The 276,517-nt window shown below is 35.8% G+C and overlaps 31 protein-coding genes, 6 long non-coding RNA genes, 1 other non-coding gene and 12 pseudogenes across 61 annotated transcripts; 23 read left to right on the top strand and 27 right to left on the bottom strand.

The window, feature by feature from the left end:
- Window positions 1-6,313: 6,313 nt before the first annotated feature.
- On the bottom strand, window positions 6,314-8,569 carry LOC104790050 (peptidyl-prolyl cis-trans isomerase FKBP15-1-like). Its single transcript, XM_010515752.3, has 6 exons — window positions 8,057-8,569; window positions 7,855-7,904; window positions 7,464-7,526; window positions 7,072-7,162; window positions 6,850-6,954; window positions 6,314-6,538 (listed from the first exon to the last, which is right to left on the bottom strand). The coding sequence occupies exons 1-6, from the start codon at window positions 8,130-8,132 to the stop codon at window positions 6,453-6,455; spliced, it is 471 nt and encodes a 156-aa protein (XP_010514054.1). The 5' UTR covers window positions 8,133-8,569; the 3' UTR covers window positions 6,314-6,452.
- Window positions 8,570-8,573: 4 nt separating this feature from the next.
- LOC104790041 (pentatricopeptide repeat-containing protein At3g25210, mitochondrial pseudogene) lies at window positions 8,574-10,245 on the bottom strand (annotated as a pseudogene). The gene is made up of 2 exons (XR_015561708.1): window positions 8,879-10,245; window positions 8,574-8,803 (listed from the first exon to the last, which is right to left on the bottom strand). The product of XR_015561708.1 is annotated as a pentatricopeptide repeat-containing protein At3g25210, mitochondrial pseudogene (transcript).
- A 7,515-nt stretch (window positions 10,246-17,760) lies between these two features.
- Window positions 17,761-18,372, top strand: LOC147949849 (uncharacterized). The gene is made up of 2 exons (XR_015561728.1): window positions 17,761-17,993; window positions 18,091-18,372. It is a non-coding gene; the product is annotated as an uncharacterized LOC147949849 (long non-coding RNA).
- Window positions 18,373-18,680: 308 nt separating this feature from the next.
- Window positions 18,681-19,276, bottom strand: LOC147949848 (uncharacterized). The gene is made up of 2 exons (XM_087510870.1): window positions 19,055-19,276; window positions 18,681-18,995 (listed from the first exon to the last, which is right to left on the bottom strand). Exons 1-2 carry the CDS (start codon window positions 19,274-19,276, stop codon window positions 18,681-18,683), a joined length of 537 nt encoding a protein of 178 aa, XP_087366996.1.
- Window positions 19,277-20,521: 1,245 nt separating this feature from the next.
- Window positions 20,522-21,559, top strand: LOC104707820 (putative F-box protein At3g23260 pseudogene; annotated as a pseudogene).
- A 296-nt stretch (window positions 21,560-21,855) lies between these two features.
- On the bottom strand, window positions 21,856-23,283 carry LOC104790035 (vacuolar iron transporter homolog 2.1). 2 transcript variants are annotated; one of them, XM_010515728.2, is made up of 2 exons: window positions 22,815-23,283; window positions 21,856-22,318 (listed from the first exon to the last, which is right to left on the bottom strand). In XM_010515728.2, exons 1-2 carry the CDS (start codon window positions 23,169-23,171, stop codon window positions 22,016-22,018), a joined length of 660 nt encoding a protein of 219 aa, XP_010514030.1. In that variant the 5' UTR covers window positions 23,172-23,283; the 3' UTR covers window positions 21,856-22,015. The 2 variants fall into 2 exon arrangements, with proteins under 2 accessions (XP_010514030.1, XP_087314139.1); XM_087458013.1 differs by having other exon boundaries at window positions 21,856-22,349; window positions 22,815-23,249.
- A 17,899-nt stretch (window positions 23,284-41,182) lies between these two features.
- On the top strand, window positions 41,183-44,963 carry LOC147949847 (uncharacterized; annotated as a pseudogene).
- A 1,430-nt stretch (window positions 44,964-46,393) lies between these two features.
- LOC104790026 (B3 domain-containing protein At5g24050 pseudogene) lies at window positions 46,394-47,418 on the top strand (annotated as a pseudogene).
- A 2,217-nt stretch (window positions 47,419-49,635) lies between these two features.
- LOC104707795 (uncharacterized) lies at window positions 49,636-52,668 on the top strand. The gene is made up of 5 exons (XM_087510831.1): window positions 49,636-49,971; window positions 50,077-50,349; window positions 50,419-50,656; window positions 50,894-51,100; window positions 51,710-52,668. Exons 1-5 carry the CDS (start codon window positions 49,636-49,638, stop codon window positions 52,666-52,668), a joined length of 2,013 nt encoding a protein of 670 aa, XP_087366957.1.
- A 4,429-nt stretch (window positions 52,669-57,097) lies between these two features.
- Window positions 57,098-57,625, top strand: LOC147949846 (secreted RxLR effector protein 161 pseudogene; annotated as a pseudogene).
- Window positions 57,626-58,334: 709 nt separating this feature from the next.
- Window positions 58,335-61,515, bottom strand: LOC147949844 (uncharacterized; annotated as a pseudogene).
- On the bottom strand, window positions 58,395-59,632 carry LOC147949845 (uncharacterized). The gene is made up of 2 exons (XM_087510807.1): window positions 59,067-59,632; window positions 58,395-58,512 (listed from the first exon to the last, which is right to left on the bottom strand). Exons 1-2 carry the CDS (start codon window positions 59,630-59,632, stop codon window positions 58,395-58,397), a joined length of 684 nt encoding a protein of 227 aa, XP_087366933.1.
- Window positions 61,516-62,055: 540 nt separating the features above from the next.
- LOC104790013 (topless-related protein 2-like) lies at window positions 62,056-63,860 on the top strand. Of its 2 annotated transcripts, none has more exons than XM_010515704.3 (5): window positions 62,056-62,515; window positions 62,597-62,698; window positions 63,266-63,375; window positions 63,605-63,674; window positions 63,755-63,860. In XM_010515704.3, exons 2-5 carry the CDS (start codon window positions 62,629-62,631, stop codon window positions 63,847-63,849), a joined length of 345 nt encoding a protein of 114 aa, XP_010514006.2. In that variant the 5' UTR covers window positions 62,056-62,515; window positions 62,597-62,628; the 3' UTR covers window positions 63,850-63,860. The 2 variants fall into 2 exon arrangements, 1 of the variants encoding a protein (XP_010514006.2); XR_015561693.1 differs by having other exon boundaries at window positions 62,112-62,515; window positions 63,195-63,375.
- A 4,421-nt stretch (window positions 63,861-68,281) lies between these two features.
- On the top strand, window positions 68,282-70,374 carry LOC104789998 (dimethylnonatriene synthase). Its single transcript, XM_010515687.3, has 3 exons — window positions 68,282-69,246; window positions 69,379-69,598; window positions 69,703-70,374. The coding sequence occupies exons 1-3, from the start codon at window positions 68,323-68,325 to the stop codon at window positions 70,104-70,106; spliced, it is 1,548 nt and encodes a 515-aa protein (XP_010513989.1). The 5' UTR covers window positions 68,282-68,322; the 3' UTR covers window positions 70,107-70,374.
- A 9,316-nt stretch (window positions 70,375-79,690) lies between these two features.
- LOC147949843 (uncharacterized) lies at window positions 79,691-80,881 on the top strand. Its single transcript, XR_015561703.1, has 2 exons — window positions 79,691-80,176; window positions 80,525-80,881. It is a non-coding gene; the product is annotated as an uncharacterized LOC147949843 (long non-coding RNA).
- Window positions 80,882-83,034: 2,153 nt separating this feature from the next.
- LOC104789991 (protein RALF-like 25 pseudogene) lies at window positions 83,035-83,654 on the top strand (annotated as a pseudogene).
- Window positions 83,655-87,085: 3,431 nt separating this feature from the next.
- On the top strand, window positions 87,086-89,036 carry LOC104789981 (uncharacterized; annotated as a pseudogene). The gene is made up of 6 exons (XR_015595849.1): window positions 87,086-87,402; window positions 87,598-87,797; window positions 87,900-88,040; window positions 88,387-88,467; window positions 88,567-88,694; window positions 88,790-89,036. The product of XR_015595849.1 is annotated as an uncharacterized LOC104789981 (transcript).
- Window positions 89,037-89,478: 442 nt separating this feature from the next.
- On the top strand, window positions 89,479-92,619 carry LOC104789973 (nuclear transport factor 2). The gene is made up of 10 exons (XM_010515659.2): window positions 89,479-89,768; window positions 90,130-90,203; window positions 90,313-90,450; window positions 90,588-90,876; window positions 90,990-91,252; window positions 91,368-91,545; window positions 91,622-91,743; window positions 91,833-91,892; window positions 91,977-92,040; window positions 92,117-92,619. The coding sequence occupies exons 2-10, from the start codon at window positions 90,150-90,152 to the stop codon at window positions 92,413-92,415; spliced, it is 1,467 nt and encodes a 488-aa protein (XP_010513961.1). The 5' UTR covers window positions 89,479-89,768; window positions 90,130-90,149; the 3' UTR covers window positions 92,416-92,619.
- Window positions 92,620-92,755: 136 nt separating this feature from the next.
- LOC104789964 (galacturonosyltransferase 8) lies at window positions 92,756-95,243 on the bottom strand. Its single transcript, XM_010515650.3, has 3 exons — window positions 94,680-95,243; window positions 93,324-94,568; window positions 92,756-93,228 (listed from the first exon to the last, which is right to left on the bottom strand). Exons 1-3 carry the CDS (start codon window positions 94,842-94,844, stop codon window positions 92,953-92,955), a joined length of 1,686 nt encoding a protein of 561 aa, XP_010513952.1. The 5' UTR covers window positions 94,845-95,243; the 3' UTR covers window positions 92,756-92,952.
- A 487-nt stretch (window positions 95,244-95,730) lies between these two features.
- LOC104789959 (uncharacterized) lies at window positions 95,731-97,487 on the bottom strand. The gene has a single exon (XM_019228025.2). It carries the CDS (start codon window positions 97,106-97,108, stop codon window positions 95,882-95,884), a length of 1,227 nt encoding a protein of 408 aa, XP_019083570.1. The 5' UTR covers window positions 97,109-97,487; the 3' UTR covers window positions 95,731-95,881.
- Window positions 97,488-98,846: 1,359 nt separating this feature from the next.
- On the bottom strand, window positions 98,847-100,351 carry LOC147949842 (uncharacterized). The gene is made up of 2 exons (XR_015561700.1): window positions 100,208-100,351; window positions 98,847-100,135 (listed from the first exon to the last, which is right to left on the bottom strand). It is a non-coding gene; the product is annotated as an uncharacterized LOC147949842 (long non-coding RNA).
- Window positions 99,115-100,873, top strand: LOC104789952 (uncharacterized). Its single transcript, XM_010515625.3, has 4 exons — window positions 99,115-99,299; window positions 99,725-99,832; window positions 99,942-100,046; window positions 100,348-100,873. The coding sequence occupies exons 1-4, from the start codon at window positions 99,176-99,178 to the stop codon at window positions 100,581-100,583; spliced, it is 573 nt and encodes a 190-aa protein (XP_010513927.1). The 5' UTR covers window positions 99,115-99,175; the 3' UTR covers window positions 100,584-100,873.
- Window positions 100,874-101,452: 579 nt separating this feature from the next.
- LOC104789944 (oleoyl-acyl carrier protein thioesterase 1, chloroplastic) lies at window positions 101,453-103,793 on the top strand. Its single transcript, XM_010515613.3, has 7 exons — window positions 101,453-102,067; window positions 102,171-102,304; window positions 102,390-102,503; window positions 102,704-102,799; window positions 102,905-102,992; window positions 103,075-103,143; window positions 103,232-103,793. Exons 1-7 carry the CDS (start codon window positions 101,708-101,710, stop codon window positions 103,478-103,480), a joined length of 1,110 nt encoding a protein of 369 aa, XP_010513915.3. The 5' UTR covers window positions 101,453-101,707; the 3' UTR covers window positions 103,481-103,793.
- Window positions 103,794-103,841: 48 nt separating this feature from the next.
- LOC104789934 (uncharacterized) lies at window positions 103,842-106,277 on the bottom strand. The gene has a single exon (XM_010515600.3). It carries the CDS (start codon window positions 105,807-105,809, stop codon window positions 104,004-104,006), a length of 1,806 nt encoding a protein of 601 aa, XP_010513902.1. The 5' UTR covers window positions 105,810-106,277; the 3' UTR covers window positions 103,842-104,003.
- A 3,293-nt stretch (window positions 106,278-109,570) lies between these two features.
- LOC104789926 (uncharacterized) lies at window positions 109,571-110,012 on the top strand. Its single transcript, XR_002032884.2, has 2 exons — window positions 109,571-109,827; window positions 109,960-110,012. It is a non-coding gene; the product is annotated as an uncharacterized LOC104789926 (long non-coding RNA).
- Window positions 110,013-115,987: 5,975 nt separating this feature from the next.
- LOC147949841 (replication protein A 70 kDa DNA-binding subunit B-like) lies at window positions 115,988-118,129 on the bottom strand (annotated as a pseudogene).
- An 11,863-nt stretch (window positions 118,130-129,992) lies between these two features.
- LOC104789917 (tubulin-folding cofactor D-like) lies at window positions 129,993-137,162 on the bottom strand (annotated as a pseudogene). The gene is made up of 18 exons (XR_015561610.1): window positions 136,879-137,162; window positions 136,253-136,800; window positions 136,002-136,104; window positions 135,621-135,797; window positions 135,302-135,487; window positions 134,909-135,025; window positions 134,693-134,797; window positions 134,401-134,571; window positions 134,078-134,293; window positions 133,650-133,848; window positions 133,245-133,450; window positions 132,936-133,157; window positions 132,352-132,846; window positions 131,999-132,271; window positions 131,654-131,695; window positions 131,381-131,566; window positions 131,087-131,302; window positions 129,993-130,169 (listed from the first exon to the last, which is right to left on the bottom strand). The product of XR_015561610.1 is annotated as a tubulin-folding cofactor D-like (transcript).
- Window positions 137,163-141,487: 4,325 nt separating this feature from the next.
- LOC104789911 (uncharacterized) lies at window positions 141,488-143,792 on the bottom strand. Of its 2 annotated transcripts, XR_015595832.1 has the most exons (5): window positions 143,611-143,792; window positions 143,374-143,507; window positions 142,917-142,974; window positions 142,552-142,646; window positions 141,488-141,934 (listed from the first exon to the last, which is right to left on the bottom strand). It is a non-coding gene; the product is annotated as an uncharacterized LOC104789911 (long non-coding RNA). The 2 variants fall into 2 exon arrangements; XR_015595838.1 differs by lacking the exon at window positions 143,374-143,507 and having other exon boundaries at window positions 143,611-143,789.
- Window positions 143,793-145,090: 1,298 nt separating this feature from the next.
- LOC104789902 (RPM1-interacting protein 4) lies at window positions 145,091-147,653 on the bottom strand. The gene is made up of 4 exons (XM_010515564.3): window positions 147,279-147,653; window positions 146,188-146,601; window positions 145,494-145,679; window positions 145,091-145,364 (listed from the first exon to the last, which is right to left on the bottom strand). Exons 1-4 carry the CDS (start codon window positions 147,282-147,284, stop codon window positions 145,335-145,337), a joined length of 636 nt encoding a protein of 211 aa, XP_010513866.1. The 5' UTR covers window positions 147,285-147,653; the 3' UTR covers window positions 145,091-145,334.
- A 5,742-nt stretch (window positions 147,654-153,395) lies between these two features.
- Window positions 153,396-156,131, top strand: LOC104707760 (beta-glucosidase 9-like). 3 transcript variants are annotated; one of them, XM_010424182.3, is made up of 11 exons: window positions 153,396-153,623; window positions 153,720-153,839; window positions 153,957-154,104; window positions 154,205-154,292; window positions 154,380-154,638; window positions 154,731-154,846; window positions 154,939-155,150; window positions 155,259-155,284; window positions 155,373-155,460; window positions 155,545-155,638; window positions 155,713-156,131. In XM_010424182.3, exons 1-11 carry the CDS (start codon window positions 153,438-153,440, stop codon window positions 155,936-155,938), a joined length of 1,563 nt encoding a protein of 520 aa, XP_010422484.3. In that variant the 5' UTR covers window positions 153,396-153,437; the 3' UTR covers window positions 155,939-156,131. The 3 variants fall into 3 exon arrangements, 1 of the variants encoding a protein (XP_010422484.3); XR_015561679.1 differs by having other exon boundaries at window positions 153,422-153,623; window positions 155,254-155,284; XR_015561680.1 differs by lacking the exon at window positions 155,259-155,284 and having other exon boundaries at window positions 153,437-153,623.
- A 154-nt stretch (window positions 156,132-156,285) lies between these two features.
- Window positions 156,286-158,089, bottom strand: LOC104789894 (uncharacterized). The gene is made up of 2 exons (XR_015561681.1): window positions 157,945-158,089; window positions 156,286-156,901 (listed from the first exon to the last, which is right to left on the bottom strand). It is a non-coding gene; the product is annotated as an uncharacterized LOC104789894 (transcript).
- Window positions 158,090-158,565: 476 nt separating this feature from the next.
- Window positions 158,566-160,452, bottom strand: LOC104707749 (putative pentatricopeptide repeat-containing protein At3g25060, mitochondrial pseudogene; annotated as a pseudogene).
- A 1,844-nt stretch (window positions 160,453-162,296) lies between these two features.
- Window positions 162,297-163,512, top strand: LOC104789886 (uncharacterized; annotated as a pseudogene).
- An 872-nt stretch (window positions 163,513-164,384) lies between these two features.
- Window positions 164,385-166,618, top strand: LOC104789876 (uncharacterized). The gene has a single exon (XM_010515518.3). The coding sequence runs from the start codon at window positions 164,458-164,460 to the stop codon at window positions 166,483-166,485; it is 2,028 nt and encodes a 675-aa protein (XP_010513820.3). The 5' UTR covers window positions 164,385-164,457; the 3' UTR covers window positions 166,486-166,618.
- Window positions 166,619-167,372: 754 nt separating this feature from the next.
- LOC104789868 (xyloglucan endotransglucosylase/hydrolase protein 3-like) lies at window positions 167,373-168,891 on the bottom strand. The gene is made up of 4 exons (XM_010515508.2): window positions 168,572-168,891; window positions 168,375-168,475; window positions 168,086-168,279; window positions 167,373-167,984 (listed from the first exon to the last, which is right to left on the bottom strand). The coding sequence occupies exons 1-4, from the start codon at window positions 168,768-168,770 to the stop codon at window positions 167,603-167,605; spliced, it is 876 nt and encodes a 291-aa protein (XP_010513810.2). The 5' UTR covers window positions 168,771-168,891; the 3' UTR covers window positions 167,373-167,602.
- Window positions 168,892-169,341: 450 nt separating this feature from the next.
- LOC109124656 (ER lumen protein-retaining receptor B) lies at window positions 169,342-171,628 on the bottom strand. Its single transcript, XM_010515507.3, has 6 exons — window positions 171,331-171,628; window positions 170,750-171,015; window positions 170,521-170,636; window positions 170,130-170,203; window positions 169,705-169,768; window positions 169,342-169,615 (listed from the first exon to the last, which is right to left on the bottom strand). The coding sequence occupies exons 1-6, from the start codon at window positions 171,419-171,421 to the stop codon at window positions 169,579-169,581; spliced, it is 648 nt and encodes a 215-aa protein (XP_010513809.1). The 5' UTR covers window positions 171,422-171,628; the 3' UTR covers window positions 169,342-169,578.
- Window positions 171,629-172,313: 685 nt separating this feature from the next.
- On the bottom strand, window positions 172,314-173,858 carry LOC104789866 (uncharacterized). 2 transcript variants are annotated; one of them, XM_010515506.3, is made up of 3 exons: window positions 173,713-173,858; window positions 173,424-173,561; window positions 172,314-173,254 (listed from the first exon to the last, which is right to left on the bottom strand). In XM_010515506.3, exon 3 carries the CDS (start codon window positions 173,213-173,215, stop codon window positions 172,418-172,420), a length of 798 nt encoding a protein of 265 aa, XP_010513808.1. In that variant the 5' UTR covers window positions 173,216-173,254; window positions 173,424-173,561; window positions 173,713-173,858; the 3' UTR covers window positions 172,314-172,417. The 2 variants fall into 2 exon arrangements, with proteins under 2 accessions (XP_010513808.1, XP_019083534.1); XM_019227989.2 differs by lacking the exon at window positions 173,713-173,858 and having other exon boundaries at window positions 173,409-173,706.
- Window positions 173,859-178,201: 4,343 nt separating this feature from the next.
- Window positions 178,202-181,098, top strand: LOC104789865 (receptor-like protein 39). The gene has a single exon (XM_010515504.2). It carries the CDS (start codon window positions 178,310-178,312, stop codon window positions 180,956-180,958), a length of 2,649 nt encoding a protein of 882 aa, XP_010513806.1. The 5' UTR covers window positions 178,202-178,309; the 3' UTR covers window positions 180,959-181,098.
- Window positions 181,099-181,787: 689 nt separating this feature from the next.
- Window positions 181,788-182,965, top strand: LOC104789864 (uncharacterized). Of its 2 annotated transcripts, XR_015561662.1 has the most exons (3): window positions 181,788-181,907; window positions 182,025-182,124; window positions 182,692-182,965. It is a non-coding gene; the product is annotated as an uncharacterized LOC104789864 (long non-coding RNA). The 2 variants fall into 2 exon arrangements; XR_768570.3 differs by lacking the exon at window positions 182,692-182,965 and having other exon boundaries at window positions 182,025-182,238.
- Window positions 182,966-186,030: 3,065 nt separating this feature from the next.
- Window positions 186,031-196,702, top strand: LOC104789851 (chromatin modification-related protein EAF1 B). 5 transcript variants are annotated; one of them, XM_087457909.1, is made up of 22 exons: window positions 186,031-186,481; window positions 187,229-187,408; window positions 187,517-187,571; window positions 187,664-187,761; window positions 187,837-189,193; window positions 189,294-189,413; window positions 189,628-189,825; window positions 190,183-190,371; window positions 190,468-190,548; window positions 190,664-190,721; window positions 190,795-191,312; window positions 191,406-191,459; window positions 191,752-191,797; window positions 192,021-192,217; window positions 192,296-192,349; window positions 192,429-192,509; window positions 192,679-192,816; window positions 192,904-193,020; window positions 193,600-193,700; window positions 193,785-193,979; window positions 194,103-194,472; window positions 194,731-196,702. In XM_087457909.1, exons 2-22 carry the CDS (start codon window positions 187,269-187,271, stop codon window positions 196,282-196,284), a joined length of 5,721 nt encoding a protein of 1,906 aa, XP_087314035.1. In that variant the 5' UTR covers window positions 186,031-186,481; window positions 187,229-187,268; the 3' UTR covers window positions 196,285-196,702. The 5 variants fall into 5 exon arrangements, with proteins under 5 accessions (XP_087314035.1, XP_087314026.1, XP_087314030.1 ...); XM_087457900.1 differs by having other exon boundaries at window positions 194,094-194,472; XM_087457904.1 differs by having other exon boundaries at window positions 186,061-186,481; window positions 190,801-191,312; window positions 194,094-194,472.
- On the bottom strand, window positions 196,671-198,016 carry LOC104789861 (uncharacterized). The gene has a single exon (XM_010515501.3). It carries the CDS (start codon window positions 197,803-197,805, stop codon window positions 196,867-196,869), a length of 939 nt encoding a protein of 312 aa, XP_010513803.2. The 5' UTR covers window positions 197,806-198,016; the 3' UTR covers window positions 196,671-196,866.
- A 649-nt stretch (window positions 198,017-198,665) lies between these two features.
- On the bottom strand, window positions 198,666-202,902 carry LOC104707728 (phosphatidylinositol/phosphatidylcholine transfer protein SFH9). 9 transcript variants are annotated; one of them, XM_087457868.1, is made up of 16 exons: window positions 202,384-202,902; window positions 202,105-202,138; window positions 201,724-202,033; window positions 201,529-201,628; window positions 201,108-201,374; window positions 200,932-201,009; window positions 200,737-200,838; window positions 200,600-200,649; window positions 200,400-200,499; window positions 200,217-200,303; window positions 200,062-200,130; window positions 199,902-199,974; window positions 199,443-199,819; window positions 199,281-199,355; window positions 199,057-199,192; window positions 198,666-198,975 (listed from the first exon to the last, which is right to left on the bottom strand). In XM_087457868.1, exons 2-15 carry the CDS (start codon window positions 202,109-202,111, stop codon window positions 199,139-199,141), a joined length of 1,749 nt encoding a protein of 582 aa, XP_087313994.1. In that variant the 5' UTR covers window positions 202,112-202,138; window positions 202,384-202,902; the 3' UTR covers window positions 198,666-198,975; window positions 199,057-199,138. The 9 variants fall into 9 exon arrangements, with proteins under 9 accessions (XP_087313994.1, XP_087313978.1, XP_087314005.1 ...); XM_087457852.1 differs by having other exon boundaries at window positions 200,062-200,133; window positions 202,384-202,741; XM_087457879.1 differs by having other exon boundaries at window positions 200,062-200,133; window positions 200,737-200,842; window positions 202,384-202,719.
- Window positions 202,903-204,371: 1,469 nt separating this feature from the next.
- LOC104789841 (large ribosomal subunit protein uL13y) lies at window positions 204,372-206,261 on the bottom strand. Its single transcript, XM_010515485.3, has 4 exons — window positions 205,599-206,261; window positions 205,235-205,351; window positions 205,038-205,125; window positions 204,372-204,689 (listed from the first exon to the last, which is right to left on the bottom strand). Exons 1-4 carry the CDS (start codon window positions 205,868-205,870, stop codon window positions 204,546-204,548), a joined length of 621 nt encoding a protein of 206 aa, XP_010513787.2. The 5' UTR covers window positions 205,871-206,261; the 3' UTR covers window positions 204,372-204,545.
- On the top strand, window positions 206,074-207,919 carry LOC104789826 (uncharacterized). 2 transcript variants are annotated; one of them, XM_010515476.3, is made up of 5 exons: window positions 206,074-206,309; window positions 206,409-206,542; window positions 207,072-207,169; window positions 207,419-207,596; window positions 207,690-207,919. In XM_010515476.3, exons 1-4 carry the CDS (start codon window positions 206,120-206,122, stop codon window positions 207,558-207,560), a joined length of 564 nt encoding a protein of 187 aa, XP_010513778.2. In that variant the 5' UTR covers window positions 206,074-206,119; the 3' UTR covers window positions 207,561-207,596; window positions 207,690-207,919. The 2 variants fall into 2 exon arrangements, with proteins under 2 accessions (XP_010513778.2, XP_010513771.2); XM_010515469.3 differs by having other exon boundaries at window positions 206,120-206,309; window positions 206,406-206,542.
- A 371-nt stretch (window positions 207,920-208,290) lies between these two features.
- LOC104789815 (cyclin-dependent kinase inhibitor 5-like) lies at window positions 208,291-209,521 on the bottom strand. The gene is made up of 3 exons (XM_087457829.1): window positions 208,994-209,521; window positions 208,811-208,903; window positions 208,291-208,728 (listed from the first exon to the last, which is right to left on the bottom strand). The coding sequence occupies exons 1-3, from the start codon at window positions 209,383-209,385 to the stop codon at window positions 208,692-208,694; spliced, it is 522 nt and encodes a 173-aa protein (XP_087313955.1). The 5' UTR covers window positions 209,386-209,521; the 3' UTR covers window positions 208,291-208,691.
- A 5,071-nt stretch (window positions 209,522-214,592) lies between these two features.
- On the bottom strand, window positions 214,593-217,352 carry LOC104789806 (E3 ubiquitin-protein ligase PRT1). The gene is made up of 8 exons (XM_010515455.3): window positions 217,015-217,352; window positions 216,579-216,607; window positions 216,303-216,482; window positions 216,067-216,174; window positions 215,753-215,974; window positions 215,440-215,640; window positions 215,162-215,280; window positions 214,593-215,077 (listed from the first exon to the last, which is right to left on the bottom strand). The coding sequence occupies exons 1-8, from the start codon at window positions 217,101-217,103 to the stop codon at window positions 214,751-214,753; spliced, it is 1,275 nt and encodes a 424-aa protein (XP_010513757.1). The 5' UTR covers window positions 217,104-217,352; the 3' UTR covers window positions 214,593-214,750.
- Window positions 217,353-220,577: 3,225 nt separating this feature from the next.
- On the bottom strand, window positions 220,578-222,381 carry LOC104707718 (putative serine/threonine-protein kinase PBL25). Its single transcript, XM_019242524.2, has 4 exons — window positions 222,032-222,381; window positions 221,567-221,932; window positions 221,077-221,468; window positions 220,578-220,984 (listed from the first exon to the last, which is right to left on the bottom strand). Exons 1-4 carry the CDS (start codon window positions 222,117-222,119, stop codon window positions 220,703-220,705), a joined length of 1,128 nt encoding a protein of 375 aa, XP_019098069.2. The 5' UTR covers window positions 222,120-222,381; the 3' UTR covers window positions 220,578-220,702.
- Window positions 222,382-253,740: 31,359 nt separating this feature from the next.
- LOC147949840 (uncharacterized) lies at window positions 253,741-254,319 on the top strand. The gene has a single exon (XM_087510770.1). It carries the CDS (start codon window positions 253,741-253,743, stop codon window positions 254,317-254,319), a length of 579 nt encoding a protein of 192 aa, XP_087366896.1.
- A 3,567-nt stretch (window positions 254,320-257,886) lies between these two features.
- LOC104789797 (uncharacterized) lies at window positions 257,887-259,945 on the bottom strand. The gene has a single exon (XM_010515446.2). The coding sequence runs from the start codon at window positions 259,943-259,945 to the stop codon at window positions 257,978-257,980; it is 1,968 nt and encodes a 655-aa protein (XP_010513748.2). The 3' UTR covers window positions 257,887-257,977.
- An 11,440-nt stretch (window positions 259,946-271,385) lies between these two features.
- On the bottom strand, window positions 271,386-275,329 carry LOC147949839 (uncharacterized). The gene is made up of 3 exons (XM_087510759.1): window positions 275,264-275,329; window positions 272,151-272,543; window positions 271,386-271,793 (listed from the first exon to the last, which is right to left on the bottom strand). Exons 1-3 carry the CDS (start codon window positions 275,327-275,329, stop codon window positions 271,386-271,388), a joined length of 867 nt encoding a protein of 288 aa, XP_087366885.1.
- Between the last annotated feature and the right edge of the window lie 1,188 nt (window positions 275,330-276,517).

The raw sequence follows: 276,517 nt of genomic DNA, 5'->3' as shown, positions 1-276,517 counted from the left end.
AGCAGATGGTTAAATAGATGGGATGTAAACTCAATCTCAAGAGTAATGCATTGAGTTGAGATTGTTTACATGATGAATCAGAGATTGTTTCAGGTTTGAAGCATGTATGATTCATGTGTTCTCCATGGGATTCAAGGAAAGTTGGTTCAAGCTCAGTGCACATGAGAGAAATCAAAGGTCGACCAAGTGAATCATGTTGCAGACGGATACAGATGATATACGATCATGATAACATCTGTGGTACTTATCAGAAGCCATGGAAAAGGTTGTGATGATTTGTGCTGAGAGGTTCATATCTCAGGCTTTACTTGTTCTAAAGGTTTTCAAGATCAAAGTTCCACAAGCAAGTCAGGTGTTATCTGTGGGTGAATCAGAAGTTCTGGTTCTAGGTGGAGTTGTTGTGAGGAACATGAGTATAAGTGTTTCTAAGACAGGAAAAACAAGGTTGAAGAAGATGATTCGTGTAAGGAGTTACACGCTCCTTACACGAACTTGTTGGGACAACTAAGGAGCATCGTAAGCGATTCAGAGAAGCTGTCAAGAACAAGGGTGAAGCTGTATAGCTTCACAGAGTGAAATTTCAGAAAGTTTGAATATAGTGACAGTCATGAGAGAGCCTAAAGATTCAATAGGTGTTGGGAATTTCATAGCAATGTCAGAGGATAGCATTGGAGGACACAAAAGAACAGTCAATGTTGGTTGTGTTCTGTATTGATTATCAATGAATCAAGGTTGTAAGGGTTTCTTCAGATGTCGGATTCAGTGGTCAGAGTTCGTCTACAAGTGGGATTATAGTCATCAGGAGAAGGAAGCTTGAGGGAGAGTCGTGAATCTCTTGAAGTTTCTGAAGATGAAATTGAAAATTCCTAAGGTGGACGAAGATAAAGATCATTGGAAGTTGCATGTTCTACAAGAGAAGACACGATTTGTTTTTCTTCTCAAGAAAGAATCAACGCAAAGGGGATTTTGTGAGTTGGACCAAATGAAGCAAAAGGTAGAGTTTGTTGTAAATGTTTGCTTCATATGGGCTTATTTGGTTTGAACCATGAACTGGGCCTATATTGATGTGTAGCCCATATAAGATTCGGGTTGTGTAATCTACAAGAATAAACCGACATAAGCTCTAGGGTTTCACTATAAAAGGGAAACTAGGGTTGAAGAAACAGACAAGTTGTAGTAAGCCGAAGAGCACACAAAGCAGGGCACTGAGCAGGGCAGACGCAGAGATGCAGGGCGCAGTGCAGAGAGCATGCGCAGGGCGTCGTACATGGAGCTTGAAGCTGTGCACAGAACCATGACAAAAGAGCAGAAGCTTGTCTGGGATCGATGGGCTGATAGCCGGACATAACCTTGTCTAGGTTTAAGGTGTCTTCAAGACACTCTTATGAGAGACGAAGGTGGAGCTGCTTCTTTGGGGTTCTGGAGGTGTTTCAAGGTTGATACAAGGATGAGAGAGCTGAACCAGAAACATAGAGAGGGGAAGAAGAAAAGCTAGATCTATTATGTGTTTTCTTCTTCAGGCTTTTTTGTAGTTACTCTCTAAGCTTGTATATGAAACACTAGTGTAAACATTGGTTAATTGATATTGGATGTTTGTACGAGAAGGTTCCCACACGAGATGTACCCTTTGCATGAGGGAAACTCGTTAAATCTCTGTGTTATGTTTATGATATGCAAACTAATCTGTGAAGTAGATAACGAGCGGTATGCGATTCACTACATAGGTGAATCGGGGTCTGCGAATCTCAATACCACTGTGTTTTAGAAATTTTACAAAACTAAGACGATATAAACATTATATTCTGGCCAAGGTGTCATTTTTTCATACTACAAACATAACTAGCTAATGTTATGATCAAAAATATAATTATTTTCTTTATCTAGCAAATTATCATACTTGTGACGTTGACAAGCGACACAACAATTTAGCAACCACCGGAAGTTGCATTACTATCACCAAAATTCAGCACCGCCGCTGCTACCAAAGAAAAAACCTGAGACAATGCCATACACAAATACACTTATGCCATCGATCCATTGCTTTTATAACTTTTACAATGGGCACTTAAATTTTCTGTCTATATATATATATAAGGCGTCCTACCAGAATCTGTGTTTGACAAGTATCTATGTTGGTTGGCATCTTTGGTATGGTTCTTAATCGTGAAATCTTTGATAGAAAGAAAATTTAAGTGCCCATTAGAAAAGTTATAAAAGCATACTTGTATAAGTTGGATGGTTTTGTTGTCCAACTTTTGAGACATATGTACGCCAATGTGCATACCTTGATTGTCTTGTCTTCTCCACAATCATCAAACACACAATTTCTGCTGGTTTAGTTGCCAGAATGCAAGATTACTAAGCATGAGTAGTAATCTAGGGCCCTAAAGAAAGAACAAACATCGAAGAATGCTGCTCAGTGATAAAAACAAGCTACCAAAATGTTGAGATACAAACAATGTCCCACATCTGAAGATTAGAAAATAAGTTTCTAATATATAAGCCAAGACCAACTCTAGTTAGTATGAGGTCTATTGGGAAGGAGCCCAATAAGAAATATGGGCGGACTTTGTCACTTGGGCCCAAAGCGGACAATATCATACTAATAGGAGAATTGGCTTGGGCTTGGTAAGCCCAACAATTGGTATCAGAGCCTAGGTCGAAAAGTACCTAGGTACTTGGGTTTCGCTGAAAGGAAGACCAAAGTATCGTGGTACATAGTTTAAGGGGAGGTTTGTTGGGATACAAACAATGTCCCACATCTGAAGATTAGAAAATAAGTTTCTAATATATAAGCCAAGACCAACTCCAATTAGTATGAGGCCTTTTAGGAAGAAGCCCAATAAGAAATCCGTGCGGGCTTTGCCACTTGGGCCCAACGCGCACAATATCATACTAATAGGGGAATTGGCTTGGGCTTGGAAAGCCCAACACAAAAACTTAGTGATACATCTCGACAAACAAGCTATAAACATCCAAGAATGCTGCTCAGTGATACATCTATAGGAATCTTAGGAGAGTTTATCCCAGAAAATAATTTCCTAAGGACTTATTTTGGGCAGTTGCAAAGAGTTTCAACATTGGTAAATATGAGAGAGCCATTGTCGCATTAAAGAAGTTTGATTTTGGTGTGTATGAGGCATTGATGATGAAGAATCCACATAATTATAGCCGTGCTTTTTTCACTTCCACATCACGAAGATGAGTATTTTCTCTGAGTCCTACAACAATATTAGCAACAATATTTTCCCCTTTTGTTTCCTATCTTTATCTTTTAGTTAATATCAATTAGTTTATCTTTAAATTTTAACAAATACCATATGAAATAATTTTCAAAAAAAAAAAATACCATATGAAATTATTAGGTGATATCAATTCATTTAAGAATTTTTGATTACTAACTAATACTGGATATATATATATATATATAAAATTATTGATTATTCTTTCTAGGTTTTAAATTCCACTCTCATTTATACTATACTAGATAAGGGCCCACACGATGTGCGGGTTTAAAATTTGTTGAAAAACTCAATCCTAAATCTTAAACAAATTTTTAAAAATATAAAAAGAAATTTTATTTCCTGAATTAAATATAGAAATAATTTTAGTTAGAAAAAAAAATCATATTTGTATTTAGCTTCATACACTTATTTATATTTATATATTTTTAATATATTATAACAATTATTACAATAATTTAAAGCTAAATTATATCACACCAAAACTTTTGCCAAATACTCATCATTATGAGTATTATTCTTGTCAAATTTTTAAAACGTTACACAAATTATTCACAAAATATTTTACATGAAAAGAGTTCATCAAAGCAACATCTAATTATTAAGTATGTACAATTTTACTCTACCTTTTATCATTAAAATTATGATCTTACAAAATTATTTTATTGTTAAAGTATGCTCTTTATCACCACCTATAAAATATAACAATTTTTCTGTTGCTTTACTTTCATTTTGGCATAATTATAGTTCTTTAAATTACTAAAATTGTTTTGTGACATAATTTTTTTAACCATGAATTTTTTTAACTCTAAAGATATTTTGTATGAACAACTAGTGAAAGTTATCTACTCTATTACAATGAATTTATGACCAACCTAATAAAAGTTGAGAAACTGAGAAAAAGTTAATATAACATAATAAACATAAAAATTTGAAAATTATAATCACGATAGTATATATAAATCTAAGATAATTCAAATATACAAAATAGAAACTTTATAAACAATCCAAAACATGACATATGTCATAATCAAATTAAGGATCATCGACCTATTTACTCCTCAGAAGTGTATCGCATTCTACCAAAACTACTTAAAACTATGACCTCGTCTCAAATATTCTCGAATCGTAAATTCTAAACTTATTTCTACTTGAATCAAAAGTTCTCATATATTTCTCCATATACCTTGGTTTAAACGGTTTACGAACCAAATCCAATAGAAAACCACATAAATCCGGTTTGAAACCAATTTTAAAACGGTTTACCATTCCAACTTCCCAAATTTGAAAATTCCTTTTCAATTACTCGATCAAGCAGCTCTTGTTTCAGTACCAGAATCATCAACATTATTCAGAAGAGAAAACCCTAGATTTTGACCAGAAACATCAATCACCGACTAATCTTCCAAACTTATAATGCTATTTACTGTAAAATCACTTTTTGAACCTCCATCAGTGTCTCCATCATCGATTAAATCAGCGGAATTTATATACTTCGATTCCATTTCATTGCATCTGATAGCTTCCATTGAAGAACCCGCATGAATCAAAGACTCATGCAATAGATCGGCAAAATTATATCAGAAAAAAGAAATCAAAGATCAAAGCTTTTGATATAAACAAATAATATTTTTTTTGGTCAACATTTGGGCCACAACAGGCCGGTTCATTAGCCAAATCTCTGCATTCATAGATAGCGGGACTCGATCCCTCGTGTGATGGTGCCTTATACAATTGGAATTACCAATGACCACTACAGTAAGATTACTTCAGAAACATAATTTTTCTGTAGATATAATGTTATTTTCTTAATTAGCTGTTCTATTACGTTTCAAAAATAATATTTCTTTTGACATAATTTATGCTATTCTTTTTAATTTTGTTATTCACTATTTATTGATTAATAATAATATACATGTTTAATGCTTAATGAATTATTTTTTTTGTTTATACATGTTAAAATCTAATTGAGAAAAGTGTATAATATAATTAGGGTACAATAGAAAATAGATTAGTTTAGTTAATTTTCTTTTTTGATTTAGGCTTTTTTAAAGATATAAACATGTAATTTTATGTAGATTTAATGTTATTTTCTTAATTAGTTTTTTTGAAAAATAATAATTTTTGACACGTATCATGCAATGTTAATAGCTAACTTTGAAAACCTAACTCTATATAATAAAATTAGTAATTTTTTTAGAGATTCTTTTTTTTTAATAGAAATTTGTGTAAAATTGACACTTGTCAGGATCTTACAAGTTAATAATTTTTAAAATTGACACGTGTCACAATCTAGTGAGTTATTAAATTTTGAAACCATATTTTATATAATAAGATAAAACTATGCAACCAACGGTATATCAAAAAAAAATATATATATATATATATATATATATGTGGAAACAAAAATTGTATATGTCTTTGAAATCAGTCACCCAATTACGTTTTGCATTTGTATTTAACGACGACCTTTAGGCTTGTCTCTGGTGATGCTGATGCATAACAATAATAAACCGTAGTAGTGATTAACTTGAATATATAGACTTCATCGCCTAAGCTAATAAGTTTAGCTTTACGCTTCATTATACATGGTTCAACGTTGTTGTTCTGGATCTGACTCTCACCAAATAAACCCTAAAACCCAGCATCATGACCAGTTGAGTTGACCACCATAAACTCTCTTCCCCTTGCTGCTACTTTTGCTTGACCACAAAGAGACTTTTTTGCAAAGCTCCCTCATTTGGATAAAGTTGTTCCACTTTTTGCAAGTAAATCGTACATTACTCAGAGATGTCAACGGAGTTCTACAAAGCACCTTGGAAGACTTGATATCTTCTTCATCCAACGAGGATCGCTGTAGGCAAACAAGTTAGGTTGCACACCCACGGTTTATGAACTAAATTGGAAGATTGTACGTGTTGTTATTATACTGTCATATCCACACATGGCAAAATAAGTGATTCTGGCCAAAGTTCTTCTGATTATCTGCGTTCCTGTTTGCACCTTATTGCCAATCAAAATTAACTTTCTATTTTCTGGCGAAGTTGTCATTTTAGAACTGCTAACATAACTAAAGTTATAACCAAACATATTATTATTGTCTTTAACTAGCAAAGTAATGATTATAGGCTGTTTTAGATTCAAAATGCCGACAATAGCTACTACTTAACGGTTCCGTTTAAATGGAAAAAAAAAACAACGAGGGTGTAATCAAAGCTCATTCTTTGCTTTTCCTTCGCTGGCTGGTTCCCCGTTCACAGCAACAAGCTCGGTGTCGAATATTAGTGTCGCACCACCTGCAATTCCCCATTCATTTTCATTAAACATTGAGTCTAAACAGCAATATAGTCCCTAAAACAAATGCTGCTAGAATAGGAAATTTACACAACACAACAAGTACTCTCATTATCTGACTCCCTATTTCTTGGTTCTGATGCACGAACGGTACACACGCATTATTGGTTTATCAATCATTTAACAAGGTACAGCCTTTTTCATTGGCTGGTCAAATTCAGTATCTTATGTTCTCTCTAGCCTCATCATTAGATAGAAGGATGGAACTAAATCATCTACTAGACGTTCATCCGAGCAACATAACATAACATACCTGGAATTTTTGGTGGTGAGCCGCTTTCACCATAACCAAGTTTGGATGGGATTTTCAACTTTCTCTTCTCACCTACACAAGCTCCCAGTAAACCCTGGTCCCATCCTGCAACATTTCAAATTAAGTTCCATCACCTTCAATTTTGTCTTGTCAAAAATATAATGTAACAATAACAGGAGAAAACAGATGGAGTTTATGCGATGCAATGCCACAGAAACAAACCTGGGATGACTTGACCAGTTCCAAGCTCAAACTCAATAGGGTCACCCCTCTCAAAACTTGAATCAAAGACAGTTCCATCAGTTAACTTTCCCTGCAAGAGCCAAGAGAGAACTCCGTTAATCGCCAAGCTGTTTTTAGATTTCATAATCATCGTTTGTTCTTCTTAAGCTATCCAATACCAACAATTACTTAAATACTAATGAAGTTAATTCCACAATTTTCATCCCCCCCCCCCTGATGTTTCATGAACATTTGTAAAGGTTGCAATAAGAAGAAGAAAGCACCTCCATGGCTCTTCTTTTCTCTCAATCAGAATACTATAAATGCAAGCAAGAAGGAACCTTCCCAGCAATAAGGTTACAAAACTAGTAAAAGCTTCAAATAAAACTGACCCGATAGTGAACCTTGATCTTATCCCCTTTGTGAGCCTGAAGATCACATTTCTGAGGCTTGAACTGTAAGAAAAAAAAAGAGAGAAACAAATGAAACCAATGGTCAGAAAACTGCATTAGCCAAAAGAGCATAGAGGCCAAGTCCATTTCCAATTTCTTCATTTACTTTCTAAAGACTGTAACTAAAACAACATAATCTTTACCATTATCATCTTTCTAATCACGCGAATTAACATAAATTTCAGTTGAATTTAAAGTTAAAATAACGTAATCATGACCATTGTTATCTTCTAATCACGTTGAGATCAAATTCAATTTCATTCGAACATACTCCTACACCAGATAATCAAATTCAAATATGGAAGTTGAAATTACGAGCGTTAGTACTCACCTTGACACCAATCTGCAACTCTGTCACATCACCAGACTTCTTCGCATAAGCTGGAGATCAATCATCATCATCACAAATCGACGAGAACATCAAAAAACAAATCAACGTAGATCATCAGATCGATCGGATAAATCACATCGAAATCGAGATAGAGACAGAAGATTAAGAAGACGGAAAAAGGAGAAGATGATTAATATTTTACCTAATGTTAGCACCGTAAGCAGAAGCAAAACTCCAGCAGCTTTCATGGCGGATGCAGAGCTCATCATCATCATCATCTTCACGTTTTCGATTTTGATTTCTTTCAGTCACTGATTATACGATATAGATCTGTTTCGGGGGGTCCTCTTTGTTGACAACAAAGACGAAACTAAATCTAATGGGCTTACGCCGTATTAATAGATAGGCCCACTTATAGCCCACTATCCATAAATTATTTCTCGTCACCTAATTAACGTGTTTAAGGCGGTGGAAAAAACAAAACGCGTTTTAAGCGGCGGATCACGGAGTCACTCACATTGTTTGTGCCTTCCTTGGTTTCAGTTTCATTGAATTGAACAAATGTGATGTATAAATGGTTTATATATGCAAATCATTGACCAATGCTCCCCTAATCTTGTGAATTGTCTGAAGATGTATGTCTCTTGGTTAATAATATGAGAACTGACAAAGAGCTTTGTAACAGTATAATGTTATAAGTGTGTCATCATCGTCAGTAATGATAAACGGAAAGAGCATTTATAAATCAACAAATGTTGTACAGCTTTTGGATTACATATCAGTAACCATTTGATATATCCTTCAGGAGAAAGATTCATATAGCATCATTCTTATAAAAGGTTACAAGATAATGACATCTCAAATCATTCAAACAATAGAAACCGCAGGATATCTCTACCCGATCATACCTCAAGTCTTAACAGCAGTGTTCCCATCCCTATGATTCAACCTGAAATGTGTATCCTAGTATAGTTTGGATCATTACTGAGATCTGCAGGTTCATTTACTAGAGTATAAAACTTACACTCTTAACCGCAGTGATCCATCTTTTAGCCGTTTTTCGAATTACAAGAGCTCAGCGGATTGGTCGCCATTCAGATGATCAGAACAGAACCTATTCAATCATCCCTTGTTCAGAAAATACACTTCGTCCATCAATGTTCTGTAGTTCCTTTCACCCATCACCGGATCCCGTTTCTTCCATTCTTCAACCAGCTCAAGAGCTTCATCCCCTCTACCTCCCCTACACAACTCTGACAAAACAGTATTATAAGTCAACATATCCGGAGACAAGGAATTCGCCAACATGTCATACACAACCTCAACCGCTTCACTCAATCTCCTCTCCATGGAAAGACTACAAATCAAAACCATATAACAACTCCCATTCGGAACCATCCCTTTACTCCTCATCTCCTTGTAAAATCCTAAACCCTGTCCAAGCCTTTCTTTCTCACAAAGCCCCTTAATTAAGTAACTATAAGTATAAGCATTAGGCTCAGAGCCATACAGAGCCATCTCACGAAACACCCTAATAGCTTCATCTACCTCAAGACACTTTGCATAAGCCTTGATGATCATATTCAACACATACGTATCTGGAATCACACCGTTCGACTTCATCTGCTTAGTGAGCGATCTAACAGCGTGAAGATACACATAACACACATTCAATTTGTTGAATCTCTTGAGCAATGAGCTAAGAAGCAGAGTATAAGTCTCAAGATCAGGTTTCGAGTAATCAGATCGAAGCATCTTGTTATAAACATCGAAAGCTCTGTTGAAGAGAAACTTACGACCACAGCAGAATCTGATGATGCAATTGTAGAGAGGAACACTCGTTTCACAAGCGCCGGCGATTACTTCTTCCATTAAGGTTTCGACGAATTTGTTTCGTTTTCCGGTGATTGCTTGTTTGATCATGGCGTGGTAAGCTTCGTGGTTGTGTTTGTATCCTCGTTGCTGAGCTGTCCATCGGAAGATGTCGAGAGCCAGATCTGGATCGGATTGGGCTCGTAACGCCGTTACGACGTCGGAGTTTGTGAATCCTGGTTTCAGATTCTGGATCCATGTTTCGAATTGAGTCTCGAGTGGAGTTCGGGTTCGAGTCCGGGAAGGGGGGGTGTGTGTTTCCGCCGGAGAATCAAAAGACGAGAAAGATAGAGATAGGCGATTCACGGCGGAGGAGGAAATACACGGCAGAGATAAGTTACGGGCGGAGGAGAAAATGATGACGCGTCGGAGTGTCGCCGACATCGACGGAACGAGAAGTCCGATATTGTATATAGTTTAAAGGTGCTCGGGGAAAGCTAATTCTCCGGTGTGGCTCGTTCGATGATGCCAAATACAGTAATACTAATAGGGTTTATCCCATTTTGAAACTAATTATAGGCTTATACCGTAAACAATTTGAGAATTTTCTTTAAATACCACTAAATTTTTTTTTCCCAAAAATAACATATTTTAATTTTTTTTTCCAAATGCCAAAATTATCATAAACACAAAAAATTGATTTTTAAGGATGTATAAATTTTTTTTACGTTTGAGTTGACATATTTAGTTTTAGGGTATAGTTTTTAGGGCTAGGGTTTAGTATTTAGAATTTAGGAATTAGTTTTTAGTATTAGAACTTTAATTCAATTATGTGGTATTTTTGGAAAAAATTATATTTTAATGGTATTTTTGGAAAAAACTAAATTGTGTTATTTTTGAAATAAAAACATATTTTAATAGTATTTATGACAATTGCCCAAATAATTATTGAGGAACGGAATAAATGCATAACTAGTGACCAAACAATAATAATATTTTTAAAAATGTATGAAATATTAAATAAATTAATCAATAATTTATTTTTAATGTACAGAAAATAAATTTTCTATTTGAATTAAAAATCAAAATTTGTGAATATAATTTTGGATACATCATATTAAATACTGATAGTTATAATTAACTTACAATAAAATTTTAAGAATAATTTCAAATATTCTTTAATTTTTATTTACGATATAAACATCTTTTAAATTTATTTTACTATTCATACAATTTCCAAATAAAAACTTCAGATTAATTTAACATGAAATTTTGTATCAAAAATATTTTTCTGCCAATATACTGTGAAAAATATGAATATTAGTGTATTATCAGATTGAAAATATTATTAATAAACATAATTTTATTTATTTTAAAATTAAAAAACGAATTTTAATATTTATTTTTTTTCTTCATCAATTTTGGGAGGAACATTTTGGTTATATTGTTCGTCATTTTACGAGGAATGTAGAGGAATAATAAGGAAATAATATTCTTTGTAAATGGTAAAAAATTGAAGGAAAGAAGAGGAATATCATAGTTTTATTTAGAGAAATAGGGAAAACAAAATTAACACATAAATTTATAAATTAAATTCATTTTTTAACAAAATAAAAATAAAAAATTTATTTAGAAACAATTCAATTTCTTCGATTTCTCGTTGAAATGGTCACCAAAATATGATAACTTTCTAATTTAACCAGATTCTGGTACCAACTAAAATCTCTACATAGAGAGAAAAGTTACGAGTACGATTTGCAGAGGAGAAAAAGATGAGGCGTTGGAGTATCGCCGACACTGGACGGTATTATAGCTTCAAGATGTTCATAGATAAAATCGACATATTGTAGCTAAAATCGACATATTGGGAGATGAATGAAATTTTTAATTTTATATTAAAAAAAAAAGCTAAAACCTGTAGTAGGGTTTATTGCATTTTGAAATTAATTATAGTTTTGTTTTTGAAAAATTAGAAAAAAAAAATAACACGGATAATCATAAATTATTATTATTATTTACCTCATTAAATGAGTATGATTTTGGAGAAGAAATCAAAGAAACATTTTAATTTTTTGAAATAGTTTTACTAAACTAACAATTTCCAATATTTCTTATATTTTCTTTTTTTTCGATTATATCATTCTACTCAATACAATTGTTTGTATGCTAAAAGATTGTATGTTGATATATAGAAAATTCTTACATCAATTAGAGAAAATAAAAATAAATAATAACAATTACCAAAAGTAAATGTACGTATTTCCTCACTTTTACATGATGGTTTTATGGGCTGTTATTGGAGATATAATTTCTAAATCCATATGGAATTGTAAATTCTAGAAATCAAAACACATGGATTTTGAAATAACATGTTTTATCCTTGGATTTGAATCATTCCATTTTACACTATCAAATCCACTCAAATACATTTAAAACATAATGTAGATTTTGAAATCCAAGAACAAATCATTAAATGAATAGCATTGGAATTTAATAAGTATTTGTAAATCATAGAACCAATAACACATAATTTTGATAAGTATTTTAAAATCAATGATTGAACAACACATGATTTTTGTTTAGATTTCTAAATCCATTAAAATCATAGAACCAATAACCCCCTCTTAATCTTATCTTCCAATAATCATCAATTATCTGGCTAAATTCTAAAATGTTAGAAGTACAATAAAATAAAATACAATTACTATGTTACTGAGAGTTGGAATAGGGTTGAATCTTACAGCAATCATCAATGATTTATCTAGGACGTTAGTCAGAGTTGGAATAGGATTGGGTTATAGAGCATATAAAAAAGAAACAAACATACATAAGCAGAAAGAAAAAAAAAAAACAAAAAAAAAAACGATGGATACATTCTTCATCAACGAAGTTTTCATTCCATTAGCATTATTGGGCATATCTTGTCTTATTTCTCTTGTGGTGTTTGCCATTAAGCGTTGTCGTTATGATGACGGTCCAGACGATATAGGCACGAGGACTCGCTGCATCAATCTCCCTCTGCAGTCTTATTTGTTTTTATTGTTATGCACTTGTTTCTTTCTTTTTGTTTTTCTTAGTTTATGGTTATCTTTTGCTTCTGTATTTAAGATTTTTATTCCATATATGTAGGCCGTTTTGTCAAGTTCGGAATCATTCCAACATGAAAAAAATATATAATCAATCAGTTTGTATCGGTAGTCTATTTGGATTAGGGTTAAATTGTATCAGTTTGTTCGGAATCATAATATTTTTGGTTTAGTTTGATTTTGCTTCAGTTTCTTGGTTTTTGTCTTTTTTTTTTTTTTTTTTTTTTTTTTTTTTTTTTTTTTAATAAATGTTAAATTATATTCAAATAAAAAATAGCGTTTTACATCAGCGGTTGGGTAGAAAATTTTTTTGTGTGCCAAAATTTAAACAAGTGCTAGCATAGTGTAGTCTTTCTCCTTAGTAGCATGTGGCGAGCCATGTCTGCATACCCAGAGCATAGCGTCGATCCCCCATTCATTCAATAGCGAGAAGTTGAGCTCTAATTTGCTTGTCAAGCCAGCCAATAAGAGTTAGCTTAGGAGTAGGAACCTCCCCATGCCGCCTAGCATTACGTTTCCGCCAGACAGAGTAAACGGTGAGTTGAAAAGTGTAATGAATCAAGAAATCATACACCCTTTCAGCTGGAGTGGTAGAGATGAAATCAATAAGCGAGATCCAAGAAGTATTGAAGCGGGTGCTCTATAGTGTTTGCGCTATACCAGACCACACTGCAGCTGTATACGGACATGAGAAGAACAAGTGTTCTCTCGTCTCCACCTGAGCAGAACAAAAAACACAACTCACATTACTGCCATTACGCCAATAAACCATTCGATCACTTGTGGATAGTCGGTTGTGTACTGCAAGCCAAGTACAAAAAGAATATTTAGGCGTTTCATGAGCAAACCAAACACCCTTATGCCAAGCAACCGGGTTGGAGGTTGTTCTAATATGGTTCCAGGTATCCCTAGTCGAAAATGTGTCCTTATAAACATCCCCTTTTCCTCGCCATAAGACCCGATCTGCCCGAGAGGTATTTCGAGTCTGAAACGCTTGGTGTAGAGCATCTTCAATTTCATTAAACAACGCCACTCGGTGAGCCCGTCGTCGCCGACCATACCAAGCCTCATGGAGAGACATATGTTCTCTTATCCTCAAGTCAATCATGCCTCGTGAACCAACTTTATCCAACAGATAACCATGAGCCGACAAGTTGTCATACCAGAACGATGCGAGAGTTCCATTGTTGACCTCCACTTTTGCAAAAGTTTTAGCCAAGTCTCGATATTTTAGCAAACGTTTCCACATCCAGGAGCCCGAGAGAGATGCAGGTTTAATAGACCAGAAACAGCCATCCTTAAATAAATTCATGCGAGACCATTTAACCCATAATGAATCCCCACCATAGACCAACCGCCATATTAACTTTAAGCAACTTACATCATTTGTCTCCTTCAGTGATCTCAATCCTAGTCCACCCTCACACTTAGGTTTACATACATCAGTCCATGACAACTTTGCCTTCTTAACATTCAGAGCCGGGCCAGACCATAAGAAAGCAGAGCATATACTATCTAATTCTCGAATGCTTTCCCGCTGAAGCCTAAAAGCATTCATCCAGAAACTTGATGTACACCACAACACCGAGCGTATGAGGTCGAGACGACCTGCAAAGGAGAGATTGCGTGCCGTCCACGTTTTTACCCTGTTATTAATTTGATCAAACAAAGGGGAGAGGTCCGTTGTAGTGATTCTTCGAGGTACTAAAGGGAGTCCAAGATATCGAACAGGAAATTGTCCCAAACCGAAACCATACCAATTGCCCAAAAGTTCAGTATTATCCGGGGAGACTCCTCCAAGATACAAAGTTGTTTTCTCCATACTAATGGTTAGGCCTGAACGCTTGGCAAAATGATTCAAAACCTGGACAATACCATCAACAGATCGGACCTTACCATCCGATAATATCATGAGGTCATCCGCAAAACAGAGATGCGTTAATCATAGATTTTTGCACCGCGGGTGATATCCAATGTCCTGCGAACCAGTAGCTTTATCCAACATCTATGATAGAACATCCATACAGATGACAAACAGGTAGGGCGAGAGTGAGCAGCTTGACGCAGGCCCCTAGCACTGCGAAAATAGCCCGCAATCCATTTACCTAAACCGAGAATGAAGCCATAGTGACACAGAGAGAGATCCAATGGATAAATGTAGGTGGAAATTGTAAAGCAGTTAAAACATTGAACAGAAAAGACCACTGAACTAAATCAAAAGCCTTCGAAATATCCACTTTCACCGCACACCTTGTTGAGATATTATCTTTATGATAATCCTTCACCAGCTCTGTTGCAAGGAGTACGTATTCAATAAGTAACCGATCAGCCACAAACGCTGATTGGTTCCCGACAATGAACTTAGGCAAGTTACGCTTAAGTCTGTTAGCTATAACCTTCGAGATAACCTTGTAAAGAACATTACAACAGGAAATTGGCCGATAATCTCGCATCTCTTTGGCATCCTTCTTCTTCGGTATTAGGGCTAGTATCGTGGCATTGAGTCCCTTTGGTAGGAAACCTTTGGCAAAAAAAGACTGGACCGCGACAACAAACTCAGAACCAATAATGTCCCAAGCAACTTTATAAAATTCAATTGTATAGCCATCCGGACCCGGTGACTTATCACTTGGCATAGCAAACAATATCTTTTTTATCTCCTCCCCCGTGACAATCCTAGTGGGCCAACGACAATCTTCATCTGAGCAACGGAATGACAACAAATCAGCAAGACAATCCATTGACATCCCCTCATAGTCAACATGTATAGTTTGGAGAAAGGATTGAAAGAAAGACACAGCCTCCGGTTTGATATCCTCTGTGGTCTTTAACAGTCGTCCATCCTGAGTTACAATTTCCCTCATCGTATTCACAGCCTCTCAAGTAGTCACGGCACGATGGAAAGCCTTATTGTTTCGATCTCCCACTTGGAGCCAGTGCAATTTTGACCGCTGTTTCAAAAACTTCTCCTCAAGAACAGAGACATGGTCCCATCGTGCATAAGCCTCTTTCTCCTCTTCCATAGCAGAGACAGAAGGGGAAGCTAGGTTGGTCTCCTGCTTCCGACACAACTCCTCCAACGCATCTTTAGTCTGTTTTGACAAGTTGCTCAGCTTCTTCCTTGCCAAACATCGGATACACGGTCTTAAAAGCTTGAGTTTCTTTGAAAACCGGTAAAGCGATGAAGTTGACAAATAGATCCCTTCCGTGTCCTCCCAGAACTCTTTGACAAGAGGCTTAAACTCCTCCATTTCAGAAATTCCATTTACAAACTTGAAAGGTCTTCGGGAGATACTAGTACCAGCAACCCCACTTAAATGAACTCTACAACGTAAATGATCAGATATTCCTCCAGCTTCGAACACACTGTATGATTGAAGAAAAGAGGAAGACCAGTTGTCATTGACCAAAACTCTATCCAATTTTTTCGAAATCAAGTTACCATCCTGTTTATTGTTCCATGTAAATAACGGGCCATGATAAGCCAGATCCTTGAACTGACAATCATTTACCAGTGAACGAAAATCATGCATCCCCGAGAAGAGAGTTGGACGAGTGTCAACCCCCGAGTGCTCATCTAGCTCCAAAGTCACATTAAAATCTCCCAGAACCAACCAAGGCCTTCTCCAAAGCACGATGTGCTCTCAAATCTGTCCACAACTCCTTCCTACCTTCAACACTGTTTGCCACATAAACAAAAGAGCAAAAAAAACTCCTCCTCCTGCTCTTCTAGTTTTACGGAACACGTTATAAGTTGACTAGTTTTATAGAACGGAGTAACTCTCACATTACCCCTCCAAACAACCCAAATACGCCCCAGAGGATGATGCTCATAATTAGTCAATAAAGACCAGTCCTTGAACACCTTATTCCCCAGTCGCAAAGCTTTTCCTTCTGTTACTCGAGTCTTTAACAAACCTCCAAATTGAAACTTACCATCATCCACCCACTTCTTTATTACGGAATGCTTTGTAGAATTATTTAGACCGCGCACATTCCAAAAGAACATGGACATTTAATTTTATTTACGAGTGTTTTTCTTTCTCTCATCCCTAGGAGGAATCCTAGATGATTGAGAAGAAGCTGGTTGAATCACCTTATGTGCCGTCTTAGAGTCCCGCGGGAGAGAGGGACGTATCCAGGACGCATTGGCTGCATCACGAGTCTTGTCCTCTTGCACTGGTTTTTGTCTTTTTGACTACCCGTTTATTTGTTATTGGAAATATCACTGACCTGATTGATTGAATCGGCCTTCGGAGTAAACAAACACTTGAATCAAGTTTTGTTGGCATGCATCCTGGTTTGGTTTGGTTAGTAGGAGAAACACTTCTGACTTGGTGAGGATCGGACTTCGGTATTTGGGAACAGAGAAAGAGGATAATTAACAATGAAGAGACTTCCGTAGATGTGAATAGGATGTGATCCATCCATGCTATGTGGCTCTCAAATAACATATAAACTGAAGAAATCTTAAGCACAAAGGAATATATGAGTTTATAGAGCCAAGAGTAACCACAACCGAGCAACCAGTCCTTCTATACCAGCTGTGCACACCCCACCATCAGTAAGTAGCACACATGACTCCTAATAGCTGGTGGAGCTCCATGAGGTTACCGGAAGTGTTTAAGATGAAAATTCTGGTGACACATGCGAAGGCAACAACGCTTAGATAACTGTAGTAGTGGCTGACCACATAAGCTTTTTCGCTATTTGCACCAAAATCAATCCCATCTTTATCAAAGCCTCCAAGGCTCCAAGGTAAAGCTAAGCCGAACAGAAACAATGCTAAGGTGAATTTAAGTGGCCAAATAAAAACAATGAGACCTTATATACAAACTTTAAAATAACATAACATTCAGAAACAATTTTTGTGATAACTCTCAAATGTACCACTCAACTCATTTTTATTTTAAATTTTTAGTTTAATATATAATACATCACCAAAGCACCTCTGAAACATTCATGATTATTCAAGGATAGATATAGACAAAGTCATAAAGCATAGCACGTTGGTTTAATTATTTCATTTTTTTCCAACTTTTCTTCCTTCAAAGTCCTAAAAAAAAAAAAAAAGATCCAAAGAAGATGATAGCTGCTTTGGTAAATTTGATCTTCTGGACTATAAGTTTGTTGTCTAATTCAATTTCTTATGTGATCTTCCATGTCGCAGCTTGGTCTTTTGTTATATTTGTTCAAACCTTCAAGATTCCGGGAGAAGCCATTGATGCATTGATCAAACTGGTAAGAGATACATTCAATTCTTGTATTCCGAAATTGTGTAAAGTAGTTGTTGATGTTATCAATGAAGTATTTACGATCTTGTTTGATTTGGCCAAAGAACGAGTCATAATAATATCAGATTCGATCTTATTGACGATTTGTGATATGAGGGAGAAAGGAATGCCATGGTTTGACCAATTTCTTAAGGAATGGCCGAAAGTTTTTGAAGGATTTATCGACATGTTATCGACCGTGGTTAGTGGTTTGTGGAATAACTACAAGGGAGCTTTATATTATGTCTATCGAAAGTTACTAGAATAACTAAATTTCTTGTAAACCTATATATTAAATGTCAACAATATTCGAGAATTAATAAGAAAAATATAAATATTTGTGAGTTGATGTTCTGTAGTTCTTTTATTTTTCTTAATTCAATATTTCAATTCTATAACCAGAACAAAAAATAGAAAAAAAAAATGTTCTGTAGTTTTATTAGGTTATTGACTAATTAATGAACACAAAAAAGGTTAGCGACAAGTTTTGAGTAGTATTACTCGAATTTAGATATAAAACCAAATCAAAACTGTTACAGTAACGTTTGTGTGAAATAAAGATCGATTAACAAAACATTTAAGAACATTTTTTGTGTATTTTTTTGTGCAGTAGATTATTATTATTATTATTTTTTTTTACAACAATAAAATCAGCTCATATGAGCCAATTGGAGAGAAAATCGTTTACAAACAACACATGCTGCGGAGATGAACGTTCTTGGCGTGCCAAAGAATCCGCACTTACATTTGCACTTCTTGGAATTAGACACAAAGAGAAACAGGAAAACTCCTCCATGTCCATCTTGAAATCGTTGAGGTATGTCTTGAAGGCCGGCCAGTCCTGAGGCGAAAACACCATCTTCACTAAGTCTGAGCAATCTGTATAAAAAGCTACTTCCCGATAGTCGTGTCCAATCATACACCACAGAGCCCATACAAAGGCTTCTACTTCAGCATGCAATGGGAAAGACTACACCAAAAATTGGCAGCACCCCTCGTCGTCAAATCGTCCTAAAAGGATGAACACACCCATCCTTCACCCGCAAAAGCATCGCCTTCTTTCCACGAGCCATCTACAAAACATCGATAACCGGAGTAACTAGTAGGGAGGTGACCTAGTCGCCCCAATCCCCAAACACAAGAGGGGTTGGGAACTGGTAATGGATCCTCCTCTACCTCCTCTACCTGAGCCTGTAACCAGGAAGACGCTTCCCCAACCGCTAACCTCACTACATCCTCTGGTTTTTCCATCAAATTTTAAAAAACGCAAGCATTTCTCGCTTTCCATATATACTACATGAGCCAGGGGAAAGCCTGTACATGCGAACCCGGATTTGATGAACCTAGGAAGTGATCTACATTGGCATACAAAGATTCCGTGGGAAAGGAATTTGGTCCAACTTGCACGTAAGCTAAGGCCCAAACCTGGCGAGCTAGGGGACACCAAAAAATCGCATGATTTATTGTTTCCTCTTCAGCTCCACATCTTGCACAATCTGGGTCACAAGCAATACCCCGACGCCTCAGGGTTGCCGAGACCTAGATACACCCAATAAAAATAAGATCTTATTTTTACTGGGCCCAGACAAAACTTGCCACATAAAATGCATTATCTTCGGTGGACAAGACACTCTCCAGACCCCCGCGAGTGGAGGAGTAATATCCGGCCCATACCGAGAATCCTGTGAAGTCCTCGGCTTTTCTGCACGTTCCGTATCATACCTGATTTGACTGTATACTTTCCGAATTTTGTAAAATGCCAACCTAGAGAATCTTCCGTCTGACAAGTACCCAACGGTAAAACCCCTATCAATATCATAGATTTTGATTTTGATTGCCAAAGTTCTATAATAGTCAAATCCATAATAGTCAAATCCATAGGATCATACCTCTTACACGGACGATAGATTCAACTGTCAATTTATGTCACCAAAAAATTCACATTGTTACAACAAAAGGGTTTTTACTTTATCACATGATATATATATCAGGTGAAGATCCATATATATGCCCAACATGTCACTGATAAGGATAAGAAGAAACTTTTAGCAAGAGGTTTAGAAAGAAACACGAGATGTTTGATGTTTAGTTGAGAAGAAAGTTTTCCTTATACAAGTCCTAAAATTTTTTATTTTGTTTTGATTATAAGAATTATATGTAGTATACTACTTGAATAATGCTAAATTATCAAGTTGTCCTTCATGGTATTACCTTTTTTTTTTTTCCTGAATGATACTTTAATTAATCTTTTCCTTCTCCCAAAGGGTCAATGTTTTGAGTTACAACGCAAATCCGAGTATGAAAATAACGACTTATATATATTGAATATTGAAGGATTAGGTCTTTCCCGCTTATAGCTGGGGCTGACTTTGCTTTTTTATTTTTCTTTCTATCTCTCTCTCCATCGCTCTCCAACTTATCCCCTCATATTCTGATTATTTATCAATATCATAGATTTTGGTTTTTGATTGCCAAAGTTCTTTAATCACACTCGCTATGGATTGGAGCAGCCTTCCGACGGATTTGCAAGAAGAAGTACTCTCTAGGGTTCCTGCTAAATCTCTGACACGATTGCGTTCAACATCAAAGCAATGGAATACTCTATCGAAATTAGCTAATGTACATTCTACTAATGCACAAAAGGAATCTCTTATTGTTATGTTAGAGAATTTTAGGGTTTTCTTAGTAAGGGCCAATTATCTCCATGAACTTGACATCAACATTGCTCCATCGGTTAACGTAACATCTCAATTCTACCTTGAACATCCGCAGTTCAAATCATCACAAGTCGATATATGCAATGTCTTTCACTGTGACGGCTTATTGTTATGCAGCACCGAAGATGATAAACTCGTGGTATTTAATCCATGTTCAGGGGAAACCAAGTGGATTGAACCTAGAAACCACTACAAGAACACCGACTTCTATGCTCTTGGTTACGACAACAACAAATCCTCCTGCAAGAAATTTAAAGTCTTGAGGGTTGATCGCCGACATGTTCGGGGTGTCAACAATGAGTACGAAATCTATGATTTCACCACTGATTCTTGGAGGTTTCTTGGTCCCACTACTAATTGGTTGTTACCCCAAAGTCATCGTGGCGTGTCGGTGAAAGGAAATACTTATTGGGTTGCTTGTTACAGTGGGAGGCCATATCATGAATTCTTACTAAATTTTGATTATTCAACAGAAGGGTTCCGAAAGCTGCCTCTTCCTCATCAATTTGGTTCTGCTATTAAGGTTTTATCAGTGGTTAGAGAAAACCAACTTTGTCTCTGTGTTACTATTTCAACAGAGTTACATGTCTGGGTGACAGCAATTAGTACCGAATCAGTCATGGTAATTTGGAGAAGGCTCTTTAAAGTGAACGCCAGTTTACATTATGAGTTTTCCAATGGGGTGAGTTTGTTGACCAACGAGCAGAACAAACTTATGTTTTGTTGCAATAATTACATATACGTATCTCCCGATGGTGGAAATGTTACATGCAAATTACCTTTAGCTGAAATACAACAAGGGTTACGTGACATGTAAGTTTTACGCCAATCTATTCCAAGTTTTTTTATTTTCTTGTTTTCTTTCATATCGTTTCATATGTTAGCTTTGTAGTTTGTTTTTTCGGAAGATTGGTCAAATTTACCGGTTTATGTATGCACAGCTTATCTTAAGATACAATTCAGTAATTTCATTTGCATTATTTCTGTTGTTTTTCTTCTAACTTTTTTAGGTTAGTGCCAATGTTTGTACTAGGTTAGTGCCAATGTTTGTAATAACTAATTAATATTCTCGAAGCGTAAATCATTCTTAGTCACGTTTTTGGGAAATGAAGATAGATTAAACAAACCATTTTATTAACTTTTTCTTGGTGTTGTGCATTAGATAGTCTACATCACATGTATAGTTTCAAGGAGATAGTGTGATGATTCAAATACAAACATAATGCAACACTACTTGTGAATTGTGATGCATAGGACCACTGAAGAAGAGCCTCTAGATTTGCATGGCTGCGGAGCCAATGAACTTGGTGAGACCAAAGGTAAGAGCCATAGCCATCCAACCACCAATAACCACCCTAACACTTGACTTAACCACACTTGTCTTTCCCAGGACCGCACCGGTCACTCCAAACACAACCAATGCTATGGTGGCCACAACCGCTACCACCGCCATTCTTACCTTATGATTCTCTATGAATACAGCAGCCAGAAGCGGCATTGCTGCCCCCACTGAAAATGCCAACGCTGATGCAATTGCTGCTTGTCCTGGATTCGGCAACCGTTCTTTCTTCTCTTCCTGCCATTAAACTTGCACTTTTTACTATATACTACATCATATAGAAAATGTTATGTCACCAAAAAGTCTAAAAGGAAACAAAATAAAAAAATATGAATAGTGTCAAAATTTCTATTATAAATTCGCAATAAATATGTTATATCTGTTTTTTCAAACACCAATTTTTACATAGCTAATGTTCACATGTCACCAAAAACAAGTCACATTGTTTTACGAATTTTTTTTACTTTATCATAAAACATAGAATATATATATGTATATTTTATATTTTTTTATATATAGATATAAAAGAACTGAATATCCAAACGCCTACATGCTACTATGATTGGTGGAAGAGCTTCACGGTGTGTTCTAGGCTTCGGGTACCACAATTTATACATCTTCCATTTAATAAAAATTGTTACTATACTTAAAAAAAAATAGTGACAGACTCGTGTAACAAATATCTATCGGAAAATACGTTTACACACAGAATGGTGCGTATTATATACATTACCTCCTCTTGTTCGTCGATTGCGGATAATGATGTCATATTCTCAATAGCTCTCTTCATCTGCGCAGTTTCAATATCTCTTTGGGTACACACAGACACAAACTCACCAATAGCCATACTGCAAGCACCCGCAACAAGGCCGGCAAAACCAACGAGCAGCATTGCTTTGACGTCTTCTTTGATAGAACCAACACCCATCATGAGGGACGCCACTGTGACCAGACCATCGTTGGCTCCAAGCAACGCAGCTCTTAGCCACTGAGCCCTCTGCATGTAGTCCACTTCCTCCTTCTCTTCTCTCGGACGACTTTTCTGATTCCTTGGGCTGCTTGTTTCTGAAAGCTGAACGTTGGAAGCCATGGTTTGGAATTTGTACTGACTACTGAGTAGTGATTTACTTGATTTTGATTGATGAGAAGGCTTGTGGAGAACTCACGCCTTATATAGAAAAATAGAGTAAATAGCGTTGTTTATTAATAGTTGTGTTACCTAATAATATATATAAGAGAAAAAGATAGAGTGGTGGTAGTGGTGGAGACGGTAACGTTGGACACTATACTTCTTCAGAGTGGAAATATAATCGGATGGATCTACATAGCCACCCAAAAGTGCGATCATGATAAACAATATCATTGGTGAAATGGGTTTAATACGATTATTACTAGTGACTGTTGGTGATTAAGTTCATATATTGGTTTATTACTTTTCTTGGTAAAGGTAATTAAGTAATAGAGTTTCCAATATATCATGGTTTTGAACTTTTGAATGCGACATAATTAAAGAGTGTTTTAACGACTTTACATGTTACGTAGAATTTGTTTATATTCAATCAAGATTTTATTAAATTTTGTATTATATTTGTTCCAACATATCATGGTTTTATATCATTATTAAATGCAAATAAAGACCAGTTGGAGACGGATTACGAGTGCTTTCTTATTAATTTTCTTTTTATAAGAGGGAATTCTCATACTATCACAATTCTGGACTACGAGTACATAACCTACTATGGACATTAAGAAGTAGCATTAGAGCCAAACACAAGAGTATAATATACTCTTAATTTCTCACATAATTTGGAATAATTTACAAGATAAAAGTATGTAAACTTAATTAACTATTTGGTTAAAAAAATGTCTAAAATAAAATATTAGGCGAAAATTGTAACTCTCCAGTAATTAAAAGTTTAATAACGTAACTTAAAATTAAAGACACTCTTATTAATTAGCCCCAACATTATGACAGTAAAAGAAACAACAACATTACTTTTGTTTTACCTTCTATACTGATCGTGTAGAATTTTTTATTTTATTTTTGTGTGATGTCATTGCTAACATCATTGTGAATGTTATGTCATTGCTAACATCATCTCATAATCTACTTAATGATTTTTTTCATTCTTAATGAAATCTTAGATGCATTTTTAAAGGGAAAATTAAGATGTTTGTGAGCCTAAGCCCGAAAAATCCAAACCGAATCTAGAAGAAAATGGACCCGAACCCAACCCGAAGATTATAAATATTGAAACAAAGGTTGTGAGTCTAATCCCAAAAATCCATAAATCGAACCGAACCCAAACACCCAGCCTAGTTATGCTTCTGACAATCTCAAAGGCTCCTCAGTCATACACTATTAGGAAACTGCATTCCATTTATTCCACGGTTTTGACTCTATCTATACTAGTTCTCTTGACATTTCAAACATCGACATACTACATTTGACAGGAGAATAATGAAAGGCATCATCATCAAGTTACTCATCTTCCTAATCATCTCTTTCACATCATTGACCACAACAAATGGATATCATTGCTCCGGTCCAATAATCAATCAAGTATTGAGAGCTCCTCCGCTAATGGTTAGGGGAAAGGGCGCCTCAACTCATTACCTAGTATCTTATATTTAGAAATTATTTTCTGTTTCATTTTATTTTTGGTTCAATTTACCCAATAACAAAATTCAATGATTGAATTAAGAATATAGCATATTATTTGAAAAAAATTAGAAAAATAGAATTAGGGGTAAAGAGAATTACCATTTTAGTGTCTGATGGTGTGGTGGTTGCTAGTGGTGATAGCCGGCGGCCAACGATTAGAGGGGATGGTTATAACATCTGGACCGCCACCTCTCAGTGGACCCCTATGTCCAATCCCAATACATGAGTCCACTTTTCTTAATGGGCCTCGCGTCTTCTCACTAGGCCCCAGAGCCCATCCATATCCGACGGTCGGTTTGCTACGTTCAAGAGGCTTTAAAGACTTGTTACCGTCCCTACAAATCACCACATGATCTTTCCATGTGTTTTGTCCGCACTCGCACAGTTTCGTCAATCACTTCCGAGAAGGTCACCCATCATGAGACTACTCCAGCTCAAGCACGCTTAACTGTGAAGTTCTCTCAAAACCATTGACCAAAAAGATAATTGCACTTTGGTGACATAGGTGGCCAAATCAATTCTTTTAAATCTCTCTGCAAGCCTCTGAAACCGGGGTGTCACAATGGTGGTCGGAGGTCGGCGACCGAAGAAGGAGGTGGTCGTAGGGCGACGACCGGAGGGGGTGGTGGCCAGAGGTGCAGGCCGCCGGAGATGGCCCGAGGTAATGGTGGTAGGAAGATAGGTATGGTGATGTGGTGGTTATAGAGGGTTAGTTATGTAATTATTATATAAAATACACACAATATAAGTTTTTTTTATGGTTAGAGTGGTTAGAGCATCACCATTGGGAGAATACTATTTTGAGGTTTTTAAAAATTTTAAAATTATATTACGTACTTTTAAAAAATAAGAACTTGTGAAAGACTAACAAAAATTTTGCTCCTCCAATGGTGAAGCTATTATTGGGATTCTTATTTTTGAAAAAAAATATTTATCATCATAGTTATTGTTCTGTTTCCTTAATATTTAGCACAAGATTTTCTGATTGTGTTTGAGGGTAAAAAAAAGATCTATCTAATTTATTTATATTTATCTCTTGAATCATTACAGAATTTGCTGATTGGACCTTGCAAGAGTTTGAAAGGAACAAGCTTGGTGCTGCTCAGAACTGCTCTGCCACTTTTAAAGGGCAGCCACAAGCTCTTCCGGAATCGATAAGTGCAAGACCTCAAATCTTGCTACATCTCTTTCCTGTTTTCAGCTTTAAGAACGACTAAGATGACTGTTCCAGCGGATATACTCTGCAACAAAACACATATTTGCATAACAGAGCATTGAACAATCGGAAGATAAGTACACAAAGGGTTTAAGCACATTCCTCTTTATTTTTTGCAAGATAATTTTTTTAATTAATCAATAACTTTCACATTTTAACCAAAAATCATCTAAATATATAAAATTGGTTTTTCTCTCTTCTCCTTCCTCCACTTCATCACTTCTTATTTTCAACTTTAACAAATTAATCCACATCATCAAAAGAACATAAAATCTAAAGTTAATGCATTAGTTAATTCACTCATTTTTGTAATATTATTATTATTATTATTAAAACTAGTAATTTAAAATAATTCAAACTAAAAAATAAACGAAAAACTAAATGAAAAAATATAACCAAAAAAATATCAAAGTAAAAAATAAATAGAGATTACATAAATATAAAATTAGATATTTCTATCATAACATATTAGAATTAGTGAAGTGGCCTTAGTGTAGTGGCATAAGGTAATTCCATCTGTAGAAGGCACCATCACACCAGGGATCGAGTCCCGCTTCTTATGAATGTAGGAATTTGGCTAATGGGCCGGCCAGTTGTGGCCCATTAGTTGACAAAAAAAAACATATTATAATTGTGTAAATATTTGTAACAGACTAGAAATAGTAGAAGAATAAATCTATTATATATTTAATGAAACAGTGATTACTTTCACAGTTATTAGGATTGTGACACTGATAACTCTCTAATTTATATGTTTTAGACACCCATATTTGTCCATATTTTGCATTATATATACCCTAACCTTAGCATTTTTAGATCCTTTACTGTAGGAATTTGCATTTAGGCCATTTAGGGTGCTGCATTGTTGCATTTGTGCATTTTGGATGAAAAATGTGCTTTAGAGCCTAAAATGGGGGAAAACAAGGTCAAACCCGATCATATACCCGAAGGAGCAATTGTGCAAGAAGAACAGTCTGACCCTCAACCCGATCAAAGAGGATCTAAGAGCAGGAAGAACAACCCGAAGACCTACCCGAGGAGTTACCCGACTCGAACCTTGTGCACCCCCTCGAGCAGACCCTCGGGCAGGATGAGCAGCTAGGTTAAAAGGGTTTCCATATATAAACCCCCCTCTTCTTCCTCTCGCCCTAGCACGCCGCAGACACTCAAACCAAAGAGTGAGAGCTTCTGAGAAAGATCTTGAGCGACTCAAACACTTTTTCCACTTTGTTAGGATTCATTTTTATTTTCTTTTGCATCTTTTTCTAGATTTCGATTCTGTACTCTTCTACTTTTACTCTATTTTCAATACGATGCAATTCTCGTTTATTTGTTTTTTCATGCTTTCTACCATGATATCTGAGTAGTGAAATAAAGTTACTAGGGATGGGATAGACAAATAAGTGTTCTTGATCGGTTAGGATGTCTTAGCTTGAATGTTTATTTTACATAAATTTCCTTCTAAATTGATGTTCTTAATGCTATTTTCAGACCGAGAGGTTGAGACTAGATCTAGGGTGTTTTGGCATCGAGAGATGTTGTTGAAATGTTTGAATCAATCAATGCTAGAGATTTACTCACTTAGCCTAAGAGATTAGATGTGTAAGGAGTTTATTGACAATAATGAATCGGTTTGTAATGCCTGATTGGTCATGTTTCTCCAACAAGAGTTGGGTAGGGGAGTGACCAAGTTTGATTGTTTCTATCACGAGAGTGTTTTAGCAAGATTTAAGAGATTCATTGTCTAGGAAATATTTGCTTGAGGCATGTAGGATATCCCATGTTGTTCAGGAACACTTAGGAGTCGATTACCCCATCCTAAGGAGCTTTCGAATCTTTATTGTTTACCTTTTCATTCATCACTCGACCCCTTACCCAAACTGGTACTCGATCACCAGCTTCGTGTATACCTTCGAGCTGTTTATACTCTTCTTCTTTATCCGATCTCTCCACCCGATCATGTACTCGAATGCTTGCATGGAGTGCTTAGGTCGTGTGGTTCTTGCTTATTTTAGGATTGTTAGATAAAACCCAATTATTGCTTGGCTTGACTTGCTTGTTTATGATCATATATTATCTGCTAGCATAATAACCATTTGGATTGATAACCCTATGTACTACAACTGCATACGGAATTGATACCATGGGTGAAAATCCTCTAATCAGACGATCCCTAGTTTCAGCGACATGAAAAGAGGTTTAAAAGAATTGATTTGACCACCCATGTCAACAAAGTTCACTTATCTTTTCGGTCAAGGGTCCTGAGAGAACTCCACAATTAAGCGTGCATATGTTGGAGTAGACTCAGGATGGGTGACCTTGCGGGAAGTGACTGTCGGAACTGTGCGAGTGAGGACAAAACACAAGGAAAGATCATGTGGTGATTTGTAGAGACGGTAACAAGTCTATAAAACCTCCCAAACATAGCAAACCAGCTGTCAGAAATAGATAGGCTCACGGGCCTAGTGAGAGGACATGAGGCCCATTAAGGAAGGTGGGCCCATGGACTGTGAGTGGACATGGGGCCCACTTAGAGGTGGCAGTCAAGGCATGACAAGTGGTACCAGGGCCGAACCTAGACGAGTGTGGAGTCGAGTGGGCTCACACCGTTGGGGGTGACGGTCTTGGTGTGCAACGAGGACGTAGTGATCTGTTAATGGGGGTGAATTGTGACACTCAGTTTTCACGGACATGCAGAGAGGTTTAAAAGAATTGATTTAGCCACATATGTCACCAAAGTGCACTTATCTTTTCGGTCAAGGGTCCTGAGAGAATTCCACATGTAAGCGTGCTTATGCTGGAGTAGTTTGAAGATGGGTGACCTTTTGGAGTTGTGCGAGTGAGGACAAAACACAAGGAAAGATCATGTTGTGATTTGTAGGGACAGTAACAAGTCTTTAAAACCTCCATCACGTAGCAAACCGCTCGTCAGACATGGATGGGCTCACTGGCCTAGTGAGTGGACGGACGTAAGACCCAACAAGGAAGGTGGGCCCATGGACTGGAAGTAAACATGAGGCCCAGTTTGAGGTTTAAAGGTTTTTCAACACAAAAATTTAAAGGTTTTTCAAATCAAGAAGTTTTCGAAATAGTATAAATAATTAAAATAGTTTGAGTGATCTATGTTATTTATCGTTTTCGAAACTGAAAATGATGAAATTTGTTAAAGAAGGTAAATCCAGAAAATGAGTAAATATTAAACAAGTGCTCAAAAATTAATAGAATATATATATTTAAGGGAAATGTATAAGATTACTTGAAATAATACATATTAAACCAAATTTATTCTAAACATCACACACACCAAAACAAATAGTGAAAAATACTAAGAAAAAAAAATTGAGAATGCCATTTGTAATTAAAAAAAAATAGTAGTGATAGATTTGTAACATCCGCCAACCAAATAGTGAGATTTGGGGATGGGTGTCGATCGACATCAACAATTTCTGGTTCGACCAGATTGTTTTAATTTGCAATTTCGGGCTGGTTTGAATTTATTGGGTTGTCCAAACCACGTATATAAGCGGAGGAACGACCCAAGTCGAAGGTTTTATATGTTTTGTCTCTGTTTGCAGAAGAAAAGAGAGAGTTTGTGAGGTGAGAGATTTTTGGCTTGTTCTTGTTGGTTTTTGGTGAGATCTGTTGTTGTGGAAGAGAGTGTTGTTGTTGGGAACGAAGGAGAGGCTTCTTAAGGTGTTGATTCCATCGTTTTTGAGCCAAATCTTCCTACAAAAGAGGTGAGTACTTGACCATGACTGATCTAAGCCTGATATCTCTTTTGTTTTGGTTGTTCTTTGTTGTTTGTGGTGTTATGCTTGCTTGGATTGGTTGGTTTCATGTTTCCATAGGTTCCTGAAGCGTTTGGAAGAGTTTGGGACGGATTGGAGACGATTTGGAATGGAAGTTTGAATTTCGTCTTCGTGCAGATCACGTCTACGAAGGCAGTGTTGTTCAGGACGAGATATGGGCATTATGAGTTCGTGGTGATGCCGTTCGGGTTGACAAACGCGCCAGCTGTGTTTATGAGATTGATGAACAACGTGTTTCAGGAGTTTTTGGACGTGTCTGTCATCATTTTCATCGACGATATCCTGGTATATTCCAAGATTCTTAAGGAGCATGCAATACATTTTAGAGCAGTTCCGGAGATGATGCGGGAACAGAAGTTGTTTTCTAAGCTGAATAAGTGCAGTTTCTGGCAGCGTGAGATGGGGTTCTTGGGTCACATTGTTTCCGCAGATGGAGTTTCAGTGGATCCAGAGAAGATTCATTCCATTAGGGAGTGGTCGAGGCCGCATAGTGCCACTAAGATCAAGAGTTTCTTGGGGTTGATGGGTTACTACTTGAGATTTGTTCCGGGTTTTGCGAGTATGGCGCAGCCGATGACTAAGCTTACAGGAAAAGAGGTCCCATTTGTGTGGTCACCGGAGTGTGAGGCGAGTTTTGCAAGCCTCAAGCAGGTGTTGAATACCACGCCAGTGTTAGCACTGCCAAAGCAAAACGAGCCTTATGTTGTGTATAGAGATGCTTCTGGGGTTGGATTGGGTTGTGTGCTGATGTAGCAGGGGAAGGTTATAGCCTATGCTTTGCGGCAGTTGCGGAAGCACGAGGCCAATTACCCTACCCATGATTTGGAGATGGCAGCAATGGTTTTTGCCTTGAAGATTTGGAGGTCTTATCTGTATGGCGGGAAGGTTCCGTTATTTACAGACCATAAGAATTTGAAGTACATCTTCACTCAGCCTGAGCTGAATTTAAGGCAAAGGCTTTGGATGAAGTTGGTAGCGGATTATGATCAGAACATAGCTTACCATCCTGATAAAGCTAACCTGGTTGCAAATGATTTGAGTCAGAAGCGGGCAGCTTCGGCTCAGGAGCATGATAGGGAGGCTTTAGTGGGTGAGATTAGTGCATTGAGGCAGCTTATCGAGCAGATCTGTTGAGCAGAGTGCGGTTAGCTCAGGAGAGTGATGAGGGGCTGATAAATGCCTCTAAGGCTCCGGGTTCTGAGTATCAGATCTCTGCTAATGAAATTATCCTTGTGCATGGTCGGGTCTTTGTACCTAAGGGTGAGGGTCTTAGGCAGGAGGTACTGAGAGAGGCTCATTCAAGAAAGTTCTCTATTCATCCAGGAGCGACGAAGATGTACCATGACCTCAAGCGGTATTATCACTAGGTCGAGATGAATAAGGACGTAGCTGATTGGGTTGCAAAGTGTGAGCATCAGGTTCCTGGTAGTTTATTGCAGAGTTTACCCATTCCAGAGTGGAAGTGGGAATATGATCATGATGGATTTCGTGGTAGGATTGCTAGTGTCGCGGACGTTTGATGCGATTTGGGTCATTGTGCACCGTTTGACTAAGTCTGCACACTTTTTGGCCATCAAAAAAACTGATGGAGTAGTGGTTTTTGCTAGGAAGTATGTGAGGAAGATAGTCAAATTGCATGGTGTACTTACTAGTATTGTGTCTGATAAAGATTCCTAGTTCACTTCGATGTTCAGGAGGGCGTTTCAGGCAGAGATGGGCACGAAGGTGGATAACAGTACAGCCTATCATCGTCAGACTGACGGTCAGTCGGGGAGGACGATCCAGAATTTGGATGATCTGCTGAGGAAGTGTGTGCTAGATTGGGGTGGTCAGTGGGTAGATCATTTGAGCTTGGTTGAGTTTGCTTACAACAACAGTTACCAGGCTAGTATTAAGATGGCTCCTTATGAGGCGTTGTACGAGAGGCCATGTCGTACACCGTTATGCTGGGCTCAGGTGGGAGAGAGGAGCATATTTGGTGCGGACTTTGTTCAGGAGACCTCGGAGAAGATCCGGGTTCTGAAGTTGAACTTGACTGAGGTTCAGGATCGACAGAGGAGTTATGCTGATAAGAGGAGGAAGGATCTTGAGTTTCAGGTGGGTGACAGAGTGTACCTCAAGATGGCCATGTTGCGGGGTCAGCACATGTCATTGACAGAGACTAAGCTGAGTCCAAGGTACATGGGTCCGTTCAGAGTAGTTGAACGAGTGGGACCAGTGGCATACATGCTTGAGTTGCCTGAGGTTATGCGTGCGTTCCACAAGGTTTTTCATGTGTTTATGCTGAGGAAGTGTCTTCACGAGGATGATCAATTGTTGGCTAAGATTCCTGAGAATCTTCAGCCAATCATGACTTTGGAGGCGAGATCGTTGAGGGTGCTCGAGAGGAGAGTGAAGGAACTTCGAAAGAAAATGATTCCTTTGATGAAAGTCATATGGGACTGTGATGGTGTAGAGGAGCAGACTTGGGAGCCGGAGGCAAGGATGAAGGCAAGGTTTAATAAGTGGTTTGAGAAGGAGGCCGCGACTTGAGCTTGTCTAGCCAGGTCCCAGTTGTAGTCCATGGCTGGAGCGGGAATGGAATATTCCAGCCCATCTCTCTTGATACTTGGTCGCTCAGGGGTGGTTGGTTGTGCGAATAATTACCAAGATGAGGTGGTGTTCGGAATATGAGTTTCCGGCTAAAAATGGAAGTTTCCAGAAATTGAAAGTTTGGAGGTAGATCTAGTCGGGAGATAATCGATGACATCAAAATTGTTTGCTCAAGGCCGTGTGGGCCCAAATCATGTGATACCGAAAGCTCGATGGACTTTGTGGCCAGAGAGAGGGAGTGGTATGTTGTTTCGGATGACTATCTGAGAGCTCGCTTTAGGGAGACGACCTAAGAGCGGGATTTTAAAGATTCCCTGTGTACAATAGCTGTGGGCCGCGGCTCGGTAGTGAGCCGGTATGTCTCGATGGTTGCGACCCGAGAGCGGGGGAGTGGGTGTGAGTGACTTCGTGGATGCCGTAGCTTAAGGCGGTTGGCCTGGTAGCAAGCCGGCATGATTCGTCGGTTGCGACTGCGGACGTAGGAAGCACTGAGTTGTGATCAAATAACGTCTAGGATGTGAGTATATTGGCTAGAGGGAAATCTCGGGGTTCATTCGGTGGTGTGCGGGCTGTTGCGAAAGTTGCACGGGAAAACCTTGGCTGACAGTGTTCAGTCCGGTTGGAGGACGTGCGGGCCGTGTTGATGGTGGCACGAAGGTCCTTGGTGGATGGACAGTGCTGCGGGATTCGAGGACAAACCCTTGTTGGTGGGAGAGAATTGTAACATCCGAGAACCAAATAGTGAGATTTGGGGATGGGCGTCGCTCGACACCAGGGGGTGTGTAAATCACACCTAATATTTTAGCTCTTATTCACCCCTTTAATTTGAAGGAAACAAATCTTAATTAAGGAAAAAAATTATGTAAATCAATCAATTTTAATTTCTTTAGTTCTAATATTATATTACCATTTTTAATTATCACACCTAAACCCTAACCATTTTTTATAAACCCAAACTGACGTATAATTTTGTTTAATTATAAAATCTAAACCGTAACCACTTTTTTATAAACTCAAACCTACATATAATTTTGTTTGATTGTAAAATCTAAACCCTAACCACTCTTTTGTAAACCCAAACCGACATATAATTTCGGTGAATTTTAAAAATGTAAACCCTAACCACTCTTTTGTAAACCCAAAGTATGTATATTTTGAAGAACCAAAGCAAAGCATATAAGAAAGAGAAACAAAAAAGAGAGAGGGAGACAATGGTTAGGACTTATATCTTGTATATGCTAATGTTTACGTTATTGGCTACAAAAGAACAAATCAATATCATCCCAAGTTCCCAACCTAATCCTACATGTAGCCAGACAAAAGGTCCTGATGATTTGTTCTTTTGTAGCCAATCTCTTTTTCTCAATACTCCCTGGGCGGCTCCATCACAACGATGCTGCAACGATTTAAAGATTGATAAAATGTATTGCCTTTGCAAAGGTGTTACAAAAGTGTTCATGCAATATTATGATGTAAATAAGCTTCCTAAACTCTCTCAAGCATGTGCCTCTTGGCTCCTGGATCTTATTGTGGAAGTAAGTATCATTAAATTTGCGTTCTTAAGTTTCATTTTTCTTATTATATTATCTAATTTGTAATTGTGTTGATGTCTCAGTTTACAAAATTCCTGGTGGTGCATAAGACTTTAAAGATTATAGGTTTTTATCATTCTTTTTATTATTCTCAGTTTTATTCCTGGTGGATTTGTCTCAGTTTATATTATTCTTTTTTATATTATATATGTATATATTTCATAAATTAATATTATAATTAATTTTTGATAAAAAAATTTATTATTATTTGCATCATCATATGATAGTTGAGTTTTAGATTTCATAAATTAAATTTTTGAATATATTTTATTTAATATAAAAGTATAATTTACACAAATTTAAAATGATTTATGATTAACAATATGAGTAAAAACAGCTGACATGTATTAATGTATAATCTGATTGGTTATTACTTTTTCCATGGAATAGTAAAAATAGCTGAAATGTATTAAGGTTATAATCTGGTTGGTTAGCTAGAGAATTTAATTGATGTGTCAACACCAGCTTCAAAGTGTTGAAGCTGATGTATCACCCCAAAAATGCAACGCATACTTCTTTTAAATCTTAAAACCACCCAAAAAATATGTTTCATTGTATGATCTCCCAATAGTTTACTTTCAAGACCTACATTATCTTGAAATCAGATATATGTATTACTTTTATGCATTTTAATATAAAGACTTTTATTACAACAATAAAATAAATTACTATATTACTCAAAACATGCAAGAACTGTGATGAAACGCTGATGTTTTGTCGTAAAATACATCTAAACGCAAAAAGTACGTAGCCAAGAGATACAATACAAAATTTATGCACAAAGGAGATACAATTCGTACAAAAACGTTAAGAATAAGAAAGTAACAACACGCACATTGATCCATTGAGGTGAAGTCATATGCTTTGATTTTCTCCAAACATTATGTAAATGATCAAACATAATTTCTTTTGTGTTTTACAATTTTGTGTTCCAATCCTTAGAATTTAAGAATTTGTAACCCAAGAACAATTAATTCAATCACTTAGATAGATACATAAATTAACATAGTAAATTGAAAATAATAGAATACAACCCCGCACAATGCGCGGATCTCATCCGTGTAAAATATGGTTATACAAAGTATAGAGTGAAGCTTAAAACAATCAGTAAAATTAGAGCACCTCCAAAACAGAGGAGTAACAGATTTGGATGGATAGAACAAAAAAAGAAACGGGCAATTGGCTTCACCTTGGTTGTTATTCACAAGGTGAACTAATTGTAGTTGCAAACTCAGAAACAACCAAAGAACAAAAAATTATATTTGAGTCGAAAATTTAAAATAAAGAAATCGATTAAATATTATCTATTCTATAAAAACATAAACTTATGTGGAAGATAACAATAATTAATATTGTTAAGGTAATATTCTTGAAGTTCTGTAATTAAATCTAGAGTTTTTAGTAATAAGATCCCTCAACTAAAGATAGATCGTAATAAACCCCTCAATTAGATATTTAGTGAAGAAACCCCTCAACTTAAACTTTGTTAATGAAAAAATCCCCTTCGTGTACAGTATCATTAAAAATGGATGGTTACACTTAATCAAAACGCAGCGGTTTTAAAATAAAAAACGACATATATACACTTTTTCCGTCAAAAATGAATTTATATTGATGAATTAGCCAAGTCTTCATACAACTGGTTTAGTAGCCAGTATGGGGGATTACTGAAAGAAAAAGAGAGTGTTGAAATATTGTTTCTTTTATTATTAAATCCTTGAATGTATTATATTGCAAGAGTTCTCTTATATAGTTACATGAGATTAAACCTAGATTCTAGAGTGTTCGTTGATCAGCCAGCTGTGAGATATTACGTGGCATCATCTTCATCAACTGGTCCCAACACCTTGAATCGGTTTTGCAATGTCACTGTCGTACTATGTCCTTCTTCCTCTGCTAACGCTTTCTTGTCTGTTGCAGGTGACCGTTGCAGGGTCTTGGGCTTCTTCGTTTCATCTTGTTTGCAGGCCTTGAGCTTAGTGGGCTTGACACAAAGTGAGCCTGTTGACATATTTAACAAAACAGTGTCGTTTTGTGCTCTGTTCTCTACACTCCCCCGCAAACTTGGTGTGGGGGGAACGCTTACACCAAATTTGGCTCTGTAATACTCAAATGGTCGTTGCGGAAGAGATTTGGTGAATATGTCAGCTAGTTGGAAGTGTGCTGGAATGTGATTGACAATCAGATTACCAAAGGCGACCTGCTCACGCACATAGTGATAGTGTGTGGCGAAGTGCTTAGTTCGAGCATGAAAGCTTGGATTGGCTGTGAGATAAACAGCTGAGAGATTATCACAATTGAGCTCTGGAGTTGCAGGTAGCTGAATGCCTAAGTCGTGAAGAAGATTCACGATCCACGTGATTTCAGATGTTGCTTCAGACATGGCTCGGTATTCAGCTTCAGTGGAGCTTTTGGACACAGTTTGCTGCTTCTTTGATGACCAAGAAATCATATTGCGACCAAGAAAAGTGCAGAAACCACCGGTGGACCTGCTAGTGGATGGACACCCGGAGTAATCACTGTCACTATACACTCGAAGTTTAGAATCAGTGTGACGAGCAAAGGAGACTCCCATCGTAGTTGTGCCTTTTATGTACCTTAGGATTCGTTTCAGAAGGTTAAAATCGGAGACTGTAGGTTCATGCATTTTCTGACATACATAGTTGACAGAAAATTGCAGGTCTGGTCTTGTTAACGTCAAGTACTGCAGTCTACCAGCCAAGCTTCTGAAATACTTAGGATTCTCGAACAAAACATTCTGTTTTGGTACTTTGTTCAGTTGTTGTGGAAGAGGTGTTGCAACAGGAGCACATGTAGACATCGAAGCAGCGGCTAGAAGATCCTCAGCATACTTTTGTTGTGACAAGAACATGCCTTTGTCATGATACAGAATCTGAATACCGAGAAGATAATGAAGTCTGCCAAGATCTTTCATTTTGAATTGCTTGTTTAGCTCATCAAGGAGAGTGGAGAGTAGTGCAGATGAGTTTCCCGTAATTGCCATGTCATCAACGTATAATAGCAACATAATAATGTCTGTTCCTTTGAAGCAGACAAACAGAGAGGGGTCTCTTAGACTGCAGGTGAAGCCGAATTCAAGCAAAAAATTGCTGAATTTGTCAAACCAGACTCTTGGAGCTTGTTTGAGGCCGTAAAGGGATTTGTGAAGAAGACAAACATGATTTGGATGATCCTTGGCAACAAAACCAGCAGGTTGCTTCATGTAGACAACTTCATTGAGATCACCATGGAGGAATGCATTTTGAACATCCATTTGTTTAACTTCCCAGTTCATGACTGTTGCAAAGTGAAGAACAGCCCTTACAGTCGCGGTTCGAACTACCGGACTATAGGTTTCGAGATAATCGATGCCTTCTTCCTGTGTGAATCCTTGGGCTACGAGTCTTGCTTTAAACTTGTTTAGAGATCCATCAGTGTTGAGTTTGACCCGAAAGACCCATTTTGAACCTAAAACATGCATATCAGGTGTTTGAGGAACTAAGGAGAATGTATTCGCTTCTTTGCAGTTACTTATCTCTTCAGTCATAGCTGCTGTCCAGTTTGGATCTTTAAGAGCAGCAGTAACTGTTGCAGGCTTTGGATAGGATACCTTGTGAGTAAGTAGAGCATAGCGAGGGTTTGGTTTAACAATGCCAACTTTTGATCGAGTTATCATTGAATGTGTTGAAATTTCTTCAGTAGATGCTTGGACTGTTTCAGTTTCACGGAGGTTATCATTTGTAACTGAACTTTGTACATTTGAGACTGGTGAATGTGAGCTGTTGCCTATAGGATCAAGATCTGAGCTTGCCGTACACCCAGAACTCATATCACCAATATCATGTTCAAGATCAGTCACAGTTGTAGGTGACGTGTCTTCTGTAGAAACAGTGTTGTTGATTGTTGTGTTTGGTGCTGACATCGTTGGAATAGAAACTTGTTCTGTTGATATTGCAGTGGCTTCTGTAGAGTCTGCAACTGGAGCACAAGATGTGGTGACATCTGAAAGCTGTCTGAGCCAGGCTCCATAAAGAGGTGTGGGCGATGTTTCGTGGAGATAACTGTATACATTTGAAAACGGGAAGCTTGCCTCATCGAAGATGACATGACGACTGATGTATACGCGCCCAGTTGGAGGATAGAAGCATCTATAGCCTTTATACTTCTCAGTGTATCCAAGAAAAACACATTTGAGTGATCGAGGATCAAATTTATTTTGAGTATATGGTCTCAACATTGGGAAGCAGGCACAACCGAAGGTCCTTAAGGCCGAATAGTCAGGTTGTTTTGAGAACAAAGCTTCATAAGGGCTTACATTACCTGCAAGGGTGCTTGTAGGCAAGAGATTGCTCAGGAAGTTTGATGTAAAGAAGGCTTCAACCCAGAAACTCTGTGGAATAGCGCTTTGAAAGAGTAAAGTCAGAGCCATCTCTGTCAACTGCCTATGCTTCCTCTCTGCTGTGCCATTTTGCTGTGGAGTATGTGGACAAGAGACAAAATGCTGAATACCAGATATCTCCAACTGATTAAGAAACTTCTGACTTGTAAATTCCCCACCTCCATCTGATTGAAAAGTTCCTATCTTTTGTTTGTAAAAGATTTTCAACAAAAGACTAATACTTGATGAAGATTGAGTAGAAATCAGATTTTCTTTTTAGTGGGTAAAGCCAACAATATCTTGAGAAATTATCAATGAACACAGCATAAAATCTGAATCCTTGAACAGAAGAAACAGGAGAAGGACCCCAGAGATCACAATGTACTCTCTCTAGGGGTCTTGAAGCAATAAAAGTAGAAGAAATAAATGGCAATTTTGAACTCTTCCCAAGCTGACATGATTCACACACCTTCTTAGTACTTTTATTGATTTGAATTGCCTTATTTGTAGATAGAAGCTGGAGGATCTGCTGATGTGGATGCCCTAACCTTTGGTGCCAAACTTCATCACTAGTCTTGAGTTGTCTTGTAGAGTAAAACATCTTATACTTTGGGTCATCCAGTTTATACAAACCGTTAGTTTCCCTTCCCTTTGTCAGAACTTTGCGTGTTGCTTTGTCCTTTATAACAACATCATCACCATCAAACGAGACTTTACATGGATAATCTTTAGTTAACTTTGAAACAGACAACAATGATTTAGCTATTTCAGGACAAACAAGCACATCTTTGAGTGGGAGATTACCTGATGTCGAAGGGAGGTTTGCAGAACCAACATGTGTTATGGGCAGAAAGTTCCCATCACTCGCCATTACCATATCAGTTCCATGATAAGGTTGAGCTTTTTGCAGGCCTTGAGTCGAGCTTGTGATGTGTGCTGTTGCAGCGGAGTCTGGATACCAGCTGTTGTCCTCAGTAACATCAGTGATGTGGAGAGCAGAGAACGCAGCAGTATTGATGACAGGTTGAGTGGGTTGCTGGTACTCTTCATCGAACCGATACCAACACTCAAACGCATTGTGTCCTCGTTTTCCACATATTTGACAGTTTGGTTTCTCAGTTGATGTAGCAGAAGAGCTAGATGGTCGAGCTGTAGTGAACTGTTGGTGAAACCCACGACCTCTGGTAGAAAAGTTTCCTCGACCTCTGCCTCTGTTACCTCTTCCTCTGTATTGAGAGCCAGAGTTTCTCATGGTGCTGAAGGCTAAATGTGGAGACACTTCGGTTGAAACAGAGTATCGTTGCATACGGTCCTCATACCCAGTTAAGCGAGAGACAACAGTTTCATAAGTAGGTTCAGGAACTCTGTCCATGGAGTCTTCAATGACAGTTATAATAGGCTCATACTCTCGACCTAAACCTCTTAAAGCTGCAAATATCTTCATCTTTTCACTCACAGGATCACCGATAGAAGCAAGTTGGTCACATATATCTTTAATTCCTCTAAGATACTCAGACATGCTTTTATCTAACTTCTCACTATTTTGAAGGCGTCTTTGCAACTCAAACAGCCTAGAGGACGACGTGCGGTTAAAGTGAGAGATAAGAGTGGTCCATACCTCATAAGAAGTTGTAGATCCGACTACCAGCCTCATTACATTCTCACTCATCGAACCAAGCAACCACGCTTGAACCACTTGATCAACTCGAAGTCAGGGTTTGAAACCTCTTCCGTCTTGTTATCATTCTTGTTTCTGACAGGAATCGTTTCTTGTGGTGGCTTGGTGGCGCCGTTTACGAACCCAAGTAGAGCTTGGCTGCGGAGGAAAGACTCAAAATGGGATTTCCATATGATGTAGTTTTCTTCTGTGAGTTTGATTGTGACACAGTTAGAGATGTGTAACGAAGGAGAAGAGAAGAGTTCCATGGAGCTATCCATGGCTCTGATACCATGAAAGAAAAAGAGAGTGTTGAAAGATTGTTTCTTTTATTATTAAATCCTTGAATGTATTACATTGCAAGAGTTCTCTTATATAGTTACATGAGATTAAACCTAGATTCTAGAGTGTTCGTTGATCAGCCAGCTGTGAGATATTACGTGGCATCATCTTCATCAACTGGTCCCAACACCTTGAATCGGTTTTGCAATGTCACTGTCGTACTATGTCCTTCTTCCTCTGCTAACGCTTTCTTGTCTGTTGCAGGTGACCGTTGCAGGGTCTTGGGCTTCTTCGTTTCATCTTGTTTGCAGGCCTTGAGCTTAGTGGGCTTGACACAATGTGAGCCTGTTGACATATTTAACAAAACAGTGTCGTTTTGTGCTCTGTTCTCTACAATTACAACATTCAGAATAAAAGATGTTTGTAAACTACCATATTTAGCAAGTAGATGTGCTGATTTATTACAAGTTCTAGGACAAAAAAACAAATGATACACTAATAAACAAACTTGATCAGTATATAATATCTTGCCGTATAGCATCAATGGATATAACAACAAAGGTTTTGTTCAAAATCTTGGTTAAGGACATATATACACTTAAACAACACGAATTGTATGCAAAACAATGCCCTTATATCCAAATATAAATCCCCAAATTCATCTATGCTCTAAAATTCACAAAGTGACGAACCCTAATTTATCAAAGTGAGATTCTCTAAAGTTTGTGTGGTGTAGTAGTCGATTAGGAGAGAATAAGAGTGATGATTTCTATTGATTCTTTCAGTTTTGAGAGATAAGCCGGTGAATTGAGGAAAAAATTATCATAACGACCAACGAGAAGAATTGCAAATCTCTATATTCGTTCGTCGTCCTAGTCATCTTGATTTCAACACTTAGAAACTGAAAATCATGGAAAGGTTAGTTCTTGTTTTTATAAGTCAGTTTAGGATGATTCCAACTCTGTGTATATAACACGAGTACTATAATTTAACTCCTCCTTTTTGATAATTTTTAGGTTGGGTTTTATTTTTCTACGTTGGGTTGGACTGTATAGATAACATCAGTGTAATGCAGTTTGATCATACATTGGAGATTTCTATCGTTAAAGTACATGATCATACAGATTATTTTTGGGTACGAAAGATAAAGTTTTTGAGAAGTTCTACACTTGCTTTAAATCTCAAAAAACGGGTTGGAAGAGTGCATGTCGACGTGTAATACATTTGGATGGAACATTTATAAAGGGACGTATGAAAGGGCAACTGTTGACTGATGTGGGAAGAGATCCAAATGATGCAATGTATATCATCGCATGGGCTATTGTACCAGTGGAGAACAAGGTCTACTGGCAGTGTTTTATGGAATTATTAGGAGAAGACTTAGGTTTGGAGCTTGGTAATGGTTTTGCATTATCTTCATATCATCAGAAGGGATTGATATATGATATAAAAAAATGTTCTACCTTACGCAGAGCATAGAATGTGTGCTAGACACATTTTTGCCAACTTACAGAAAAGATAGCAGATGGGACCTTTGCATAAGTTATTATGGAAGTATGCACATGCATAAAATAAAACAGTCTTTTAGAAACAGCTCGAGAAGATGAAAAACATAAAGCTTGAAGCTTATGAGAAAGTGAAGAAAAGTGTCAGTTCTAATTGGTCTAGGTAATCGTCCCTTAAATTTTTTTTTTTTGGTTTTTTCTTCTTATTTTTCCCTGGTTTTTATTCGCTTAACTCTGTTTTTGTTTTATTGTAGGGCATTTTTTAGTGATATTAAAAAATCGGCTTCAGTAGAAAACAATATTAGTGAATCATATAATGCTGTTTTGAAAGATGCTAGAGAAAAACCAGTGGTTGCATTGCTAGAAGATATAAGATGACATATAATGGCTAGTAATCTGGTTAAGATCAAGGAGATGCAGAATGTTACAAGGCAGATCACACCCAAAGCAACTGCTATTATGGAAAAGCAGAAAAAGAGTTTGAAGTAGTGTAATCCATTTACCAATGGAAGAGGCATTTATGAGGTGGATCATGGAAAATATAAGTATGTGGTTCATGTTCGAGATAAGATTTCTTGCACTTGCAGGGAGTATGATGTGAGTGGGATTCCTTGCTGTCATATTATGTCTGCGATTGCGGCTGAATATAAGGAGACAAAGCTGCCAGAAACTGTAAATTTAGAATGCTATTCCATCGAGAAGTGGAAGCTTTGTTACCGTTCGCTTTTGTTTCCTGTGAATGGGATGGAACTTTGGGAAACATGTTGTGGTTATGCCTCCTCCGAACAGGATAATGCCAAGAAGACCAAAATACAAAGACCGAATCAAAGATCCAAGCGAAGAAACTTCTTCTCAGACTTGTCAAAAGTCTATAGTGGTAATTTGACTGTTTATTATGCATACATCTTTCTTTCTTATATGATGGCAATCCTTACCAATACTTATTTTATTGTGTAGACATGTAGCAAATGCGGACAAACAGGGCATAACAAACGCAAATGTCAAATAGAGCCGGTGCCTAAGCCACCTAATCCGCCTAAAGAAATTCCTTCTTATCATGCAAAAGTTATCATGGTACAATTATAATTCTCTGTATTAGTGTATGTCAATGATTGCTTGGAAATAAACTTTTGATTCATGCATTTGTTTTTGCAGACATGTACCAACACTACAGAAAACAAACATATTGTACCATTTAAATAGTATCATAAAACTAAATGATATTATTTGAAATTACTTTTCAGTAATTGATATTAAAATTATAAGTTTACATCAGTTACAATAATCGATATTATTATTGATTTATATGACATCATTTCATTATAATTGATGCAAATATAAATCATTTATATCACTTTCAAAACACTAATAGAAAAATATATAAATTTACTTCACTAAATATTTGATGTATTTATTAATTTATATTAACATCACTTAGAAAATGATCCAAAATTTACATCATTTAAAAAATGATACTAGTAAAATTATATGTCAAATTAATATATTAACTGAATTATAAGAAAAAAAAAGAATATTATATTACTCTTTAATCGACTAAAACTAAAATTCAAATTGAAAGCACAAAAAAAACAAAAAAAAATAATAAAATAGCCTACATCCCACATCGGCTGTATCAAGAAGAAGTTCTCAATATTGCTCATATATATTCTCTTCACTTAGTCGTACATCTTTAATGGGATAACAACTATTTTTGTGGAAAAAAGGGATAAAAGACTCTCGTCTCTCTCTATCAGGCGACACAAAAGGCGATCTACACAACCGTTTCTGTCATTGGCTTTTACGGCCGCCGGCATTTGCCGGTGGTTCTTCTTTATTTTTTTAATTTGCTTTTCTCCTGTTTTTGGTATTTGCCATGGGAGGCAGCCAATTATATCAGAACTTTTTCCGATCTATCTCCTTCTTCTGGATGTTGGCAACGCTTGTGTTTGCGTTCACAATCGATTCTCAGTTTCATGAAAAATCGATGCCAAATCGGGAAGCAGGGGATATTATCCGGTGTCTTCTCAAGCAAATCGTTTATGTAATTTCTATTTCATTTAGCAAGTGGAAGCGATTTCGTTTCCAGCATCTTCCTCCGTTTTGGGAGGCTATTCATTCATGGTTCGTTAAAATGTATTGGTCTCCTGGTTTCACACACGACGAGCCTGTTATCTCCGTGAAAAATCTATCGATTTTCTATGATGCCCAATTTCCACAATCTCCATCACTAGTAGGGATTGAGTATACAACCCACAGAGTTTTATGGCATATCGATCGGCGATTGTGGGATCTAGGCATAACAATTTTACGGAGAATCGAAGAATTAATGCAAGAGAAGATTTTGAGTATCACCGGTGATATAAGACAACTATGGAATTTCTTCCATGAGAAGATAGCCAAGAACGACGACATCATAATTTTGGGATTGATTCTGGAGAGGGAAAAAAATAAATTTAATAATCTGTTGGCGAGTAAGGCTTTGTTATTCAAAGCATCGTGGAAAGTCGCTTCTCTATCGTTTTTTTTGTTTTTAGGTTATGTATTTGTGGATGTGTATTATGATTTGTTCACTATTGGTGTATTTCTAATGTATCAACTCTTGTATAAGATTCTGAATCAATGAATGAATTAAGTGAAGTGTTAAAAAAAAAAATTATTTTTGTGGGTCCCATCATAAATACAGTACAAATAATATAGGTAAATTATCAAATGAATATATAAACAAATATGATTAAAATATAAATAATTAAATATTATATTAAAGAAAAAAATATTTTCATATAATTTATTATAATATTGATTTCAACATCAATTTCTGAAATGATATAAATATTTAACATTAGTTTTGATATATGATGCAATTATATTTTATATCAATTTAGTAAAAATGATGTAAGACTTGCAACATTTTTAAGAAATGATGTAAATGAACATTGATTATAATAACTGAAGCAAATATTTATTTCAATTAATACAAATAATTTGCATCAACAAAATGTAAATCATTTATTTAAGTGATGTAAAATATTTTAGCATTATTTAAACATGATACAAATATAAAATGTAAATAATATAAAACCATCCTTTTTTTTGTAGTGCAACTGTCAACAAAATGGACACAACGAACGCAAATGTAAACTCGAACCAGTGTCTAACCCACCCAATTTGCCTCCAAGAAAACCTTAAAAGAGACAAAAGACCACCCAATGAACTTAGCTTGTCATATAAAGTCTTAATTTTCTGGATTTTGATGTTACAACATGTTTAGTTTCGATTTTAATCGTGTTTTCATAATTTTTATGATCAAATAGGTTTAAATACTCAGTTTTGTAATGAGATTTCTGTTCTCTATCAATGTTTTTGACTAATTAAAAACATGTCGTTTTTTTAATTTCCTTAAAATGCAACGTTATAGCTTAATTATGTCTTAACAATAATCATCCAGATGTAACGAAACTGTGGATGTAGGGGATTTTTTACTAACAGATTTTAAGTTGCGGGTTCTTTTTATTAGATATATAATTGAAGGAGTTTATTACGATCCATCTTTAGTTGAAGGGTTTAATTACTAAAAACCTCTAAAACTAATAAGTAATTTTTAATTTAGATATTTTTTCTCAGCTATTGCACATAAATGAAAAACCAATTTACTGATAATATCTATCTATAGTGCATGAGAGTTGCTTGTCGTGGTTTCATCTACCTATAGTTAATTTTTTTATATATAACGAGGTGCAAATGTAACCATCTTTAGTAGATCCATGTATTACAGGTATATGAACGTTATGAAAGTTAGGATCATCATAATGAAACGCGATATCACCACTAACAAAAAGATATATAAAATATATAAATTAAAACTAGATTTGTTAACAGGATTATAATTTTTTTAAAAAATTTGTTCATATGCCAAAAGTATGGTATTTTCACTAATTTATGTTAATAGATGTAAGTGTAAATAATAAAATTTTATGATAATTTTTTTGTTGAAAACAAATATTATGATATATATATGTAATTTGGATTCATAATGAATAACAATCACTATTTTAGGAAAAAATTATAATATTTTTTTCAAAAATATTTATATAAGTATTAATGTGACTTAAGACTTTATATTCCGTTTAAATTTTATCTATAGTAAGAAACATAAGAAAACTTAGAGATTAAAAACAAAAATTAAATAACCATGCATCATATATTTTTTTTTTCTATATTTTTTGTTTTGCAAGGAAAAGAAATGTTAAGCAAACAACCTATCAAACTATACTTAACTAAACTAAACGAACCTATACAAAAAAGGCAAAGAAATTTCTTAATTATCAGTTTTTTACTTTTTACTTCTTCAGAGTTCAATCTCAAAGTAAAGGAAATAGTCACTAATCACAGTAATTAAACCAACTAAACTCAAACGAAAGACAAAAAAACCCTAACTTTAATGTAAGCAGTATTATATATAAGGCAAGAGATCGGCTCTCTCAATCTCTCATTATCATTTTCTCTCAGTTTCTAATCTCTCTCTAATTCCCTTGTGCCTCACGTTTCTGCTTTCAGAAGAATTTTTTTTTCCTTTTGTTAAAAATCTCAGAAGAACTTGAGTCTCCGGTACGATCACGATGAGAAGTATGTATCACGACGATGTTCATCCCACGACTTCAGGAAAGAAGATGTGGTCGAATTTTTGTACGCTGATGGATGCGGCAGTTATGTTATCTGAAGAAGAAACCCTTAAGAGAATCTTTTGTCTCTTTCCGAGAAAAACAAGGTCGTCTGTGGTGAAGAGAAGATACCAACAAAAAATTCTACATAGAGCTTCTACGTCTTCAACGCTCATCGATCTTAACGAGCTCCCTATTGAATATGAGACAGAAGACCCACAAAACCAACTCCCATGGCTCTCTTCTTCATGTGTCACCGCCGCTGATGATTCCGAGACGAAAACCCTACGAAACCCTAGTTCTGAACTCTTACTCTTGGATTACACAACGGCTGAGTCCGAGAAGAGGGAGATGATCAAAGACTCACTAAACCCTAATTCCCCATGTTCTGATCTGTCTTTGTGCTTAGTACCGGGGAGCACAAGCCGCAAGAGACGTGCCGTGAAAGAGAGAAAGCGTACTGGTGGATACAAGAAAGCAAAGGTTTTTCCTTTATCACCGACGGCGGGAGACATGCCTGAGTGGCTTGTCAAGGTTATGAGAGATATGAACGGAGCCAGAGACGCTAAACTGATCTTTGAGAAGACTCTGTTCGTGACTGATGTAAACCCAACACAGAACAGTCTCTCAATGCCTTATAACAACTTACACCGAAACGACTTCTTGACGCCTGTGGAGTCGAGAATCATAGACGAAGACATCAACCACAATAAGAAGATTGGAGTGGGAGCCATTCTCGTGGATCAGTGGTCTAAAAAGTGGGGTGTGATGTTGAAGAGATGGGAGATGAAGAAAGATTCAGGTAAAGGAAGCTGGAATTACAATTTGATTTGTGGGTGGAAGGACATCGTTGAGGCTAACGGATTGAAAGAGGGCGACAAAATCAGTCTTTGGTCGTTCAGGTGCTGTGGACTCCTCTGTTTTGCCATGGAACAGAGTAGCTCTTCCCTTGCTCTCTGTCTCTGCTAAGTGTCTTGTGTCTGTTGAGGCTATATAACTCGCACAGAGATCTGATTTCATGCTATTCTGGAGGTTTTAGTAATTTCTTGGAACTAGGGTGTTACTAGGGTTCCTTCTATTGTATCAGATTATGAACTTAGAATTTTGACATGGAGTTTGGTCTTACTTTAGTTACTGCATTATTACCTTTTCTTGTAATATATCCCAAAGTCCATGTGTGGTGAAAATTATCAGGCAAGTGTGTTGGTTCATTTTATTCATCGGAAATGATCAAATCAGTAACAAAATCAAGTGTGTTTTTGCTACAATTTCCTTCAGGCATTTGAATAAAGTATTCTCAACCTTGATCGCAAACAGAACTGCAGTTGCAGATGATGGTAAAATAAATTATGTTTCTAATACAACACTGTCCTGCTCTGAGACAAATGAAGAGCTTAGAAACAACGTTGGAATGCATAGTTCCTTCCTTTCATACCCTTGCCTAGGTTCTGGAATGTATCAAAGTTTAAATGTACTAACAAATATCTTCTGTTGGAGTAAGCTTGAAATAACTTAGAGATCAAGAAAAGAAGGAAAAAAGTATATTTAGGAGAAAAGCTAAATATACATATTTGTGTTTTAGGAGATATCTAAAATAAGTTAGTTTTCCTATTTGGATTAGGAAATATTGTCTAAGAGTTTCATATAAAAGGAGATGCAGAGGTATTGCATAATGAATGAGCTTTTAGAGAAAGAGAGAGTTTGTAAGCTTTTGTTTTGAGTCAGTTTTTCTAAAGCAATAAAAGAAAAAGTCTTTTATAAACAATCTCTTAAATCTTAGGTGCTTATATTTAATAATTGGTATCAGAGCAATATTGAAACTAGGCACCCTCGATTACTTTTCAAGATGAGTGAAATTGTTGATTTCAAACCGAAGGAAGGCGGTCCCTCGTCTATACAGTGTCCGATGCTCAACACAACTAATTACACGGTCTGGTCCATGCGTATGACGATTGCACTTAAGGTGCATAAGGTGTGGGAAGCTGTAGAACCAGGAACTAGCGATGGAGAAAGATAATCTGGCAAGAGCTTTGCTCTTCCAGTCTATACCGGAGGCGTTAATTCTACAGGTAGGAGACCTTGCTACATCCAAAGAAATTTGGAATGCGATAAAGGCAAGACACGTTGGAGCTGATAGGGTGAAAGAGGCGCGGTTACAGACACTCATGGCCGAGTTTGAACGAATCAAGATGAAAGAATCATATACCATTGATGTCTTCGTCGGCAAACTTTCTGAGATAGCCACTAAATCTGCAGCTCTAGGAGAAAACATCAACGAATCCAAAATCGTGAAAAAATTTCTTATGAGCTTGCCTCGGAACGGTTTATACAAATCATCGCTGCATTAGAGCAAGTTCTCGACCTCAACACTATAAGCTTTGGAGATATTGTGGGGCGGATGAAAGCATATGAAGAGAGGATTCGCACTTAAGAAGACGAAGATCAATCCAATGATCAAGGAAAACTCTTTTATGCTAATATGGACACACAATCGTATCAAGATCATTATGCTGCTGGTAGAGAACGAGGACATGGAGGAAGGTTTTATGGACGAGGAAGAGGACGAGGGCGTTATGGTAATCAACAAAATGGAGGTTTTAGGCAAGAACGAGACAAGTCAAAAATAACCTGCTATCGTTGTGACAAAACAGGGCTATTGATCATGGCATGTTTGGGACTTAGCCACAACCGTACGGACGTCCATACATATGTCTAATAAAGGCCGAGTCTCACCAAGATTACATAAGGAGGGGAAGAGGCCTGTTCATCTAAGGCCCATGCGATCATGAGAAGTCTCAAAATATCTCTTATAGCCGTTAGGAGATAAGAGGAGGAAGAGTCACATGTTTGCATAGTCACATGTCTCGTCCTAGGAGACTAGGAGAGGTCACTATCACCTTGGGGATCAACCCTCTTAGATATTCGAATGTAAAAGGGGAAAACCCTAGTTGTCTCCCTATTAAAAGGCTTGCACCTACATTGTAAACCTTCGAATAATAATAATAAGAATCTTTCTCTTATCCTTCCACTCTCTTCTAAACTCGCTAATTCTCTATTTACTTCCGCTAGATTCAACATGGTATCAGAGCATGTTTTTCGATCTTGATTCTCTAAACATACTCTTCTTATTCTTATTCTACTAGATTCCACACTCTATTCTACTATTTTCAAAACTTTAAATTCTATACTCGATTCTTGCTATGGAGAACACTAAACCAATCATTACTCCGGTGATAGTGAAAGGTGCAAACTATCTATTGTGGAAAAGGACCACAAAGACCGCTCTTAGTGGCCGGGGACTATGGATCCACATTGAAACGGACCAACTCCCCAAGAAAGCCAACAAAGAAGACGGAAAAGAAGTGAAGGAAGAAGACAAGGAGGCTGAACTCGAAAAGGAAGTCAAATGGTTCCAAGAAGATCATACCGTGCTTGCTATCCTTCAAAAGTTGCTTGACGCACCCATCCTTGAAGCAAACTCATATTGCAAGACGGCTAAGGAGTTGTGGGATACGCTTGCGAATGTGTATGGAAATGTGACTAACTTGACTCGTGTCTTTGAAGTCAAGAAAGCTATCAACTGTCTCCATCAAGAAGACTTGGAGTTCACGAAGCATTTTGGGAAATTCAGATCCTTATAGGCTGAGCTTGAGATGCTTCGACCAAGCACAATAGATCCGGCCATCCTCAACGAGAGAAAAGAGCAGGACAAAGTCTTTGGCCTACTTCTCACCTTGAATCTGGCGTTCAATGACCTTATTAAGCACATAATAAGAGGCGACAAGCTTCCTACTCTTGAAGATGTGTGTTCTCAAGTACAAAAGGAACAAGGTTCACTGGGGCTCTTTAGTGGGAAGGAAGACCTAGTCACCGCCAACAAAGGAGTCTACAAACAAGAGGAAAGAAAAGTGGTGGTGTGTGACCATTGTAAGAAAAGAGGCCATGTGAAGGACAAGTGCTGGATTCTTCACCCTCATCTCAAGCCGGCCAAGTTCAAGGCGCATCTCTCTCAAGAAGGAACAAGTGGACAGGGATCCTGTGCTGCAAACCAAGGAAACGCCACTGTCATGGCCGCATCCTATGGGGACTTTGTGAGGAAATCAGACCTAGAGGCCCTCATTCGATCCATTGCAACACTAAAGGATTCTGGTATCACCTTCTTTGCTTCTAAACCCAGTAGATCGCTTGTTGTTGACTCTGGTGCTTCTCATCACATGATAAGTAATCCTAGTTTATTAAACAACATAAAACCGGCCCTAGGAAATGTTATTATTGCAAATGGAGATAGTATACATGTTAAGGGAGTAGGAGACTTGAAATTATTTGATAAGAACTCCAAAGCTTTCTTTATGCCCAATTTTACATCAAATCTATTATCGGTAAAAAGGGCTACTACTAATTTAAATTGCTATACTATTTTTGGTCCTAACAGTGTGCATTTTCAGGATATTGAGACAGGAAAGGTTCTTGGGAAAGGAAATGCTAATGGCGACCTCTATGTCCTAGAGAAAATTAATGATGTTACACCAAGCTCCTCTCCTTGTGTTTCTTTTAAAACTAGTCTTGTTAGTAGTCCAAGTGATGTTTGGCATGCTAGATTAGGCCACCCTCACTCTCGTGCTTTTGAATTAATGATCCCTAATGTCTCATTTGATAACTCAAGTTGTGAGTCTTGTATTCTTGGGAAACATTGCAAATCTATTTTTCCTAAATCTATTACCATTTATGAACATTGTTTTGATTTAGTACATTCTGATGTGTGGACATCTCCTTGCCTATCTAGAGATAACAACAAGTATTTTGTGACCTTTATTGATGAAAAATCTAAATATACATGGATCACATTGTTACCTTCTAAAGATAGAGTATATGATGCCTTTGTTAATTTTCAGAATTATGTTACTAATCACTTCAATGCCAAAATTAAGGTACTAAGATCGGACAATGGAGGAGAATACACTGGCCATCGATTCAAAGAACACTTAGCTAAGCATGGCATCCTACACCAAACAAGCTGTCCCTACACGCCGCAACAAAACGGAGTGGCCGAGAGGAAGAATCGCCATCTTATGGAAGTGGCTCTATCAATTATGTTTCACAAACATGTTCCTAAAAGATATTGGGGAGATGCTTTGATGACAGCTTGTTACTTGATCAATCGGACACCAACCAAAGTGCTGCAAGATATCTCTCCGTTTGAGGTACTGAACCAAATTAAACCATCTTTGAACCACTTACGTGTGTTTGGCTGCGTGTGTTTTTTCTTAATCCCAGGGGAACAAAGGACCAAGTTAGATGCCAAGAGCACCAAGTGCATGTTTATAGGCTACGCAATAAGTCAGAAGGGTTACAAGTGTTATGATCCAACCACGAGCTGTTTACTGGTCTCTCGCGATGTCAAGTTCATGGAGAATGCTGGCTATTTCGAGAAAGGCGACTGGAATGACTTGAAAGATCTCTCTTGCTCACCGAATGATCGCTCTGCAAGTTTGCGGTTCCTTCTCGAACATCTTGGCAATGCACTGGCTCCTCAAGAATCCGAAAAGGTGATGTCACCAAACAGCATAACTCCACCGGTCGAACCTACCTCCTCGGATACACCTACTACTCCGATGGCACCTCCTGACTTACATCCTACTGATTCTTCGAACTACAATGGTGATGATGAGCCTCCTACCATCTTGAGCCCTGCTTCCTCCCTTGGCGACCAACCGATCATCCAAGAGGAGGTTGTTCCGGTCCAACCTCTTCGCCGTAGTGACCGTGTCAGGTCTCATCCCTCCACATGTAAAAACAAGCGTGTGTACTATAATAACCAAGTTGTGGCTCATCCTATCCAATTTGTCTGTTCGCTTGACCTTCTACCATCAGACTTCCAAGCCTTCATTAGCAAGATTGATGAACATTATATTCCTCAAACTTATGATGAAGCGCGTGAAAGTAAGGAGTGGTTGGATGCAGTTCAGGATGAAACTGGTGCTATGATCCGCAACCATACTTGGAATGAAGCTGACTTACCAAAAGGCAACAAAGTTGTTAGCTCTCGCTGGGTGTTCACCATTAAGTATTTGAGTACGGGTGACATCGAGCGTTACAAGGCTCGCTTAGTTGCTCGGGGGTTCACTCAAACGTATAGGGCTGACTATACGGATACTTTTTCACCGGTGGCCAAGTTGCATACAATATGTGTTGTTCTCTCCCTCGCTGTGAACCTCTCATGGGACCTTTGGTAAATGGATGTTAAAAACGCCTTCATTCAAGGGGAACTTGATGAGGAGGTTTATATGACACCGCCTCCGGGCCTTGAAGATATTGTGGCTCCAGGCAAGGTCTTTCGTCTCCGCAAAGCCATCTATGGCCTCAAACAGTCTCCTCGAGCTTGGTACCACAAACTGAGCTCTACTCTCAAGACTCGTGGTTTTAGCCGCTCCGAGGCCGATCATACTCTTTTCACTCTTCAAGGACCTCTAGGCATTGTTGTGGTTCTTATCTATGTGGACGATATCATTGTCTCCGACAATGACAAGGACGGTATCCTTGAAACTAAAACATTTCTTAAATCTGTGTTTGATATTAAAGACCTTGGTGAGCTCAAATATTTTCTAGGCATTGAAATTTGCCGCTCTCCGGAGGGTTTATTTCTTTCCCAAAGAATATATACACTCGATCTCTTAAGTGAAACAGGGAAACTTGGCGTTAAACCGGCGCTCACTCCACTTCCTAAGGACTATCAGCTCAAGCGAAAGGGGGAGACGGTCAAGGATAGGCCATTGGATCCATTGGACTAGCCATATGAAGACGTTACACGCTATCGTCGGCTGGTCAGTAAGTTAATTTATCTTACGATTACACGTCCGGACTTATGTTATGCCGTGAATCAGGTAAGCCAATATATGAAGTCTCCAACCAAGTATCAGTGGAGTGTGGTGGAAAGAATCCTGACTTACATCAAAGGGAGTCCAGGCCAAGGCATTTGGATGGGAAAGAACTCAAGCACTGAAATAGTTGGATACTGCGATGCGGATTATGCTGGTGACACACTGGATAGACGCTCTACCACCGGATATTGCATGTTTATAGGTGGGAACTTGGTAACATGGAAGTCAAAGAAGCAAAAGGTGGTGTCATGTTCAAGCGCGAAGGCCGAGTACCGAGCAATGAGGAAGTTAACAAATGAACTCACATGGCTTAAAGCACTCCTTAAGGATCTTGGTATTGAGTCCAAACAACCGATCACGATGCATTGTGACAACGAAGCTGCAATTCACATAGCCACCAACTCAGTTTTCCATGAGAGAACCAAACACATTGAAGTAGATTGTCATAAGGTCCGCGAGAAAATTGAAGAAGGAGTGATACTTCCATGCCACACCAACAGTCGAGACCAATTGGCAGATATCTTCACCAAGGCTGCATGTCCTAAGGTTTGTGAGCACATTCATAGCAAGCTTGTACTAGTAGACCTTACACGCCCATGATCGACTTCTCTAACACATGGACATCACACTCTTTTTCCCTTAACATAGTTTTGTCCCATGAGGTTTTCAATGTTAAGGTTTTTAATAAGGTGATGCTTCATGGGTTCCAAGCTTAACCATTTCATTAGGCTAAGCTTGAGGGGGAGTATTGATCATGGCATGTTTGGGACTTAGCCACAACCGTACGGACGTCCGTACATATGTCTAATAAAGGCCGAGTCTCACCAAGATGACATAAGGAAATGAAGAGGCATGTTCTTCTAAGGCCCATGCGATCATGAGAAGTCTCAAAATATCTCTTACAGCCATTAGGAGATAAGAGGAGGAAGAGTCACATGTTTGCATAGTCACATGTCTCGTCCTAGGAGACTAGGAGAGGTCACTATCACCTTGGGGATCAACCCTCTCTCTCTCTTTATGTCTCTATCACTTAGATATTCGAATGTAAAAGGGGAAAACCCTAGTTGTCTCCCTATTAAAAGGCTTGCGCCTACATTGTAAATCTTCGAATAATAATAATAAGAATCTTTCTCTTATCCTTCCATTCTCTTCTAAACTCGCTAATACTCTATTTACTTCCGCTAGATTCAACAAGGGAATTATGCCTCTAATTGTCCTGATAGGTTAGTAAAACTTCAAGAGACACTAGAGAATGAAGAAGATGACACAAAAATTGCTGAAGAATTAATGGTGCATGAGATCGTCTTTCTCAATGAACAAAAGGTGAAACCAACTAAATTTGAAGCAGAAGTATATGGAGCCAATGTTTGGTATCTAGACAATGGAGCTAGCAATCATATGTCTGGAAATTGTGCGTACTTCTCCAAACTGGATGAGACAGTCATGGGCAAGGTGAGGTTCGGTGACGGCTCAAGGATAGATATTAAAGGGAAGAGTTCAATTCTCTTTGTTAGTAAGAAAGGTGATAAGAAAGTCTTAGGTGATGTCTACTTCATACCAGAGTTGAAAAGCAATATTATTTCTCTTGGTCAAGCTACGAAATCAGGATGCAATGTCAGGATGCATGAAGACTATCTAACATTATATGATCGTTTTGGAAATCTTTTGCTGAGAGCAAGCAGATCCAAGAATCGGCTCTACAAAGTTGCCATGGAAGCACTTCAACTAATGGAGCTAGATGATTCAACAAAGTGGCATGCGCGGTTGGGACACATAGGCGTTGACACCATGAAAGCAATGATTAAGAAGGAGTTAGTCAAGGGCATACCGAATATACATATTGAGAAAGAAACTTGTGTATCATATTTAATAGGAAAGCAGACCAGACAATCGTTTCCACATGCGACTTCTTATCGTGCATCTAAGATGTTAGAACTAATACATGGAGATCTATGTGTTCCTATTACACCATATACAACCGCTGGTAACAGATACATCTTCGTTTTGATTGATGATCACTCTCGTTATATGTGGTCACTTCTTTTAAAGGAAAAAGGTGAAGCCTTTGATCGATTCAAGAACATCAAGAAGTTGATTGAGGAAGAAACAGGAGCCACCATTAAGACTTTTCGGATGGACAGAGGAGGAGAGTTCCTATCTCATGAGTTTCAAGCATTCTGTGCTGACCATGGTATTACAAGACACTTAACCGCACCTTATACACCTTAACAAAACGGAGTTGTTGAGAGACAGAACAGGACATTACTTGAGATGACGAGAAGGTTATTGAAACACATGAGGATTCCAAACTATCTCTGGGGAGAGGCGGTATGCCATGCGACGTATCTCATTAACCGATTCGGAACAAGAGCCTTGGTTTTACAAACTCCGTATGAGGTAATGAAGGGTAAGAAACCAAGCCTGGATCATCTTCGTATATTCGGATGTGTTTGTTACGCCAGGGTTGAAGTTCCATATTTGAAAAAAACTGGACAATAGATCGAGGATTCTGGATCATCTTGGCACAGAACCAGGATCTAAAGCTTACCGTCTGCTTGATCTGACTACCCAAAGAGTAATAGTTAGTCGAGATGTGGTATTTAATGAAACTGAGAGTTGGTCGTGGAAGAATCAAGGACCGGAGGAGAACGAAGGTAACAGTATTTTTGAGTTGAGCTTCGGTAATTATGGTGGCGTAGAAGTTTCAGAAGAAACAGAGGAAACATAGCAAAACAGAGCAGTGAATAACGTTCGAAACAATGATGAAGAAGGTTCGAATGAAAGAGAGACATCGCCTAGGCTTATAGAGGCATCTCCGAGAAGAGAAACAAAGGCTGTGATACCTGAGTAAGTGAGTCAGACACCTCACCAACAGCTGAGAATCTCTATGAGAACTAAGACGAAGCCTAAATATTTGAATGATTATGTCTTGTTAGCGGAAGCAGAGAGTGAGAGACTTTTGTTGGCAGTGAATGATGAACCTTGGGATTATAGTGAAGCGAAAGAATTGCAGTTCTGGAGGGATGCGTGTGACGAAGAGATCGCCTTGATAACTAAGAACAAAACCTGGAACTTAGTCGATCTTCCTCTTGATGCCAAACCAATTGGGCTGAAGTGGGTGTATAAAATCAAACGGAACTCAGACGAAAGTATCAATAAGTATAAAGCAAGGTTAGTAGCTAAAGGGTATGTTCAAAGGTATGTTATTGATTTCAATGAAGTCTTTGCTATGGTGGCTCGCATAGAGACAGTTCGCTTTATTATTGCTTTGGCAGCCACTAATGGTTGGGAGATACATCACTTGGATGTAAAAACTACATTTCTTCATGGGGAATTAAAGGAAACGGTGTTTGTGAGCCAACCTGAAGGATATGTGATCGAAGGAAGCAGATACAAGGTGTATAAGTTGAATAAGGCGCTATACGGCTTAAGACAAGCACCACATGCTTGGAACAATAAGCTGAACGAGATCCTTAAGGAGTTGAACTTTGTGAAGTGTACGAAGGAACCTTCTTTGTATCGAAAGACAAATAAAGGTCAACTTCTCCTTGTTGCTGTTTATGTCGATGATTTGCTGGTCACAGTGTCTAGTCTGGATTTAATATTGGACTTCAAAGAGGATATGGCTTCCAAGTTTGAAATGAGTGACCTTGGATTATTGACCTACTACCTTGGAATCGAAGTAAATCAGCAAGATGGCATGATCACTTTAAATCAAGAACGGTATGCGTTGAAGATACTAGAGGATGCTTGAATGGGAGAGTGCAATTTGGTACACATACCAATGGATGCAGGTCTAAAGTTATCAAAGGCACTAGAAGAGCAAAACTTTGATGAAAAGGAATATAGAAAGCTTATAGGTTTTCTTCGATATTTGCTTCACACTCGACCAGATCTCTCTTTTAGTGTTGGTGTTCTTAGTCGATATATGCATGCGCCAAAAGTCTCACATGGATCAGCTTTGAAGCAAGTCCTTAGGTATCTTCGAGGAACAAGCTCACTCGGTCTTAATTTCACTCGTGGAAGCACAACCGGAATCGGAATCGTGGGATATAGCGATAGCAGCTACAACGTGGATGAGGATGATGGTAAGAGTACAACTGGACACATCTTCTACCTTGACGACTGTCCAATCACCTGGTGTACTCAAAAGCAAGAGACAATAGCATTATCTTCCTGCGAGGCAGAATTTATGGCAGCCACTGAAGTGGCTAAACAAGCAATATGGTTGCAGGAGTTGTTCAGTGAAGTAACTAGGAGAACATGTACCACAGTGACACTTCGAGTTGATAACAAATCGGCTATAGCATAGACTAAGAATCCAGTTTTCCACGGTCGAAGCAAGCACATCAACACAAGGTATCATTTTATAAGAGAATGTATTGAGAATGAACAAGTGGAGGTAGAACATGTTCCTGGAGGTGAACAAAAGGCTAATATTTTGACAAAAGTACTTGGTAAAATCAAGTTTAAGGAAATGAAAGACTTCATTGGTGTTCAAGATTTGAAGAAGGATGATTTCAAACTTAAGAGGGAGAATGTTGGAGTAAGCTTTAAATAACTTAGAGATCAAGAAAAGAAGGAAAAAAGTATATTTAGGAGAAAAGCTAAATATACATATTTGTATTTTAGGAGATATCTAAAATAAGTTAATTTTCCTATTTGGATTAGGAAATATTTTCTAAGAGTTTCATATAAAAGGAGATACAGAGGTATTGCATAATGAATGAGCTTTGAGAGAAAGAGAGAGTTTGTAAGCTTTAGTTTTGAGTCAGTTTTTCTAAAGCAATAAAAGAAGAAGTCTTTTATAAACAATCTCTTAAATCTTAGGTACTTATATTCAATATCTTCTACCTGAGTTAAGAATTATTCAACAATTAATAACCAAGTCTAGTTTCAAATCGGCAGTACATGTTTGTGTTGTCTTGTTAACTAAACAGGCTAGTTCAAAACAATGATTAATGAATAGAAAAAGAGATGATGCAAGAAATAAACAAGGTGCTGTAAACATATGACTAATATAAGATTATAAAAATCTCCTCCTTTTCTGTTGCATCCTGCAAACAAACACTGTAACTTAATTACAGGATCTGAACCGAACATGTAACATAAGAGAACACAACTCCAAGATCCGTTTCTCTGAAATATCCATCTTCTCCGACCATGAAACATGTCTTGTAGCCAGCCTCGTCAAAGTATCTGACACCAACCACAGCTACTCATAAGTTGAATACCAACTTAAAGAATTTGCTCCCCGAAACTGCATTGGGCTCAATCTTAGTTGTAATCTATATGATCCATCTCAGATGTAGCTGCCGCAAGCTACTTTGATCTAACACAAGATAAAGTCATGTACCCAGTCCCGTCTTAAAAATTTTGATAACCCTGGGCAAAATACAAAATATGGACCCCCTTATACATCGTATATCAGAAAAAAAAATTCAAATAAAATGAAAAAAATTCATGAAATCAGATAAGTTGCAAATTTACCGACAAAAGAAAAGAAAAAAAAATAGTTCTTCTCTCCTACGTGTAGAGCATGCGTCCATTCATCTAGAGATTTCTAAGCTGCATCAAAAGCTTGGTAGAGCTGAAACAACAACAAAAAAGGTATCAAATATTTCAAAGAGAGTAATAATCAAACAAATTGTCTTCTTCTAGCTTTTGTTGATGCAAAATCATCAATAATTGTTTCAAAATTCATACTCTCTAAAACTTCTTTTTCAATGCACAAAATTGCTAAACCATTCAACCTTTCCTGAGACATTGATGACCTCAAATAATTTTTCAGCAATTTCAACTTGGAAAAACTTCTTTCAGCTGATGCAACTGTCACATGAGTGGTTAATAAGATTCGGTAAGCAATAGCAACATTTGGATAACAACCCACTTCTTTTACAAATTCAAGAACTTCACAAGGTGTCATTGGTTCATTAGATAAAGTTGCCTGCAATACTCTTAATTCAGAGAAAAGTTCATCTAAATCAACATCTGACGAGCCACCATGGGAAAATGTGTTATGAAATTTAGCACAACTTTCTCTTAATTGAATAGCATCAAGTGACTTTAACCTAACCGAGTTAAATAGGAATCCAAAAACAGTTTCAAAGGTTTTCATCTGCTCAAATCTGTCCTTCAAGGAAGCAATTGTCATATCCACAATAATAAAAAAATAATCGACTTTGAAAGCATCCGCAGGTGTTTGTATAACTTCATCATGATCATTTTCATCAAACTGTTTTTTTTTAAACCTCCTACGCTTAGTTGGAAATATAGCATCAACATCCATATCATGAGCAAGATTTTTAGCTATATCCATACTAGATGTAAATCCATCTTTTCTATAATTCTCAAAAAAAAGATATCACACCTTCCACTTGCTTCAAAGCTGTATCAATACACATAGATTTAGCTTGTAAGCTCTTACTTACCATGTTAATAGCATATAAAATGTCATGCCAAATAACCATACCAAGCAAAAACTCATAAGTCTCAAGCGCATCTACCAAACTTTCGGTTTCACTCTTTGATATAGCATCATCACACAAACTATGAAATTCTATCAACGCTGACCTTAGTTGAGGAGCTTGATACCTTATAGCTTTAATACTCTTAATTTGACTCTCTCATCTAGTATTAGACAGATTTTTTACTGTAAAACATGAAATATGCTTAAGTAAAACGTTCCACCTTTTGGTAGAGCTTGAAAATATTGTGTATATGCGTTGCACAATTCCAAAAAAAGATATAGCTTTCAAGCAAGAATGTGCCATGTCACTAACAACAAGATTCAAACCATGGCAAGCACATGGCATAAACAATGCTTTTGAATTAATTTCAAGCAATGTTTTTTGAACTCCTTGGTGTTTTGTTTTCCTTTCATATTAGAACCATTATCATAGTCTTGTCCTCTCACATTCCCAATATCAAGATCAAGAGATTTCAAAACATTTTGTAATTCATTAAAGAGGCCTAATCCTGATGTATCATCTACTTTCAAAAACTCTAAGAAATACTCTTCTATTTTTATCTTTTCACTTGACATATTCACACATCTTATTATTATACTCATTTGCTCTTGATGACTCACATATGGGGTACAGTCAAGAATTACAGAAAAATATTTAGCCTCTTTAATAACACTTGTGATCGAAAATCTAACCTTAAAAGCAAGGAGGGAAATCAGCTCGTTTTGAATGTTATGACCAAGGTAATGGTGATATATATCTTGAGTTTGGATGCGTCTAATGTGATCTTGCATAATTAAATCAAATTCTGCAATCATCTCAATCATTCCTAAAAAATTACCATTACTATCTTGGTAGAGTTTCTCATTAGATCCTTTAAACGCTAAATTTCTTTTAGAAAGACATTTAACAACAGCAATTATTCTACATAAAACTTGCCTCCAACGAATTTTTTCTTTTGCAATCTCTTTTTGGAATTCTTTATCAATTGTTAGATTATTTTGAAATCTAACTTTTAACTCATTCCAAGTCCTCATGTTAGACATATGCTCCTCACTTTTCTCATGATTTTTTAGTCTATCATTAATATGTTTCCAGTCTCTTAATCCTTCATTTGCTAATAAACTTGAGTTACCATGAGATGTAAACAACTTACAACAAAAACAATACACCTTATCAACATGCTTTGAGTAAACTAACCATCTTCTATCATCAATCTCTCCATTACACAACTTTCTAAAATAATGCTTATATGCAAAATGCCTTTTAGTATTTTCATCAATAGGATACTTAAGATCCAACTCTCATTTTGGTCCTTTTTCAATCAACAAATCTCTTGTTTTATTATCAAGATTATTCCAGTTTCTAGGATCATAGATATCAAAAGGTGGAATTAATTGCTCATCAATATTCAAATTACCAATATTAGAGGGATTTGACACATCATCATGAGGTTCATTCACTATATCATCTAATCTATCACTATCATTTAAGTGATCACTAGGATCCACACTAGGATTCACACTAGTAGTGTTTCTTCTTTGAACAAACTTATCCAAAGCTCCTCTCTGTGTTTTCACAAATTCTTCATCTTTCTTTTTTCTTTTTCTTTTTTCACATCCAGATACCATGTTAAAAAGAAGAAATAATGTCACCTGAAATTTGTGTAGAACAGCTGAACGGATAAAAGAAAAGACTTGAAAGCCTACACCAAATCTCCAATACGAGCTAGAAAAGTCACTCACCTAGTCACATAGAACATAGAAGAATGTTAGAAAAGTTTTGACAACATAAATTATTTGGATCTAATACAACACAATTTATACAAACATAACCAAACAATTAATCGGTTAAAATTTACCTCAAATTTCAAAATGGAATTGAACTAGGAATTGCTGAGGAAAATCTGGTTAAAAGAAAGAGGATTAATTGGTTTTGGACTTTTGGGAAGCGATCGGAATCTGATCGTCACGACTCACGATGGCAGATGAGTTACCAAAAGTGGTTGTATCGTTTGTTTCAAAAGGGGGAAACATGTCTCAAGAAGGGAAACACATCTTTTGCCTTTTGTGAAAAAACTAGGTTAAATGAATGGGCCTCTTTGATTAAAAGAATAGAGATGAATTTTAATCAATTATAGATCTTTTATGGACTATGGATGGGCCTGCGGTACAAACCAAATGTCCAAAATAAATCAAATGGACCCCTAAATATAATTTTTTTTTTTTGAACACTGAACCCCTAAAAAAAATTGGTCCCCTAAATATTGTGGTCCCCCGGCCACCGTCTCTCTCACCGTACCTTTAAGCCGGGGCTGCATGTACCTAGGTTATCTCCAACCTAGAGTTCTAAGGAGGGTTTTAGTGGTGAAGAAAAAGAAAATCAGATTATTAAACAAAAAATGATAAGAGAGCCTCTTATATAGCATACTCGTTTATGGTATAACTGCCGGTACGTGTCAAGGATTCCTTGGCCGAACAAAAAAATAGAAGAAGCGAAAAAGTTTTGTGGCGACAATCAAATTTTCTTTCTTTCTTTCTTTCTTTCATCTCTCTCTCGATGGAAGTCCATAATTGACAAAGGAATGAGAAGGAATCGCTATGGAATCAGAGGAGATTGGGGTCGGAGGAGATCCGAAGCGGAGGAGATTGTATTCCTCTCTGGGATTCCGATGGATTCACAGCAACCATTGCTGATGCTCTAAATCCTAGCCCTGGTTCCCCTCTTCGCAAACTGTAATCGAGATTCTTCCCTTGATCTTGATTTTGTCTTTCCGCCTCAATGCTCTATTTTAACACTTGTAATCTCTTGCGCAGAGAAGAACAGATCCAGCTTCCTTTGGATAAGTATGGCGTCCGAGATGATGTCGGAACCACGGCATTATTGTTCACTTCGTCGACGAAAATGGTGTTTATCAGGTCTTTCCTCTAAGCAACTATGGTTTCAGTAGGAATTTAGCGGCTTTCTCGTAGAGATCAGTGTTTTCTAGTTTAATTTGAGTTCTAATTTCTTCTATTCGATATTACATGGTGGAGCTGCTCTATTATACGGTACCTGTTTTGTTTGTCCTTAGAACTGAAATTTTATTTCGTGCTACACTAGTTTAGCTGAAGAGTAGTGGTGCCCTGGCCTTACGAGTGTTGATTCTTGTTAGACATGAAACTATTACTGGGATAAGTGATATGATGGTTGATTCTTTTGGATTTGAAACTGTTACTGGGATTTGTGTTCATTTCTCCCCTTCACTAGTTGATTGCTTCTTCGATTGTATTACACTAAACTAAAGCTAGAGCCTTATGAGGTGATTAGGTCAGAATGCTGAAAGTTCTTTGACGGTCCAATTTTGGCTATCAGATTTTCATATTAATTCATTATTATCAGAGGACTAAATATAAGTTTGCATCTTCAATGTAGAGACTAACAGAGTTGAGCACTTGAGCTTTGTCTGGCTCATGTATCAAGTTATAACTGTTTGTTACTTTTAGTTGGTTGTTCCAGCGGTGAAGTCACCTTGTGGGAAGTTGGATCTAGGGAGAAGGTTGTCACAGAGCCTTTCAAGATATGGAATATGGAAGCTTGTTGTGTGAACTTCCAGGTTGGTCTTTCACCTTTTCTCAAAACTGGGATTGAGAATCTCATCGCGTTTCTTTTCATATATTATCAATTGGGTCGTATACTTATGATATAACTAGAATGTGGACAACGTAAGAAGCTTTGTTCTGATACATGCTTCAATGAATGTTCTGTTCTATGAAAAGAAGTTTAAGCATTACACCATCAGCCTTTTATGTGATGATGACATCTTCACCTTGTCAATTTGCCAGGGTTCTATTGTCAAGGACCCATCAATATCTGTTAGTCGTGTATCATGGAGTCCAGATGGAAATTTGATTGGTACGCTATTTGAAGATCATCAAGCATATCTTTTCAATTGGATACAATGTTTGAATCTGATTCCTTTTTCTCATGTACAGGGGTTGCGTTTACTAAACATCTGATCCATATATATGCTTACCATGGATCTGAATTACGTCAACACCTAGAGCCATGCCTATTCCCTTTTCTATAGGTTAACATTTTTATGGAATCTGCAAAAAGTGAATAAATAGTTTGTATAGATGGAATCTGCAGAAAGTGAATATATCTTCTCATACAATTTTGTAAACATATATGTCAAATGTAATAATTTCATATTCTAGTTTAAATTTTTTATTTTCAAAAAAAAAAAATCAAATTAAGAGACTCAAAATTAAAACCCACTATTGGAGAGAAAATTTTTAATTAAGATTCTTAAAATTCTTATTCTACTAAAAATACATAATATATTAATTAAAAATTTTAAGAGGCTCAAAAATATAACCCCATTGGGATTGCCCTTAATACTTACTATCAAAGTCAAAGGGCATACATGGTCCAAAAGTCTCCGTTTTAAAATCAAAACAGAGTAGAAAAACTCTTGTCCCTCCTATTTTATGAGAAACAAAGTAAGTATTTCTGTAACGATCTGCTCCCTCGGTACCCGCGGTACATGATATGGTACGTACGCGGTACGGCAATCAGTGCCGAGAAGTGCCGAGAGTGGTACGACAATTAGTGCCGAGAAGTGCCGAGAGCAGTACGACAATTAGTGCCGAGAAGTGCCGAGAGCGGTACGGCAATCAGTGCCGAGAAATACCGAGAGCGGTACGACAATCAGTGCCGAGAGTGGTACGGCAACCAGTGCCGATAAATGCCGATAGCGATACGGTAACCAGTGCCAATACAGATCGAAAGCGGTACGAACCTCGGAACGAGGACAGAACGAATCATGGTCCGTAAAGGACGATGGCCATGGATCGATAGTCATTGGGACTTGGATAAAATAGAGAGTTTGAGACTACTGAAGTAGTGAACAGATGTTTGAACTAAAGAAAAGGAAGTCCTTGGCTTACCTTGTAGATGATGCAAGCATGCAAGTTTCTACATGAAAATGGGAAGATTTCGGTACTTAGTCGGAGTGACAGTCCGAGTGATAGTGGGAGTGAAAGTCCTAGTGATGATGATAGTGATAGTGAAGTAGGACTATCCGGAAATGGTCGCATCAGTGAACGATGGATCGGGCCGATGGACGAGGATGGACCGATTAGATTATGGGCCGATGGGTGGCCCAGGAACTCGGAATCTTGCGGAGATTTAAGCCGACTCACAGGAAAGGAAACCCGAGAGAAATGGAAACTCGCAGAAAAGGCAAATGTTGGGCGGATAAGGATGGATGTGAAAAATATGGAAGTTGGGGGACGATAGGGTTTATCGTTTTGGGGCAACTCAAGGCGGTTTAGTCGACCCTATATAAAGGATAGAACCCTTAGAGAAATTATCTAGAATTCGCATAAGACCTTTTAGCCGCCGAGAGAGAAGAGTTTCCATCAAGCTTGACCGAGAATTTCCTAAGTCTAGATCGAGAGAAGAACGGTAAGTCTTCCTCCACCTTGATCTGTCGATAGTTATGGTTCATACATCGGTGGTTAACGATGTAGCTCTGTCCGTGTAGAAGCGGGGATCAGAATTGGGCATAGGGATCGAGAGATTAATACCGTAGGTCGAAACCGAAGGTGAGTGCGTGACTGTGGCCGAGTTCTATGGTCGATCTCTTGACCGATGGTTATTAGTCTTGATTGCTTGCTTGTCTTGTTAATGTTTATATTGCAATATTTCGGAAGTTGGTCTAAACGATTTGGACAGCTATCCCATGGTTCTTTTGACATGCATGACTTGACTGAACTAACCTATGTTGGATTGAGATTATTGAACTGAGCCTAGTGAGACGGGATGACCGCTCCACTAAGCAAACTTGTTTGCTTACGCCTCCTTTTTATGGACGCAGAAAAAGAAAGGTCTGGTGATCAGGATTTTAGTGGCTGACCAGCTCGTGTGACGGAGGCAAGGGAGAAAGAAGATGGTGGTTTGGGATAGTTTTATTATGGCTTGTTATTTTACGGATTGTATCGTTATCATGCATGAGTGTTAAGGATATTTGAATCTTTAATTTAATGAACGCGTATTTTTAAGTTATGGAACCTGTTATATATGTCCGCTGTTGCAAATTGTTAAACGAACAAGTAGAAAATTAATAGACCCTAAGAAAAAAATTTATCGGCCTGTACAGATTTTTAGGATCGGGATCTTACAATTTCCCTTTATGGACACGCCTCTTTGAGAACCCAATATACAACAACGGTTACAAGTCACATTCCTCCACGAATTAGACTTCAAAAATCTTATATAATAGAAGAAAATTTAGTTTCTATTTTTTTTTTTTTTACATTTGGCATTCTTAATACCCAGTGTCATCTTCTTTTCGCTTAATTATTATCCATGTTTCTAGTTATCCAATTCACATTAATTTACTACATTTTATTTACCATTATTCACATAAATTAATTAATAAATTTTCCATCTCTTTATTTCTCAGTAGTATTTTTCATTCTTCTTTTATTTTGTATTGTCTAACTTAAATTTTGTAAATTAAAGTGGGTTTTGATATTGTAAACTTGAACACTGAAAGTTGATATTTAGTATAGAGACAATTTGCTAATACAATAGCACTTCTAAAATTATAATTTTATTATTATTATCTATGTTCGTTGTTTTAGACAAAAGATATCTTACCTCAGAGATTTATCTTTTGCGTTTTTTTTTTGTTGTTGAAAAATGTCATTGAAAACACTGTTTGAGTGTAAAATAAACTATCTAATGATTAAAATGTTAAGTAAATTATATAAATAATAATATGTTACTTCGAACAACAAAAATAACACAAGTTTTACCAACCTGTTTGTGTTCCATGGTAATTTATAGGTAGGTGTTGTTGGAAACAGATGTCCTCCCGTTCATATGCTGATTGCAGGTGTTATTGACTTCGCAACTTATAATCCATTAGTTAAGGGTGTCAAAAAAAGAACTTATAATTAATTAGTGAAGGGTGTCAAAATAAGTAATCCAATTCAACTTAATTCATTACCTAATGAGTTTTAGACCAAGACCCCATTCCTCCGAAAATAAAGAAAAAGCCGGTTAACCCATGGATATAGATATCACTAAACAATAACAATTTGTTGCAAAAGCTACCAGTTTCTATATAAAGATTACAAATGTAAACATAAAGCTAGATTCTATAAAAAATGTGCTAACCTATTAAAGTTCGTGGAAAAATATAGATCTGAACTATATAATGTTCAATTATATTGATGTGAGACACTAAATGAAAAAATCCTGATGTGAGACACTAAATGAAAAATCAAGCTTAAACTGCTGACACATATATACCATACCATTCGTTAGGATTACAGCTTCACAGAATCACAGACCACACATGTTTCACATGGCTTCTCTGTCCTACTATAGAAACTTGTCATCATAAGGACAGAGAAGCCATGTGATGGTTTGATACCACGTCTTCTTTTGATTTTTTATGTATGGTTTGAATTTTACGTAGAAACTTTCTCAACAGTGACATCAACGGAACATGAAAATATCTCCGACGATAACAAGGACCCTCTTTAATTGTATTAGACCCTAACGAAACCCCACGAAATTGATGGTGTCTTTTTTGGATCTTATCAAGCACTAGGCTAGCCGATAGCTCTATAGATTAAGGGAATCATGCAATTCATTATTAAAAAAAAAACTATAAGTAAACTCATAAAAAAATAAGTTGGTTTTATATTTTCCCGTCAAAGAGGTTGTGATCACAACATTTATCATACATACATAGTTTACCAAATAAAGCTACATTACCTCATAGTTCATATCATACTACTATCCTCTATACAATATTACGGAAGTACATAACATTTTTTCGTAAACTATATAATATTTATATGTTGATTACAAAATAGGTTATAAATTAAATATAGGTTGGTTACAAATAAAGGTTATAGATTAATTTGTCAATTTGTGGACTATATGAATACACTTAAAAATATCCCAATGAATCCTTTTAAAGAGAATATCCCAATGAATTATAGAATTTACAAGAATAAAATCTTTATTATTCCATGTATTGTTACATCATATATATAGCTAGACATAAAAATATACTGTTAGGCATAAAAAAGAATAAAATCTTAGTAATTAATCACATTTAATCGTGATTTCCGAGATCTTATTGTGCAGTTCAAAATAAAATCTTACTCAACATTGTGCTAGATCTCTATTCACTGAAATACATATTCATATATAAAAAAATGACATTGTGCTAGAATATAGCACGGGTTGAAATTTTTTTTGTCTATTTTGTAATTTTTATTCAAAACAAAGTTTTTTTGGATGGAATACTATGCTATGAAATCAATGTTGAATATGACTTACGAAGATAACATCTATTTTGTAAGATATATTCACAAAAATTAAAAAGAAATAAAATAATCACATATACAATGTTTTGAATAAAAGTTACAAAATAAACAAAAGAAATTTCAACGTGTCATATTCTAGTACTATATATACGTGTAAAAATAAAGGTACGTTCTCATTATCTCATACCTCAAACACAATAACCACCATGATTCTTTTCTTAAGTACTCCCCAATTTTCTCTCGTCTCTTTCGCCCTTGCAATCGTTGGTTACATTTTTTGCAGAAAAAAATCGAGTAAATGTGAAGTTAACAGCTCAACCATCCCTGAGCCATTGGGAGCGTTGCCTCTATTCGGCCACCTCCATCTTCTGCGCGGTAAAGAACTCATTTGCAAGAAATTAGCTGCCATGTCCGACAAACTCGGTCCTATCTTTTCACTCAAGTTAGGGTTCTATAAGCTGGTTGTAGCCAGCGACCCAAAAACGGTGAAAGATTGTTTCACCACCAACGACTTGGCTCTAGCAACCAGACCCAATATAGCCTTTGGTCGGTATGTAGGCTACAACAATGCAATTATGGCGCTGGCTCCCTATGGAGAATATTGGCGTGAGTTACGTAAGATTGCCACCGTCCATCTATTCTCAAACCAGAGTATAGAGATGCTTGGCCATGTTCGTTCTTCGGAAGTAAACACGTTCATCAAACACTTATACGAAAAGAGTGGTAGTACGTCCACGGTGAATATTGACATGTTATTCGAGTTTTTGACCTTCAATATAATCCATAGGAAGATGGTCGGGAAGAGGATTGGATTCGGTGAAGTGAAGAGCGAGGAATGGCGTTATAAGGAGGCAATGAAGCGCAGCGAGTACTTAGCTGTGGTTCCTATGATAGGCGACGTTATTCCATGGCTGGGTTGGTTGGATTTCGCAAAAATTTCTCAAATGAAGAGAACGTTTAAGGAGCTTGACGTAGTCATCACCAAGTGGCTCCAAGAACATCTCAAGAAGAGATCAAGAAATGAGAAGGATGGAGAAAGGACAATCATGGATCTACTGCTCGACATCTTACCAGAAGATGTTGTGATATGTGGACATGTACACGATGTCATTGTGAAGGCAACAATTTTGGTAGGCATAGTTTCACCACTCTCGTTAATTAGGATATATGATAATAGTCTCATTTATGACTTAACTCACACATTACTAATTTGGATTTGAAATGAACGTCTACCAACATGAATGTTCTGTTTCTTGTTGTAGGTTCTTACAGTAACAGGATCAGACAGCACATCCATTACTCTAACATGGGCGGTATCGCTGCTACTCAACAATCCAGCTACTTTAAAAGCAGCACAAGAAGAAATTGACAGTTGTGTCGGGAAAGGTAGATGGGTTGAGGAATCTGACATACCAAACCTCAAGTACTTACAAGCTATTGTTAAGGAAACTCACCGGCTTTACCCACCGGCTCCTCTTACAGGTCACAAATCAAGTTTTCTTAATTGCCCCTCTAATTATTACATAACCTTGTTAACCTTGCAAAATCGTAAACCTATTTGGTTATACAAAATGATGAATGCTCAGGAATCCGCGAAGCAAGTGAAGATTGTTTCGTGGGAGGATACCGTGTTGAAAAAGGCACACGCTTGCTCGTCAACATTTGGAAACTTCATAGGGATCCCAAGATTTGGCCTGACCCAAAAATATTTAAGCCTGAGAGGTTCATGGAGGAGAAATCACAATGTGGAAAGAGCGACTTTGAGTACATTCCTTTTAGTTCAGGAAGAAGGTCGTGTCCAGGGATCAATCTTGGTCTGAGAGTTGTTCACATCGTGTTGGCTAAGTTGCTTCAGGGGTTTGAGTTACGCAAAGCATCTGGTGAACCATTAGATATGGCTGAAGGGCCTGGTTTAGCTTTGCCAAAGATTAACCCGGTCGAAGTCGTTGTAATGCCTCGACTCAATCCTGAGTTGTACTGTTCACTCTAAAGTCTAAACCATTTGTGTTACGTGTACTACTAATTATTATGAACTTCTTGTGACCATTCCTTTCTGATTTTACAAATGTATTATATAGTATGGACGGTTTAACGACCAATCAATCAGAGACATATGGTTGTAAATCCCCACGTACACAAATTTATTTATCAACACAATTCTTATTTTAAAAAAAAACTGGATTGTAATGTTTTTTTTACTATATGGTAAATATATGTACTTCACTACAAAAAAAAACTGTATTTGACCTCGTTTATTATTGACTGTAGCGTCATTACTAAAGTAACTTTAAAAAAAAATAACGTCGGCTTAAAAACTGTTTTAAATTTTAAGATTGTACTAGGTTTTAACCGCGGTACTATATTTTTAAAAGTAAAATAAAAATATAATTTTTTAGTAGATTAACTATATATATGACTAATGTTTTTTAAATTTTAAATAGATATCCCTTATATCTATATTATTTAGGTTTACTGGTTTAAAAATTTAGGTTTACCAGTTTAAATTGTTAAATTCAGAATATAACATGTGGTATACCATAATACTGTTTGTTTATTTTACATAATCGTAATTTAATAAACTTAATTAGATATGCATAATATTGCCGATGATATTAACAAAATAATGAACTGATGATTTACTAACAATCAATGAAATAATTTTCAGTTTATAATAATACCCAAATTCATCCCGCTAGATATCCAAACACAATTTTTGTTCTTTGCTTAAGTACAACATGCACGTTTTTCAAAATCCAAATAACGAAAAATGCAAAAAAATACATTACCAAAAATCTAGCTAATCAAGTAAACATTATCTTCAAAATATATTAATTTTAGAATTGTTTACATATGATTCAGAAATAAGTTATGAAATATGATAATTCTTTTTATTTTACATTTTTTTTGCAGATAAAACGGACAACGTAAAGATTTCTTTGGGATTTGCATATACATTTTTATTGTTAGCATTAAATATTGTAATGAAGTAAGGAGATATTTTAGGAAATATTTAGGAATTTTACAAAACAAATATTTAATGAGATATTGTAATTAGTTGTTGATTGATTAAGGAGATATTTTAAGAATTTTTGTTCTGCACAAAATCTTGGTTTTAAATATTTTTGTTCTAGATTTTCACCCGCAGTATACCGCGGAGCAATATTTTCTTGACCGAAAACTTTTAAATTTGAAGTTATAATTGTTTGTTGATTTTATTCAGTGTTTAAAATCATTTAATTGTATTTAGATTGTTAATTTTAGGATTTAATATGTGATTTATTGCATGACATTTTTGTTTACATAAGCGTAATTTAATTAAAAAATTTAATATTCTAATATTGCTGATGTTAATAAAATAATAATAAGATAAACACCAAATTAATAGTATTTATATATATATATATCAACCCAAATCTGTCCTGCTATATAACCATGATATTCAAAACTAAAATTATTCTAAAACAATTCTTTTGGCATAAGCATTTAATTTAGTATTTACTTAAATTACTTTAGTAACCCACAAGATAATTTTTACATTTACATGTTACATTTTTATTTTTAATTTAGTAAATGCATTTAAAACATGAAATTACACACTATAGGATCTGGTAGATCAAATGAACCATCTAAATGTCTTTACGTTGGCGTACATTAGTTTACATAGTCTTACTTTACAGAGTTTACTCTAAGTGAGTTTTATTAACTCTAAGTATATAAGAGCCTTTAATGATAATGGTTAGATAGTGATTCTAATCTATATTAACATTTGAAAAATACTTAGGTTCACTCTTAGGGTGAACATTCTTATTCACTTCTTCCTTTTCAACCAATCAAAATCTTCTATACATTATCTTGTTTAAAAAAGTAAGTTAAAATTAAATTAAAAAGCAAAACAGATTAAAGAAACAAATTTTGTATATTTTTTTTAATGAAAGTTAAATATTGGCTTGGTTTAGATTTACAATTAGAATGAAATGATGTATCGGTTTGGGTTTACAAATAAGATGATGAGGGTTTAGATTTTACAATTCAAACAAAATTATATGTCAGTTTGGGTTTACAAATAAAATGGTTAGGGTTTAGATTTTACAATTAAAAACAAATTATATGTCAGTTTGGGTTTACAAATAAAATGGTTAGGGTTTAGATTTTACAATTAAAAACAAATTATATGTCAGTTTGGGTTTACAAATGAGATGGTTAGAGTTTAGATTTTACAATTAGAACGAAATTATATGTCGATTTGGGTTTACAAATGAGATGGTTAGGGTTTAGATTTTACAATTAGAATGAAATTATATGTTGGTTTAGTTTACAAATAAGATGGTTAGGGTTTAGATTTTAAAATTATAATGAAATTATATATCGGTTTGAGTTTATAAATAAGCGGTTTAAGATTTTAATTTTATAATAATATATACAGATTTTGTTTCCTTATTTTATAAGGAGGTGAATGAATATGTTCTTAAATGTATTATGACATGTCATATTCTCATTGGCTAAAATAAGTAGAAGTTAACAAAGGGGTTCACCTTAGGAGTGAACCCAAGAGTTGTTCTTAACATTTTCACAGCAATTTTTTGAAAAAAAACTTTGGAGTTCTAAACAAAAAATCCTATGTCATTGGCAATTATTATGCTTTCACATATTTAGCAACAAAAAATCAAGTCAACCATTTTCCTTTATCAGAACCCTATAAATCAGTTTGAAATCAATTTTGTATATGCATCATTATTACTCACCACATCCAATTCCGAAATTAATTTTCTCCTTAAATCTCTATATGCAAAACCAAAAAAAAGAAACAAATTAAAGTCTCAAAAAATATGAACAGATAAATTTGGTATATTCCTAATAATCAGAAATTTTGCGAATATTTAATTCCTAATTAGTAGCATTAACCGTCAAATCTATTCGTGCAAAAGTTAAAATGTTCAACCTAATTAGATCCTATAAATTACCTAGCCCCTTATTGCAAGTTAGCATCACCAACAATATCAAACATACGGCTTAATTGTTTTGTCAAACACCCTTTCTCTTCACATTTAGCATCTTGTATATTGTTTTACTCATGACTAACCACCATCTGTATTCTCATGTTTATATTTTTCGTTAACTAATATGCATTATATGCTAATTATTTTGTTGATATATTAGATACATATAATTCAATATCACCCACTTATAAACAACTTTTGATAGAATTTTTAAATTTCTCTTTTATTATCATTTTTATATTATTAACTAATTTTTTACAGCATGTTACTGTTTAAAATATGTTATCCAATGGGGAAAGAGAAAGACATTTGAGCTCTATAATACATACATGTCGATACTAATCAAGTCTATATGAGATTCTTATGCATTTTTTTTTTCAAAAGACAACAAAATAACTAATGTCACCAAGGGAAAAACTAACACATGTTTTTGACAGTAACATTATCTTTTCTAAAATAATATTTTTTATATTTCGCTTGGTTTGTTATTTTTAATATATTTTAACATCATTTAAAAAATTTCAAAGTATGATTATTGATATAATTAGAATTACTAAAAACTTAAAATATTATGTGTATATGTGAACTTATAAATGTTAAACATGTTATAAAACGGGGTTATATTGCAGAATGTATTATAAGGTTAGACGATTTACATTAATATTAGTATAAATTTTAAAAATAGCATTAATCCCACGCTTGAACACGGGTTAAATCTTCATCTTATTTGTTTTGTTAAAGTTGATTTATTATGATTATATAAAACAAATTGTACCATGTGTAAAATTCTAGAATTGATAATAAAAAAAAATTACAATTTTAAACATTAAACAAAACAAACAATATTAACAAAAAAAAAACAAATGTAAAAATTTAAAATTTTAGCTACATAAAATCTAGTTGTTTAGGAAAGTTGCGATTAGGTGGGGGATTAATTGTTTAAAAAATCGGGAAGCTAATAACATAAGAATTGTCAATCCAAAAAACATAAAATATGATAAATATTTTGTTATTCTTAAAAGTAATAGTTTGATGCTAATGGACTTGGGCCTTTATAAGAGAGAGAAATATAATCAAATTATATTTATAAATTAAAATAAAAAAATATTTAATGCTAATTGTATGATTTTAAATAGGTTTGATTCAAGTTGCATGGAAACGGAAACGGATACGCGGAAACGAAACGTTTCGAAAACGGGTAACGGTTTTTTTCAAAAATTAGGAAATAGAAACGTTTTGGAAACGTATGTACATATACATATACATATATATATATATATATATAATAAAACACCAAACATAAAAACCATATCAAAAAGTTTCAATAAATAAAACTTCAAATATAAATATTAAATAGTTGAATTAAAACACTAATAATATTATATATTTATATCTATAATGAAGTTTTATATTTTAAAAATATTTATTTATTAAGTTTCAAATTAAAAAAGAAGTTTTCGTCGTGTTTCCAAAACGGAAATGTAGTTTACATCGTGTTTCCAAACAGAAATTTCTAGGAATCGTGTTTTTGTGCCTTGTTTCCAAGTTTCCACGAGTTTCTGTTTCCGAAACATTTCGGAAACGGGAAACACACCTCGAAAAGAGTTTCTATGCAACATAGGGTTTGACCTTGCGGATTTATTTCATAAATGTCTCCAAAAATGTATATATAGATGACGTTAAAAAGCGACGTATACTTTTACATCAGATAAGTTGCGTCGGTTTTATTATCTGCTTTTGTAACACTGCTCTGACCTGAAATCATATCCAAATTCTAAAATTAGATATTCATAGTACATTATAATGAAAAGATGTAGATGTTGGTCGTTTGATACAATATATGGTTTTTTGAAACCGACGTTACCATAGATGTTAACACATTTATTTTTTGATACAATAGATGTTGCTTTATGAAGAATGTCAAATGCTGCTTGATGAATTATGTTGTTAAGCTCTATATCTCCACCATTTTCATTTACCTGTAAAAATTATGAAATGTGTTACCTACATGTCTCTTCTTCCATAATACAATTCCAGTTACAAAATGGAGTCAAGCAAATACACTAGAGCTTTAAGAGATGAACTTCATAAAGTTTTTTTTTTTTTTGGACAAACAAGCATTTCATTAAACTAAAACCTCAAAGACGGATATTCATACAAATTACAAGCAAAAGAGTACATGAAAGGTAAAGATAGAGACAATGTAGTGCTTACCCTAGTGGGTAAATTATATGCTACAGCCATAAGGGGGTTTTTTTAATTACTTAAGGTCAAACAGAAAATCAGTTTCCACCTTTTAGCCACCAGCTAAATTTTAGACAAATATACCCTTAAACCAAATCATATACCCTTAAGTCAGTTTAGTTAGCTACAGTATTTTTACTTTGCTGTTAAATAAAAAAAAATACAGGAGAGAGAAGAATATAAAAAAATTTATTTTCTTTTGTTTTCTATTTTTTCTCTTTAAACTTTTCTAATAAATTTTGTTTTTTTTTTGTAATTTAAGTACATTTTAATTTTCTCTATCTTTTAAGTTCCATTTTTCTATGTTTTTAAATTATATATCTATATTTTTAATTCTTAATCTTGTTGTTTAAAACAGTTTTAAATATTATCATTACCATGTACGCACATAGTTATGATTTTTGTTCATATGTACGTACACATAAAAATAATTTGTATACATGTTAACATTTTTATATGTTTGTTTACAAATAAAACATTCAAAACATGTACATCACGAGTTATTTTAATGTACGTACATATGAACACACAAGTTGTTTACAAACAAGACATTCAAAACATGTACGTACACGTTCAATCTTGTGATGACAATCATCATTAAAGTGAACTATGTCATTCAATCTTGTTTGAGACTAATTAGGGAGATAAGTGAAACAATAACACATAAATATATGTATAACTAAAAGGTGCAATATCACATTCTCTCACCATATTCTCACAATTACAAATAAGCCCACCGTTGAACATAGTCATAGAGGTGTCAAACCCACCGTTGAACATAGTTATAGAAGTGTCAAAAATATAAGCTATGCATGTTGCAGTATGGTGTACGTACATAAGTTTTTTTGTTTAATGTATGTTGTAGTTTGGTGTACGTACATAACGTTCTTTTGCTTAGTGTACGTCCATAAATCCGTTTTAATGAAGGACAATATTGTAATTTTTTAGTCATCTTCAACTTATCTTCTTCTGCAACCCTAGCTAATATTGTCGTTTTTGTTCACCGGAAATTTTCTCCTGTTCTTCTTCTCACCAGAGTTCTACACACCCATACAGAAATTTCCTCCTCTTTTCCTCACCGGATTTCTACACACCAAAACTCACCAAAAATTTCCTCCACTTCTTCTTCTCGCTGGAATTATACACACTCAAACTCGTTGAATCTTCTAACACATCCAAACACACCGGAATTGTACACATTCAACTCGCCGGAATTTTACACACCTAAACTCGCCGGAATTTTACACACCCAAACTCGCCAAATTAAGTAGCCTAACTATTAATTTTACCCAAGTTCCCTAATTTTTACTTGGTGAGATGGTGAACTTCATGTTCTTTTCTCTCTATTTCTAGTTTTCTTAAGGATTAATTACACCCAATATTTGATTATTTTTGTTGTATAGAAACTAAACAATTAAAATGGTCTGCTAACTAAACTAAAAACTGGTTATCTACTTATAAGGGCATTTTTGTTAGTTTTTGGTTAGTGACTATTTCATGAAAAATCCATATGAGTATATGACTTTGTCATTTGGTGAAAGAAAATGTTTACTTAGGGTGATATGTGAAAATTTCTTTTATAAAAAGGGCACTTGCCCACAGCCACATTTTATATGTTTGTTTTTTAGGCACTTGCCCTTTATAAAAATGACATACAAAAAGAGGTATTTTTGAAAAATCCCTTGATTTTTAGGCCATATTATTAAAAATATTTTGTTGATTTAGTAGGTTTAAGTTGTTTTACATATGTATTTTGCTTGAAATATTCATGTCATTAACTCATTATATACATTGAGACCCTTAATTTTGTATTGCCGCTCATTTATTCTCTTACGTTATATTTAGGTTTAGTTAAAAATTATGATTTAACTAAATTAATTAGGCCACATCTTTTTTACTGGATAGAGACTCCATGAATCTTCCCAAGAGATGCAACAACTTTGACGAAAGGATGGAAGATATGATGAACTTCATAAAGTTTTGTTAATAGAAAGATGAGATTTTAGATAAATGATAAAAAAAAAAAGAACTAATTGGTAACCGGCGCAAATGATTGAGACGGTTTCTTAAGTGACGCAAAAGTACTTCTCTAGTTAAAAGTGTAACGTCGATTTACTAATTGATTTTAATATACCAAGGTTAATCGGCGTGTTTTAAGAGATTCACTAGTAAATTACACAACTTACAACCGTACATAGTGGAGAATAAACCGACTCAAAAAAATTATTATGAATAAAATTAGAGAATTTATTATAAATACCTTTTTTAATATATCTCTTTTCAAAAATATCCTTTTTGAAATTTTTTTTTTTATCCTCTTTTACACAATTACAATATGTTAAATTAATACTTAAAATTGAAATTATTATTTAAGATCTAAAATTTGTTTATATATATATATATATATATATATATATTTTAATTCAAATTTGCTTTTATTTGATATAAAAATATGTTTTACTCAGAAATATTTAATCTTGGCAGAAATTTTTTTGATAAAATATAATTGTTTATGGCAATATGACTTATTGTGATTCTAGAAATCAAATCCATATCTTTTATCTTTCACAATATTTTTTACAGAAATAAAAATTAAGAAAATTTATAAGTATTTAACAATATTTAGTTGTCTCCAATTAACAACAAAGATGTAATACAAAAATGAAATTATGCTGGTGAAACAATATATTAAACTTCTTTATAAAACAACAAAGTGAATGTGTTATTCTAGTTAATCAGTTCTCTTGTATTATTAAAATATTTTCATCGCAATTTATATTACACTAGGATTTACTCCGTGGTATACCACGGGTCAATTATTTTTAAAGTTTGTTTATATATAATTTAAATGATTTTGTATTATAGGTAAATAGAGTTTATTTGATTTCGAGTATGAATGTTATAGTGTTATATATATTTTATAATTGTTTTATTTGAATACTTAGTTGTATGTGTTATTGAAATTGGGAAAAATTATAGAGAAGGTAAAATATCAAAAATGTTGGATTTTTCTGGTATATTAAAACAAAACACAGGGTAAATTGATATAAAGTAGTGTTTATTTTAAATTCTTTAGTCCAACTTTAAAATTTTTGTTTGAATTTGGTACATAAATGTGAAGTTTGCATAGTTTTATAATTTAATATAATGTGGATAAATTTATTTTTTAATGTATTTTAGATTTTTTATTTTAGAAACATTTGTAATCGTATAACATTTGCATAGTTTTATACTATAACTTTTTATTTTCGGATTGGGCTTCGTAATGGTTTGGGCTGTATTCATTTTTTTTTGGTTGAGTTTGTAAGTTTCCTTATGTTTTATACTTGTGTTAAATTTACTTATGTTAATTCCTGAATCATGCTATTTGTTTACATCAAAGAAAGCAAAAGCATGTTCCTTTTCTTTTAAATAACGTTAATCAAGAAGTTTCAAAATTTGTGATTTGAGAGTTGTTAATTACAATTTGGTAACCTAAAAACCTCAATTTGTGTGGGAATTTCAATTTCGACTCGATCATAGATGGCGTTTAGATTCAGCTTTGAATCATTTTCTATTTAATCTATATGTTTCCTAAACTAACTCTTTGTTTAGGCATTTCCTGCAATAACTTTATATAAACTTTTTTCTACTATTAGTTAGATATAAAATATTGCGAGCAGATGCAAAAGAACATTATTCTAAATTCACTTTGTTCATGCTTTGTAGATGTCACTTGTATATAGAAACACTTCAAGGAAATGGAGATGGAGTATTTTTCCTGACGAAGGTTCTTTTTTATCATCTTACTTGATTTATAGCGGAATATTATACGCATTGTGTTTCTTGCAAGAATGGTGATAGAAGGGTGAGGCCATCATAGGGAGTCTTTATATCATTAAGAATTGAAATTATAAAAAAAAATCAATGGAGTGTATTAAAAGTAAACCAATATTAACGAACAAATGAAAGTAAACTTACGACTTAGTTTTCACATCAACTAAGGGTTGTATTGAATTTGATATTTTAGGAGATTTTGGAGTATTCTTAAATCTACTGTTATTTAATTGGTGATTTTTAAAAATCACCTGAAATCCTCTGTTATTGGATGTGAAATTTATAAAAATCATTTATAATCTCTTGTTATTCAATCAATAATTTATAATTCTCATCTCAAATCTACTGTTATTTAAAAAATCACAATTATTTTTAAAAAAGCTACTGAGTGGGATTGTAAGAAATTTTTCTATCATTTTTAGTTAAAGCATATGACTTGCAAAATCACACTTTTGAAGGTGAAACTTTGGAAAAACAATTTCTTTTAAAAGAGATTGACACATACTTGAAATTTTTTAATAAGAGCAACTCTCTTTCTCACTCTTCTCTCTTCGCTGGAAAACACAGAAAAAAAAAAGCAACTCTCTGATTCGCTGGAAAACACAAAAAAAAAAAGCATAATAAAAAGAAAAAAAAACAAGAAGCGAAGAAGAAGCAAAGAAGCACTGATAAATCTCTGCAACTCAACAAATTCGTTAGCTATGGCATCTTTGTCTTCGTTAGTCTCCAAATCGGACGGTGAATTGGATGAACTGCTCGTTCCTCTTACCATATCTTCTCTGCCTTCTCAATCTCCCCTTCTTCGTAACAAGGCAAGTTTGAGATTTACAACTAATTTCAAATTATAGAGTTATACAAAGGTTTGGTTCATCTTATTTGTTTTGTTGTTGGGTTTTCTTTTGCTTTTTGATATGGTGGAAATGAGAGGAAAGTATTTTGGAAATGCATACAGGGGAGATCCAGGAGTGCCACATGCTGAACGTATTTTGGTGTTTCGTGTTTGGTCTCTCTCTCTCTCTCTCTCAATGTTTTTTTTTTTTTTTGAATCTTCTCTCTCTCTCAATGTTGTACATGTGTTTAGGGTTCCGAAATTGGTTTCTAGTTCATGTGTTTGGTTCTTCCTGTGATTTGCTTTAGCGAGAATTAAGTTTCAGTATAGCCCTTTGATGCTTTTATGTTTGATTGTTTAAATTCTTCTGTTGGTGCTAGATTAGATTGGTTACAGCGTAATGTTAGAAGATTGTTATCATAGGCATTGCTAAAAAACCTCCGGTTTCATGTCATCTAAGTTGAGGGAGTGTTTTGTCATAGGAAGACTTGTACCTTTGATTTTACTGTTTTGTTTTAATAGGAACGGGAGGAAATAACATATGAAGAACGCTGGAGAATGCTGCATATAGTGCTAGTCTTAAATGTTCTATGTGGAGAACAATATCTGGTGATCTACACTATTATAAAACGTAAGAGAAGACCATTGGCAGCTTTGTTAGTGATTTCACTTGGATAGATGACAATTTTAAAAATCTATAAGCTTGTTCATATTAGTACTCGCTATCATCTCCAAGACTTTAGGGGACAAGGAAAAGATCCTGCAAATGCAAATGAGTTGTTTAACCATCACACTCTAGCTTAATAGAGAGAATTGTTCTTTAAATAAGGAAACAAAATCTGTATACATTAATATAAAATTAAAAACTTAAACCGCTTATTTATAAACCCAAACCAATATATAATTTCATTCTAATTGTAAAATCTAAACCCTAACCATCTCATTTGTAAACCCAAACCGATATATAATTTCATTCTAATTGTAAAATCTGAACCCTAACCATCTCATTTGTAAACCCAAACCGATATATAATTTCGTTCTAATTGTAAAATCTAAACCCTAACCATCTCATTTGTAAACCCAAACCGACATATAATTTCGTTTTAATTGTAAAATCTAAACCTTAACCACTTCATTTGTAAACCCAAACCGACATATAATTTCGTTTTAATTGTAAAATCTAAACCCTAACCACTTCATTTGTAAACCCAAACCGACATATAATTTTGTTTGAATTGTAAAATCTAAACTCTAGTCACCTTATTTGTAAATCCAAACCGATACATCATTCATTCTAATTGTAAAATCTAAACCAAGTCAATATTTAGCTTTCCTTAAAAAAAAATATACAGAATTTGTTTCCTTAATCTGTTTTGCTTTTTAATTTTATTTTGATTTCTTTTTTTTTAATAAAATAATGAATAGAAGATTCTGATTGGTTGAAGAGGAAGAAGTGAACAAGAAGGTTCACTCATAAGTATTTTTCTTATAAATATTACCATTTTGAATTCAATTCACAAAGATCATGTAATGCGAGAATAGTTCGCAACAAGATGTCTCTATATATGTAAGTATGTAACTAGATTAATACCCGTGCTAGAGCACGGGTTGAAAATCATTTTATTTATATGGTAATTTTTATATAAAATATAATTTATGTGATTGTTTTTAAAAGTTTTTTTGGATAAACCTTTATTCAATAAAATCATATGATAAATATGATAGCTTGAAAAAACACACCTATTTTGTAAGTTTTAAACACACCTATAGGTGTCTTTAAAAACAAAATTGGTGCTTTAGCACGGGTTCTAATCTTAGCTCTAATACACCATGAATTTTTGTAGGGCTTAAAACGGTTTTGCATTGTAAACTGAGAAACTATTGTCATTTTTATATTTTTATGAATATGTATTCTGGTGAAATGAGATTTGCATGTTTTATATTGAAAGTTTAGAAGATTGTCGTTAAGATTTGATTTTTAATTTCAGAATAAGATCTTGGAGATGTGATCATCTTGTGTAGATTTTATTCTTTTTTTATGCTTCAGAGTATCTTTTTATTCTCTTTTAAAAACATATTAACAATGTTGTATAGCAATCAAATCTGCCGAAAATAAATTTGTAAGATTGTGATTTTAGATGTTTGGAAAGAATGTGGTGTAGCTTACAAATCTTCCGAAAATAAAGTTTGTACGGGATAATACAAATTCATTTAACAGTTTGGAATATATTCTCTAGCATGATTTTCGGAAACAATTAAGGTTGTAACCAGTTATTATTTTGTAACTAATTAATATATCATTTAATCTATAACCTATTTATAATTAACTTATAAAAATAATAAAGTCTACAAAATAATATTGTGTGTACTTTATTATATAGGGGATGTTTTCTCTTATAACTTATAGATTATAAGCTAAGTTTCTATTTCGGTTATCAGCTTTTTGATTATTTTTTAAACGGATGCATCTAATTTAGACATGGTTTTTTATTAATATAATTTAAGAGTTATACAAAAGTTAAAGATATTTTTTTAAAACGAGGGAGTAAGTTTTGATGACCCTTGTTAGTTTTGGTGAAACTAGATTACAAACACATACAAATAAAAAAAAATCCCAAACTATGTTACTTTTTCAATTTTGGGTAACATGTTTTTTTTTTGGGTGTTTCTCTTTCGTAGTTTTTTTTATCGACAATCTTCCTCTTTTCGAATAGAGCCGAAGTCAGTACTTTACAACTGTTTACTTTTACCAGTAAACATCTTTGTATTTGTTAGTATAAAGACCTAGGCCTCGAGACAACAGAAAACTTTTGTACCAAAAAAAAACTCAAAACTCCATCAAACAATTCGAAAGAATCAAATTTATTTAAAGAAAACTTCCTCTAAAACAATGGAATCCCAAAAAAGAATCTCCAAAAACCGTGTTTCATATCCTTAACTTAGAATCAGACGTTTTTTTTTTCAAATATGGATTAGCTAAAACTAGCGTCTCCTCTAACCTCTATATGTACCCATATCCACACATCTCACTTTTAAACAATAATCACCAACGGGAGGAAAATAAAAAGGAACAACAAAAATGAAGACATGTATGATAATCTTGTTGGTGATTTTTAGCATCTTGATTGCAGGAGGAGTTGAGGCTAACGGAACCAAGAGGAAATATCTGAATCTCAACCCATGTTCACGTCCTAATCCTCCACCAGGATGTCATCCTCACCATTCCCACCACAAACCCCGTGCCCCGGTTCACAAATATAGCCGTGGCTGCACCAAAATCAACCGATGCCGCCGACATCCGTAATGGCTGTCCTAAGCATGAGATCTAATGACATGTTTTACCTAACATATGCCACCACATAAGTCATATTATGTATGGTATGTTATGTGTTTCAAAACATTTCACAGGATTAATCTTCAGTATTGGCGGTGACATGCTCACGGGGGTTTAATTTGAACTTTAATACATCCATGTGTCATATAGTAACAATTTTTTTTTTACGAAGCCAAATAATAATTTGGTATATACAATATATATCTATATATATATATATATTTTTTATTTAACAAAAATATGTAATGGTCTATTCCCACCCAAAAATATATATATATGTAATGGTCTACTATAACGAGGTATAAATTATTTGATATATTTTGTCTTCTTTTATTATTGAATCGAAATGTCTATTCTACATAGGTATTATTAGGTCGTTCTTAATAAAAAAGAACCCAAAATTCACAACATGAAGCTATTAATTAGAGACATAAGATTTTGTTTATTCTCATCTTCCAACTCAAGCATCAAATCTGTTAAAAAGCAATGAAAAGCTAATCATCTTTTTCTAAATTCATAAGCTAAGACTGGGTCTACTATAATTCAAAAGTATAAATTCAAGCTAATTCAGGTATACTGTGTATGTAACACCCGTGTAATAGTTTTTAACAATGAGTTTTATAACAAAAATGTATTGGCTCGCCTTTAAAAATTTTGAGTTTTTTTTTGAATAAAACCAAAACGGAACAAAGCAAAAATTGTATTAAACCGAACCGAAATACAGTTTTAACCGTAAATCAAGAAGGCTAAAAATCAGATACAGCTTAAATTAGCTTGAATTCATTGAATTTGACATTTTAGGAGATTGGTGGAATATTAATATTTTTTTTTAGAATTTAAAGACATTTGAGTGTAGTTTTAGGTGATTTGGTTATTTGTAAAGATTTTTAAAAGAACGTGATTTGGTAGAATTTTATGATTAAACTTTGGGTGATTTTAAGATATTTTCAAATAAAATAAAAAGAGATCAAGTCTTTCTTTCTATTTCAACGTCGTGACTTGTATTATGCTTGGAAGAGACGAGAGAATGTACAAGCTTAGTAATCCCACCAAGATGATCCATCATCCAAGCCTATATATCTAGTCCAAAAGCTGGCATCGTTGTCAAGACACCATTGACACCATTTCAAGAGAGCTCCCCTACTACTACTAGCTACATCAACTCTCAGTAAAGTAATTCAAAATTAAATTTTTAAAAGAAGTCAAAAATGTGACCTTAGAAACTTGAATATATTTATGGAATTGAAATCTCCCTTTGAAGCAGGTCAATACCAGCATTCCTCACGGTACCAAGATCATCATCACTATTTACTCATCTTCTCAAGCCAAGCATGACCATCCGGTTGAAGCATGAACACGGGCATGACGTGTCCCGTTGGCTCATCACACCTAGCATCATCCAACGCCTCGACAATAAGCTTCCCATGTGCATCTTCACACAAACGACCAACGAAGTAACTAAGTAAGTCGGATACATAAGCTTAGCTCTCCACACGCCTTCTGGTTCGCGCTTTTTTCTTCGGCGAGCATTTGCCTTGTCTTGGCCGAGATCATTTCCCCTTTCTTGGGCAACCTCTCGATCTTCACATATATGTCGGCTTGCACAGGTCGTACAACCACCAGAGGTGGTGCATGAGAGTCGACGACTAATTTAATTAGGGTTCTGATTCGCGGATGAATCAACGACATCAACAAGATTGAGCAACAACATCTTTGAGCTGCATGTTATCTAGCTATGATCAACTGGATTGGCTCCTATAAACAAATTTGAGATTTTTTGATAGAGCAAATCATCTTTTTGAAAGTAATAAGTATATATAATGGAAGAAAGAGAAATGGGTCTGAAAAAGACGGAGCCGAGAGCCCATTCGAATCTATGGCCTCAAACGAAGTCTAGGAGGGTTGATTCCAGCATAGGCAAGTCTTGGAGAAGAAGAAGACTTGCCTCTGCCGTAATCAATCCTCCTAGACTTCGTTTGAGGCCACAGATTCCAATGGGCTCCTGGATCTGTCTTTTTCAAACTCATTTCTTTTTCTCTGCTTATACTTATTACTTACAAAAAGATGATTTACTCTATCATTTTTTCTTCACCTTATGTATTTGAGAGAGAGAGACACACATACAGAGAGAAAGTGAGAAAGAGAGAGAGAGTACTTGCGAACGCAAGTTGCAGAGATGGAGGCAAAGTTTCTACAACTGATTACCTTTCAGACTCCCTTCTTTTTTCTCTTTAAATCCTTTTTTTATCTTCGAGGGTGTGATTTTGTGAATCATATTTTTCTACTAGAAATAGGAAAGAAATCTCCTAGAATCACTTTCAATAACTTTTTAAAAAGTTTATTTTGAATAACATAGGATATGAAATGAGATTTCTATCATTGATTAAATAACAAGAGATTTGATTATTATAAATTTCTAATTTTAAATGATTTCTGTATATTTCTGATTTAATAACACAAGATTTTAGAAGATTTTTAAAAATTATCAATTAAATAACAAGGAATTTTAATACTACAAAATCTTTTAAATATCAAGTTCGATACACTGTCCTAAGTTGTATTGATCTTTTTGCTTCAATCTTGAACCGGAGTTTTTATTATACAGTAAAACCTCTATAAATTAATAAGGTCGGAACCACGAAATTTTATTCATTTATAGAGGTTTTAATTTATCGATAAATTAATAATTATTAATTTATCGATAAAATAATAAAATATTAATTTATGAAGAGATTTTTTCAATTTCATATTTTTGACCATTTTTTTATTAAAAATAAAATACTTTGTTATAATTCACACTTTTATTAAATTATCTTAATTTATAATTTTGGCTATCGTAATATGATGGATGTCAATAGTTTACTTGATTATCCAGGTGAAAATGATAAATGTTTAGAAGTTCAATGTTTAGAATAAATCGTTGTTACTATCCTTCATGATGAAGTCCAAGAAGATATTGCGGTATCTTTAGAACCAATGATTTGTAAGGAAGCAACTATCGCGTCTAGTATGATCCACAATTTTTTGATGCAATGAGAAAGATTATAGATGAGCTCAAACAAGAATGCAAATTCGAGAATAAGCAAACAACAATAGTCATATTTCACTAAATTTTGATATATATATATATATATTTACTTTATATCATTATTAATTTATGATATTTATGGGATCATATTTTTACATAGGATTTCAAAAAAAAGTATTATGTTATTATTTTATCGAATTATGTCATTTTTTACACTGGTCCAACTTGGGACTAGAAAATTTTATTAATTTATAGTAAGTATTAATTTATAGAGGTTCTACTATAGAGATTTTGAGAGACGTGTCGGCATATTTTATGAAAGAAAAAAAAAGTCTATCTAAACCCTTAATTGTACCATTACATAATTTACACATTTACGTAAAATCGATCTCTGAGTATCCAATAATCAAAAGAAAATAAACCTCTTTTTTTTTTTTCTGGTCCACGATTCTGATTTTGGCCTCCCAAATGATTCAGATAATCTTACAAAACGGGCAATAAAATTAGTCAAAATACATAACTTAATTTCCTAATAATAAGGCCTTCATAACCCAAAGATTTGCATTTCAGATTTGTTACCAAAGAAATTAAAGAACCATCACCCACTCGTGTCTCAACTTTATTCGTTGATCAGATCAGAAGAAATATATATATACAATCACCACGTCATCGACCGCATGCCCTCGTCGTGTCTCCGCTTACTCAACAAAACGTATCCTTAACTTTCACGGACGTCGCATAAAAGCTCTGACAAAACACACAACACAACCGAGGGAGAGAGATTTGTAATAATCGAAAAAAAAAACAAAAATCATGGGGAAGACGAGAGGTGTATCCGCCGTGAACGTGGTTTTCGGGTGGCTAAGAAAACAATCGAACAAGGTTAAGATAGCTTTAGGAATTACCATCTCTTTGATCCTCGTCGTGCTTTTGAAATTCACCGTTCATAATGACAATCACTTTTTTATCGCATCCGAGCTCATCCACGCCACCGGAATCTTGATCCTCATCTACAAACTCGCCAAAAGACTTGCTCCGGTAATCTCTATAATCAATCTCTATCGTTTTATCATAAAGAGTCTATGTCATTTATATTGTCACAATGTTGTGGAATCTTATAAGCTTTTTTTTGGTTTGGCTAGTGAACATTTATGTTTATATTGTGTCAATAATGTTGTGGAATCATATACGTTCGTATTGGTTTTGGCTGATAACAAAATTGTGATTAATTAGGTCTTTCTTTAAAGTCTCAAGAAGTGACAGCAATATTTCTTGCTGTGAGATTGATATGTAGCATAAACTTCGAAGGTGATATCCATACAGTACTCGATTTCGCCACCTTGGCTTCGACGTTATGGGTCATTTATATGATTCGATACAAGCTGAAAGCATCTTACACCAAGACTCTCGACAATTGCCACAATTACTATGTGGTAATGCTTTGATTTAAAGAGTGTGAAAATGTTGTTTGTTATTCGATTCTCTCTAGATGATTTCGTAATATATGTTTCTCGCTTTTAATGTCTGCCTACCAGCTTGTACCATCGGCTATCCTTGCTTTTGTTATTCACCCGAGTACGAGTTATCCTTACGTCCACCGTATCTTGTGGGCGTTTTGCGTTTACACGGAATCTGTCTCTGTTCTGCCTCAGCTTCGATTGATGCAAAATGCTCAGGTCAGATGCTTTTGACATATCTATGTATGTTTTAATTGTTTTTGATCAATGTATAGTTAGCAGTTTAACCAATTATAATGGTCTTGTGGCTGAGTATTAACTTCGTCACGTTGGTTGATAGATCGAGTTACACTCAGTTCACTTCTATGTTGGCCATTGTAGACGTTTTAAGTGGCAAGAAAATTTGGTTTCTTGCAAGCCTCGGATTAGTCTAGACTTTAGGCCAATGTAGACATTTTAAGTGGTAACAAAACCTTGTTTTCTACAAGTCTCTCGGGATTTAGTTCCAAAACTTATCCGTTTATAAAAATATCAAGCTTAACATTTTCTAGAACAATCATTTCAGATCATAGAGCCTTTCACAGCTCATTACGTTTTCGCTTTAGGAATCGCTAGATTCTTGGCATGCGCTCATTGGCTTATCCAGGTAAACTTCTTTTTTTTTTTTTTTTTCCCTTAAATCTATAATTAAGCTTTCGTGCCTAATCAAGTTTCTAGAGAGACTAATGTGGTCTGAAAAATGTAGGTCTTTGAGACTCGAGGACATTACCTATGGCTGATTGGAGCTGGTTACTTTTGGTTCCCGGCAGCTCTAATAGCTGAGATCGTTCAAACCTTCATCCTTGCCGACTTCTGCTACTATTATGTCAAAAGGTAATCGATTCGATCGTGCAAAAACTATCAAAGTCGTCTTTGGCAATGTCCTTGATGTGGATCTTAATATACTCTTTATTATTATATGTTTGCAGTGTTATGGAAGGTCAGCTTGTACTGAAGATGCCGGTTTAGATATATAACTTACAAATGAACAGAAAACATTTTGTTTGTTTTAATTTTTCAACTTAAGCTTACCCTTTAAGCCAAAGTAGATGCTCAAGAAAATAACCTAGAAAGGTTTCTTTCTTCCATTTCATGCTTTTTTTGTTTGTTTAAGAATCTTTTAGATAAGTTAATCATGGAGATGGGAGTACACCAAAATGGTCTTTTCTTTCAAAACTATCTTTTACTCACATTTGTGAAGAGTGTGGAGTGTAAAGTCGAATATTAGTTGAGATTGTACAACGACGTTTTAACCACCAGATTAATGATCTTTGACAACAACAACAAAAACAAAAAAGCAAAAAATTGATTTAACCTCGTCAAAACAAAAGAAAAACTAGTTTTAAAAATATTAAATATGTACGCATTTATTTTTCAAAATGTCAAATATTTCAACAAAATACAAAATACAGTAAAATCTCTATAAATTAAAAAAAAATCTCAACCAAAAAAATATCAATACTATAATATATTATTAATATATTCTGAAATCTGATTTAGGATTAAAAAATTTATTAATGTATTATCGAGGTAATTTATCAAGTTAATTTTAAGATATATATTTTTTCTTACTTTAACTTACAAATAAGTGAATGACCCAAAAAAAAATAAAAAAAACATGGGGAGGAAGAAGAATTATCTGGTACGCACAAGTAGCCAAAGTACAAAACTAACAAAATACATAAACTCTACAAAAGCCACTTTTTTTATTTTTTTCTACAGCTTTTTTTTTTTTTGTTCTCACGTCGCTCCCTCTCTCTCTCTCTCTCTCGTTTTAGATTCAGCTGTAAAACCCTAAGTAGAGCGCCATAGCCAAGCGAGCTTCCTCTGTGAGAGAGAGAAGCGAACAAGAAGATCCTCGCTCGATTTTTTCCCGGTTAATCGTCAGTTTTTTTTTTCTTCTTCAAGGTAAACTCTATTTTTCCTTCTCTGGCCTTCTGTTTCTTCACCGGAAACTTCTCCGAGCAGTGTCGCACTTCTCCACTCTGTTCTTTTACTTGATCGATTTTGATTCTACACTGTTTTAGTGCTTAGATCGGTTCTTTGTTTACTCGGATTTGTGCTTTGCTTTGCTTTGCTTTGTATCTTCGCATTTAGTGGTTTAGCCCCAGTTGTAGCGAACTGATAACAAAGACGATGTGGATCTTAATTGAATTTTGTATCTAGATCAGAGATCTCTCTTGTATCAGTTTTTGTTTTGCGTCTTTAGAAGATGAGATTGAAATGGAGTTACTGATTTGTAAGGTGGTGATTTTGATTTTGATTGCAGGGGAAAAAAAAAAGTAGGCTATGGCGATGTTAGGGGCACCGCAAGTTCCAACACCTGCTTGTACTCCAGATATTGTATGATTTAGTTTTTTAATTAGCAGATGCAATTGTGTTACCTTGTGTTGTTTTTATGAAATGTTTCAGTTACCTAGAAGTACATTGTTGTTTTTGTGTGTGTTTATAGGTTGGGAATGCATTTGTGCATCAGTATTATCACATACTGCATCAATCTCCTGAGCATGTTCACAGATTTTACCAGGAGATTAGCAAGTTAGGCCGTCCTGAAGAGAACGGTATAATGAGCATCACTTCTACCTTGCAAGTGAGTATACTGTATTATTTAGCTCTTTCTTTGCATTCTTGAAACCAAATGTGTTTTTTGCCAACCTTGTGGAAACATTAATTGTTACCAAAGTTCTATTTGAAATTGTGCTGAGTATGTATATATATCTTGGGCAGGCTATTGACAAGAAGATAATGGCACTTTGTTATGGTGTAATCAGTGCTGAGATAGCAACTGTGGACACACAAGAATCTTATGGCGGTGGTGTTCTTGTACTGGTCACTGGTTATTTGACGGGGAAAGACTGTGTCAGGAGGACGTTTAGTCAGACCTTCTTCCTTGCTCCACAAGAGACTGGATACTTTGTCTTGAATGATATGCTCCGATACATTGATGAAGCTGCAATCCTACATGGTAATCAGATTCCAGTGAACAACATCCAAGTTCCTGTCAACACTTACCAGGGTGAGTTGAACCTAGCTTTTGTATTAGCCTCGTTCAAATCAATAAATTCTAAGTTGTTTTTCTTTTAATTAGACTATGGTTTTTATAAGATTGTAAATATTCTTGTGCCTTAGACACCGCTGCTGTGAAAGACACTCCGAATGACCTTGTTCAGGAGAAATATGTCCTAGAGAAACATGCTGTTAAGCAAACCGAGGTGTTGTCCAAGAGCATTAATGGGCCTGAAGTGTTCACTCCCTCTGAAGATGAACAAGTATCAGCTACAGAAGAAACTCCGGCGCCTGAAATAGTTCATGAAGCTCCTATTGAAGTGCAGAAGGGTGGAGAATCTGATTCTAGGACTGGCGAAGTTCCAAAGAGATCTTATGCATCCATTGTAAGAAACATACATTTGGGTTGTATAATATCTCCTCTTGGTCAAGCTGATGTGATGTTTGGCTTCTCTACCCTCATGATTTGATGTCATTTATTTTTGTAACCATGATATGTAGGTGAAGGTTATGAAAGAGAATACTGCACCAATGTCTGCTTCGAGAACCCCAACAAAGGCGGAACCAAAGAAACAAGAAGAGCAAGCAATTCATATCCCTCTACCAACACCATTGTCTGAGAAATCAGATTCAGGAGCAAATGTAGCTGTGAATGAGAATGATCAAGATAGTGAAAGAGGTAAATGCGTTTTTCTGGCTCATAATGGTAAGCATGCTCAACTGCAAATCTTTCTCATTTCTTGTCTCTGTAACAGCTCTAGGTCCATCCATCTATCTAAAGGGCTTGCCCCTTGACGCAACACCAGCCTTGCTTGAGGACGAGTTCCAGAAATTTGGACTCATAAGGACCAATGGAATTCAAGTGAGAAGCCAGAAGGTTAGAGAGTCCATCTTTATTACTTCTTAACAGTTATAATAGTTAGTAATGTGCAGAGTAATTATTCTTTTGAGTATTGTGCGTTACAGGGATTCTGTTTTGGTTTTGTTGAGTTTGAATCCGCAAGTTCCATGCAAAGCGCTATTGAGGTAAGAACAAACGGTATTACTTCTGAACTTTTCAAGGCTCTGAACATTCTAGGCTAACTAAACTGTTATGGGATTTGCCAACAGGCATCACCTGTCATACTCAATGGGCACAAAGTAATTGTGGAGGAAAAGCGTTCTACTGCAAGAGGCAAGTTTGCTTAAATTTTTGACAGATGAGCTCTCAGGATCTTAAGACATCTATTTACCATTCGTTGTTGAAACAGGGAACTATAGAGGGCGTTCGTCGTTTGGTGTAAACACAGTCTACAGAAACGAAGGGGGAAGGGGTCGTGGGAGCTTTGTAGGTGGAAGAGGGGGATATGGCCGGACTGATTTCAACGGGTATGGTAATAACAGGGGAAACAATAGAGGAGGTTATGGAAAGCGAGCAAATGGTGACAATGGTGGGTTCCCGAGGGCCAATGGTAACAACGGACGTGTAAGACGCGGAGGTGGTGGAATTGATGCTAATAGAGCTACTAAACCCGTGGATGATGCTCCTCATGTGTCTGTTACTGCGTAAATGTGCTTTTGAAACAAGAAGCCCCATTGGTTTTAGAGAGTTTAGGCGGTAGATCTATGGCAACAAAAAAAAAAACACTATTATTCTCTTTTCACTGTGCCCCCATTTTGTTAATTGGAGTCAGAAATTTGAGAGCAAGAGAGAGAGTTTCGTCGGTTCTTGCTTGTCTATTTTTTCTTACTGCTAATGAAATCTCTTTCTTCATCTGGCTAATTCTAAGCTTACTGATTCAGAAAATGTAGCAAATCTTCTCGAGAGACTGATTATAATTCATAAGAGATGTTCAATTAGACAGTAATGAAACTCATAATACGATGTCATAGAAGCTAAAACAGCATAATGATGAAACATTATAATATATTTAAGCATTGAGCCTTTGATATAGGTTGTCATAGAGTAACGACAGCTATGAACAAAATACAGTATTCTAAACCCCCAAAAATATATGTATAAATAAACACACAAAAATAACTAAGTTAAAACATAAAACGAAGTAACGCAACGCATGCTTTCAGATTTTGATGGTAAATAAAACTTTCAGAGGCCGAAATTGCAAGCCTGAACAAATTCGAGGTCATAGTCGACGTGTTTGGTCCAAAGTGGTCGAAACTGGTTCATAGCTATGTCCAGCCACGGCTTCATGTTACCGTTGAAGTGTACCACTGCAGCGTTGCGAATCTCATCCATGCTAATGCTCGGATTGTAACCCAGCCCAAGCACATGCCATGATTTGTCCAACGGCTTTGTGGTCGAGTAAAACGTGATCAGTCCCGGTGGTAACGTTCCCAGTTTCCATAGAGCCCTGTTCTCGTTCTGCAGCAATTCAAATAAAACACAACACAAAGTCAAAAACATAACACAACGCAATCGCATGGTCAAATGGCGAAAACAAACATCAGAAAAGTTACCAGATTTTGCCAGTAGTGATACTCTTCTGTGCACTTCTCTCTTCTCCAAGCATCAAGATCAAAGAAGTTCATTCCATAAGCCCACGCACATGCTTTGGGATTAAACTTCTCTTTGATCAAAGGATGTGAGAAATTCATGTACTGAGCGTACCGATGGAACGACCCAAAACAAGTCTCTACAGCTCCATTCACTTTCCCATCCATATCAATCTCCCACAGCCCCGTTAAATCCTTCTGCACAACCACATCGTCGTCCAAAAACAGAATCCTGTGTAGTTTCGGATACATCTCGGGTAAATAAAACCTCAAGTGATTCAATATAGACAAATACTTGGGATTCCTGAACTTCATATTCGTTGTATCCTTCGTCGCATTCTCCAGCTTATTCTCGAAATAAAACTTCTGAAGATTAGCAGACTCCAACTGCTTCAACACAGGCACATAAGAAGAGTTCAAAAAAGTATAGTCCTCAACAGCTTTCACTTCCACATGAGCTCCTTTATACTCCTTGAGTTTAAACATAACCTGCATAGCCCCAAGATTCATCTTATCAGTCACGACATGAAACACATGCTTCCACGGCTCCTTAGCGTTCTTCACAGCAGAGTTCACAACCACTGAGGCCGCAATCACATTATCCGAAAAGATAGCGTAATGGTAAAGATTCGGATCTTCGAGCTCAGCTGGTCTATCTTTGCCTTCATCAGTATACTTCTCAGGATGAGCAATCCTCTCTTCCATCAACCTCATGGCAAGACAATGCAACCCTTTCGGTATCGATTTCGCAGCGATCAAACTCGAAAACGCACCTTGCTTCTTAGCATTAGTTAACTGTTCGTTAACCGCGAAAATCGTATCTTTCAGCTTCTGGATCTTCAGCTGATTATCAAAGGACTCTTTAGCTTCAGCAATCACTTGACGAGTCATCTTGATCCGTTCCTTGACTTCTTTCTCAAACTGCCTAAGCACAGATTCTTCAATGGAAGCTCCATCAGAATCATACAAAGCTCGGTACGTCGGCTTGTTGATCAGATCCGTGTAGTTCCTGGAGAGATCAGCGAAGATCCTAACGAGCTTCGAATTCTCGAGTTTAAGCTTCCTCGCGTACGAAGCATAAGCTAGCGCTAATGAACGGTGGTCATCAGCTTGTTTCCGGATCTGAATCAACCGTGGCCTAAGCGGATCCGATTTGATATCCAACATGGATCTTCTCATAGATCCGACTCCATTAGAGTACTCCACACCCTAAAAACTCCACGAAAAAAAATCAATCACAAATCTACAATTCAATCTCAAATCCAGCTTTTGAAAACGAATTGTTCGGGGAAGATTTGATAAGAGAGAGAGAGAACTTACGGGAAGAAGGAGATCAGATGAATCGTTAGATTCGGAAGCGAAGAAGAAAGAGAGAGTGAAGAAGAGGAAGAGTGCGATAGTGGCGGCGAAAGCTGTGAGTCTGATTCTGACTCCGTTAATCGCCGGAGATCCGCCGCCGCGTAAGAGTCGGTGGTGATTAGCCATTGGTGGGAAGGACGAGAGAGCACTTCACAGTTTCATTCAATATATCAATTATAGAGCTATTAATGGAGTGAGTATCTCTCACTAATCGTGTACGCGGCCAAACCAAAAAAATGTCGGTAGTAGTAACCATTATTTTCAACTTTTAAAAAATATTTATTTTAGGTGTAACAATTATATTAAAATAGTTTTGACTTATAACTTTGTAATAAATTTGCCTAGTAGTTCTACCAAAAAAAATAAAAAATAAAAAATTTGCCTAGTAGTGTGATTTTATATCAGATCTGAGATTCAATCTGTGTTGTTAAGTACCTAACAAAATGGGAACAAGATTGAATATAATTATACAACTTTTTTGACATTAGATTGCTGAATTCAGACTATGCAACTATAGATTATCTCACTTATAAAATGCTACAAGCTGGGATAAAATAACCACCGAACAGAACAAAAATTTCGATTTGGGTCGGCTTCGATTCTGTCAGCTAAACCGATCGACAGGATTTTAATTTTTTGGTTCGGCTACCCATGAATTTTGGTTCGGTTTGGTTCAAAGCAATCAGTTTTTCGGGTATATGTTTTTCTTAATAACCGGATTGTACCAAAACTAGACTAGTTTTCAAACTGAATTTAACTTATACAAAATAACTAGATTTTTTATTAATTAAATCGATTAAATTCAGTTTTAAAAATTAAAAATCTAAATTAACCTATAACCAAACCAAACCGACCAAATTTATGTTGTCTAATATTCTTGGTTAACCGAAACAACAGATCCAAATAACCGAAGTCCCAACCCTTCAATGGTAATGAAAATATACAACAAGTTTTACAATTTACACTTTTAAGAAAAATAATACAAAATTATATATTATAGATTTTCGTTTCATTTGACCTGAATTAACTTCTGCATATAGAACTTGCTCAAAACTATGGAAACTTACAAAATCATAACTATAAGTCTATATCTAGTTACTTATATATATATTTTTTATAGATCGAAATTATATATCAATACAAAGTTTATATTCATCGCCTTTTCAAGCTTTCTTGGAATGTTTGTTAGCATTGTAAAAACGTCCAATGCCTTTGAAAGCCTTGGATAGTTTGAGAAGGTTAGGTCTCGCAATTCCTAAATGCATCTTCCCTGTTGAGAACTTCAAAGCCTGTAAGCAACAAAGCTGCTGATGATCAATCACATCATCATCTTCCTCCTCTACTATTACTTCCTTCTCTATGCTCTTTGTCTTCATCATCGACTTTGTCTTCTTCTTGAGCTTCTTCTTATCTTCTTCAGTTTGATGTTTCTTCTCTGTTTGTGTCTCGTAAGTCTCCCACAGCTGATCCATGCCTTGTCCAACGTCAGCATTGTGTCGTTCTTCGAAGAGCTTGCAAGCCAATGTTCTCCTCCATTCTTTCTCTTTCCTCATTGATCCAAAGCTTTGGAGAGAAACATTGTCTTCTTCTTCTTCCTTTTTAGTGATCACTTCGTTTCTCTTCCCTTCTCCGAGAAAATCGCTAAGTTTTGGGAAATCATAACTTTCATGATTACTATCACCGACAAGGTCAACTTTTTGAGCCTTGGATTCTTCTTTTGTCGGCTCTTCTTCATTATCGAGGACAACGTCTCTTTTTGGTTTGACTTTATGTTCTTCTTCTTCTTCCTTTTCACATTTCTTGGTTTCTTCTTCTTTGTCCAAATCAATCACATCCTCAAACTTCAACGGTTTGATCTCAACGTGCTCCTCACGGGTCTCATCGGTCAAAGCTTCCGGCACCGTGCTCTCATGGCTACAGAATTTGTCAACAAACGTCAATTCATTCGAACACATCTCATTCTCGGACGCAGGTAATTCCATTGAGCAAGCCTCAACAACCATCTTATACGCTTCCAACTCCTCCAAGGACTTAAAACCCTCGTCGTCATTGACCTCAAACTTGTGTTCCAAGACACTTCCAAGCTTTTTACAAAAGGAAAAAAGGAAGCTTGGTTGTGTTTCTAGTGATTCAGAGTCAGGACAAGTGTCTTGAACATGCAAAGTACTGAGCAAGGCGAGAAGCAAGAGTGTGGTAGTTACAAAAAGTGGTGAAAGAAAAGAGAGAATCTTGAAGATGTAAGGTGAAAAGAAGAGCAAGTAAGAGAAATAGAAAGGGTGTGAGAGGATGAAGGAGCAAAGGAGATGAAAGTAAGAGAGGAGAAGAGAAGAGAAACCAATCTTCTTCCTATTTGGAGTCTCTTCTTGAGATGACAAGGCAAATTCAGACATGTTTGCAGCGAACCTTGGTGATTGGATGATATCAATGGCGACAAAGAAGGTTAAGAAGAACTAGCCAAGTTTTTTTTTCTTTTCTTTTGCTTTGCTCTGTCAAGAAGTGGCGTGACTATAAGAAAGAGATATGAGAGAGTGAGAAATGACAAGAAGAAAAAAAGAGAAAGCAACTTTTGAAAGTTACCTTTCCTTTCACCTGTTTGGCCATTTCAATAACCACCACCATTGCCTTTTTCATTTGCTCGGTCTAAATGTTTCTTACCTTGACCCAAAAAAAAAAGAACCCATCATCAACAGATTTATCAAGAACAATTACAATAAGTTCCAGTGTTCTGAATTGTGATCAAGTCCTAAGTAACATAAATTATCAAAGTTATGAACAGAGTTATCTTCAGTTCCATTGATAATGTCAAATGCAAGAGCCTAATTAACCAAACCGTCCTTATTCAATGTTATGAGTGTACTAGCGAACAACACATTCAATTATCTTTATCCTTAAATTAAAACACCATCAATCACGGAGATAGTTAGTTCATACTAATAACTCAAACCAAAGAGAGTAGTACTCTTAGTGGTTGCATATGGGAAAAACATAATGGGTACTCAAGTGTAGTTCATTATTAGTTCTTTTGTCTCTTCACTTTTTCTTTTCTACTTCTTCTAAATGGACCCATAATGGTTTTCTTCTTTTTCAGTCTCTTTTGTCCTTAAAAACTTACTTTCTACTAGCCGAGAGGTATCTTGAGAAGACTTGGTTCCAACTTTTCTCTTTTTATATCTCGTTTCTCTCTCCAATTATCCACTGTGATCACAAATTTAGTAAAAGCAAAATGGTTAGAGAGAGTGAGAGAGTGAGTGAAACTTAAGCAATATTGGAATATCTCATGGTCCGATGATCAATAGTACTACATAGTGAAAAGATTCTTGTTTTTTAGTTCTCAACATCTACCAACATATATGTAATGGCCTGTATTACGTAAATATTGTATTGTAAGCACGCATTACTAGTCATCGTTTTAATCTCCAAGATTAGAGAATCCCCCATTTTTTTTTTTTTTTTGGCAAACAGAGAATCCCCCATATGTTAGATCATTGCCACTAATACCGAATATAAGCAAACTTAAAAGTTAGCCATTGTCAGTTTGACTAGGCTTTCCAATATACAGAACAATAATTATGTATATTCCTCTGCTATAAACACTAGAAGAGCCATGAGGAAGGAACCATTTCCACGTATTCCCGTGAAATGGATTAGCCACGTAAAAATTTGAGTATCGAGTTGGAAAGAATCAATCCAAAATGCTAACAATTAACCTCAAAAATCAAATTGACTCACATAGAAGAGATATTTTGTTGAAGAAACCGTCCGTCGTTTTATAAAAAAATCCACTTTTTTAAAAAGCCTTTAAACATGTATATAAAAACTTAAACAAAATTTCTACTAATAACAAAAATTTTACCGATAACAAAAATTTTGATGTCCTAATCCATTGCTTCAGTTGCTTGACATGTTTCACATGCCTGAATCCGCAACATAGAATCGTAGTAACTCTTTCTTTCGGTGCTCAAACTTATGGATCAAGAAAAAAGAGATGTAAGACTAAAGAGCCTAGAGATCATCAAGTGTTGCATTAATAACAAGACACAACTTTTGAAATGTAATGTACATGGTTCTTAGATATGAGTGTTAAAAAATATGAAGAATTGCAAGTTTTGATTTATGGATACAAAAATCTTGCGGAAAACGTAGATTCGTCAATTTTGATTTCCATTGCTTGCAAACACAATCTGTGTTTGAAGTGTTGATAAAAATCACACACACAAAAAAAAAGAATTAAAAATAAACAAACCCAATAAAAACACGTAGGGGCGAATGTCTATTTAGAAACATCTGGGGAACGAAATGAAATTTATAGCATCTTGCAGGATCAGTTCTTAATTACAAAAGAGTAATGACCGGGTCCGGGTTTAGGGTTCAATCTCGGGTTTATATCAACCCGAATCAAAATACACCGTAACATTGAGAAATTGGAGTCGTCTCCTAAGTTCCGTGGCGTCACAAAAATGGCGTCGGGTGATCGGAAATCCCCAGAAGAACGAACGACTAAGCCGTTGTCTCCTCCGACTCCGATCGTGCAGCAAAATGGAACTCCGACGAGGCGTGTGCTGGTCACTTCCCTTTTAGCAGGTTTTCGCATTAACAATCACTTGCTTCTTCGTCTTTCTCTGGGTTTATTGTTACATTTTTGTTCGAACGACTAGGGTTTATGAGTGTACACACCTTTTAAAAAGACGCATTTGTGATTTTGGTTGCACAAATTTGATGTTTCCATAAGTATAATATTACTTTGAAGTTCGCTTTACAAGCTTGTTGTGAATGGAGGAATCCATCAATTTCATTGCTTATGAGTTAGGAAGATGACAACCTTTGGCTTGGTTTTGATTAGTTATTGGAAGATCATAATATAAGTCATAACTGTTACTGAGATGTTGTAAAAACGTTGTGTGGTGTATAGAGAGTTCAATAGTTTGATGACCAGAGCCTTTGGGGTTTTTGGGTTGGTTATTCTATAGCTTAGTTATTGTGTTGTCTGAGAAGATGTTCATGTGCAGGTGTTATTGGAGGAGGAGCTGGTTTAGTGTCTAAACACCGGAAAGCTCATCCAAATATTCCTACTGTTTACGCTACTAATTGTGCTATTGTCGCCGGTTGCTATTGCGGTACCTTATTTTCTTCTGATGTTCTTTTCCATATGGTGCTCTCAAGATTGAAACCGTGGACTGTAATGTCATATTACATTAACATTTGTTTGATTGTTGGTTTTGGTAGGAGCTCGTGAGTTTGTGAGAATAACTCGAAGATCAGAGCACGATGATTTAATGAACTCAGCTATTGGAGGACTTTTCAGTGGTGCTTTGCTTGGACGACTTCAAGGTTTGTGATCTTTATGAATTTCCATACTCCCTGAAGATTCAGCTGTGTTAATAATACTCTCAACTAGTCTACCATGAGAGTGCTATTTCCTGTTACAGTAAGAGATCAGAACATAATAACTCTGCCGTCTGAATCAATTAGAATGAATCTTTCATGAATACCTCTTTTACTCTTTAAGTTGTTAAGCCTGGGAACTGACATGCTTTTTACGATTGTGCCCTCTCCTCGCTAAATTGTTAATCTCCAAGACCATGACTCCTGTGACCCTTAATTTTATTTCCACTCTTTTGGTGTATCACAGGAGGTCCTCAGGGTGCGATACGCTACTCTCTAATTTTTGCAGCTGTGGGCACAGCATTTGATTACGCTTCCCTTAAAGCAAAACCAATGTTAGAGAGCTACCGTAACATGGAGTCATTCAAGTTACCTGAATGGTCTCCTATTAGAATCCTCGACGAAGAAGCCTTAGCAAAGAAGAAAGCTCAGGAAGAGAAGATATTCCCTGAAAGAGTCCTGGGCAAATTGAACAAGGAATAGTCTTTGACCAACTTAGATTATTTCTTTTCTTCTGAGGTTTGCATTCTTGTTTCTGGGTTTTGCTGTTTCGTGAGAGTAATTCTAGACCTTTTAGATGAGACTTGAGGAGGATTTTGTTTCCTTTTTTTTTGAGTTTCCTCAGGGGAAAAAAACTTTCTTTAGACACAAGAAAACGTCGTTAGTTGTATTCTGACCTACTACCGACTACCGTAAGCGTATTGATATACTTATGGCAAATAAATGTAAATTTGGCAAAGTATTGGAAGGCTTAAGCTTCATATTGTTGAAAAGTTTGGGTGTTTTCTGTATTCATAATTATGTCACACTATTTTGTCTTTATAAACATAATGGCTACTTCAACTTTTATTACTTTTTGGGAGCATGTTTGTGAAGATTTGAGACTTTTCTTTGATTAACATAGGTGATCCAGATTAAGTCCAACTAAATGGATGGATAAACCAACCCATCGCTAGGTTGTCAGCCTTCACGCTACCACATGTCCAAGTTTTTATGTTCTAGAAATTACTACAGTTGCAATTTATGGTTTGTTTTTGGTGAACGTTCTAGACTACACAGATCGATATATCTACTTTTTTAAATCCGTTGGTGAATTTTCCGACTCCGACATAGTAGGTGCATAGTGGGTTAGAAGTAGATATACTAAAACGTGAGTTGTTATGAATTATGCACTATTAGTGGATGCGTATGAGAATGAGCAAACCTGAAAAAAAAAAAAAAAATCTCAACAACACATGTGGACAAGAAAAAGTCTTCAACCTCGTTTGCAAAAACAAAGTCACATGATTAAACCGAGAAGACACGTGCTTGCTTTTGAGCTATATTACAAAAACAGAGCACCACAACAAACAACAACACTAGCCAGCCAGACTTTTTAATTTAACACATTCATCTTTGACAATTGTCCCCAACAATGGCAAGCAATGGCAAAACCGTAATTTCAGACTCCACCAAGTGGCAAATTTAAAAGTCGTACTTTCTTCACCTTTCGCCTCGGACCCATCGGAGGAGATTCACATTCACAGTGTTTTGAAATCGAAAAAAACAGAACCTTCATCTTCTCTATTGCTTCTTTCAATTTTTTTCCAAAAAAAAAAAAAAAAAAAATGTTGAAGCTTTCGTGTAATGTGACTGATTCTTCTAAGTTACAGAGAAGCTTACTCTTCTTCTCGCATTCTCATCGATCTGATCCGGTGAATTGTATCCGTCGTAGAATCGTCTCATCTTCCGTCTCTTGTTCTCAGACGAAGAAGACGGGTTTGGTGGATCCTTTGCGAGCGGTTGTATCTGCTGATCAAGGAAGTGTGATTCGAGCTGAACAAGGTTTGGGTACTCTCGCGGATCAGCTCCGATTAGGTAGTTTGACTGAAGATGGTTTGTCTTATAAAGAGAAGTTTGTTGTCAGATCTTACGAAGTCGGTAGTAACAAAACCGCTACCATTGAAACCATCGCTAATCTCTTACAGGTCAGATTTTGTCTCTAAAATCTATGATTGGTTTTGTTCTTCTTCTTGTCTTCTTGATATGTCACAAAAGTATGAATCTTTTTTTATTTTTGTGTGTATATAGGAGGTGGGATGTAATCATGCACAAAGTGTTGGGTTTTCGACTGATGGGTTTGCAACAACACCTACGATGAGGAAATTGCATCTCATTTGGGTTACTGCTAGGATGCACATTGAGATCTACAATTACCCTGCTTGGTTTGTTTATTTTCATTTCTTATATGTGTGCATGTTGACTTTTTAGTGAGCCAGAAGTTTGAATCTTTGGTTTGGTTTACTACAGGGGTAATGTGGTTGAGATAGAGACATGGTGTCAGAGTGAAGGAAGGATTGGGACAAGGCGTGATTGGATTCTTAAGGATTGTGCCACTGGTGAAGTCACTGGCCGTGCTACAAGGTATGAGTAAATAATATTGCAAAGTTTGGTTAGGGACCTTTTTTTTTTTTGTCAAACGGTTAGGGACCTTATGTTTTAATATTTGTGCCATGGACTTAATATTGGAGTTACATGTTTTATGTTAAGATAAAGGTTTCTGTAACTTGGATTTATGGGCCTGTTATAATTTGTTGTGTGATGTATGTGTTTTGGTCTCTCAGCAAGTGGGTGATGATGAACCAAGACACAAGACGGCTTCAGAAAGTTTCCGATGATGTCCGGGACGAGTACTTGGTCTTTTGTCCTCAAGAACCCAGGTAAAAGGACAGTTTAGTAACAGGGCAAAGCTTGCTGGTCGATTAAATTGTTATTGCCATGAATGAATGAATGCTAAGTTTGTTTTCTTTCTATGTAACTAATAGATTAGCATTTCCGGAAGAGAATAACAGAAGCTTGAAGAAAATCCCAAAACTCGAAGATCCGGCTCAGTATTCAATGATTGGGCTCAAGGTACAAACAACAGTATTTTAGGACCCTTTCTCCAACTTTAGGCTTCAGAATTACTCAACGCTTTGTGATCATTTTTTTGCAGCCTAGACGAGCTGATCTTGACATGAACCAGCATGTCAATAATGTCACCTACATTGGTTGGGTTCTCGAGGTAAGTCACTAGGTTTTATGAGAAAAGCTCCATGTCCTTTAACGAAGAACTTTAGTAATCATATGATCTTGTTTCCTGGTAATGGCAGAGCGTACCACAAGAAATTGTAGACACGCACGAACTTCAGGTCATTACTCTGGATTACAGAAGAGAATGTCAACAAGACGATGTGGTGGATTCACTCACCACCTCGGAAATTGGTGGAACCAATGGCTCTGCCACGTCTGGCACACAGGGCCACAACGATAGCCAGTTCTTGCACCTCCTAAGGTTGTCTGGAGATGGTCAGGAGATCAACCGCGGGACAACCCTGTGGAGAAAGAAGCCATCAAGATAAGATATACCATTTTGTTCTCAAGTTTCCATCATCTCACTGAAGATTTCGCTTCAGGAGTCTGAGCAGGACTCATTTTTTTTTTCTCTTTCAAATTTGGGTTAGGCTAGAAAGAACTGGATTGTGGGAGTAATCTTTGTTGAACTTGATTATGTTTGTTCATGTTTTTTGTACAAATTTTGGGGATATAGCCAAAACCCATATCATCTTTGGTCTTGTCTTGTGCGCCTGCGTGTATTTTTAATTTATCCTTTCAAAACTCAAAAAGATTGTTCAACAGATGTTTTTATATAAACATAGTTTCTTTGACATCAAAGACCTCAAGCGGTAAGAGTTGTTTGAAACTTTATACGAGTCAAGGACCTTTCACATAAAAACTCTGTGGTTATTTAAACAAGTTACATGATTTGATAACAGATTCTGCTCGTAAAAATGTAAACGGTGTGAGATAAAAATTGGAAACTAGAAAAGAAAACACACTAAATCGAAGAACAACAATAAGATAATCATGAGTCCTACAACTATGTCAGAGCATCTCAGTTAATCTAATCATGAAAGAGTTAACTGCAGAAGAATCCAAGACAATCCATGAAGACTCAAATAGCTCGTGAAAGTAACCAGCTCTACTTTCTTGAGCTGCCTTTCTGAAAGCATTGCCAAAAGCATTCCCTCTGACTGCCCCGAGCCTCGGCTTCCCACAAACTCCAACCACGAGTATCTTCCCAGGTTGTTGAGATGCACAGGCACATAGCATTGGTTTCATCCTAGCTCCTTTCTCTCTCAAAGCATCCATTAGAAAGTAACAGAACTTTGTCAAGGCTTGAGGATATCCCAAATACTTAGCATCCATGGAATCTTCAACTTTCACCCATCTGAATTTCCTACCACTTCGGATGCATCCACTCTTCATGATTGCTGTACTTCCTTGCCTAAGAATTGCTCGTTGAACCTTGATTGCTTGTTGCATTCCAGATCGAAGTTTATCCAAATTGTTCAAAGACAGAGCATCATAAGCTTCGCCAAACTGTTTTGAAGCAGAGGAGCCACCCGAACCAAGAAATGATTCAAGAAGTGCTGTAATACCATAAACAACATCTGCAGCAGAGACCCTTGAGCTATAACCATGAAGCCGTAAGAAACTCCGGTAGTAGAAATCATTAAGACCATATTCAGGCAAAAACCGATCAAACTCTTGCTTCATTTTTCTTTTCACCTCGAGGCTCATGTATGGAAACTTTTGCTGGCACTCGATAAGTGCAAACCCCATACGGGCTAGAAGAAGCTTAAGTTTCTTGATGCCGTTATCGCTCCATGTCTTCAACTTAGTCGCAATGTAAGAGGAACAAAGCATGGAGTCAAACAACGTCCACTCCCTGAGAAGCATAAGCCTAGGCTCTTCTTCATAAGAGATTCTTGAGCAGTCTGGTGCTCGAATCTTGGTTCCATCTTTCAAAGTAACAGAAGTGATCTTATCAATGTTTCCTGAGCTATTGATGTGTTGTTCAAGCTCCATAACCGCAGCTTGGTATCTTTCATCAGTCAACCTCTCGTGAACAAACTGATCAGTCAAAGAAACACAAGCCAGCCAGAGCAACTCATTAGTGTTCTTCCTCAACATATGGGACAGCTCAAACAACAAGCACCCCGATGGCTTTCCATGAAATGTCCCCATCTTGTAATAATCCCTCTTTAGCTTCTTGAAAATCTTCACCCCATCTTCCATTTTCCTCCTCTTACTTGGCCTATCACCATCTCCATCATCATCATCATCACTACCCTCTTCTTCCTCCTCCTCATCATCCTCCTCCTCATCGGATTCACCAGCTTCTTCAGCCCTTTCCATATGCAACTGAAAGCTCTCATTCGCAAGCTTCAACACATCGAAATCATAAGCCAAATCAGCTTGCCTCTCATCATCATCAGTATGAAGAACAACAACTTGCTGATTCTGATCACTCAGATTATGCAAATGAATAGGCCTATGACTATCCACAACAAAGACACGAGCCGCGGGACCTAACTTCAAAACAACCTTCAAATCACGGTGACAACCCCAATTAATCAAAAGTATAGTAACAGGAGGGCTCTCAGAGGAAGTAGAACACAACCCAGCAGGACCAGCGTACTTGTGAATCTCCAGAAATGAAGATACAGGGAAACAAGAATACTGAATCGAATCTGATTCCAGTATATGAGTTATAACCTTAAGCGCACAGAGTGAGTCAACATCAGATGTAGATGGGAATATCAAAAGCGGGTTCTGTGAAGACAATGAAGTAGCTGACTCACGAAGCTTCGCATAGAACGACTCTACTTTCTGAATCCTCACCATATCCGTGTAATTGGATTACCCACCCAAAACCCAGCTAATCAAGAACCCTAAAAATTGGGGGAAGATCCTAATAATACCCAGATTTGAGACCAAAGAGAAATCCAAAGTCAAAAGTACCTTAGATTTTGACTTCTGGGTAGCTTTCAAGTCACCAGCTTTAGGATTCGTTTGCTCTCTTCTTCGGATTCTTTACGACGATGATGATTACAGAGAAGCAAATGTAACAAAAGAGGATGAGAGAGAAGAAGAGAGATAGGGAGGATAGAGAGAGAGAGAGAGAGAGAGTCTGAGGAAGTAGTATAGAGATCTGAAAGGGTGTATTTGATTTGGCGTGTGGTAATGAAAAATTTGAAACTTTTTTTTTTCATTTTTCGAGTTCGCCGGCGAAATTGTTGAAATTTTTCGAAATTTTTTGATCGACCGCCAGTTTTTTTTGACGTTGGCGCTGAACAGGGAAAAAAAAGAGGAAAGAATACTGTGTAGCGCAGCCCAGGAGAAGATGTGAATCTGGACCGTGCCTTTTTGTTCAACTTGCATGAATAAATTGACACGGTCATTGATTAGTTTGACTGACACTACGACTAGTAATGGGCTTTTTTGTACATGTTCAAACCTCGAGTTTGGCCCAATACAAACCCATTTCTTCGGTTTGCGACGACTGTATTAGCAATTTCAGTTGTTCCAGGAGGGGATATGTATAAGTTTTATTTTATACTTTTCATTTTCATGTCATTATTATGATATATAAAAGATTGTATAGTGATGCATTATGTTTGGCTCCTATTATCCTGCAAAAGAAGATGAAGTGTGTTTTCAAGCTTCAAGAAAATTAATTATAGTGGTTTTCTTTTTTACAATAAAATTAATCATTGTTTAGTTTAGAGAAATTGGAAAAAACAAATATTAGCACACACATAGTTATAAATTAAGTTCTTCATTTTTTTTAATCGATTCAACAAATCCCAATGTAGCAAGCGGCATTTTCAAAACATAATTTTTTTATGGTAAGTACTAACAAAAGAAAATTAAAGATCCTACTCGACTCGTCACCTAAACTGATCAACTACATCAGAAGCTTTACTAAATAATTAGCTTCGTTCTTAGATTTTTCTCAAATGGCTCCTTTGATAGATCTTTGGCTGGAAGCTTCATCTTCTTCCTCCTGCTTGCCCCCCAGGAACTAGCTCCATCATGAATCTCCTTCTTGCTAAGATTTCTGGTGTTTGTGCTCTTTTCCAGCTTCATCTATGTACTTTGTCTTTTCTCTTTCTTTTCTTGAAGCTTGGAGAGGCTTAACGTGATTCATGAATAAGTACATATCATATGTTTTGAAACATTATTTTTTGCATAATGTGTACCATCCTTTTTAACGGTGTTTATTATGGATAGTCAATAATGGTGGACTAACTTCGGTAATAAAACTCTTATCTTCCAACTTGTTGCATTTTACATCTTTTATGGTGAGTGTGATTGATTTGGAATCCACAATATTTTCTATATGAACATGAAAATATGAAGATGTAAGATGTTGATGGAATTACATTTGATTTAATGGGAGGGGCGGAATGTGATTCTTGAAGTGTACAAATCTTTCACTTATTAAGCCGGATTAAGAAAATAGGTCAGTCATTGATAATCATTAATTTATTTTATCTTCCTCCTAACTCAAATTATAGGTTTTCGTAAAATTTAGTGTCTACATTTAACTGTGACTTTCATTTTATATGAACTTACTAGGTTTTAATCTGCGGTATACAGCGGGATAGTTTTGATATTATTTAATATATATTAACTAAATTATGGTAAAGTTATTTGTATGTAGATTACATAAATTTTTAAATAAGTTTTTTAAGTTGTAAGTACCAAATTTGTTTAAAATGTTTATTTCGGAAATGTGTAGTAATATTTTTTTAATAATATCAAGTGATATATCATGGTTTTTACGGTTTTTAAACATAGTATAAAGAGTCTTTTAGAGTTTTTTTGATGTGTTTTAAGGTTCTTTGAGAGTCTTTACAGGTTTTATAGGATTTTGGCACGAATGGAGCAAAATGGAGCAATTTGGATGATTTTGGAGCATTTAATCAAAAGAAAATAACTTGGAGTCGGATCAGAGTTAGAGCATCGATCGACACTGCCTTAGCATCGATCGACACCTCTGTTTGTCTACGAGAGAAGCCAAATTGGAAGTTTTACAATTTTGCCCAAAGTTTTCCATATTTGCAACACAAATCTCTGACGTGTTTTAGGATATATATATAGTGTTTTTGGGTTTTAGAAAACCCTGAAGTTTGATTCTAGCAAGTTTTATTTTTCTGCAACCCTGTGAGATTTTGAGAACTTTTGGAAGAGAGATTTGAACTGCTTTGAGAGAAGAATTCTTGAACTCCCTCTTTACTCTTTTAATTTCTATTGCATATTATTCAGAATGATGTCTTGTGCTTCATTGATTATGTCTGAGTAGTTTGCTTGTTAGGTTCAGGGTTTTTCACAGGGGTTTTATGATTTATTAGATCTGTTTATTTAGGATTCTTTATCTTTCTAAATCTTCATCATAGATTGTTCTTAATGCTAGATCTTTGATTAGCCATCTGGATTTAGATCTTAGGATTATTGATTGATATGAGAATATAATTGATTTTCCTGATAAAATCTTTTGATGAGCAAAATTACTTCTTGCAAAGAGATTTGATTTAGTAATTTTGTGAACAATCTAAACCAGTTTTTAAAGCTGATTTTTAACCTAGAATTTTACAAAGAGATTTGGATTTTCTGGTTTTAAATTTAGATAATATTTGCAGTGAGAACTGATTTAGTTTACAAAAGAGTTTAGAGTTCTAGATCTGATTTTTAATTGCTTGAATCATAATTAATTTATTGATTTAATATTTTGTAATTTCCTGAGAAATTCCCTGGACCTTTTTGATCTCTTGAATTTACAACAGTTTAATTTAATATTTTGCATTGCCTTTTTAATTTAAATAATCTTGTTTAGCGTAATTATAAAACTCTATAATTTATTGTGTTTGATCTTGAGTCTCTGTGAAATTCGACACCTAAGTATTATAGTGACCTCTTAATTTGAGAGAGTAGCTCTAGGGTAAATTTGAGCATATCATCAAGTTATAGTTGTTTTTAAGTAGTTTTAAAAGAAAGTGTAAAGATGAAGTAAAAGTGGCTTTCTAATATATATGACACATTAGTAGTGTGAATGGTAAAAGTTTATATTTTGAATATTTTTAAATATAGTAATAAACATTGGCATATTTATTTATTTAGTAATGAAGTTGTTGTGTGTACACGGTGTTTTGACGCGCTTTAGACGGTGTTACAACCCTGAAGTAGATATTTGGTTGTTTTTTTTTTCAGGAACCTTAAACTGAAATCCATTTGTTAATGATTATATTCCTTTTTCTTGAAAATAAATTATATGGCAAATAGAAAATTTTTTGGTTTTATATTTTTAATATGATTGTAACTAAATATAATACGTCTGGGTTTTTTTTAATAATATTTTTTTATTTTTTATTTTATCTATATCTATAATCTGAAATAAATTAAAATTTTGATTTACTTTGTATTATTATGAGCATAAAGATAATGTATTGTGTATTATTATTATAGATGAAACATAAACTACAAATTAATGGGCCATAATTTTATAAGTGTTGATGAGGAGAATAGATGGGTTTTTATTGTGATTCCAAAATTGGCCCATTAACACTCTTATCCTCTGATTTTGTTATCGGGAGAAAGAAAACAAAAAATCAAGAATAGTCGAAACGATTTACCGAGAGAGTTTTCTTGATCAAAAACAAATTGAATCAACATCATTGATCGGATTAATCCGATAATCTCTGAGGCAATGATCTTTTCAGTTCGGAATCCCAGTAAAAACTCCATCAGCAGATTTATCCGAAAATCAGTCTTTTTTTAATTCTCTGATTACACAAAATTGATCGGAATAATCCGATAATCTGTCTTGTTGTAATTCTCAGATTTCGACATCAATGGATAAGTAAGCTAATAGATTGATCTTTTAATTCAATATTCTCCTTCTTCGTCATAGATTCGATGTAGATTCCTCAATTACTAAATCTATTGTAAGGATGGATTCCTCATTAACTTATTCTATTATTCTTCGTCATAGATTAGGTGTGGATTCCAAACGTATTCGATCGAATATGGGTCTTCTTTACCAGGTTTGAATCTTTTTCCAATTTGTAATTTTAGGTTTCTTGTTGTTTAAATCGAATTAATATACTGATTTATCTTGAATTTTCTGTTTTCCTTTTTTGTTGATTTGTTCTTAAAAACAGGAAAACAAATAAAAGAAGCCTAAATGAAAGATAAGGATCCAGAACCCCTTTCAATTCTGTCTTTACATCTATTCTGTTGAATTCGAAACTCTAATGTTAACCGTTTAATTTTGACAAGTTTAATTTCTTCGAAATAGGCGCTCATTGGAATTGCATAAATTGGATTAAAGAAGGACTATGAACATACTGGTGTATTGAAAGAAAGTCAATGGTAAGAAAGCAGTACAATTGTGGTTTAACACCGGCTATATATATTATCTTCTTTAAAGAAATATAATGTCTACTTTGCCTATTTTTTCTGCAAATTTTGTTTTTTTCGTTAGGTTAAACTACCCTATAAAATCTGAAGTGGAGCAAAATACAAATCTCTACACAATCATAGTAAGTTATTCTCCTGCTAAGTTTTTCAAGATTTTATTGGACACCATTTGTGTTTCTGCTTGTTTTCTTACAAATAATTTATTTAGCCATGAATATTTAGTATTATTGGCTGAGATGGATTTAGTAAACCTCTGGATTTCGGTTGACAGAAATAAACAGAACATGAAAGTTTTATTATTGATGTAATTAAGCTAGAAAGCTATCTAGAATAGAAATTTTAAGAAGATAAAAAACAAACAGGTAGATGGATTGTGATCCTTATCATTTTATTCTTCTAATAAACCTCTCGCCAAACATGCTTCTTTGTATGAATCGTAAATCACACTATTGTATGTCCTCATATCTTCATCACTTATTGGTCCCTTGATATACCTGAATAGGAGTTTCAAATATATATCACCATCAATCTTACTTGAAACATATGTTGTCCTTAGCCTGTTGATGTTTCTTGGCCTTCTTATGAATTTTTTTTCTTTGGGATTCCAATAATAAAATCCTGGTATATCTTCGAAAGTGAGTTGTCTTGCATATAAACATTGATTGTTCAGATCAAACCAAGCGGAAAGGAGTGGATGTTGAGTGTTTTTGTTGATTTGGCTGGTAGTCATACCGAGAGTTTAAGTGATAATAAGAAAAGTGGAGTGGAACTAAGAAATGTGTCTGATGAGTAGCTCTTTCACAATGTCCCTATTCATACTATTCTAGTGTGTATAATTTCTTTCGTTAAGTTTTGGAAGGTTTTGATTATTAAGTAAATGATATCTCGTTATTTACGGTAGTAATGAGATTTTGCAAATGAAAACATATAAAATATTCATAAACTTTGCGGATTTTCTGTAATTTGATAAGAAGTCTTTTTTAGTAGTTTATCTTCTATGAAATATTTTCAGTTTTGGTAATTTTCCCTTTTTGATTTCAATTTATGGTCTTTTAATTTATATTTATTTACCTTTAACAGTTATGTGTAATTAGTACTTTTAAATTTTAATAATGTGTAATATGCAGTACTAATATATCTCTCTTGTTTACAGATATAATAGGCGTGAATTTAGATGTGGATTAAGGTGGGAAAGAGATCAATTTCGGATCTACAATATGACAGGTTAGTTTCTTTCCTACAATATGAAAGATTATTTTATTAACAAAACATAGTTAAAGAAATTTGTTTATTGCTTTATTATAAGAAGTTTTTCAAAGAAAAAATATACCTCTCTTATTCAAAACAAAATGAAATGCATTATTAAAAATTTAAAAAATTAGACACGGAGGCTACATACATCAATATAGCCTAATTCTTCAAGTTCTGGAAAATTTCTTTGAAGACAATATTCATCGTCTGGCTTTGTATTTCACCCTCCTTATCAACAATTAACACCTTTAATCCTTTCTTCGATGTCACCCTTGATAGAGCCATATATAGTTTCCCATGAGAAAATACATGTCTAGGTAGGAAGAATCCAACTTCATTGAGTGATTGCCCTTGGCTCTTATTGATAGTCATAGCGAATGCAACAGCTAAAGGAAATTGTCGCCTCCTCATCCAGAAAGGCAATTTGGGATCTGTTGGTTTTATCATAACCTTAGGAATCAAAACTTTATGTCCAACTCTATCTCCAATTATAACTTTAGCTTCTAAGACGTTATTCCCCATCTGTGATATCTGCAATCTTGTACCGTTACATAATCCACCTTTTGGATCTATGTTTCTGAACAGCATAACTGGAGCACCAATCTTTAGCCGTAGACAGTGATTTGGTAAACCAGAAAGCTTGATACTGTTGAGGAAATCAGAACTGAAAATTGGGTTGGTTAATGATTCCACATCTTGGGGATCTATACTATCAGCACTTAAATAGACCACTTCTTCACCTGTTTTTAAAGTAAGAGTTACAAAGATTGGTTTAAAGTAGCATGTAACGATTGTAATTAGAAAACAAACATAATAGTATGCTTACCTTCTAGTTTCGCAAGCAGGCGCTCATTAATGGTGTTGACATCATTATTTGTTGGACATAAGATAGCTCTTTGCTGGAAAAACTCTGGATCATTTTTCTCATGCTACAATTCCAAATTTCCATACACAGCTCTGCTTATTGCTTCGATGGGATCATCTACATTTGTGATAAGTAATTCTTTTGGGATATCAATTAGAGCTTCACCATCATTAGACTCTCCAAGTCTTCCATCACCAACAGCTAAAAAATCCTTAATATCCTTTGCCTCTGAATCTGTCAAACCATTCTTCATAAGCCGCATGTTCTTCGTCAAACTTAGTACTTTACAGTGTTCCCAAAGATAAGAATTTAATGAAGCCAAAACAATCTGAGCCCTACCAGCTCCATGGATGACCGGAAGCACCTGCCTGAAGTCGCTAAGCAATTCGATGATAAATTCTTGCGCTTCTTTAAGTAGGGATAGTTTAACAACTCCCTGTAGACAGAACAATGAAAATTTTGGTTTCTTTTGGTTCCTCCTCTTGTTTAGGCGCTCAGAATACCACATTATAGCACCACAGTAACTACACTTGTATGTAGGGTCATCGTGATCTAAATAGTTAGAGACAATTGTACAATCTGAAAAATATTGTAAACTGATTATTAATCACACAAAAGCAATTTTCTTAGTGTAGAAGAAAACAATCCAGAAGAGTAAAGTACCTGCTGTTTTATCATCTCTGGATGAAGTTTTCTTATTAGTTTTGGATTTTGTCCCTTTTTGAAAGCGTATTGATTTAAGATTGAATCCTTTATGACTTTCTTTATATCTCCGACAACTTATATATGACGACATCACTTCTTGGTTTTCTTGTGAATCGTGATTATATTGAAGAGAATCATCAGAGTTATTATCTTCTTGACTACTCACATCATAGTTCTAGTCACTTTCACAAACATCTTCACCTATTTTACATAAAGAAAGTAGCATACATTAAGAATAGGATAAATTTCTGATGGTGAGAATATAGGGAACTATATTACCGTCTGATGAGGAAGCATAATTGTTTCGTTGACAGTATGCTCCCAAATTTGGAGGGTCATTAGTTGTTTTCTGTAATGTTTTCCTTGTAAAGCTACTTTGTGTAGAACCTAATAGAAGGAGAAAAAGACGTTGGAGTTGTATTTCTATTTATTTATATTAAAAAGTCATTGTTAATATTGTTTCTGTTTGAATCTCTGTAGATGAGTAACTGATAACGATTCTCTTATTTCAGGTATTCAAAACTTAGTTGAAGATGAGGCATGCATATCGTCCGCTCTTCAAAATACAGGAAAGTTTGTGATGTCTCTGAAAACCATCGTTGGCGTTAATTGTTTCTGTCTTTTCTTCATTCTCAGGCATCCATCTAGTTAGAATAGTCTCTTATTAATGGTGAAGTATTTCCAAAATTTTCAATGATTTTGAAAATAAGAATTTCTGGACTAAAGATTGGCGTACCTGTTGATTTTTTTTTTGTGGTGACTCTTTGAGCAGTCTCTGATATTGTGTTGTTACATATTATTGGAACAGGTGATAAAGAAGCATCTTCTCCACTTGTACAATCATTTTTTTTTGTGTCCGGTTTTGGGTTGTATTTTTTAAAGGAACTCATTTTAGTTGTTTTAGTGATAGCATGCATTTGTAAAAACTATTAAAAATAATGTTTACTCACTTTGTATAGTTTTTGTCCTTAGATGATGAATGAAGTTGGGTGATCCAAGTTCAGCATACGATTGGCGTATTGGGACTGCTGACATATTTGAGCTTGGTGAGTGATAACCTAGATCTGATTTAAGTAAAAAGTAAGAAAGATGGATATCTAAGATGCTATATATATATATAAAAAAAAAACTTTAGGCCTACATTTGACTTCTTTTTTTTTGGTTTTACAGATTGAATCTTCTTGGGGTTCGGATGAGTAACATTGTTTTAAACTAACAGGAACCCAATCTGCTCCATCAGGATCAGGTAATGTGTTATCTGCAATATAAAACGACAAAAAGTTTTCTTTTAAAAAGTATAGTATTAGTTACATATTAGTATATTCGTTTGACAGAGATGATAATATTGTGTTAAACATTGAAGTTAGTAAATAGAGTACCCGTAGGAAAGTTAAACTCATCCTCTTGTATGGGTTGAACAGAGGAATTTAAAATATGAGATTGTAGATTAAATGGTTCGTGGATAGATAATGATTGTTTGAGAAGTACTGGTATTAAGGTTGTGTCCTCTACGGCAGGAATAATATCTACAGAACGAATGACCAAATTATAAGAAAATTTAAAAGACTACAAAATTACAAATGGAATTTTTTGAAAACTACTTACTTTGTGAAGACGCAATAGTACTATTTATAGTAGGATAAGGTGATTCTTCTATGCTAACAGGACTCAGATTTGATATGTCTGTGAGAACCCTTCCATAAATTGAATTGATAGGAACATCTTTCTTTACAGCTGATCCGAAGGCTTCAGAATCTACTACCCTCCTTGTGGCGGTTAACTTTGAACATTTTCGCTTTGATGAGGTAAAACCATCAGTGAACACCTTTTCAGTTAATTCTCTTTTCTTCTTCATCCTATTATCATCAGTTGGTTTTGAGAATAATCAAGTGAAATATTTTGATGTTGTTTTATAAGGGATTATGTGGAAGTTGAAAATTATTTTGGTTTTAAGTAATGCTCTTAAGATTGAACATTAACTTGTTTGTCAAATCCCTTATGTTTTGTTTTAAAGATATGAAACTATGTGATTATTGTCCTGTTATGGTAACATGATAAAATCAAATTAGTTGTTACAGATTTCACGCAAAGTATATTAAATGTTATTTTTCATGTAATTGGCAGGGACCCATCTGTCGAACGCAATTTTAGCGTCTATAAGTTTTCCAGGTAGTAATTATTATGATGATATCTGCCTATAATATATTTGGGTCCATGTTAGTAGATAGACAGAATAGCCTGTCTTTTGTGTAGGTTTTTTATGTAGAATTGTTCTTTAAAACAAAAACACAATAGTCACGATCGCCAAATTTGCTTGTATAGCTTACACGTTAATCTTCTTAGTGAAATACTATGAGATATAGAAACTCGTAGAACATGACAACATAGGTCAATCTCTATTTAAAATCCACGTATCATACCAGTCTGCACAATATTAGTCAACTGTGTGTTGACTGTCTGGTCATTCATTCATATGAGAAAATTAGCACTACATTTTCTATGATTTGCACAACTTCTAATTAATCTTCTTTTAGGACACATGGACGCAGTTAGTAGAAAATATATTAAAACACTATGTTAAAGCAGAATTTGACGGTAAAGAGATTTCTTATAATAAAATAAAAACCAGTAAATGTATTCCATAGAATTGAAGAAAACAATGAGAATCAAGAGAAGAAATCATCTATTCCATAGAATTAAAAAAAAAAAAACATAAAGCATTGGAGGTCTCCAAAGACTTCAATTATTCGCTTGTCACCATCCAGATCTTGAAACACTTCTACTTCTTCTGCTTGGCACAACCCAATTTCTCTGGTTCGACCTTAACAAACTTTGGTATGCCGTCATTCATTTCCTTTGTAGCCTCTCGGAACAATTCTGCTTTGGTTAATTTCTCCTGCTTAATCTTCACAACATCTATGCTATCAAGACAAAGCCTTTTCGTAGTGGATGAATGATCCAAAGGAGAGGAGAGATCTTCAATCAGTTTTCTCTTAGAGGATGGAGTAGTAGTTCTTGTTGGGTTTGGACTGTAGGTAAGCATTAGGGATCCTTGATACAATATAAAATTATTCGAGTTAATAAATTTCCTAATGAAAGAATAATATACCGATCTAGTTAAACGTATTGTGATATTTTACCTGGTCATTTGAATCATCTGGAATCTCCTCTTCCTTTTCACCTATATCATTTGACAGTACCCTAGACACCTTATAGGTATCCAATCTAGTAAAGAGATTTTCAGGACCTACACATATTAGGTACTTGAATGTTTTGCCAACCAAGTTCTTAATAGAATCAGGCAAAGCTTCAAGATCAACAATCTGTGAATTCATTAACGATTGGTTTAATAGTTAAAAATCTAGCATCCGTGAAACATTTTCATAGTTGAATTGAGGATCAGTTTAGAAAATAACCTCATCCCATGATCCGTTCAGAAGATTGCTTACAGGACAGCCAACAATGTCAGAAGCCATACTATCAAAAAGCATCAATTTCATCTGCCCAGTCTGGTCCATCACGTTAACATGCAGCTTGTACCTTTGTAAGCAGTGCAAAATTTGGTATTTATAAACTGGAATATGAAAGTAAGCAAGTTGTATATGGAACAAAAGTTTGATATACTAACCTGGCTTGAACATTAGTAACTATTCCTCTGCAAGAATCACAATAAAATTAAGGTTTCGAAGAAGTAGTTACCACCTGAATAACATTTTTATTACACTTCCTACATGCAATGTAATACTAAGCCCAGTCTGTATCTATTGCATATATGGTGCAAATGACCCTAACCCTCCCAACCTAGCATTCATAAAATGCCTATGGTTTAGTTATTCTTGTTATGAAATAGAACAGACTTTATATTATATTAAAGTTTAATATATTTTTTTATTTTTCTATTACCTCTATCATATTGAAAACCTCTTCGATAGTTCTCATAAGAAACTGATCAGCAAATTTAGGACCTGCAGCCACTATCAATTCTTGCATTGGGTTGTTGTCAATGACTTGGAGGGCAAGACCATCATTTGGCAACCTATAAACAACAATTGCATTATAAGTATAAACCATCTTAGTTTCAATACCATTAAAATTATTTTTAATCAACTTAATAAAATATACTTGTTCTTAAACTCCACAATCTCATGGTAGTTTGGATTGATGATAAGTTGCGAAGTATTGAAAGAGTTTGCTATGTTTCGAACATCTGCAAAATTGGGATACATATATGATTTTACTATTTTAACAGTTGAAATATTATTTTTTGCTTATTGAGAATCAAATCATGTTACCTTTGTATGTCTTGATTTTTGCAAATCGTATCAAACAGATCACCATCTCACCATCTGCATTTGAACAGGCTTCAAAAAACTGCTCTGCAAAGGATCCCCAAAGAGTACAGGGAAGTCTGTCATCCCTATTACGATATTAAAAGGTATGTGATGTTAGTAATAAGACACACAGTTTGTTTGAAAACAAAGTTGGAAGTTTGTAGTTTACAGCTCATCTCTTAGTTGGAAAGAGATCTTCTTGGTCGGCTTACTATTGACATCTATGGTCTCCATTTCACCCACATTGACAACTTGTCCAACAATGTCTACAATTTCAAAAATAGAATCATATTCCAGTTTTAATAATAAGACTAACCATGAGAATTAATGTATATATTACCGATTAAAATGTTTGCATTTAGACCAGCAGTCTCCACGTCTTTGAAAGTAGTCAGAGACATGTAGTGGTCATTAGACAGTAGATCAATCCTTGTGACAATGGTTTGAGCCAGGAAATTCATTTTGTAACGATGGATTGTTGGTCTAAATTGGCCTGCTGCATAAACCAATCCAAAGTGTTGAATGTCTTTCCATTCACCAGGCACCATATACTTTTCGAAACGATTCAGACAATCCTTCTTAACAGAAGCATGTATCTTTGTTCCCTGAAATAATGTGTATTTATGAGTTGACATTCTACAATTTGAATTTAGACAGGTAGATGAAGAAAAGGTTGCAGTTTAACTTACATGTACATCTGCGAGGACCATGTCAAAGGTCTCTCCAAAAGCGGTGGTTTAAGTTTTCCAAGAGTGAAGGACTCGGACTTGCACTATTCAGGATGTCTTGTAGGGCTTGACATCATGGAGGTAAGCAATTGCTTGAGCTATTTTGCAATACTAAAAGGAGTTTGAGTTTTGCTATTTGAGTTTTCTATGCTGATTGATGTGATGAGATTAGAATGGTTATAGAATAGATATATTTATAGTGAGGTTGGTACCGTAGGGTTTTCAAGTGATTGATTTGTGATAATCTTGAATGTAAAGTAAGAAATCTTTTTATTCAATTTAATTTTTGATTGTCTAGGTCCAAATTAGGTATGTTCGATCTTGATTTGCGTTTGTTAAGAAATTATGCTATTATGGAATTAGTTAATTGAGACCCTGATTATAAGTTGATTGGAGATATAATAAATTTGAAGCGTAAATTGATATGAACAGATAACAAAGAAGTTGGCTCTCTCTTCTCGATTTATTTTTGGATAGTTTTAGATTTTGTTGGCCAATTAATTATTATTACGTTATTGTTTATTTTGCAGGATTTGTTCATCTACTACAGGCCCAACATGGGTAACAAAACAATAAAACAATAGTGAGGCCCAACATAATATCAAGATCCAATCAGTTGGATAGGCAATCGAGTTATAAGGTGGGCAATCGAATAAACACGCGGACCCTACTCTCAAAATCGAATCTGTGATTTTTTATGTCAATTTTGTCCTTCTCAATTTCAATTAAGTGTCTCTTTTAGTAATAATTGAGTGGCAATTTGAGTAAATACATTAGGGATTTTGGACATTCTCCAATTTGTACTTCTCTTATAATTCTTTTAATAATTATAAGAAGATGGATATTTTAATGTTGTTTGATTCTTAATAAGTCACTTTTAATACTCCAATCGGTCATTTTTCATTATTCTAGAAATTCTTTATTTGAATCTCAACAATTGGCGAGTTGATTTTTCTAGAAATTCAATAGCAAATTTTGATTATCATATAGATCCTGAAATTTTGCAAAATATTTACAAAACTGAAAAAAAAAATATAAATAATAAATAAAAAGACAACATGATCTAAATATGGCCTAAGACTTTCTTTAGAAAGACTTATGGTCTTTCCAAATATGAAACTGAATTTTTAGGAATCTTTGAAGCAAAATATAGAAAAATCTTGGGAGGAATCTTCAATGTAAGATGAAGAATGTTTTTTTCCTATGAATTACAAGGATAAAAAAGTTCCAGAAACGAATGGATCAAAAAAAATCCATAAATGAATATCAAAACACTTTCATAAGCGTATGGATCAAATAATTTCATAAATGAATATCAAACACTTTCGTAAACCTGTTTGTAGCCTGTTTGTAATTCTTGCTGAATGTGATTACGGTTAGATAAGTAACTAGTCACCCACTTTTCAAGTATCCACTGTTTTCACAAAAAAAAACATATCAAATTAATTATTCTTTGAATTCCATAAAAAAAATAGTGAAAAATAAAAATACAAGAATATTACATAGGTCCTACACCACAAACTTCATGGAAGCACCCACAAATTTTTTATGAATAAATATTCAAGATCTTGATGGAGTAGTTGTTCATGAAGGGTGAAAAAAAAAACTTTTTATTGCCGGTAATGCACAAAAATGCAACTAAAATGTTAAACAAAAACACAAAGAACATGTTAAACATAAAAAGAGGCCGAAAATGTTATTTTAAAAAATAATTATCTGAGATGGATTGATCAACTTATTAGAATATAGAGGCATATGCATATATGCAAAAACGTTTGAAAGATGTGACATGCTTTACTAGAAAGAGATAAAAATGAACTACAACCATCATGATAATTAATATCAATAATGTATAATGTATCTTACTAATTTTATTAAGTTTTAATGTATTGTAAATATATTAAAAATCAAATAAATTTTAAAGTCATCAAATATGTATTTTCGTTGCTTTTTCATATGGTCTCCTTTATTCAGATTGTCTCAAGTTTCTTCAAAATCACATATAGTAAATTATTTTTGAATCGCTTTGTAGGTGAAAATCTTAATATTATTAAAAGAGAAGTCTATTTTGAACATTTTTCAAAATTAATCATTTGCTTACTTCAATTGCCATTGAAATTATGTAAATTAGTTTAGAGATATATATAGTAAAATTTTCATTTATTTAGTTTAGATATATATATATATATATATAGTAAATTTTTCTCTCATATTTGGTTGATCATATTTTGAAAACATTAATGAAAACATCTCTTCTACCCTATAATGAATGTTAAAAAAAATAATTTGATTTCATTGTGAATTTTTGCTAAGTGTTTAGTTTTTTTTTTTTTATTATTTTAAAATCATTTAGTATCACTATATATATATATATATATATATTCGATCTAGATAATGAACTCAAAAGAATTTTATAAAACGGTAATACCAAAACAAAGAGTTTATTTCATGGTTAAAGAATGTATATAGGTTTTGTTTGGTCCTTGATAAAGGTTAATAGTTTGTAATGTAAATATTGTTATCATCCAAATTGTCATTTTTTCTTAGGAATATGATATATTTCCCACATGGAATAAAAGGTAACTGACTGGAAGAATTTAAAAATCTCTTATTTGAATCCAGAAAATTGGCGTCTTGACTTTAAAGAGAATTCAAATAGAGAATTCGAATTCAACTTGTGTTGTGTCCAAGATACACAAGTTGATTCAAATTAAATATTTAGTAAAAAAATGAAAAAGTAGTAGTTTTACGCTCCTAAAGGAGGAAATGTTTATAAATTTACAAAAAGAAGTTTTTACTTATGATGGATAGATCAATTTCATGAAATAAAAAGACTGAAAAAAAATGTTTGAAAAATGTGTCATGATTAATAAGAAAGAGATGAAAATGAACTATAATTGCCATGATAATTAATGTAATTGTAATGTATCTTATAATAATACTGTTGTGTTATATTGGAAAATTTTCTGTCTAGGGGAGAAAACATAAAGTAAAACTTATGATATATATTTTTATTATTTTAACTATTATAAAAATTGTGAAGTATTGTGCATGAAAGACGATTTACATGAATCCACTTTTGTATGGTTGCAAATTATAACAAATATTGAGATGATACTAAACGGGACATAAAATATAATATCATTTTCAAAGTCAAAATTAAAATTAAAATATTATTAATTAAGATATTCCCTTTATAATAAAAGGACAAGTACAAATTTTAATATTTGTTTTTTTTGTTCTATTTGTTCTTCATCAATTTTGGAATGTAACATTTTTGTTCTATTATTAGTCATTTTATGAGGTTATGTGTAGTATTTATATTTTTGGATAACGACAACGCTGTGACCTTTTTATTTTAGGTTTAGGAAACCACAATCTGAATTTCAATGCTAGCGAATTGAATAAACCGAACAGCTCCCAAAATAGACTACTATCTACTATTACATACGTTCATTTGTCTTTTCCAAACTGACAATTTCTAGATTGAGCCAAGCCTCATAAACAGATATTCTTATTTTTGGTAGAAAAGATGCCTAAGAAAATATGCAGAGACTGCCTAATCCTGGTGCAAGATAACCATGACGGCTCACTCCAGAGTTTACTCTGCCTTCAAAGAGATGAAACTCTCAAACTCGACTGCAGAAAAAAGTCTTTGAATTGTAAGACAATAATAAAATTGTCAGACAAAAAAAAAAGTCTTTAAATTGGCACAAGTCTCAACTTCTCACGAGAGATTTCGCCACCCAATCAAGCTTAATCCCACATCTGCCTAAACGAGGGATTATAAATATCACTAACTAAAACCAAAGTAATAAAGCCCAATACATATATATAAAGCCCAATTTAAAGAAACATACCCAACTCTTTTCGCCATATCACATTCCTACTTGGATCAGCTCTACAGCCCATTAGAGGAACAAAAAAGGAGAATGAATGAAAAAAAAATAATGTAGAACAAAATAAACAATTTTTGAGGAATGAAAGAAAAAAATGCAGAGAAAAAACAAAATAATAACGGGTGACCAAACAATAATAATATTTGTTAAATTATATTGAATATTAAATAAATCAATCAATAAAAATACTACTTTAATATATATAAAATAAATTTTAAATTGATTTAAAAATAAATTTGTGAATTAAATTTTAAATACATCATATTAAATATTTATAGTTAATATTAACCTACAATAAAATTTTAAGAATAACTTAAAATATTCTTTAGTTTTATTTACGATATAAACATCTTTAAAATTTATTTTACTATTCAGACAATTTTTAAATAAAGCCTTCAGATTAATTTTACATGAAATTTTGTATCAAAAATAATTTTCTGCCAATATACTGTGAAGAAGATGAATATTATTGTATTATAAGATTGAAATATAATTAATAAACATAATTTCTATTTATTTTAAAATAAAATAAAAATAAATTTTAATATTTGTTCTTTTTTTTGTTCTATTTGTTCCTCATCAATTTTGGAATGTAACATTTTTGTTCTATTATTCTTCATTTTATGAGGTTATGTGTAGTATTTATATTTTTGGATAATGAGAATAGTGTGGCCTTTTTGTTTCAGGTTTAGGGAACCACAGCATGGATTTCAACGCTAGCTGAAACGACCTGACCCGTTTTTTTTTTAATACATAAATAATAATAATAATAATAATAATAATAATAATAATAATAATAATAATAATAATAATAATAATAATAATAATAATAATAATAATAATAATTATAATAATAATAATAATAATAATAATAATAATAACTAGTAGTCACATACCCACTAGCCACCTAACCACAATCACAACCAACAGCGGAATAACAAATACCAGTATCCAATAAATATCCAATAAATATCCAATAATATTCAATAACCAATATCCAAAACATAACCATTCCAATATCAAACAACAAGAAACAAGGAACCAACAACCTAGCAAGTTCTAAAGACCCAACACTAGCAACCTAACAATGCCAGACAACATCCAATCGAGTCTCTAGAACATCCTCCTCTTCATTGCCTTGATTTCACGATCACACTTTGTTTTTACCTGCAACACAAACACAAATTAAGATGCATGAGTATTTGATAAACACTCAGTGAGACAATCCTCTAATCTACTGGGCTATACACATAAGAAACAGTGATTACAGTGTTCCAAACAAACAACAAACAAAACATACAAACCAGGAAAACAAACATCATCTCGCTGGAAGGGAGGTGTCGACCGACACCAGCCAAGTGTCGAACGACACTGACATTGGTGTCGACCGACACTACCCTACAATGTCGATCGATGCCATTTTGCTGGTGTCGATCGACACTCCACCTGCAACTGCGATCCGCTGCGAAGTCGAATCTCGCTCCCAAACTCCACCAACTCGTCCAATACTCAAAACCCAAGCCGAAAACAACCTTAGAAACCTGTAGCAACCAATCCCCATCAAGAAAACACACAAAACAACAACAAACAAGCAAGAACAAGGAAATCAAAGGCTTAGATTAGCCATGGTTATGCACTCACCTCTTTGCAGGAAGTCTCTGAACTACATCAACAAATCCCACCCTCCTAACAAGTCTCTAACTCCTTCCTAGCCTTGGATCTCTCGAAACTCCTGAAACACGTTGTTCATCAATCTCATAAACGCTGCTGGCGCATTTGTCAACCCAACGACATTGCCACGAACTCATAAACCCATACCTCGTCCTTCTACTTGACGAACAACACCGACACTCCCTACGGTGAAGTGATAAGACGTAAGAACCCCTTATTTTTCTTCCTCAGCTCTACTAGACTACTAATCAAGTATGCTGACATCAACTCACCACCACCCGGATATCAACACCTCTTGTCCACCCAAGAACCTCTAGCAACTTGTCTCTTAAGGAAACTTCCACAAGATAGCGTATTACAAATTTAGCTTTTCGCTTAGCAATTCTCCACAGCAAATCATCAATACAAGCGTAATAAAACAAACAAGTACCATACGTTCGCACATTCTGATTCACCGCATCAAATGCTTTGCAAGCCGCCAACTCAAACTACTTGCCTTGTTTCCCTCAGCAAGCTTACCAAAACCTTGAATCTAGCAACCCTGTCCATATCCAATGAACGTAATCCAACATCGTCGCAACGATTAGATTATCCTGCCATGAAGGCTTCTCGTGAACTTATGTATCTTGTCTTTCCCGGCTCAAACCTGCTGCAACTCCCCTTCCCGGGACTCCAGCACCACCAGCCTCACAATCCTGGTGCAACAGCCACACATTAATAACCGCTCTGGTCACAAAACCCTGACCCATTGGTCAACACATCCAAAAACCGAGATTAAACCACCGTCAATCTCTCGAGGTCTACATTCAATCGGTTAGTTTATACTCACGTCTTAGGCATTGCTTGCTCCCAACTCCTCTACCCTTAGGTAGCAACCTTCGAGCCATACCGATTTCACTCTCAGACCAGCGTATTTGAGTTATACCGTCTCACTCTTGGACCACAATCCTCAATATCTCGGTATCAGGGGAACTACTCATCCCCTCAGGGGAACATAATCCCCTCTGCCACTCTCACAGCCCCCAGCCCCTCGAGCTATCGGTATTCAGGAGAATCACCATCTCCTCAGGAGCAACAATCTTTAACGACTATAAACATCTCCCGACCAAAAATACCTCCTGTGGCCCGAGTATAACATTGCAATGTTACACCTACCCTCTCAACTTCTCATAACAACCTGGATTACCCACCAAACAGAGAAGTATTTGATCCAACTGCATATGAACACCTATCTGCCCCACTAGGCTCGATACCTCTCGAGAAGACTCTCGTACCGGTCATCTACAACTGCTCCATCCTCTTAACAAAATATGGATAGTCCTCAACATCCGCAGCCCTCGACTGCACCTGCCACATGCGGTACAACTAGAGCCTGCACTGGTACCCCTCTCGGTAATCGCTCCCACAGCACGCTAAGAGATCTGCCAAGCGATCATCTTGACCCTGGGCTCCACCTGCTGCAACCCCACACTTGGGTTCCCAGCACCCCCGACACGCTAACCGGCTACCCCCTCTGGTCCCTCCTGATACGCTTGCGATCCTACGACGTACCTCCTCGTGGAACTCTGGACCACACACTCGCTGGCCTCGGGAACCCGCCCGACCACGACCACGACAACACCCATGTCCACGACCAACAAGTCAAACACCTTTAACCATTGTACTTCCAAGAACAGAGGTTAACAAGCAATCTTAACATAACACAAAAACACAAAAACAAAAACTCACTGTGGAATCACACTGTAGGCTCGAAGAGGATGTTCTAGGACTCCATGCCACACACAATTGACTAACTCACATAATCAATCAAAACATGCAATCCCCAAACATATACAGCACAAAGCCTAGTGAACCCAAACCTAGAACCGTAAGGGCTCTGATACCAAACTGAAACGACCCGACCCGTTTTTTATTTTAAATAAATAAATAATAATAAAAAATAATAATAGTAAAATATAACTAGTGGTCCTATACCCACTAGCCACCTAACCACAATCACAACCAACAGTGGAATAACAAATACCAATATCCAATAATATTCAATAACCAATATCCAAAACATAACCATTCCAATATCAAACAACATGAAACAAGGAACCATCAACCTAGCAAGTTCTAAAGACCCAACTCTAGCAACCTAACAATACCAGACAACATCCAATCGAGTCCCTAGGACATCCTCCTCTTCATTGCCTTGATTCCACGATCACACTTTGCCTTTACCTGCACCACAAACATAAATTGAGATGCATGAGTATTTGATAAACACTCAGGGAGACAATCCTCCCATCTACTGGGCTATACACACAAGCAACAGAGATTCTAATGTTCCAAACAAACAACAAACAAAACATACAAACCAGGAAAACAAACATCATCTCGCTGGAAGGGAGGTGTCAAACGACACAAGCCAAGTATCGACCGACACTGACATTGGTGTCGACCGACACTACCCCACAGTGTCGATCGATACCATTTTGCTGGTGTCGATCGACACTCCACCTGCAACTGCGATCCGCTGCGAAGTCGAGAGTCGAATTTCGCTCCCAAACTCCACCAACTCGTCCAATACTCAAAACCCAAGCCGGAAACATCCTTAGAAACCTGTAGCAACCAATCCCCAGCAAGAAAACACACAAAACAACAACAAACAAGCAAGAACAAGGAAATCAAAGGCTTAGATTAGCCATGGTCATGCACTCACCTCTTAGCATGAAGTCTCTGAACAACAGCAACGAATCCCACCCTCCTAACAAGCCTCTAACTCCTTCCTAGCCTTGGATCTCTCAAGAAACAGCCAAGAATCTCACAAATCTCTCTATAAAGCTCAAAAACCAAGTTTTCTCCCTTTTCTCTCCAAAACAACAAAGCGGCAACAAAACAAACTCTAAAACCCTTCTTGTCGTCGAAACCCACTTAGGTATCCCGGTTCAATGGTTTCCACAAACCAAACCGAACCAAATCGATCAAAAACTCAATCTGGTCGAACCAGAACAACTTGGTGTCGATCGACACCACCATGGCTCACTCTAGAGTTTACTATGCCCTCAAAGAGATGAAACTCTCAAACCCGAAAGGAGAAAAAGTCTTTGAATTGTAAGACAATGATAAAATTGTCAGACGAAAAAAAAAGTCTTTAAATTGGTACAAGTCTCAACTTCTTACGAGAGGTTTCGCCACCCAATTAAGCTTAATCCCATATCTGCCTCAACGCTACCAAATCAGTTACAAAAAACTTGCAGACACAATTTAACCTTTTTCTTTTCGTAAACGAGGGATTATAAAATTCACTAACTAAAACCAAAGTAATAAAGCCCAATATGACATATATATAAAGCCCAATTTAAAGAAACATACCCAACTCTTTTCGCCATATCACATTCCTTCTAGTTGTATAGATAAAAGGAAAATGAATAATAAATACATGTGCAAAGTAATAAATAATTTTTGAGGGATGAAAGAAAAAAATGCAGAGAATAAACAAAATAATAATTGGTGACAAAACAATAATAATATTTTTTAAATTATATTAAATATTAAATCAATCAATCAATAAAAATACTACTTTTAATATATATAAAATAAATTTTATATTTAATTTAAAAATAAATATGTGAATTAAATTTTAAATACATCATATTAAATATTGATAGTTAATATTAACCTACAATAAAATTTTAAGAATAAATTAAAATATTATTTAGTTTTTATTTACTATATAAACATCTTTAAACTTTATTTTACTATTTATACAATTTTTAAATAAAGCCTTCAGATTTATTTTACATGAAATTTTGTATCAAAAATAATTTTGCCAATATACTGTGAAAAAGATAAATATTATTGTATTATAAGATTGAAATATTATTAATAAACATAATTTCTATTTATTTTAAAATAAAAATAAAAAGAATTTTAATATTTGTTTTTTCTTTTGTTCTATTTGTTCCTCATCAATTTTGGAATGTAACATTTTTGTTCTATTATTTGTCATTTTATGAGGTTATGTGTAGTATTTATATTTTTGGATAATGAGAACAGTGTGGCCTTTTTGTTTCAAGTTTAGGGAGCCACAGCCGGATTATTCTGCATTTCTAGAAGCTAGCTACAAGCACTCTACTCTGGAGATAAAGAACCGAACACACGCCATATACCATTGGAACCACAATGATGATGGGAAGAAAGTAGCAACGGATGAATTTGTGTTACACAACCAGTACTGGTAAGTTCTCTTATTCTCACTTTAGTAATCTTAGTAGTTGTGTAGATGCAGAGCTAAGTGAAATTAATACGCAGGAGAATCACATTCGACGGAGAAAGCTTAAGAAGCATTATATCAAGAGTGTTGTGGCTGACGGGATTGCCAATTGATTCACTAAGTTGCCTTATGCTTTTGATTCAAGTGTGAAGATTCATTTACCAAATCTTGATTACTTGTTATTAAATAAAGGAAGCTTATAATACGTTGTTACTTTTCTTTCCCGCTAAGTTTTATGCCATTTGGAGTATGAAAGGAATTGGAATTATGTATTCTTTCAGTCTACGTCTCGGATTTTAGATTAGCGAATAATGTATTCAGTATAACTGTGTTAGAGCATTTGCATCGGTGATACTCAACAAATTGAGTTCTTAGATTTTATTTATTAATATTTTAATATAAACATATAATCCAATTAAATTTTATTTTATTTTTTAAAAATAAACCTATCAAATTATGACATATAGATATGAGAAAGGATGTTAAAGAGTTGTGATAACGTGGTGTTCACAGATGCAGGATGTGGTAGCTCTGTTTTCTTGTGAAACCGAGTTCATGGCTGGAACAGAGACAGCTAAACTCGCCATCTGGTTACAAGAACTGCTTTGTTAAATCACTGGAGCTCCATGTGAGAAGGTTACAATACGACTTGATAATCAGTCTACAATTGCGTTGACAAAAAATTCAGTGTCCCATGGCCAAAGCAAGCACATACATAGGCGGATCCACTTCATAAGAGAGTGTGTCGAGAATGGGAAAATAGAGATAGAGCATATTCCTGGAAGTGAGCAAAAGGCAGACATTTTAACAAGGACACTTGGGAGGATTAAGTTCAAAGAGATGAGGAATCTTATTAGAGTTAGGGATGTGAATAGCACTTTTAAAGTAAAGTTACCTAAATATCCTGCGGCCAATATATATAAATGTCCGTCAATTTTTTTTGAGTTAGCGATAACGAAAAGCACTTTTAAAGTTTTTTAAGTAACAAATTTGTGGTTATTGTAAAGTGGAACTTTTCCAAAGATATATGAGCATTGTTACACCCGAAAAGAAAGTAAAAAACATTTTTGTTTTTCTTTTTGGTAAAATATTTATTTGCTGCTTTATATATTCAGAACATCGGAATAAGAACAACAAATTTTTTGGTTGATCAGTTACAAGAATATCTGTTGGATATGGGCTTTGCCCTAATATGTCACTCCGCCTAACAAAAGCTTAAACTGTGACTTCCGTCCGACAAATTTAGGAGAAAGTCCATTAAGCTCCGCAAAGGGTAATTTCGGGAATTCGCGTGGAAACTCTAAAATGTCCTAACTCCACTCACCTATATAAATAGCTCAAGACATTTATTGGGAACCTCATTCGGTCCCTTGGAGATTACCCATAGAACAATATTCTCTCTCGAAATAGGAATTTATTATTCTCTTTGTAATTTCTTTCTCGTTTTGAGCTTGTTGCTCTTCGATCGACAGCTTGCCTGTAAGCTGTTGAACTCGATCTCAACTCTTTGTTAGTTTGACGACCTCATTTTTCGTTAATAAAAGGACCTGCTCCACTCACCTTAGTACAAAAAATATCCAATACGATTGTTGGTCTCACGTCCTTGAGGAGTTGTCTCCGATTCCAAAGAAGGTATCATCCGTAACTCTTTTCAATGGAGGTACGGTTCAAAGTTGTTTTTTCTAAACTGCAGAGTAAACACGATAGATACGAAGAAATATATTGAGATAAAGCCAAGGTTGCGTTATGATTTGAGATCTTAGGAGCTTATACCTGTGCTCAGGAACCCACTTGTCCATATGAATAATAGTGATTTCTTTTTGAGCTTATTATATTATTTTGAAATCAGAGTAGAATAAAGCTATATTTTCTTTATTTTCTTTATTTTAGAGATAAATATAGGAAAAACCATTGGAGATGGTCTTAGTTGCTAAATTGCATTACTTGTAAAAACAAAACGAAAGCATAGTATTCAAATCCACTCGATGACAATGCATTTTCGTCCAATCAGAAGCCAGAGGACTCGACTAAAGCTGAGTAAGACGCATTCTCGTCCAAAGTCGTCATCATATCTGATAGACTCCTAGTGAGGAATCTGCTCCTAAGAACACACTTTCAAGGTCTTAAAGATGATCGGATGGATTGATGATGATCAATGGATCAAAGATACAATAGATTGATCAAATGGAAGGTGAATGGGTGGTTTATGCAGCAGATTGAAAAAGGGATTGAAATGAACTTCCAAGAGAGATGGAAATCTCTTAGACTTCAGGCTCGAATCAGACTTAGATATGACACACTAAGAAGAAAACAAGTTGAGAAGATATTACACACTCCTCAGATCAAACAAGTATAAAGAAGTTTTTGATTAAAATGTTTGATGGTTTACAAAGAAGAGATATATGGTCTTTAAATAGGAGAAGAGGGGGACGAAATAGAGAAGAGAAAACCCTAGACAACCTTGCAAGTTCAAGCTCATGCAAGATGTTTAGGAAATGACAAAACATTAAATGCATTGTTTTTGAATGAGAAAAGTTATAAAATGGGCCAAAGCTTTGTAATGGGCTTTAGACCACGAATTGGGCTGGCAAAGGGGGTCTAAAAATGTTACTTAGGCCTCATTAAAAACCTTGTCAAGAAAACCCAATGGGACAAAACTTGACCAAGGGAAAAAGAGCACCAAAGCAACACTTTACCCTTTACCGAGCACCTTGTGCTGTGAGCATGGTGAATGTGGTTTGAGTCACGTCTTCTAGCTTCTTGTCCAACTCCTTAAGTATTGCATTGATGGCTTGGTTGAACCTCTTGGACCGTGACCTTGTTATAGGACCCGCCGGGATGATCAATGCTTCCTCCGCTTCTTCCGCTGGTACAAGCTGCTCCTCCGGTGCTTCCTCTGGTTCAAGCTGGTCCTCCGATGCTTCCTCAGGTTCAAGCTGCTCCTCAGGTCCGTGTGGTTCGGTTGAGCCGTCCATGGTTTCATCAATATCCCTAGTCACCCTTCTGTTTTTGGTCCTGAACACTATTCCATGATCTAAACTAATCAATTCACACAAAGCTAACCTCTGAGATTGGGTTGAATCCATGTCAGCATCCCAACAAAGTCTGAAACAATATATCTTTCACATTCTCAATCTTGTCCTCCGGTACTAAGGTTTTGTTTTGAAGGAGCGCAAGATAGGCATGTATAGCCGCCGTATTTCGAATCTGGATCAAGTGAAAACAATTAAGTCATGTAACCAACATGAATTTCCTAAACAGAGTTTGACAATGCAGAGAAGTGACCTTTGGGTATTGGTGGGAAAGGAACGGTAGAAGCTGAGAGAACGCTTGAGCACTGATGGGTTGGGAGACAGAAGCAATAGAACCAAGTATTAGAACGCCTGTCTCTACCTTTTCGAATATCTTTGAAGCTCTTAGTTCGATGGCTAAGGAATCCATTACTCCCATGTAGAAACCCAGCGTATAATCCTGAAATCAAATTGACACATAAGCTTTGCGTGGAATTTATAAGCTTTGGCAAAATCTAATCTGAACAAGTAAAACTGTAAAATCAACCTCTTGATTCCGAAAAATCTGGTCCAAGAGCTCATGAATTGTCTGTGTCAGAAGAAAAGTCGTTAAAGATCTAAACACATAGAAAATAGAGGTTAATTGATACGGATCGTGGTATCACGTAGAACATAAAGCCTTAACTTGAGCCCAAAGTTTCAAAAGTTTCTAATGATACAAGACTAGTTCTTATTATTAGATTATTAGGTTTCCTTTTCATAATTAGATTAAGGCTTTGGGATATTTACTTATTACTCTTTATGCTAATGAGAATTAAGAGGGAGCTAAGCTTTCTATCCTTCTCAATTCACAAGCAATAAAAGTGGTTCATAACATTAATCGTTTATTTACCTTCAGACAGGGTACGATAACTCGGTCACATTTCTTGTACTCTTGGAGTATCCAGACGATATCCCCACAGATCGCAGATTCTCTAGATTGTTGTTGTGTAAGATCTTTAGCTTCACCTTCTTCCCTCACATACTTCAGTAATGCAGAGAGCGAAGCCGTTTTAAGCGACTTTTGTAACCCTCCAATCGAAATTACTAATCCAGATATTACCTGTTTGCTATAACAATGGAATTTCAATAGTTGAACAAAGCGTGGGAAAGAGAAATCCGGAACCTACAAAAGAACTAAAAAACTTATTGTCTGATAAACGCTTTGAAATAAATGAAGCAACCCAAGGCTCCAGGATTGCATACCGCCCATTGTAAGCTTGCTTTGTTGGGAAGAATTTCTTCCAGTGCTTCTCTATGAGGTATGAAAGGGACAGTAACAGTTTTGTTATACAAAATCCTTTGAAGAGCTTTTGCAGCGGTTTCTCTTAATTTATCCATTTTCTCCATTCCTTGCTTCACAATACCTCCAATCAAATGGTTTGCGAGATTTGAATCAAAAAGCGAAGATGAAGAAGGTGAGTTCATTTCGACCTTCTTACAGAGCATATATGTACATTTCTCAAGTCCATGGATTGCAGCTTCACGAACCCAAGAACCAACATCACCTCTGTTATCAACTGAATAGTCATCAAGAGCTTCCAGTAAAGTAGTTACCACTTTAGTCTTGATAAGACTAAAAAGAGACAGGTCATCGTTTTCAGGATCAGTAGCACTTTGCTGAGTAAGAGTCTCACACACAGATGTGAGTCCTTTCACAGCATTCATGCGTGCCTCAGCATCTCTATCTTCAGGATTCGCCTGCTTGGAAAAATAAATAAAAAACATCCGTCAAAGTCAATGTTTTCCAGGGATTGGCAACCGATGTAGTCACATGTTATCTTCTTTACCTCTATCTGACACGCACTGCAGAGCTTCAAAACTACATCCATCCATTTTGCAGTCAATAGTTCACATGGCAAGACACCTAGTGCAAGTGCAAAACCTCTTCGAACAGCTACGTTTGTGTCCGTTAGATGTTTCAGGTGTTTTGATACTAACTCAACAGCAATCTTATTATTGCAAACGAGATATGTTTGCACAAGCTGTTTAACAGCATTCACAGCTGCATTCTGAATAATATGTGAAACTTGTTAACTAGTGAATTATGCTAACAGGATGAAAATAAATAACTATATGATATTTAGAAACGTAGGTACCTGAATTTGAGAATTGGGATCTCTTCAATTCTCATTGAGGGTATCAAGCAGGATCCGTTCTGTTCTCTCAGATAATGTCACATGCGATAACGAGATACACTCGATAAACCGTGAGACAGCCAGTCGCATTCTTTCTCCACCTTTTCCACGGTAAAGCCTTGCTTTCTCAATGGCAGGGACAACCCCAGCCATACGCTTATGGCTATCTGTAAAAATAAAGTGAACTAGGAACATTTAATATAAGAGATAATGATGCCAACCCTCGAACTTGTTAATTTTCTCCACTAACATAAAATTAAGCTCCAACGGGTCTGCAGATTCCAAGATGAGTCCATATATTTCATTATCCATACCAAAACACCAACCAGCAGAAAAATGAAAGCTGAAAAAGTAGACGGTACCAACCAGCAGAAAGAACATAGCCACACTGGTGGAGAGCTAACACAACCTCTCCAGCTGCCAATGTTGCACCATGGCGCATGCACAAATCAGTTGAAAGGAGACGAGGAGTTAGTTTCTCCAACACATAGTTGGCAAAGTGCTTAGGCTCGTACTTAACAAGAGCAGCAAGAGTTTCTGCAGCAAGTTCTCTCAAGCTTTTATCCTGAAATGACAAGATTGAATAGTTAACATATTATTGGAAGATACAATTGGGATCAACGATTTGATACAGTTCCCAATCAAACTATTGGCTCTAGGTTATGGGTTGTTGGATTTTATAATTAGCATGTCGACCACTTAAGAAAGAAGCGTTTAACAGAAAATACAAGCAGGCTTAAAGAGGTTTTATATTTGCAGAAACCAGAGGCGAACCAATATCAGATAGAACATACCCAGTGGCAGATCTTGTTGTATAGCAATTCATCTACAAAAGGATATAGATACCCTTCATATTGAGCAACGGAAACAGCAACCTGAAGGAACGAGTTTACCCGAGAAGAAAGGGAAAAATAGTTAGCTATGTTCACTATGTCAATCCCATGAGGGTAATTTCCTTGCCTTCCAACATTCTCTTGGAAAGCAGCTGCAGCAGCCCTTCTACAGTTCACCTGATAAAAGACATCAATAAACTTTACGCAGTGATAAAAGAAATCAATAAAATTTATGCAACATTTAGATATACAAAAATACAACTCTTCAACAGAGTGATTAGTACCTCTCTGTCGAAGGAAGCCACTATCAATAAATCTGGAGCAAGCTGATCGAGGACGTTTTTCATATCTTTGTGGTAATAGGCGCGTCCAAATGCCCAACAAACATAGGCAGCTGCATCACGTACATGAGATCCAACACTGTGCGGACCTCTACGGACATCGTAATGGAGTGCCTGCAAATGACATTTACATGTAAATCCATACAGCTTCTACATAATTTGGGTGAGTGACGTGATGGCTTCGTATGCATTGAGTAGATAAATAAGTAACCCAGTGAATGGGAAAGAGTACGACCTTAACAATAACTGGGACGACTTGTGGGAAACTTTTAGGCAACAGTAACCCTCTACGAGACAGTTCAGCTAAAGCCAAACAACCCCCACGCCATGAGCCATCTCCCTGAATATCATGAAAATCACAATAACTGTCAGTTAGAGAGTGCCTGTTTTAGTTGGAGTGTCGAACGTGCAAGTTATGCTGCCAGAGATATCCATTAATAATTTTGAGTACCTCTCCTGGTGAAAACAGTTCCAGTACAGATGAAAGAACTTCTTCAGAAAGAACAGATGTTAGTCGTGAAGTTACACGACCTATACCCTTTGCAGCAGACCAACGAACCACGGTGTCCTACACAATTCAGAAAATAGAAAAACATATAAAAGGAAAATGCTTGTAAATACTGGTAACATGTGAAATATTCTGGTTGGCAGCTAAGCCATCAAATATATATAGCATCCAAGAAAAAAATATCTGTTTTAAGTGTTAACTGTCACTCCAGTCTATACCTTAGTACATGCATCATACTTTTACTCAGATTATCATGTTGTCATTTACTTGTATAAGTTGAGATGTAACCACCTGTAGTTATCAGCCTAACAGTAGAATCTCACCCACTAAACGTACCGTGTCTGTCAAACCAGAGAGTAGCATTTCAATTATCTGTTCTAAGATTTCAGGAACATCCATATATTCATCCTCTTGGTCATTCGCACTTTCTGGTTGCGAGACGGCAGCGACAACATGATCAGGCGGCACCAACGTTTGGGTCGAACTCGTAGATATATTCTCATAAAGGGAGGCGGTGTGAGCCTGCACGGTAGTTCCAAACAAGTTTCAGATGACTAACTTGAGAATGAGATTATGACAATTTTACGGGCATAGTCAGAAATTTGAAAATATTAAAGCCCACGAAGGGTGTTTATACATGCTAGAAGGTCTTTACCACATAGAGCCAGGAAGGTGAGCGATGAGAAAGACAAACAAGCCCTATCCTCTGAGTTAACTTGATCAGATACTTGCGAAGCAGAGGACTTCTAGTTGCTGCATTTGATTTGCTTAGCATAGTCACATCTTTCAAAACGACAGGAAGGGCTTCAAGCAACACTTCTCGGCTAGCAGTCTGCCAATGTTAAGACATATAAACCCAGATCAAAATACGAAAACTTAAGTAATCAAAACCATCTATATTCCCTACAAAATAAAAACATGCAAATTAAATCGGATATTTACATTACTAGCATCTATATCTATGTTTAACATGTGGTATATGGACCATTATTGAAAACATAGTGAATATCTCCAGGTTAAAGGAAAAAAGAAAAACCTTAAAAATGGCAGCCAGAGCCTCCATCACACCAAGCAAGCAAAAGTTGTTCACAAAACTATCTCCCTCAGAAGATAAAACTTCATGTGTCCACTCAAAAAAACTGAAACAGAAATGACACAAGGCAACAAAGAAAAGTAGTTGATTTGAGTAATCCGGAACAATCTTGTTGATGAAGTCAAGTGTTCAGACCAGAACAAACACATAAACAAAACTCAAAACTGAAGCTATGCATGGTGATAGAATCAGACGTTGCAAATGCCTTTCGCATATCCGGACGCGTTAAAAGCTTAGAGAGGAGCAACCCCGAAATCCTGCGCATAGGGCCAGCAGTGCACAGATAGTCCTTACAGAAACCCAAAATCTTCAATACCAGAGGAGCAAGGTCGTCCACACCAAAGCTCTTGTCGTTGGCAATGCTTGTATCAACAGAAGAAATATCAAACGGGACCAACACAAGGATTGAAAGCCACAAAAGAGTAACACACTTGGCCTCCATTTCTCCAGTCCTTTCTTGCCTCAAGGATGAAACAGGAGTCATGCTATGGCACTTGTCCAGAAGCGCCACAGCGAGTTCTAGATCGGAAACTTGATGGGGAAAGAACCTGATAACAGATTTGTACCCACAGACAGTAACCAAACTATAGATAATGGTGCAAATGGGTTTGATTATATCGAGAACTTCATCAGGTTTCGCTTCTAATTCAAGTGTTTTAGAGCGAATGATTAACATGAGTGGTGAAACTATGCTCTCTAAGTAGGGTTCCACTAGCTGACCTTGCTCCAGGTATTTGTCCATCTACAATACAGAAAAACAATGTCGGCACACAAGAAGAAGAAGAAGATGAAGCTAAAAAAGAGTAAGAAGCAAGCTTACAATGGAGCGGATGTTGTGAACAGAAGAAGGATCAACGACACGGCCATTTGCAACAATATCATCAACAAGGGATTTAACAATCTCCCATTCTTGCAAAAAGTATCTAAGTAGAAACTTTTCCCTGGAATCATGAATGTCCTCTTCTCCATTCACAACCACCAAACTTTCCTCTTCTCTAGCTGCCATTACTCTCTCAGTGTATAAACTGGAATAGAGAAACGCTAGCGAATTGAATAAATTACTGGTTCCTCTTGAAACTGAAAGAAGAAGATGAAGAACAACTGGCTGGGTCTACCAAGGTGAAGACTTTGCCTGCGAAACCAGGATGAAAAGAATAAACCGAAAACCAACCAACCAACAACAACAACTTGTGAAAAGCGTTTGGAAAAGGCAATCAGTCACAGCGATAAGAACTTAAACAGAGATTCAATAGCATCACCAAATCAAAACCCACAGTCAGAGATCTCAATAGCTTTTTCAAAATGAAAAAATTTAATAGATACAATGAGCAAAAGATAGATCTCACTCAAAAACCCAAACACGGATCTAAAGCCGCCATTAGAAGACTTATCGTCGGGTCATTACAGAAAAATATATATCTGTTTTACAATAATTGGTAACCAAACAATAATAATATTTTTTTAATTATATTAAATATTAAATCAATCAATCAATAAAAATACTACTTTTAATATATATAAAATAAATTTTACATTTAATTTAAAAATAAATATATGAATTAAATTTTAAATACATCATAGTAAATATTGATAGTTAATATTAACTTACAATAAAATTTTAAGAATAAATTAAAATATTATTTAGTTTTTATTTACGATATAAATATTTTTAAAAATTATTTTACTATTCATACAATTTTAAAATTAAGCTTTCAGATTAATTTTACATGAAATTTTGTATCAAACAATATACTGTGAAAAAATATGAATATTATTGTATTATAAGATTGAACTATTATTAATAAACATAATTTTTATTTATTTTAAAATAAAAAAAGACGAATTATAATATTTGTTCTTTTTTTTGTTCTATTTATTCTTTATCAATTTTGGAGAGTAACATTTTTGTTCTATTATTCGTCATTTTATAAGGTTATGTGTAGTATTTATATTTTTGGATAATGAGAACAGTGTGGCCTTTTTGTTTCAGGTTTAGGGAACCACAGCCTGGATTTCAACGCTAGCGAATTAAATAAATTACTCTTGGTATTTGTCCATCTACAATACAGATGAAAATAATAAATCGAACAGCTCCCAAAACAAACTACTATCTACTATTACATACGTTCATTTGACTGACAATTTCTAGAGTGAGCCAAGCCTCATAAACAGAGATTCTTATTTTTGGTAGAAAAGATGCCTAAGGGAATATGCAGAGACCGCTTAATCCTGGTGCAAAATAACCAAGACGGCTCACTCCAGAGTTTACTCTGCCCTCAAAGAGATGAAACTCCCAAACCCGAAAGCAGAAAAAAGTATTTGAATTGTAAGACAATGATAAAATTGTCAGACGAAAAAAAGAATCTTTAAATTGGCACAAGTCTCAACTTCTCACGAGAGATTTCGCCACCCAATCAAGCTTAATCCCACATATGCCTCAACGCTACCAAATCAGTTAGAAAAAACTTGAAAACACAATTTAACCTTTTTTTGTTTTGTAAACGAGGGAATTTTAAAATTCACCAACTATAATCAAAGTAATAAAGCCCAATATGACATATATATAAAGCCCAATTTAAAGAAACATACCCAACTCTTTTCGTCATATCACATTCCTACTAGTTGTACAGATAAAAGGAAAATGAATAAAAAATACATGAGCAAAGTAATAAATAATTTTTGAGGGATGAAAGAAAAAGACGCAAAGAATAAACAAAATAATAATTGGTGACCAAACAATAATAATATTTTTTTAAATTAAATTAAATATTAAATCAATCAATAAAAAAACTACTTTTAATATATATAAAATAATTTTTACATTTAATTTAAAAATAAAATGTGAATTAAATTTTAAATACATCATATTAAATATTGATAGTTAATATTAACCTACAATAAAATTTTAAGAATATATTAAAATATTATTTAGTTTTTATTTACGATATAAACATCTTTAAAATTTATTTTACTATTCATACAATTTTAAAATAAAGCCTTCAGATTAATTTTACATGGAATTTTGTATCAAACAATATACTGTGAAAAAATGTGAATATTCTTGTATTATAAGATTGAAATATTGTTAATAAAAATAATTTTAATTTATTTTAAAATAAAAAAAAACAAATTTTTATATTTGTTCTTCTTTTTATTCTATTTGTTCTTCATCAATTTTGGAGAGTAACATTTTTGTTCTATCATTCGTCATTTTATAAGGTTATGTGTAGTATTTATATTTTTGGATAATGAGAAAAGTGTGGCCTTTTTGTTTCAGGTTTAGGGAACCACAACATGGATTTCAACACTAGCGAATTGAATAAACTACTCTTGGTATTTGTCCATCTACAATACAGATGAAAATAATAAACCGAACAGCTCCCGAAATAGACTACTATTTACTATTACATACGTTCATTTGTCTTTCCCAAACTGACAATTTCTAGACTGGGTCAAGCCTCATAAACAGAGATTCTTATTTTTGGTAGGAAAGATGCCTAAGGGAATATGCATAGACCACGCTAATCCTGGTGCAAAATAACCAAGATGGCTCACTCCAGAATTTACTCTGCCCTCAAAGAGATGAAACTCTCAAACCCGAAAGCAAAAAAAAGTCTTTGAATTGTAAGACAATGATAAAATTGTCAGACGAAAAAAAAAATTCTTTAAATTGGCACAAGTCTCAACTTCTCACGAGAGATTTCGCCACCCAATCAAGCTTATTCCCACATCTGCCTCAACGCTACCAAATCAGTTCGAAAAAACTTGCAGATACAATTTAACCTTTTTTTTTCGTAAACGAGGGATCATAAAATTCACTAACTAAAACCAAAGTAATAAGCCCAATATGACATATATATAAAGCCCAATTTAAAGAAACATACCCAACTCTTTTCGTCATATCACATTCCTACTTGGATCAGCTCTACAGCCCATTAGAGGAACAAAAAAAGAAAATGAATGAAAAATAATAATGTGGAACAAAATAAACAATTTTTGAGGAATGAAAAAAAAATGCAGAGAAAAAACAAAATAATAAAGGGTGACCAAACAATAATAATATTTGTTAAATTATATTGAATATTAAATCAATCAATAAATAAAAATACTACTTTTAATATATATAAAATAAATTTTACATTGATTTAAAAATAAATTTGTGAATTAAATTTTAAATACATCATATTAAATATTTATAGTTAATATTAACCTACAATAAAATTTTAAGAATAACTTAAAATATTCTTTAGTTTTTATTTACGATATAAACATCTTTAAAATTTATTTTACTATTCATACAATTTTTAAATAAAGCCTTCAGATTAATTTTACATGAAATTTTGTATCAAAAATAATTTTCTGCCAATATACTGTGAAAGAGATGAATATTAATGTATTATAAGATTGAAATATTATTAATAAACATAATTTATATTTATTTTAAAATAAAATAATTTTAATAAGTTGGTTACTAAGGTTATACATTAATTGATAGATGAATTGGTTACAAATAGGTTATACCAAAAATCTTAAAGAGAATATTCTAAAGAATCATATCATCTAACTTATTATATTAATTTCTTTTATTAAATTATTCATCAAATAAAATCTTTTGATATCAAACTTAACATATTAATTTGTTAATTATCATTATACTTCACCTTTCATTTTTATATATGAGTCAATTTTGTGAAAAAATAATTATCATATTATTTATTATAATTAAAAAATAGTTTTATTTCTGGATATACCATATGTTGAATTTTTAAAAACAAATAGAAATTGTTCAATCTATAAAATATTCAAACTATAATAATATTATTCTTTAAAAAATAATATCTATTGAATTAAAAAATTTACTGAGTAACAGATCAAAATTCGAATATTTAAATTTAATTTCATATTTTTTGTTGAATTTTATAATTTTATATAATATAATAAACTTTAAATAATTTATTTTGAAATATTTTTAATATATTGAAACTTGATATAAAAGTTAGAAACTATAAACACTCTAAATTGATTTGTTATAGCAATGTCAATAATATGTCACTATAATATGAAAGAATTTCAAGAAACCAAATATATTAAAAACAAAAAGTATAACAATATATTAAATTACTCATAATATAATAACTCGCTTTTTAAAAACCAAATTTACAAAATTATATCTTATAATGACATTCAAGTCATGATGTAGAATCTATCTTAACATTTTTGGAGTACAAATTTGTGCTCCTTTTTTTTCTCACGGGTCGGGTTATTTTTAGGTTCTTAAACCGATTTGATAAATCGGATCTTTACTTATTTGGTTACACGGGTCGGTTTTAAATCAAAAATAAAATTGGTTTTGTCTCGCTTCATGTGAATTGGATCTTACCTAAAAAAATATTTGCAACATCCCTAAAATATCGAGAGAACAAAAACAATTAGGTAAGTGGTTATACGTATATTCCTAATGATTTCCTAATGATCGGATTACATAAATGAAATCCTAACTATACTAAAAATAACGATATCACTTAGCATTATTCCCTAAAACAAAACAAGCACAAATCGCAAGAATATTCTCTAAACTTGCGAATGAAGATTACATCTCACTGAAAAAAGAGAAAACCCTACCTACAACCTTGGAAACTATATATATGTGCCATTCTCTACCCAATAGAAAAACCACCACCTCCAAAAGAAAAAACAATTACCTATACATTTCCGCATCTACTATACTCTGAAATTGCTGCTTCATTCGCTTACTTGAGAGATGTACGCCCTTACAAAACCTCTTGGAGAATTCAGGTGAAAGTTCTCCATTCATGGCGCCTGACTACTAGCGAGACTCTTGAATGTATCTTCTCCGATGAAAAGGTTAATATCACCTACAAGTTATTTTTGACAAGTCCTCATTAATATTATTTTAACCATTCTACAAATGATTTATTCTTTCTACTATTTACAGAATGTTAAGATCCATGCCACGGTGAAAAAGGACTTGGTGAACCGATATGCCAACAAACTTACTGTTGGTGACTGGAAGTTCATTGAGCATTTCCAGCTGACTAATGCTTATGGTTAGTTCCGACCAACAAACCATCTATATAAGATGACATTCATTAACGGAACAGTGGTAACTCCTAGTGACTCTGTCTCTGATTCAAGCTACTTATCCTTGGTTGATTTCCACAAAATTATGAGTGGTGAACAAAAAGAACCCATGTTGATAGGTAAGTACATTCCTAACCACTGTTCAAATCAATAATAGATTCTAATTTTACTTATTCTCTAACTAATATCTATTTTCTATAGATGTCATGGGTCAGATTGTGAACATTGGAGAGATTGAAACTCTCGAGGCTAACAATAAGCAAACTGCGCAGCTGGATTTTGAACTGAGGGATCAAAGGTGAACGATTTTAAAACTATTAAGTATACTAACTATTACACAACACTAACCTCCACAATCATTATGAAACAGTGACGAGAGATTGCCATGTACCTTGTGGGGAGAATTTGCAGAACAAGTTTTCAGAGCTTGTGCTGAGGCTGATGGCATCATGGTTATTTGTGTAATCCGTTTTGCTAAAATCAAGTCTTACAATGGTTATCATCCATTTACAATACCACAGGTCAGTAAACGTCATTTCAAAAGATATACACATACTAAATGTTTTAGTTTTGTTACTTTGCTTAATAAGATATAATTATTTTAAAATTTATCAACAACTATGATTCCTAATGGAAGCATATTTATAATATATTATCATATAAATATATCACAGATGAACAAAACATCTATGATAACTATCAAAACTAGCAACTAAATATATTACATAATTAATCAAAGTGTCAAAAGTTACTAACCACAATTTAACCGATGTAAAGCCATTATGTGTGCTTGCTGGCCTTGCATTGCTTTCCTCTAGAATTATGCACATATTGAAAACAACAAATTACAGTTGTGTTTATTATTCTTTTGTTACACATGATCCATTTTGTCCATTAATGATCCACAGAGAAAAAAAAGCCCTTCAGTGTACTTGATCTATTTTTTGGTTATTGTTATATGCAGGTTCTTTTACACCGACGGGCAAAAGTGAGAAGGCAAACCTAATACGATCTATCCCATGAGAAAAAGAGATTGGTATTAATCAGCAAATACTAAATTTTCTACTAGCTGATTCTCAGTTGTTTCTCCTATTTCCCTTTACCAGTTATTCGAAAACTTTGTTTCACATAACTATTAATTTCCAATTACCCAACAGAAATTTATGAGTTTTAAGAAAAACAGTAGATACAAAGATGAAACTATTGAAATTACCTCTATCTTTGTCGCTTTAATAAGACTATTTTTAACATAATCCAAATTATAACCCGAGATGATGATAAGTATATAACCTCGAAGATCTTCTGCAGCTCTTGAAATCGTTTGATGTACGGGTAATTGAAGACTGTCTATATGGATCTGATAAGTGATCTACTCCAATACTAAAAATCTAACGATTCCAAAAAAAAATTAAGAATATTCATAACTGGGAATAGAGATCGATTTACAAACCTGCAATAAAGCAGCGTGGAGAGTACAATTGGTTTCAACAAGTCGCCAAATCAAATCAGTTGTCTATCTTAACAACGATTAAGAGAATAGACACGAAATTGTCTACTCGATTTTGTGTAAATGAATCGTTTTTTGAAACAAAACGTTCTGGTTTCTGGATTGTTCTTTCTTTAAATGTCGGCAGATATAAACTCAATAAACCAATATTATATATGTATTTTTTAAAACGGTAAGATTATATATTTCTATATCTCACCCTTATTATAATAAATGTTCACATATTTAAATTTATGTGCCGGTGGGCTATGTTCAGTGTTTCTTCAAATTAATTTGTACTACATATTTGTTTTCTTAACTTTCTGCAATCAAAAAATTATATTAAGGAAATTTATATAAAATAATCTAATCTATAAAGATATATGTAAATGTATATAGTTCACCAAATTCATAAATATATATAGTTCCTTTGATTAAAATACTCAAAAAGATATGTAATTATGTAATTAGTTTGAATCTGAAGAAAACAGAGCAAATTCTTTTGAAATGTCCTGTGGAAGAGTAATTTAGAAAGAGGAAAAAAAACAATTGCCGTGTGGTGTACCACGGGGTATATCCTAGTATAAATTGTTGAAATAACTTCACATATATATCCTAACACAACATATTAAAATTTTATTTTAAAATATAAAATATACAAAATTTTGTATAAAATAAAATTTAACCATTATTATATAGCACGGGTACTTATCTAGAATTATTAACAATATAAAACTAACAAAATAAATGTTTTTTTCAAGCCATCATATTTAGCATATGATTTTATTGCATAATGTTTTATCCAAAAAATAATAATAATAATCACATAAATTATATTTTATATAAAAATTACAATATAAATAAAATAAATTTCAACCGTGGTAGAGCATGGGTCTTAATCTAGTTGAAAAATAATTTGAAAACCAAAATACAAATAAATGGTAGGGAGATGACAAGATAAGCTGTGTGTGAAATTTATAAGGTTTTACATGGTAATTTTGTATGTTTTTCTAAGATTACATATTTCCGGTAGGTCTCAAATCTTAGCCTCAGAAGATCAGTTTGATTCTTCAAATAAGATCATGAAACACCAATTCTATAGATTCATAGTCTGCTCAACAGTAAAAGACATAATTAAAGCCGGAGAATCAAACCTGAATATATTGTGTACTAAAGAGCCAATGGAAGACAAAAGTGTCAATCCGGTCTACTTTGATCTCCACATCATATGGATGGACCATGAGCCATCATCATGCTCCAAAAATCTTCTTAATTTTGATTTAACTCTATACAGTATGTTTGTTTTGTATGAATATTTATTAAGTTGGGTTCATAAAAGTTAGGTTTCCTAGGTAAAGCAGGCTTGCCTCATTTTTAATTTAGTTTGGTGCAGAGTTAAGAGGCTTTTAAAGTTTAAACATTAGTAAAAAAAAAAACTTGGAGGTACCTAAATATCTCTGATTCTTATTAAATTGGTCAGGCCGTACCACAATATAATGTACCTGCAAGCAGGTCCAAAACTGGAATGTGTCTTACGAAAACACCAAAAGTAGTTGGGAAAAATACAAAAGATACATACAAGACTATACTATAAAATCTTATGCAAGTGGTACTGATGCCTTATTTCATCTAAGGAGAATCATTAAGATTACACACACTATATACAATCCTCCGGAAGCATTTCCCTTTCATTTTCCTCCAAAGCCAAAGCAGCAACACTGTCAATTGTCACAAGACAAACCAATTCAGATTTTAGTCCCAAGACAAACCAATTCAGAAAACTATTCGAAGATGTTGTTTTTCACTGATTCTACTTGAAGAAATGAGCTTTTTAAAGGATGTCTTACTGAGGAAGTGTTGGAAGGTGGTTTATTGGAGCTTGGATGAGTCGGCGTTCTTGAAGATCCACTCACGTTTGCTCCAGAACTTCTCTCTTCGCGGACTTTATTGAAGATGTGTGTGTATCCATCAGCTGAGGACGGGTTATTCTCGTCCCAGTCACCAAACTTTGGCACCACTGTGACTTTTTCAGGCTGCAAAACAGTTAAAAAAACTCGGATCATTCAGAACCATAAACACACAGAAGCAACAAACAGATAGGTTCAACCAATAACCTGACATTCTCTGAAACAAGTGATGCAAACATATAGACAAGTTTCAACCAAGAATCTAACATCCTCTGAAACAAATGATGCAAACATATAGACAAGGTTCAACCAAGAATCTGACATTCTCTGAAACAAGTGATGCAACACATGGACAAGGTTCAACCAAGAATCTAATATTCTCTAAAACAAGTGCAAACAAATAGAAAAGGTTGAACTATGACTCTAATATTCTCTGAAACAAGTGTAAACAAATAAACAAGGTTGAACCAAAACTCTAGCATTCTCTGAAACAAGTGATGCAAACAAATAGGAAAGGTTGAACCAAGACTCTAACGTTCTCTAAAACAAGTGATGCAAACAAACAGACAGTTTCAAAGAAGACAGAATTGACACTCATCCTTCAAAATATTGTGGTAAAGTGAGAGATTCTTACACTTTCATCAGCTCTAAGGTTGGCGGGTTTAGGCTTAGATCTTCCAGTGCCATCATATGAATTCTTATGCAACGGTGACTTGTTGTCATAACTATTGTTCTGAGAAGACCTTCCTTGTCTTTTGTTAGCAGCCTCATTTGATGAACCACCAGCATCACCAAACTGCTTCAACTCACTCTCGTCTCTGCTTCTCATATGCTCACGCGATCTTCTAACAGTGTCAACCTGGTCAGGTTTGGTTCTGGAAGGAGGAGGAGGAGGAGCTTGAGATTGTGAATCCGAGTTATACTCCGGGTCATTCGGGTTCGTGATCTTGCCACCAGGAGCTTTAGTCTTACGAGCTTTGTCAAAGTAAGCTGTGTAAGGAACATTCTCCTCAGCTTCCCAGTTACCAAATTTGGGTACATTAGAACGCTGTTTGCAACAATCAGTTCAACAACAATGTCAACATTTCAATACCACTGATTGAGATAGAAACATAAAGACCCTAGAGAACAATCATTACAGAACCAAGATAGCAACAAACAACAACATAATAATGATCTTTGCAAATTCACTAAGAATCCAAAACAGAATGAGAAACACAAAAATCCCAAGTTTGGGTTTAGAACGCTATTGCAACAGAATACATTAGAACGCTGCTTGCAACAAACAACAATTCAATCAGTTCAACAACAATGTCTTCCACAAAAACATTTCAATAGACCCTAGAGAACCAATCATCACAGAACCAAGATAGCAGCAACAACAACAACACAATCACTAAGAATCTAAAAACAGAATAAGAAAGACAACAAAGCCAAATTGCGTTCATCCATTTCATTCAAGCACAATCAGAAAGTTGAAACCTTTCTAATCAAAAATAGAAACTTTACCACAAAAATAGCAACTTTCATCATATAACCCTCTGTTCTTATCTAAGCAAATCAGGATCATAAAGTTGAATAATACACATAGCCATGTTTTCTCAAAAGAAAGAACCATAAATGCAAATAGATAAGAACCGTTTTCTCAGAGATGCACAGAATCGAAACAATAAGTAAAAATCAAAGAGAGACCCTAAAGAAGAAGGAAAGAAAGAGAACACTTACTGCCATGGGAGAGAGAGAGATTGTGAAAAGAAGTAGCTAGAGAATTGAAGTCTAAAGCTTTCTTTGGTTTGAGAGAGAGAGAGAGAGAGAGAGCGAGAGATTGTGAGAAGGAGAAGAGACGAAGAAGAAGAAGAAAAAGTTTTTATTTTTCTTTTTATCAAAGCGTTGACTAGTGATGCTATGTATTCTTTGACCCTTCTCCTGCTCTCTAATTTTCTTCTTCTTCACCTCTTTGTCTCTTGTCTCACTCCAACTCTATTATTAATTAAAATACGAAAATAGATACTAACAAAAACACTCAAACGCCGTTACCGTTACAGGCGGCTATATTTGGGTGTCCATGTTACAGTGTTTCCTCTTAAAGTCGTATTGAATGTTTGTGTCCTAAGATTGGTTATGAATAATGTATGTAGGTCGGAGCACCATTTTCGTCAGTGGTACCAATTCGACTATACAGAAGTTAACCATTTTGAAGCAAACCACTTTGCAAGTTTTCTAAGAACAAAAAAAGAAGTTGTATAGAATTGTACTCCCTCCGTTTATAATATAACATGTTTAGAGAAATATTTTTGTTTCATAATATAAGATGTTTCCAACTTTCTATGCAATTTTTAGATTAAATTTATATTATATATTATGCAGATTTGTTTATAATTGGTTAAACTTTTTAAAAGTAACTATTTTTTAATATACATATTTTTACTAAAACATCGTATATTTTGAAACGGAGGGAATATCACTTATGTAAATACAGTAAAATCTCTATAAATTAATAATATTGGGACCAAAATATTTTATTAATTTATAGTGATATTAATTTATTTATAAATTAATAATTATTAATACTATTTTTATTACGGTCAGTTCACAGTACCAGTTTTTGTTTTCATCATGCCATTTTGTGGCGTCTATTCCAATATGATATAGTGCCAACAATAATAAAATCAGTGTATGCAACTAATAGAATTAAAAGAACCCTCGAGGCGACTTTTGTGGTTAGCAAAGTCAATGCTGCCTCTACGGCTCTACTTAGTCTCTCTTTACACCGAAAGACCCTGTTGAGAATTTTTCTTCCAAGAACAAAAAAAACTAACATATACTACTATATGTCTCGTGACTCGTGGCATCTTCTCCTCTTTATTTATTTTCTTCAACTACCTATTTTTTAACCAATCGATACAAGTTGTTCACTAGAAACCAGGATTCTAAAAATTAGTATTCTCGTAGACAAATTGGACAGTATACAACGTTGATAATTATTAATGCTCCCATACACTTATTAACACGTGGACTATAGTCCAAACAAGTACTGTTTCACATGGTTAATGGGAATATTTTTGAATATGAAGAAAAATAAAAAAGATTGCTCAATCAACTTTCAGTTCCTCAACTTGAGTTTGTCTTTTTTTTTTCTTTTTTTTTTTTTTTTGACAAGTGTAGTGATCATATAGAGTGTTGTAGAATGTATAGTAAGTTAGGACAACAAAAAGATCGTGTGCTTTCTTATAAATATTTTGTGTTTCTAATTTTTTTTTGTTTTGGTCTTTCATAACGAACCATTTGATCTTGAGGTTTTGGTTAACATTTGAGGTTATTTTACCTTTTTATTGAAAAGCTCAATGTCTCGAAACCTTTTTCCTTTTTTTTTTTGACAATGTAACAACTAATTTTTTTTTTATCTATTTAGCTATTTTCCATAGGACTCAGATCTCTCGTGATATCACGGGGAAAATATTTTTTCAAAAAGTAAATCATTTGAATGTTTGAATACATAAACATTAAACATAAACTGTTACTAAAAACATAACCATCAAAATGAAAACTTATAAAACAAGAAAATATTATGTAAATTAGACGCAAATTTGTAAAAAAACATTGTTTAAAGTATTATAAATATATTATGAAGAATTATGATAAACAGTTACAATTAAAAAAATCATTATGACAAAGTGATCCTAACTGAGAATATTGAAGTAATAGTTGTAATGAGTAAATGTAATTTTCTATTAAATGATTATAATTAAATATATATTTAATAATGAGTGAAACTGTATCAAAGAAAAATTAAAATTAAAATACACAATTTAAAAAAAAAAAAAAAAAAATTTAAATATTAAAATAGTTTTTAACGAAAGCTACGATAAATATACGCAAATGTAAATTCTATAGTAACTTTCATTAAATTTTATATTTATATTCTATAGAAAGTTCAAAAGACATGACTATTTAAATAGACACACTTGTTAGAACGAAAAGTTGTGATGAAAAAATATGAATAAAATATAGTGAAAAGACACAACTCTATACAACTGTTTGAGTTTTAAAAAAAACGAATAAAAACAAATTTTCACAAAAAAAAAATACTACAAAAAGCTGCAACTATTGTTCGCATTTATTCAGATTTTTATTATTATATTTAAATATTAAACTATTTTAAACAAAAGTTACGATAAATAGACGAAAATGTAAATTATATATTAAGTTGTATTAAATTTCTCTATTGCTATAATCACTTATAAAATTTTAGTTATATTATAGAATAACGTTAGATATTAGATATTAATATTCAATTATTTAGATTCAACATAAAATGAATTTTTTGTTTCAACGAACTTGTTAGTTACTGATGAAGAAACAAATATAAAGACAGTTAAAAGACATGACTATTTAGATAGACACACGTCAGTGACGTCACACACCTATTAGAATAAAAAGTTGCGATGAAAAATATAAATAAAATATAGTTAAAAGACACAACTCTACAATGAACATGTACAACCGTTTGAATTTTTTTTTTTTTAAACCAAATTAAAACAAAAAGTTGACGAAAAATCGCAATTGTCTGCACTTGATTATACCTAATAACCTATACAAACTGCTTTTAAGTATAATGCATATTTATTACCATATTGAAAAGTCAAATTCAAAAACTCTCTATATAATCTATCTAACTGTTGGGAAAAAACTCTAGATATTTCCATTAAATTTTTATATTTATAATTAACTAAAACTTGTAAATTAGATTTATCATTCCAAAAATATTTTGTTAAATCAAGAATTGGAGGAATTTCTTTATTTTTAAAAGAATGAATGCTAGAGAATTATTTAGAAAGCTGTAAAAACCGTTGAAATTGAAAATTTATATTATTTTGTGTCATGGCAAAAAAATGAAAACAGTTAAACAGACAAATATATATATATATATATTTCAAAAGATACAAATATTCGAATAAACACAATTCTACAATGAACAATTGCAACTTTACAAAAAAAACTGTTACAATGAACAATCGAAACTTTTTGTAGAACATACAATTTAAATTTTCTACAGATTTTTTTGAAAAATTATCCAAAATATACGATTAAAAAAAACAACCTTTGGTGGCATTTATTCGGATTGCTATTATATATAAATTTATCAATTAGCTTTGTGTTGGTGCGTTTCTACCTCTTTTACGGAGATCACTACAAACCAAATTTCATATGTTTATATCATTTTATGTTATTTTTATTATTATTGTATTCAGTTTTAAGTTTTTTTTTGTAGGATTGTATTATATGTTTATATGTTTTTTTAATGTAATATATTTGTTTTTTATAAATGTATTCTACAGTACCTACAGTTTTTAGTTTTATTTTCCTAATATTGCATTCATTATATAACAAACATTTATAACATTATAAAATATACTTAAAACACAATTTTTAATAAAATTAATAAGACACTTAGAGATGACTAATGGAAGTAGAAAAAATCAAAACAAGGGTATTAAGATCTTAACTTATATTAATATTATTTTTAAGATTATTAAAAGTTATAGACACTCAAATGAAGATGACTAATGGCAATGCTCTTATATCACATTGCGACCATGAGCTGAAAAATATACAAAGAAATGGATGATACTGTGAACTATAGTAGGTATTCTCGATTTGTCACATTTATAAACGTCTACTAAAAAGTTACTAAACGCTCAAAAATAATCTAGACCAATTACTTTTATTTTATTGGCTATCTATATTTTTACATGTGCATCACATACATCAGAAGCATTTTTATTTTGTAAAGTGAAAAAAATCGGATGGATGCTGTGATTTTAGTAAAAAAATAGCAAATTACACGTGAAAATAGTGATATACCATCGGTGACAAATAAAAAATGATATACCATTAATCACAGAACTTCCGCTAAACAATTTATGAAGTGGAACACGATTACATGAATCATGTAAAGCCAACATTTTAATGGTAATTACAGTAGTTAACACGACACTCGTGCATACATACACATATCACTATTTATGTCAAATTGTGGACATTTGTATTAAAAAAAAATAAGAAGATAAATGAAAGTTCTTTTTCAAAAAAAAAAGATAAATGAAAGGTGGTTGATCACTGCTCCATATTTTTATTGTTTTTACAATCATTTCTGTGGTTTTAGGTTTTTAGCTAAGAATTATATAAACTAGAGTTGTATAAAAAAATAAACATAAATTAAAATTGTATAATAATTTTTAAACTTAAAAAAAAGATATATATCTCAAATGAGTACGAATAAACTAATTAATAGGATTCTATTTCTAGGGAATTTCTATTAGTTTTCCAAATCAATCTTGCCGATACATATAACTCAAAACAATCTACAAGTGATAAATATTATTTCAATAAAAGTATTATTTCAATTATATTTTTGGTTATACTGGCTGAATTGATGATTTTTTTAAATATTCCTCCATCTATTTCATAAATTTTGACATTTTTTCCTATAAAAAGAGTATCATTTTATATTTCTAATGCAGTTTTTAATATTAAATCTCATTTTTATTTTTGTTATTTGAGTTTACTAATTAGAAAGAGAAAACAAATTACTGTATTTAGTGTCGGTTTAAACATATTACATACCCTTAGGCAAACTTAAAAAAAATGCATCTTAACTTACTGAAATATTTTTTTTGAGTTTCTTTGGTTCATATAATTTTTTGGTGCCCTTTCTAGCTTACAAATTATTATTTTTTGCACCCTTTTAGCTTATAAATTTTTATTTTTGTGTCCTTTTTCTTGTTTTATGCCCTTTAATTTATGTATCTGGGGCGGTCATACTGCCCGCCCCTATAGTTAAACCGGCAATGACTGTATTTATTAAGAGTAAAATAATAATTTATATTATTTCTAAAACAAAAAAAAATATTCAATTCTGTGCATTCGAGTTTAGAGGTACAGTATAGGACCGTTCGGGTATTTCTAGATTTCGGGTTCGGATCGGGTTTGGTTTGGGCATTTCGGGTTCGAATTCGGATTATCCGAAGTTCAAAAAACTCAAAATTTTAGTATCTAATTTAATCTAAATTATTCAATAATACGCAATATATTTGAAAATTTAGAGTATTTTTTACCCAAATTTACTAATAAATAGTTTAAATACTTCATATTATCGAAAATATCTAAAAATCTGAATATTTTAGACACTTATATTATTAAAATTATAAATATTACTAATCTATGACTACTATATATTAAAAATATGAGTATATTCGGATATCCGTTCGGATTTGGTTCGGATCGGGTTCAGATTCGGATTTTCGGATTTAGATTTAGAACCCCTTTGGATATTTTATAATTTCGGATACAAGTTCGGATCAGGTTTTTGGGTTGAGTTCGGATCGTATCTTTGGATCCGGGTATTCTGCCCAGGCCTAAAAGAAAACATGGAAAAACCTCTTTTATCTCTCCCCCGTCTTGTCTCTCACATTGACAAAAACGTTAGGAATCGATTCATTTCCATCCACAACCAAGCAAGTTATACCTATATATGTTGATATGGCCTTAGCCTACTATGGTTTACCACCACCCGAGCTCCATAATTTCTTCTAACTTCTAAGTGTTTTTAAAACATCAACTTTGTCTCTGTCTCTATCCTCTAGTCTCAAAAACCATATACATTAAATGTTACAGTCACTGTAAAACAGTTTTAAGGGTTTGAATAAAATTTTACATAAAAAAGAAAAAATACTATACGGCCGACATGCATAAAACCAAAAAAAAAACACACACACACACAACTTGCATTAGAGACATATTTTTGAACAGATACATGACACGTGGATATCAGTCAATCACACAAGTTTAGATTACGATTTGGGATCCATTATTAAGCGTAAAATGCAAACTGTTAACTGTTTTGTTCCCCGTCACGTAGTCTACTTTTGGGTAAGAGAGATGAAACAGAGTTTTTTTGTGATTACCATTATATTGGGTTTGGCTTTCTCCGTGAGATGTAGCTATGATTACAGCAAGAACGATTTCCCCGAAGGTTTCGTTTTCGGATCAGCTTTCTCTGCTTTTCAGGTTTATGAGTTGGAACTTATTTTCTTAAGCATTCTCTATGTTTTCAATGATCGTACAATGTGTTTTTTTTTTTTTTTTTTTTGGATCTTTGAAAAGTGGGAAGGAGCTGTTGATGAAGATGGGAGGAAGCCTAGCATTTGGGACACATACCTTCAGTCTAGTAATGGGCATGAACTTATTAAAGATATAGACTGTGATGGGTATCATAAGTATAAGGTTGGTCATATAGTGATCTCATGTATATGTTCTTCTTTTGTGTGATTGTTTAGGAGGGACGTAATAAGGTTGGTCATATATGTAGTGAGCTCAAAAAAATTGATAATGTTGATTCAGGAGGACGTAAGGCTGATGTATGACATGGGTTTAGATGCATTTCGACTCTCCATTTCGTGGCCACGGCTTATACCAGGTGGAAGAGGTCATGTGAATCCAAAGGGATTACGGTTCTACAAAAACCTCTTAGATGAGCTCAAAAGATATGGTTAGTGTGATTGTGTATACATAAGTCCTCTGTTTTGGAAGAACATGAATTTGAGTTTGTTATGGGTTCTCTCTGTGTTTGGCATGAACTGAGAGTACAGGAATTGAACCGCATGTTACGTTGCATCACAATGATCTCCCTCAGGCTCTTGAAGATGAATACGGAGGATGGATTGACCGAAAAATCATGTAAAGTTTACTTGCAACTAAAAAACTACTCATAACTCTATCAAGTCAAAAGTGTGTGCTGTCTTAAATGATCTTCTTCTGTTGCAGCGATGACTTCACGGCTTTTGCAGACGTTTGCTTCAGAGAGTTTGGGAATACAGTGAAACACTGGTCGACGATAAATGAACCCAATATGCTAGCATCGGGAGGTTACGACTTGGGAACTATGCCTCCTAAGCATTGTTCTCCTCCCTTCGGGGTAGTCAACTGCTCCAGAGGAAACTCTTCAACTGAGCCTTATATTGCACTCCATAACATGTTGCTTGCCCATGCATCTACCGCTACATTGTATAAGCAAAAGTATAAGGTAACTTTACAAACACCCATATCCTTGATCTCTTGAATGTTCGACTTACGTACCTCTCTCTATCTCGCTGCCTCTTGTGTGATGTTGTATAGTATAAGCAGAATGGATCGGTAGGTATAACATGTTTTGCATACTGGATGGTTCCTTTTACTAACTCTCAAGAGGACAAGATCGCAACTCAAAGAGCCAAAGATTTCTATTTAGGCTGGTTTGTTTGAATTTTTTTTTTTTTTTTTATGTTTATTCCAAACTTCTTCTTTGGCTTCTTTGTTAACAAGGCAAGAACATACATTCTTCCAGGGTTCTGCACCCACTGGTGTTTGGAGACTATCCTGATGTGATGAAGAAAATTGTGGGAAAGAGATTGCCAAGTTTTTCGGAAGACGAATCAGATCTCGTTAAAGACTCATTCGACTTCTTGGGAGTCATACACTACACAACAGTTTACATCAAACACTTATCCAATTCCGTCCAAGGAGATTATAATCTAGACGTGGATGTTGCACTACTCCGTATGCTTTTTATATCTTGGGATCTTTTGTATGCGTTTTTTCTTTCTTTCTAATCTACCATATATACCTGACTCTTTTATTATTATTATTATTTTTTATCTAGGACAGCCATTGGGAATTCTACAATGGTCTCGGTGTGTTTCCAAAAGACTGCCAATAATTTCAGAAGCCCCTTTTCGTATTACACTCTTTTAATCTTGTCTTCTTTTATATATCTTACAGTTTGATGTGCTTCCTTGGGGTCTTGAAGGAGTGTTGGAATACATAAAGCAAAACTATGGCAATCCTCCCGTCTACATTCTTGAAAACGGTCTCTTTCTCTTTTCTTGTTATATATATATAGCTTCCAAAACATTATGAATCTTGAGAGTTTAATTGTGAATACTATAATCAGGTCAACCTAGCAACCACAATTCATCATCGCTTAACGACATGGGAAGAATTGATTACCTTCACGCTTATATCGGTTCCGTGCTTAAATCAGTGAGGTGTGTAATATTGCTTGTTCAACAAGAATTGCCTTGTAAAGCACAATACTAAACGGTGACAATTAATGGTGCAGGAATGGCTCAGATACAAGAGGCTACTTCCAATGGTCATTCATGGACTTGTTCGAGTTTCTCAATTATAATTACACATATGGATTATACTATGTGAATTTTACCGACCCGGAACGTAAAAGATCTCCCAAAACCTCTGCTCTTTGGTACTCTGCTTTTCTCAAAGGGGCGACCAAAGTGCACAAGAACATATCGGTATCTTCTTCTCCTGGTTTTTTTTCCCAGTAAATAATAGAACTCAATATTCTTATTTTCTTGAGTTTCCTTTTACTTAAACAGACAACGAATATATTCCAAAATTTGCATGGTATTTACACCTAAAACATACGTATATTGTCAAGATTGGTACATAAGAGTAACCAATAACAAGCTTGAGAAGCCGTATGATGTAACCTGAAAGTAGATTAATTTTTTTTTACCATACATGTGTTCCACAGTCACCAACATCAACATGGTTTCGACTTAACACTTCAACCTTTTGAGTACTCAAGCATGCTAGCTAGCCTGTCACTGATGATATAGTTGATCTTAGATGACCAACCAACATGTTCTAACTTATTATAATGTAACTCATCTTCCTCTTAACTCCCTTTAATTGCAACTTTATTCTCACATAAACACAACTGAAGCGTAAGTGCAACTTTAACTTAGCACAAGAAAATCCAAGTATGATGGTAGAGATAAAACACAACTGAAGCAAATGAGTTAAAAGTTTAAACCAATCGTTTTAAGAAGGGAAATTCATTTTCCTCAAGAGGAAACAACGGTGGGATCCCGGAACTATGCATTTTCACCATGTCTTCTCTCACTATGAGTTTTGTCTCCACAACTCCCTCACACTTCTTCGACGGAGAGGAACCTCATTCCTCTGCACCTCAATGAACATAGGCGTGGTAACCTCGGACAAGACAACGATGGCAGGGTCGTTTATTCTGAGGAAGTCCCTATAGAGACGGATGGCAGTAGCCTCGTCATACCAGCCTTGTTGGTACTGGTAATGGACGAAAGAGGGACGAGTACTGAGTAACGTGGTGAGATGGTGGTCAGGGCCATGTATATTTTGGCTAGGTGTGATGCAGATGACGAGGTGTGTGAGTGTGGACTCCGGCATACCCCACTCTTGAATAGCCCAGTTTTGTCCCTCCATACTCAGATGAGAGACGGTTATTACCCTTATCTCCTGTCGGAACTCTGCAAAACATATTTTATCATCGGGATAAATCAAATATGCAATAATTTAATTTGATAATGGTTTTTTATGTCTTTATTTATTGAGATATTTGGTAAAATAGACAGTTTTCAAAACATAATTGTAAAATTAGTACAATCACTATTCACAATTAGCAAATTCCACATTTTTTTACTGTTTTCTATTGTTAACAAGACTTTCCAACTATCATCAACATTTAATATTTACAACATATGCCATTGAGTCTTTTATTTTTATTTTTTTTAATTTTTTTTCTTCTTTATTATATGCTTCATATAATCTAAAAATAAAAATGCTCACTAATTAAAAAAAAAATCTAAATTTTTATAGAAATAAAAAATTATATGTTTTTTTCTTTATAATTAGATATGCATTTTCTTTGGTGATTTTATTTGATAACATTAAATATCTTTTACAAATTTTAGATCCGTACACCTAATTAAGTGTACAGATGTCTGTACACACTATTATGTGTACAAATGTCTGTACACATTATTAATTGTATAGATGAAATTTGTTTAATTCGTAGGGTTTCAAATGTCTGTACATATGCTTGTACTACAATGTTTTTATGCAAATTACATCTGTAAAGTTAATAATGTGTACAGACATTTGTACACATAATAATGTGTATAGACATCTGTACACATACTAAGGTGTACTGATACAAAAGATTTATATAATATATTTAAAAATTATTAAATAAAATTCATATCATATTGTAAAGAAAAAAATGTGTTTTTTTTGTATCTAAGAAGTTTTCAAAAAATAGATTATATTAACAATTATTTGAATAATTATGATTGGAGGGAAAAAAACTTTATTTCTTACCCACACACATACTCATTTTTGTAATTTTCTCATCAAACCTATGCCCTACTATTTATCTCTATCTCACAAACTCTTTATTACACAACACCCTATTTTTCCAATTTTAAATAGTGAATATATTAGTTTTCAATTAAGTTTCCAGAATGTACTAATTTGCTAACAAACCCTTATTTATTTTATTTTTTTTTGTTACCTCCGCTGCGTTGCGCCCTGGTACTCATAGTGTCGGACATTTTCTGACGCAGTGCGCAAAGTCTTGTTTTAAGACATAAGATTTATTTTAAGACATTGTTTGTAGCTATGTAGAGAGAGTGAGATATTCAACTTGATTTATACACAGCTAAAAGACCCGTATCCCTCTTTTTCTTCTTCTTTTTAACAATTATTATGATTTTTTCCTTATCAAAAATGGTCCAACAATTCAATGGGATATGATGGAGTCGTCGAGAAAAGAAAAACTTGCACATACAATTGACTTTATAAAGATATTGGTGCGGTTGCGAATTGGCATGGAGTGGACAGAAGCCTCCGGGAAACTGATTGGAAACTTCTTTGTTTCTCCCCTCATGCAAGCTTCATTTTACAACAAAGTCTAACGATCGAGACACATTGTGGTGGCAAATTGGGGCAAGTGGGAAATTTTATTATTTACAGTTTCACCATAATACCAAAACAAATTTTGTGGAGTGCATCGTCTTTCGAATCTGTCTCTGCTTTTCACGTCAGATTTTAAACTCCGATTTGAATATTTTCACTAAGAAATTTCGATGATCAGGCATCGTGATGATCGATATTAGATCATTTCAGAAAAGAGTAAGAAAAATGATTTGAAATTTCTCTTAAAAGGGCAGTACTACTAATGGGAAATAACAACATTTAGAAATGGGTGTATGTATATACATTCTTCATCTCAGAATCCAAGTTTCTCAACACTTCCAATATGTGATAATGTTCATGGTGGCTCAGATCTTCCATGAAAAAAGTTCGAAGCTGCCCATTTACTTCGATCGCGCTGTAACCTGGTACCTTCTCCATGGCCCCATTTCTCATCAACTTCCTCACTTTGGCCACTTCCTTCCACTTTTATTGGCAGTTGCAAAGAAGTTAGAAACTAGTGTTTGGATCCCGGTGTTATCCGGATTCAACTGAAGAATCTTATTAGCCGCGATGTCCCCAACCGATAGATTCCTATGACTGATGCATCCTGAAAGAAGAGCAACCCAAATAGGCAAAGCATTGTCAAGTTTAGCCGATTTTATCATCTCAAGAGCCTCTTCTACTCTCCCTGCACGTGCGAGGAGATCGATTAAACACACATAGTGTTTTTCGCTCGGTTGGATATTATATTTGTTTATCATGACGCTGAACCAACGTTGGCCTTGTTCTACTAGACCTGAGTGGCTCAGAGCAGAGAGAAGGAATGCAAAAGTGGCATGGTCAGGTTCTATCTTTGATTCCCTCATTTTGAGGAACATCGACACAACTTCTTGACCGTTACCATGGATTCCATAGCAAGATATCATTGTGTTCCAACAAACCAAGTCTTTCTTTCCCACCTGTTCAAAGATTTCTCTTGATTTTGAAACAGCACCACATTTTGAGTACATGTCCATCAATGCAGTTGCGGTAACTCGATCAAGAACATGCCTTTTCAAAATGTAACAATGTACCAATCTACCAGTCTTTAATGACCCGACTTGCGAACACGCCACAAGTACTCCAACAAGAGTCATTAGATCCGGTTGAAACCCAAGGCTCTGCATCTCCACTACTGCTTCAAAAGCATTACTGACTAATCCATTTTGAGCAAATCCAGAGATCAACGACCCCCACGAAACTGTGGTCTTAAACATCATCCTACTAAACACCTTAGAAGCAAGCTGTATTAACCCAACCTTAGCATACATATCAACCAGACTAGTTTCAACAACAACATTCATAGGAAGACCTGTTCTAATAATATAACCATGAACCGAACTACCCATTTTCATATCCCCGAGATCACCAGAAGCTTGTAACAGACCCAACATCACAACCTTATCCCTACCAAATCCTTCACTTTGCATTTCTCTGTAAAACTCAACTGCCTTCAACGACTTACCACCCTGTGCAAACCCTGTCACCATTGTTGTCCAGCAAATAACATCTCTTTCGTCATCTTTCCAAACAAAACCTCCGCTTCATCCATTTTCCCAAACTTCACATACAGATTCAAAACAGAGGAACAAACAAAGACATCATTTTTATACACAAATTCAACTGCTTTACACCACACTTCCTCTCCTTTCTCTAAAGCCATACAACTCAAGCACGCCTTGATCGTCATTGTAAACGTCGAGCTATCTGGTTGAACCTTTTCAGCTATCATCTGATCATAAAGCCGCAAAACCTCATCTGGTTTGTTTCCACGAGAATACGCTACAACCATGGAGTTATAAACAGAAATACCCCTCTGAGGCAATTCGTCGAACACCTTACGTGCATAAAAGATCTCCCCGATTCGTCCACATGAAGCAACGAGATCGCGAGTAATGGAGCTTCCATCAAGTAAGTTACCGCAAGTGATTACGAAAGCGTGGACCTGAGCAATGTGCCGCTTGTAATTACTAGCAGATAGCAAAAGTTTGAGACGTCTCGGACAGAAGAGAGTCCGATGTAACATACAGAAAATGTTCTGTCGAACTAAACCAGACCGAATCTTTCAGACCAATTCGAGCTTAACTCTCTCACTCGTGTTTGATTCTATGATTCTATCTGATAGTTATCTAATTCAATTGCTTGATAACTTCTTCAAAATCAAATTTGATTTTGCAAACCGGAACGCACCGGCCGGTTAATGCAGTTTTTAACACATACGTTGGGACGAAAGGGAACTGTTATAGAGATATTCAGAGCACTGTGTTGTATGCAGAGAAATACGGAGATAACAGGAAACCAATTAAATGTGTGCTTGTGTTTTTTTTAATCATTTCTAAATTTTTAGTTAGATTACAAAATAACGTTTAATATTAGATATTAATATTTAATTATTTATGTTCAATATAAAGTGGAAAAAAAATTTCAACGTGTTAGTTATTGATGAAGAGACAAATATAAAGACAGTTCAAAAGACATGACTATTTAAATATATATATATATATATATTAAAATAAAAAGTTGTGATGAAAAAAACATAAATAAAATATAATGAAAAAACACAACTCTACAATAAACAGATATAACTAGGGTTGGACATACGGGTAACCCGTTCGGGTTCGGGTATTATCCATTCGGGTTCGGGTAAACGGGTTTAGAAAAATAGAACTCATAGGGTATTTTTAAATATATGGATTCGGTTCGGTTTGGGTACTATCGGGTTCGGGTCGGTTTGGGTTACAAATTTTAGAACCCGATTAGTACCCGAACTACCGGGTACCCGAAAAAATATAATTAAATTTAAATAAATTTAGTTAAATTTTGACTTACATAACAAAATATTTTAGATATTTTGATTATTTTTGATATTTAGGTATAAAACTAAATGAAATATTCAAAATTATAATCATAATTTTGGGGTAATTGCATTATATTAATGATAAATATTATAAATATGTTTATATATTCGGGTTTAATGGGTACCCAAACGGATACCGGATATTACCCGACCCTAACCCGAACCCACGAGTATTAGAAAATAGAACCCAATAAGGTTTTATAGAACCCACGGGTTTGGGTATTCGGGTACGGTTTTTATGTCCAAGCCTAGATATAACAGTTTGAATTTAAAAAAAAACACAAATAAAAACAAAAATTGTATGAAAGGTACTACAAAAAATTGCAACTGTTGTGTTTGCACTTGATTATACCTAATAAATCATATAAACTGATTTTAAATAGAAGGCATCTTTATTACCATATTGCAAAATCGAATCCAAAAATTCACTATATAATCAATCTAACTCTTGAAAAAAAACTCTAGGTATTTTCATTAAATTTTTATATTTAAAATTAATTAATATTTGTAAATTAAATTCATCATTCAAAAATCTTTTGTTAAATCAAGAATTGGAGAAATTTCTTTACTTTTAAAGAATAAATTCTAGTGAATAATTTAGAAAGCTGTAAAAACCGTTGAGACTGAAATTTTATATTATTTTGTGTCATGGCAAAAAAATGAAAACAGTTCAAACAGACAAATATATATAGATTTCAAAAGACACAAATATTTAAATAAATACAACTCTACAATGAACAGTTGCAATTTTACAAAAAAAAAAACTGTTATATTGAACAATCACAATTTTTTGTAAAACACACAATTTAATTTTTCTATAGATTTGTTTTGGAAATTATCCAAAAGGTATGATTTTATAATGAACAAAACTTTTTGTAAAACACACAATTAGAACTTTGTACAGATTTTTTTGGAAATTATCCAAAAGGTATCATTAAAAAGACACAATTTTTGGTGACATTTATTTGAATTGCTTTTATATATAGATTAACTTCAAAAACGCCATGTGAGATTTTTGGCTTTCCCTCTCTCTGTTCCACACATACTGAAAACTATGGAGAAGGATAATACTAACAAGAAGAGTCTCTCAGAGATACTTGATGTCCGGCAATACAGGCACACGAATTCTCCGGTATTCTCTACCGCCATTTTTGCGGTCATAATGCTGCTCGTTGTCTTTGGAACAATCCTCTCAAACATGTCTCTAGAATCAACTATCTTCTGGTCTTCACCAACTTCTGAGGTAATACAAATAAACAGAATGGAGAGAAAGCCATTGGCTCCTCCAAAGAACACTACAAGCAGAGATAGAATGACTTGGCTTCGATCACATCTAACAGAATTCGAGGTTTTTAGGTCAACTAACATTTCAGAGCAGTTTCATCAAAGGGTTCTTGAGTCTCTCGACGACAAATGTGAGGTTAGATTTTTCATGACATGGTTTTCACCAGCAGAGTTTTTTGGGAAAAGAGAACTTTTGGCTGTAGAAAGCGTCTTTAAAGCTCATCCTCAAGGATGCTTGATGATTGTATCAGGATCCATGGATACTCTAAAAGGAGTAACCATCCTAAAACCACTACTTGATCGGGGTTACAAGGTTTTTGCAATCACACCAGACATGTCATTGCTGCTTGAGAACACGCCAGCCAAAACATGGTTTCAAGAAATGAAAAGCTGCAAAAGAGATCCTGGAAGGATACCGTTACACCAGAATCTTTCAAACCTTGCGAGGCTAGGGATTCTATAAAAGTACGGAGGTATGTACCTAGATACCGACTTCATCGTCACAAAAAGCTTTAAAGGGTTGAAGAATTCGATTGGAGCACAAACTGTGGTGGAAGGAGACTCAAAGAACTGGACAAGGTTGAACAACGCGGTTCTGATCTTCGAGAAAGAGCACCCGCTTGTTTACAGTTTCATGGAGGAGTTTGCTTCGACGTTTGATGGGAACAAATGGGGACACAATGGACCTTACTTGGTAACCAGAGTAGCGCAGAGAGCTCAAGAAACGATCGGGACAGTTTCACAGTACTGCCACCAGTAGCATTCTATCCATTCAATTGGTTAGACATTCCAAGACTATTTCAGACGCCAAGGAGCAGCAATGACTCAACATTACTCAAAGCCGATCTGGTCAAGCTGAACAGATATAGCTATGGACTGCATCTATGGAACAAGATCACCAGAAAAATTAAGATCGGAAAGGGAAGTGTTATAGAGATTATAATTTCAGACCACTGTGTTGTTTGCAGAGGAATACAGAGATAACAAGAAATCAAACATAGGTGTGTGTTGTGTTTTTCACTCTAATCTTGATTTTCTAGGGTTGTGTCAGATTAAATCTGTGTCCAAAGCCTAAATGGTAAACACTTTTTTCACTTATCATACAAATACGGAAGGCGATTGTTTCTAATACCTGATGTTTGATATATAAACTTTACTGCCTTGCGAATCACGTATCAAAAGCTCCACACCAAGACCCCTCCTCTTGTTGTTATGTTTTTTTGTTTGTTAATGAAAACCCCTCTTGTCTTGATATCTATATTATATTTTAGCAGCTTATGTGGTAGTTGAATGTTCTTATTGGAACTTAGAAATATAGTGACGAATTTGTAGAAATTTTAAAATATTTGTCCAAATGGATCACCAATTGAATCCATGATAGAAACATATAGGTTGAACAGAGTAAACACTTCATCGTTGTCGACGTTTTTTCCATCTGAAAGTAAACTCTTAGGTGAAACAGAGTCAATACAATGAGTCAAAGCGAACAGAGTCAAGGTAGAGAGAATGAGAAAGCGTGGCGTTCAAGATTGTTTTTTGTTGTTTATGAAGTCAGGTTGCATCATTAATTTTAAGAATATCCAATGAAAATACGGTATGATTTAAGAAAAGGGAAATACATTATTCCTCATGTTGCATTATTTTTAATATATATAGAAGATTATCTTAGGAAACAATTAAAAAGGAAACAATTATCCATTTTAAGATTAAGGTATTTCCAAAAACCCACATGGCACCAACGGATTGGCTGATATCGTAGTTCCTTGCAACCATAGCGCAATCCAATTCCATTTAGGGATTCTTAAACCGACACAACTTTGATATATATGGATTACCTCTAGTCTTGTTCTGTCCACGATCTTATATTCTGAAACAAGGATATCCTAGCAAGAGCTTTTTTTTTTTTTGTTTCACAAGATAGGATCAAAGATGCAAGCAAGGAAACCCTTATTCGCGATCTATGCGATTTCTGTTCTCGTGTTGTATCTTCTCTTCATTGAATCTCCAAAGTCTGTTGTTCCTGACAACAACTCACCCTTCAAACGAAACTTACCTCTCTCCAGAACCGATGACCCCGTGGCCATGAGTACTCGTATCGTCAAAGTTGTGGACTCAGACCATAACGGAAAGAAAGACCTAGATCCGCTGGTAAATCCAAGCGAAGCTGCCAAGTTTGTGAATATTGACTGGTTCACAAGAAACGTGCCTCTCTCCAGAACCACTGACCCCATGACCATGCGTAGTACTAGTATCGTCAAAGTTTTTGACTCAGACCCTAACGACACAGAGGAGTTAGATCCGTTGGTACCTCCTCGTAAAGATGGCAAGGTTGAGAGAATTATTGACTGGTTCCGAAGAAACGTGCTTCCCTCCAGAACCAATGACCCCGTGACCATGAGTATCGTCAAAGTTGTGGAATGCTCCGACTGTAACGAAACAGACGAGTTAGATCCGTTGGTACCTCTTCCTAAAGCTGGCAAGATTGAGAGCATTGACTGGTTCAGAAGAAACATGCCTCTCTCCAGAACCAATGATCATGACCCCGTGACCATGAGTAGTAGTAGTATCGTCAAAGCTGTGGATTGCTCCGACTGTAACGAAACAGATGAGTTCGATCCGTTGGTACCTCTCCCTAAAGCTGGCAAGATTGAGAGCATTGACTGGTTCACAAGAAACATGCCTCTCTCCAGAACCAATGATCATGACCCCGAGACCATGAGTAGTACTAGTATCGTCAAAGCTATGGATTCCTCCGACTGTAACGAAACAGACGAGTTAGATCCTTTGGTACCTCTTCCTAAACCTGGCAAGATTGAGAGCATTGACTTGTTCAGTAGAAACATGCCTCTCTCCAGAACCAATAACGCCGTGAACATGACCAAGAGTACTACTAGTAGTATTGTCAAAGTTGTGGACTGCTCGGACCGTAACGAAACAGAAGAGTTAGATCCTTTGGTACCTCCTCGTAAAGCTAGCAAGATTGAGAGAATTGACTGGTTTAGAAGAAAGCTACCTGATATGGAGATACTGAAATCGACTAGCAAGAGCAAGAGATTCCATTCTAGACTCTTTGAGCTGTACAACAACAACAACTGCTCTGCTCAGTTCTTTATGGTTTGGCTTTCTCCTGCAAAATCCTTTGGACCTAGGGAGATGTTAGCTGTTGACACTCTCTTCACCACCAATCCTGGTGCCTGCTTGGCGATTTTGTCCAACTCCTTAGACTCCTGCAGAGGAGACACCATCCTTAAACCATTGATTGATCGAGGTTTCAACCTCATTGCTGTAACCTTTGATATCCCGTTCCTCGTTAAGAACACTCCTGCTGAAGCTTGGCTGAAAAGACTAAAGAGTGGCCACATGGATCCTGGTTCTGTCCCCTTGTTCATGAATCTCTCTGACCTGACAAGACTCGCGGTGCTCTACAAATATGGAGGAGTCTATCTTGACACAGACATCATCTTCCTTGACGATATATCAAGACTAAGAAACGCCATTGGAGCACAGAGTATAGATCCCAAAACCAAGACATGGTCAAGACTAAACAATGCAGTGATGGTATTTGACATCTACCATCCGGTTATGAGAGAATTCTTACACGAGTACTCCACATCTTTCGACGGAAACATATGGGGACACAACAGCCCTTACCTTGTCTCTAGAGTTATCAGGAGAGTAGGAAACAAACCTGGATACAACGTCACAATCTTGCCACCGGATGCATTCTATCCAGTAAATTGGATCAAAATCCCAAAGCTTTTCAAGAAACCTGCAACCACAAGAGAAGCAGAATGGGTAGAGAAGACGGTAAAGGACATGAGCAAAGGGGGTTACATGATTCATCTATGGAACAAAGTCACAAGGAAGATAAATATTGAAGAAGGAAGCGTCATGTACAATCTCATCTCTACTCACTGCACAGTCTGCAGAAACATCACAAATTCTCATACTGCCTAAACAGATTCAAGGATTCTAGTTTTTCAAGGAAGCGTTATGTATATAGTTTCATCTACACTCACTGCACAGTCTAAAGAAACATCACAAATTCTCCAACTTTCTAAGCAGATACAAGGCTTCTAGTTTTTTCAAGGAAGCTTCATGTACAGTTTCATCTACACTCACTGCATAGTCTACAGAAACATCACAAACTCTGATACTTTCTAAACAGATACAACAACGCTTCTTGTTTTTCTAAAAAGGTGTTCATATTTGATTTACTTTTTCTTTTTATTTTGTAAAAGACTCGAGTCAGAGAATTGTCTAGTGTTCTAAAGTTCTCAACACCAAACAAATAAACCCAAAAACCTTGACAACTACAGTTTGCTGTATTAGTCCTTGGAAACGTTGATCCATCATATTCTGCTAAGTATTTGGGTTTTGTGTTGAATAATACACATTACTTTAAGTTTCGATTATATGGTCGACAATTGTAGCTAGATTAATTCATTTTATAGAGGAATTCGATTGGAGCACAAACAGTGGTTGAAGGAGAGATTCAAAGATTTTGACAAGGTTGAAAACTGCGGTTCTGATATTCGAGAAAGAGCACCCGCTTGTTTACAGTTTCATGGAGGAGTTTGCTTTCACTTTTGATGGGAACAAATGGGGACACAATGGACCTTACTTGGTAACCAGAGTAGCGCAGAGATCACGAGAAACGATTGGTCAGTTTCAAAGAGTTCTATCCATTCAATTTGGTTAGACATTCCCAGACTAATTCAGACGCCAAGGAGCAGCAAATGACTCCACATTACTCAAAGCCGATCTGGTCAAGCTGAACAGAGAAAGCTATGGACTGCATCTATGGAACAAGATCACCAGAAAAATTAAGATCGGAAAGGCGGTTGGGTTGTAGGACAATTTATATACTAGGATTAAAACATTTTTAGGAGTTTCGGCATATAATATTTTGAGCATACAGAAATACAATTAACTATCTTCTCAGCTGTGATATGAAGTCCTTATAACTTAACTCTCTCCTTAATTAGTACCTCTCGTAAGAAATTTTTGTAGCTTATAAAAAGGAGATTTTAAAAATCCCCTGTACATATATAGCCATATAGGTTATGTTACTTCAGTAACATTCCCTAGGAGGAGTTTGGTACTTAGAGCGATCAGTACAATAGTCATAGTTCATGTACTTGTTCCTAAAATTCTCATACATACTCTGTTCGGGTCCGTTTAATCTTTGATAATTGCCTGCATTCCACCAGTAGTTGGAGGATGCACAAGCGCCGACGTTATTACTCCGACCATCTATGTTGCAGCCTGATAGGGAGAAGTCTTGGAAATGGGCAATGAAAGGAGAGTAAGACCAGTTAACCTTAGTCCGACCTCCATCGGTCGCCCAATCGTCACCGTTCCAGAGACTAGCCTCGACTTGCATAGGCTTTGTTGGATAGCTTACGCCGTTTTCGTTTTTGTACACTCTTATTGGGATGTAGTCCACGTAAAACCTAGGATTCCCACGTGGATTATAATTGCATGAAACCTATTTGTCATGAAATGAATAGAGAATGATAACAAGTAAGAAGAAGGATTGATGTCATCAACGTACACAATTTGGTAAGGGTTCCAAAGAATCCCGTAAGTGTGGTAATGTTTGGTTGGGTTGAACCAAAGCGTAAACCTCTCTTCTCTGTTTCCTTCTCCATTCAGAAACAGATTTGTCTGTAACGTTACGGGTTTCCCGTTGTTGTTCCCTAGAAACTCGAAGTCAATCTCGTCGTGGCCACCTCCTTTCGAAGTCAACTGTAATTATTACGTATATATAGACAATTTTATTGATAATGAGTTTTGAATTAGTGTATAGGTATATATGTGTGTAATTAATCAAGAATACAAACATAAAAGGCCGTGACGATGCCGCCAGTATTTCCTCCGGGAACTTTGATTCTCATTTGGAATAGACCGGATCCGTAGCTGTTCTTGGATTCAAACCCACCACCTGTACTTTCATGTAGAAGCAAAAACTATTGAAGCCTTACGGATTTCACAACTTTTTCTTTGTGTTTTATATAGGCAAAAAGGTAGGGAGACGAACCTGAAGATTGATCCATGTAAAGATCAACTTCTTGGCCAGAGTGGAGTGTGGAAACATGACTTTGTCCCCACGTAACAACATAATTCTGACCGAAAGTAACGTATTTGTCGATCCCTCGTCCTTTGAAAACCCTAGAATCTACCCCTGTGATGATCCATAACGCTAGTGCCAAAACACCAAAAGTTCTCGTATAGTCCATCTTGATATAATTCTTTTTTGTGTAAGATGCTACTATAGTGTTGCACTGGTTTAATAAGTTGAAAAAGTAGAAAGCATGAAAGAAATGAAGGAGACAAAGAGATTAGAGTCACATCAAATTCTCCATACATCTCCTACACGCCATTCTTATTATCCCCATGCCCATCGGCCATCACCATTTTTCATCACATGTTATCTTTTTTTCTAAGACCATTAATTACTATCTTCTACAACAGCTTATATGATAATTATGTTGATTTGATCGAGTATGGGTAAGAACAAATTAAGTATTTGATTTGAGTGTAACGAAATATAGGACTGTCTATGCTAACGTTAAGATTAACAAAAAAAATTAAGCTTCTGATCTATTGCTCCTTTTAGGCCTTCTCGAAATTGCTACCTAACCTAGATAACGAGAGTGGTAGATAAGATTTTAGAAGCCTACTCCACATTTTCCGTAGAACATTACTTCATTACATGTCTCTATTTATTCTTTATAAAAGTGAAGCTCCACATTTCCTCCATATTATAATCTTTAGTCACATTTCCCCCAATTTAAAACAGTTCAAATCTCGTCGTGAATTGTGATGAATATATTACTGTCCTGTCGAAATATATAGTAACACTAACTCGACCAAAAAAGACGAGGGACGAGAAAGTCGAAGGAAAGCGTAATAAGTTAGATTGCTGGAGTTTACATATCTCTGCTCGTTCTCCTCTACTAACCACCATCGGAATAAACTGGTAACATCCCGATGTCGGGCACCAAATTGAATCCGTAGGGTATCCGAGCATTGAAAATTTAGATATTAAGCTGGTAACTGGAGCTTTTTGTTGTTCTTCCAGCTGCAAACATAACGAAAAAAACACAAAAGACAGTCAAAGGCAGAATTTAGAACATTTGGAACAAAGGGAGAAGATGAGGGAAATGTTACCTTAGGAAATAATAATAGAAGAAGTCGGCATATAGCAGTGTTTGAACAAGCCCGGCGATCCATGCTGCATCATTGTAATCATAACATTTTTGAAATGTCAGATCATGAATAATAAACAAGACAATAGATATAGAAAAAGGTGAATCATGAGAGGCAATGATGCATTAGGCGTTTTTCAACATGAGAACAAACATGCTTTCACACAAGATTCGTGTGGCAAAGAGGCTCAACATGTATCTATTGAATCCAGATGCTAAGTTTAGTCTGACCTTATGAGCAGGCCAAAACTGACATCACATTTTCAGTCATAAGTTGCACAACTTGACAAAAACTAATCTAACTAGGAGGAAACCAAAGAGTTGCTCATGCGCTAACGTGTGATGCGTGTAAATGACGTAGGAAAGTTGAGAGAGAGAGGAACATACTTATCCAATGAACAAAGTGTGGCTCAGTGAAGTAACGGTAGATCCAGTTGAGGATGTATAGTCCACGGTAACCCCTGCAAGAAGAGGGCATTCTTGGTCAATCGAACTATGAAACTCAGAGCCAGAGCGTAACTAAATCACAAAGTTTAGCAGAACAGCCAGTCAATGGTGTAAATAGGGTATGTTGGTCAAGAAAAGAAACAGATAGCAATGCATCACAGCATATTAGTAGAAATGTAGAACAGATCACAAAGTGAACAAAAATCCAAAATCTGTTAAGTACCCAGACATGCACAGGAATGAAATATGGATCTAGCCAAGAGAAGTTCAGAAGAATGAAGAAAAAAGGATACTTTTCAAATAAATGAAAGTTATGGAAACAAGATCGTACCCGAGGAGAAAAATATATTGCCCGGTCAAGTTGTCAATGTTTCTAGTCCTTTGCAGCAAAACAAGCTGAGGTAATATGGCAACAGCCTCCAAGTACAACGAAAACGTCCAAAGCACCTGATATCGTAAAGCACATACCAATTGCAGAATAATATAAATCAGCTTGTCAAACAAAAGAGTTAAAGCTCCATGCAAAAAAAAAAAATTACAGTCTTATTGTGAAGACAAACCTCGAGAAAGGTAAACTTTTCATGAATCAGAAGAGCTAAGAGTAGGCAGGGAAGCACAAGGAACCAATGACGAAACGTATCTTGCTCCCTGTCGTAAGTCCTGTGGACGGCCTTATGATACTTCATGTACCAAACAATCGAAAAGGAACTTCCTAAAAACACCAACTTCATAGAAGTGTTGTAGAGAGACACGAAACTCGTGAAAATATCCAAATATCGTGTAGCAAAGACAATGGCATAGAGTACTTGAGTCTTCAATGAGACACCTACAAATATACCAAAACACAAATTGAAACTCTCGTAAACGCTGAATCAAACGTGATGATCCAACGAACTGTACATTTAAAAACCTCAATTCCGTGAGATCCATTCATAGAAAATTTCACCAATGGCGACCAAAAAAGAACCGATACTCGAATTAGATCCATCATTTCTACAATTGAACTACTCTTTCTAAATTCCCAAATTGACAGAAACGTAATCGAGTCAACGTCTCAATTGTGAGAAGCTAATCGAAACAGCATAATGTAAATCACAATTTAGCTAAATCCAGAGACGAATTGAGGAAAAAATGTACAAACCAGCGCAGGATTTGATGGTGTGGATCTTGAGAAGCAAGACGAGAACACTGGCCAGGTGAGTCATATCACCAGCTAATCTGAAAATGTTCATCTTCGATTCGTGACTAATCTAAACCTCCTCCTTCTGAATTTGGAAGAAACAAAGATCTCTAGGGTTTTATGAAGCTCTCTGCTCCTTTCGTCGTTTGTCTTCTCCTACACCCACACTACGGGTTCGTGCTAGATCTCGTCGATGGCGTTTCCACAAATTTTCTCTGCTTTTTTTTGGGAAATAAATGATTAATTTGACTGAAAGCCCAGGAGTTCTCGTTATTGGGCCTAGAAAATGAAAGCCCAGGAGTTATCGGTTCGATTTTAAACCGGTGGTTATCTAAATTGAAAAGAGAGGGAAGTAGGGGTGGGAGAAAAAAACCGTAACCCGATAAATCGAACCGAACCAAAATAAATGGTTATGGACCTTATGGTTTAACCTAAAATCTCATTTAGTTGTTATTTATAAGCGGGGTATATTCAATCCAAAACTGAACCGTAACTAAACCGAAATATATTTGGTTTTTATATGGTTTTGGTTTTTATAAAACTGAAAACAAACCAAACCAAAAGCAATCCGAAAAATCATAAAAAAAAAAAAGGAAAAAAACAAACAAACGAAAAAAACTGTACTGCCGCAGGTGAGTGAATGTAGTTAAACCGGTGAAGCTTTCTTTCTTTTTAGTTAGGTGATTTGCCGTAACCATAAGTGTAGTTGGAGGATTGTTCACGTCTAGCCCGACCACTTATTGATTATTGTTCTTGTTCAAATCAAACATATCAGAGACACCACCAAATTAAATTAAGAATTTATGGTACAACTAACAACTTTTTATTTTTGTTATCTCTACTCTATGCTTATTGCTTAACTTCTTCATTTTAATTTGATTACATATTTTACATGTAAGATAAGATGGGTTTGGTTAAGTTTTCCATTTGAATCTTACAAGCACTAACCACATAATTTCTCTCGAATATTCAATGACAACACATTACAAACAACAAAGGAAACGACCTTGATTATGATAAATTAAGGTAATAAAATTGACAGAATAGTCTAAAAAAGATCAAGAACTTCTAAAATTGTGGTATTACAGAGAGGACAGTTCCCTCTTTGAACCCAAAGCTCTCTCGAACACAACCTACAAAACGTATGACCACACGGAATAAACGCAGCTCCTTTACTTCTCACCATACACACACAACAACTTCTCTCCGCCGCCGTCACCGTCACCGTCTCCTCTGCTTCTCCTTCGACACTTACAAAACTCATCTGCTCTTCATTCTCCTCTAACAACTCCATCAAAGACATCCTCGCCGGCTCCACAAACGTTTCCTCTTCTCTCGCCGATAACGCTCTCTCCTCCGCCAACACAGCTCCTAACCGAACCCTTCCCTCCTCCGCCGACGAAGCTTCCTCCGTTGTTACGTTCCCAGTGCTGGACAGGAGAAACCCGAGCTGGCGGTTTTCGTTATCCCTAACCGGAATAGACGTATCCGAATTCGGGATAGGATTAGCCGAGATCCAAACAGTAGTAGCGTTACGTTTAAGACGGAGCTTTTCACGAAGACTTTTCCAAGCGGTTTTGTCTCGACTGTGTCGGTCGTGTCGGTGTTCTCTCTGCATTACATCAAGAAGCGTCCGGTTCGAGTGATTACTCCTCGAGGGCGGCAGCGGTAGTGGTGTCGGCGGGAGAATCTGCGGCGGAGACGGCGAGGTTACGTTTTTGTCAGACATTAGAATAGCTTCTAGAGTTAAACCCGTTAACGAGCTCTGGTTAGTGTCCACCGTTGTTGTTGACATACGATCTAATAACGTCACTCTTAGCCTATCTCCACCGTCCATTTGAATCATCTTTTCACCAATTCAAAAATCACAATACAAGAATGTGAACTGCAAAACAAGAAATTAAAAAGCTACACTTTTGTTATATATAAAACACAGATCAATCGAAGATACTAAACTTAGTATCTCAGCTTCCTAAACTCAGATTTCTAGGACAAATCAGTTTCAGTTCTCCAAGAAACCCAAATTTTATTTTCTTTACCAGATAAAAACCGACCTTTGTAATCCAGAATCGTATACTATTTCAGCAAGGCAGCTTCAAAGTTACAATGCCAGATTCTTCTGTGGACAAGATAAAAAAAAAAGCTTCGGGCTTCAAGTTTGCAGAAGAAGAATCCGAAATCCAAGAGCAGATCTGTAATGAATAGAATATACTTTTATTCATTAAAGAAACAGAGACAGAGAATTCTGATTTCTTCTTTATATATATAAAAAAAAAGATCAATGTCAGATAACAATGATAATATTTCTCAGAGAAATACAAAATAAAAATAGAATTATTTTACATAATGAGCTCTTTGAACACTTTCTTCTAGCTTTCTCTTTTATGTGAAAAGGAAGAGATTATAATTAGTATATAAAAAAAAGGTGTGTACGAGCAGAAGAGGACCACGATTGGTGGTAACGGGTGAGCGTTATTTACAGAAATTAGTTGGTAAAGTTTACTTATTTACCCTATGCATTTATGCGTTTTTATTGATCGATTCTGTTGACTTTTGTGTGTGGTACTGCGAAAGCATAAGTGTATAAGGAAAGATTATCATCATATCACCTATGATTACTCAAATCCCATATATTACTTTAGTATACATTAATTATATTATTCTATGTAATCTCTTTAATTATGTCTTTTGATTATGGTTTGTATTTATATATAAGTTGTATCGTTCCATTTGATAATACAGTATAACAACAATAATAATACAAACATATTCTCTCTGTCTATAAAGTGTACGTGTGACGGTGTGAGATCATTGTTACGGCTTTGGCTTTACAACTAAATGACGGAGTCGTTTGTTTCATTGTTTTGTGGGTTGTTTTGTCTGCAAGTTTCTTTTAGGAAACGGCAAATTGTTTAGCACATGACAAGTGCATTTGTTTCTTGTCTTTTTTCCACCAACTACTCTATAGTTTTGGACTCCACATCACGAAGTAACATAAGTTAAGGAGTAACTTCAGTTATTGTGTTATATATGTAGTTTGTAAACAGTTTGCTACACGAGTTAATACCCGACAAGAAAGAAACTCTCATATGGTCTCAAGTTGAATTGGGCTATAAGACTGGTCCGTTTTTGACTGTGCATTTTTAAAATGTCTTAAAGTTGAATAGAAAAAATAGTCACCAAACAATAATGACCACCAAAGACTTGCGTTAAGTTTAATACTTTTGTTAGGAGTCCTAACTTAGGACCCCTAAGGCCCTAACTAATCCACTAAAGAAATGCATATGCTTCATGTGTTCCCCAATTATATTTGTAACGCTAATTAGTTAACCTAAAGTTTATCCCCCAATAAATTCACATTAAAAAAAAGGAATTTTTTATTTGAAGAAATAATAACCGGGTGCACTGCATCATTTGTTGAAAACATTTAAGGGCCCAACACATGTAAGACCATCTTGTTGGGTAAAATGATTCATACCCATAACATACTAGTAGTACCGTGATTTAGGGTTTGATTGCCACAATTATGAGAAAATGACTTTTTTGCCAAGGGGAATTTGAGATTCAAGGTCATAAATTTAAATTTAAAAGTCTTTAATCTATATTAGTATTTTTGCAACACTTTTTGCTTAAAAATATGTTTATAGAAATATTTACCATTGAATGTCATTTAATGCTATATTCATATCCAAACATCTATACTAGTATTTTTGCATCACTTCTTGCTCAAAAATATGTTAAAAAAAATATTTACCATTAAATGCCATTTAATGCTATATTCATATCCAAACAAAAGTAACTCTCTATTACCCTTATAACCAAACACAATTAAAATATTTTAAATATACATATATACTATTCTATAACTAATATAAATATTTAGAAAATTTATTCCAGATTAAAAAAATTATTCTCCTATCATCTCTTTTGATTTTAAATTTTAAATATAGTGAATCATCATATAATATATAAAGTTAATAAAAATGTGTACTTTTCCTGCATATATTGTGATTTGAATTTTTTTAAACAAACATATATTACTCAATTAATATAAAAAGTGTGTATTCAACATACATATATAGTAAATTTACCGTGTATAGTAAATTATAAAATTTTAAGAAGTTTATAATTTATAACTGATATATCTAAACTTAATAATAAGTTTAAGATTATGAATATTTAAACATATTAAATTTTCAAAATAACAAAAACGAGTTATATTACATGACGAATTATATGATATTATAGGATTTAATTGATAATGCTAAAAAATAAACTATCAATAATATGATATTTCACTACAGGTTAAATCTTCATACACTATTTTAACAACACCAATATAAAATATGTCGAATCAAACTGATTTAATTAAGATTGTATTAAACAAAAATTGTTGTGCGGTATACCACAACACATATTATATAATAAATCACTAAAATTAACAAAAGAGTATATTAGCAAAATTAGTATTAAAATAGTACATTAACAAAAAAAAATTAAAATAATCTAGTACACTATTATAATTTAGAGAAAGACTGAAATAGTCTAAAGAGTTATTTTCAGTGATGTACTTTTTAATGGGTAATTTTAATGTGAAGTATTTAACATATAGGATCATTTGTTAGCTTACAACTAAATGACTCTGTTGGAGATGGACTTCGCCCTCCTTCTAAACTCGTCCCATGATGAAGATTGCTTATTAACAATCATTTGACCACTCAAAAAAGTTCGATCCATCTGTTCGATGCCCGGTCCATTAGCTCGGTCAATACATAGGTAACGAAACAATACTATGCAAATTAGTGTTATAGTTTTGTTTTTGGGAACTTGAGAATTTCACTAATTTAACTTAGAAGTCCACATATGACAAACAACTTAGAGAAAAACTTGGAATGAAAACTTAAAATCAACCAAGATAAATTTCTGCTTACTATTGGAAATTCTGTTGGAAATTTCTGTTTACTATTTCCTATCCAAGCTCTAAAGTGTCTCCTGACACTATTGTAAACTTGACTGATCAAAATATAAATAAACCGGTATTTACAAAAAAAAAAAAAAAAAAAAAAAAAAAAAAAAAAAAAAACTTGGAATGAAAAGTTAAAATCAACCAAGATAAATTAGATGACGAGGATTTTGTAGAAACTAGGTTTCACACAATGAATTTGTTTGAAGGGGGAAACAAATTCAATAAAGTAATCTCTCAAAGAACTCGGATTAAAACTAGTAAGCAAAAGGGAATAAAGATCTCTTGAGGAAGAAGTTAGGATTTCTGCTCAAGAACAAGTAAAAGTAGAGAATTAGGGTTTTTTTGTATTATTTACTGGATGCTTTGCAATGGAGAAGTCTCTCCCCTTTTATACAATTTCATCGATCACAAAATATATTAACTTTCCTTATCGTCCAGAATGAGATATGGAAAGTTCTCATCTCTTCCTCAAGTCGGCCGCCGGGCGAATTAGGAAGTCGGCTTCTCATTGATGGGCTGAGCCTCTTTGTCCGAACATGCCTTCATGTAGATCATCAGTTAAGATCCTTAACCGGATTCCCGGTTAAGTAATCAATTTATCTTTCTGGTTTAGATCGGTATGTCGGGGGTGTTAAATCCCGCACCAACAGATTTGCTAAACTTCACTTGTATTTTACTGGTTTAGAAACAATTCTTGATTGCAAACATATCTACAAAACGCCATTTCTTATGCCAACCTGCACATACAATTACAATCCAAGTATGGAGTAAATGGACTTATTTAGGGATAAAATTAAATATAACATATCACATCATTAGCATAGACTTTTATTCAAATTCATGAATCTCAAATAATATTTTTTCATACGATAAAGACTCGATGATACTAAGCTTCTGAGACAACAAATGAATTATATACCTCATGAAAATTGAGAAGAGAACATGCATTAGTAGCTTTCGTTCCAGTATCTCGTTATGGAATCTAATTTGTGTGAATAGGTAAATGCGGTGAAACCTGCAAATGGTATATCCTCTGTTTTTTTTACCAGAAACATATATAAAAGGGTGATCGTGATCTCAACTACTCATAGAATGTTTAGAGAACAATACCTTGTTGATGATTGAGAAAATGACGTATTTCATGCTCAACAAAACGTACAGTGCGTTTTTATATATTAACAAAGAGTTAGTTCATTTTTCTACCTCAACTAAACAACTTTTTTATTTGCGCATAAAACAGAGTTGATGTGTGACTTTTCTTAACTGAAACGACGTTAACTTTTTTTAACTAAAACAGAGTTGAATTGGCGTAATAGCTTTTGTGGGCTGATTAGTAGCCTTTATACATAAAATATTGAGTTTTAGTCTCAAAACACCACGAAAGCTCCAGCCTCCAGTAGTCTCAAATCACCAAACCAAAACTCTCATGCTCTCTCTCTCCTTTCCTCACGTACACGACGTGAGAATGAAGAAGAGTCACTAATAAGATCTAAAGCAAGGAAGATCCGACAAACTTCGAAATCACCTTGCCTTGTCACCAACTTCGAAAGTTGATACTCGACAAACAAATCAAACGTGAGGGCTACGGAATTTGATACTCGACGTCACCAACGCCAATTCTTCTTTGTAAGAGCACGTAGGGCTACGAAATGTCTCTAAACGTATCCAATGTGTTTGTCCTTGGGCCAAATTAATTAATATGATTTTGAACATATATGTGAGAAACTAGAAACTGATGTGGTTCCAATCCAAATTATACGTTAAGAAAGTTATATATCTAACGTGGATTTCACTTCATGACTTGAGTGGCTATGAGCCACTTCCGAATACAACAAAGACGACTTCAGTTAGCTCTAACTTCTTCCAAGTCAAGTTGTGTTCCACTATGCAAAACTACACCCCATCTTTATTTATACCCATCTCTTTCTCACATTTCTTATATCAAAATCCTTTCTTTCTTAAAAAGCTTTCATCATGTCTCAATTGCTTACGCATTTGAATTTTCTCTTGCTCCTCTTACTCTCATGTGTCTTCCCTTCAAGCTTCCTAGCTTTTAATTACCCTCTTGTTGGTCTTGTTGCTTGTGGTCCCCACCAGATTCATGCCTTTACGCAGTTCAAGAACGAGTTTGATACTCGAGCTTGCAATCATAATGAATCCTTGAATGGGGTATGGTGCGATAACTCCACAGGCGCGATATCGAAGCTACGACTAAGGGCCTGTCTCAGTGGAACTCTGAAATCTAACAGTAGACTGTTCCAGTTTCATCAGCTCCGTTACCTTGATCTCTCTCACAACAACTTCACAGCCTCTTCAATCCCTTCCAACTTTGGAATGCTCAACAAATTAGAGGTTTTGCTTCTTTCCTATAATTGCTTCTTCGGCCAAGTTCCTTCCTCATTTAGTAACCTAAGCATGCTTTCCGTCTTAGGTATTTCCGATAATGAGCTCACTGGTAGTTTCTCATTTATGCGGAAACTACACAAGCTCACAACGTTAGATGTTTCTTATAACCACTTTTCTGGAACTCTAAATCCCAACAGTAGCCTTTTTGAATTGCACCACCTCACTTACCTCGTTCTCGCTTCCAACAACTTCACCTCATCTTCATTGCCTTATGAATTTGGTAATCTCAACAAACTAGAGTTCTTGGATATTACCTCTAATAGCTTCTTTGGTCAAGTTCCTCCCACAATTAGTAACCTAACCCAGTTAACCGAGTTGCACCTTCTCTCGAACGACCTCACTGGTAGTCTCCCTCTTGTACAAAACCTAACCAAACTGTCTATTCTAAGACTTTATGATAATCACTTCTCTGGAATCATCCCTCCTTCTCTCTTCACGATGCCTTTCTTATCATGTCTTGATTTAAGTGTAAACAATCTTAGCGGTTCTATTGAAGTTTCGAACTTCTCTTCTTTGTCAAGGCTAGAGAATTTGTACCTAGGTAAAAACCATTTTGAAGGAAAAATCTTAGAGCCTATTTCAAAGCTTGTTAACCTCAAAGTACTAGACCTTTCCTTCTTAAAAACAAGCTATCCAATTGACTTAGGTCTCTTATCCTCTCTCAAATCTTTGTTGCTCCTTGATATTTCTGGTGATTGGATATCTCAGGCTAGTTTAAGTTTGGATTCATACATCCCATCGACACTAGAAGCGTTGCGTTTGACGGACTGCAACATCAATGAATTCCCAAACATCTTAAAGACCCTTCGTAATTTGGAGTATATTGCCCTATCCAACAATAGAATTAGTGGGAAAATTCCAGAGTGGTTATGGAGCCTTCCTCGTCTAAGCTCAGTTTTCATCACAAATAATTCGCTAACTGGCTTCGAAGGTTCGTCACAAGTTTTGGTAAATTCATCGGTGAAAACCTTAGGTTTGGATGGAAACAAATTAGAAGGAGCACTTCCGCATCCACCACTCTCTATCAACTACTTCTCTGCGGCAAGCAATAGATTTGGAGGTGACATACCTCTTTCAATCTGCAACAGAAGTTCGCTTGTTATCCTTATTCTAAGCTACAACAACTTCACTGGTCCAGTTCCTACATGTGTGAATAACTTCTTGATTTTGAATCTCCGAAATAACAGTTTGGAAGGAACTATTCCTGACAAGTTTTATGCGGATACACCTCTAGGTTCACTCGACATTGGCTACAATCGATTAACCGGAAAGCTTCCAAGGTCTCTTCTAAATTGCTCAGCTCTGCAGTTTCTTAGTGCGGACCACAACGGAATCAACGATACATTTCCTTTCTTCCTTAAGGCTTTACCGAAACTGCAAGTCCTTATCCTCCGTTCAAACAACTTCTATGGTCCAATATCTCATCTTAATAAAGGTCCTCTGGGATTTCCTGAGCTGCGGATATTTGAGATAGCTAGTAATAAATTCACTGGAAGCTTGCCCCCAGATTTTTTTGTGAATTGGAAAGCATCATCACTCACAATGAATGAAAATAAGGGTCCATATATGGTATATCAGAAGGATGTTTACGGGTACTATTACGTCTCCTTTTTGGACAAAATAGATTTACAATATAAAGGTCTATCAATGGAGCAAGAGAGAGTCCTTACTTTCTCAGCCACCATTGATTTTTCTGGAAACAGATTTGAAGGAGAAATTCCTGAATCTATCGGTCTCTTAAAGGCTCTGATAGCACTCAACTTATCGAACAACGCCTTCACAGGCCATATTCCTCTGTCTTTGTCCAATCTTATGAAGATCGAGTCACTAGACCTATCATGTAACCAACTCTCAGGGACTATTCCTAATGGACTAGGGACTCTCTCGTTTTTGGCGTACATCAACGTTTCTCACAATCAACTCAATGGTGAGATACCACAAGGAACACAAATAACTGGGCAACCTAAATCGTCCTTCGAAGGAAATGCAAGGCTTTGTGGTTTACCTCTTGAAGAACGTTGCTTCGTGACTAACACGCCACCATCACAACAGCCTAAAGAAAAAGAAGAAGATGAAGAAGAGGAACTAGTGCTGAATTGGAAAGACGTGGCAATAGGGTATGGAATCGGAATGTTACTTGGATTGGCAATAGCACAACTCATTGCTTCATACAAGCCGAAGTGGCTCATTTGTCTGATTAAGTGTGGAAACCGTTAAGATTTTCTTTTGGTTTTGAGTTTGAATTTTGCCAAGCTGTTGTTGGTATTTTATTGAAGCATTTCCTTACGTGAATTTGTTGTATCTTTATCTGATGTTTTTGTTATATTTTGTTTTCTAATAAAGTAAGTATGTGAATTCTTCTCTGTAGCATAATCATAAAGTAGCAGAGAGGCAGGGGAGAGGGTGAATAGGAGTGATGAAACGACATAAACTCAAAGTTGGATTTTAGATTACAAGAAAACATTTATTTATCTAAGCAAACCACAAAAGCTTAAAGGATCATATTTCAGTACTACTTATAATCACATTTCTTTATCGGGAAAACAGAACTGAAAAAAGAAGGCATATATCGGACAAATTTTCCCATTAGCTTAGTAAACAATATAATATGGGCCTTCTAATCCCTCAATGTACACGTGAAGCCTGGGCATTCGCTACAAACCGAAAGAACCGAACCGAATAAACCGACAAATTCGGTTATCGGCACCGATTGTGAGAGGAGATACAAACCGTTCGGCGAGATTTTTTTGGGATTTCAGTATTCGGTTCGGTTCGGTTCGGCGAGCTGAAACCGATCGGGTTTCTCAGTTTTACTCTAACCCTTCAGATTCCGCTCCCATCCAACGAGAATCTGACTCAAACTCTGCAAATCGGCCATGGATAACAATGAGAGGCTATAAAGAAGACGATGAATGTGAAATATATAGTTGCTGTCGATTTGTGTGTTTATGGGCTTAAACTTGATTTTTATTGTTTCACAACCAAACCCAATAAAATGGCTAAAAATTGAACCCACTAAATCATATGCCATAACTATATAAAAAAAACCTAGTTTATCATTGATTCTCCAGTCACGACCATAATCTTCCTTTTGCCGACATCATATCTATCGCTTCTTCACATGTTGCTCATGAAGTATTCCTTGCTGAGAGATCTGAAGCTTCAGGTTCGTCAAATCTTTTCATTTTTTTTGTTCAAAATCTTTTTCAGTTTCTCTTTAGATTTAATGATTTCTGTTATAGATTTTCATTGTTATTTATTTTGTTTTTCTTATTTTATTCAGTTCTAGTGGGGATGATGATCGAAGGTCAAAGATTTCGTCGAGAAAGATTTCTATGCGGTTAGCTGATATCAAGCTTCATCGGATGGAGAGATCGAATGTGGTACGCCGTCGCCTCACCATTTTGTCGAAAACCCTAAACGTAGTTGGGTTTGAGTTGTAATTTTTAGTTGGACATGTTATAAGTTTTTAAGGTATATATTTGAGCCCATTAACATTTTTTGGTCTAATTCGGTTCGAATTAACCGAATTAGGAAAAGAATCGGTTAATTTTGGAAGATATAATTAATGTTAAAACCGAACCAAAGAAACCGAGTACAAAACAAACCGAACCGAATTATTACTCGGTTTAATTTGGTAGAAATTTTAGATAGCCAAAAAATAAAAAAACCGAAAAAACCGATTGAACCGAATGTCCAGGCCTAAAAAAACCCTAGTTTATAATTGATTCTCCAGCCACTACCATAATCTTCTTTTGTCGACATCATCTCTATCGCTTATTCACATGTTGCTCATGAAGTGTACCTTGTTGAGAGATCTGAAGCTTCAGGTTCGTCAAGTCTTTTCATTTTTTTTTTTATTCAAAAGCTTTCTCAGTTTCTCTTTAGCTTTAATGATTTCTGTTGTGGATTTTCATTGTTATTTATTTTGCTTTTCTTATATTTTTCAGTTCTAGTGGGGATGATGATCGAAGGTCAAAGAACTAGTCGAGAAAGATTTCTATGAGGTTAGCTGATATCAAGCTTCATTGGATGGAGAGATCGAATGTCGTACGTCGTCGCCTCACCACTTTTTCGAAAACCCTAAATGTAGTTGGGGTTTGTAATTTTTAGTTGGACATGTTATAAGTTTTTAGGTCTAAATTTGAGGCCATTAACATTTTTTTTGGTTTAATTCGGTTCGAATTAACCGAATTAGGAAAAGAATCAGTTAATTTCGCAAGATATAATAAATGCTAAAACCGAACTGAATAAACTGAGTACCGAACAAACCGAACCGAATAAGTCGGTAGAAATTTTAGATAACCGAAAAATCAAAAACTAAAAAAAACCAAACCGAATAAACTGATTGAACCGAATGTACATGCCTAAAAAAAACCCTAGTTTATAATTGATACTCCAGCCACTACCATAATCTTCCTTTTGTCGAGATCATCTCTATCGCTTCTTCACATGTTGCTCATGAAGTGTTCCTTGTTGAGAGATCTGAAGCTTCAGGTTCGTCAAGTCTTTTCATTTTTTGTTGTTCAAAATCTTTCTCAGTTTCTCTTTAGCTTTAATAATTTATGTTATGGATTTTCATTGTTATTTATTTTGCTTTTCTTATTTTTTTCAGTTCTAGTGGGGATGATGATTGAGGTCAAAGAAATCGTCGAGAAAGATTTCTATGCGGTTAGCTGATATCAAGCTTCATCGGATGGAGAGATCGAATGTCGTACGCCGTCGCCTCACCACTTTGTCGAAAACCCTAAATGTAGTTGGGTTTGGGTTGTAATTTTTAGTTGGACATGTTATAAGTTTTAGGTCAATTTGAGCCCATTAACATTTTTTTGGTCTAATTCGGTTCGAATTAACCGAATTAGGAAAAGAATCGGTTAATTTCGGAAGATATAATAAATGCTAAAACCGAACCGAATAAACCGAGTACCAAACAAACCAAACCGAATTATTATACGGTTTAATTCGGTAGAAATTTTAGATAACCGAAAAATCAAAAAACCGAGAAACCGAACCGAATAAACCGATTGAACCGAATGCCCATGCCTAAAAAAAACCTAGTTTATAATTGATTCTCTAGCCACAACCATAATCTTCCTTTTGTCGAGATCATCTCTATCGCTTCTTCACATGTTGCTTATGAAGTGTTCCTTGTTAGAGAGATCTGAAGCTTCAGGTTCGTCAAGTCTTTTCATTTTTTGTTGTTCAAAATCTTTCTCAGTTTCTCTTTAGCTTTAATAATTTCTGTTATGGATTTTCATTGTTATTTATTTTGCTTTTCTTATTTTTTTCAGTTCTAGTGGGGATGATGATCAATGGTCAAAGAACTCGTCGAGAAAGATTTCTATGCGGTTAGCTGATATCAAGCTTCATCGGATGGAGAGATCGAATGTCGTACGCCGTCGCCTCACCACTTTGTCGAAAACCCTAAATGTAGTTGGGTTTGGGTTGTAATTTTTAGTTGGAGATGTTATAAGTTTTTTAGGTCTAAATTTGAGCCCATTAACTTTTTTTGGTCTAATTCGGTTCAAATTAACCAAATTAGGAAAAGAATCGGTTAATTTCAGAAGATATAATAAATGCTAAAACCGAACCGAATAAATCGAGTACCGAACAAACCAAGCCAAATTATTATTCGGTTTAATTTGGTAGAAATTTTAGATAACCGAAATATAAAAAACCGAAAAAACCGAACTGAATAAATCGATTGAACGAATGCCCAGACCTACGTGAAGCCATGCCAAACCGAGAGGTAAGTTACTAACTTGTGAACTAAGGTTCTCAGATTTTGTCTACTAGCAGAAGCTCAATTTTCTTACTGCAGTCAAGAACCTGCATGTTAATGAATTACATAAAAGCTCGTATAGTTTATTTTTGGAGAAGTGGGGAAGGAGCAGAGAAAATTCAAGTCATATATGACATATATTCTAAAATTGTAAGATTAACATAGACATATGATTTAGACCTTCTCAATGTTCTCAATCTTAACATCACTAACTTCAGCCAATTTGCAGCAACAACTCAGACAACCCAATACATATATACTGAATGGAATCAGAATACTTTACTCTGTTAATAATATAATATTGGCATAAAACGTTGGCGTAAATTATCCGAAAAATCTGTAGACTCAATTTTTATTATTACTAGGTTTTGAACTCACGCTACGCATGGGTATATTTGATATATTTTGATGAAAACTATATATGATTGATGATGGTAGTAAAATATTATCTTAAAAAAATTAAATTAGTATTAAGGAAAAAGTTAAATTTCAGATACACAATTTTTTGAAATATAAAAATCAGTTGTGTTAACTTGTTAACCCATCAAACCCCAAGAACAAAATCATTTCTTTTCCCACAAAAATAAAAAATAAGATAAAAAATTAATGAAAAAATATCAACTCATCTATAAAATCACAACAATATGTTTTATAGCTAATAAGAAATAAAAAGCACAAACGTAGATAAAGAAAATAATTTATGTTTTACATCAATATTTAGAATATTTTAAACTTTTAAGAGGTTTCGAAATATAAAATTTGAACCTTTTTAAAAATTTCAATATTTATAATATTTTAAACTTTTAAAATTTAAAAATTATAATATTTAAAAACTTTTTAAAAGCTAAGAACTTTTAAAAGTTTCAATATTTATAATATTTAAAATTTTAAATTTTTAAATATTATAATATATTTTTTTGAAACTTTTTGAAGTTTTAATTTGATCAAATAAAAAACTGGATCAAACCGAATATAAAACTTTTAAACTTAGACGCCTGATAAATCAAACTTTCATGCTCATTCGTTGTTGGTAGCATATTAATCTTATTTATATTGGTTCTGAACCATTGTCTAAAAAATTTATAGCCGATGTGGGATATTGTGCATAGTTCTTTTATTTCCATATATTTAAAATTTTCCTTTTTCTAAAAAATTCTGGAAATTTAAAAAATGTTAATGAATGACATGTGAAATCGTGATAGGTTGTTTGAAATAATTCTTAATATAGAAAATTCTGGAAATTTTAAAAATGTTAATTAGTGAGGTGGCTAATTACTATTAGTGGTTTTAAAGCTTAGGTCGAAGCTTTAAAGTGCTTATAGCTGCTACTTTTTATTAGTATAAAATGTTTTATTTTATTCCAACAAAAAACAAACTAAACTAGTTAATAAATTTGATACTAATCCAGCGATGTAGCCTGAGATTTGTGTAAAGTTTCATAACATGGAAACTGTTTATGCAACTTATATACTACAAAAAGGCCCGAAACAACAAGAGCAAACAAAACATAAAGAAGGCCTTATTTGGTCAAAATCTCAGGCCCAGAATCCGGGGAGAGAGAGAGAGGGAGAGAGAGTCGCATACTGCGTCGAGGAGAGAGAGAGAGAGAGAGAGAACGAAAAAAACATCAACGAGAAGCCAAATTTTTTTTTTTTGTTGCCTTTCTTCTCCCGAGAGGGAAACCAAAATTGAATACAAAAATTGCTGAATTAGGAATCAATCTCGCAACAAGCAAAGCAATTTCACCGGATTCCATGTCGTGGGAGCTCTCTCTCGTGTTTCTCTGAGAAATTGATTTCGTCTCTGATTTGGGAAAACACAAAAAAAAAAAAGCTTGGAAAGAGGTGTTTTTGGGAAACCCTAGGAGAGAGAAACTAATTTTAGAATTTGGGTGATTTTGCCCGAGTTTTGTGCCCTAGTTTTTTTGCGTTCGTTCCCGTTCTACGTTCAATTCCCAGGTAAACTCTAGCTTTCTCACTCTTCTTCTCAAACCCTAGAGTCCAGCTTTGCTGGAAGGTTCTGTGATTTTTTTGACGTTTTGGGTGCACTGCTTCTCATTTTGCTAATTTCTATCAGGAATGTGAATTGTTTGCTGTAATTACGTCTCTGTGATTCTTGTTTCTGCCTCGTTTTGCTTCGAAATGTGTAATACTTGATTGTAGAGTTCGTGGGTACGACATTAAGTAGCTCAAGTTGATCATTTCTAACTTTAGGTTTGGATTAAGCTTCGAGGACCTCTCTGCTTTGAGGCAACACTTCATTTTTTTTGGGTCTCGTAGAGTTTTAGTTTGCGTTATCCTGGAATGAGTAGTTCTGAGCTCTGTAATGGGTTATGTTGCTTCTCTACATCTGATCTTCTAAATGATCGAGAATGGGAGAGGCGTTAGGTTAGGTATAAAGATTCTCTGTCAAATACTAGATTCTAGGGAGTTATCTTCACTTTGATGTTCCTTTGGACATTTGAATGATTTTTGTTTGATTCTTCTAAGCTACTCTATAATCTGTTATCATATGACACTGCCATGACTTTCTCTGGAATTTTTTGTATGTTCTCTGCTTTTTCTGTATGATGAGAACTTACTAGATGCGCATAGATTGACCATTATTATTTGTAGGTCGACATTTAGATGTTACTGGTTCTAACTTCTGCAGTATGGTCATTCGGAATGCTGTAATACTGAAACCTTCTTGATATTGTTTTTCAGTTAAGTTAGAATTCGAATTTATGGTACATCCAAGGTGGTGATGCATGGAAACGTTTCAGGATATCTTCTAGTAAATGCTGAGGTTGATTCCATGGGAGGAGTTATTGATAGTGGAGGTGGTATTGGTGTTAAAACATCTCCGCGCCGAACAGCAATTGAGAAGGCTCAAGCGGAGCTAAGGTATTTCTGATTGAGACTTCTTGATCTTCTGCAATGTATTTAAATGCTCTTCAATTTCTACAGCTATTAGTCACTTCCGATGTGTAACAAAGATGCTTGTTTCAACAGGCAAGAGTATGATGTCCGTGAGGAAAGGAGGAGAGAATTGGAGTTTCTGGAGAAAGTATGCATACCTATATATCCCTGTTCTCTTTTTCGTTTTCTTTTTTTCCAAAAACTTATGATGACGAGCCTTTACTCTTCTATCTGCTTCAGGGCGGTAATCCCTTGGATTTTAAGTTTGGCATTGCAACTTCACAAAGCGTCCAATCTACATCACTCACAGATCAGCAAGCAGAGCATTTTGTAAACAGGTACACTCTTATTTGTTGTAGTTCCCCATTTATTTCATGGCTTAGCTCATCATTATTTACCCATAACCCCCACAGTGAAGTCAAGGATAGTTTTGCCCTGACTGCCTCACCACATGGAGACTCTGTGGAGAGTAGCGGTAGACCTGGAGTTCCTACAAATTCTGAACCCAATACAGCAGATAATCTCTTACTGTTTGATTCTGAAAACAAGTCAGTTGAAGGAGAAAAAAATTTGAGATATCCTAATAGGCAAAACAGAACTTCTGAGTCAGAACGATCCTCCAAAGCAAATACCAACCAGAATACCAAAGAAACAGAAGATTCTGCCATCTTTCGCCCGTATGCTCGAAGGAACAGATCAAAGATTAATCGGGATCTATCACGGTCAAGCTCTACGGATTTAGTTCAGAATCGTGGTGGTCTTGCAACGTCTATATCTATTCGCAGAGGATCAGTGGAAGGAAAGGGTTGCATTCCCGAAGCAGCGAATCAAAAGGATAGGCATACAACTTCCGTATCTTGTCCAATATTTGCAAATTCAAATGGTAATATCGTTCCAAAAAATATAGTTCCCGGCAATTCGCTGAATACCAAGGTGGATGGTGAACCTGTTGTACGAGAGAGTACTGCTGGATCTAAGACTAGTCTATTGAAAGATGAGGCCGACATTACATATAGAAAAAGCTCTGCATATTTTTCAGTTGGAGAGTCTGGCCTTGCTGTGGAGAAGGCACAACTAGTTTCGACTGGTACAGAGATTGGTTCTCCCAAAGCTGTAACAATAGCTGGTCAGAAAAATAATTCTACCCAACTGAATGGCCTAAGAGATTCCACGGGAGAGGAAGAAAGCTTAACAAATAGAGGAGCTGCAGGGACTAAAGGGTTAGAGTCAGAGTCTTCTCTTGCTAACAACATAGAAGTAGATGTAGATAATGGAAGGGATCTTTATAAAGTGGACAAACTTGACTCGGATGAAATCTCTATGCAGAAGGCTGTAAGAGTAGAGGGGTTACTGAGTCAAACAGTTGATGAAATGACGAAAACTAAGATTGAGGATGAGACAGGTCGACCTACTACCATTATTAGTGAGTGCATTCCTGAGAAATTGGTTAAAATTGAAAATCAAAATCACAGAAGTACAGCTGAGATGCAAAATGAAGAGAAAGGTTCTGAGACTGAGAAAAGGCTTCAAGATGGGTTGGCTGTACCCGAAAATGACAGGAAAGCTGGTAGTCTTTTACCTGAAAATCCTAGCAGCTCGTTGTACTCTGAAATTCCTCAGGCATCTGTAGACACAAGTTCCTGCGCAGTTGGCGATAATTTATTTTCAGGAACTGACATTGAAGAATCAAAACATCAGCCGAGCTCAGATGCAGTAGTGTTTGATACTGTGAAGGAGGACTCCATTCTTGAGGAGGCAAGGATTATACAGGTTTTCTTTTTCAACTTGGCTTTGTGATCTTAAGTTGTCTACCTTTTGAAGAAGTTATATACCTATTCATCGTTTTATGTATGACATAATACACTAACAGGCAAAGAGAAAAAGAATTGTCGAGTTATCTTGTGGTACTGCACCAGTGGAAGTCCGTGAGAAATCTCAATGGGATTTTGTCCTCGAAGAAATGGCATGGCTGGCAAATGATTTTGCGCAGGTCTGGTCTAGCTAAATTAGCTTTCTAACTTAAATTCTGTGTATCTGCATGGAATTTGTCTAACCTAATTTGAAAGCTGCATTTTGTGGATTGATGTTTTGTTTATTTCCAATAGCATCTAGACATTTGTCTGCTTAAATGAGCTTGTCCACTTTTATGTTAATAGGTGAGTGTTCTGATTCCAATTTATTACCTTTATCTTTTCATCTTTTAGGAGCGCCTTTGGAAGCTGACTGCTGCCGCACAAATTTGCCATCGTGTTGCTTTGACTTGTCACTTGAGATTTGAGGAACGAAATCAGCACAGAGAGCTGAAAAAAATAGCTTCAATCCTATCTAATGCTATCTTGCAATTCTGGAGTTCTGTGGAGGTTCCTGGGGAACTGGAGGAGACAAGCATGGAAATTGTTAAGGTATTTTACTGTCAGACCTTAATTTTTGGTTGTGGGAATGGTCTTTGATGGCAATGGTGATCATATGGTTCTTTCCTTGTCTTTTAAATCAGCATTATGCATATATAGATATATACTCGTTAATAAAAGCATTTACAACACTGGCATCCTGGAACCATATTATTATGTTTGTGACTGGACTGTAAAACGACACATTTCTTCTGATATTTCCTTCATATGATGGCGAGGCCGGATCTTTCTTATTCACTTGCACTGTCTTTCATAATTATCTTCAGAAGTCTCTGGTTCTGTTACACTTTTTCATATGATATTAATAACTTAATGGTATCCTACTAAGTAATACCGCGTTGTATGCAGGAGACTTGCCAAGAATCTAATTATGTGAATGGCAGAATATGTTTAGCTGCGGGTGTCAAGGAGTATGCTAGTAGATTTTTGAAGTATAACAACTCTTCCATCCCCTATCATTCAGCTGCACCGTCAACACCTGACAATATGTGCGACCCAGAGATATTGGATATATCTATGGTTGATCAGCTTACAGAAGTATGAATCTCTGAAAAGTTTTTCCGCAACCTCACTTGAATACTATTGCTGTGGATAGCTCTACAATATTGCTTATTGAGCTGTTTTATTGTACAGGCAAGCCTCTTTTATTCAGTTCCATCTGGTGCAATGGAGGTATACCATAAGTCCATTGAGTCTCATCTTACACGTTGTGAGGTATGTGAGATTTTTCTGTGCTAGGAGCTCTCATATTGTAATCTTGATGACGTATATTTTCCTGAGAATATATATCTATTCTCCGAAGTTATTAACAGTATATCTCTGTTCCCAGAAGTCCGGAAGTAGCATGCAGGAGGAGGTTGATACATCGGCTTATGATGCTGCTGGAGGTATGCACAATTCTGGGTTGTTTGAGCTTCGCATACTGATTAAATATTTGCTAACTTTTATCTCTAATTGTAGATACAGGATATAATGTTACTGCTTTCGATGAGGATGAAGGAGAAACAAGTACCTATTATCTTCCGAAAGCTTTCGAATCGAACAAATCATTTAATACAAGCCACAAAAAAAGGAAGAATCTGATGAAGTCTCATTCTGCCCGGTCATATGATCTTGGAGATGATTTACCATACGTCAACTACACAGATGGGTCTAACTCATCAAGCTTGATGGCAAAAAGGCCTGCCAGTAATAATAATATTGGCTCAGTTCCGACGAGGCGAGTGCGCACTGCTTCCAGGCAGAGGATTGCGAGTCCTTTTGGCTGTGCTACTGCTGGGAATTTATCAGTGCCCTCGAAGACAGATGCGTCTAGTGGGGATACTAGTTCTTTCCAGGATGAGCAAAGTAGTTTACATGGTGGGTCGGCAGTCCAAAAAGGCACAGAGGTTGAATCAAGTGGTAATTTTGAAAAGCAGTTCCCTTATGACATGGCTGAAACCTCAGGAAAACCTAAAAAGAAGAAGAAGACTTATCAGGTAGTTTGCAATGTCAGCATATCTCTTACTATTTTGCAGAGTAGTAGTTGCTATTAAATTTAGCATTGTAATTTTCAAATTCATTTGTTGCAGGGATCCGCATATGACCAAACCTGGCATCTCGATCCGTCAGTCCATGTTGAACAGGTGAGTTCATTGGTAATATCCTAATAATCAATTTGAACAAATGTTTAGGGAAAGCATGCCAGGAGTTTAGACGGTGTAAATTAATCAATATTATTGCCCAACTAGTTTGATGTTTGTGTCCAACTCTTGAGATTGTAATACTTGACATGTTTGTTTTTTTTGTTTCCGTTTTTATCTAAAGGGGTGACTATTTCTTGAAATGAGAAATTGAAGTTACAATAGTTGACAAATGTTTACCCTGTACTAAGAATTGACTTCTTAGAAAGGATTCTAATTGGTCCTTATTTTGCAGAAGGACCACTGGAAGAAGCGACCAGAGAATCATTTCGATATGAATGGTATTATTTGCAAATTCGTTTTTACTTTGTGGTTCATTGTAGCTCTTTTGCGGTTGGTGGGAGCCTCAGCCTCACTTTGTCTATATAAATCAAACAATACTCCTTGGGGATATCATGTTTTAAGCAGCATTTTTTGCGTACATCTTATCATTAACCACCAATCATAAAACTAAAGCAATGATTGATTGTATAACTTTGTGATATTTTAATTGTCTTTTATAAGGTATGTATGGTCCTCATAGTGCAAAGAAGCAAAAGACCACCAAGCAATTGATAGAGAATAATTTTGATATTGCTATTCCTCACACTGGATCTATTCCATCTCCGGCGGCTTCCCAAATGAGCAATATGTCCAACCCCAACAAATCTATCAAATTTATTGGAGGTCGTGATAGGGGCAGAAAAATAAAAGGCCTCAAGGTATGCTGTGGAAGGTTTGCTGACTCCATTCACTTTTGTCTAAAATATTTGTTTTACACTAGCATTTGTTTTTCTCAGATTTCTCCTGGCCAGCATGGTTCTGGAAATCCGTGGTCTCTATTTGAAGATCAGGTTTTTTATCCGCCGTTTTCATTAGCATCGATATACTGTTAGTTGCTCTATGAGTATCTAATTTTATTCCACCATTTAGGCGCTTGTTGTCCTGGTGCATGATATGGGCCCTAACTGGGAGCTCATTAGTGATGCCATGAACAGCACTCTTAAAATTAAGGTAAGTGCCTGTTGTTTTGAAAAAATCTTTGGATTCTTCCTTTGGTACATTTCGAACAGAGTGGTAGAGCTATACTTCAATAGAATATAATATCTCTGTTTTTTCTTATTCGTGTCCGTGAATAACTGGTATTTGGTAATGGCTGATTGATTTTCCATCGTTTGTCTAGTGTATATATCGCAATCCAACTGAGTGCAAGGAGCGTCATAAGATTCTGATGGATAAGAATGTTGGTGATGGAGCTGATAGTGCTGAAGATTCAGGGAATTCTCAGTCTTATCCATCTACTTTGCCTGGCATCCCAAAGGTTATATCTTAGCTCTGAGACACTGAACAAAGTGTCTTCTATGTTTAGACTAATTTAATTTTCCCCGGATATGTTTGTGATATTCAGGGAAGTGCGAGACAGTTGTTTCAACGACTGCAAGGGCCAATGGAGGAAGATACCCTGAAGTCTCATTTTGAGAAGATTTGTTTGATTGGGAAGAAGTTACATTATAAAAAGACACAGGTTAGTGCACCTACTGCTTTGTTACTGTTTCCAAGCTTGTAACCTAAAACTAGTGGATACTGTCTTTCTGCAATTTTTTTCCACTCGTAATTCAATCGTTGCCTGGCAATAGGGATAGTTCCTCGTGTATGTACTGTGTAGGATGAAGGAGATAATATGATGGGTGAGGTAGTCCAAATATTAGTTTTTGAGTCCCTTGTGGGAAGAATGCTTAAGGGTTCTTAATGTATAGACTTATAGTGCTAGAGACTAGAGAGTGTTCTCAGGGTTTCTTTTGTTAACGGAATTCAGTTTTCAAGCTATACTGGAGCTGGTAATGTTTTTGCTTGTTACATCCGGACTATGGAACTTAAGAAGATAGATTTTCTTAATTCAGTTTTCAATTAGCATAGAGTTTATGCTAAGAAAGGCATATCTCAATCACTCTTATTTGACATAACAGGTCTGCATGTTTCTAAGTATAGCCGCAACATTTGCTGTAGTCACATTGTAGTTTGAAGTATGAATCTTTTAAGGCCCTAAATCTGTTATCTTGTTACTGTTTTTGTATGTTTGCGACTGTTTCATCTAATCTTCAAGAATGATGGTCGGGATCCCAAACAAATAGTACCAGTTCACAATTCACAAGTCATGGCTCTTTCTCAAGTATTCCCGAATAATCTGAATGGAGGTGTTCTTACGTAAGTTTTGTTGTTCTCTTAAATTTACAAATACCTTGATTACAACTTTTGAAATTCTAATATCTTGCTACTCTCTGGATGAAGGCCCCTTGATGTCTGTGATGCATCAACTTCAGGTCAAGATGTATTTTCACTTGAAAATCCAGGTCTTCCAATGTTGAATCAGGGAACGCCAGTGCTCCCTACTTCTGGAGCACATCCATCCACTCCTGGATCATCTGGTGTGGTTCTCAGCAACAACTTGCCAACCACATCTGGCCTCCAGAGTGCTTCTGTCAGGTAGCCCTGTACTGAATGGTTTGTCCTTCTGAATACACACGTCTGTGAATTCTCTTCTCAATTAACGTAAGGGTTATTACTTCCTTTGATATTTGATATATATTTTCTGTTTAGGGATGGTAGATTCAACGTTCCTAGAGGGTCTTTGCCACTTGATGAACAACACCGACTACAACAATTTAACCAGATGTTATCCGGTAGAAACCGGCAGCAACCTTCCTTATCAACTCCTGGAGCTGTCTCAGGAGCCGATCGTGGACATCGCATGGTTCCTGGTGGAAATGCTATGGGTGCAAGTGGAATGAACAGAAGCACACCCATGTCAAGGCCTGGTTTTCAAGGGATGGGCTCTTCAGCAATGCCAAATACTGGTAGTATGCTTTCCTCTGGTATGGTAGGAATTCCAAACACTGGAAATATTCATTCCGGAGGAGGAGCTTCTCCAGGAAACTCCATGCTCAGGCCTCGTGAAGCTGTGCAGCATATGATGCGGGTAAGCTATTTGGATTTTGTTTGCTGCTACGCTAATTACGACACTTAGTTTTAAGATTTCTCACATGTGGGAACTTAGCGTAATTACCTATTTCTTACTTAAATTACCTGGACTGATTTTATCTGGCTCCTTGTTATAGTTTGTAGACGTTCAGCGCTTCTGATTTTTGTCAACCGCTGGTCGATTGTCATTTTGAACCTGTTTGTCCACACTACAATCTATACAGTGACGATAAAAACTGATATGCATGAGTTTCAGATGCAGGGTGCTCAAGGGACCAGTCCGGGGATCCCAGCTTTCGGTGCTTTGAGTTCTGGATTTACCAACCAGACAACTCCTGTTCAGGCGTACCCAGGCCATCTTTCCCAGCAGCATCAGATGTCACCGCAGTCACATGTGCTTGGCAACTCGCATCATCCTCATCTCCAAAGCCCAAGTCAAGCTACTGGGGCACAGCAGGAAGCATTTGCTATCCGTCAAAGGCAAATACACCAGAGGTTTTTGCAGCAACAGCAACAGCAACAGTTTCCAACATCTGGTACTATGATGCCACATGTACAACAACCTCAGGGCTCTTCTGTTTCTTCTTCTCCACAAAACAGTCCTCAGACTCAACCACCCGTTTCGCCCCAGCCATTATCGATACCCCCAGTGTCGACCTCTCCTAATATTAATGCTTTGGCACAACAGAACCCTCAAAAATCTCAGTTGCCGCTTCATGGTCTAGGTAGGAGTCCTCAGTCTGGTGCTCCCGGAGTGAACAATCAAGCTGGAAAACAACGGCAGCGACAACTTCAGCAACAGTCTGCGAGACAACATCCACACCAGCGGCAGCCAACACAAGGTCAACAGCAGAGTAAACAATTGAAGGGGATGGGTAGAGGCAACATGATCCATCAGAACATCACGGTTGATCAGTCACACCTGAATGGTCTCACCATGGCCCCAGGAAATCAGGCTACCGAAAAAGGAGAGCCAGCGGTTCCAGTTAAGCCAGATCAGCAGTCTAACGCAGGGACTACTACTAGCACGCATCTGCCAACTAAACCATTTGTTCCTCCCTTGTCTTCAAATCAGTCACAGCAACTGCCAAAAGCTTTCCCTGGTACTTCGTCTCCGTCCCAACAACAGATGCAATTACATTCAGAAAATAGCATTCAAAGCCAGAGCTCACCTGCGACCCCATGTAACATCTTATCCACCTCTAGCCCGTCAGTTACACCTTCTAACCATCAGCATTTGTTGCTACACCAAAAGCAGCGCAATCAAGTGCAATCAACAGCTCAGCGAGTTATTCATCATAATAATCTAGGGAACTCTGAATTATCAAAGAAGTCCCAAGCTGAACGTATGCCACGTGTTCCGCAGTCTGTCACCAATACCACCCAAACTACTAGTATGGGTACGACGAAGGGTATGCCTCAAGCGAGTCATGATTCGAAAAACGTAAAAGCAGTTGGTTCTACTGCGGTGCCTGCTTTGGAATCTCCATCTAGTGCTGCCTCTGTGCAAAGCACAGCTTCTAAAGTAGTAAACAGTTCCAATACAGATTCAGCTGGGAATGATCCAGTAACAACACCGAACCAAGGACTAGCTCAAAAGCATGTATCTGGTGGCTTGCTGAGTCACGGGTTAAAGGCTGTGACACAGAAACAACAGTCTCTACCTTCAGAAGAAAAGAGACCGAAGTTGTCAGAGAAGCTGAGTGTACAAAATCAGAAACACCTTGCTTCTGAGCAGCAGCAGCAGCCTCAATTAGAAGAATCACAAGAAGTATCATCTTCGAAGCCTCCTGATACAAAAGTGGAATGAGAGGCATAACAGATGATGAACCTAGAATCTTGAGTAGCTGTAGACCCTGCAAAGGCTTAATAGGGAAGAAGATGGTGGATAGGATAAAAAATTCATGCAGGTCTTTTTGCCTCTTTTGAACACAGAGAGAGAGAAGGTATATCATAATGTAAATTACCACTTGCATCATAGAGAAGTAGTCTCTTCCGTCCTTCTTCTTCTTCCCATCTTTTGGTTTGGGAGAGAGTAGAAACAGTTTATAATGTTATGTACAGAAAAGTCTCTACTCCTCCACCCACTTTTTTTTTTGTTTCCCCCCCCCCCCCCCCCCCCCTTTTCCTCTAACTTCTCTTGTAGGTTTAGGTTAATTTGATGATGTATCATTGTTCTGTCTCTTTAATCTCTTATGGTTAAAAAAAAAAGTTCACATTGCTTCCCATAACATTTTTTTGTCTACTACACATCAACATTAGATTACATGGTGCATTTCTAGAATCGTTAACAACTATGTAACAAAAAAAATAAAAAGAGAAGAACCCAACCATAGCATCGTCATCATCTTCTGTAACTATTATTGGCTTAATTAATAATAATATCTTCTAGTTAGAAAGAAGAACCAAAGGAAGAGTTGAGAAACTGAAGAAGCTGAGCTTGAGAAGTCTGAATCAAATTAATCCTTCTAATCTCCATCTCTTTACGAAGCCTCACTGTCTCTTTAGCAAACTCCATCTTCTTCTTCTCCATTACCATAACTCTCTCAGCAAACGCTCTAATCTCCGCTGCCACAGCTCTCGCTCCTTTCCTCCGCCTCTCACCACCATCACCTCCATCTTTGTTCCTCTTCCTCTTGGACGATCTCTCTCTTTGTCCCCATGACAAGAGTCCTCCACCAACTCCAGCAAATCTATTAACCGTACCAGGTCTTCTCAGTATGTAGTTGATACTCCTCGATTTGCTCTGTCTCTCATCTTCTTCCTCTTCTTCATAGTTATCCTCTTCTTCTTGATCTTCTTCTTCATCGTCTTGGAAGTGCTTATTCGAATTCGGAGGTAGTCGTGTGAGAGGACGAGCTGAGATGGGAGCAGGGTTCGAATCCATTTCCTCCATCTGATTATAGAAAGGCCAAATCGAGATAGGTCCCATACTCTGTCTCTCTGATCGGAATCTTTTACGCAACTTCTCAATCTTATGCCTACACTGAGTAGCTGACCGGTCAACGCCGGAGCGAGCTGAGACGGCGACGGCGATCTCTTCCCAGTGGTTTGATTTGAGAGGACCACGGCCAATTGCGTCCCATTTCTCTTTGAAGGATTCGATTAGGAGGAGAGTCTCGTCGTGAGTCCAGAGCACAGGTTGGGTTTTTCTGGCGACGGAGGAGGTTGTAGCGGCTAAAGCTATGACGGTGCTATGCGATGGTGGAGGAGAGGATGGATCCGTGGGTTGTGGAGGAGAGGGTTGTTGTTGTATCTGATCCGGCGGAGTTGCGGCGGAATTAGGGTTTGAATCAGAGGGAGGAGAGGAGGTCGGCGAAGGCGTCGCCATGGTTTTTTAGTGTAATAATTTGTTAATTTTGGGGCGTCGGCATTTTATAAGTTTAACTCCGGTTCGGTCGGATCTTTGGGTTTTGTCTTCTCGGCCCAACAAAAATTTTAGTAGACCTTACGCATGGACCGATGATCTATTTTCTTATCGAAATTTTCATACACAAAATTTTACATACGAATAGTTTCAATTGGTTTACTGTTTTAATTGGTTTACTAGTGTTTACTGGTTTACTGCTTCAAGAAAAATTGTTAACCACCTAAATTACCAAACTTAACCGGGTTTATTCAATAGACAATGCCTATGACAAGTGACTAAATTCTTCTGAGCACAATCTCTCCTAATGTATATATATGTGAAACTGAAACCTCACATAAGCATTTCACGCAGCTTCTCATTATCCTCCTCTACCCTGAGTCCACTACTCTCCTCTTCTTTGAACTTGTTGACCTGACCTCTTCTTGTTCCTTTATCCCTACTTCCAGTAATTTTCTGTACATGCACCCATTTTCTTTCTTCTTGAACTTATGTTCATGCAGCAGAAGAGAACTTTGAAGTTCATCTATTGAAAGACAACCTAATGATCTATCCTTGGAATTTCCAATTGCACATACTATGTATGTGAAGAATCGTGGACACAATTATCTCAAATCTCTACGCATCATTTGAAGTTATGCACTCTGCAACACGTTCATTTCCTTGAAGTTTTGCTTTTATTGGAGTCCCAAAACTCCTTGGAACTTTTCTTCTGCAAGATCTGTTCCAGAATCGTCTTGTCAATAAGGGTTTGTTACTTGGGGCTTACGCTAGCGGTTTGGTAGACCAAATTAACTACTCCAAAATTTCATTTCTCTCTTTACTTGACCATCAAATGTAATTGTATTTGTAAATTGTGATTGTAAGTAGAAAGAAATACACAATACATACTGTAAAATCATCTGGTATTTTGTTTTTTTTTTCTGACAATATAATCCCCCACAACTATTGGATTATATTATACTATACAACAATGATGTGCAATAGAATCGTTATGGGTAAAAAACTAAAATCCCAAATAAGTTCACTAATGCCTCTGTTTTCTAACCTAAAGAAACTAGTAAATAAACAATTGTAAGCTCTCCCTCTTCAGTTTCACTTCATGTACCATTTCGCCTTTAATATATATACCATCTGAAAAAACCAAAAACCAATAAAGGATAAGAAGTCTAACTGAGCAAAACAAATACAAGAGATGGGAGTGATATTTCTCACCTGTAATAGTGGTTAAGAGGGTGAAGTAATAGCTATGCAGAGACTTTGGATATGAGATTCAAAGATAAATTTATTCTGCAAGTCAGGTTTCAGCTTGGAAGTTTCTGCAATGTCTTGGCCAGCACGAACGTATTCCCTGCGTTGAGCAAAGAAGAGAATGTTTCTTATTGCTGCACACAGAGTTCGATCACAGGCGTTCACATAAGAGAAGACTAAGCCCTTACCGTTGAGCTGCTCTCTTTCAAGTTTTCCAAACACTCAGCGAGTTCAATTTGTTTTGAAGCGGTCAAAAAGAGTGCCTGTCACAACATTAAATCCTAACTTAAGTCTAATGCCTGGAGACATATAGATCCTCAAACAAATCAGAGGATGAGTCTATAGTTTACCTTTTTTGTCTTCTGTAAATCTTGCTCAATGGATTTGATGCGGTCTAATGAATCACGAAGTATATCTTCTTTCTCCTGAGGAATGCTTGAGGGTTTATCACACAAAACTGTGACCATGGTCTCCAGATTTTGCAACCTCAGCCAACATGGATGAACAGACTCTCTTCCTTGCACCTGAGGAGGAGGAACATGTTGCTGCGGGACCGAAACCCTTACCTCCGGTCTCAATTGGTTCTCTGGTTGCTTATTTACAAGTCTTCCCAAGATCCGGAACATGAGACATAGACTGCCAAGAAGTTGGAGGATAAAACGAGCCAACAAACTTGCAACCTTCTGAAGAGAGTTACTTTCTACTGTCAGATTACTGGGTAATTGATCTGCAGGAAAGTGTTGTACAGATTAGTAGAATCTTATCTTAAATAGATCATGACATGAGCACACAGAGTGGCTTTCACCTACCTGTTGAATCAGACTGTTCCATTCTCCCAACACCAACCGCTTCAGCTTGATTGCTCAACTGAGCACGTTTGTCCTGGAAACATAAGAATACGAGTTAACCTTTCATTGACAATGACCATACAAAAGAGCACCAACAGACTACGTTGTATACTAAACTAACATGTTCAGAATGCGATTCTCTCTCCCTAGCTTGACCTCTATCAGGTGACGATATTTCTGTGTTTAAATGCTGCTGCAGGAAATGAAAAGGTGATATGAATACAGAAAGTAACAGAAGTCAATCACTGTTACAACTTGACTAGAAGTAATACTCACCCGCAAAGCAAATAATTTAGCTACTTCTCCATTCTCCAAGAGCCCTTGTTCTTTTGTTTTGTACATTGCATCTCTCGAACGCACCAACTACAAGTATGATGCAATACAGAGATTTTATTAGATAATGCTTTTCAAGAGAGAACATTATCTAGAAGAGAAAAGGTTGAGCTGAAAGGATCATACTTTCATTATCTCCGGGTCATTCCAAGGCCCCTTGTTGAATCGCATACACCCACCCTCATTTACACACAAACAACTTCCTCCCAGAAACTCGGGAAGCTCACTGTGTAAAGAAAATAACAGAGTCCAACTTTATAAGCCTCCAAACAACAAAGCCAAACTGGATTATATTTAATTGCCACAGATAAAGTAGAAATTCTGACCTTGGATCTATAATCTCAAGAAGGTGACTGCGAAATTTGTTTCCCAAAACCTGCGCAGTAACCAATGTAAATTGTTGGTCAAGTTGAAACATCTGAAAAGTCCTGTATAAGGCTTATATAAGTGGAAGATGTAATACATGTATCTTAGAAGTAGTTTTAGGGTCGAGAAAGCCTTTCACTGTGTTCCATATAAGCTTGAATCCGCTTCCAGCATTAATAATGTACATCTGATTCAATGTCTGTCTTCAATGAACCAAAACCAATGTAAGTGTTCTTCAATGGTCAAAAGTGTATAGTTTGCCATTCAAATAGCTTTCATTTCATACACCCACCTCAGGATAGTTGTCACCATCAATTTTCTGCATTCGCATTACAAGGTCCTGAGCTAATTTTCTAAAGCTCATCCAGCTCTGCATCAAAAGAACCATTTAAGAACACAGAATGTGACAGAGAAATTCTGGTAGCACTGAAACAGAATGTTGAGAAAGGAATATATAGAGGTACCAACCACTCCATGCACATCTATTATGGTTGTCGAAGAATTTATGTGCCTCTTTGCTGCGATCGAGCAGGCTGGAAACTTCTCAGAAAAAGTCTTTTCAAAACCCTGTACATGATATCTCAAGAAACGCTCCAATGTGGTAACCTTCATTAGCTTTCCGGGGTCAATTTTACCAAGCCGTTCAATGTAGACAGGCCGGCCATCTCTATCTACACCATGGTAACCATGTGGATAGTACTGTTGTACTTCTTCGTACTCATCATAAACAAAATCCTGAAGGGAATAAGTCATCATTGCCAGTTAGGAAAACAGTAAAAACCCATGTGGAAAGATTCTTAGAAAAATAATTGTCAGTTTGAAAAGGTTTTGCAGCACTCATAAAACAACAATATCTTTACCAACTCAAAGGAAGGTTCTTATCCTTAACCTGCATTATAGTATCAACTCCATTCTCTTTCCTCCACTTTAGCATTTCTTCCCACATCTGAACAGCTTTATCAATATCAAATCTCCTCGCCTTCAAGAATCTGAACATCAAACCTTAAAAACTGATCACCACAAATCAACATACTTTACTGAATCCTGAGATATCTAAACATGATCCTCTAGTATCTCCTATTACCTCAACATTGTATGATAATCATCGTGACGAGATGGAAGCAAATCAAGAGAAACCAAAGCTATTCTAAACACATTAACTGCTTTCTCCTCTTCTTCATCCCTCACATCCTCAATCACAATAGGTGCATACTGATCAGCAACACGCTTCCCTCTTTTCCTTAAACTATGTGTCAATTTACTCGAAGCTTTGATTGCTTTCTTCTTCAAAGATCTAGAACGAGTTCTTGTGATCTTCTCATCCTCTGAAACCTCAACAACGTCTTCACTCTTTCCTTTATCAGTTTCTGGAACCAAAAGTATCTCACCTAAAGCTAAAAGAAACAACAACAGAACCAATCAAAATGAATCAAGATTTATTAGCAAAACAAAATCTGAATTTTACCTGGCATTTGTATTAACGTATAAACCTCTGTAATCTGAAAAGAGAATTGAAAAGAAAAAAACACAAATGTGAAAACCCAGAAACATAAATGCAGATTCAACTCAGATTTAAACGAAAACCCATTAAAATTGAATCAAAACCCAAGATCAAGAAACGAGAATCATCAAATAAAAACGGATCTTTTTATCCATCAACACCCAATTTAAAGATCCAGAACCAACAAAAACCCCAGAAATGATTTCAAATTCTGTATCTTTCTTATTCAAGTTCTTTTCTCACCTAATAAGCGATCTCACGAAATCGCGGAGTATCTAAAAAAATCAGAGCTTTCTCTTTAAATTTCCCCGATTTAGGTAAACAAAAACCAAAAAAATTAAAAAAGCTCTCTTTCTCTTTCTCTTTCTCTCTCTCTCTCTCTCTCTCTCTCTCTCTCTCTCCCGAAACAAAAACGTCTCAATCGGATTATAAAGTCAAATATTTTATATACATATACGTATAAAGCTTTCCTCGGAACGTAGCTTGGAGAAAGTTGAAGACGAAGCGTCGTATTCAAACCAACATTAAATGCAGAGACGAAGAAGAAGAAGAAGAAGAAGAAGAAGAAGAGAGGAGAGAAAGCTTCGTGATGGTTATATTCGCCATTTTTATAGCTTGCTTTAGTTGGAGAAGAAACGGAAACCGAAATGTAAACCGGATTAAACCGGAGATTTTCTTTTATCTATCAGTCAACATTTATGTTTTGAGTCAATGCGTCGAGATTTGGAGTAAAGTAATTAAACGTTACGGCTAGTCAAAGATAAAAGGTTTTGTTAAAAAATAAAGTTAACTACAATTAACGGCGAGATTAAACGTCCGTTTGGTTGTTGTACATTAGTAGGCGGTGGTTACGGTACGCGTAGGCTCTAAGCTAAAACTAACCGTAATTTTAAATTTTTAACATTTGATTGTTAAGTTCGGTTCGGTTCGGTTATGTGATTTTGTTTTATTTTTCTTGGTAGGTCCACCGACAGAATAGTTTTATTCCAAGTCATATCCAGTGATAATTTGACACGTGGTAAGTGCCGACGTTAGTATTAGTATTTTTATACGGAAATGAGGAAGTGCCACGTAGCTAACTTTAGGTTCCAAAAAAGGGAAAGGGACAGGTAGACCACGTGAGTTGATATATTCATGCCTTTGCAAATTGCATATGAAAGAATAAAAACTTGTTTTTTTTTCGGGTGATGGCGATTACCCTAATTTTAATTAAGGTTTTAACTAGTAATGAGGAATCTATACTAATATTAGATAATGATTAGTTTTTATCTATAAGATTGAATTTCGGCTCATAGTTCAGTCTTTGTCATCTTATATCTCGTTCATAGGTAATTTCTATTTTTAAATTTCTAAGTCTTAGTTTTCAAATTGGCTTTCTTGTTGACTTATGATTTCCTTATTTGGACTAATAAAATACTCCCTCCATTTTATAATATAAAATGTTTTAAAGATTTATTTTTGTTTCAATGTTTGCAATTTTCAATGCAGCTTTTAGATTAACTTAATATTTGATTATTATTTATATTATGCATTATTGTTTATGATTGGTTAAACTTTTTTAAAGTAGTAATTTTTTAATTTGCGTGCTTTTACTCAAAATATATTTTGAAATGAAGGGAGTATAAGTTAAGTTAGAAAAATATTTTCATTTTTAATACTTACATACCCTAAATTTAATTGTAGTATCTTCAAAAATATTTAGAAAACTTCAAATTAGGTTGATTTGCATTATTGATGCAACTAACAAATGAAACAAAAAAACACTGTTTATGTTGAAGAGGTATGGTCACATATATACTAGGAAGTTGTAGGGTGAAAGCAACTATGCTTTCACATGCTTTCACACAGTGACACAAACGAAAGCTATGGGAACAAATGGCTTCACCAACTGACTAATAGATGCGAGCTCTTCCTCGGACAGATTCCTCTTTTCGCTCCTTGGCCTAGAGGATTAGCAGATGTTTCAACTGTTGTTTCTCTCCCAAAGAAAGGTTCCTATGCGTGTTACTCATCTGACCGCCACTGAAAACATTACTCCCCGTCGTATAACTCAAAAACAACTAGAGTTAAGCCCTATTAACAGAGCCTAGGCCAATTTGATCATACAACCAATTCGTCTATTCTTATCAAACTGCTCTTCCCCAAGCCAATCAAGCATACAACGTATTGTTATCTTTTTCTTTATTTGCAATTTAATTATATCCGGAAAACTTTAAAGGATTCAGCAATGATTAAGAAAAAAAATCCAAAGATTAACCATAAGAAATTGTGTAAAACAACCAAAATAACCAAAACGTTTACACATCCAAAATATGTCTACCATACTACTATCGAAACAAAATAAACGAAAACAAGTTCCAAGAAAAGACTTGAACCACCACCAAAAGATAGATGCTGACTGACTCTCAGTACTTAATTGATGTAAGGACATCAAGCTGGGATCCGAGTTTCTCTTCTGCAGCCTCCTCAGCCTTAGCCCTGAGCTTGGTGAGCTGCTTCTTGCGCTCATACACAGCTTGAGACCTCTCCTTTCTTTTCGTCTCAAGCTCCTGTACAATCATTAAACCACAAGTAAATAACGTAAATTACCAGTTTCTACTTCAGATTCAGTAAGATGATGACCTCATAACTAAAATGATAGATCCTAAGTTTTGCATTCAAACATCAGCAAGATTCACCAGACCATCTTATTCTGGGTACATATTTTCAACTTTTGCATTCAAAACAAAGCAACTGCAGTTACCATTGCAAAACAAATCTCTAAACTATAACTGGTTTTGCAACTGATCAAAACACCCCAGAATATTTGAATTAATGATCTCAATACACAATACTAGTTCAAGTAAACTCATTAGATGTTCAAGGAAGGTATAATCAGACAGAAGAAGCGAACAAACCTTAATGGTATCATAATGGTTCCAGCCAACCTCAGAAGAGAGACGGCCTAACAAGCAGTACTTGTGGCCAGCTTGAAGCCTCAAAACCCTAATCAAGAACAAAGAAAAAAACACAAAATCAGTAGATAGCCAAAAACACATTGGACTAATCATCTAAAACAACTCATAAAATAGAAGAAAGTTTCAAGATTTCTTACTTGAGAGCATCAGGGATGACCATTCTCTTGACCTTGTCATAAGGAGGTGGGACTCCCTCAAAAACCTTCAAACGGGCAAGAGCAGCAGCACCACGCTTGGTCTTGTGTGGAATCATCCTGTTAATAACCACATTTCAAAATCTCCATTACATTTCCAAACATAAGCTAGCTATCTAACACAGACACAGATCAAAACCTAACCATTTCATCATACTCAAGTAAACATATTAATCATCCAACCTAAACACAAACTCTAACAAGCTCAACAAAACATCATAATCTAAATCATAACAAAACAAACTCTAATTCAGATCTTCATTTTCAAGATTCACATAATAAAAGACTATGAGATAAGGTAACGAACCCACGAACGGTACGCCAAAAGATCTTGGACGGAGCACGGAAATGAATAGGACCATGAGAAGGCTTAGTGTTCATGCGTTTCCTGAGAAACCTCATGTACTTCATCTTCTGACGAACCAAACCACCAGACAAACAAATCTCCTCACATCGGACGACAACAACACTCTGTCCATTGAGCAGTTCCTTAGCTGTGATCGAAGCAAGACGACCACACATGTGGTGACGTGCGTCAACCACGACACGCTTGGAGCATATGCCTGACCCAGACACCATCTCTTCTCGGCTTCGATTTGCTTCTTACCTTAGCTTCCGCTCTTCGCAAAGGTCTCGGCTTTTACTTCAACGGCGGATTTATATACGATGGCGAAATTAGGGTTTCAGCTTCTCTAAACCCTAATTTATTGGGCCTTTTGAGGCCCAGGCCCAATAAAAACTCAAAATAAAAAAAAATTTAAAACTCTGTTTTTTCTAAGGCGTTGGAGATTTTCAGATTCTTTTTCTTCTTCTTCAGAGGATCCAGCAATGAATATAGCTTCGAGGATTCGGCGGAGTTTTTTCGGAGAGAAGACGAAATCTTCTGATGGGAACAGCTTAACGAGTGGATCGAGTGTTAAAGAAGAAGGTAAAGATGAGATTTTGGGAGTAACTGATGAGTTAATCGATCATGTCAGATCCTTCACCATTGATACGTTTAAGGACTTCTCTCTTGAAGGTAATTACGAATTTTGGATCTCAATTTGTTTAGGGTCTTTGAGTATTTTTCTGGTTTATGAAGTTAAGTTTAGTGTTTGCGTTGTAATTTCTGAAGCAGATGAAGAAGAACAAGAAGCGTCTGTGGATACTTTGGGAGATGAAGGTAATGGAATGAGTTCATCTGCTAATGTGAAGAAGGATTTGTCTGATTGGCAGGAGAAACATGCGGTTCTTGTGTTATCGAAATCGAAGGTTGTTTGTCTTAAATTTTGATTCTTTTTTTTTTTTTTTGGTTATCGACCTTTGTTTTGAAATGAATGGAATTGGTTAGCTATGGAGATTTCAGATGACTAATGATTAGCTTTTTGAGCCAATGGTGCCAGTTAAGTTGGATTCAAATCAGAATGTGTGGGGTGTGATGATACTTATAGAGCCTATTATTAAGCTGCTGTGTTATTGATTTGCTTGTAGCTTTGGGTTTGGTCAATTAGGAAAAATGGATCCAAACTTATAGGCCTCTTGGCCCAGTGATATCACTTGAATCAGAGTTTATGTGTTGAATCTTTTAGTTCATTTGAAGCTACTATCTTCCTGAATTGCTTGTAATCTGATTAGGCTCATGTTAGTGAAAATGGTAACAATCCTCTTATATTACAGTCCAAAGTGATTTTTTTACTTGTTGGTAGAATTGAATTTGGTTGATTAGGAACATTGGGTTGAATTGAATCTTATAGAGTATTTTCAAAGCTGCTCTAAACAAGATTGAATGTGGTGTTTACAGGAACTCTCACAGCTGAGATTCAAGTTATGCCCGCGAGTTTTAAAAGAACATCAGTTTTGGAGGATATATTTCCTGCTTGTGAGGAAGCTTGTGGCAAAGTAAGTACTTTCTTATGCCAAAATTTCGTTTGCGATGGTTCCATGTCTAATGCCCTTAGACCTTAGTAAGTGTTAAATCGTTTAACTTAAATGTACCTTACTGTGTTGATCTGTGTATGATTCCACTTTAACATAGAGATAGCGGGATATGGGTTTTTAGCTTGGAACAAAGAGATGCCTATTGAACATGGGGCATGAAAATGGTTATGTTCATGGAAATATGATTGGGATTTGGATATTATTTTGCAGATATGAGGTGCTAGCAATCCAACAGGCTAACATAAGGAGGATGGCCATGGAAGACAGTAAAACTTCTGAAACCAAAGGTGTATATGAAGTTGAAATGTCAGAAACGAAGCAAAGGTTGGGTACAGGACCTGCAACTCCGTGAAGCTTGTGTGGTGAAGTTTGAAAGAAAACATGACAGGTACTGTAATATTACAGGCTGCGTATTTACTAAAGACAACTATTATCCACGAGTATGAAATCATTCTAACCATCCTATGACTTGCTTTTGCAGTTTTGCTCACAAATTATCCAAACCAAAATGCTGAACCATCGGAGTTGAAACCAGGCTTGATCAGTAAATATTGTTCATGTGTTTAAAAGGTGACAAAACCAAGACGGTTTTGATTCTTCAGAGGTGTAAATGATCATGTGAATTTAGTATCAGACATAACACAGTGGTCTTAAACCCTTTGTAGCAATAACAATAGACATCATTATTAAATGTTTTGATTCGTCCGATGAGCTAAAGATCCAAAGAGGTGAAAATATTTACATAAACCAAGAAACCTAATCTTTAGTATGAAAGGTGCTAACTTAAGACTTTTGAAGAAATAATTCCAGAAAGCGAGACAGTGAGTGCAGTGGCAATAAAGAAGAGAGAGAGAGAGAGAGAGAGAGAGAGAGAGTTGAAATCTAAACGAAGCATTTTACTGCAACCTGTGTCTGTGTGACAGAGAGATTGGTACAATTACCCACATGTGAAAAGGCCAATGAGAGTAAAGTATCAATAAAGAAGATAGAGATAAAACCTGCGACTAAGGTTTTTGCTCAGAGGAGTTAGCTTCTTTTGCAACTTGAAGCCAAAGTTTATGACTTGTAAAGTAACACTGATAGAGAACCACAAACTCAGACCTTCATTGTAAGTACGTAGTAGCTAAAGAACAAAGGAGAGATTTACAAATACTGATTCAAGTAACTTTGCAGTGAAGTGTGACTTAATCCAGTAAACTTATACTTTATTTAGTTGCAAAATGAGAGAGATTAACATCACTTTATTCTTAACTAAACAAGTTATACACCAACATTAACATTAAAAAACCTGCGACTAAGGTTTTTGCTCAGACAATAGGCTTCTTTTGCAACTTGAAGCCAAAGTGTATGACTTGTAAAGTAAGAGTGGTGCAGAACCACAAAACTCAGACCTTCGTTGTAAGTAGCTAAAGAACACAGGAGAGATTTACAATACTACTAATTCAAGTAGCTTTGCAGTGAAGTGTGACTTAATCCAGTAAAATTAGACTTTATTTAGTTGCAAAATGAGAAAGTTGTACCTGCAAAACAAAACCCGAAAGCCACAAAATCAGACCAAACTCTAAAACTCAATTCAAGAAAGAAGAGAATCAAGAAAACTACTTTTGAACGAAGAGTATGTGTTGTTGCTGCTCTGCGTATGCAAAGAAGTCTTCAATCTCACTTCGTATAGCTTCTGAGTCTCTAACAATGCTCCTATGAAGAACCAAAACTCAATTGGTCATCTATCTCTGTTTCATATATAAATGAGCTTTAAAATGAGAAACAGAGTTTTTTAAAAGTTACCTGTTTCCAGATTCCAAATCAAAACCTTTATCTGACCTAGAAGTTCCCTCGTTATCACCACAATCTTCTTCCGTCTCCGTCGTCACCAGAGCCACCGTCTTTTTCTCCGCCGGGACATTTTTAGCCCTAGAGTTTCTCTTTTGACATTCATGACCGACACTTATAAGCCGTTGTTGTTTCTTGGTACTGGAGAGTAATGGAAGCTTCACTAGACGGCGGCTTCGGAGCTGGAGGTAGTTTAAGGAGTCTGCTTCGTCGGAATGAGAACGGAGACGGTGGAGGGGGAGGTTTTTGGCGGCGGATCTGGTACGGAAAACTAGAGTAGTTGAGTGAGAGATATCTTTAAAGGAAAGGTCTCCGGCGATTTTTGATTTCTTGATGTATTTTCCCATCTCCGGGGAGGTGATTTACTGAGTCTTCCGGTCGAGAGACTCGAGAGCGAGAGAGAGAGAGAGAGAGAGAGGAGGGAAACAATGAAGAAGAAGAAGAATGAAGTGACTTTTTTTTATCTGAAAAAAAAAATAAAGTGAAAACTAAAAAGGACGATGGAAATATTTATTTATTTTAAATCAAATATTGAAACAAACAAAAAAATAATTTAAAAAATAATAATGGGGGAGTAGCTTCAAGTTGTTGGCCTTGGCTATGTCACCATGTTGTGGTTCGAGTAACGCTACAAAAAAAAGTGTGTAAAATTGATATGTAAAAATAATAATTGGAATTGAATTTTGTATAGTAATTTCCGTATTTATTCTATGTATAAAAAATTAAAACTCTAGTTTAAAATTAAATATGAACCATTTTAAGAGTCCTGAGTTTGATTTTTTCAAAACATTTAATTTATTTTCTCGACTTTTTTATTTTTGGAAAGTATAAAGTATTCATTTATTTATTTGAAAAGGCGTATTCAACCCCTCGGCTATTATGTACTATGATGATTTATGAGTGGTTTGGTGAAGCAAATATAATTAAAAGGGTGCCGAAAGTGACAAGTTCTTTGGGAACAAAGATCATAAGCTTATATTAATTGTTTTGGTAGACCATCCATGTTTAAACAACGAATTCCACACCTAAAACTAAAATGTAAAAACCATGTCCATTAATTGTGTTGTATGAATCAAATATGTTTTGGTTTAAGATAAAAAAAGGCATTGCATTTAACATTCATTTTCATTGTTTTATTAATTTGGTACACACAAGTCAACAACGTTAAACTTGTACAAACAATCCAAAACAAAAGAAGACTTTCAAACGTCGTGATCTCGGGCAGGTTATTGTTTTAAAAGAAAGAAAAAAAGAGTCAACCATTCTATTAAAATTCATCACATTTGACAAAATCGTACACATTAATTGTATATAGATACATTTGACGGTAATTTGTTTTGCTTGAGTTAAACACGTGTCTTATAAATCAACGCTATTGGGTTGATCACTGCTTATATATATCTATTTGCTTCGGATTTATTAGCATTGGATTCCGATCCTGATCCTATTCTCTTTAATACTCCAATGGTTTTGCTTCTACAGTGATATATCATCTTACAGCCGTTATCTTTGTAATGTTAAATTCAACATTATCTTTTTGATTGGTTGTTCTTCAAAAAATGTTGATTTGTTGGTAATACGTCAAAAACTAGTTTTGACTACACTTTTTAATCGACAAAACTTGAACCATACTTCAATGACTTCAATCATACTATGCGGGGTAATGAGATTTAATATAATCAAATTTTGTTAAGAAGAACCGTAGAAATACAGCGTTAACCATTCTCTATAAAAACTCACATCTACGTATAAAAGGTTAATTTTGTTTTACCAAAAGCTATAGTTTCTATAAGACTATAGCATATAAAATGTAAATATAAAAGTCCATTTGGTTTTCTACATTTTTTATTTTGTGGAATTACTTTGGCAACCACAAATTCGCTTTGTGGAGTAATTGTTTTTTTTTTTAGGAGTAATTGTTTTTGAAACATGAATCGTGATGTGATAATTCATCCTACCGTTACGTGAGACATATTACATTACATATATACAGCACTATATCATACCGTAACCCGTGAAAGTTGAAACAACAAGGTGAGTGGTGAGTAGTAAGTAGAGAGACTCCCAACGCCCCGTGCTTTTTGTTATATACAAAGATCGAGAGGTTTATTCATTATGGTAAGGTTTGACAAAAAAGGTAAATTAAATTCATTATGGGTAAGAAAGATGAAATGCATTAAAATCCTCAAAAATGAATGGGAAAATTACAAGTTAAATATTTAAAGTGTCACTGCTCAGAAGCACTTTAAACCTTGAGATATTTTCACTAACACTATACACTTTTAAAATGATCTCACTAACACTTTAGACCTTAATACTAAATTTCATGTTTGTACCGCCACGAAAAATAACGGAACAATAATATCCATCAACGTGAAATAGTTAAACAATGTTGGTTCGATTTAAATACTTATTTTTTAATTTAATTATTTATGACGATTGCTAAAAAAAAATTAAATACATCAAAGCAAAACAAAAATGAAGAATCATAGGTAAGGTTAAAACATTTGACAAATGTAAAATTGATGACGACAATATATTTAGAAGATTCATTGGAAATGTATTTATTAAAAGGATTAGTAATGTGAAGAATAACATCATAAATTTTTTGTTTACAATGAAGATGAACACTAATCTATTTTTTTTTATCTTTTTATTTATTTATAAAAAAATAAAACTAATTATAATTTAAATTAAGCCAACATAGTTAAACTATTTCGCGTTGACGGATATTATTATTCCATTATTTTTTGTGGCGGTACGAAAATGAAAGTTAGTTTTAAGGTTTAAAGTGTTAGTAGAATCATTTTAAAGGTTCAAAGTGTTATCAAAATCATTTTAAAGGTTTATAGTGTTAATTAAATTCTTTCGAGGTTTAAAGTGCTACCGAGTGATACTTTGAAGGTTTTGTCTCTGTAATTTTGCATAAAATCCTCAAAAACTTGCAGTAATTCTCATGATTTGTCTCTGTAATTTTGTTATTGAAGATGTAAAATAGTAAAAGGGTCCATGATTCTCATGTAAATCATGATTTTTATACGCTTCCAATGGCATGCATGAAAAATACTATATATTTTATTACAAACTGTAGTTCATCCAAAATACGAAGACACAATTAGCAGTTTGAAGACCACAACATTTTTTTTAAAAAAAACCTCAACAATATTTTCAGAAAAACAGCTTGGTAAACTAATTTAACCGTAGAACTAGGCCTGCGACTTCAGTTTCTTCGGGTATTTCGGTTAGGGTCAATCGGTTTTCGGTTTTTTCAGAAATTGAAAACTGTTCCGAATCGAACCGACTAAGATTTCGGTTCGGTTCGATTCGTAATCGGTTATTTTGGTTCGGAAACTCAGTTATTTAGGTTTACAATTGAGTAGTTAAAAAAATACTTTTTTTCCATTGAAAATCAAAAGATCGACACTCGACGCTGAAGGCGAGTTATGAAAAGTGGAACACTTAGTATTGATCTGAAAGGTAAAGATGATGATGATGATGATGACTATGAAAGACTATGAATCAAAAAGAAGATTATGGTGATGAATCGAAGGAGAAGATAATGGTGATGGATTGAAGAAGATTAGAAGAAGATGTTGATGAATCGGAGAGGAAGGAAAAAATAATGTTGATGAATCAAAATAAAAGGAGAAGAAAAAGAACAAGAAAGGCAAAAAATTTATTTGCCCAGCAAAAAAAAATCGTTACATCAAGAAAGAAAGAAGGAGAAGAGTGAAGTGACCTTAGTGCAGTGGCCAATGGTAAGTCTTTAATACACAAGACACCATCACACCATGGATCAAGTCCCACTCACTACGAATATAGGGATTAGGCTAATGGGCCGGCCTGTTGTGACCCAATTATTGACAAAAAAAAGGAAGAAGAAGAGACGACAACTTGAGATATACTCTCTCTGTCCCTCAAAAATTGATGTTTGAGGGATTTCACACAAATTAAGAAATAATGATTATTAATTTTAAATATAATAAAGTTTTCTTATTAAAAAGTATTATATATTTATAAACCAAGAACTATTAAATTTTATTAATGATCACTTTCTTGAAGTTTACAAAAATCTAATATTAATTAACTAAAAGTAGTAAAACATCAATCTTTGTGGGGCAAAAATAAATCACATAACATCAATTTTTAAGGGAAACTAGAGTTATAATTTATTCGGTTAACCGTTCGATTCTAGCGAACCGAACCAAACATTTTGGTTAACCAACTAAAATTTAAATCATTATGATCGGTTAAGTCAATTAATTTAAACTGAATCAATTTGCCCAAATCTCGGTTCAGTTCGGTTCGGACAAATCGGTTTGGTTTAAATTCCCAGGCCTATGTAGAACGATCGAAGGCACACGTGCGATGACTCACGGCAATCATGAAACAGCTCAGAAGCTACCGAATCCCCAAAAATCAGTGAAAAAAAAGGCAAAAGTAAAAATAAAATAAAAGATCTGCAATAAACACTCTTTACGTCCTCCCGCCCTTTCTTTCAGGGCGCCAAAAAAAAAAAAACTGTTACCACAACACACGCATGCTAAAAAAAAATACTTTTTTCTTTTGTTTTTATAATAAATATTTCAATAAAAAAAAGACAGAACCCGAGAAACGAGTTCCGACGGAAGATCAGTTGTGAGTCCCACACACACTCGGACCAATCACATCGTAGCTGCCTCACACGCACTCAGAGGAGAGAATCTTTCACCCTGATGGGTGTGACCCCTTTGATCCAGTTTCTACTTTCTACTATTTAGCAAAAAAACTTCAAGCAAATCTATACAAAGCTTGTATAGCAGTACTCCTGTTCAAAAAATCGGCCGATTTGACCAATTCCTCGCCGTGTAATCGCTAGGCAGGAAGGAGCCACCGCGATTACACCCAAATCGATAAAAAAAAAATCGGACAAAAGAAAAAAAAATCTTGTTTTCGTTGATTTTTTACTTACATACGATGTTAAGTTTGTAGATCTATTATTTTTATGTTATATCCAGATAAAAATATAATGAAATCTGTAAAAATTAAGGTTAAAAATGTTGGCTGCCATAGATTAGGGTTTACAGTATCTGAATCGTGGGTGAAGAAGATGATGGCTAAAATTACTATTTTGCCCCTTCTTAATAAAAACGAGAAAATGGACACAAAATGCATATATGGGATTGGAACCGGTCACGTTGGCAATACTTAACAAGCCTTCAACCGATTGAGCTACCAAACATTAATATCATATATCGGTAAAACTTATATATAACCATGACAATTAAATATTTTATTATTTATTAAATATAATAATAAAAAACCCTAAAACTAGTGTCCGATTAATTCCGATTTAAATCCGATTTTCCGATTAGTCGCTAGGCCCTCTCTCATTGCCCGACTAACGTCTAACGATTTTTAAAACAAGGTATAGTACTATAGGCCTATACATGACAATTTTTTTTAATAAAATATAGTACACTTTAAATCATATAATTTCGTTTTAATAGAATATCTTCAATTCCCTGTAGATTTTTTTTTTTTTTTTCATAATATACACACAAACACCAACATATATAATAATAAAACTTGCAACAATTTTTTTTTTTTTTTTTTTTTTTCTTTTTCTGTTGTTTGTTTTCTTTTTACGCTCGTAAGAAATAAACTTCGTTTAAAATGTTAACAACCATAGACAATATACAATAAATACTAATAACAAACGCAAACACAAATTCATTCTGTGCTTGATGACTCATTAGAAGAACCAGGTGGCCCTTCCTCGCCCTCATCTGTATCCACCCCTTCCAATGAGTTAAGCGAAGGTCCGAGAATATAGGCAATAGAATTGATAGTGATCATAAGCTGAGGAACATCCGCCCACTGAGGATCCCTCGCCAGCTGAGGAGCCTCCTGCAGCTCAAGCCTGTGATCTGGAGTGTGTTGCTGGTTAAATCTCCCTGGAACTTTCAAAGGAGTCTCGTAACACTCTTTGCAAAGGTCATACCCAATTTCCTCCTTGCAGTCTTTGCATCTGTATCTATCCCCTATGATTGGAAACACCTGCACACCAATGTCACATATTACACGTTAATCTTATTAATCCTACTACCAAAAAAAACGGGTTAGATAACAATATGCACTTACTCCGCAAGAATCACAACCAGCTCCGATGTGAACATTAGATCCAGGGTTTGCCAACCAAGGAATATCACTATTGTTATCGTTTGATAAGGATGGGCCTTCCTTGAGATAGTTTTGATAATCTAAATATGAAGTGAAAATGAGTACAAACTATGAGTCTTTGTGGTCCACATAGGTCTCACATATTCTAATGTAATAACAAGAAATAAGGTATAAGAGCACAAGCAGATGGCATGCGTCGATAACTACAGATTGATTCAAGGCATAGATGTAGGACTTACTTCCTTTGCTATTGTGGGCAAGAGTTTTCTGAATCCCACCACTTCTCCTTGAATTGTATTCATCAGGAAAGTTTTCTACCAAAAGCTGTTCAAGAATCAAACAAACTTTTGGAAATCCTCTAGGGTCGCAAACATTACACTCTTGACATTTGATCTTTTCGCTTTCTTCAGCCATATCTACTACACATCCTTCGCAATACACTGCAAAGAGGATTAGACAAGAAATTAGCACATTTTAAAATTTGAAGGTGATACTCTCAAACAGCAGGAAGTTAAAACATTTATCATAAGCAAACAAGTAAGAAGATAATACCATGCCCACAATTGAGAACTACGGGTCGCACGAGCAGCTCCTTACACGCTGAACAGAGCAAATCATCTTTTGAAATTTGCTTACTAGCATTGTTCAGTAAGTCATTCTCATGAGCATTATGACTTCGTGCATCGGTGGGTTCTTGATTGCTGGGGATACAGGGATTGCTTGATGAAATACATAACTTCATTGCATTTGAGCACTCTTCCACCTTTTGCTTATCTAAATACCCAAAATTGTAAGTGTAAAGCAGTTTAATAAAAAGCAAAAGTAAAATTCAGCAGAAAGATTGATCGCAAGTGTAGTACACTCACCAGAGACATTTAGAGAATCTCCGCTACATCCAGACTCATCCTTAGCATTTTCCTTATCGAAAACAACATCAATCTGCGGGGAAAAACAATCTTGTTCTTGTTCTTCCTCTGAAAATAGTAAACAAATATATAATCAACAAAACTGACACCTAAAAAACGACACTTGCATACGATCAAATCAAAACTTTTGACCAGAGTAGGAACATTAAAAATATATAAGCGATCGAAGGACTCACTCAAAACTTGTTCTTCTCTCTTCTTATGCGCAAGTGGGTAAATCTTCTTTAACAGGAAATGAAGCTTCTGACACACAGAAGGAAAGTGAACATACGGATCCCTACAAATCGGACAATGAGACTCGCGGAAGCCATTCATGGACTTATGTACACACCAGAAACATGATAGATGACCACAAGCTATCATCACCCATCCAAAAGAAGCATTAGAAACCAAGTCAAACTTACATAACACAATTGGAGAAAATGAGACTTATGACTTAGTCAACAACTTACATAACACAATTGGTTTGTAAAGAAGTTCCCTGCACAAAAAAAAGAAGCAACAACACAATCTCTAATGCATTAGAGTCGTCTTCTCAACATACGTAAATGACCATAAACAAACATATGAATTAAACGAAATAGCTGATTTTAATCATTCGAATATACTATAATTACGCTATACGATTTACGATACAGAGGAGATTTAAGGAGCTCCAAAATCTTAAAAATCGTCCGAGAGACAATCTCGATATCGTCAGACTCAGAACAACGGAGATTATTTTTTATTTCGAATTAGCTTTATACTCTAATTTCACCCCCCCCTCCCCCACCCAACAAATTAACCTAATGATTCACAAAATTAGGGGGGATTTTTTTTTGCAAGAGGCGAACCAGAAAGATTGATAAAGAAGAAGAAAAAGGGGTTGAAAAGAGAAAACGAGCTTACAGGCAAACGCAGCAGAGAAATTGATCGGAGATTTCTTCTTCCGGTGGTTCGTCGTTCTTCACCGTAATAGCATCCGTAGGTTCGGCCATTGTTATCACAAGATAAGAGAAAGAGAGAGAGAGATCTGAGAGATTTGTATATAAACGGTGGTGCGATGCTTTTGCTTTAGCGGCAAGGGCCTGAATCCACCGCCGTACTTTTTTTTTTTTTTCCCCTTTTATAATTTATATTATTATTATGACTACTGTAAGAAAAAAGAAAAAACCTTAAATAAGGAATTTGGAAAAAAAAAAAAAAGTGTTTCATGCATATTTTTATTTGCTAATTCTCTCTGTCATGCATTATTAATTTACTATATTCTTGAGATATTATTTTAGCAGTAAGTGATGATGATGTTTTCATGCCATATATTTCTAATCTCTTTTATTCACCTTTTTAAATTATGAAAACAAATCTTAATTAACGAAATAAATTATGTAGATTAATTAATTTTAAAATTGTAAATTTTGATATTATATTACAGTTTTAATTATCACATCTAAACCCTAACCACTTTTAGAAATTTAAACCGGCATATAATTTTGTTTAATTGTAAAATCTAAACCCTAAACCGACGTATAATTGATAAAAGAATAGAAAGATCAGAGAGATATCTTACGTGATAAAAGAATTAGAAATTGTTATTTTCGGAATGGTTTTATAGAACAATATTTGTTTTTGGTTCACATTTAAGTTTTTTAGTTGTATATCTTTAGTTTTTGAATGAATTTAGGTTTCAGATCAGTTTTTATTTATTTCATGTGTATTAGAAAAAAATATATTCTATTTACAATTATAAATTCATTTAAAGCCATATTAGGACATGACTTAGTTTTTGAGATAAATAATTTAAGTTTTTTTTTATATAAAATAATAATTTAGTTTTTTATTTGGAGTGTTTAGGATTAGTAATATCAGATTATAAATATATTTTTATTTTTATTAGTTATACAAGTTATGATAAAAAATTAAAAAGTACCCATCATCGCATCTCTAGAAAGAGAAGCCTATATATATCACGACTCTCTGAATTATGATTATCAATTCAAAAAGTGACCAGTGTAGTCGAGATAACCTCAAAGTTAAGCTTCTCCGCCATATGCATCTAAGATCAAGAGCGGGTTCGGTTCTAACTCTATCAAGGGCCACAAGCGGAAACAAAGAAAAGGCCAACAGGAGGATGAAGATGAGATACAAACCAAACTGAACATTAGATTAAAGAAACCTGTATAACTATTGCCAAGGCAAATGCGTAATTGGAAGACAACCGAGAGAACAGGCTCGTGCAAGGTTCTCACATGACTAGATTTTGATTGTGTTTAGTCTCGTATGTTATATAACAAGAGAAAGTTTTTTTCTAACTTTGCTTAACAATGTGATATTTGGGCATTTTACTTTTGTGAGAAATGTTATTTTTATTAATTTTAAATTTAACATTCTAATTTTTATTTGACTTTATTTTATTTGTATCTTACATGGTGTATGGTTTGTTTAAAAAAAAGATAATTGTTGTATAGTTTGCTTTGTAAATTTCAACATTGTTCCTTCCATTTTTTTATTTTACCTTATAATATATTTTATAATGAAATTATACACCATAAAACCTAAAAAAAATACCGATCAATCCAACTAAAAAATATAAACAAATTGAAACCAAATAAAAATAAATAGTTTCATATTTTTAAAGTAAAAACTGAAACCAAATTCAACATGATAGACTAAATTAAAAATATAGAAAATTTTTAAATATATATATATATATAATCATATTATATTCAATAATCATATATAATGTATTAAAGACACAACTCAAATTTGTATTTAATATTATTCTATAAGTTACAGTTTGACTGTCTTTAAAACATATGTACTAAAAAAAATGGTATCATAATATAATTGTTTTATCTCCCCCAAGAAATAGTAGAAAACAATAGTTTCAAAATTAATTTATTGTTAATTATACTATTTATTTTAAAATGATTGGAAATAGAGACAATTTATAGAAGAAAAACATATGTATATTAAACTTGACACAATTTTATTTTCATGAAGTATTATTAAAAAATTAGTTAGACTTAGATTATAAGATATATGTTTTGTGATATCGTTTTAATAAATTATATTAAAATTGACTTATCATGTTATAAAATTATTTGTTGTTAACGAACAGAAAAATTAATTAACTTTGCTGTAACTAATTGTCCTATTACTATAAAATGGTTTCATACATTTCAAAATAAAAACTGAAACCAAAATAATTTATGATAGACTAATTCAATATAAAAGATATTCTAATATATAAAAACTCACATTATATTCAATAATCATATATATTGTTATAAAGATATAATTCAAATTTGTATTTAATAGTAATTTATAAGTTATATTTGATTGTGTTTACATTATATGTACTAAAAAACATAATTGTATCATAACATATTTGTTTTATCACCCTATGATATAACAAAAAACAATAATTTCAAAGTTTAATTTATTCTTAATCATACTGTTTATATTAAAATGATTAGAAATAAAGACAATATACAGAAAATAAAAATCAATTAAATTTAACACACTTTGTTTTCATGAATTTTTATAAAAACTGGTTAAACTTATAGTATAAGATATTTGTTTGTGATATCGTTTTAATAAATTATTTTAAAATTGACTTATCATATAGAAAACTATTTTTTCTTAACTATTACTTTTGGATGATGACAATAAAATTAATATATAAAATGACATAAATTATCTATAAAAAAAATTAAGTAAGATCTTACACTTTTTTTCTAGACTACTTATCAGTTTTTTATTTTGCAAAAAACAAAAAATTATTAAAAAATATAAAAAATATAATTTATCTTAACTATTTAACGAAAATACTAACAAATTCTCTATTTACTTTAACTTTTTTCTTTTTTTATGACCCTTCTATGAAATACTCTATAACAATATATAAATTATAAATTGTAGTTGAACTGTAGTATTATGAATATTATTTTCAAAATATATATTAACAATTACATCTGTACATTTCATATATAATTGAATAAAAACTTCGTTTTATATTTTAAGTTAATAACGCATATATAAACCACACATCGCGTGGGCTACTTGCTAGTATAATATAAGACGAACTTTTTGGCAATTTGTGGCCTCATGGTCATGGATCTTAATATCCACCATCACTTATCGCTCAAATAGAATCATCGGCAATTGCCCACTAGCATGTTAAAGTCCTCCAATATCCTGTTATTGTCCGTATTCATAAAGACTTTTGCCGAGTACTATTAGTCCTCCCCATGCAAGGCTTATATCATTAGTTAGTTACCTATCTCTTTTAACACTAGAATGAGTTTGTAACTTTGTACGTTTATTCTAAATGGAATGTGTGTACTCTCACGCGCGCGCACACACACACACACACAAAAAGTGTACTCTTCGTTTAGGCTGGGCTATATATCTTATTTTCATTTTAAAGCAATTTAGAAGCTATATGTTGATAAAAATTTGGACCAAATGTAATTATAAAAAACAAATAAAGTAAATGGAAGAAATTTTAACCCAAAAGTAAAATAAATGGAAGAAACAAAAGTTGTGAATTGTTGGGTCATATAATAATATAAAATGTCTACATTTGCGTATTAACTTATCTAGGACTTGAATCCCACTGAGGTGCATCCTGATTATCTTCCCTGGATCGATTTTGTTGCAAATGGTTAGGGCCGGTAGTGGAGAAATCGGAGGATGCCCCAAGGAAACTCAGGGCTGTGACAATGTCGCTCATTAGTGGTCTAACAGTAGCTTCTTCATTCAGGCACATCGCGGCCACAGCTACAGCTTGGTTAAAACTCTTTTCCGGGTAATCGCCTCGTAGCAATGGATCAGCTAGGTGTGAGAATCTAGTCGGATCTCTAAAGATCGGTTGCGCCTAATTAAGCCATAGTTGTAAATTGTTAATTAATGTCTACATTGATAAGCCATTAGTATAAAATCATATATGCTAGTATATAAAGTACTCACCCAAGTAACCAGATTTTGTTCATGACTAGGTCTCATTGTGTCGATAACTCGTCTTCCGGATATAAGTTCCAACAACACAACTCCAAAGCTATAGACATCTGACTTAACTGTAAGATGACCGGTTCTTTGGTATTCAGGAGCACAATAACCATAAGTTCCCATAACTCTGGACGACACATGTAGTGTGTCTCCAACAGGACCTAGCTTCGCTAAACCGAAATCAGATAATCTCGCAATGTATTCTTGGTCAAGCAATATATTTGACGACTTAAGATCTCGGTAAATCACTGGAGGATCAGCCTCATCGTGAAGACAGTCAAGTCCTTTTGCCGCTCCTAAAGCAATCTTAATTCGGGTGTTCCAATCTAGTGGTATTTGTTCCGGCTCAAGATCTGTTTTAGTTTAAACATCAAAAACCGGTTCTAGTTATTATTATATTTTTTTGGTTAGCTTAAACAATTGAAATGTTGATTGAGAGATGATGATGTACCTAGGAGATGATCTTCGAGGGATCCAAGAGGCATGTACTCGTAAACAAGAAGTCTTTGGTCTCCATCTGCGCAATAACCGATAAGATTTACAAGATTCGAATGATGAAGAAGACTAAGCATCAAAACCTCGACCAAGAACTCTCTTTGTCCTTGTAATCCATTTCTATCAAGTTGTTTCACTGCCACGACCTGTCCTGACTCGAGCTTTCCTTTGTAAACCCTCCCGAACCCGCCTTCACCGATGAGGGTCTCTTGTCTGAAATTCTTTGTCGCCGTGGCTAGCTCACGGAACGAGAAAATCTGTGCCCCCATATTGTTTGATGGCACGTTTGCGTTGTTAGCCACCACTTCTTTTGTTGTTCTCTCTGTAAGAAATATACATAACATAATTTTCTTTAAAAAACCATAACGATTTAGACAAAAACGAACGTTGCACATTTCCAAGAAAAATGACGAGAGCTTACTAGGTGAGTTTGGTTGCTTATAAGGAGCAGGCATCGAAGAACCTTCTTTGTCCGAAACTTTTGAAGAGAAACAAGAGAAACAACTCATTTTTCTGAAGATTCTCTTGTTCTTGGTCTGCAACCTCTTCTCCTACTAACAAATAATTTATAGGACTCTCAAAAACTTTTAATGGGTTTTATACGAAAAACATAAAAATTACCAAACAGTTCTATAAAAACGAGAAACAATTTAAGTTTTGCTGTTTTTTTGTAGAGTTTAATAGGTTATAACAGAAAGAAAAAGAGAGAGAGAAGTATTGGAAAGAAACAATATTGAGAAAGACAACCTCAAACAGAAACTATTTTTTGACAGAAATGTTTGCTACCTATTAAACAAATATAATTAAAGAAAAAAGGAAATTTTTTGTTACCATCTGTGTTGATGACCTGTCCACAGAAAATCATGTTTCTTTATAGATTTGTTTCCTGCCTGGTTCTCCCTCTTTTTTTTTTGTATGTTTATGAGGTGGCTTATATATAGACATAAATCTTATATATAGCTAAATAAAATTAATGCATACATGGTAAATTTTGAAAGTCAACTTTGAACCTGCATGTATGTAAAGAAAAGAAAAAAAGTAATTTTTGGATTTATTCTTATTATGATTTTGACCGCAAGATATTATATTTTATGGGAATCACAATTTTTATCAATTGACCTAGATATTATATTATGAGTATATGAAAAAAATTCATAGAAAGATAATCGTATAGCAAGTCAATGTTCGGGTTAGGTGTTGATTGGTTTTTTCACTATCACCCGTAAACACAACGTTTGTGAGTGGTTGTGGTTGCTAGCGGTTAATACCAATCATATAAACTGCTTAGTACTGCTTCAGACTGCTCAAAATCGATATATTTCAACGGCTTATTTTCACGCGGTGTGTATTTTTTTCAAAAACCAAAGATAACTAAAAATATATATCTCTAAACACATGAATATATTCAAGTGAACATATTCTTTGTATCAAGTTCTCAAACCCAAATCAATTTTCTAAAGTAAGTTGTTCATATATACCCATTTTGTTTACAAAGTTTACAAATTTTTTATTTGAAACTTGTAATAAAATAACAAAATATATGGCCCACTTGTTTACAACTTTTAAGAATTTTTAATTCAAAACTTATAATAAAATAACAAAAATATACTGAAATAAATCAATAAATTTAAGTTTCAATTTTTATTCAAACATTTAACCAAATGTATCAAAGTCTACAAAATTTAAAGTTATCAGTCAACTACAACAACCGTCTTAAGGTCTGACTGGTTCAAACGCAGCGTTTGCGGTTGTGGTTGTGGGAGTTTGCAAAAGCGGACGGTTGCAGTTTCAAGCGTTTTGAATGACTAGTTTAGCTCAAAGACTAGCAAACCAAGTGCGACTGAAACCTCAACTGGATCACCTTCCATAGACCCCGAAACGTCACAGATAGGCATGTAATTCTACAAAGAAACTTTCTTTTTAAGATCATCAACCATTCGTTCCCATTGCAGCTCAACGACTTGTCCACCATCTCCGTTCAGCCTGCAATAAAAACCCGACCCGAATATACCGAACCGTTCCAAACCGAAAATTTTGGTTTCGGGTCGGCTTCGGTTTCGGGTTGGCTTCGGTTAGGAGAGTTGAACCGATCGGAAACTATGTAAATTTGATCGGTTACTCGAGTTTTTTCGGTTCGGTTCGGATACCCGTTCGGGTAACCGAGATCTTCATCTTCCTTCTCTTCTTTCGCAGGATCTACTGAGATTCTGAGTTTGTATCTGCGGCCGTCAATGTTCTTAGTCGATTTTAGGGTTTGTAAAAGGTTGAAGGTGATGTAAAACACACTGTTTTATTAAAAACACAAGCATTTTTTTTTTCTTTACTGGGCTTGGCCCAAACTTTTCCTTTTTTTTTTTTGACAGCTTTGTAGCCAAAAAAAAAAATCGGTTCAGTTTGACAAAAAAATCAATAACCGAATTAACCGAAACCCGACCCGACCTGAACCAAAATTTACTTCGGTTATCTTTGACACAAATTTCAAATACCCGATTACCCGCAATAACCGATCCGATCCGAAGCAAAAACCCGAACTCGCAGACCTCGTTTAAATCTCTTATTATCTCTTGAGGTAACACAGCACCGGCGGCGAGCTTCGTTTTCCCCGGCGGATCGCCATTAAGGTCGGGTACGTGTCCTTCGCCTTCTCCATGTGGTGGTTTTTCAATATGGTTAAGACGTTTGCCCATGGTTCGAAGTTGTGTCTGAATGGCGGCCAAGGTCTATAGCATGGTGGCGTTGTCTTTTGTTATGGTATAGAGAACTCTCAACACACAATGAATACACTTGGAACGTGCCAAGCAAACGCTTTTAATCAATCTTCTAAAAACTCTCTTTCTTACAAGACTTGACACAAAGCTAACTCTCCTATCTATCTAACACAACACCCTGTGTAGATCTAAAAGAGTCCTAACACACTCACCCTCAAAGCTTTTTGTATTTGTTTGAAGGTTTACAAAACTCACAACTTTTTTTATCCCACGAGTGCTAACTCTTTTTGCGCCTAGCGCTCTTCCTTTTATAACCTCACAAACGATCTGTAACCTAGATCTTTGTGAATCCTAACTAAAAGGAAATATTCCTTATCTCTAAGAAAATATCTTCCCTTATCTTTTCCTATCAAATATACTCTCAATATCTTCGAGTATATCTTGATCTCTTCTTCCTTCCTTCTCACGCATCTTGTCATTGTGTCCACAATATTTCTCCACGTCATCACATCACGCCACATCAGCATATAAGCCCTCTAAGACACTTCACATCTGCTTGTTCCCTTTAGAGCTCTGTTGCACTTTCAATCTCCCCCTTTTTGACTGAACTTGTCAAACAAGCATCCATGCATTTAACCTGTCAAAACAGAAACAGCTAGCAACAAACCAACAAACAGATACAGCTGTACTAACAGTGCATCACAACTCGCAAAAACATCAAAAGATTAAACGATCAACGAGTAAGCATTACGACCCCGAAAAGTATCGCACAAAACCGAAAGAAATATAAGTCTGAAAAATAAACGAAAACAACAACAAGGAGCAGAGAACATAAAAACAATAGATCCCCCACAACTCAAACTCCCCCTCAAGCATCTGAATCAGACTCATCTCCCCCTGCTTGTTTGGCACAGATTAGTCAAAAATATCAATACACACAAAATTATAATCAGAGATGTGACAACTTACCAGCGTCCAAGGCGTCTTGTAGAACTTGAATGGCCAACCGGATGGATTTGCGCTTTGCAGACGTTCCAGCTCTAAGATGAGACTCCGTAGGACGTGAAGCAGTCTTCTTACTCTTGGTCTTCTTTGGATCTTCCGACCAAAGGTTCGAAACAGGACGCTGAGCTTCCAGGAGCTGATAAATGAGACTGGGAAACGGGAGACGAAAACCTGACTGAGCTTGCAAACCTAACTGGATGATCTGATCATAGATCATTCTCCCAAAATCAAACGGAATGCGATGCATGATCATGTAGATCACCATAGCTCTGTTTGCAGAGATGTACCCTGTATTTACCGTGGGAGACCAGTTGTTGCAGCACATCTTATTTAACACCTTGATTACTGGGTCCTTGATTGCCGTCGATACCAGCTGCTTGCAAGTCTTCACCTTAACACCAGATAAAAAGAGAGCTAGATCCTCCTCCAGAATTGCAGCTGTCTGCAGTCTCTGTTCGCGCACATCAACGGTCTGGAGTCCAAACAGGGCATTAATGCGACTTGGGAAGAACTCATACACAAGGTCTCGGACCAGCACATCAACCGAGTTCCCTTCAACCTTCACTGCTGGAAGATTTGCCCAGACTTCATAGAATACATCAGAATCATAAGCGCCGATTTGAGTGACTGTTTTCAACACCCCAGCTTGATCAAGCAAGTCCCTAGCCGGATCTTTATTCCCAGAGAGTAACACACCTCAGCAGCAAAGGTTATAGAGGAAAAGAAACCATATCTTTGAGCAGCATCAGCGGATATGAATCGTTTGGAATCAAACTCCTTCGACGGAGCACTGCGAGAGGTGGACACACTCTTGTCCCTACCAAGAGACGGACGCTTCATATCGCGGCTGTCTGCATCAACAGCTGATTGTCGTTTGCGCAGCCAGGATGAAATTCCCTGATTTGGTAGCGGAGGAACATCACCGGTCAGATCAATCACCGGGCACCGAGATCTTGTCCTTCTTGGTAGAGAAGATGAAGAGTCGCATGTGTCATGATCTGCTTTGACAGACACTGGTCTGGGAGAGGAATTCTCAGGCACCGGAGGTGCTTTAGTTGATTCGTCGTAGGGTTCGTACAAGATCATCGCCGTTGCAGGATTAATCGAAACATAGGGAGACGACGGAGGTAGGGCTGACGGAGGGGTGTGGAGCTCCTCATCTGAGCTAGAATCATAGTGGAAATCGTTAAACACAGACTTCATGGTGATCAAGAGTTAAAGAGAAAAAATCAGAGGAAGAAGGAAATCAGAAGCTTAAACGACAGAGATCTGAAATTGCAAGGATGAGAAAAACTCAAAATCCTAGGCTCTCCTTTTATACTCCCTCTTGAAGTTTATTTGGGCTGTTAAGCCTCGACCCATCAATTAACTCTGCCCTGAAATCACTCAATGAATCTGTTATGGTACATCGAATATTATTCCCTTTTTAATCTCAAGTGCATTAATCACATTAAACACAGGTTCCTAAAAACTCAGATTCTTCACCCATGTAAGGAAAACTGTATCTGTTCATGACTCAAAAACATCAGATACACACAACCACGAACAATGAACATGAAAGCACCCATATCGAGACATAACACATGTGAGCAACATCAAGATATTTTTTTTTTCTTTAATATTTTTTTTTTTTTTTTTTTTTTTTTTTTTTTTTTTTTTTTTATTAAAAAAACAAAATAAAAAAAGATCACAGTATTAACCATACCATTGCTGTGTCAACCACTTGTTCAGAACATTTGCCAGGAGTTATCACAATCTCTTGAATTGTTGAAAATCAGAGACTTGATGCAAGTGAGTAGTCTTTCACACTGTCATGCCTTTAGGGGGGTGTATTGAAACAATGATTTTGGAGGATTTGATGGGATTTAGAAAATTTGGATTTTTGCTAGATTTTAGGGGATTTGATATGATTTATGATAAAATTCTTTCAAATCCCACCTAAAACCATGAGATTTGTATTTCTGTATTTTTAACTAAACAAATCCTCCAAAATCCTCCAGAATCCCTAAAACTTATTAAAATCCAAATCCACAAACTGTTTTGAATAACAGTGGATTTCAAAGTAGTTTTTTAAATCATCAGTTGAATAACAGTGGATTTCATGAGACTTTTTAAAATCCATGATTGAATAACATAGGATTTGTAACATTTACACAAATCACTTAAAATGTCAAGTTGAATACATCCCCCTTAGTCTGGAATCCAACCCAACATGTTAAGACAACTAGAGATTCTCTCTTTGAAGAGCACACATATTATTTATATATATATATATATATATATATATATATATATATATATATATGTGCCTCAGCCTTCTGTTAGCTGTTTCACCTGACATGAACACAGTGACATCATGAGCATTGTCAATCATTGATATCATACTTGTCCCCAAATAGAGATTTCCACTTGAGGATGTACTTATGTGTCTCTTCACAGCTCTTTGACCTCCTTAAAACATGACAACATTTGAGAGGATTAATAGACCGACATGACAGGCAGCTATTTCCCACAGTTGCTTTCAGAGTGCAGATCTTCTATGTATTCTAGGATTTCCATGACCTGTCCTAGCTCATGTTCCTGTCTCTGATCAACACATCTTAGGTAAAACATGTTAGAACTCACAAACACCAATGGACTTCCTCAGATTTACAAATCTGTTGAAGTCCAGAGGCTTGGTAAACAAATCAGCTAACTGTAAATCAGTGCTCACATGGTCAATCTCGATCAGTGTCGCCTCAACTAGTTCACGAACAAAGTGGTGTATAATATCTATATGTTTGGTTCGTAAATGTTGAACAGGATTCTTAGAAATATTTATTGCACTCAAATTATCACAATGAATTAAAAGAGTATCAGAATCCATACCATAATCCAAGGCCATTTGTCGCATCCAGAGGGGTTGTGTGCAACATATTCCTAGCGCAATGTACTCAGCTTCAGCAGTTGAAAGAGACACACTATTTTGTTTCTTGCTGTGCCATGATATCAGATTGTTGCCCATGAAAAAACAACCTCCACTTGTGCTGCGACGATCATCCACAGCACCTGCCTAATCAGCATCACAATATCCACTCAGACAAGTGTTAGTATCATTGGTATAGTAGATACCAAAGTCCAATGTCCCTTTGATGTACTTGATGATCTTCTTAACAGCAAGTAGATGTGACATCTTAGGCTTTTCTTGATAGCATGCACAAATTCCTACTAACAGACATATGTCAGGCCGACTACCAGTTAAATACAATAGACTACCAATCATCCCTCTCTATAATCTCTCATCTACATCCTGCCCTTCTTTGTCCTTGGAGAGTTTGTCGTTTGCGCCCATTGGAATCTTTGCTTCTTTACTTTTATCCAAGCCAAAACGTTGCACAAGTTCCTTAGCATATGTACTTTGAGAGACAAAGATCCCATCAGCTGATTGTTCAACTTGCAATCCCAAAAAGTATCTTAGCACTCCCACCTTGCTCATCTCAAACTCCTGAGACATGCTTTCCACAAACTGTTTTACGAGAGGCTGACAAGTGGAACCAAAGACAATGTTATCCACATAGATCTGTACGAACATCAGATCATTGTTGTTGTGAAGAACAAAAAATGTTTTGTCAACACTTCCTCGACTGTACCCTTGATCCATCAGAAATGTAGTCAGTCTCTCATAGCATGCTCGTGGTGCCTGCTTTAGACCATACAAGGCTTTCTTCAGTCGATAAACATGTTCAGGATGCTGCGAGTTCTCAAAACTCTTTGGTTGCTCAACATAAACATCTTCTTGCAGTATTCCATTCAGAAAGGCACTCTTAATATCCATCTGATGCAAAGTGAACTTCAGAGCACATGCCATACCAAACATAAACCTGATTGACTCCAACCTTGCCACCGGAGCAAAAGTTTCATCAAAATCAATTCCCTCAATTTGAGAGTACCCTTGAGCTACCAACCTTGCTTTGTTCCTTACAATGCAACCACTCGCATCACTTTTATTCTTGAATATCCAATTTGTCCCTACGACGTTGACATCCGCAGGATGCTGAGTGAGCTCCCAAACATCACTTCGTTCAAATTGTTCCAGCTTATCTTGCATAGCAGCAACCCAGAACTCGTCTCGGAGCGCCAACTTGTGATTCTTGGGCTCAACAGAAGAAACAAAACATGCAAATTGCACTACATCAGAATCTTGAGAGACAGATTCTGGAACAACAGCCTTTTGTTTCTTCCCAGCCAGCTGAGCAAAGTCAATCTGCTTCCCTCTGGTGACTCTACCCCCCTGAATCGCACCTATAACGTCATTAGAGGAGTGATTCCTATGAACCTGAGAAGTCACAGGATCTGAACCAGGTGGTAATACAGGCCTGTCAGAGACAACAAGACTGGCAGCTTCTGGCACAAGCTTCTCAACATTAGTCACCAGGTCCGTGTCTGAGACAAGAGGAACTACTTCACTCTGTAGGGATGAAGTGTCGTCAAACACCACATTGACAGTCTCTTGGACAGATCGCAGACGTTTGTTGTACACTCGAAAAGCAGTGCTATGACCGGAGTATCCTAGAAAGATCCCTTCATCACTCTTGGAATCAAATTTTCCCAACTGATCCTTATCATTTAGGATATAGCAGAGACATCCAAACACATGGAAATAATGCACTGTTGGAGACTTCCCTTTCCAAAGCTCATACGGAGTCTTACTGGTTCCTGGACGTACATGTACACGATTGATGATGTAACACACCGTGTTCACAGCTTCATCCCAAAATCGATATATCTCTATACACATGAATATATTCAAGTGAACATATTCTTTGTATCAAGTTCTCAAACCCAAATCAATTTTCTAAAGTAAGTTGTTCATATATACCCATTTTGTTTACAAAGTTTACAAATTTCTTATTTGAAACTTGTAATAAAATAACAAAATTTATGGCCCACTTGTTTACAACTTTTAATAATTTTTCATTCAAAACTTATAAGAAAATAACAAAAATAAACTGAAATAAATCAATAAATTTAAGTTTCAATTTTTATTCAAACATTTAACCAAATTTAACAAAGTCTACAAAATTTAAAGTTATCAGTCAACTACAACAACCGTCTTAAGGTCTGACTGGTTCAAACACAGCGTTTGCGGTTGTGGTTGTGGGAGTTTGCAAAAGCGGACGGTTGCAGTTTCAAGCGTTTTGAATGACTAGTTTAGCTCAAAGACTAGCAAACCAAGTGCGACTGAAACCTCAATTGGATCACCTTCCATAAACCCCAAAACGTCACAGATAGGCATGTAATTCTACAAAGAAACTTTCTTTTTAAGATCATCAACCATTCTTTCCCATTGCAGCTCAACGACTTGTCCACCGTCTCCGTTCAGCCTGCGATAAAACCCGACCCGAATATACCGAACCGTTCCAAACCGAAAATTTTGATTTCGGGTCGGCTTCAGTTTCGGGTTAGCTTTGGTTAGGAGATTTGAACCGATCAGAAACTTTGTAAATTTGATCGGTTACCCGAGTTTTTTCGGTTTGGTTCGGATACCTGTTCGGGTACTTCATCTTCCTTCTCTTCTTTTGCAGGATCTACTGAGATTCTGAGTTTGTATCGGCGGCCGTCAATGTTCTTAGTCGATTTTAGGGTTTGTAAAAGGTTGAAGGTGATGTAAAACACACCGTTTTATTTAAAACACAAACGTTTTTTTTTTCTTTACCGGGCTTGGCCCAAACTTTTCCCTTTTTTTTTTTGACAGCTTTGTAGCCAAAAAAAAAAAATCGGTTCAATTTGACAAAAAAATCAATAACCGAATTAACCGAAACCCGACCCGACCTGAACCAAAATTTACTTCGGTTATCTTCATCACAAATTTCAAATACCCGATTACCCGCAATAACCGATCCGATCCCAAGCAAAAACCCGAACTCGCAGGGCTCGTTTAAATCTCTTATTATCTCTTGAGGTAACACAGCACCAGCGGCGAGCTTCGTTTTCCCCGGCGGATCGCCATTAAGGTCGGGTATGTGTCCTTCGCCTTCTCCATGTGGTGGTTTTTCAATATGGTTAAGACGTTTGCCCATGGTTCGAAGTTGTGTCTGAATGGCGGCCAAGGTCTATAGCATGGTGGCGTTGTCTTTTGTTATGGTATAGAGAACTCTCAACACACAATGAATACACTTGGAACGTGCCAAGCAAACGCTTTTAATCAATCTTATAAAAACTCTCTTTCTTACAAGACTTGACACAAAGCTAACTCTCCTATCTATCTAACACAACACCCTGTGTAGATCTAAAAGAGTCCTAACACACTCACCCTCAAAGCTTTTCGTATTTGTTTGAAGGTTTACAAAACTCACAACTTTTTTTATCCCACGAGTGCTAACTCTTTTTGCGCCTAGCGCTCTTCCTTTTATAACCTCACAAACGATCTGTAACCTAGATCTTTGTGAATCCTAACTAAAAGGAAATATTCCTTATCTCTAAGAAAATATCTTCCCTTATCTTTTCCTATCAAATATACTCTCAATTTCTTCGAGTATATCTTGATCTCATCTTCCTTCTCACGCATCTTGTCATTATGTCCACAATATTTCTCCACATCAGCACGTCACGCCACGTCAGCATATAAGCCTTCTGAGACACTTCACAGCTGCCTGTTCCCTTCAGAGCTCTGTTGCACTTTCAATCTCCCCCTTTTTGATTGAACTTGTCAAACAAGCATCCATGCATTTAACATGTCAAAACAGGAACAACCAGCAACAAACCAACAAACAGATACAGTTGTACTAACAGTGCATTACAGCTCGCAAAACATCAAAAGATTAAACGATCAACGAGTAAGCATTACGACCCCAAAAAGTATCGGACAAAAAGTATCGCACAAAACCGAAAGAAATATAAGTCTGAAAAATAAACGAAAACAACAACAAGGAGCAGAGAACATAAAAACAACAGATCCCCCACAGCTCAAATTCCCCCTCAAGCATCTGAATCAGACTCATCTCCCCCTGCTTGTTTGGCACAGATTAGTCAAAAATATCAATACACACAAAATTATAATCAGAGATGTGACAACTTACCAGCGTCCAAGGCGTCTTGTAGAATTTGAATGGTCGACCGGATGGATTTGCGCTTTGCAGACGTTCCAGCTCTAAGATGAGACTCCGTAGGACGTGAAGCAGTCTTCTTACTCTTGGTCTTCTTTGGATCTTCCGACCAAAGGTTCGAAACAGGACGCTGAGCTTCCAGGAGCTGATAAATGAGACTGGGAAACGGGAGACGAAAACCTGACTGAGCTTGCAAACCTAACTGGATGATCTGATCATAGATCATTCTCCCAAAATCAAACGGAATGCGATGCATGATCATGTAGATCACCATAGCTCTGTTTGCAGAGATATACCTTGTATTCACCGTGGGGGACCAGTTGCTGCAGCACATCTTATTTAACTCCTTGATTACCGGGTCCTTGATTGCCATCGATACCAGCTGCTTGCAAGTCTTCACCTTACCACCAGATAAAAAGAGAGCTAGATCCTCCTCCAGAATTGCAGCTGTCTGCAGTCTCTGTTCGCGCACATCAACGGTCTGGAGTCCGAACAGGGTATTAATGCGACTTGGGGAGAACTCATACACAAAGTCTCGGACCAGCACATCAACCGAGTTCTCTTCAACCTTCACTGCTGGAAGATTTGCCCAGACTTCATAGACTACATCGGAATCATAAGCGCCGATTTGAGTGACTGTTTTCAACAGTCCAGCTTGATCAAGCTACTACCTAGCCGGATCTTCTATTCCCAGAGAGTAACACACCTCAATAGCAATGGTTATAGAGGAAAAGAAACCATACCTTCAAGCAGCATCAGCGGATATGAATCGTTTGGAATCAAACTCCTTCGACGGAGCACTGCGAGAGGTGGACTCACTCTTGTCCCTGCCAAGAGACGGACGCTTCGTATCGCGGCTGTTTGCATCAACAACTGATTGTCGTTTGCACAGCCGGGATGAAATTCCCTGATTTGGTAACGGAGGAACATCACCGGTCAGATCAATCACCGGGAACCGAGATCTTGTCCTTCTTGGTAGAGAAGATGAAGAGTCGCATGTGTCATGATCTGCTTCGACAGACACCGGTCTGGGAGTCCGAACAGGGCATTAATATGACTTGGGGAGAACTCATACACAAAGTCTCGGACCAGCACATCAACCGAGTTCTCTTCAACCTTCACTGCTGGAAGATATGCCCTGACTTCATAGACTACATCGGAATCATAAGCGCCGATTTGAGTGACTGTTTTCAATAGCCCAGCTTGATCAAGCAACTACCTAGCCAGATCTTCTATTCCCAGAGAGTAACACACCTCAACAGCAATGGTTATAGAGGAAAAGAAACCATACCTTCGAGCAGCATCAGCGGATATGAATCGTTTGGAATCAAACTCCTTCGACAGAGCACTGCGAGAGGTGGACACACTCTTGTCCCTGCCAAGAGACGGACTCTTTGTATCGCGGCTGTCTGCATCAACAGCTGATTGTCGTTTGCGCAGCCGGGATAAAATTCCCTGATTTGGTAGCGGAGGAACATCACCGGTCAGATCAATCACCAGGAACCGAGATCTTGTCCTTCTTGCTAGAGAAGATGAAGAGTCGCATGTGTCATGATCTGCTTCGACAGATACCGGTCTGGGAGAGGGATTCACAGGCACCAGAGCAACTGTAGTTGATTCGTCGCGGGGTTCGTACATGACCATCGCCGTTGCAGGATCAATCGAAACATAGGGAGACGGCGGAGGTAGGGCTGACGGAGGGGTGTGAAGCTCCTCATCTGAGCTAGAATCATAGTAGAAACCGCTAAACACAGACTTCATGGTGATCAAGAGTTAGAGAGAAAAAATCAGAGGAAGAAGGAAATCAGAAGCTTAAACAACAGAGATCTGAAATTGCAAGGATGAGAAAAACTCAAAACCCTAGCCTCTCCTTTTATACTCCCTTTTGAAGTTTATTTGGGCTGTTAAGCCTCGGCCCATCAATTAACTCTGCCCTGAAATCACTCAATGAATCTGTTATGGTACATTGAATATTATTCCCTTTTTAATCTCAAGTGCATTAATCACATTAAACACAGGTTCCTAAAAACTCAGATTCTTCACCCATGTAAGGAAAACTGTATCTGTTCATGACTCAAAAACATCAAATACACACAACCACGAACAATGAACATGAAAGCACCTAGATCGAGACATAACACATGTGAGCAACTGAAGAGCACACATATATATATATATTTTTTATTTATATATATATATATATATATATATATATATATATGTATATATGTGCCTCAGCCTTCTGATAGCTATTTCACTGACATGAACACAATGACATCATGAGCATTTTCAATCACTGATATCATACTTGTCCCCAAACAGAGATTTCCACTTGAGGATGTACTTATGTGTCTCTTCACAGCTCTTTGACCTCCTTAAAACATGACAACATTTGAGAGGATTAATAGACCGACATGACAGGCAGCTATTTCCCACAGTTGCTTTCAGAGTGCAGATCTTCTATGTATTCTAGGATTTCCATGACCTGTCCTAGCTCATGTTCCTGTCTCTGATCAACACATCTTAGGTAAAACATGTTAGAACTCACAAACACCAATGGACTTCCTCAGATTTACAAATCTGTTGAAGTCCAGAGGCTTGGTAAACAAATCAGCTAACTGTAAATCAGTGCTCACATGGTCAATCTCGATCAGTGTCGCCTCAACTAGTTCACGAACAAAGTGGTGTATAATATCTATATGTTTGGTTCGTAAATGTTGAACAGGATTCTTAGAAATATTTATTGCACTCAAATTATCACAATGAATTAAAAGAGTATCAGAATCCATACCATAATCCAAGGCCATTTGTCGCATCCAGAGGGGTTGTGTGCAACATATTCCTAGCGCAATGTACTCAGCTTCAGCAGTTGAAAGAGACACACTATTTTGTTTCTTGCTGTGCCATGATATCAGATTGTTGCCCATGAAAAAACAACCTCCACTTGTGCTGCGACAATCATCCACAGAACCTGCCCAATCAGCATCACAATATCCACTCAGACAAGTGTTAGTATCATTGGTATAGTAGATACCAAATTCCAATGTCCCTTTGATGTACTTGATGATCTTCTTAACAGCAAGTAGATGTGACATCTTAGGCTTTGCTTGATAGCGTGCACAAATTCCTACTAACAGACATAAGTCAGGCCGACTAGCAGTTAAATACAATAGACTCCCAATCATCCCTCTCTATAATCTCTCATCTACATCCTGCCCTTCTTCGTCCTTGGAGAGTTTGTCGTTTGCACCCATTGAAATCTTTGCTTCTTTACTTTTATCCAAGCCGAAACGTTGCACAAGTTCCTTAGCATATGTACTTTGAGAGACAAAGATCCCATCAACTGATTGTTTAACTTGCAATCCCAAAAAGTATCTTAGCTCTCCCACCATGCTCATCTCAAACTCCTGAAACATGCTTTCCACAAACTTTTTTACGAGAGGCTGACAAGTGGAACCAAAGACAATGTTATCCACATAGATCTGTACGAACATTAGATCATTGTTGTTGTGAAGAACAAACAAGGTTTTGTCAACACTTCCTCGACTGTACCCTTGATCCATCAGAAATGTAGTCAGTCTCTCATACCATGCTCGTGGTGCCTGCTTTAGACCATACAGGGCTTTCTTCAGTCGATAAACATGTTCAGGATGCTGCGAGTTCTGAAAACCCTTTGGTTGCTCAACATAAACCTCTTCTTGCAGTATTCCATTCAGAAAGGCACTCTTAACATCCATCTGATGCAAAGTGAACTTCAGAGCACATGCCATACCAAACATAAACCTGATTGACTCCAACCTTGCCACCGGAGCAAAAGTTTCATCAAAATCAATTCCCTCAATTTGAGAGTACCCTTGAGCTACCAACCTTGCTTTGTTTCTTACAATGCAACCACTCACATCACTTTTATTCTTTAATATCCACTTTGTCCCTACGACGTTGACATCTGCATGACGCTGAGTGAGCTCCCAAACATCACTTTGTTCAAATTGTTCCAGCTCATCTTGTATAGCAGCAACCCAGAACTCGTCTCGGAGCGCCAACTTGTGATTCTTGGGCTCAACAGAAGAAACAAAACATGCAAATTGCACTACATCAGAATCTTGAGAGACAGATTCCGGAACAACATCCTTTTGTTTCTTCCCAGCCAGCTGAGCAAAGTCAATCTGCTTCCCTCTGGTGACTCTACTCCCCTGAATCGCACCTATAACATCATTAGAGGAGTGATTACTATGAACCTGAGAAGTCACAGGATCTGAACCAGATGGTGATACAGGCCTGTCAGAGACAACAAAACTGGCAACTTCTGGCACAGGCTTCTGAGCATTAGTCGCCAGGTCCGTGTCTGAGACAAGAGGAACTACTTCACTCTGTAGGGATGAAGTGTCCTCAAACACCACATTGACAGTCTCTTGGACAGATCGCAGACGTTTGTTGTACACTCGAAAAGCAGTGCTATGACCGGAGTATCCTAGAAAGATCCCTTCATCACTCTTGGAGTCAAATTTTCCCAACTGATCCTTATCATTTAGTATATAGCAGAGACATCCAAACACATGGAAATAATGCACTGTTGGAGACTTCCCTTTCCAAAGCTCATACAAAGTCTTACTGGTTCCTGGATGTACATGTACACGATTGATGATGTAACACGCCGTGTTCACAGCTTCATCCCAAAATCGATGAGGAACCTGATTACCATGCAACATCGCCCGTGCGATCTCTTGCAATGTTCTGTTCTTACGTTCAACAACACCATTCTGTTCCGGCGTTCTTGGAGCAGAGTATTGATGAGTAATGCCTTGATGTCCACATAATTGCTCAAACTTATTGTTTTGAAATTCACCGCCATGATCGCTTCGAATGGTTTCGATTGGGCACTTCTCACTTTTAATCTGCAATGCAAGAATACGAAAACACTCAAGAGTATCAGATTTTTTATCACGAAGAAACCTTACCCAGGTGTAGCGAGTGTAGTCATCCACCATTACAAAGATGAATCGACGACCATATATACTCCGAACTTGTATAGGCCCCATCAGATCCATGTGAAGTAGCTGTAGTGCATGATTTGAGCGAATATCTGTAAGGGACCCATGCAATGCTTTGATCTGCTTACCCTTGTTGCATGGACCGCATACAAAGTGTGGATCAGCCTTCAACTTAGGCAGTCCTCGAACAACTTCTTGGTTTGCCAATTTCATCATAGTGTGAACATTCAAATGACCAAGTTTCTGATGCCACAACTCTGTGTCTAACTTCGCAGTAGCATTCAGACATTGCATTTCAGATTTCCACATATAGCAGTTATTTCCAGACCGTCGTCCTCTGAGTTTGACAGATCCTTGTTGATCAACAGCTTTGCAATCCTTTTTGGTGAAAGTGACATCCAATCCTTCGTCACACAACTGGCTGACACTAATCAAATTTGCCATCAGACCATCCACCAAGAACACGTCCTTCATCTGTGGTTGAGTGTCACCACTAGTTTCACCCTTTCCTCGAATTGTGCCTTTTCCTCCATCTCCGAATGTGACTCTTCCACCAGCAACATCTTCCAAATGAGCCAAATTATCAAGAGCGCCCGTCATGTGTCTGGAACATCCACTATCAAAGTACCATTTAGCCTGATCAACTTCAGTTTTGCCCGCTGTGTATGCAACATGACAATAGAGATCATCTCTTCTGACATACCCTTGATTAATTCTTCTGGTAGCTGGATAAAAACTACCATTCTGCACCGGATTCGTCACACGATTCTGAAACTTGTAACAATGAGCCTTATAGTTATTTAGATGGCCACAATACCAGCATCCTCTTTTTCTGCTGAGACCAACAGATCTCTGTACAAGCTGTTGTTAGCGATGTGTCCCATACTGATGTTTTTCAGGCATCTGATGTTGTAGATTCATCCGTCTGTGATGAAAGTTTGTCTGACTGCGTTGACCATTTTATGCACCAGGTTGATCTTGGATTTTCGGCTCAAAGGTCTGTCCTTTAACAAATTTTGTGTCCTTAGCAGAGTTGTTTCCTTGATATACGCATTGTAAGCATCTTCTACGCCTTCGTATTCCGAGAATGACTCTTTTGGAAACACCTTCCTAGCAATGCTCTCGTAGACAAGAGTTGCTTTGTCGAAAGCAGAATCAAGCGATGGACACCATTTAGCCGCTAGAGAGATTTTGTTTGGTTGGCCTGATGTCAAAAACTCAACGTCTCTCATTAGTTGATTTGCGAACAGATCAGAGATATAAAGGGGAGAAGTATATTAAGGATACATATGTAATTAGTACTTATCAAAACCCTAATGTTTGTGACTATATATATATGTAATGTACATTCTCTAATTAATAACAGGCTCATTCTTAACATGATATCAGAGCAGTAAAAGTTTAAAAACCTAATTTTTTTTTTTGGCCACCGCTTCTCTCTTTTCTCTTCTTCTTCTTCATTTTTCTTCATTTACCGGCCATGTCTACCAGTTCCGAGATTGTTACACCGGCTGATGCGACGTCTCTTGTTAACGTTAACATGTCAAACGTTATGAAGCTCACTTCCACAAACTTTCTGATGTGGAAACGACAAGTTCATGCCTTGTGCAATGGCTATGATCTCGCCGGCTATTTAGATGGTTCGACGACTGCACCCGCTGCCACCCTGACCTACGAAGGTACCACTTATGCTAATCCTGCTTATAAACACTAGCAACCGCAGGATCAACTACTCGTCTCTGGTCTCCTTGGTGCCATTTCTCTCTCGGTGCAGCCTCTTCTCTCCAAAGCCAACACATCGACTGAGATCTGGAGCACTCTCACCAACACCTATGCTCAACCGAGTAGAGGTCACATCCTTCAGATCCGTGAGCAGCTGAAACAATGGAAGAAAGGTTCTAAATCCATTGAAGACTACTTTATTGGTTTCACAACACGCTTTGATCAACTAGCGTTGCTTGCGAATCCAATCCCTTATGAAGATCAGATCGATTACGTACTTGGTGGCCTTCCTGATGAATACAAACAAGTTATCGATCAAATAGCTGGTCGTGACACTCCGCCGTCGCTCACTGTTCTACATGAGAAACTCATCAACCAGGAGTTGAAGATCCATATGTTACTCTCTTCGTCTCTTCCTGCTTCAGCCAATCTTGCTTCCCACAGCGGACACAATACTCGGAGTCATCAGCAGTCTCGTGGCAATCATACCATGTCTCAACCACGTAACCAGTCTTCTTCTTGTTCAGCTTCGCGTGGTCGTGGTTATCAGGGTTGCTACCAGATCTGTGGCATTCATGGTCACAGTGCTAGGTGGTGTTCTCAAAGGCATTCCTCCGGACGTGGTTACTCAAACAATGGTGGTGGATATCAAGCGAGCTCCACACCGTCGTGGCAGCCACAAGCGAACTTCGCGGTGACACCGTCGTACAGCCCGGCTCCTTGGATTCTCGATAGTGGAGCAACCCACCATCTGACCTCCGATCTTTCCAACTTGTCTCTCCATCAGCCGTACACTGGCGGCGAAGAGGTCAAGAATGCTGATGGTTCGGGTATTCCGATAACACAAAGGGGTTCTGGTCTACTTCCTATACCATCACGATCTCTTAAACTTCAAGATATATTATATGTTCCTGATGTGTGCAAAAATCTCATTTCGGTGTATCGCTTGTGTAATGCTAATCAAGTTTCTGTGCACTTCTATCCTGCGTATTTTCGGGTGAAGGATCTCAGCACGGGGGTCCAGTTACTCCAAGGCAGGACTAGAAATGAGTTATATGAGTGGCCAGTTACAAATGAGATCATTTCAGCATTCTCTGCATCACCATCACCAAAAACCGACCTCTCATCATGGCATTTCAGACTAGGGCATCCTACTATCTCGAATTTAAAAGCTATTGTTTCAAATTTTTCTTTACCACTTTCAAACACTTCACCCAAAAAATTGTCGTGTTCCGACTGTTTGATCAATAAGAGCCACAAATTACCTTTTTCAACAAACACAATCACTTCCTCAAAACCTCTTGAATATCTTTATTCTGATGTGTGGACATCTCCACTCTACTCTATTGATCATTTCAAATACTATCTTGTTATTGTTGATCATTACACAAGATATACATGGCTATATCCCTTGAAACAAAAATCCCAAGTCAAAGAAAATTTTATAGCTTTTAAAGCCGTGGTGGAAAATCGTTTTCAGAGTCGAATCTGGACGTTATACACGGATAATGGTGGTGAATTCATTGCGTTACGGTCTTTTTTAGCGTCTAGTGGAATATCACATTTGACGTCCCCGCCACACAAACCGGAGCACAACGACATCTCTAAGCTAAAACATCGTCACATTGTCGAGATAGGGATTTCCCTCCTGAGTCATGCATCGGTACTAAAGACGTATTGGTCCTATGCGTTTGCTACCGCGACGTACCTCATCAATCGCATGCCTACGGATGTCCTGCATGGAATGTCACCATATGCGAAACTGTTCAACCAAAACCCAAACTACTTGAAGTTGCGTGTGTTTGATTGTACGTGCTTTCCATGGCTACGACCCTATCAGAAAACAAAGCTCGATGATCGGTCTACACCATGTGTTTTTATTGGGTATTCGCTTACCCAAAGTGCATATTTATGCCTGGAGCTATCAAGTGGTCGCGTGTATACATCTCGTCATGTTTAGGTCCTTGAGACAAACTTTCCTCTTCACGTGCCGTCCTCACAACCACCGTCGCCTGACTCCGCTGTCTCGCATTCGCTACACTCACCGGTCAGTTATGCGCCATCGCCACTCACTCATTCCTCAGTGCCCTCATGCTCCGATTCTCACCCGTTGCCATCCACGTCACCACCGATCACTCCGGTCGAACCCGCACCACAACAAGCGACTTATACTATTACAGCCTCCATGATCATCATGGTCAATCTCTCCATCATGTTCCAAAAACACTTTGATCAAATTCTTCGAAAACCCACTTACCAAAGCAACTCCCTTCTTGTTTCCGAGAACAAGGGTTGACTTTAAATCCCTCAGATTCCAAAACACAATCTCCGGCACAGCATCTCCGTACCCTTTCTCTATACATCTCGTCATGTTTAGTTCCTTGCGACAAACTTTCCATTTCACGTGCGGTCCTCACCACCACCGTCGCATGACTCTGCTGTCTTGCATTCGCTACACTCACCAGTCAGTTATGTGTCATCGCCACTCACTCATTCCTCAGTGCCCTTGTGCTCAGATTCTCACCCGTTGCCATCCATGTCACCACCGGTCACTCCGGTCGAGCCCGCACCGCCACGGTCTCCTCCGTCTATTCCTGATCAACCAACACCGGTAAGTTCGCACAACTCCTTCTCGCTTGATTTGCAGCCTTCATCGTCAACTTCAGCAGCCATGGATCCACAACCAAATCCAAACCTAAGCCCAACAACACCAGGCCCAACTTCTTCTAACACCTCAAGCCCAAGATCCTTACATTCAAATTCCACAAGCCCAACTTTGAACCCACCAAGTCCCTCATCTACAAATCCATCTTCTTCCACTTTGTCGTCTTCTTCCTCCCAACCGCCACCACCAAACACCTCCTCCGTCGTATCTCCACAAAATTCACCACCAGCAACTCCTGTCCCCTTACCAGCACCTCCAGCTGTCCATCAAAATCCACCTCCACAAAATAATCACCCTATGCAAACAAGAGCCAAAAACAACATCTCTAAACCCAAACAAAAACTTAATCTCATGGCTGCGAAGTCTCCGGTGATTCCTACAACTGTGGCTCAAGCGCTTAAGGATCCAAATTTTCGTAAAGCAATGGCTGAGGAGATTGATGCACATATGCAGCACCGTACTTGGGATCTAGAAGAGCCTGATCCGTCGAAACATGTTATACCCTGTAAGTGGATTTTCACACTTAAATATCGTCCTGACGGTTCTATTGAAAGGTACAAAGCGAGACTTGTTGCTAGGGGTTTCAATCAATAGTATGGCCTAGACTACTCGAAAACGTTTAGCTCGGTTATCAAATCGACCACCATTCGGCTTGTGCTTGAGGTCGCGGTTAAACGGAATTGGATGATACATCAGGTCGACATCAACAACGCGTTTCTCCAAGGTACGCTTACTGAAGAAGTCTATGTCTCTCAGCCGCCAGGATTCGTGGATCGTGATTGTCCTCACCATGTATGTCGACTCCGAAAAGCACTATTTGGTTTGAAACAAGCTCCTCGAGCTTGGTATCAGAAGCTGCGGAATTTTTTGATTAAGCTCGGCTTCACCAACTCTCTCTCTGACACATCATTGTTTACTTACAAGCACCATCGCGAGTTCCTCTATGTTTTGGTGTACGTTGACGATATTATCATCGCTGGTCCTTCGACACTGGTACAACGATTCAATGCGTTTCTAGACTCTCGGTTTTCTCTCAAATATCTTGGACCACTAAGTTACTTTCTTGGCATTGAGGCAACACGAACTGCACAAGGACTACATTTGATGCAGCGGAAGTATGTTACAGACTTGTTAGCACACACGAATATGCTTAGTGCGAAACCTGTCGCGACACCTATGTCACAATCACCTCTGACGTTACACTCCGGGACGCCTCTTGCCGATGTAAGCACATACCGAATGGTTATTGGGAGTCTCCAGTACTTGGCTTTTACTCGACCAGACATTGCTTTTGCGGTGAATCGTCTATCCCAATATATGCATCAACCAACAACAGATTGCCCTCTCAATATTTGCAGATCACTGGCAAGCTGCAAAAAGGATATTACGATATCTAGTTGGTACAAAGTCTCATGGCATCTTCATTCGTTCAGATTGCCCTCTCACTGTTCATGCGTTTTCTGATGCTGATTGGGGTGGCGATAAAGGTGATTGTATTTCAACAAATGCGTATATTGTATACTTTGGAGGAACTCCGGTTTCATGGTCGTCCAAGAAACAACAGAGTGTTGCAAGGTCTTCTACCAAGGCTGAGTACCGTGCCATTGCGAATACAGCCTCCGAGCTTCAGTGGATTTGTTCTCTTCTCTCTGAATTAGGTATCATCTTACCAACAGCACCGGTGATATATTGTGACAACATGGGGGCGACTTATCTATGTTCTAATCCAGTCTTTTACTCCAGAATGAAACATATAGCCATCGATTATCACTTTGTGCGTGGTTACATTCAATCAGGTGCCTTGCGCGTCTCACATATCTCGACTCAAGATCAGTTGGCTGACGCTTTGACCAAGCCTTTACCTCGACCAAGGTTTCAGGAACTAGCTTCCAAAATTGGAGTCAAATAACTGCCTCCATCTTGAGGGGGTGTATAAAGGGGAGAAGAATATTAAAGATACATATGTAATTAGTACTTATCAAAACCCTAATGTCTGGGCCTATATATATATAATGTACATTCTCTAATTAATAACAGAAGCTCATTCTTAACAAGAGACACGTTCGTGGAGAAACCTATAGTCTGAATCGTTAGTATATCTTGTAAACGCCTTCTTCCACATTGAAACCTTCTTTTGCTTGCGCTCCAAGCTTGCTCTGGCTTTCTTCTCTAGGTTCTTATTTTCTGCGTCCCTATCCCTCCTCGTGGATGCCGGTCTTATTTGAAGGACATGGCTAGCTATTCCGCGACCCCTTCCATGACATCGACCCTTTCCCCGACCACGACCGAAACGACCTCTCGAGGACTGGAGAGATAATCGAGCTCTTCTAATTCGAGATGATCGGCTTTTCCTCCGGAGCCATTCCGACTTCTGGATACTACGAATGTCAGATCCTTGTAGAATCCGGTAAATCGTTTAAAGTAACCAAATGTTGAGATAGACTCTAGGTTACAAGCTAGGATTTTGGGATGGCGACCATGGAGCCACAACGCGGCCGTGTAAAACCCTTCCTTGTCAGTTTTTCCAGTGCCACGGACTCCACGAAGGTTACAGATAAGCTTGAGAGTGGTTAAGGAGTCGTGGTCCCAAACCTCTTGTAGCCGCTGCTCCAGAGATTCCTTGGGCGTGGAAGGAACAACGTGGAAGAAGAAGTACGTGGCCGATCTATTAACGTTCATAAAATCCATTGATTTTATATTTATCTTAAAATAAAAAATAAAGTATTAAAATGCATTGTATAGATTATATTAACGTTCATAAAATCATGAAATATAAATATAAATTAATATTTTATTGATTTTATGTTTATACATGCTTTCATACAATTTAACCGAATTAACTATCTAAACAGAAGTTATTATAATTTTTTGTTTTTATGTAATTATTATAGTTTATAGAATTAACTATTTTTAATAAATTAATTTAAACAACAAAAATTGTTATATTTCTTTGAAAATAGTGTTAGAAGATTTAAAGGATTTGATTTTAGTAACGAATTTCGTAAATAAAATTCATTTTTAATGGTTTTTTTTTTACTGAATTTTATTGTATTAAATATTTTTAACTTTACAATAATTGTATAAACAAATCTTTATTTTTAATAATTATCTCTAACTTTACACTTACACGGCCTAACAAAATATGTTTAACCAAACTAAGCCCAAGTAGCGTATGCCCATTCCCGATAATTTAAACCAACCCAAAGAAACCTAATAATAAAGACTTCACCATTTGCGATAACATGAACCGAGAAAAAATATGCCGTCAAATTGAAAAGAATAAGTGTCGGCTCCAAATTCATCATGAGTTAATAGAATATCCACTAGTACAACACTATCTATGGGTTTATTATCCCTATCTATGTTGATAGGGATTTATAATTCTTCATATCTATTTATCAAATTTTGGTTTATTTGCATGCATAATGCTGCAGATTGAGCATTAAGTCGAGCAATAGATAGATCATAAGTCGTTTCAATTGCAGTCAATAGGTATATCATAAGTCGTTTCAATTGCAAGCAATCCATGTCAAAAGAGAGAACGAGCCACTATCCTTATACTGTATCATAGCCGCCATCTAGACTAGCTCTTCCAATCTCTAAACTTTAAGTAAAGTTGAGTTATTAAATTATTCTGAAGCTATAATCATAATTCATTTTCTTCTTGTAGACTTCAAAATTATTATAGGTTAAGATTGACAGCTTAAGATATTATTTTAGGTTGCAAATATAAGTTCGACAGTCTTACAATACAACTGCAGAAGATTAAAGCTTTCTCCTTCATTTAGAAGGCTTCATCTAGTAAGAAATCTTTTAAATGCAAACAAAATAGAGAAGTTAGGCATAAACCAATAAGAGTTCTGAGTTCATGAATAACCAAAAAATAAATGTTATGAAATTAGAGAAAAAAACAAAAAGATAATAGAAGAGCAGATCAATAGTCAGACTGCTCACTTTGAATTGATTCTTTTTTTGCGTAATGCTTATTCACTATTTTGCATCGTATGCTATCATATTCTCTCTTGAATAAGGGGCAATTTGTCCAATAACCAAATTCAGAGATTTAATTAAAGAAATAACATCTTATTTGAAAAAGTTAGAAAAGTAGGAGGAATATAGAAAATTACTATTTTAGTTTTTTAATGGTGTGGTGGTTGGTAGTGAAGATGGCCGGCAGCCGGTGGTAGTGGCCGGAAGTAGAGAACGATGGCCGAAGTGGTTGCCAGAAGTGACCGCCAGTAGTAGTTGCCGCCAGTAGTGGTTGCCGGAAGTAGGGTCGGAACGGGAGCACAGGGCTAGAATGCCACTTTGGGGGAAAAAATAATCTGTGTGCCACTTTGTAATCTGAGGGCCACCTATAAATGTGATATTCCCAAATTACCCTTAATGAAATTATATATGAATTGGTATAACTGAGTGAGAATTGAACAACTAGTACAAATAGTATAACTGAGTAATATACAACAAGTAGTACAACTGGTATAACTAAGATATAATAGGACAAATAGTACAAATGATATAACCGAAAGATATATAACATGCGGTACAACTAGAACAACTAAGAAATAATAAGACAACTAGTAGAAATAGTAAACCCTAGCGCCGCCACACACTAATTCGTCTCTTATTGCCGTTTCTCCGCCGTTGATTGTCTTCTTTTGCAGCGATTGTGCACATATCACACCCAACCTTCACGTGATCTTACCTCTCCACCCACCAACCAATGATCTTCCCCCTCTTTTGTTATCATCAATGCAAATCATCATCTCCGCCGCAAATCATCATCTCCGCCGCATCAAATAGTGAACTGAGACAAGTTTTGGCTATGGCGGCACACACACAACAATAAGAAAGAGAAATCTGAGAGATTCAAAGAAAACCAAACTTTTTGTTTTCCCAGATCTATAGATCTGTCGCACTACAAGAAAACTTGGTATTTCTGACTACATTTGGCGACTAAACCAGTTGTCACCAAATTTAGCCACTATATAGCTACTACATAGCGACCGCTTAGTGACAAAACGAAATTAGTCGTTTAGTAGTTGTTAAATTGCGACAAAATGATATAGTCTTTAAATTTGTCGGTAAATAGCGACTAAATAGCGACGAAACTAAGAAGTTGAAAATATTGTCCCCAAATAGTCGCTATTTTAGCGACTAATTGATGTAGTCGCCGAATATAGTCGTAAATGCTTGTTGATCATATGAGTTACTAACTTAAAATTTTAAATTTGTTTTCTATTTTTAATTTTGTTTTAGAAAGATTTGAGACATGTGAAGATCATATGAGTTTTTGGAAAACCCATAACATATTGTTTTTTTATAATGCCCAATAAACCATAATTTTTTTCTTCCAATATGATCACTAAAACTCATTTATATTATTTAGTGCAATATAAAGGGTAAATTTTTAGATAAGGTTTTGGATATTATTACTCATTTGAAAGTATCTAATTTTCATATTGGTGCTTTAAGCTATATATGTAATAGAAAATTATGTACTTTAATTTATATGTAATGTGCACTTACAAACTATATTAAATTTTTAGCTGTTTTTCAATATATTTGATTAGACCTGTTTACATAATCTTATTTTAGTAGAAAAAAAAAATATTACCACTAAGGTTACTTGAACCTGAGTCTAAAGACTCTATTCAGAGTACATTAACCATCTCAGCTACTTTCTCTTTTGAGATTTGTATCAATATGTTTAAATTATATCATATAAAACCGAAAATATTATTAGGCCAAAAGGCCTAAAACCCATAAAAGTCCAAATTCTTTATTACTCGACTCCGATTCTAAACCTACTTCTTTCTTCTTTCATTCTAAACCTAAACGCCAACTCCATCTCCATCTCCAATTTCTTCTTTCTCCGATTTCTTCCTCCTTCACACATCTTCGATTTCTTCCTCCTTCTAACCCTAAATCTTATTTCTAACCCATCTTCTTTCTTCGATCTCGATCTTAACCTTAACCTAAACGCCCTCTAACTCATCTCCTTCTTCGATCTTCCTAACCCTAGATCTTATTTCTAACCCATCTTCTTTCTCATAATCATTCGATGTCTTCTAATCCTGCGGTTAAGAAGTTGAAAAAGAGAAAGGTTGCACCCAACCTTTCTCAGAGAGCTGGACCCTCTAACCCATCCGCAGCCGTAAGAATAACCAATCCTCTTCCTCCGCAATACAATTTTACGCCGGCGACTCCAATTTCTCTGCCGCACACACCCCAAGAGCAACAATGTGTTAACCCCCAACAGACAACACCCCATTTCCAGAACTTCCCACCGCCACAGACGTTTTTCCAAAACTCTGTTAATCGACTTCCCCAGCCACATTTTTCGATACCTGAAGTTCAGAACAATCCACAGGATCAACCGGAGGATCATCCACGGTCTCCACCTCACTTTCATGGTCATAGTTAACTGTTAGGTTAAAACAAAAAAGATTATTTAAGTGTTTGAAGTAAAGTAGGGTAATTATAGGTATAAAGTATGGGTTTTTGGTCTTTTCGGTGCATTTTTATTTAAATAAATAAAAATATTAAATTAAAAACATAACAATGGCATTTACGATTGTTTTTTTGGTGGAAGTGGCATTCCAGCGATTGATTCTGGTAAGGATTGTGGTAATGATGTTAGATAAGGGAAAAAATTATATATGTTGTTGTTTATATAAAGTAATTGTATCTCATCTCGTGCTATGCACAGGGCACATTTTTGGAGACAATATACATAAATGAAATTTACATACATAAATAATTTAAGAATCACAAAAAATTAATTTAAAATTAGTTCCTTGAGTAGAAATATTAGATTAAATAGAAAATATTACATTGATCTACTTCATTGTGTTGCTCTTCTTATATTTTTTTTCTTATATTACTTCATTGTTTTGCTCTTCTTATTTTTCCTAATTTTTAACCTGCTCATGCGGCTTATTTTGGCTTCTTACATCAATTCATTCATTCATAATCTCCATCTGCAAAGAGTTTTATAAATCAAACTAAGATTCAGAAACATTTGAAGACAAATCAAGAATTAAAAACTACTACGAAACAATGGAAAACTGATTAAATGACCAAACTTACTTTACTCATTAGTCTGCCGATAGGTGATATTCTTTATTACGTAATAGTGTATTAAATTTAAATGACATAGACGATAGATGTTAAGACATCAGACATGTCTAAACCATCAAAGCTCTAATCAAAATTGCATATTGATGTGGAAGCATAGTTATCAACTTATCATTTATATATGCACAACGGCACACATTGCAGAACATGAAGAGCAAAACAAAAAGTGATTTCAGACTTTTCCAATCATTGAGAATAAATTTTTGTTTTTGCCATAAGTCATAAAGAAGGATTTGAAAAAGTTACTTTCACAAATAATTTCATTGGTGAATTGGTTGTGACGGTCTGATAACGTCTATTTGGTTTATGCCAAACATCTGGAAAGGAAACAAAAAGTGAATAAAAGATACTTTGAACTAATTGTCAATTAGTAATTGACCAAGAACATTGAAATAAGTAATAACTGATATATGTAGCCAAAATACCTCTGTTATTTTTGTTATAGAATTTGGATTCCATCATCACACCATGTTCCTTTCGCCCCTAAAAAGATACATACATAAATTTTAATAACCAAAACTCGGATACAATTGGAATTATACAGAAAACATGTCCAAGTACTCACTGTATAAACGTTGAAACACGTAAAGATGAAAAATCATTTTTCCGATCGAGTGAGAGGTGAGGATTGTGTGTTGAAAAACTGATAGATATAGCCTAGGGCTACAAAAAGGTACAGATCGTGGACTTAAAAAAATATCATTGGCGCAAAAAATGTGGAGGTAGGTAACTTTTTTTTTTACTGTGATTTATCCAAAAACCTTACAATACATTTACTTGCGATTTTTTTAAAAAAAATTGTTCAATTTTCGATGTAGCAGATATCTTTTATCTTATAAATCACAAGTTAGTATACCAATAATACTGTTACACATCAGCGAACAAAAATCAATTTTTAGAAAAAATAACAGAAAATAAGAAAAATAATAATAAACAAAAAACCACTCGACACCTCCTTTCTCCGCATTTTTTTTCTTTGTTCCTCTTGTCCATGACTCCATACCCCCACGATCTCCATATCCTTAATTAATAACCACTATTTTTATGCAATTTAAAAATGCTAAACGACTTCTATTTGGCTTTGTATATCTGATTTTGAATTACTTTCTCTAGACTTTTTTCAGTACTTCATTAGTTTTCTTACAAAAAGCACTACAAAAAGGAATGGTGCTTCAACCTCCAGAAACAATTATTTATCATGCAAGATTTTGCTTTCTCTCAAGACATTGTAGCCGTGACATCTACGAAGGAAGATATTTACTTCGACTAAGCAACGGTGTTAAATTGAAAACAAATCCTAGGTTGGTGATTCTATTACTTATTTATTGTTGGTGCAGATTTTTTTGTTTCTATGATAGAGTTGATTTTTTTTGTATATATATGAATTCCCCTATATCGAGTAATTTTAGTGTCATTGTTGTTCTAATTCATTCTTCCCCTTTTTAAAAGGCTACACTAAATTTATATTTAAACATTTTCAATTTCTCCCTCACACATATCATGCTCAACCTATTTTGTTGAATTGGTACAAAATATTTTATCTGAATTTACTATACTTATTATAAGTTATAACTATATTTAAATACAATATTATTTTTTAATTATTTTATTCAGAATTAGCTTAATTATAATACTACAAACTCTATACCTCCTGTCCGTACGTAGGACGGGGTTAAAACTAGTAATAGATATATGGTTATAGTAGTTAGTAATTTAATTTTTGTTTTTTGGTTAATTTTGCCAAATTCTTTATGAATAAAATGTTGCTTTTTTTTTTGCCTAAAAAAAAGAAAAAGGTGTCGTCTCTTTCTCAACACATACTAGAATTAGAAAAATGTTTCCAACGAAGTCATCAAATTCTTTGGCAGTGTTTTTGGATTTTGAATTTGTAGTCAAACATAACAATTATTCCCTCCGTTTCATAATGTAAAATGTTTTAAAGAAGTTTTTTTTTGTTTCATAATCGGAAAACGGCCAAAATCAACTCAAACTATTTGTAGAACGCTTTTTTCTTATCCAATCTTTGGTACCATGCATTAATCAACTTCCTTTGACTAAAATTTTAAATTTCCTATCTAAACTTTATAAATTTTAGCCAATTTCAACATCTCCATAAATAGAGTTATTTAGCCGTTTAACGGTGTTGAAACCAACAAAACAACCACATGGCATCGAACATATAAAAACTACGCTATTTTGACAGCTCAAATAATACAAAATTAATGTTACCACTTGGATTCGAATCGGAGAACAACAAACAATCAAATTAGCACACTTTAACCACTCAAACGTATCAATTATTTAGGTTTCAATAAACAAAGAAATTTTATAAAGTTTAACTAGGAAATTTAAAATTTTAGTTGGTTCAGGTTGCTAAATGCATGGTACCATAGGTTGGGTATGAAAAAGTGTTATGCAAATAGTGTAAGTTGATTTTGGTTGTTTTCCTGTTTTATAATATAGAATGTAGGTATTTCTTAATCTCCGTGATTTTATTTAAAACATTCTATATTATAAAACAAAGGTAATATATAAAACTGCAAACACAACAATTAGATAAATTTAATAGCGCTTAATTTAGTATTTACCTAGTGTTTCTCAACTCAACCACCAATCTTCTTGATGGATTATTTATTTATTTATTATTATATTAACTTCCCTCGTTTTCATGACACCCACATTAAAAGGATACTATAATTTAGCTATAATCTATCTTAACATTTTTGAAGTACATTTCTTTGCATCTCTTTTTTTTAAATCGATTTTCATAAATACTCTTATTTTAAACACTCTTAATCAAAATCATTTAGGTTATTTTTGTAAACATGTTTTAATGGGTCGGTTCAAAACTAAAATGTACAACCCAAAATCACAATCGGATCCTTACTGATTATATCATTCGAAATTGGAAACAATATTGATTGTAGACAGAAGTTATGGTAATATTCCGGTTATAACAAAACTATTATATATTGAAACAACCCGATCTGTTTTTTTAAAATAATAAATAATAAATAATAATAGTAATAGTAAATAAACTACAACTAGTGGTCCCATACCCACTAACCACCTAACCACAATCACAACCAACATCGGAAATAACCAATACCAATATCCAATAAAAATCTAATAATAAACCAATATTATAAGTATATCAATTTCAATAACCAAACATCAGGGAAATATAGAACCAGCAATCTTACCAATGTTCTAATGACCCAACTCTATCAACCTAGCAATGCCAGACAACAACCAATCGAGTGCCTAGAACATCCTCCTCTTCATTGCCTTGATTCCACGATCACACTTTGTCTTTACCTGCACCACAAACACAAATTGAGATGCATAAGTATTTGATAAACATTCAGTGAGGCAATCCTCCCATCTACTAGGCTATACACACAAGCAATAAGATCTCTCATGATACAAACAACAACAATATAACAAACCAGGAACATGCACAAGTGACCCGACACAATCCGGTTACTGTCAGAAGGGTGTCAACCGACACTGGGCATCTGGTGTCGACCGGCACCACTTGGGTATCGACCGACACCTGCTTGAAACTCCCAAACCCTAACGGTGTCGACCGACACCTCCACATGGTGGCGACCAACGCTCGCTAAGTCCCCGAGCTGTCCTCGCGTTGGTGTCGACCGACACCACTGCCGAGCAGTGATTTTCTTCGAACAGAACCTCCAAAACTCGTCTCCAAACTTCTCCTTTTCGTCCCACACGATCCCAGGAACGAATCCAAGCCTCAGAAGCTACGAAAAACTCACAAACAACCAACAGAAGAACCCAAACAACACACAATATCACAGAAAGTCAGAAACAGAGATCTTAGCTTAGATAAGCCATGGTCATGCCCTCACCTTAACCAAACAACGAGATCTAAGCCCAAACGACGAAGCTACCACCACAACAACCTTGCCACCACGTTCCTAGCACCGGATCTTTACTCCCACACCAAGATCTCACCAAAAAGGCCTTGAAATCTCACAAAAACTACCCAAAACCACAAGAACAAAGTTTCTCTCCCTTTCTCTCTGTTTCAAGCAGCGACAAACAACAAAAACACGACCTAGTTCGAGTTTTCTCCTTTAATATCCGGTTCTATGGTTTTCTTAAATCAAACCGAACCAAATCGATCAAAAACTCAATCTGGTCGAACCAGAAAACCTTGGTGTCGACCGACACCATCATGGGTGTCGATCGACACCCACCCCCAAAAAGTAGAGTTTTAGTTCGCGGGCGTTACATATATATAAGGCAAAAAAAGTCAACATTTATTATCTGCTAATGACTCCTCCAGATTATTAATCCAATAAACAACTTCCCTAATTCTAGCAATAAAATTAAGTAAATTCAAAGTGTTAAGATCTTTTGACATCATATAGTAACAAAATTAACTAAATACTAGCATAATACTAGAATATACCTAATCAACCATTCCAAAATTTTAAAACTAAAGCTATTTCAATATCTTTTAAACTTGGTCATCAAGCGTTATCTCAACTTTATAAATAGATGTCATTAACACAACCTATAGGCGCCACATTCCACTACATGAATCATAAGCAAAGCTAGACTTGATTTTCTCTCATTACGAGGTTAATATAACCTATTATGAGTGTTACGATTATAGATACTATTGTTTTGTTTCTACTATTTTGTTGTTTCTTATTTATCAAGATCTTAAGATGCTAAGATCCATGCAACAGTCAAAAAATATTTGGTCAATCGTTATGTGAATTCTCCCTATTGATGAATATGGATCAATGGACACACACTGAGAACTTCCAACTCACCTCATGTGTTCCAATAGAAACAGGAGAGTTTTTGAGCAGACCCTAACTCCTAGTCGGGAGGTTGCCACTCAGGCGATCAGCCAAGCCCGAAACTGGGTAAATGCTCAGATCTACCCTAGAAGCCCCAATCCCCAAACCCCACCGACTTATTCTAACTCTTCAAATCCTGATATTATCCGCTGTTTCTCTAATGCAGCGTGGAATAAGGAAACAAATGAAGCGGGTTTTGGATGGATATTTGAGCAACACCTTCCCTCCTATGAGAGACACGGTACAGCGGTGGCGACGAATGTGAGCTCCCCCCTAGTGGCAGAAGCTTTGGCCTTGCTTCATGCTCTTCGCCATGCCCGGGAGCTTGGTTTTCATAAACTTTCTTTTGCTTCAGATTCACAGCAGTTGATCAAAGCACTCAATTTGGAGTTCCAGCTGAAGGAACTCTATGGGATTCAACACGACATCCTTGCTCTATCTCTTGATTTCTTAGTTTGCGATTTCATCTTTGTAAAACGAAAAAACAATTTCCGAACCGATAAGGCAGCAAAAGAGGCATTGTTATCTCTTTCCTTTGTAATATTTGATTAAGGTTTTAATCTACGATTTGACAAAAAAAAAAAAAGATATTTTGTTTTTGTAGGTGATTAATAACGAGATAAGCAATAAAGAAGCAAGTTTGTTCATCAAAACTACAAACTTCGTTCTCTTCTATGGATTATTTAAAAACATTGTTTGTTCCATGCATGGACTATCATGTTCTGTTATTTACATTACTTCACATATTATCACTACCATATTTTGTATATCTGAGATTAAACATTATTTTTCCCCTCAGGCGAGGAGTCTACAACCGATTAATTTACCTTAAGCAGAGAGTCTCCAATCGATTAATTATATCTTTAATCATTTGTATATAGTTTTTTTTGTTTTTTTTTTCTTTTTAAGACTAGGGTTTATATAATTATATTTGATTAAATTGTTAATATTTCTTTATATATTGTAACCAAAATTGTTATATTTTGTGTTTGTAAAAATGTAAAAATGTGTTTTTCCTAAAAAAAAAAATATAATTTATTATAGTAATTTATTATAGTTTGATAATATTACATACCAATAGAAAAACTAACTTATATTCACTAATGAATGGTATTAAGACTAACAAATATTAATTATTTTCAAATATAAATGTATTTTTATTCAAATATGTGATATTTATTTTCAATGTATAAATCTGAGATGACCTATGTTTTTTCAGTTTAATTCACATTTTTTTTCCAAATTCGACCACAAAAAAATAATATATAACATTGTAACATCTATTCTGAAATTTAATTCACATATTTTTTCAAATCCAACCACAACAAAATATATATAACATTGTAACACTAATTTAAATTATATTATTATATTAAAAAAAATATTGATCTGTTGTGTACTAGGGGTAAATCCTAGTATAGTATTAAAAACTTATCCTAAGTGTGGATTGAGTTTTTGATTCGAGTTCCCACATACAATATCATCGCCGTTAATGTTGCTCAATTATTTATGTGTATTGGAAGTTTAAATATTTAGGAAAGTTTAAATATTGGAAAGTTGACTTGAGTTTTTTTTCGTTAATGTATCTCTAAAATCGAATGATTGTATCTACCAAAAAAAAACAATGGAATGATTGAACTAAGTTTTTTTTACTCGCTCCACCTTTTATGGTAGTAGAATTTGATTACGAACTTATTTCACATTCTAATGTAGTTTGTATTTTTGGTAGGGACATTCTAACGTAGTTTGTTAGTACACAGAATGAAGATTCCTTAGCTCCACCTGACCACCTCCTCTTGGACTAGAATTAGTTAGTGGGAAATGGAGAGTTCGTGTTATAGGTTTGTAAAATTTAATATTGAACTGCAGTTATTTATATATATATATATATATATATATATATATATATCCCTAAACGTCATGTTTTTTGTGTGTGGTTTAGATGGGATGGAAACAGTACAGAGGAAAGGATTTCAGGAAAAGAAGAGGACAACCTATAAAAGATTATGGAGGTTTGTTTGGTTCGTGCATGGTTAGGTCCTTGTGGAAGCTATGTTCGTGGTTAGTCTCACTAAATTATGTTCTTTTCCTGATTCTTGTGGAAGCTTTGTTTCACATGTTTGTGTTGCAATTTTCAGAGTTTTCTTATCTATTTGATTTCATTCTAGCCAATGAGATAGAATGACATAGGGAAATTAGGGAAATTGTAAATTCTTAAGTACACATGATTTCAAATTGCTCTTATGTACGTATTAATTCTTAAGCTGCTTATGAAATTGCTTTTATGTTTGGTTTCAGGCAAAATAGCTTGAAAAGGCCCCCATTTGTATTTTGAAGAGTGGTATTGGTACAAGTACACATGATTTGTATAAGTAGCAACTGTTTTGAGATTGTGTATTTTTAAAAATATTTATGTTTTATGTAGAACGACTTATTTAATTTATTGAAAATTTGAATAATGATCAGTTTTCTTTTTATTAGTTGATTATAAAATTTATTTTTATTTTTTGAATTAGTAGTAAAAAATAGTAATATATATATATATAATAAAAGGAATGAACATGGCGTTGGTTATAAATTTATAATTAACGTTAATTTTTATAACAACTGACGTAAATATTTTGACGTTAAGTTGGTTCCAAAATTGACGTAAAAAAGGTTTATGTTGGGCAGGGTTACGTCTTTGAAAACTGACTTGATCTATTAAAGACACTTTATAACCGACGCTACATCTATAAAAAAACTGACGTTTTTTTTTGTAGTGTATTAGATTTTAATCCGCGATACACCGCAAGATAATTTTTTAAAATAATAGAATTTTAACTTCTATTTGTTTGTTATATTTATTTAAGTAGTATTTGGATTGTTCATTATTAGAATAAATAATAAAACATGTAATAGGTAATTTATAAGATATTATCTGATTAAGACAAAATTTTGCTAATGATTTAATATTTTGACTGAATTTAGTTAAATTACCTGGATCTAATTAGTCTAATATTCAAATATTTTTTGTGTTGACCAAACAATTAAATGAGGATTTAACTCGTATTTTAAGATTGAGTTAATAATATTTTAAATTTTTACTAATGTTAATTCAAACATGTCAAGTCTATAACCCGTTCCGCCATATAACCACATTATATAGTATTTTAAACTATTTATAAGCAATGATTGTTTTTCTTTTTTTTTTGAACAAAGTTATAAGCAATGATTGTAAAATTTTAATTTACAAAGGAAAATAGCAATAAAGAAAAAAAAAGGAAAATAGCAATACAGTGAAGATATTCTAAGGATAATATTCGATTCAAGATCTTAATTTAGGAATATGATGTTAAATGTAAAGATTCTAAATATAAACAAAAATTGAATTAGGAAAATAAAAATTAATTTAAAAAATATATTTTAGAAATCAGATTGGTTTAACAATTTCATAGATGTATTAGTTGAGTACTCGATTTTGTATTGTCATGTTTTAGTTATTCTTTTGTGCAATTTTTTAAGGATTAAAACTTTGTAAATAAATTTGTAAATAAATATTACTCAAAAAGTATAACACAAAATGTACTTCAAAAATGTTAATATAGATGAAACTAAATCTAGCAAACAATTATGCAATTACTTTCCTTTACCACACATATATTAAGATCTACGAAGATCTATATCATAAGTTACGTTCATAATTGTGCAAAATTACATCTACTAGACAAACTTTCTACAAATAACATTACACAAAAAGTCATATATATATAAGAACCTAATTATGTAGGTTTTAGAAAATAATGGATTTTATGAATAAAAATTAGCCGAGAATAGTATATCACATTTTAGGTTTTATCAAAAAAATTATAAAAAAATCAACAAAAATCTCATGTACTTAAAATAACATCATGAGTTTAATTTTGTTTTGTTTTAGTATTTTAATAAAATAGTTAGATAAACATAAGGCTAATTTAGTCTTTCCTTGATGTATATTTTTAATTACTAAACATACTGCCTAGACTCTTAATTGTATTAGTTTTTGGATTTTTCCTATAACTATCCATTTTATTTATTTGTTAGAACTTTGTAACAAAATTATATGGCCCAATTTACTGAAATAAATAAAGGAAACTCAAGTGTAAATTTGTATTCATAGATATAATTAACCAATTTGAACAAAAAAAAAAGATATAATTAACCAAATGTAACTTTCGATAATCTTTTAAAATCAATCAACTACAACAAGCGACAGATACTCATCTTTAGATATAGCAGCCTCCATGATGGTTATGGGATCAATCATTATGGGATCAATCTCTCCATCATTTTCTAAGAATATTTTTAACAAATTCTTGGAAAACCCACTAACCAAAGCCACTCCTTTCTTGTTTCCGAGCATAGGCGTTGACCCTGAATCCCTCAGGTTCCAAAACACAATCTCCGGCACAGCTTCTCCGTACCCTTTCTCTCTGTACTTGCTCACAATCACTTCGTAATCTGTTTCCCATTCATTACTCGGAGTCGGAGGCGACCATCCCCATCTATTGTATGGTGAAGTCGAAGTCGACGCTTGATCAAACTCCATATCACTGAACACAAACACCCTCTTGATCATCTCTTCCGGCTTCAGCTTCCCTTCTACGGCCACTTCAAGAATCAAATCAAACACTTTCTGAAAATCAGTGTTCATATCCCATTCCATGTTCATCACAAACTCTGTTTTTGACCTCAAATCGTCTCCTTCAACCAAATGCAGTTCAGGGTTTTTGCTGAAGGTTATAAGCTTTCCTCTCCATGGCTCTTCTGATAGCTCAGAGACTAGCAAACCCAGCGCCACGGAAACATCCATTGGATCACCACTCATAGACCCCGATACGTCACAGATGGCCATGCAATTCGTCAAAGAACCTTTTTCTTTAAGATCATCAACCATTCGTTTCCATTGCAGCTCAGCGACTTGTCCACCGTCTCCGCCGTCTAAATCTCTTATTATCTCGTGAGGTAACACAGCACCGGCGGCTACCTTGGTTTTACCCGTCTTCGCATCATTGAGATATTGCTGAAACCTCTCTGCGTCGTGCTTCAAGAAAATCTCCTTGTACGACTTCATCGCCACTGAAGTAACACGGTTGTAAGGGAGAGATCCCCAATCTCTCGCTGCCATGTATACTTCAGGGAGTTGCAGAGTCTTCCGGAGGGGAACAAGGACTTGTTTCCTTAGCCGATCACGAACTCTGTACGCATAGTGAGCTTCTTCCACGCCTTCGTATTCCGGGAATGACTCTCGGGGGAACACCTTCCTAGCAATACTCTCGCAGAGAAGAGTTGCTTTGTCGAATGAAGAATCAAGAGATGGACACCACTTAGCCGCTAGAGAGATTTTGTTTGGTTGGCCTGATGTCAAAAACTCAACGTCTCTTCTTAGTTGATTTGCGAATAGATCAGAGACACGGTCGTGAAGAAATCTATAGTCTGGATCGTGTGAGTATCTTGAAAGTGCCTCCTTCCCCAATGAAATTCTCTTTTGCTTGTGATCCAAGCTTGCTGTAGCTTTCTTTTTCCCTGCGTTGGCTACCCTCAGCTCCCTCGTCGCCGCCAGCTTTCTTTCACCACCCCTTACAAAAGAGGCTCTCCAGGTTTCTAGAGAGAATAGATATCCGCCTTTTATCTCGAGCCATTCCGACTTCTGGATACTGCGGATTTCAGATCCTTGTAGAAGCCGGTAAAGAATCTCCGGGAAATCTTTAAAATAGCCAAATTTGGAGATGGACTCGAGGTTACAAGCTAGGGTTTTCGGATGGTGACCATGGAGCCACAACGCCGCCGTGTAAAACCCTTCCTTGTCAGATTTTCCGGTGCCACGGACTCCACGAAGGTTACAGATAAGCTTGAGAGTGGTCAAGGCGTCGTGGTCCCAGGCCTCCTGTAGCCGCTTCTCCAGAGATTCCTTGGGCGTGTCGGGAACAACGTGGAAGAAGAAGTCGAGGCAGGGGTTGCCTGCGGAGAGGTACGTGGCGGATCCATTCTCAGTGTGTCCCATCGGAAGTGAATAGCTGACGTTGAGTTTACTAAATTTGTTAAAGTTTGAGACCATTGCGTCCATGAAAGGGTCGCTGGGACCAGAAGTTGTGATGGGTTCTGTGAGGAGATCGTTGGAGTCTCGGATCTCTGGTGGACCAAGCAACGGAGAAGACATGGTTATTTCAATTGCAAGCAACGGAGAAGACAACGAATAAGAGAAGATCGAAGATGAAGAGACAAATCGATCGAAGAATTGGAATTGAAAATAAAAGAGCGATAATGAATCAAAGAGGCTGTACCTAATATTTATACAAGTATGTATGCACCGACTAACCTAGGTAGGGTTGCCTAAAGTTGTAACAAATTATATACGAGAATATCGGATATGAAAACTTCCGAGATTCAGTAGCTTGGGGATCAAGTTTATATGTATGCATCGACTAACCTACCTAGGGTTTGTTTTGGTCTTTAGAAAGATTGTAAAAGATTGTATGTAAATTTAGTATTGTACGTATCTCATCCCATATAATATTAATATATTTCATGTGATAATTTTAGAAGGATAATATGAAAGAACATACTAGAAATTAAATATCTAAACCTATTAATAATTGGAAGAAAATAATTTTTTTTTTGTCAACCATTGGACTACAACAAATCGGTCCGTTAGTCAAATTCCTAAGAATATAGGTACCGAGACTCAATCCCTGGTGTGATGGTATCTTGTGCAGGGGTGGGCAAAAAAACCGAAATCCGAAAAACTGAACCAAACCAAACCGAAATAACTGGTTTGGTTTGGTTATGGTTAAATCTTAATATCCGTTTGGTTTTCATTTTAATTAACCATTTGGTTTAGGTTTGGTCTGGTTAAAAACCGTAAAACCGAATGGTTTTTTTGGTTTTTTATAAAAATTTAGGATAGTTAGATATAATTACTAATTAGTTTCTTTATAAATTTATATTGTATAACAATATCAATAAATTTTTTCTTTATTGGGCTTTAATTATTGATCTCCTATTAATCTATCGAATTACAAATCCTTAACCTAAGTCTATATTCCCTAACCTATATATATATATTCATAATTACTTTTATGCTTATTTTTAGTTATGTATCAACTATTTATTTTTTAAAAGCATGAAATAACCGTTAAAAACCAGAACCAAACCGAAACCGAACCAAACTGTGATACATATGGTTTTTATATGGTTTCATTTCTGATGAAACCGAAAAAACCGAACCGTAACCAAACCGAATAACATATGGTTTCTTTATGGTTCCATTTTTATAAAACCAAAAAAACCGTAAACCGAAAAAACAGAACCGAAACCAAACCGAAAAACCGAACGCCCATTGTGCATTAAGTAATTAACATTGGCTACTGCACTAAAGACGACATAACCTTATTCTTATTTATATAACAAATATTATACTCACTTCGTTTTAAAATAGTTGTCATTCTACGCCTAATTTTTTGTTTCAGTTTAGTTATTTTAGTAGAAATTAACTCATTTTCCTCTTATTAAATGAATAATAAAGATTTTAGAATTCTAATAGTCAAACAAGGATATACTATAATATTTACTATTTTCTTAACTAGGACTCATACCCCGCTATTTTGCGGGAGAAGTATTTCAAAACAAGTAAAATTAAATATCAAATTTAGAATTATATATTATAAAACCATTTGAAAATATATGCTAAATAACAATATTAAAAATTATTAAATGAGTAGGGCTAAAACTTCATAAATATGCAACATATATAACTGTGAGTTTAAAAAGCACAACCATCAAAATAAAAACTTACACTTAAAAAACAAAATTGTAAAAAGATTCAACTCTAATTAAAAATTATTAAATGATAAGTCATAATGAATCGAGGCAACTCTACTTATAAATAAAAGATATTGTATGAAAAATTATTGTAGAGAGTAACAAACATCATAACATAATAGTTATTGATATTTATATTACTCATAAACAAATATTATGACGAAGTAATCCTAAACGAACGATTATAATAAGTAAATGCAATTTTCTGATACAATAATTTTAAAAGTAAAATAAATTTCATCTTAAGTGAAAATTTATCAACAATAATTATAATAAAAATATACAACTTCGAAAAAAAAAGATGAAATAGTCAAATCTTCAAAAACGCAACTGTAAGTTACATAATCAAAGTTAGTTAAATTTCTATATTGATTATGAGAGTTTTAAACCTAGTATAGGACTTGGATCATCAGAAGTACCGGTCTTTATTGTCCAATGCACTGATGTTCCAACCCTAGATGAAGATAAACCTAATGAGCATTTTAGTAGAAGAAAATGGTCTCCCACATAAGATGTGGTTCTCATCAGTGCTTGGCTCAACACTAGTAAGGATGCAATTGTGTCAAATGATGAAAAAGGTGGTAAGCATTACAGCTTATTATGCTGCAAGTTCTAAGCTAGCTGGTTTAGAAAAGAGAGAGCTCAGTCACTGTAAGCAAAGGTGGCAGATATCAATGAACAAGTATGCAAGTTTGTAAGAAGCTATGAGGCTGCAACAAAAAAGAGATCAAGTGGCCAGAATGAGGATAATGTCATGAAATTGGCTTACTAAATCTTATTCAACGATAACAAGGTGAAGTTCACTCTTGGGCATGCTTGGAGAGAGCTTCGCCATGATTAGAAGAAAGTGAAACAGACAGTTCTGGACAATCTTTAAGCTCCAAAGGTGGCCATGGAGAGGAAGAAACAATTACTCGTCCTGCTGGTGTTAAGTTTGCAAATGCAAAAGGGAAAAGAAACAACAACAATAAGAGCATTGTCGATGAAGAAAAGGCTTTGTTGGAGTTTAAGATGGTGGAGGTCCAGCGGATGTATGAGATGAAGCAAAAAGATTTTCCTTTGAAAGAGAAGGTTTTTGCTTTGCAAGAGAAGCAAAGTAAGTATAGCATGCTTCAAAATCTAATTGCAAAACAGAGCCACTAAGTGAATCAAAAAGGCTTTAAAGGACACATTAATTAATGACATGTTGTCACTCTAATCTTAATAACAATTTATGTATTTTGAGGTTAATGGAATATTTTCAGTGTATGTTTAATGTAATCGGTTGAATGTATGTTTGCTTTGAATTTGAGGTTAATTATATGCTTCTTGATATGTGGTAGCATCAGTTTATGTACTTTGAGTTCTCGAATGAGTTTTTTGTTTTATCAGTTTTTGTTCTATGACTTTTATGCACCAGCCTTTGTACTTTGAGTTCTTGAATACTTTGCCATGAATACTTTGATTGCCGATAACAAACCTTGTTTTTGCTTTAGAATAAGAAATTCCGTGTTTTTGATATGTTTAAAACATTCTTCTGTTTTATATGCTTGCGTATTTATAGTTTTTTTCTAAACAACAGATTCATTCATGTCTCTTGGATGATAAGTTTTTTTGTTTTCTGAATTTTTATGGTCAAATATGGATGAGTTCAGGTTCTGACTTAAGTTCTGATATTGGGATTGATCCGGTTATAGTTTAATTGGGTGTTTGAATTCTTCGATTGTGGAGACAATAAAGATGTAAAAGAGTAGTAGTAGCCTAAGGAAGCGCCTAAATCCGTAGAGAAATTCGTTCAACTATGCCTCGAGGGTTACTTCGACAGCACCATCTTCCACCGTGTTATTCCTGGATTTCTCGTTCAAGGCGGCGATCCCACTGGCTCTGGCACCGGTAATATTGATGCCTTCTAATTATTTTTAAGGTTTAAGACCTCTAGCTTGTATCAATTTTCTTCTGCTTGCTCGGTGGATTAGTTCAATTGATGTTGTGTGAATGAAATTATAATAGGTGGAGATAGTATATATGGAGGTGTCTTTGCCGATGAATGCCATTCCAGACTGAGGTTTAACCACCGAGAGATTGTAGCCATGGCTAATACAAGCTCACCCAATTCTAATGGAAGTCAGTTATTTTTTTACTTTGGATAAGTCTGATTGGCTTGATAAGAAGCATACCATCTTTCGCAAGGTAAAACAAATTGCTTCTTTTGTTTTTTGTTCTGCTTCTTTTGTTTTTTGTTCTGCTTCCTCCAATTATTCCTTTCTAGTTCTTGATCGGCCCTAGGATCCCGTGTTGAGGTAAGGATCATATTCAAACGACATGATCAGTTTTTTTTTATAACAATAAATAATAATAATACATAGTAATAATAAATAAACTACAAATAGTAGTCCATACCCACTAGCCACCTAATCACAATCACAACCAATAGCGGAAATAACCAATACCAATAACCAATAAATATCCAATAATAAACTAACAGGAAACATAGAACCAACAACCTAACAATATTTCTAATGACCCAACTCTAGCAACCTAACAATGCCAGATAACAACCAATCGAGTCCCTAGAACATCCTCCTCTTCATTGCAATGATCCCACGGTCACACTTTGCCTATACCTACACTACAAACACAATGAGATGCGTAAGTATGAATAGAAATACCCAGTGAGACGATTCTCCCATCTACGAGCTATATACACAAGCAAATCAAGAGTAAAACTACAAATAAAATATAACAAACCAATCATTAAACAGAACAACCAATAACACTTTCACCACACCTACACATCATCACACAAAACAAGTCATACAACCCAATCGCTTAGATAAGCTCATGGTCACACACTCACCTTAACAAGTGATTCATGAAAATAACAACAACCAAATGAGAGGCTCTCCAATATCCAAGAACAACCAAACTCGCTCCTACAACCAATCACACCAATAAACAAACATTGAAAACAAACTGCCAGAAAAATCAGAAAAGAACAACCTCACAAGTGAAACCACGAAATCAAAACGAACCGTTAACATTCGAATCCCTTCGGTGAACAGCAAGGACGAAATGTCCAGAAGCTTCCCACAAAAATTCAGAACGATCAGATCTCACGTGAAACCGCAATCGATCCCGAAACATCCACTGGTGTCAATCCGCAACTGAGACGAAACGCCCCACTAAACTGCCAATAACTCCTAGAATATTAATCCAATTTCACTTCTGTAAAAAGGAGAGTGTACGAAACCCTACCAAAAATCAATACCTTTCAAAATATTTTGAGTAATCGGATCTTCCTTCTCCCAAACCCTGACAGTTCTGTTTCTCTCATTACTCTAAATAAAAAGCTTCATCTCCTTCTCTTCCTCCTTTACACTAAACAACTAAGAGTTCTCTCCCTTTCTCTCCCTCTCTCTCTCATAACAATGTCAATAATAGCAAAAACAGGAGAGGAGGCGTGACTTTGAGAAAGAGATTACGGGTTTTTGGTTTAATTAGCTTAAACCAGGATTTAATTAAACCAAAATTAATTAAAATCCACTCTTTTGGTTGACTCAACATATCTCAAATTCTATTCCCGAAACACGGATGTTACAATTCTCCCCCACCAAAATAGATTCGTCCTCGAATCTAGAACAACCATCAGCCAAGGACTCCCGTGCAACCGTCTCCACGGTCCGCACTCCTCCGACCGATCTACGAAAGGTCACCTTTAGGCGATAGACTCACGTTCCAGTCATTATTTGCTCTCGACTTTTGGACTTTCCTTTACTCACAGGTCTAAACCTTGAGTTTTTATTGGCTCCTCATCAGACCTAAGTCTGCATGTCATAATGTTGGCTCCTCATCAGGCCTAAACCCGCATGCCATAATATATAAGGAAAATCCATACTCGTCTCTCGGGTTGCCACCCTACAACGCCCCCCGGATCGTCATCCGAAGTCGATATACCAACCATACTCCCAAGACACAAAGTCTCGGAATATGGCAGTACTAGGAGAACCAAAGTCCCCCAAGAGTCGCGAGCAAACAATTTTGAACACGTCTGAGCCCTATCCCTATCCAGGTTTCCTTCCTGTGACTCGCGTAAGACAACATAATGTCCTACCAACCACATATCCCCTCACTGGAATACCTCATGACCACACAAAGGGTCATTTCACTGCCACAAAGGCCAAACGAATGTCCTAAACATGACCGCCACTAAGGCCAAATAAATGTCCTAAACAGGATCGCCACAAAGGCCAAACAAATATCCTATACAGGACCGCCACCAAGGCCACTCGTCCTGAAAGACCGTCATAAAGACCATTTGTCCCGAAAGACCGTCACAAAGACCATCAGTCCCGAAGGACCGTCACAAAGACCATCTGTCCCGAAGGACCGTCACAAAGACCATTTGTCCCGAAGGACCGTCACAAAGACCATCTGTCCCGAAGGACCGTCACAAAGACCATTTGTCCTAAAGGACCGCCTAAACAGGCACTCTGGCTAAATAGTCCGCCACAAAGGCCACACAATTGGCTAAACAGCACGCCACAAAGGCCACACAATGGCTAAACAGCCCACCACAAAGGCCACACAAGGCTAAACAGCCCGCCACAAATGCAACACAATGTCTCAAAAGACCGCCACTCACGGGCACAATGACTCAAAATTCCGCCACGAAAGCCACACTAGCCCCTTCGAGTCTCACAACCACTAAAAATGGACAAAACTAACTCCCATAAAACTTTCCATTTTTAGAACTTTCCACTTTTGGAATCTTTCCTCTTTTAGAAACTTCTAATCAGGAAACCATTCCCCTTTAAACAACAGGTTCGCGGAACTTCGTATCTCGAACACCACCTCATCTTGTTAATTCATCGCAGTCAATGACCTGTTCGGACCCCACAACATGCCCATCTTGAGATACACTCTATCTTCACCTTGAAACTCAAGATCTCTCCTCCTCTTGTCGGCATAACTCCTTTGCCGATCTTGAGCTTCCTTCATGTTCAGCTTAAGAACTCGAATCTTCTCTGACATCTCCTGCACAAAATCTGCCACATACATGCTCCTCTCCCCCATCTGAGTCCAACATAACGGTGTACGACACGACCTCCCATACAAAACCTCGTAAGGAGCCATCCCAATACTGGCCTAGTAACTGTTGTGGTAAGCAAACTCTACCAAGCTCAAGTGATCTGCCTAATGCCCACCCCAATCCAGCACACACATCCTCAACAAATCCTCCAACGTCTGGATCATCCTCTCGGACTGCCGACTGCCCATCTGTCTGGGGATGATAAGCTGTACTCATATGTACCTTAGTGCTCATCTCTGCCTGAAATGCCCTCCAGAACACTGAAGTGAATTTGGAATTCCTATCAGACACAATGCTCGCTGGCACCCCATGCCACTTGACTATGTCCTTCACATACTTCTTAGCCAACATCGCTGCTCCATCAGTCTTCTTAATGGCTAGAAAATGTGCTGACTTAGTCAACTGGTCCACAATGACCCAAATAGCATCAAACGTCCTAGACACTGGCAAACCAACCACGAAGTCCATAGTAATCATATCCCACTTCCACTCTAGAATGGGAAGACTCTTCAGCAATCCACCTGGTACCTGATGCTCAGCCTTCACTAGCTGACACACATCACACCTCACAACCCAACTAGCCACGTCCTTTTTCATTTCGACCCAGTGATAGTACCTCTTGAGATCACGGTACATCGTAGTCGCTCCTGGATGAATAGAGAACATGCTCGCATGAGCCTCTCTCAGGATCTCCTGCCTCAACTCCTCATCCTTAGGCACACAAATCCGACCATGCACCAAAATAGAACCATTAGCCGAAATCTGATACTCTGAATCAACATCCTTTGAGGCATTCACTTGCCCAAGTCCTTCTCCTGAGCCAACCGTACTATGCTCAACAGATCTGCTATATCAGCTGGAACCAAACCCAACGGCTCCTGAGAAACCATACACAAACTAAAAGCACTAATCTCTTCTACCAGAGAATCCATATACTGCTCCTAAGCCGAAGCTGCCCTCTTCCGACTCAGAACATCTGCAACCAGGTTAGCCTTACCAGGGTGATAAGCTATCTCCATGTTATAATCTGCCACCAGCTCCATCCACCGCCTCTACCTTAAATTCAGCTCGGGCTGAGTGAATATATACTTCAGGCTCTTATGATCTGTAAACACATGTACCTTTGCACCATAAAGATAAGATCTCCAAATCTTCAGGGCAAAAACTACAACACCCATCTCCAAGTCATGAGTAGGATAGCTGTCCTCATGCTTCCGCAACTATCGCGAAGCATAGGTAATCACCTTCCAATGCTGCATCAACACACCCCCCAAACCAACTCTGGATGCATCTGTATATACCACATAGGGTTCTCCCTGCTCCAGCAAAGCCAATACTGGAGCAGTAGTCAACATCTACTTCAGGCTTGCAAAACCCTCCTCGCACTTCTCTGACCAAACAAAAGGAACATCCTTCCCTATCAACTTAGTCATAGGACGTGCTCTGTTAGCAAAGCCCTGCACAAACCTCCTGTAATAGCCTACCAACTCAAGGCAACTCCTGATCTTTGTGGCATTATGCGGTCTAGGCCAATCCCTGATAGCCTGAATCATCTCTGGATCTACAGATATCCCATCTGCAAACACTATGTGACCAAGAAAACCCATCTCACGCTGCCAGAAACTGCACTTGCGCAACTTGGCAAACAACTTCTGCTCCCGCAACTTCTCCAGAACTGCCCTCAAATGCACTGCATGTTCCTCAGGACTCTTAGAATAAACCAGGATGTCGTCGATGAAGATGATGACAGACACGTCCAGGAACTCCTGAAACACGTTGTTCATCAACCTCATAAACGCTGCTGGCGCATTTGTCAACCCAAACGGCATCGCCACGAACTCTTGAACCCATACCTCGTCCTTCTACTTGACGAAACACACCGACGCTCCCCATGGTGAAGTGATAAGACGTAAGAATCCCCTATTTTCTTCCTCAGCTCTACTAGACTAATAATCAAGTATGCTGACATCAATTCACAACCACCCGTATATCAACTAACTTGTATCTTAAGGACACTTCCTCAAGATAGCTTATCACAAAATTTGCTTCCCGCTTAGCAATTCTCCACAACAAATCATCAATACGAGCGTAATAAAACAAACAAGTACCATACGTTCGCATATTCTGATTCACCGCATCAAATGCTTTGCAAGCCGCCAACTCAAACCACTTGCCTTGTTTCCCTCAACAAGCTTAGCAAAACCTTGAATCTAGCAATCCTGTCCATCTCCAATGAACTTAATCCAACATCGTCGCAACGATTATATTATCCTGCCATGAAGGCTTCTCGTGAACTTATGTACCTGGCAAACATGCCTTTTTCGGTTCATACCTGCTGTAACTCCCCTTCCCGGGACTCTAGCACCACCGGCCGCACAATCCTGGCGCAACAACCACACATTCATGACCACTCCAGTCATAAAACCCTGACCCACTGGTCATCACATCCAAAACCCGAGATTAAACCACCGTCAATCCCTCGAGGTCTACATTCAATCGTTATGTTTATACTCACGTCCTAGGCATTGCTTGCTCCTAACTCCTCCACCCTTAGGTCGCAACCTTCGAGGCATACCGATCTCACTCTCAGACCAGCGTCTTTGAGTTATACCGTCTCACTTTTGGACCACAATCCTCACGATCTCGGTATCAGGGGAACTACTCATCCCCTCAGGGGAACATCATCCCCTCTGCCACTCTCGGAGCCCCCAGCCCCTCGAGCTATCGGTATTCAGGAGAATCACCATCCCCTCAAGAGCAACAATCCTTAACGACTATAAACGTCTCCCGACCAAAAGTACCTCCTGTGGTTCGAGTATAACATTGCAATGTTACACCTGCCCACTTCTCATATCAACCTGGATTACCCGCTAAATAGAGAAGTATCCAATCTATCTGCTTATGACCAACTATGTGCCCCTATAGGCTTGATACCTCTCGAGAAGAATCTCGTACCGGTCATCTACAGCTGCTCCATCCTCCTAACAAAAGATGGATTGTCCCAAACATCCGCAGCCCTTGGCTGCACCCCGCCACATATGGTACACTGGAGCCTGCACTAGTACCCCTCTCGGTAACCGCTCCCATAGCACGCCAACAGATCCGCCAAGCGATCATCTCGACCTTGGGCTCCACCTGCTGCAACCCCACACTTGGGTTCCCAGCACCCCTGGTACGCTCACCGGCTAACCCGCTCTGGTCACTCCTGATACGCTTGCGATCCAACGGCGTACCTCCTCGTGGAACTCAGGACCACACACTCGCTGGCCTTTGAAACCCGTCCGACCACGACCACGACAACACCCACGTCCACGACCAACAACTCAAACACCTTTAACCACTGCACTTCCATGAACAGAGGCTAACAAGCAATCTTAACATAACACAAAACCACAAAAACATAAACTCACCATGGAATCACATTGTAGGCTTGAAGAGGATGTTCTAGGACTCCATTACACATAGAATTGACTAACTCATATAATCAATCAAGACATGCAATCTCAAACATCACAACAAAAACCTAGTGAACCCAAACCTTGAACCGTAAGGCCTCTGATACCAAACTGAAATGACCTGACCCGTTTTCTTTTTAACAATAAATAATAATAATGCATAGTAATAATATATAAACTACAACTAGTGGTTCCATACCCACTAGCCACCTAATCACAATCACAACCAATAGCGGAAATAACCAATAGCAATAACCAATAATAAACCAACAGGAAACATAGAACCAACAACCTAGCAATGTTTCTAATGACCCAACTCTAGCAACCTAACAATGTCAGACAACAACCAATTGAGTCCCTAAAACATCATCCTCTTCATTGCCATGATCCCATGGTCACACTTTGCCTATACCTGCACCACAAACACAATGAGATGCGTGAGTATGAACAGAAATACCCAATGAGACGATCCTCCCATCTACGAGCTATATAACAAGCAAATCAAGAGTACAACTCCAAATAAAATATAACAAACCAACCATTAAAAAGAACAACCAATAACACTTTCACCACACCTACACATCATCACATAAAACAAGTCATACAACCCAATCGCTTAGATAAGCTCATGGTTACGCACTCACCTTAACAAGTGAAATGAAAATAAGAAGAACCAAATGAGAGGCTCTCCAATATCCAAGAACAACAAAACTCGCTCCTACAACCAATCACACCAATAAACAAACATTGAAATTAAACTACCAGAAAAATCAGAAAAGAACAACCTCACAAGTGAAACCACGAAATCAAAACGAATCTTTAACTTTCTAATCCCTTCGGTGAAAATCAAGGTCCACACGTCCAGAAGCTTCCCAAAAAAATTCAGAACGATCAGATCTCATGTGAAACCGCAATCGATCCCGAAACACCCGCTGGTCTCAATCCGCGACTAAGAAGAAACTCCCCACTAAACTGCCAATAACTCCTAGAATATTAACCTAAATTCAGTTCTGTAAAAAGTAGAGTGTACGAAAATCTCAGTTTTGTACCTTTCGAAAATGTTTTGAGTAATCGGATCTTCTTTCTCCCAAACCCTGACAGTTTTGTTTCTCTCATTACTCTAAATAAAAGCTTCATCTCCTTCTCTTCCTCCTTTACACTAAACAACTAAGAGTTCTCTCCCTTTCTCTCCCTCTCTCTCTCATAGCAATGTCTTTTTTTTTTTTTTTTTTTTGCCAACAACATACAAGATTGACTCAAATGAGCCAATTGGAAGGAAAAACGTTTACATAGGTAGATTGTTGCGGTTCCACTCTAGCACGATGCACCAGCTTGTCCGCCATACCATTCTGTGAACGGGGAATCAAGACTAAAGAAAATGACGAGAATTCATCTTTATCCACCTCAATCTCATCTAAATATGTCTTGAAAGCAGGCCACTCGGAAGACGAAGACACCATCTTCACCAGATCAGAACAGTCCGTGAGAAAAACAACATTCTCATTATCCGCTCCTATCATACACCTCATTGCCCAAATTAGGGCTTCCACTTCTGCATGGAGGGGTGACAAACTACAGCGAAGGTTAGATGCACCTATAGTGGGAAGTTCCCCTGAAGGGGAAGTACAATACCAACCTATGTCACTGAAAGGGTATGTCGCTTTCTAGGAGCCATCCACAAAACACCGATAATAATTAACAGGTTCGCGTAAAGCAGAGATAGCATTAGCCATTAGACCAAAAGTCAAACGGGTGCCATCCTGTGGAGGTGTACTATCCTTCTGAGCCGAACACCAAAGTTTAGCTTCCTCCTCCGCTAAACGTAAGATCGCCAGCGGGTTGGAGTCCAAATTACTAAAAAATTTAACATTTCTAGCCTTCCAAATATACAAAAAGATCCACAGGAAAACATCCGCCGAAGGGATCTGCTGAAATCTCCAAAATAATGAGTCCATGTTTGCATAAACATATGCTGAAGGAAAACAGCTCGAAGATGTCAGAAATGGGGAAAAAGCCAAAACCTGTCTGGCCGGGGGGCATAAAAATAAGGCATGATTTGTTGTTTCCTCTGACTCTCCGCAACGGGCACACTCACTATCACAGCCAATACCGCGTCGCCGCAGGTTAGCTGTTGTTGCCACACAGCCCGTGAGTGCTTGCCACAAGAAATGTCGAATTTTTGGTGGACACCGAATTTGCCAAACAAAAGCCTGTAATGGGATGATATTTGGGCCAGAGACAGGTGAAAGCGCCTGAGTCTGTCCCAAGGCTTTGTACCCAGATTTAACTGTGTACATGCCAGACTTTGTCAAATGCCAACCCAACCTATCCGGTGAATTTAAGTTACCAAGAGGTAAAGCACAAATAATGGCCACATCCTCCGGCTTAAAATAAGCCGAAAGCAAAGCCAAGTTCTAGGAATGCGAGTTCCTGTCAATGAAAGTTTCAACTTAAAGCATAGGATCGGCAGGCAATCCCAAATGCAGAACTGGTCTTGGGAGTTGAGCAGGAATCCAGGGATCAGACCATACTAGAATGGAATCACCAGATCCTACTCGTTTAATGAGTCCTTTGTTTACCAGAGAGCAAGCAGACACCGTACTACGCCATCCATAAGATGGTGAGTAGGATTTAATTGGATCCAAGGGATTAGAATGCCGATAGTAGCAGCCTTTAAAAACCTTAGCAGATAAAAAGTCTGGAGCTGTAATCAAACGCCAAAGTTGTTTAGGCAACGCGGTGTTAAAGTCTTCCAGACACCAAAAACCCAGCCCACCTTCTAGCTTATCCGCACACAACTTGTCCCACGTGACCCAATGTAACCCGCGAGTTTCTCCAGAGGAACTCCACCAAAAATTAGAAACGCACCAATAAGTTTCCGAGTGACCGTTTTAGGTAATCAGAAGCATGACATGACAAAAGTAGGGACGGAAGTGGCTACCGATTTGATCATAACCTCCTTCCCTCCCCTAGACAATAATCTAGTAGGCCAGCCGCCTGCTCGTTTTTGCAAACGATCCTGGACAAAGGAAATTTTTTTTGTCTTTGAACCACCAAGACTTTCTGGAATGCCCAGATAGGAGCTCATACCCCCCAGATTGTTGATACCCAAAATAACTTGTAATTCCACACGCAAAGTCGCCTCTACTGTATGCCCCTCATAACAATGTCGACAATAGCAAAAACAAGAGAGGAGACGTGACTTTGAGAAAGAGATTAAGAGTTTTTCGTTTAATTAGATTAAACCAGGATTTAATTAAACCAAAATTAATTAAAATCCACGTTTTTGGTCTACTCAACACATCTCAAATTCTATTCCCGGAACACGGATGTTACACATATTAATGCTGAATCTATTATAGTGTTCCATGCTGTTAAATGACAATGTTGATGTCCTCGTTTTAAGGATGCTCTCTTATTGATACTCATTCTTTGTTATGTCAGTCTTGTGATGCTTGGTTTTTCTAAAAATTATGTATATTTCTTTGAGAGGTTTTGTGGAACCCTTTCAAAGATATTGTTCATAGAGTGTTAGCAAAGACATCACTACCGATGTCAAGGAACCCCCAAAAAAGCCCATGAAGTAAGTAATTCATGATCAGTCGGGAATTTTAGTTATAATTTTTGCTTTGGTTGTTCTTTTGAGAATTTTTTTTAGTTGTCTTTGTGAAAATTAGGAAGTTGAATTTACTTTCATTTGGAGAAGAGGAAACATAGAAGGAACTAGCTGTTGTAAAGCAAAATATTAAGAGCAGTCATGACATATTGAATGATCCTCAACTTTTGAAGATAGAATCTATAGATAGAGAATGGGTAAGAATACAATTTATCTTGTATGTGGTGTTTATTTTTCCTATCTTTATTTCTCTTTTTTTTTGTGTGTGTGAAATACGCCTTCAATACCAACTCAGAAAAAAAGTAATTACTTTATATCATGATGACCTGAAATATAAAATTTATGGTTATTCTTGATTTGCATAATCAGTTTTTCAATCTTAATATTACTAAGCAATCACGTCTATGCTAGGGATTTTATCTGTTCGTCAGCACGATTGGATGCTTTTAGGTTTGGTACCAAGCATTGCCAGAGAATAATATATAGCTCTCTTTGTTCCTCTTTCACTACTATATTATGTCTAGTTATTTCTGTAGTTTCTAAGTATAATTTACTTGTGTTTGTTTTCTTAACAGAGATCTTTAGTCTGAAAAGCCATGAAGAGTCTACGAGAAGTTCAACTGGTATGACAGTGAAACCACGAACAATTGTTAGACTATTTTTCAGGTTGGTTTTTTTACTCTCTCTGATATCTCATTGTTGATATCTCAATGTTGATCATGATATAATTAGCTCACAAGAACTGGAAAATGAACTCAATAGCTCCATTTCTCAAATTTCATATTTGTAAATGCTTATTCAATGCTATATGATGATCTCTGTCTACATCATGATTTACTTCACCACTAAACCAAAGCTTTTGCTCTATGATAAATGCTTGGTAGTGTTAGATTAGGTGAAAACTTAACTATACAATTGATTGCACTTAAACATAACACTTCTTTCAACCTCTTTTTGTATAGATATGTCCCTAATTTTCTTCTTCTCTATAAAACATAAACGCTTCTTTCATCTCTTCCTTCTCCTTTAACACAATTCATAAAATTTTCTTTTGCTCTTCCTGTTCCTTCAAACTCAAAACAGAAACTTGACTATGGATCCATATAGTCAAGCTTCAGGTTTTATGGACCTGTTAACTAGTCAAACCACAACCCATACTTTTGAAACCAATCCGTAAGATGTGCGTAAACCAATCTACATATACCTAAAGAGCATAAAAGAAAAAGGAAATTATCTCCCCCAGAAGACATGGTGCTCATCAGTGCTTGACTCAACACCAATAAGGATGCAATAACTGGGAATGGGCAAAAAAGTTAATATGTTTTAGTCACGAATTGCATCTTATTATGCTGCAAATCCTAAGCTAGCTGGTCTGGAAAAGAGAGAGAGCTCATTCACTGTAAGCAAATGTGGTAGAAGAACAACAAGATGATTTGTAAGTTTGTAGGAAGCTATGGGGCTGCAACAAAAGAGAAATCAAGGGGCCAGAATGAGGATCATGTCATGAAATTGGCTTACCAGATCATTGTCAATGATTATAAGGTAAATTTCACCCTTGAGCATGCTTGGAGGGAGCTTCGCCATGATCAAAAATGGTTTGTATCTTATTCTCTAAAAGCTGATGGTCCATCAAAGAGAAGAAAGTGTGATGATCACACTTCATAGTCATCAAGCTCTGTGCCAGTTAGCCATGAAGAGGTGTGTAACGCCCCGACCGCCACCTTTTAGTGGGCTCCATTTCCAATCCCAGTCCATGGGACCACCTTTCTTAATGGGCCTCACGTCCTCTTACTAGGCCCGTGAGCCCATCCATATCTGACGAACGGTTTACTAGGCCCGTGAGCCCATCCATATCTGACGAACGGTTTGCTATGTCCGAGAGGTTTTAAAGATTTGTTATCGTCCCTACAAGTCACCACATGATCTTTCCCTGTGTTTTGTCCTCACTCGCACAGTTCCAACAGTCACGTCCCGGAAGGTCAGCCATCCTGAGACTACTCCAGCTCAAGCACGCTTAACTCTGGAGTTCTGTCAGGACCCTTGACCGAAAAGATAAGTGCACTTTGGTGACATAGGTGGCCAAACCAATTCTTTTAAATCTCTCCGCAAGTCTCTGAAACTGGAGTGTCACAAGGAGCAAGCTCATCCTCCTTGTATGAAGGCAAAAGGACTTTGTTTTGCAAGAGAAACAAAGTTTGTGTAGCAAGAAGCATCATATGCATAAATTGCTTGAAAGACTACTTGCAAAAATGGAGCTGACTGAAATGGAAATGGCTTTGAAGAATAAGTTAGTTCACGACATGTTGGGAAATTAGTTTCAGATCATCATTTGAGTACTTGAGTGTAGTGTCTATTTCAGTTTGAGTGTCTTTTTATGTTGAAGTTTCAGTTTGACTACATAATCTGTTGTATGTTGCTCTGTTCTAGATTGTATTTACGTTTGAATGCATAATCTGTTATATGTTTCTCTGTTCTATAATATACTTGAATTTCTGCTTTAGTTTGAACGCATAATCTGTTTTACCCTAATCGGTTTCAGTTTGAATGCATCATCTGAGATTGTATGTTTATCTGTTCTATAATGTACTTGAGTTATAATTTCATTTTGAATGCATAATCTGTTTTACTTTAATCGGTTTCAGTTTGAATGCATAATCTGAGATTGTATGTTTATCTGCTCTACAATGTACTTGAGTTGCAGTTTCAGTTTGAATGCATAATCGTGTTTCTGGCTTAGCATAAGAACGCATGAGATTTACCCAAAAATGTACT

Source organism: Camelina sativa, chromosome 1 (assembly GCF_030686135.1).
Source record: "Camelina sativa cultivar CO46 ecotype springtype chromosome 1, ASM3068613v1".
Classification (NCBI taxonomy): Eukaryota; Viridiplantae; Streptophyta; class Magnoliopsida; order Brassicales; family Brassicaceae; genus Camelina; species Camelina sativa.
The sequence above is the reverse complement of the archived record's forward strand: the minus strand, read 5'-3'. Positions and strand labels throughout refer to the sequence as shown.

What these genes read in the sequence shown, in the direction of transcription:
- LOC104789952 (XM_010515625.3), top strand. Translation starts at nt 99,176, where the DNA reads ATGGCGTCGGGTGATCGGAAATCCCCAGAAGAACGAACGACTAAGCCG. An exon ending in GGTCACTTCCCTTTTAGCAG is followed by an intron (nt 99,300 to 99,724) that starts GTTTTCGCATTA and finishes GTTCATGTGCAG; the next exon opens with GTGTTATTGGAGGAGGAGCT. An exon ending in TTTGCTTGGACGACTTCAAG is followed by an intron (nt 100,047 to 100,347) that starts GTTTGTGATCTT and finishes GGTGTATCACAG; the next exon opens with GAGGTCCTCAGGGTGCGATA.
- LOC104707718 (XM_019242524.2), bottom strand. Translation starts at nt 222,119, where the DNA reads ATGAGTTGTTTCTCTTGTTTCTCTTCAAAAGTTTCGGACAAAGAAGGT. An exon ending in TAAGCAACCAAACTCACCTA is followed by an intron (nt 221,933 to 222,031) that starts GTAAGCTCTCGT and finishes TATTTCTTACAG; the next exon opens with AGAGAACAACAAAAGAAGTG. An exon ending in AACAAAATCTGGTTACTTGG is followed by an intron (nt 220,985 to 221,076) that starts GTGAGTACTTTA and finishes TGGCTTAATTAG; the next exon opens with GCGCAACCGATCTTTAGAGA.
- LOC104789815 (XM_087457829.1), bottom strand. Translation starts at nt 209,385, where the DNA reads ATGGGAAAATACATCAAGAAATCAAAAATCGCCGGAGACCTTTCCTTT. An exon ending in GATTTGGAATCTGGAAACAG is followed by an intron (nt 208,904 to 208,993) that starts GTAACTTTTAAA and finishes GGTTCTTCATAG; the next exon opens with GAGCATTGTTAGAGACTCAG. An exon ending in CACATACTCTTCGTTCAAAA is followed by an intron (nt 208,729 to 208,810) that starts GTAGTTTTCTTG and finishes TTTGTTTTGCAG; the next exon opens with GTACAACTTTCTCATTTTGC.
- LOC147949840 (XM_087510770.1), top strand. Translation starts at nt 253,741, where the DNA reads ATGTGTTCCAATAGAAACAGGAGAGTTTTTGAGCAGACCCTAACTCCT.
- LOC104789851 (XM_087457900.1), top strand. Translation starts at nt 187,269, where the DNA reads ATGCATGGAAACGTTTCAGGATATCTTCTAGTAAATGCTGAGGTTGAT. An exon ending in AGGAGGCAAGGATTATACAG is followed by an intron (nt 189,194 to 189,293) that starts GTTTTCTTTTTC and finishes ATACACTAACAG; the next exon opens with GCAAAGAGAAAAAGAATTGT. An exon ending in AGAAGAAGAAGACTTATCAG is followed by an intron (nt 191,313 to 191,405) that starts GTAGTTTGCAAT and finishes CATTTGTTGCAG; the next exon opens with GGATCCGCATATGACCAAAC.
- LOC104789861 (XM_010515501.3), bottom strand. Translation starts at nt 197,805, where the DNA reads ATGGCGACGCCTTCGCCGACCTCCTCTCCTCCCTCTGATTCAAACCCT.
- LOC104789934 (XM_010515600.3), bottom strand. Translation starts at nt 105,809, where the DNA reads ATGGTGAGGATTCAGAAAGTAGAGTCGTTCTATGCGAAGCTTCGTGAG.
- LOC104789902 (XM_010515564.3), bottom strand. An exon ending in ACCTTAGAGCTGATGAAAGT is followed by an intron (nt 145,680 to 146,187) that starts GTAAGAATCTCT and finishes ACTGTTTTGCAG; the next exon opens with CCTGAAAAAGTCACAGTGGT. An exon ending in CACCTTCCAACACTTCCTCA is followed by an intron (nt 145,365 to 145,493) that starts GTAAGACATCCT and finishes GACAATTGACAG; the next exon opens with TGTTGCTGCTTTGGCTTTGG.
- LOC104789865 (XM_010515504.2), top strand. Translation starts at nt 178,310, where the DNA reads ATGTCTCAATTGCTTACGCATTTGAATTTTCTCTTGCTCCTCTTACTC.
- LOC104789944 (XM_010515613.3), top strand. Translation starts at nt 101,708, where the DNA reads ATGTTGAAGCTTTCGTGTAATGTGACTGATTCTTCTAAGTTACAGAGA. An exon ending in GTCACTGGCCGTGCTACAAG is followed by an intron (nt 102,504 to 102,703) that starts GTATGAGTAAAT and finishes TTGGTCTCTCAG; the next exon opens with CAAGTGGGTGATGATGAACC. An exon ending in ACATTGGTTGGGTTCTCGAG is followed by an intron (nt 103,144 to 103,231) that starts GTAAGTCACTAG and finishes TGGTAATGGCAG; the next exon opens with AGCGTACCACAAGAAATTGT.
- LOC104707728 (XM_087457852.1), bottom strand. An exon ending in GAGTTGATACTATAATGCAG is followed by an intron (nt 201,375 to 201,528) that starts GTTAAGGATAAG and finishes TATTCCCTTCAG; the next exon opens with GATTTTGTTTATGATGAGTA. An exon ending in GAGAATCGCATTCTGAACAT is followed by an intron (nt 199,975 to 200,061) that starts GTTAGTTTAGTA and finishes TTATGTTTCCAG; the next exon opens with GACAAACGTGCTCAGTTGAG.
- LOC104789959 (XM_019228025.2), bottom strand. Translation starts at nt 97,108, where the DNA reads ATGTCTGAATTTGCCTTGTCATCTCAAGAAGAGACTCCAAATAGGAAG.
- LOC147949845 (XM_087510807.1), bottom strand. Translation starts at nt 59,632, where the DNA reads ATGGATATAGCTAAAAATCTTGCTCATGATATGGATGTTGATGCTATA. An exon ending in TCATCAATGTCTCAGGAAAG is followed by an intron (nt 58,513 to 59,066) that starts GTTGAATGGTTT and finishes GGTTGGTGTCAG; the next exon opens with ATACTTTGACGAGGCTGGCT.
- LOC104789964 (XM_010515650.3), bottom strand. Translation starts at nt 94,844, where the DNA reads ATGGCTAATCACCACCGACTCTTACGCGGCGGCGGATCTCCGGCGATT. An exon ending in CATCTGATCTCCTTCTTCCC is followed by an intron (nt 94,569 to 94,679) that starts GTAAGTTCTCTC and finishes TGGAGTTTTTAG; the next exon opens with GGTGTGGAGTACTCTAATGG. An exon ending in ATCACTACTGGCAAAATCTG is followed by an intron (nt 93,229 to 93,323) that starts GTAACTTTTCTG and finishes GAATTGCTGCAG; the next exon opens with AACGAGAACAGGGCTCTATG.
- LOC104789876 (XM_010515518.3), top strand. Translation starts at nt 164,458, where the DNA reads ATGCAAGCAAGGAAACCCTTATTCGCGATCTATGCGATTTCTGTTCTC.
- LOC104707795 (XM_087510831.1), top strand. Translation starts at nt 49,636, where the DNA reads ATGGAGAACACTAAACCAATCATTACTCCGGTGATAGTGAAAGGTGCA. An exon ending in AAGAGGAAAGAAAAGTGGTG is followed by an intron (nt 50,350 to 50,418) that starts GTGTGTGACCAT and finishes CCTCATCTCAAG; the next exon opens with CCGGCCAAGTTCAAGGCGCA. An exon ending in CTCATTTGATAACTCAAGTT is followed by an intron (nt 51,101 to 51,709) that starts GTGAGTCTTGTA and finishes TCTTAATCCCAG; the next exon opens with GGGAACAAAGGACCAAGTTA.
- LOC104789806 (XM_010515455.3), bottom strand. Translation starts at nt 217,103, where the DNA reads ATGGCCGAACCTACGGATGCTATTACGGTGAAGAACGACGAACCACCG. An exon ending in GAGAGAAGAACAAGTTTTGA is followed by an intron (nt 216,175 to 216,302) that starts GTGAGTCCTTCG and finishes TACTATTTTCAG; the next exon opens with AGGAAGAACAAGAACAAGAT. An exon ending in CTGGTTGTGATTCTTGCGGA is followed by an intron (nt 215,078 to 215,161) that starts GTAAGTGCATAT and finishes ATTGGTGTGCAG; the next exon opens with GTGTTTCCAATCATAGGGGA.
- LOC104789826 (XM_010515469.3), top strand. Translation starts at nt 206,120, where the DNA reads ATGAATATAGCTTCGAGGATTCGGCGGAGTTTTTTCGGAGAGAAGACG. An exon ending in TAAGGACTTCTCTCTTGAAG is followed by an intron (nt 206,310 to 206,405) that starts GTAATTACGAAT and finishes TAATTTCTGAAG; the next exon opens with CAGATGAAGAAGAACAAGAA. An exon ending in TTGTGTTATCGAAATCGAAG is followed by an intron (nt 206,543 to 207,071) that starts GTTGTTTGTCTT and finishes TGGTGTTTACAG; the next exon opens with GAACTCTCACAGCTGAGATT.
- LOC104789797 (XM_010515446.2), bottom strand. Translation starts at nt 259,945, where the DNA reads ATGTCTTCTCCGTTGCTTGGTCCACCAGAGATCCGAGACTCCAACGAT.
- LOC147949839 (XM_087510759.1), bottom strand. Translation starts at nt 275,329, where the DNA reads ATGGCGAAGCTCCCTCCAAGCATGCTCAAGGGTGAAATTTACCTTATA. An exon ending in TAATCATTGACAATGATCTG is followed by an intron (nt 272,544 to 275,263) that starts GTAAGCCAATTT and finishes TCGCATTCCTAG; the next exon opens with AACTTGGCTTTGCTTTCGGC. An exon ending in TATGCCCCCCGGCCAGACAG is followed by an intron (nt 271,794 to 272,150) that starts GTTTTGGCTTTT and finishes GATGGCTCCTAG; the next exon opens with AAAGCGACATACCCTTTCAG.
- LOC104789868 (XM_010515508.2), bottom strand. Translation starts at nt 168,770, where the DNA reads ATGGACTATACGAGAACTTTTGGTGTTTTGGCACTAGCGTTATGGATC. An exon ending in TTACATGGATCAATCTTCAG is followed by an intron (nt 168,476 to 168,571) that starts GTTCGTCTCCCT and finishes ATGAAAGTACAG; the next exon opens with GTGGTGGGTTTGAATCCAAG. An exon ending in TGGAACCCTTACCAAATTGT is followed by an intron (nt 167,985 to 168,085) that starts GTACGTTGATGA and finishes TGGGAATCCTAG; the next exon opens with GTTTTACGTGGACTACATCC.
- LOC109124656 (XM_010515507.3), bottom strand. Translation starts at nt 171,421, where the DNA reads ATGAACATTTTCAGATTAGCTGGTGATATGACTCACCTGGCCAGTGTT. An exon ending in AAAAGTTTACCTTTCTCGAG is followed by an intron (nt 170,637 to 170,749) that starts GTTTGTCTTCAC and finishes TTACGATATCAG; the next exon opens with GTGCTTTGGACGTTTTCGTT. An exon ending in TTCTATTATTATTTCCTAAG is followed by an intron (nt 169,616 to 169,704) that starts GTAACATTTCCC and finishes TTATGTTTGCAG; the next exon opens with CTGGAAGAACAACAAAAAGC.
- LOC104790013 (XM_010515704.3), top strand. Translation starts at nt 62,629, where the DNA reads ATGGCGTCCGAGATGATGTCGGAACCACGGCATTATTGTTCACTTCGT. An exon ending in ACGAAAATGGTGTTTATCAG is followed by an intron (nt 62,699 to 63,265) that starts GTCTTTCCTCTA and finishes TGTTACTTTTAG; the next exon opens with TTGGTTGTTCCAGCGGTGAA. An exon ending in CTTGTTGTGTGAACTTCCAG is followed by an intron (nt 63,376 to 63,604) that starts GTTGGTCTTTCA and finishes TCAATTTGCCAG; the next exon opens with GGTTCTATTGTCAAGGACCC.
- LOC104789998 (XM_010515687.3), top strand. Translation starts at nt 68,323, where the DNA reads ATGATTCTTTTCTTAAGTACTCCCCAATTTTCTCTCGTCTCTTTCGCC. An exon ending in TTGTGAAGGCAACAATTTTG is followed by an intron (nt 69,247 to 69,378) that starts GTAGGCATAGTT and finishes TTCTTGTTGTAG; the next exon opens with GTTCTTACAGTAACAGGATC. An exon ending in CCCACCGGCTCCTCTTACAG is followed by an intron (nt 69,599 to 69,702) that starts GTCACAAATCAA and finishes ATGAATGCTCAG; the next exon opens with GAATCCGCGAAGCAAGTGAA.
- LOC104707760 (XM_010424182.3), top strand. Translation starts at nt 153,438, where the DNA reads ATGCAAACTGTTAACTGTTTTGTTCCCCGTCACGTAGTCTACTTTTGG. An exon ending in AGATGAGCTCAAAAGATATG is followed by an intron (nt 154,105 to 154,204) that starts GTTAGTGTGATT and finishes CTGAGAGTACAG; the next exon opens with GAATTGAACCGCATGTTACG. An exon ending in CGTGGATGTTGCACTACTCC is followed by an intron (nt 155,151 to 155,258) that starts GTATGCTTTTTA and finishes TATCTAGGACAG; the next exon opens with CCATTGGGAATTCTACAATG.
- LOC104789973 (XM_010515659.2), top strand. Translation starts at nt 90,150, where the DNA reads ATGGCGATGTTAGGGGCACCGCAAGTTCCAACACCTGCTTGTACTCCA. An exon ending in CTGCTTGTACTCCAGATATT is followed by an intron (nt 90,204 to 90,312) that starts GTATGATTTAGT and finishes GTGTGTTTATAG; the next exon opens with GTTGGGAATGCATTTGTGCA. An exon ending in CCATGCAAAGCGCTATTGAG is followed by an intron (nt 91,893 to 91,976) that starts GTAAGAACAAAC and finishes ATTTGCCAACAG; the next exon opens with GCATCACCTGTCATACTCAA.
- LOC104790035 (XM_010515728.2), bottom strand. Translation starts at nt 23,171, where the DNA reads ATGGCTTCCAACGTTCAGCTTTCAGAAACAAGCAGCCCAAGGAATCAG. An exon ending in CAATCGACGAACAAGAGGAG is followed by an intron (nt 22,319 to 22,814) that starts GTAATGTATATA and finishes GTTTAATGGCAG; the next exon opens with GAAGAGAAGAAAGAACGGTT.
- LOC104789841 (XM_010515485.3), bottom strand. Translation starts at nt 205,870, where the DNA reads ATGGTGTCTGGGTCAGGCATATGCTCCAAGCGTGTCGTGGTTGACGCA. An exon ending in TTTTGGCGTACCGTTCGTGG is followed by an intron (nt 205,352 to 205,598) that starts GTTCGTTACCTT and finishes GGTTATTAACAG; the next exon opens with GATGATTCCACACAAGACCA. An exon ending in ACCATTATGATACCATTAAG is followed by an intron (nt 204,690 to 205,037) that starts GTTTGTTCGCTT and finishes ATGATTGTACAG; the next exon opens with GAGCTTGAGACGAAAAGAAA.
- LOC104789866 (XM_010515506.3), bottom strand. Translation starts at nt 173,215, where the DNA reads ATGATTCAAATGGACGGTGGAGATAGGCTAAGAGTGACGTTATTAGAT.
- LOC104790050 (XM_010515752.3), bottom strand. Translation starts at nt 8,132, where the DNA reads ATGATGATGATGATGAGCTCTGCATCCGCCATGAAAGCTGCTGGAGTT. An exon ending in AGATCAAGGTTCACTATCGG is followed by an intron (nt 7,163 to 7,463) that starts GTCAGTTTTATT and finishes TGGCTCTTGCAG; the next exon opens with GGAAAGTTAACTGATGGAAC. An exon ending in CTCACCACCAAAAATTCCAG is followed by an intron (nt 6,539 to 6,849) that starts GTATGTTATGTT and finishes GGGGAATTGCAG; the next exon opens with GTGGTGCGACACTAATATTC.
- LOC147949848 (XM_087510870.1), bottom strand. Translation starts at nt 19,276, where the DNA reads ATGGAAAAACCAGAGGATGTAGTGAGGTTAGCGGTTGGGGAAGCGTCT. An exon ending in CTTTTGCGGGTGAAGGATGG is followed by an intron (nt 18,996 to 19,054) that starts GTGTGTTCATCC and finishes TTTTTGGTGTAG; the next exon opens with TCTTTCCCATTGCATGCTGA.